Source organism: Camelus bactrianus, chromosome 30 (genome assembly GCF_048773025.1).
Source record: "Camelus bactrianus isolate YW-2024 breed Bactrian camel chromosome 30, ASM4877302v1, whole genome shotgun sequence".
In the NCBI taxonomy this organism is placed as follows: domain Eukaryota; kingdom Metazoa; phylum Chordata; class Mammalia; order Artiodactyla; family Camelidae; genus Camelus; species Camelus bactrianus.
The window spans coordinates 17,616,032-17,878,582 of NC_133568.1; the positions used below are offsets into that span (position 1 = coordinate 17,616,032).

Consider the following 262,551-nt stretch of genomic DNA (forward strand, 5'->3'; position numbering starts at 1 on the left):
GAAACAATATGTGCTCTTTGATGTGGTTCAGGAAAAAAAAAAGAGACCAAGACCACATTTTAAAATGTTTTGTAGAAGAGCATCCTAGAGCCATTCTTCAGAAGAAAGAGCTCACAGACAGAGCTGCAGCTGAGATGAGAAGTCTTTCGAGCACTTGGAGAATTTCTGACTCTGGAGGAACTCTCTCATTTAAGAAAACACAAAAGCAAATAACTGAAAATGCAGACATAATTATTCTCACTCTGAAGGGAATAACTTTCCAACCCAAGTGAATCTTTACTTTGCCAGAAGCTGAAGACAGCAAATCAAGCACTGCATTAGAAACACACTCTTCTCCTACAAAGGTGGGCGTTCCTAGGAGCCAAACCCAGATATGGTTCTGGAAGTTTCCACATTTTTATACAATTGAAGTTTCTGCTCCATAGGAGTCACGTCTTCTGCTTCCTTCTTTACTCCTCCTTTCTCGTCCTCCTCTGAGACAGACAGACAGACAGACAAACACAGACAGAGTCAGAAATAAACACAAAAACAGAGACCTGAAGATACAGAGGGAAAAAGATTTTCTTTCCATTACGACATGTTTTAAAAATAGCTCTCAGGACCTGCTGAGAGAAATGGACCATAATAAAAGAGGTCATTTTCCTGTCAAATGAGTTTTATGGTATTGCTGTATTTCTGGAAGAAATTCAAGCATCAGTCTTTGAACAGTGTATCAGTGGAGGTTTTTTGATAGAAAGCAATAGAAATTGACTCATGAACTTATAAGGCAAAACGGAGGAGGTTACTTGAATGATCCTGGGCAGCTCACAGAAATGAAAGCAGGAACCAGGGCAGATCTGGGAAGCACAGTGGCAGAGGCTCAGAAGGAGCTTCTATTGGAGATCTTGTTGGCAGATGATTCAAATCCCCAGGAAAAGGAACCTGATTGGTTTGCCTTTATCACCTGCCCACCTCCTGTGGCCAGCCACAGCCCAGTCAGTCTGATACTCGACAAGCGTGTGGGAAGTTGGGAAATATGCTAAGTGGACAGCAATAGCTGCCCCCCAAACACCCAGTAATTGACCCCCATGAATATTTGATCTGGGGTAAACAGAAATGCTACATTCAGATGGTATCACAGCTTATGACTTCGCTTTTCGTGAAACCAAGCAGAAGTCTGATTAGCATTCGGACCAGACAAAAAAGTTTTCACGTAAGTCCCTGTGAGACTGAGCGGGTATTGAACCTGTTTCAGCCTCCTGGATGCCTATCTTTTTTTTTTTTAAACTGGTCATTTAAAAAGCTGTGTGCCAATATCTGTACACCCATACTCACAGCAGCAGTATTCACAATAGCTAAAAAGCTGGATGCAACTCAAGCATCCGTGGGTGGATGAATGGATAAACACAATGTGGTATATGCATACAATGGAACAGCCTTAAAAGGGAAGGAAATTCTGACACATGCCACAACGTGGAGGAACCTTGAGGACATTATACCAGGTGAAATCAGCCTGTCACCAAAGGACAAAGATTGTACGATTCCACTTACATGAAGTACCTAAAGTAGTCAGATTCATAGAGATAGAAAGTAGAATGATGGTTGCCAGGTGCTGGGAGTGGGGGGGGAATGGGGAGTTGTAATTTAATGGGTACAGAGTTTCAGTTTGGCAAGATGAAAAGAGCTCTGCAGAGAGAAAGAGGGTGGTGATGGTTACACAATGTGAATGTACTTACCGCTACTGAGCTGTGTGTTTCCAAATGGTCAAAATAGGAAATTTTATATTATGTATAGCTTACTACAGTTGGAAGAAAGAAAAAAGCAGTATCTGAGAGTAGAGATTCCAGCAGACAAATAAGGAGGGAAAAGGGGAGGGGAAATCAAAGACTTTATTTCTAAATAGATTCCTTTTTCCATGGCTTTCTGCAGTGGGTTGGCTTGATTGGTTCCAAGTGTTGTACTTAATTGTTCTTTACAGAATAAAAAATTCCTGAGTTTGAAAGAAATTTCAAAGCCAGAAAATGACTTCTTTTTTATGTATGTGACAAGTCGAGCTGGTAATCCAAGCCCCCTGCCATTGACACAGGCTTTCTTTACGGGATTGCTCTGCAGAGCCCAGGGGAAAAAAATTAAAACTTTATGGCCAAGAGCACTAGCTCATTTCCTTTCTAAACTAACCTTGTGAAAGGCCACCCAGGCAGGCTCGAGCAGACAGAGCAAGACTTCACTGTAAACTAAAGCAATCTATTTCTAATTCCTCCATGATGAAAAAGCAAAACAACAAAAGTGCAAAACAGAAAGGAATACAATTTAAGTGCATCACAACTGCTGGTTGCCATCTTCATAATTTACAACGGTGAAGTACTGAGGTTATCAATAGCCTTTCATGTGGCTAGCTTCAAAATGTTATTTATGACCCTCTCCAGACCGTGGCTTTCGGGTTTGTTCAGTTGACCTCTCCACTTACTTGGTCCTTCTTCTGCACAGAGGCCCTCCCCCGCCTGTTCTGTAACTATCCACCTCTGTCAAGACCTTTCCTGAAAGTCTTTCTATAAAAAGCATTTTCTAGGAAGTCTCCTTGAACATCTTCAGCTCTCTTTCTCCAGTGAATGGCTATGACACAAATTACTACTTTTCTTCATGATGAAGAGAACTTTGGGCTCTAAAGGAATCATTTTCAAAAAGTTAAAAACCTGACGCCCGGACAAATATAGACTGAACACATGTCAGTTATGTATGTAACTAATGAGGGTGCCAGGCGGATGAGAGAGCTGATTTCAAAAGAGAATTCAATGCACAGAGGTCTAGGTAATCAGACGGGAAAGGTGTCCTAAAATAAGTTTCCTGAGTTACAGACAAAACTGATTAATGTCTTATAAGGCAGTAAAACTATAACCTTTGGCGTTATCTTCACTAGTCCTGGAAATCTGCGAGGTAACATATATATTCAGGGAATCTGGGCCTTAGTCATGAGTAAATAGAAGCAGAAACAGAAGTATATCTCTTAGGGGTTTAAACAAACTTTGGGTGGGCCTTGGGCTAGTCAATGCTCCCATATGAATTTTTTTTTTTAAATAGCAAAAATTTATTTTCTCACATTTCTTGGATTAGAAGTCCAATGTCAGGGATTCAGCCAGCTCAGTTATTGGCGAGGGCTCTTTTCCTGGCTAGCAGACAGTTGCCTTCTCTCTGCGTCCTCACATGATCTTTCCTTGGTGTACACTGGCAGGCCCAGGCTCACTCTGTCCACCACTCGCGCCTCCTTCCAGCATCAGACAGCACACTGCTCTTCAGATCTCCTCTTTTACCTGCGAGTCTTGGTGGTCTCCCAGGGAGGCTTGGGGCGACTGTGGCTTGCCCTGGGAACACAGACACAGGGGCAGACATTGGGGGATTGTTCAGCAAAATGAATTCTTCTTCCGGGAGGCTGACAAGGTCCTACTTGGACTCCCACCTGATTTTGAAAGGACAGGAAGTCATCCTTTTACCTTATATCAAAGTTTTTGGGTAATTTTTCTTGACTGGGTCAATCCCCCCATTTTATGAGCAAACACGAGTTTGGAGCGATTAGCTAACTTGTCCAAGATCACACAACTAGTGAGGAATCAATCAATCAATCATTAGTGAGCTGCAGCTTGACAGTAAGTCTACTTGGCCCAAACACAGCACTTCTCCAAATGCAGACTGAAGGGCCATCGGGGACGAGCCAAGCAGGCAGAGTTAGCGGAGGACACATCTCACCTGTGTGTGCACATGGGGCTCCAAGAGATACAAACGCTTGTTATGTGTCCAAAAAAAAGTCCCATGATCTATCTGGACTACCCCTGGATGCCACTTATCAGCTGGATTGTAACTTCTGGGAGAGCAGGTGTTTAGCATTCACAGATTGAGTCTGTAAGCATTTGTGGAGTTCCTTCTGTGGCAGATGGTATTTCCTAAAGACAGCCACACCTACACGTTTATCCCGTGTCACATGCTCTTTATGCAATAGGATGGACACTCCTTCCACCGAGGGGAAACAGGTTCTCAAACCCCTTGTATCTGGGTGACAGCCACCCGATCGGTGGAGCATGGCAAAGCAATGCCCTGTGGCTTCTGAGCCTAGGTAGTAGAAAGTTACAGCATCCACTTGGCTCTCTCTCTCAAAATGCTTCCCCCGTAGAACCCAATCACCATCTTTTGAGGAAGCCCAGGCTACCTGGAGACAGCACATGTGGATGTTCTGACCAACATCCCTTAGCCCCCAGCCAGCAGCCAGCAGCATGGGCGTGAACTCGCAGACACAGGAGTAAACAAGCCAAAAGATGATTTCGGCCCACAGACTTTCAAGTCTTCCGGCTGAGGCCCAGACGCTGTGGAACAGGGCGCAGTTATCCCCGCTGTGCGGAAATTCTAAATTCCTAACCCACAGAGGCCAAGAGAGACACTAAATGACTTTGGTTTTGTTTTAAGCTACTATGTTTTGGAGTCATTTCTTATACAGTCAAAAATAAGTAATGTACTATATTCTTGGCACTGTGGCATTCATAATTTCAACTGTTAAGTGGTGGCTCAAATGTAAATGTCATGTAGTTCTTCCTAACTTTGCTGAGCCACAAATTTGAACCTTGCTCACGGAGGGTGGGTGTGTGCGTGTCATGGCTGGTAAAGGAGCCTCCCAGCATCTACGTCTCTGTCAGTCTTGGTAGTCCCCACTTGTAATTAGACATGCCATCACTCGTGTAAAGAGATTAAACACTCATAGTCTTGGGGGAAAAAAAAGCCAAGTGCTCATCCTGGGAGTGAAGAGAAATTGGGGATGTTTCAGAAAGTAGTGATTCTTAGTGGAAAAAGAAAAAGGACGGGAATAACTTGGGCTAAGCTATAGAGTAAACTTCAGTAGAGGGTCTAAGTACACGTGACATGGCTTTGTCCGCCATGTTGCTAAATGGCACACCATCCAACGTGTAATTACATTTTATGGGGAAATGTTTTGCTGGAGTGGAGCATGTACATTTATGGCATTATGGAAGTCTCTGGATGTATCCTTCTAAACTCTCAACGGTTAATCATCCTTCTTTATATTTTCCAGCTCCTAGTTTAGAAGTTACCAAGCGGTGAGGTATGAGATTTCTCAAGTCCTCTGCCAAAACACCTCAGTGCAGGACAAATATAAACTAAACAGACCTCTGATTAAACCAGACATTAGCGTAGGCTGACTCAGAGCTTCCCACTTCAGGGACTCAGAAGCTGATTAAGTAGTTTTCCCAGGAATAGGCTTAATTTAGATAAAGTGTACTTTCAGGAATGTTCTTTGTTTAAGAACGTGAGCGTGCTAAATTACTACAAAAAGCTGCGTTTTAAAGATTCCTTGATTTATATGATTTTACTCCTATCAGCTGGAGGCTATATTTAAAAAGGACAGCAGCAGGGAGGGGATAGCTCAGTGGTAGAGTGCATGCTTAGCATGCATGAGGTCCTGGGTTCAATTCCCAGTACCTCCATATTTAAAAAAAAAAAAAGTTAAATAAATACATAACCAAATTACCTCCTCCTCCCCAGAAAAATAAATAATAAAAAAATTTTAAGACATGAAAAAAATGACAGCAAAAAAAACCCCAGCAGACAGCACAACATAGCCATGTTAGAGTCTTGTTTCTGCCTTTACTAGCAGAATTTCTTTGCGTGTTTCCTCATCTGTAAAATGGGGATATAATAACACTTCATACGGTTGTCCTGAGGATTAAACAGGATAATGCATGGAAAGCCCTCAGCACACTTCCCATCACACAAGGAGAAAATCAGAGCTTTTCCCATGACAGTCAGCTGTATCCTACTTGCACTTTACTCGTCTACATGTTTACAGCCTGTATCCCCGACTGGAATGAGAACTCCAGACGTGCTTGGTCACTTAGATGTTTCCAGAGCCTAAAGCAGTGGCTACCACAGAGTAGGTACTGAATTAATAAACTACCTGTTTTTGATGAACTTCTAGATCAATGTGTAAAGAAACTGTTGTTCATAATAATATCAGTAATAACAGCTGTTAAATTAATTAAACAGGGAGCCCATTAGACCAAGGTGTCCAGTGCCATAGCAGCCTGGGTAAGCAAACCAGCACCTAAGCCTGGAAGTGCCTCAAGTTTACAAAACTAGAACCGAAGGACTACCCATTACAAGCAACCAACTTGGCTTCAAGCTGCAGCCAGTCAATCATTTCCTTGCTTGGTTTCCACCTTTTCTCTATAAAGTTTCCCCGAGCTCCTGTCGGTGGGGTTCTCCCAGCCACTTCCAGTTTTGTGCTGCCCCATTCAAACAGATTTTTGCTCAAATAAACTCTTCAAAATTTTAATATGCCTCAGTTTCCCTTTCAACACGACTAAGGAACATTGACCACTTACCGACCAGATACAGAGCCAAGACTTCACACGTGTGATCTCGCTTAACTCCCGCTACAGTAGTGTGTAGATATTATTGTACCCATTTTGCACGAGAAGAAACTGAGCTTTGGAGACAGTATTTAAAAATTCTCCAAGTCACATGGCTACAAGCGTAACTAAACTCAGGCCTGATGCCAGCACCTGCTCCTTTGAAGTCATCCGATGTCGTCTTCCGATTAGAAGAAAGCTTAGAAATTGCTGCCCCAGACAGAGCAACCCCTAATCTGTGCTACTTGATGACAAAGCCCTATTCCTGGTGATGGAAGCTCCATTTGTTCTCGCTCTGACTGTATTAATCATGTTTTCATTTTCTGTATCTTATGATGTTTTGACATCTTGTGGGGGGCCTTACAGATTCAGGGAGAGACCGCCCTCCCCAGCACAAGCAAAGTCCTGAAGATAATAATGACTTACCCCAAAGAGCACCTTTCATGTGCAAACCAAACAATCTCAAGTCGATAGCCCCAGTGACCTCTTTATCTAACTCTGACACCCCAAGTCAATATTTCCTCTACCTTAAATCATCCCAGGGCCAGGTACCAAGCAACTAAAAGCCACTCCTATAGCCAAAGCCCGCTGGAATTATTCAGACTAGCTATCCCTAAGTTGTTTACTCTGCCCTGCCGTGTCTTTTCCACTAAGAACACAATCAATGGCACTGGCCTCAGCTTCCCCTTTCTTCCATCTGACCAAAATCTGGTGCTTCCCCTGTGGCCCTGTGTGGCATGCCCTCTTCTCTTGGGAAATGTCAGTAATAAAAATCTTCTTTCCATGGCATTAGCCTCTCCCTGTCATCATACAGTCACCTCCATAAATTAAAATCCTACAGGCACAAATTTTCAAACACCAGTGCCCTGACTTGATTCAGGGAGGAATTGATTGATATGGCTTCCTGTAGACCTGAATCAATGCCTTCCAAAACTTCTTTTTTTATGTGCCATAATACTCTTCTCATAGTTACATGCACAAGTTTTTCTGTTTCAGCTCACCTCAGAGCATGTGGACTCTTAAGCGAGGTATTAATATCAGTTTTTTTAATATGAAACCACGCCCATCAAAGTATCTCCTACTGTATTTCTTGGCTTAGTGAACAGATCCTGGTCGGCCAGGCATTCAGGGTACCTTGATAAGCAATCCCCACTAGAACCACATGGGGAAAGGGTGAGAATGTGCAACAAAGTGAGGCATTACAATCTTCCCCAGGCTCATTCCCCAGCCCCCTGATCCTCAGCGAGACCCCACACTCCAGCCACGCTAACCACGGTAAACCATCTTTTATCCAAGAGTCTAAATAGAAACAATAGATGTGCTCTTCGAAGTCTTTTAAAATGATCGTTGCCTTAGTCAGCCCAGGCTGCTGTAACAAATGCCATAGACCAGGAGACTTAAACAACCAACGAATACTTCTCATGGTTCCAGAGGCTAGAAGCCCAAGATCAAGGTGCCAGCAGGTTCCTGGGAAGAGCCCTCTGCCTGGCTTGCAGACAGCTGCCTTCTCGCTGTGTCCTCACCTGGCAGAGTTATCTTTCTTAAGTCTCTTCTTCTAAGGGCACTAATCCCATTCATGATGGTTCTACTCTCATGACCTAATCACCTCCCAAAGGCATCACCTCCAGATACCATCATATTGGGAGTTAGGCTTCAACATATGAATTTGAGAGGGACACAAACATCTAGTCTATAGCAACTGTCATTGAGAAAAAAGTCAAACATGACATTTTGAAGATTGGCTACCGTGTATCCATCACAAGTGTTTCTGGAATGGCAGGTCAGTGATGTCAGGACAGCTTCATCTGAGCCACAGTGACTTCCCCAGAGCCTCACTGATCAGGTGTGCAGTATGCGAGACCCCTCAGCAATTTTAGGCCCAGGCAGGCATCTAGTGTCGTAGAATGTCGACGTCATTACCCAAACATGGAGACTAAATACGTGGAGCTAAGGACCTCTGTGGGCCACCCTATCAAGAGTTGGAGCCTTGTAACTGGCTTTAGCCACTGGAATGCACTGGAAGTGATGCTGTGTGACTTCTGAGCCTGGCAGCTCCGGCTCTTGCTCTCTTAGAACCCTGAGCCCAACCTGCTGCGAAGAAGCCTGAGCTGGAAGACCACCTGGAGAGAGGGGCCCTGCCCGCCACCCCCACCCCCCCAGCCATTCCAGCTGGGTCAGTCCAGGGGCCATCTCGGACCGCCCAGCCCCTGCTGATCCAACAGCCATGGGAGGGAGCCAGGCGAAACCAGCAGAACTGCCCGGTCAATCCTCAGAATCAGATGACGTAAAAAACTAAGCCACTTAGTTTTGTTATTGTTTCACAGCAATTGATAACTGAAATAAAATGTCTCTTAAAAATTCATCCTGAAGGAGGAGGATATAGTGCAAGTAGTAAAGTGCATGCTTAGCATGCATGAGGTCCTAGGTTTAATCCCCAGTACCCCTTCTAAACATAAATAAATAAATAAACCTAACTACCTCCTCCCCCACCAAAAAAGTTAATCCTGGGGGGCAGGGTATAGCTCAGTGGTAGAGTTCATGATTAGCATGCATGAGGTCTTGGGTTCAATTCCCAGCACCTCCATCAAAAAATGAACTAACTAAATAAACATAATTACCTCCCCCTGGGTAAAAAAATATATATATATATATTAAATAAACCAAATTACCTCCCCCTCCAAAAAAAAAAAAAACTAAAAAAAAAGTCATCTTGTGTCTGACTTACCGTGGAAACTGAAGCTGAAGCCATAGAAACAGAGTAGACTGGTGGTTATGAGGGGATGGTATGAGGGCAGTACATAGGGAGATGTCAGTCAAAGGGTACAAACTTGCAATGATTAGATGGTAAGTTTGGAGGACCTAATGCACAGCATGATGACTAAAGTTAACAGTACTGTGTTGTATACTTGAAAGTTGCTCAGAGAGCAAATCTTAAATGTTCTCACCACCATTGCAGCAAGCTGTGAGGTGATGGAGGTGTTAACTAACCTTTCGTGGTAATCACTTTGCAAAATATATGTGTATCAAATCATAGTACATGTTAATTATATCCCAATAAAACATGAGGGGAAAAAAAATCATTCTGCTCTTTTTTGAGACTGTATATATAAATACACAAATTCCAAATTGGAATATATAAATTCCAAAAATACTTTTAATCTTGAACAAGGCTGAACAAGATATGGTATTTACGTAAATAACCTCCAAATGCCAGCTTCTATAACAGCATTTTTCATATGGTATTGTTACTACTTGTTTTTTCTTAAGAATTTTCTTTAATTATAGAAAATATCAAACATATACCAAGCTATAAAGAATAATATGTTGAACCCCATGTAGTCTCATCGGCTTCAACAATTATTAACTCAGAGCAACTGTGTTTTAAATATACCCTCCACCAACTTCCCCCTTCCCTCAAGATTATTTTAAAGCAAAGCCCAGATATCATATCATTTCATCTACAAATATTTGAGCACGTATCTCTTAAAGATAAGGATAATTTTTATAACCACTTTACATCTCTCTGACCCCCAGAGCTTATGAGCTTTATGAGAATCAGACTTTATCTTCTTCCTTGTTATCTTCCCAGAGTCAAGCCGGGGCTGGTTCCACAGGTGTGTGACCTGTGCAGTTCATTGCACAGGGTCTCAACACCCAGAAGGGTCCCATGCTTGGTTGAATGCTCTGCAGTCGCCATCTTGAAATTCTTAACCATTTTTAAACAAGGGTCCCTCATTTTCATCTTGCTCTGGGCCCTAAAAATTACGTAGCCCATCCTGGCTGTAGCTTAACCAAGCAGTAAACATTTGTGATGGAAGAGGGACCTAGCGTTAGGCACTGCCAGGACTGTAGCACACTCATGATTTTTACCCTAGACGGAGCCCTTCAGCATCCCCCAGCTCAGTGGATGGCACTGCTCTCCTTCTAACTTGCAAGTCTAAAACCTGGATATCATCTTCACCTCCTCCCTCTCCCTCCACCTCCCATCCTCCCACTATGCAGACTTTCACCAGATCCTCAAAAATTGGCAACTCCAGAATTTCTGTGTAGGATGGGATGGAAGGGGAAGCTAGTTTTGAGCTGTCTTTGCACGGCAAGCATTCAGGTTACTTAGGATTATATTTATTTGGGTGCCATAGAGGGAGGTGTCTTACTTTGGGGTTCCCCCAGGTGCTAGTGGTCCCTTTAAGAATATGTACTGTACTGGAAATTGACACAGCATTGTAAAGTGACTATAACTCAATACAAAATGTAATTAAAAAAAGAATATATATTGTTTGTAATGGAAAAGGCTAAAAGTAACTTAGAATTCTGTAAACATGGGGATGGCTAAATAAACCATGTTCTATTCATGCTATGCATCCTCCACTGTCTGGATAGAAAAACGCAGAAAGATGTCACTAACAGAGTTAAAATAGAAAAGCAAATTGTAGAGCACTGTGTGTAATATGGTTCCACAAGTGTGTGTGTGTGTGTGTGTGTGTACGTACTCATATGCATGCACCTGATTTGCATAGAAACTATATAAAAGGGGACCCAAGAAATGGTGGTTATCTCTGGGGAGTGGGATTAGGGTGGTGGGAAGGAGAGTTGGACCCTTCTGTAATATCTGCCCATTTTATTTTTATAATAATTTGCTTACCATTAGTGAGGTAGAAGTTTAGGCTTCCACAGAAGAGATTTTCTTCTTGAATGGAGACTATTTTTCTGTCTAGGAAAAAGGCCTGTTGTGTTTACCCCGAGGAAATGTCTTCACTTGTCAAAAACTTCCACAGGATCCAATTATGAGGCTATTATCTGTGTACCCAATAATACGGAGGAAACACCAATGTTTCAAAATCCTTTGTCTTATGAAAGGCTTCTGGGACATTCCAATATTCCATTTCCTTTCATTAAAAACAAAATTGGCAGTAAATTTTCCTAGACTTATTCACTCTCAAAATAAGCACAGCCTTTGGCTCAAGTGCTTCGTATTTAGCAGAAGTAAGAATGACACGGTGAATCTGCTTTGGGTTATGAAATATTCTAATAGATTGAATTAAGGCATTACTTTTCTGAACCCTGGTCATATTGCTAGATTCAAAACTTAAATTAGTTTGTGTTTATTGAAATTCAAAGCACCTATTACTTTCCAAAGCACATAGGACTCAGCATAGTAGAGTTGGAATTAGACCAACACAACCTGAATTAAATCAGGCACCCTCACTTAAGGGCAGTGTGACCCCTGTAAATCTGTACTTCTTTATCTGTAAAATGGGAATAGCATCTCATAGAATTTATTTTAAGGAGTAATGTATCATTTCTACATTAGGGATATACAAATCAAAACCACAGTGAGATACCCCTTCACACCCATTAGGGTAACTATTTTGGGTTTTTTTTCAGGAGGTGGTAATTAGGTTTATTTATTTATTTAATTTTAGAGGAGTTACTGGGGATTGGACCCAGGGCCTCATGCATGCTAAGCTTGCACTTTACCACTTGAGCTATACCCTCCCCTCCATTATGGTAACTATTGTAAAAACAAACAAAAAAAAGACAGAAAATAACAAGTGTTTATGAGGATGTGGAGAAAGGGAATCCTTGTTCAGTGCTGGTGGGAATATAAAAAGAAAACTGTGAGAAACAGAGTGACAAGAGTTAAACAGAAAAGTACCATATGACCCAGCAATTCCACTGCTGGGTGTATACCCAACATAATTGAAATCAGGAACTCAGTCTGATATCATATACCCACACTGACAGCAGCATCATTCACAACCACCAAAAGGTAGAAACAACACAAATGTCTATCAACAGATGAATGGATAAACAAAACGTAGTATATACCTACTTTGGAATATCACTCAGCCTTTTAAAGGAATGACATTCTGATCCCTGCTACAACATGGAGAGACCTAGAAACATTATGCTAGGTGAGATAAGCCAGACACGAAAGGACAAGCATTGTATGATTCCATTTATATAAGGTACCTCGGCGAGTTCATAGAGACAGAAAGTAGACTAGAGGTTACCAGGGGCTGGGGAGGGAACAGGGATGGGGGTTTAGGATATAATGGGTATAGAATTTTTGTTCGGGTTGATGAAAAAGTTTTGGAAATGCATATTGGCGAAGGTTGCACAACATTGTGAAGGTACTTAATGCCACTGTATTGTACACTTAAAACATGTTAATTTTATGTTACGTATATTTTTATCATAATAACTAAATTGTATCTATTTCAAGCACCTAGCATGATACCCAGTGGGCACTCAAATTCAATTTGAACCATTCATGGGGTAACAGCTTTGGCCAGGACAAAGATGTTTCCATAACAAAAGAAATGGAGGACACGGTGTGTATGGAGACCAACAGCAGGGCACTAAGGCCCTAAGGCAAAGGGCTTTTCTTTAACAATGCTGTGTTAGTTGTTCCTGGTGCACAGCACAGTGATTCAGTTATACATATATATGTACATTCTTTTTCATATTCCTTTTCATTATAGGTTATAACAAGCAGTTGCCGGTTCTGGCCACGCCCAGACACGGGCCCTGCTTTGCAAGATCGTTCTACTTTTCATACAGAGAAGTCACAAGCCGAAACTCTTGAATGAAATATCTCAACTTCTAAAACCTGATGTGTTTTCTGTATTTCTTTTTGCTTGTTTGCTGTTTTTATGAGGGGGAGGTAATTAGGTTTGTTTGTTTATTTCTCTTTGGAGGAGGTCCTGGGGATTGAACCCAGGACCTCGTGCATTAGCACGCGCTTTACCAACTTGAGCTATACCCTCCCCTATATTTTCTGTATTTCTTTTTCTTCTCTTGAAGATCTAATTGGCTTTATTTAATGACTTGTTAACCAAGTGGCACCCCATTTAATAACTAGAAGAGTGCTCCAGAAACAGTGTTTTTCTTTTTTGAAAATTTATTATTTATTTATTATTATTATTTTTTAATTGAAGTACAGTCAGTTTAGAATGTTGTGTCAATTTCTGGTGTACAGCATAATGTTTCGGTCATACATAAACATACATATATTCCTTTTCATATTCTTTTTCATCATGGGTTCCTACAAGATACTGAATATCGTTCCCTGTGCTGTATTTTCTGTATTTCTGGTGCTTTGATATGCGGGGCTTCGCTGATCCTGTAGGACTGTCCTTTCTATTTCTAGAGCTTAAGGAACACACCTGTGAGCATACTTTTCAAATGCAAACTAATCATTCCAGAGCCCCGACCCCAACTACCTCCTTCACTGGGCTCTCATGCTCTGGCTCACTAGCTATCTGCCCTAACCACCCTAGGGAAGCTACCAGATGGCCAAGGAAACTTCCTTTGCCCTCGAACCTGCTGACATTATTCAAACTAGCCAATCCTAAACCTGCTGACCCTGCCTTGCTCATTCTTTCCCACAGAAACCTCCGTAAAGTCTCCCCACAGTCCCCTGCCCCCTGTGCCTCCTGGCACATCAGTTAGGACCAGGTGATGCACATACTGAGTGGTACCTTTGGAGTTTTCAGATAGATTATTTGCATACACAGAGAATGCATATTTAGATCTGGTTGTCAATGTAATTCCTAAATGTCTGCTCAAAATAGAAGACATTTGAAGCATCTCTCTCCTGTGATATTACTGAATTTCTTGACTGATTCAATTCCATGAGTCCGTTCATTCCATATTCAGCTATATGACTCATGACACTACTAGGATCCACCCAAGGACACACTGGGTGGAACAGCCGTGTAAGGTCTTCAGCCACGCACTTTTGGAATCACATATGGTTTGGGGTGTCTTTTTACTGCCCAGCTAAGGTGGAAGTTCAGAGGAACCAACTAATGCCAGAATCAGGGAAATGGGTGTATACCTGATAATACTAGCATCATCTAACACCAGGCAGTGTGGCCAATAATAGGTGTGACACACACCCTTAACTAACGTACCTCTCAGTATCCACCCCGCCTTCTTTGCTAATGAACCAAATGATGGGGAGAGAGAGGTTGACAGAGTAGTCAGCGAATTCAGCACTTTCCCTGCTCTCTTGCCGGCATGGCTAGCCACATTAACACTGTTCAGGACAGTGCCAGGTAAGGAGAAATCTGCTGGGAGGTTTCTGGGAAAGCTTTTCCTTTTCTGATGAAAAGGGACAGAGACAGCAAATCTAAGGCTTCTCCCCTTAATGGTGATCCCGTATCTGCAGTGGCAGCTGTGATCTTCCAGTCACAAGGTGGACAGGTTTGAGGGTGAAAGCCAGTTTGCTTCTTGCCTGGGTGAGTTCCACTTGCTAGAATGAATTTGGGCTTCAGAAGAGAAACTGAACTAGAGAAATGCAGATGGGCTGGAATGACCTAACATTGTCAAAAATCCCGCTCCCATCTATTAAACCAGGAGGCCCAGTCCTAAGCTTCAGAGCCCCTCAGGTCACCTTGCCAGGGACCTGGTGATTTTGAGCCTGACCGCCCACAGAACTCTGTTGTGCAGAAGTATCTCAAACCTGATAAATTGTCCTTGTCTGAACTTTTCTGCCACTTCCAAAGGCCTGCTAAGCTCTATTTCAAGAGCTTGCAATTTAAAGTGAAGAGGTGGGGATGGATAAATTAGGAGTATGGGATTAACAGGCACATATTACCATATATAAAACACACAGACAATAAGGACCTACTGTATAGCGCAGGAAACTATATTCAATGTCTTGTAAAAACTACGGTCAATATCTTGTAAAAACTATAGTCAATATCTTGTAATAATGGCAAAGAATCAAAAAAGAATATATTATATACATGTATAACCAAATCACTTTGCTGTACACCTGAAACTAACACAATATTGTAAATCAACTATACTTCAATAAAAAAATAAATAGCTTAGAGAAGTCTAGAGGCAGCAAACACGTAGGGTTGAAAATGGAAAACATTTTCTCCAGGGTTAAGCCAAGTCCTGGGGTTAATACTTGTTAGTGGAGCCCACCTGCTATCCTTTTAAACAGATAAAAGACTTTTCAGTCTGCCACCATGAAAAACTACATCCAATCCCCCACTCCCATTCTCCCAACCCTGCTCACCCCACCCCCAAAACCCTATAATTAAAAAGGCTCTTTTCAGACTGGAACACAATTCAAGCACAATCATTAGGAAAACCCTGCCCTGTTTCTGTGGTTACTGACAAGTCCCTTTGTGTAAATCTCATTAAATCAAACCAGGGACTCCCCGGTTTTTGCCACAAATCCTAGGAAGAGGAAACTATGTTGATTTTAGAAATAATGTTGCAAATCTCAGGTGTGAGACCTCTTTGGATTGGAAAGTAATATTATTTATCTCCTTGAAACTACTAACAAATCAACCATGAAAAATTGATAATGGTTTTTGTCACCCTGCATCCCTTTTCTGTGGTGGCAGTGCTCTCTGTGTTCGCCTTTCGAGAAACAAGGCTTTCTTTGACAAGCTATCTTATTTTCATGTCTTTAAGAAGACAAATAAAATTACTGAAAAGTATTGCTTTGGAAACGATTTTCAATGCATTTTGATCCTATGCATTTTTGGTACTTAGGAGCAATTTGCTTCTCATTTGAAAAGAAGAATGTTTCTTATTCAAGTTGTAAGCAACAGTGGGTGTTCCTTATACCCCTAAAAAGCCTGAAATGTAAAATGGCTCTCATATAAAACTAAAGACGACAGACAGTGTGATCTCCCTATGACTTACAGAGTAGCAAACGATATAGAATACCCACATGTTTTACAACCTCTGGGCCTAGAAATTGTGTTACCTGCTATTATCTGTTTTTTCCCCTTTAATTATTTCTATTTCCATTCTAGCATTTCCGAAGTCCTTACCGATAAAAAACAGTCCTCTTCTCTTGTGTCTTTCTTCATCAAAGGATAGACATAGCTTAGACATTTCCCTACCATCAAATGCACAAATAGACTATCCGGGCCCCATTCTGGATACTACCCTAAACGGATTGTGATGGGACCCACCCCGTGTTCTGCTCCCTACGGACTTTACCATTTGCCTTTCTTTGCGTGAATTAAGGCTCTTCCCTCCCACTGTGCCAAGTCCTAGTGACTGGAGACAAGCTCCTTGGGCACTTGACTTAAAGGACTGACATCCACTGAATTCTCAGTCTTACAGGGATCTTCCTCATGTTCCACCTTGCTTAAATTCATGCTGATTTCTAACTCTGCCTGCTGCAATCAATAACAGATGGTCATGTTAGGAGAGACAGATAACCGTGATAAGGATAAAAGTTCAGGAGTGTAATTGTCCAGGAACATAGCTGGAATGGAGACTCTGAATGCCGCACTCAGCCCCGAGTTGCCCTCTCTCATCCCCAGGCTCCCCCTGGCACCGGCCACCCCCCAGCTGCTCCCACGGGGGTGCTAGATGTTGCCTTGTATTTCTTTTGTGCTTATTTCCTTCCCCTCTGTTGTTACAGAGCGTTGTTTCCTTGGTCTTAATCCTGCACCAGACTGAAAGGTGTTACTCTCCTGGGTGGTCCTCCAGCTCCAGCACACTGCTCTGCCCAGGATGCGCATTTATACCATGACGGGGAGCGGCTCTTATCCTTTGCTGGGCTTATCAAGGAAGTATGCCTAAGAATCTAGAGCTACTGGGACTTGGTCAGAAATACTGTACAGAAAAAGGACAACCTTCCAGTAGAATAATTTTCAGATAGAGGTAAATAAAGATAGTTTTAGATCAGAGCTGGAAATACCTTTACCTGGAATGAGAGAGTGAAGACCTAGGAAGACCTTAGGAGGCTTTAGGCGTGGAGAAAAGAGTATCAGACAAAAGGAGGAGGGAGAAGAGGGCAAAAGGGAGAGGATTACTGAGGCACACCCTCTTGTGAGATTACATAGTGATTAGCACAGCGAAATGAATATTTATGATGGCGGCACTGATTATATTATGAGGGGATCATTTGAATAATCATGAATATGTTTCCATGCATTTGGACCTAATGGGACGGCTTTCGGTCTTTAATGAGGCATTGGCGCGTGTTTGCAGAGCCCGGGAGAGGAGAGTGAGAGCAGAGAGAAGGGGATGAACGATACAGGTCACAAGGTTTCCGCACGTATTTTTCCTCACTGTACTGCTCTCTTATCCCCGCAGTCCTGTCTGTATAGATCGAGGGGGAAACGCCTAAAGTCACGCACTGTGCCTGTCCACTCATAGGCTAAAGGGGTTTGCCGTTTTTGCTAAACCTTCTCTGCGCCCGAACCGGGTAGGGGCTCTTTTATGCAGATTTTGAAACTGAGTTTTAGGATGGTTAAGTGACTTTTCCAAGGTCTCGCAGCTACAGAATGGCTGAGCCAAGGGTCTAGGAGCGTCTCCCGAGTGCCTGTGAGATGAATATACCGCCCCTTGGCCGGGTAGTGCTTAGTTATTGCTATTGTCCTGCCATAATTGCTAATTGATTGCCCCTTTCATTCGCAAAAATCTAGCAGTTGAGATGTTAAAAGGCTTGTTTTTTTCACTGGTTTGAGGAAAGCACCCATTTATTTCTTTTACCTTCAGTCCCTAGCAGAATTCCAGGTGCTCATAAATGATGGTGGTTGTTTTGAAGGAGTAGATTGCAGGAGGGTAGGAGGCAGGTAAGGGGCAGACGGATGGGTGCGTTTGTGTGTTCCTGGGCTGTTCGAAGGTCAGGGAGGAGCCAGGGCGAAGGAGGCGGGCTGCGAAAAAGTGTAGAAGGCTCCACTTCAACAAATTGCGATGGATTCGATTCTGAGGAAAGACACACACACACACACACACACACGGAATCAGTCCCGCACCAGGCAAGGACGTAGGCCAGAATGCCAACTCAGTTATGTTCTACAAAGAGAAAGAGAGCTCTCCCTGGTCCGGGCATGCCCGTGTGGGCGGTACCACCAGCCAAGGAGAGGCGAGGTGATCTTGCACCCCAGAGCTGGGCGAGCCTGGGTCCAAATCCCAGCTCTTTTCTTTTTCGATTGCCTGCAGTTTGACCTCGGGCAAGCCCTCTAGGTTGGGTTCCAGCTGGAAGATGAGCTGTGTAAGGCCAAGATGCAACAAGGAGTGTTGCAAGGCGCCTAGCACAGGCTGCAGACCCACACGTGGGAGCTATTATTAGCCTCTCCCTGCAGGCGGAAGCGGAATTGCAGGCGGAGTGCGGGCTGGGCGGGAACCAGAGCGGGGGAGGTAAGCGGGTGATTCAGTCGCCTGGTGCATCCTCTCCGCGCTGGGTTCCACCTGCCAGGAGAGGTGGCACCTCCCGCCGGGGAAGGTTCTGGGTCGGGCGCTGTCGAAGCAGGATTGTGACTTGAGTTTATTCCCCCCAGGTTCTAAACTAACCAACCCCCTCCTGTGATTGACACATTCTTTCTTTAGATATGCTAATACATTCAACTAGGTTAACGTCTAGTCTGCCCTTGGCCGACTTTGTCTCTTAAGACTTTGCCTATCCCAGGCCTTTCATGTTAGATTTTTTAAAAAAATAGTTCACCTCAAAGGAGGACTTTTAACCCTATTTTCGAGTTCTTTCAGGGGTATTCTAGTCTAGTTACCTCCCACCCGCACCAGGCCCTATTCATTCCTCCATCCTGGTATCTACTGGGACCTTAGGCAATTTTTTTCTTTTTTTTTTTTTAAACAACCTGCATCTTATTTTCCTAATCTATAAACTGGGTTGTTCCGTAAATTGTTATGAAGTCATCCTTGAAGAAGGATTGAATGAGAAAAACTTGAGTACCATAGTGCACAGTGTATGGTGGAGAGTAGACATTCAATAAATGTGTCGAATGAGTGAATGAATAAATAATTACCTTTGATTATTGGGATTCTTGCCTTGTGCAGGCACTTTGCTACTCCTTGGGGACATAATGGTGAACCAGGCATGGGGTCCTGTCCCCTTGGAGCCTCCAGTCCTTGAGGAATAGAGACAAACAAGCAACCCCAGTGCTGTGGGAAAAATGCAGCCATTGGAAATACAGGGTGTTACTGGAGCGCTTAGCGAGAGGGCCAGTGTCAGTGACGGGCTCTCCGAGGCTCCCCAGAGGAAGTGGGCACTGAGCTATGATGTGAATGATGAGTTAAAAGTTAGCCAGCCCGCGGTGGAGAACCTCAGTGATCCAGTGCAAAGACCCTCAGGGCAAAAAAGACCTTCCCACAATGTGACCCTGAGTAACTATGGACGTTTACCTTGCCCGGGGATTTGGGCCTGAGAAGAGGCAGGAGAGGTAAGCAAGGATTGGATTTTGGATGGCTGTGTAAACCACATAAGGGAGTTGAATTTTATCCTGAGCACTGTGGGTGTTTAGGAGACAGGGGTCCACAAGCTTGAGAAAATGACTCGGTGCTTTCAAGCTTGGACTCCCCTTGGAGTACGGAGTAGTGCTCAGTAGAGCATGGCGCCAGACTGCCTGGGAGTGAGTGCTGACTCCATCGTTAAAGGCTGCGTGCTTTTTGGGGGGAAGTTACCTAGCCTCATTTGTAAAATGAGATAATCCCAGGGCTCGACTCACGGGTGTGCGTGAGAATGTGGGTTAAATGAGATAGTGTGTACAGAATGCTACCTGGCAGAAAATAAGTTCTCCGTAAGTGTTGGGTATTATCTTTGCTACTACAGCTCCCCACCAGGAAGCCAGGGTCCTGCAAAGCCAGCTTTCTGAAAACCCTACCTGAGGAATGTGAGGGGAGGAGAGGGAGCTGACCCGCTGCCAGAAGATGGAAACTGCAGGAACTTGGAGCTCCTCCTCTTGTCTTAGCCATGATTCTAACAAACTTGCTTTCAATAGTTGATTAGGAAGGGGGCTGCTGGAAGTTGCAGAAGCAACTCCTGGCAGCTCAGGGAAAGTCGAAGAAGTACCAGGTGAAACATATGCAAGAACCAGAAGAACTATAGCAGACTGGGGTCATTGAGGGCAGAGGGTCAAAGTCCCGTGCACTCAAAGCACGCAAAAATCATCACTGTATTCTGATACAGTTATTGAGAGCATAAAGGTTCTGTTTGGGGCGGGGAGGGTATAGCTTAGTGGTAGAGTGCAAGGTCCTGGGTTAATTCCCCCGTACCTCCATTAAAAAAAGAAGTAAATCTAATTACCTCCTCCCTCCAAAAAAAAAAAAAGGCTCTATTGGGAATACTGCTTGCCCATGAAGGCAGGAGAACATTTTATGAACTTTAGAAATAATGTTGCATTGGACAGAACATAGCAGATTTACAAGAGACCCAATGCAAAACAGCCCAGTGCACGGTCTCTTTTTCTATAAACCTCAGCTCCAAGCTGCCTGGCCATCTAGGTCTTCCACCTGTTTTGACTTTTTTTTATGGGGTTGTTTCTTAGATGTTTGAAATTTTCTGGGCAGGTTTTCAGCAGCAATCTGTCCCAGTTAACCTCACTTTCTTCCTGGATCCCTCCACTGTATTGTTGGTATTTAGTTGTTTTCTTCAAGATATACATTGTTCACAATTACGCGCTAGGGCAAAGGCACAGCAAAGCTTGAAGGAACTAGCAAGGAAAAAAAACTCACACATGGCAACTTACTTGTACAAAGGTAGGTGTTTTCCAGTTTTTTGTTTTTTGTTTTTCTTTCCAGGTGGGTGGGATGTGGGACAGGCAGAAGAAAAAGAAAAGTTGGCTTCCTTCTGGGTGAAAAGTCTTTAAAGTTCAAACATGGCAAGAAAGTTATTTTTTGTTGCTGGATGGAAAAGGTGTGTTTTCTGAGCTTCACCCGCCTTTCTGGCTTCCTGCCGCTGGAAAAGACCCCTAAGAGGAATGCCATGGGTCACAAGAGTTACTTAGCTGAGTAAATACACATGAGAGATTGGGAGAGAATTACAAAGTCTTCTCTAAGTAACCGAGTCAAAACTAACAATACTCAGTTGTCAGAACATCCAATGAAGCTGCCCAAACTATTACCCTCGACACGTCCAAGTATTTTAAAGACGAGCTGTCGAGGACAATATCTGATGGCTGTAGTTTTGTTTTGTAGCTTATGGGAACAAGAGTGCCATGGAAGAGTAAGAGTGTGGTGAATGCAGTTGGGGAAGGAAATCCGGTGATTGTAGTTAGGGAATACTTGGCAAGACAAAAAATGGATAGGGGTTGTTTAAAAAAAGAATAAGGGTTTTGTTTTTACTGCCAAATTTATGGCTCAATTCTGATTCGTATCAGTAGGATTTGTAAGCTGTCCTTTGACTGAGGTTTGGCAGTTTGGTATGTACTGGTGGTCTTAATCCAGTATCTGGACCAGAATGCAAACGTTTTCATCTTTGGAATCCCCGTTACAATTGAAAATTTTCCAAGGAGACAGTGGAAGCCAGATTGGAATGCGGCACACATTGCCCTGTTAGCGCTGAGTCCTCAGTTGGTGCTGTACTGCTGTGTGTGTTTTCTTCTTTTATTCCTGAACCCTTGTGAGCACCTACTGTGTGCCCAGCCTGACAGGACTCCAGAACACGAGATGCTGGGGATTTAGAGCAGTGAATCCAACAGCCCACGTCTTTGCTTCATGGAATTTGCGTTCATGTGGGAGGGGGAAGGAATGAAAGATGCAATATTAATTATGGGTTCCAGATTTAGCAAATAAAAATACAAGATGCCCAGTTAAACCTGAATTTCAGATGAACATGAATAATTTTTCAGTGTAAGTAGGTTCCAAAGATGGCATGTATTTTATCTGGCAACCTTAAATATAATGCCAGGTAGTGCCGTGGGACAAATAAAGCAGAGGAAAGGGCTACCTAGAGATGGGAGGGGCAGTTTTAGTTAGTTGGTCAGGGACGCTCCCTCTGACAAGGTGACAACAGAGCAGAGACATGAATGAAGTGAGGGAGGGAGCCAGGCTGGTAAATATCTGTGGAAAGGTACCCAGGAAAGCAGGAACAGCACTGCGGAGAGGCTGAGGTCCAACTCCAGGGTCACGAATTGGGCTCTTAATGACTGAAATGAACTAACTCTGGGTCAGTCCATGGCTCTGTTAGCCACTAGCCTCATATGCTAATTCTACAGTATGCTTATTATTAAAGTAGAAAAGGACAAAGAATGGGAAGGAAGCAGGGCAGTGGGGGGAATTTTTGAGGATAGTACGAGGATGGAATTCAGCCTTAAGGCTCCACACCAAGGGGCTGGGAGAGCTCCTTTGGAACCTTATGCTACTAGAGAGAGCACTTCAGGGGTCTCTAAAGGCAGGTGAGTCTGTCAGCTGGAAGGGCTGCTTTAAATCCCATCCTGTAGGCAGAATAGTTTGATATGAGTGTGAGTACCCCTGTTATTTCTACACTTGCAGGTGCACTTCAGGACGTGTAGCATCCATTATCAGAAAGTGCCCAGGATAACAAAGAATGGTTTTCCAAGTGCTGCCTTAAGAGCCAGAGCTCTAAGGCGAAGGGAAACCTTCCGGGGCTTTGCTTTGTATTTGTTCATGGGCTTTTGCTATTTAATTCAAAGCGCTTATTCACGTCTTAGCTAGGATAGCGATAAAAAAGGAAAGTTGTTTCCTTTGTGACAAGCTTCCTAGCAGAAACAATATGAGTATTTTAACACAAAATAAATAGGTTAAGAGAAGGAAAATTGAAACACAATTCTTTTCCCAGATCCACCACCCTGCGTGTCCCTCAGATCTATTCACCTGGTCGTGCAGGGGTCCTGCGATGGTCTTGATTTTACAGATGGCAAGACATTCCCCCTCTTTTGTCGCAAGATTCTTTGGATTTGCTAAGGATAGAAGGATCAGACCTTTTGTACTGAGATTGTCCTTATTTACCCCAGTGCTTTAGTATTTAGTAGGTTCCAGAGAAGATTTTAGGATACTTCTGCACATTTTCTCTCCTCTCCCATCACCCGGCACAATCTCAGGATGGACAAGATAGGCAATGAGGTTGGAGTCAATTTAGGGAGGCCTAGAAGGGGCAAAATCAGCAAGGACCAAAACTGGCTCCTCCCCACCCCTGCCTGGACATTGAGAACCTACACTCTGCCTTAGTGCCTGTATTTGCACGACTTTGCTATTCCTTGTTGTAATTAGGATTTATTTATTCTTCCATAATTCTCCTGCCCAAGATAATGGTTTGGTTGTTTCTTAGAGGAACTTCTCCAAAGACCCATCAACTCTCGATGGAAAGGACACAATAAGTGGTGCTCTAGGATTCTTTCAGTCCCTCACCTAAGTCGTCACCCTGCTGTTTTGACCAATCCTGGACTTATACCTTCTAGCTAAGTTCTCTCATTGATAGACCCACCTTAAACCAAGCTCCCAATTCTCCATAAATTCTTTGTTTTTTTTTTTTTTTCCCCTGCCCCTGCCCCTCCTGGCTTCCCAATTCTCAATCAGTTCTGACCTTCTTGACCTTCTCTCTCTCCCTCTGAGACACTGAAACACCAGGCTTTGTTCAAGGTGGTGTTCTCTTTACTTCCTATAGTGAGGCTTAAACTCAGCTTGGTCTCGTCAGCAGGTTGTGATGACCCCATGCTGGGGGAGTCAGCTTTGGATGACTAACATGGTGTACATACATTTAATAGGATGAACTGATTGCTAAGGGCTGTCAGGTGGGAAGAAATTGGTTGAAGAGAGGTTAGTGATAAATGAAGAGGTCTCTGTAAGAGACCAGGTGAGAGAGAACTGCTTAAACCAGGGCGTCCACACAGGTGGGAACAGAGGGCAGGCACCCTGAGCAGGCTGCAGAAAGAAGGAGCAGCTCTCTCTCCTCTAGGATGTGGACGGAGGAGTACAATGTGACAGAGGGGTGGAGCGAGGAGTGTGGGGCCGTTGAGTGACAAGCCTGCAGTCAAGGATGGATGAGGAGTTGGACCTCTGGAGTCAGACGTGATTGTCAGGCATTTCTCTGATTCATTTGGCAATTTACTGTGTCCTGGAGTTAGAGGAGATACTAGGGCAAGAAACACAGATTTTGGGAATCCAGAATAAAGAGATACTTGAAGCCCTGGGAGCGAACGTGTTTCCCCAAGAAACGCAGAGCTAGAAAAGAAGAGGGTCAATGATAAAACCTTGAGGCCGTGGGTATTTAGCAGAGGAATGCAGAAAAGTCAGCTGAGAAGAAAGGCTGAGAAGGAATGGTCTTTATAGAAAGGGAAAAGTCGCCACAGAAGTTAAGGGAAAGAAGGAATTTCAGGAAGAGGCTGGTAGGAGGAGTTCCAAACAGAGTTCCCAAAGGAGGGAAAACCTTTCAGACGCTAGTTTTATTAGGGGAGGCAGCCAGAAAGGCTCTATTTTATACCCCAAGAGAAAGGGTCTTTATTCCTTTTGGCTTAATTTGTGCTTCAAGGGTAAGAGTTGGGTGGACTAGTTAGAAGGATCTAGAAAGATGGGCAGCATCTGGAGGGGCTTAGTTAATGCTCTTTTTGCAGAGCTGCTGAGAGGTGTGCGTGGTGCGCAGTGCCTAGTGCCAAGGTCGCCAAACTGGTTGTGGTTGATGCTCTGAGTTTTCCATGTACCACCATTGAGTTGATTTAACACTATGGGAGATGGACTGGGATGGACAAGATGAGAGAAAGGTCAGACAAGAGGTACTGATAGAAAGGCGGTGGGGGTGGATCCAGGAACTCTCTGGAAGTGATTCAGTTGACTCCTTTTCTGTTTGGTGAGGGGCTGAGGTGGAAACTTAAGAAGGGTGTGAAGCTGATGATTTATCTGGCGATAATTATTTATTTCCCCCAATCTGGACTGTCAGTGCACTGAAATTAAGGAATACAGGTTTTCACTCTGTCCAGCAGAAGCTGAGCTTGTCCACTCAAGGAAGGTTTTCAAATTCAGTGGCTTTTACTCTTGATGAAACACACCTATTTATTCACTTATAAATTAAATGCAGAGAGTGCTCTCCTGATATGTCATGTATATTAAAAATTATAACAAAAACAGAAGTCAAAGGAGGTTGAAAGTATGGCAGACTAAACAATGTCATTAAAATTTAATTTTATTAGCAGTATAAAGTATTTTGCTCTCATTAACATTTTTAATATTGAACATGCTTCTTTTTTGGAAATCTTTGTATAACACAAATTGTGATAAAGTGATCTGAAGATCTTCTAAATTTAGTTTATTTCTATGTTGGTTGATTTAAATGCAGTCATAGTGGGAAAAGATGCTGCACAAAATTCTGTAAAATTGGAATAATTGGATCATTTTCATCAGATACTTAATGATAATGCTCACTTCTTAAATCCCACCTAGCATCTATGCAAAAGGCTTAGTCAAAGCTTGGGTGATAAGTCGCTATATTCCAATGTCAGTCAGTTGTTCCTGCAACGTAAATTGGAAGACGTTGTATTTGCATTTTAATATTTTAAACAAATAGGTCCAAACACACCTAAACTTTTTTCTTCTTTTTCTCTCTCTCTTTTTTTTAAATTGAAGTACAGTCAGTTACAATGTATACCTAAGCTCTTCATCTGGGAGTTTTTTGTTTTTTAACAGTTTAGAAAGTTCGCTTTATGATATTTTAAGTGCACATATCTGATAGTTGTCAAAGGTAATATTCATATATAATTTTTAGCACCAAATCACAAGTGATTGCCAAACATCATTTTCGAAAATGCTCTCTCCATAGCCTGAGTTTCTTTCTAAAGGCAATCACTTTTTCATGGTTAAAATATTATCTTTAAAGGAACAGATTAAACACTTTTTGTTCTAACGAACTATCTGCCAGATAGCATGTTATAGAGAGCATTGACCAAAGAAAAAGTCAGCAGATCTGAAACTACTCTTTTTAAGAGGACAATGAGTAACTTTTCTTTAAGTTCTCTTCCCTAACATATCCAGCAAACCACAGTGTGGTGCACAGTAGTCACACCTCATCTTTCAAAGTGCAGTACTGAGTCCCTCTTGCCAGAACTGTTGCGAAGTCCTTACACCCCACCCCACTTAACAATAAAATTAACCTCATTGATGAGATCCTGCAGTGATCTCTGAACTTTCGGCTTCAGTTTCTTGGCTGCAGTAGCTTATCTGCGAATGATTCAGTGATGAATTTTGTGTGTTGGAATTTTTGTCATTTAATTGCAGAATTAAAAATTCCTGGATAGTGGCTGCTTCTTTAGTTATTACTGCTACAGTTTTTAAAAAATCATATGTTGTTTTGATTAAAGAAATCATTTATTATTGGGAATATACCTTCTCTGCTAAACTTTTTATTTAGAGTTTTACAGATATGTCATAATTGGAACAGGATTGTACGCACACCATAAGCAGGGGCATGTTAGAGATAGCTGTACTCTTTCAATAGTAAAATGGTCTTTCCACAGTGTGTAATTTATTCTAACATGTATTTGTTCAAATCTACAGCAATATTTTTTAAGCATCTTCCAAGTGTTTGCCGACGAATGTATTTTGTTTCGCAGTCCCATTTTCTGATTATTTTCATATTCTACCATTTGTTTGTTTATATTTGTCTTTTCTACCTTTCCAGAAATAACCAAGGTTTCCCCAGTGATGTGTGGCTGTGGGTCTTTTGGTGTTAAATAAATTTTTCGACAATATTGGATCTTAGAATGTGAGGAAGGAGAGGCAAGGGATGTGGACAGGCAAAGGAGCTGAATCGTGGAGAGCCGTCTCAGTCACTGAGTCTGGATCCTCCTAAGGACAACAGAGATATGGAAAGGTTTGAGTAGAGGGGTGACAAGGTGGCGTCTTTAGAAACGTTCCTAGAGTTTTCAGAGTGGAGAATGTATTGGAAGTTGGCCAGGTGGAGGCCTGAGGATCAGCTAGGGACCAGTTCCAAGTTGAGGTGATGGGCGGGGAGGTTGAGTCCAGGTAGTGGATATAGAGAGAAGGAATTGGAATCAGCAGATACGTGGGAGCTAGAACCCTCAGCACATGGTGATGAAACAGATGAGAGGAAGTAAGGGCCAAGAGATGGTGGAATCGATGGGGAAATGGATCTGGTTTGCTGGGTGTCTGGGTCTGAGTTTCTTAGAAAAAGGCTCTAGATAATCTCTGGAGATCCACTTGTGAGGGAGTGAGGAGGGCAGGATTTGGCAGAAGGAACCGACCTACAGGGCTATGGAGCATGAGGCCTAAGCTAACTTACAGGCACTCTGGGGCTGGGATGGCCCTTTAGAATTGGCCCAAATTAAGGCAAGCCTTTGTATCTTTGTTTGAGCCAGACTTTGGCTGCTCCCAGAGGAGGTGTGTAAACTTGGGTGAGACAGTTCTCAGGAGGCAGCCCAAGATGGTAGCTAAGGCAGTTTGCCAGGAGGGCCTCAGTTGTGAGAGGTAAGCCCCCAGTAGTCTCGGCAGTTAGGGGGTACAGGTGTATATCCCAAAGATGGTCCTAGACGAAGCCCTGCAGGATCCATTACAGTGGCAAAAGGTCTTATGTGTAGTTTGGGACATGCTTACCTTTAGGTACCTGTGGGTTTATCATCGATTCCTTAGTTCACAAATAACGCGCTGTTTTCACCCATGGGATGTAGAGGGCATTGTGCTCGCTGGTGCAGGTGGCGGGGGTGTTGAGGGCGGATGCAAAGATGGAGATTCAGATACACAGTGCCCAGGTAGCCTCTGAGCTGCAGGGGACCGATGAGGGCCCTTCTCGGGTGGCAGTCAGTCCCCATTTCCTATGTGTTACCTTCTCCTCCTTAAAGGATTAAGCCAATTGCCTTTCCTTTTCTCAGATACCTTTCTCTTTCTCTTCCTCTCCTCTTGGACTTAGTAGGAAACAAGCTCAAACAACAGTTCCTTTCAAAGAAGCTCAGACATGATGTAAAAGCTACAAAGAGTTAGGAAATCTTACAAAGTCCTCAGCAGGCGTCATCTTTGGCCCACGGGTCCTGAAGATGACTCTTTGCTGGTATCCTGAACCCCATACTTCTGGCTCTTCTATGATTCTCTAGAGTCCATACATCCACCCTTTCTTCGGTCCCCGTCCTTCTTTTTCCCTGGGCAAGGCCAGCTTTCCAGCATTTAAGCCTCAAGAGACAATAGGAGATAAAGATTAGTGAACAGATCCAGGGGCCAGGAATTAGAAGGTCATTCGGACATCTAGAGGCCTTTTAAATAATGCTCAACTTTGAACCGTTAAATTAATTAAATGAGAAGAGTCCAGTAGACTGAGGTGGCTCTAATGCCCTGGTAGCTTGGTAAAGAAGCCAAAATCTAAGCCCCAAAATACTTCAAGGTTATAAAATCAAAACCCGATAAGGATGACCAGTCGCAAATAGCCAAGTAGGCTTTAAGCTGTAGCCCGTCGAATGATTTCCTTGCTTTGTGACCTCACCTTCTCCGGCTCCCCTAGGTAGAGCCTCCTGCCACTTCCAGTTTGGCACTGCCCTATTGGAACAGACTTCTGCTCAAATCAACTCTTAAAAATGTTAATGTGTCTCTCAGTTTATCTTTTAACAGAACCCAGCCCCCAGCCCCTTCAGGTCACTGAGCGAAGGCGCTTGCAGGCATTTCCAAAAGGAGTTCAGGAAAGGGGAGGCGGCTTCACTACGGAAAACCTGTTTATGAGATCATTAACAAAGGATCAGGGGAATCCTCTCCTAGACCTCCCCTCAGTCAGTTTCTGGCAGGTTAATAATAATTTAAATCTGGTTGTAATTTCTTTCAAGGGTATGTTTTTGGGAAAAAAAAATTCTGATTCTATCAATGTTTTGTTAAAAATGAAAAGATGGATTTTTCTCCCCCCTTCTTTGCTGGCTACTCGGCTACAGATCTTTAAATTATAATGCTAGTGTCAAATAGTGCAATAATTCCTTTAAAAATAAGCCAACAAATTTAACATATGAAACTCTATAAACGCCTAGGCCTAGCTTAGTTTTGAGCTAAAAACTGTGTAGTTCAGGTTAGGGGGCTGTCAGCGTAAGGAGGTTCATCAGGCCTTTTGATGGGGAGATAAAAGGCTTTTCTTTTTGTTTTTCCTCTTTCCCTCAAGGAACACACCTTTTGCGTGCTCTGCCTAACAAAGACATGTCCCAATTTCATAGTGGAATTTGGAGGGAAAGTATGCGCAGACTGATGTCTATACGTGTCTGCAAAGCCAGCTTCAAACCACAAAAGGATTCCAAAAAAAAAACCCCAAACTGATTTTTTTTGCAGTATACTGATTGGAGGAAGAACTAAGACATTAAGAGTTAGCGATAAAAACAGCAACAACAAAATCCCAAAGGATTTGGAATGCCTTTAGTTTCCATTTGGCAGGAGAATAATATGACGCCTTTGTTCTGCCGTTTCTTATCTACAGCAGTCAAATAATAGTTTATTTCATTCTTTACTTCTATTGTTGCCCAAAGCAGAGTGGTGCCCAGGATAGCCTTACATATGCACAGGAATAGAATGAACCTTTGTATAGATTTTTTGGAAGAGGGGTAGTGTTATTTTTTTTTTTTAACTTACATTAAAAACTGTTTTTTCCTGCTGTGACATTCAGTGATTTCATAGAATAAAGATGGGTGCTTGGCCTCTCACTATCGGTCTACCTGGCAAAGGGATTTCTCTGAAATCCTCTTTGTAAAAATAGAACTGAGATAATTTGCAAAAAATTATTATCTTTTATTTTTGGTCGGTTATGGTTTTTTAAAAGCAGATGCAATGTTTTTTGTTACCGTTTGTGCAAAAGATGAATTGTGCTTCCAAACTAATTTCCTCTGGCCGAAGCTTGACCAAAGCACTGGGCTTTGTGAAAAGCTCAGTTCTAAAAGTACTTGACATTATGAAGCCATGTGAGGCGGTCCTACAACCGAAGGCTCTTTACGATAAGCAATCCAGACTGTAGTTTTGGTGGTACAATTCTTGAAACCACTCACTTTGTGCTTTCAACTCTTAGGAGAAGGGGATTGGGGGAGGAGCAAGAGAGTATTTTGAGTAAACAAAGATTTTAAATCTAGGAAAGCGAGGATTTACTATGGTATGGACATTATGAAATTCCAGACACTGTAACAAGGGTAGCGTATGAAGATTTCAGATAAGCAGGCCCTGGTATTCTTTCCAATGCACGTAATGTTTTTACATGCATATTAATAAAGGCCCACCTTCGGGAGAAGAAAAAAGGCCTCCTTTCAAATGAAATCTAGCCCAGGTAAAGTTGAAACTCAACCCACAGGGTACTGGCACCGTTTTCTGGCTACAAGAAGATGAATTTCAATTTCACCATCTTGTAACATTGATAAATGGGATACGGTGGCTGGCAAAAATTGCAGATTACATAGCTCTTTCTAAACCCGTATAAATATGTGTCCCAATTTACGTGCAACTCCAAAGAATTTGCTGTTTGAAATTAAAAGACCAACAACTCTTCCGTGAGACAATCATTCGACTCATTTACATGAAAAGTCTTAAATAGCAAAAATGCTACTTCCAATTTACATCATACAGTGTCCCCATAACAGAGAACAATGGCTTCCTCAATGGAAGTTAATGCAAAGGAGAGGCACACTGAGATTTCTTTTAAAATTCCCAACCAAAAAAACTTTTCAGCCCACTTTGCAAATATTAACCAATTAATTTCATTTAACATAAAACACAGAAGCGCTTCCTGTGCTGGGAGTCTTCTTGGCTACTCGAATAATACTAGTGTCTTCAGAGTCCGGTCAAACAGGAGTGAGCCTTTCTAGGTTATGGTGACGTTGTTTTCAGATCCTTCCATTTTGTCTTATTTCCAGGGTCAGCTCAATTAGCTTGATGTGGAGGTTTCTCTTGTTTTAAAAAAATCTTTCAACTCATGCACGTCTGTGAACCATATACGAACCAGGACCCAGGGCTGGCTAAATAGCATACCTGATCTGGTGGTAAATACACTGTATCTCCCTCGTGGACGTGTTAACGATTATACACCTTCGTGGTCTTTATGGGGGTTATGTATGCATGTATCTTTTTTTGTGTTTTGGAGGCTGTGAACACCTGCTGTATGTACAAAATGTGCTTGTTACATTTGTACACATCTCCTTTCTTGAATTCAAAGACCTAGCTATTACATCTTGTTTACTCAATATCATTCCCCCATTAAAAAAAAAAAAAAAAACTACATGAACTGAACTGAACATGCCATGTTTCAATCTGGCCCCAGTGGCTTTTTCTCTGAAAGCAAAACGTGTGTCTTTTACACCAGGGCTTTCTCCCCACCCCAGGGGGTGTCTTCCATTCTTTTGTGGCTCAGTTTAAGGCGAAAAGGGCTCCAAACCACTAACTACCCAGAGGAGAGCCCCTTCTTTCACCTCCAGAGAGAATTTCAGAGTTAATGCATCTGAAGATAGCGTGCTCTCTACTGACTTATTTGCCACCATTACGAGGATAACAAAACACCACCTTGGCTTCAAGATCCTGGGTAGAGGCTCACGGTCTTTTGCAACCATCTTTGGCGAGGCCTTGCTTCCTTCCACTCGAGTAAGTTGCGGCTTGGGGCCATGGAAAGGACTGGGTGAGAGCCTGAAATGTCGTTTGAAAAAGCAGCAGCCCTCCCTGCAGCCCCTCACCACCACCACCACCACCACCCCGCTCTCCGGGGCGAAGCCGCGACGCAGCGGCCCCAGATGGGCGAGACTTGGCAGGTCGGCGGGGGCTCGGCTTCCCTCCGCCAAGTCGGCACCGGCCGGGCGTCCGCGCCCGCGGGCTGCGGGGCTTCGCGCTCTCGCCTCCATTCTCCCCGATCCTCCCTTCCCCCACCGGCCGCCCCCTCCCCCTCTCCCGCGCTCCCTTTTGTTCGCTCGCCGCTCGGGCCGAGCCGCTGCCGCCGCCCGGGCCCGCACCCCCATCGTAGGCCCCGGCGTGGCGGGCCGCCGCCGCCGCCGTGCGGCCTAGAGCGCGGCGCCCGGGGAGGCGCGGGGCCCGGGCCGGGCGCACGGCGAGGCCGCGGCGGCGGCGGCGGCGCCGGCGGCGGGGCGGCCCGGGAGGAGGCGGCGGCGGCAGCGGCGGCATCGGCAGCATCGGCGGCGGCACAGGCGGCGAGGCCGCTCCGCCGCACACGCACATCCCGACCCCGGCAGCGGGAATGCAGATGACACGCCCGTAACATGGAAGCCGCCGCCGCCGCCGCCGCCGCTACGACGACAGCAGCAGCAGCTACAGCAGCAGCAGCCGCCGCCGGCGCCGCGCTGAACAAAGGTCATCCGAGCTGCGGCCCAGACGCCCGGGCTTGACCGCCGCGAAGGCCAACCCTGGGCAGGGGGTGGGTGTGCGCCCGGGGCGCGGGGGGCGGCGAGGGGGCGGCCGGGCCGAGCGAGGGGCGCAGGGCTGCGGAGGAAGGGGCACGGGCGGGCTCCGGGGAGAGGCGGGGGCGCCGGCCCCTCGTGCCGGGCCCTGTGGGTCCGGGCCAGCGCGTGAGGCTCAGGCCCCTGGGCCTGATCGCCGTGGCCTGTCCCACCCTGGCCTTGGGGACAGCTGGCCTTCGCGCCCCGCCGGCCTCCTTGGGGGGGGCCGAGGACCAGCCGGCTTGGCTAGGCCCCGCAAGTTCTGAGAGGGGGGCCACGTGAGCGGCGCGGCTCGCCTCCTTCCCCCTCCCGCGCTGGCGGTGCACAGCGGATTTTTTAAAAGGCCTCTGTGCCCCTCTGTCCCACTGGCTCTGAATCTACCCCCCACCCCCACCCCAGACATCCCTAGTTTTCTTGCCCGAGGTGAAGGGATTTGGACTGCTCCCCCCAGGTGCTTGAAAGAAGAGAAGGTTGGAGGAGGAGGAGGAGGAGACTGGGGGGGCTGCTGGTGGTGGTGACAGGGCTGGGAGAGAGAGGAGAGGGACGGGAGGAGGGGGCTGGGTGGGGTGGGGGGTGACAGGCAGAGAGGAGCCTGGTCAACAAGCCAGCACCACTCTGCTGGAAGGCCGAGGCCGGCTCCTGCCACCGACGCATCCAGTGTGAGGAGACACACATAGATTGCTTTCTTGGGGGCTCTTTGTCAGCCACCAACCCCGAGAACACACACTGACATACACGTACACAAAGATCTGAGCCAGGTTGTGGGAGGTAAGTGGGGAAAGGAAAGGAGGGGGCAGCAGTGTCTGCGGTGGGCTTTGGGGTGGAAGGGAGGGGGGATGGGCCTGAGGGGTTCTGGGGGGCTCGTGAGGTGAGCCTTTCCGAGGCTGTGTGCTTGTGTGGTGGTGGGGGCCACACAGTGACCTTCCCCTCCTCACCAAGACCTAAGAGAGAGAAGCAACCCCCAGCGAGATCCCCCCTGTGCTGATGATTTTCAGGGACTTGTTGGCAACTCAGCGAGGGTTGCCATAGCTTTTTTATGTAGGGTGACCAGAACCGGCTGAAACTGGTTTGAGGCAGATCAGCTCCTGAACACAATGCAGTCACTGAGCTCCTACAGTGGGATAGCAGCTTCCTCCCTTCATGGCAGCCAAAAGCAGAGGAGCTTGCAGGAAGGGACCATCCCAACACAGTATGTGAATGCACACTTAGACACCACACAGCACTGGTACGTGACTAATGGAGCCCTAAAAGATTCTGTGTAGAGACGATGGGAAAAAATGTGCAGGTTTGCAAGGTCTGAGATTACTTGGGCTTTTCCTGCCTTTTTCTTTTGCTTAAGGGATGGACAGGGAGCTGAGATTTATGACCCTTACTAAAGAAAAAAATGTGCCTTGCTAGGGTGGGGACACTTGGTTTCTTGCAGCCTCTCTCTCTCTTTGCGTTTTTAACAAAACAAAACCAAAATGAACTGATGGATTTGTAATGGTAGTTTGTTTGTTGCTGGAGAATGCTACTTTGCATGCTTTTTTTCTCTTGCAGGGTATGTTCTGTTTTGTGCTTTTCCTTTTAGAAGCTACTAAAGGGTGTTGGGGATACTTCTGACTATTATGAAGGCCAAAAGGTAACAATATTGTTCTGGGAAATGAGCATAAATGCATTCCAGTGATGCTGTAAGGCATACATGCTGTCTTTTTTTTCCTTGTAGGCCTGTTGACTGGGGCTGCTTTTAACCCTTTCATATTTGCAGAGCATGCAGCTGTGTGACAGTAACTGAACATTGGTCCAAAGTCTTTCCAAAAGGTCAAGGTTCACAAGGTGAGATATGATATTTTGAGCATGAATTTAAGTATTTATTTGAAGATCCATTCAGACACAGACTGACAGTGGATTGGTTACCCTGGAGATGATACTGGGTTGAGGGTGGAGAAGAAATACTCTTAATGTTATCCAAGTTTAATGGGATTAGAGTGACTTTATGGTAGTATTGCTATCAAGGCGAAATCAGAATGACTTCATTAAATCGCGTGTGGCTGGTCATTTAGAAGAGGCAGGCCTGAAAAGAAGCAAGTTTAAGAGAATAGTAGGCGGTAGGGCCTTGTGGAGAATGCACTGTTTTGCATGAGACTAAAGCAGTACACAGGTAGTAATTGCCTGATGATTACCAAAAAAAGGGAGACTTTGCCAAATCCTGGCAACCTAACCACCTTTTTGGAATTTGAGGAGTCTGGAGGTAGATTTGCCTTTTGTTCATTCATCACCTTTCTTTTACCTTGCTCTTTGTGTTAACCTGAAAGGTTTTTCACTCCAAGTCAAGTGGTGGAATGGCTTTTATTGATCTTGGGGGCTGGTGATGGTGAGTTTGCCATTGGATTATTTGTGGCATACATTTTCATGTGGAATACTTAATGCAATGCCAGGAGGAGACGGGGTAGTCTGGCTTCCTCTGTGCAAAGATGCCTGTTAACTCCAAGCTGTACAGCAGTGGATGGTGGAAAATGTCTAATGCCTTAAAAGATTACTGTTTGATTTGAGCTTGCATTTTTATGTATCCTCCAAAACCAGAGGTTTTAGAGGAGAAGAGAGAAGAAGGCAGTAATGAGTCGGAGCAAAGTGAAGAACAAAGGCGGTGAGAGCTTACAGGGGAACATGAAACATTTTGCCTTGGGGTTCCTTGTGAAAAGAACTGCAACTTCCCCAAACAGGAAGCCAGCAGCTCCAGAATCATATCCAAGATGATCTCAACAGCGGATAGAACTAGTTGTGTCTTCTGGTTTGGTTAAAGTACGTACAGTCAAGAGGAGGCCAGAGAAGACAGGATTGAAAATAAATGTCTCCCCTACTTTGAAGAGGGTATTTTGTTCCTCTTTGCATTCAGCAGAATAGTCTTTTCAGAAATGCCGAGGATCTTAGAATTGGTTGTGTGCTGGCAGTTGGTGGGCAGGATATCTGCAGTGAAGGGTGTCAAGTATGCAAGGGTTTTTATTGTTAACATTTTTTCCGTATGGTTTCAGAGCATCCAGGGTGTGATAAAACTGGCAAAAGAGAAACAACAGTGCATGGTTAGCTCAGAATACTTCGTGCAGTATTTAATAGAGATGAATGTAATCTCAGACTGATATACCAGCAAATAGCTTATGTGATGGAACAAAATTCTTTGCAAATCACTGTGCTAAAATTGGTTTTCATTTCTACAACATTTTCAACTGCCAGAGGTTCTGTGTCTGAATGTGGCAAAAATCTGCTTGCAAAGCAGATCCCAATCCATGTTGCATGATGTGCTGTTCCTGCTTTTCTGGTGCCAACTACAACTCAGATGGCTAAGATGATAAACCTTAATTAGCTTAATACAATAAGCTGTTTTATGATTTAGCCCTTCACTCCTGTCTTTAGAAAGTCACTGGTTTTTATTTAACTTTGACAGCTAACCCCTTGCAGTGACTATTTCTTAATGGTGTGTTTAAAAGCTCTTTTTGTAAGGCGTGGCATGTCCCAGAATGTTCTGGTTTACTCTCTGTGGTTTTTAGCTTTCTTCCTCCCCCTCCCCACCAGAAGGCTCCTGGAAAATAGCATTTGTTTTGTATGCAGGCCAGTCTTTCCAGCTGCAAGGAGCTGTTTCAGGTTGAAGAGCTGGTTCTCCAGGGCTGCAATCAGGAGCTCATCTGGGTTTGAGGATTGTCTCAGGTGGCGATCTCATGCTGAGGTCGAAGGATGTAGCAGGCCCAGGTCTCCTGGGAGAGGAACAGAGTTTTCTGGGCTCGGGAATGTAAGCATGGAGGAGAAGCCATAGCATTCTCTTTCCCAGAAGAGCCAGGCGGGGGCAGGGTGGCACCCACTCTTGGGGCTGGGGCCTGTGCGTCACTGTCACTTCCGCAGTCACTGTCGCCCTGCGGGCAGCCACACCTGGAGCCCGGAGTCCAGCGACTGGTTGGGATTGCCTGCGGCAGTCTCCAAGGACGACAGGCTGGCCATCCCCTCTGGAGGAGGAATGTGTGGGTTTGGCTGTGGAGGGTCCACTGGAAAAAAAGTGTCACTGGGTGGTGAGCCTTTGCTTGTTTTTATCATTTGCCTGCTTAGAATCACTTTTTCCATGTTAAAGGACGTTGGATCCAGGGTTTTTAGAACTCTCAGGCTCTTGGTTCAGGAGGACTCTCTCTCTTTTTTTTTTTTTTTTTTTTTGCTCTCTTTTCTCACAAAGAGCTTCCCCACCCCCACCCACCTTGACTCCTTTTTAAAAGAAGGTCCCGGAAGGCTGCAGCCAACATGTAAACGGAATTTTCTGATACCTTTGACTAGGATGAGTTAGAACAGGATATGTGGTCTCTCCTTCCCCTTTATTTCGTCCTTTGAAGTGTTTTCTTGGGCTTTGCTCTGGAGGTCCAGCCTGTCTCCCGTTGGTTTTGAATATCCTTTCCCATATCCTTGGTGGAACTCCATTTAGCTGTTCACAGCTGGAGCAGAGGTTGCTCTCCTGTGGAACCTCACAAAGGCTGACAGCTCAGGGGTAGCCGGAGGTATCTGGAAAAAATGTGGGGTTGCTCTCCCAGCCCATCCCCCCAACTGCCATTCCTAAACCATGCAATACAGTCACAACAAAACAGTAATAACAGCCATGGTAAACATTAAGGAAATCCACACCTTTGTGTTAATTATACAGGCATGCCTCAGAGATATTGTGGGTCGGGTTCCAGACCACCACGGTAAAGCCATTATCCCTATAAAGCCAGTCACTTGAATTTTTTGGTTTCTCAGTACCTGTAAAAGTTGTGTTTACACAACACTCTAGTCTCTGAAGTGTGCAATAGCATTCTGTGTAGAAAAACAATGTACGTATCTTTATTAAAAATACTTTATTGCTAGAAAAATGTTAACTATCACCTGACAATGCAGTTGCCACAAACCTTCAATTTGTAGAGAAACAAAATAGAAACATGGCATCTGTGAAGTGCAATAAAATAAAACACAATAAAAGGTATGCCTGTATTTGGGGGTGTGGTCTGTAACTATGTCACGGTTAAATAACTTTTTTTTTTTACTTTTAAATTTACATATGGTAAAATTTACTCTGCCGTGTGGAGTTCTGTGGGTTTCGACAAGTGTGTAGCACTGGATATGCGCCACCACTGTCGGGTGGGACTAGTCGTATGGCCTGAAAAATCTTTCCTCCTGCTGTCCCTTTGTAGTCAGACTTTTCTCTCCACTCCAACCCCCTGGTTTTGTCCCTATTTTGGGCTTTTCCAGAATGCTGTACAAATGGCTTCTTTCACTTACAAAGTGCATTTGCGAGTCATCCGTGTTGTGTGTGGCCGTACTTGTGTTTTATTGCCCAGTTGTAGACCACTGGATGGTTAGTTTCTCCAGTCTCTGGCTGAAAGGCATTGGAGTTGTTTCCAGCTTTTGGTGATTGCAAATAATTTTAGCAGCTTTATTCATATGCGAGTTTTTGTCTCAACATAAGTTTTTTTATTTCTCTGGTAGGGACTTAGGAATGGGATGGCTTGGTCATATGGTAAATAGGTAAGAATTAGAAGTTAGAATGGAAGTAAATTGAGCTGATCATAGCTCACAAAAAAGATTTAGCCTTGTCTGCTGCCGTTTAAGACTCCCCAAGTAAATTTTTTGTAGTAAACGTTATCTGAAGACACACAAGAGATGGTCATGATACTAGACCACTCACCAAGGGGATGACAGGCTTTACAACCCAGAACTAATCGGAATTAGCCAAAAGAGGAAACAAAAACCTGCAAGTGGTAAAGTATCCTTTATTTCTTACAGCATTTATGTCTAATCTCTTCAGAAGCATTTGGCAGTTGAATTTTTACATTTGTCTCCAGGTTCCACGAAACAGCACACAGTAATAGAACCAAATTTTGGAAAGTGGTACCAAAGATCTTTATTGAAATAAAGGTAAACAACTTATTAATTGTAATTTGTCTGATTTGTTGACTGTCAGAATGTTGGTGCTATTTTAATATTTGGAGTTATTGTTCAACTTTTGTCCCTTTTAAAGAAGTGAAAATACTTGAGCAGCATCAAAGCAATGAAGTAGGGAGAGTTTGGAAGCAGCTTTTTTTTTTTTTTTTTTTTTCAGATAAAATAGCATTCAGAATCAGGAAGAACAAGTAGACCAAGGTTATGGGGATGTCGAGGGAGGGAAGTGAGCCCAAGAAATGGGAATCAGTGTTGATTTAGGAATTATTTCATCCGTTTGGCAGATACTGAGTGTTTATTAAGCACTGGACTTTGTGCTGGGCACTGGGAGTACCGAGGGAAAAGAATCCAGAGAGAAAAATCTAGTGGGAAGTAGCCTACAGATGCTATGATAGGAATGTGAATGGGCCACCTAGTGCCAAGTGCGGAGGGAGGAGCCCTTGAGATGTGGCTTCTGAGCCAAACCGCGAAACTGGTAAGAATATGTAAGGCAGGCAGAGACTTGAGGGGAGAGCCTGAGAGCCCGATGGCGATGGAGATGGAGACGGAGCAGCGTGTGGAAAGGCCCTGAGAGAACTTGGTGTCGCAGATGGGGGATTAGGAGATGAAGCTACGGGGGCCGACCAGGGCCAGACTTCTGAAGGTCGTTCTGTACAGTCCATTCCAGTGTGGACTCCGGTGCAGGCAAAAAGACTTTGATGACAGGTCCCGGGGCAGCACCTGAGGACAGAACGGGAGCTATTCAGGCTGGAGACAGGAAGTCAAATGTGGCCCTGCTGCAGCAATCCAGGGGAGAAGAGGAAGGCTTGATCCCAGGTGTTGCCCTGGGGATGGAGTGGTGGGTGATGACCGCGGCAAGAGGCAGGTGTGGGTGTGGTGGTCCCTGGTTAGATACGGGACATGGTGGAGGGGGAGGAGCACAGGATGTCTCCAAGGTTGCTCTCTGAGCTTACTTGCCACTGGTTGCTTCTGTCTAGAAATTCCGAATTCAGGAGTCCTGCAGAACAGATTTGGGAGGTGGAGGTAGAGGTTTTGATACAGTTGAGTTCAAGTTTGAGTTGAGTTGCCCATGGAGGTGTCCTTTGCCTGCCATATCTGTTTGAGCTGAGGATCTAGATTGGGAGCAATTAGCATAGAACAGAGATGAAAGAAGAAAGCTGTAAAAAGGGCTGAGTTTGGGGTCCCATACAATAATGGTTTACATAGTAAACAACATTAATAAAGGGGAGTTGGGGGCTGAAGAACTTCAGATGCATGCTTCGGAGAGCTGGAGGGTGAAACGTTTCTGCAAAGGGGGAACATGACGTTGGTAGCTAACAATTGCAGACGCTGCAGTCCATTGTGGTGGCCTCTCTGTGTATGTAATACTTAAACAACTAGGTGAGACCTATGCTGTGATCCCCATGGTGCAGGTCGGGACGCTGAGGCAGAGATCCTGGCCCAGGTCGGCCAGCTCAGAACTACCAGTGGAGGCAGCATTTGAAGGCTGTTCCTCATCACGAGGCTGTTCTCCTTGGGGGTGGGTGGGGAGCACAGGGGTGGACAAGCAGGGACCAGGGAAGGTCCTTGGGGGGCAGAGCCCCGAGAGGTAAGAGTAGGGGCTGAACAGCAAAAGTATCGAAGACGCTCAGGTTGGAAGTGGTTGTTGCGGACAGTCAAGGGGAGCGTGTGTGGTGGAGACGTTTGAGAAGCAGTCAGGGGCCTCTGTAATTAGCCAGGTTTTCCCGACCTCAGTCATCCCGGAGGGAGGAGAATCTGTATCTACACCGGAGACAGCCAGTTCTAGAAATAGCACGTTGGGAAGATGTCAGCGTTTTTCCCTGGGCACTGGGGTGATATTACAAATTGGAAGGGAGAAGGAACAGAGATGTTTTTGTTTTATTTATTCTTTGAGAAGGATAAGGAAATCAAGGTAACTTGAAAGTGGTATGGAGAAAGATCTTTTGTCCTAACAAATAAATCGTTTAAAGAATTCTTTAAATCCTCTTCTCCAGACAGGAAGTTCTAAATTCTACCTCTTTTAGAACAAGAGGGGATAGCAAATTCTACTTAATCTAACTCTGGAGCCTGAAATAAGTAATTTTTAGATGAACTTGGAGTGAGTGACCTTAGCTGTCCCAAGTATTCCCTGCTAAGTATCCTCTAGTCGATGGTCACTAGGGCCCCAAAATACAGGTTTTGGGTTGTTTTCAGTCAGATACTACTACTTTATGTAATTAGAGGTTCCAAGCATCTTGAAGGATTTATAGAGACCTAAAGGTAAAGTCAAGGTGGTGTAGTTCCTGAATATTCTCTCAAGTCAGCCTTTCCACTTTTAGATACAAATTGCTGCTTTCCAAAGGCTGACTCATGGTCTAGTAATGGGTATTGATTTTGATAATTTTCTTATGTAAGGAACAAATTCTTTCTAGGTATCTGAACGGGAAGAATGTTTGAAAAACTTCCTGGTTAGGAATTTCACAGCTCTTTTTTTTTTTTTAATTGCATAGCTGGAAATACATCGAATATTTACAGTTATCACATATTTTTTTAAAGTGAGCCCAAATTGGAGGGGAGGGGTCAGCTGGTAGTTAATAGCAACATTTGGAAGCAGAACTCAGCACTCTATAAACTCCTAGTCTAAGGCTGTTTCCATCATTGCTTTCTCTCTGCCTTCCAGAATTTATCACGTGTTTTGATGGACTATAAGCTGATCATATTTATAGTCCTTTTATCATGTGAACCTGAAAACATGAGTTATTCAAATGAAGCCCTCACACAGGTATCCTTGAGAAGCTGGTCCTTAACAGTTCTGCTGTTTTAATATAGCGAGGGGCGGGGAGGTGGCTTGAGGTTTCTAGCTTGAGCATTGATTATTACGCCTACTGTTCCAGTTCAGGCTGTGTGGCGAGGCCGTGGAGACAATGAGCTGCCTTTGCCGGGCTCTTGGTGATACACACCTGTTTGCCCAGCCCTCGGTGAGGTAACCTACGTTCTGTCACTGACTAGCTGTGGGACCTTGAGCAAGTTTCTTAAATTCTAAGCCATGCTTTTCCTGCAGGTTGTTACGAAGATTAAATGCACATGAAGTGCTTAGCAGAGTGCCCGGTCCATGGTGAGCCTGCTCTAAAATCTTAGCTGTTCTGTGTTCCTGAGCCTTTCTGCTTCAGGGGAAGGCCTTAGCCCTGACATTTCTTTTTTCTGTCTTGGAGGGTGTTGTTTCTCCTGTTCTATCTTTTACCTCCTTTATCAGAAGGTTTTTTTTTGGAGGGGAGGGAGCATGAAAACATACACAGTGAGTGTCTCCTGCCTTGTCTGTAGGTTTTCAGTTATAGCTGCCCTGCATCTGGTTACAAGTGGGTGAGTGAGAGAGGGTGTAACTCAAGTGGTAGAGTGCGTGCTTAGCATGCACGAGATCCTGGTTCAATCCCCAGTACCTTCATTAATAATAATTACCTCTTCCCCCAAACCCCTCCACAAAACAAAAGTGTATGAAATGTAGGCAAGCATCCTTGTTCACCTGACTGCACTTTCATTTGTAGCTGGAAAATCGTGGACATGTTTCAAAGTTACCATCTTAAGCTTCAGCTATCTTTGCTCCCAGAAAAAATTCGGCCCAATCAGCAAGCGACTAGAGTCCAAGTTGTCTGTCTATTGGTGTCATTTATGTGGACCAGAGTTGAAAAACAAACACAACTTGATCGTGAACATGTGGCAGGTTCCCTCAAGCCTCTGTCCCGTCCCTTTCCCCTGGGCACCTTGCTGTTTGCATTCACTCGACAGTGACCAGGTGGTCATGTCTTGCACCCCGGGATTTGGAGGTGATGGAATACTGAGTGGAGGAGGGTTCCCAGGGAGCTCTGCCTGAGAACTGCCCCATCCAGTGTGGTAGCACCAGCCACATCTGGCTTGTGAGCACATGTAGTGTGGCTGGTCCCAATTGAGATGGGCCACGAGCATAAAATACATGCCAGGTTTTGAAGACTGATACAAAAAAGGATATAAAGTATCTCATTAATAGTTTTTTTTCCCCAAATAGAATTTGATTTATTGACTGATTGAGTTATAGTTCATTAATAGTTATTTATATTATATGTTGAAATGATAACTTTGGTTGAATACGACTTACTAAAACTTCACGCATTTTTTTTTCTTTTTAAAATGGGACTAGAAAATTTAAAACAAAATAACACTGTTCATTTCTTTCTATTGGACGGGCTGGTGTGGATTGTTGGGTGAACAACTAAATAAATTTAACAGTGAAACTTCTCTGGTGCCCTGCTGCGTTCCGTCCCTCTCTTGGTTGGAAAAGATAGTGTAAGAACTACGTTAAGGTCTCCTTGTTGGAGGAACTCAGACTTGTTCTTCCCCAGTTTGGGCTCCTTTTTTCTCCCAGGTATTCCTCATTCATCTTGGGATTCCAGGGTCTAGGTACCCATGCCCGGCTGGTGTCTCGCTTCAGGATGAACGTATTTACTGAAGGTTTAGTTTGTTCTAGATGCTTTACACTGACGGTCTCCTGAAAGGGAGAATTAACGTCCCGAGCGAAACTGGGAGAGGTTAAGTGCCTGACTGACCCCAGACTTGTTCCAGGGTCCGGCTGGCTCTGGCTCTTCCTTGCTTTGGCTCCCTTTCCCTCCCTGCTGCTGGTGTCCTGTTCCCCTGGCCCACAGTCCCGCACCCCTCCTGGGTGCCTTTGTTGTCCAGATAGCACTTCTCACACTTTAATTTGCATGCAGATCACCTGGGGATCTTGTTAAATGGCAGATAATGATTCAGTAGGGCTGGTGCGGGCCCACGATGGCCCATGATCTTACATTTCTAACAAGCTCGCAGGTGAGGGTGATCTGCTGGTCCGTGGACCACACCCAGGAGCATGGGGCTCCGCTGTTTCCCTTGGTTTCAGATCTCATGCCTCTGCTTCCAAAGTGACCTGCTTCTCCAAGCCTTGCCTGACCACGGGAACTCACCCTTGCTTTGCACATGATGCCAGTGAGTGCACTTGGGGTTGGCCCTGGTTCTCGGCTTTGTTTGCCCAGTCTGGCATGAACACTGATTTCTGGGTACACAGGGTCTGGCTGAACGCTTAGTTTATTCCTGTTCCCACATTCCTGCATTACTCTAGCTTTATTACCTTGCCCCTTGGCACCTGCAGTCTGATAAGACAGAAGATAATTTTAACATTGAAATGGGATACAAGAGATACACGGCAGGGGTGATGAAGACTGTCAGGCCTTAAATCAACAGGTAAGAGTCACTGCGCCATGTTTGGCTCAGGGACTTAGGATCTGAGGGGTGAGGAGTCAACGCTGTTAGGTAGCCACTCCTCCTGCCTCCATGCCTGACTCAGAATCGGGTGACTTTGTGACTTTTCCTTAAAGTGGGACCCGTCATGAGCCGTCTTACAGAGCAGTGTTGAAGAACAGCTAATCAACACCACCTGCTTGTCCAGCTCATGATAAAGGCAGCCAGCCCAGAGTCCTTGGATCCAGATGTCTTGGGCCTGGGCCAGTTGAGTTTCAGGAGGGAGTCTGGTGTATTCCGTGTTTGAACTGTAAGAGGCCACAAAACTTAAGTTGGCATGTCTGTAAATTTGGGAATGGACGTTGATTAAATCATCTGACTAAAATGGTGTCTGTTACATGAGATAGTTTGCCATTCCTATCCACAGGGAAGCCTCCATTTCACAAATCCTAGTTGAGTTTTAGATTTTCTTGGACATTTGGACGCTGAGAGTTCTATGATGTATGAATCTGGCACGTTGAATACGATTTATTACTTGTTGGCTAAATCCATCGGCTCTGTTTTGTGCAGAATCCCTGGGGTGCTGGGAGAGTCTGTCCTGGGCCTGGGAGTGTTCCTGCTGTCAGGGAAATAGGGATAGGGCTGGGCATTCAGGACACGCAGGGCCATGGGGACAGCCCTGGCGAAAAGGTTGGAACTGTGGATGTTAAACTGAGTTGGGGGTAAGTTCAGAAGGTAGTAGGGTAGAAAGTCAGAAGCCTAACCGGAGCATGCCAAGAGTCGGGGTCAAAGACGAGGTGGCTAGAAATGTCAGGAAAGCAAAGTCCAGTGAGCGGGACCTGGGAGAGCACAGTGTGAGGAACCGCTGGGCACGGGAGAGCTTAGGACCACAGCGCTCGGAAGATGCGCAGAGCTGTGTGCTTGCGGGTGAGCCCTGCCAACTGACTGTGGAGTGAGGGCGTGGACAGGTGAATGAGGACAGTATGAGATCCTGTGCTAGTGTCACCGGATGACTGAGTTGGAACCAACCGTATGGGTCCCCATTTTACAATGTGATGCTTTCTAGAGAACATCATCCTAGGAGCAAAATCCGGTGGCTGCCTGCGTTGCGACATTGACAAAACCGTTAAGTGAACGAGTAAAGGCAACAAGAAATGAGCTGCTCGTGTTTGTTAGTGAAGCTCAACAAGCTGTGGGCCAGAAGCAGGCGATGGAAGGGGCTGCTTTTTATAGAAGGAGCTCTTGCCTGTGTATGAAGGTGATGCTGTTGACCAGCTGTTGGTTTTTCCAGTTGGAATGGATTTTCCTTGGTTTGTCCCCATCCTTCATCCATCCGCCTCTTGAGTCTAGAGCGTGGAGTTGCTATAGCTTTGCCATAGTTCATTATGGTCAGAAAATGACTTCCCCATAAGTGAATTGAATTTGTATCGTTAAATTGTAACACTGTCTTCTGACACGCTCACTTGGCTTCTGAGGGTAGAGGTAGGAGGAAATACCCAAAAAAGGAAACACCGGATGGAAGTCGAGGTTCCAATAAAGGTAAATTTGGGGTGGAGTTATGAAAAGGCAGAGGGATGGAGTTTTACACAAAGGGAAAGAAGATCCAAGAAGCGAGGTGGTGGGAAAGCTTAGCACTGGCATGAGAAGAAAATGTGTGCAGAGAACATGAGCATGGTTTTCTGGCTAGGACAGATTTTGAGCCAAGAAATGATGAAAAACAGAGTTGCAAGTTAGATCACCGATAGGCGACCTGGTCACTTTGGGAAAGTGCAACAAAGGAAACTGTGTCTATTTGGAGCCATTTTTGGATTTCTGAGTAGTCAGGCCTCATAGCAACCCTGACAAGTGGGAGGCCTTAACCCATTTTATGCCTGAGGCTTTGAGGCTCCGAGAATGAACGGCCCTGCCAGGCTGAGCAGCCAGACTGCGTTGGAGTCAGCATTCACACCTGGGTCTTGTCTTCCTGACCCAAAGTCTGTACCCTTCACCATTCTTCAGTATAGTAGCCAAGGTGTATGAGCTCTTCTGAGTGTAGAAACAGAGTCTTTTCTCTAATTTCTGTTTACTCACAAATCACAAACACAGTATGTTTACTTTTCAGTGTTTCCTCCATGAATACACAGCACATGCTGCTTGTCTGAGTGAGGCGTTGGCTTGGGGCACAGGAGGCCGGACGCTGGCCAGGTGGCTGGAGTTGTTCAAGCTGAACGTCCGGGGTCTCACGGGTGCATGGATGTGTATCTGAGGCCTCTTATAGGTGGGGGGTGGCGTGTGTGTGATGTGAATGTGTGTTATGTTTGGGGCCTCTCATAGGTATACGTCATTGGGCAAAATGCGAGTCTGGTTTATCTGTCCAGCGTTAATTTGGGGAAGGATTAAACACATAGTTTAGCACTTGAGTAATGATAATGAGGCTTTGCTGGTCTTGATTTAGATGGCTCATAGATTAAAAAAAGTTATATTCATCTAGTCTCGAGCACTAGAAGACTGTTGACCTCTGCTGGAGTTTCAGAGTTAGCTTAATTTCTTTGGTTACACAGCTCTCTAATTTCAGGTCGTAGAGGATAGGAAAAATTTGTTCTGCATCTGTTGTGCTTCTTAGAAGACCTTGCTGGGCTGCGTTTCTGCAAGAGGCACTTAAGGATGCTCGTTGTTAAATCCCATGTAGTTGTTGGGAATTCTGGTGGCATCTGTGTCCGTGTCATCCCCTACTTGGGGGAATCAGAATTGTGGCTTAATTTCTTCTAGGGCTTTCTCTGTGCTAGAATCCTGTCACTGACCGTGTTTTGATGTTTTAATAACTCACATTAACATGTACTTAAATTTTCCAGGTACTGTAGACAGTACCTACCTGGATTGTTTTATTTAATCCTCACAATAACTGTGAGGTAGATCTTACTGTCTTCATTTTCTACTTGAGAAAACAGAAGCTTAAAGAAATAACTTGCTCAGAATCTTGTAGCTGTTTTTGGAGGGCTGGGGGAAGAGGTTGGTTTGTTTGTTCATTTGTTAATTTATTTTAATAGAGGTACTGGGGATTGAACCCAGGACCTCATGCATGCTCAGCCTGTGCTCTGCCACTGAGCTACACCCTCCCCCCAGAATCTTGTACTTTTAAAGAGTGAAGCCAGGACTCACTCCAATTTGTCTTACTCCGAAGCCCATGCTTGTAACCTCTACAATATACTGTGGTTTATAGGTGTCATTTCTGCAGCTGATCAGTGGGAGGCTCAAATGTCGCTGAGGTTCAAAGCCACAGCTTCTGGGTCAGCCAGTATTTCTCCTGTTGTCAAGATCCCGGAGGATTGTCTTGTTGGCTGCCCGACACTGATGTGGCTGTGGCTCCTGAGAGTAGGTAAACATCAAGAGAAACCTTGGTCCCCTGTTTTTTCTTCCTTTACCATGGAATCTGTGTGCCTGCTTGCGTGTGCATGTGCATTTAGCAACACAAATAGCCCACTGCTTAGAGAACCAGCCAGACACCGTTTTTATAGTCCTTTCTGTGGCACTAACATTAAGGCAGAGATCCTTTAGAGATACCTTCTCTCTCTCTTTTTTTTTTAATTTCCACACCCCAGCTTTTGAAGCAGCAGGTGCTGATGTATCAGCTGCAGAAACACTTCCTCAAGCCCCCCCCCGCCCGCCACCTACCCTCAGCCTCCTCTACTGGCCCAGGGCCAGCAAACTCTGACCCCGCCCCAGCCGTAAATTGTTCCTGAGGCTCCTCCGGTCCCATTTCTGGCACCTCTAACTACGGGCACCAGGACTTGAGAGGACGAGGTCTCAGAGGATGCCCTTGATCGTTTTACAAGATTTCCATCCTTTTCCAGATAAGACAACACTCTTTAGAAATACATTCTTGCTCTAACTCCATATTTGGAGATTTGTTCTCTTGTTCTTTCCTTAAGTCGTCTTGGGCTGATGCGGAGGTGCCCCTGGGGAGAAACTACCGAGAGAAACATGTTGAGAAAAAGGGGCAGAAACATCTCCCTCACACTTGACTCCAGAATGCGCTTCTGCTTCCTAGTGTCATCTCCCAAGGAGAGTAACTGAGTAAACCTTGTTTCACGTGTGTCCCAAAGGTGTGTAACCCTGAAAGCTTCCAGCATCGAATGAGCTTGGGTCGTGCTCCAGCCTGGGCATTGGATCCCCAGAATGTGTTGTACACTAGAAGTTCACAGCAGCACCTGCAAATTCAGAGAAGCCCTGAGAAAAGAAAGCTCTGTGTGTGTGTGTGTGCGCGTGCGCGTGCATGCTTGAATGTGTGTGTTTACCCCAGCATTTCCCAAATTCCTAGACTATAGAACCCTCTCCCCTTTTTGGTGGAAAATGGAGTAACAGGAGGAGCATTCCTGGGTGACCACTGTTCCAGGCTGTTGATTGTCTTTGATGAAATGAATGAAAAATGAGGGACAGCCTTGTTAGAAATACGGAGAGCTTCCTCCCCCTCCTCTTCCTCCCCTTTTAATATCACATAGCATTGGAGGAAATGCTATAATTAATTCTCTTTCTCTGTGTTTTTCTGTTTTCTGTCTACACCAAGAAGAGAACTTTAAGTGAGTTTACTTTTGAAGTCAACAGCCAGTAGGCGTGCTGTGAAGGATAACCTTGGGGGGTGCTCTCAGTCATGTTTTATAGATGAAAGTACCACATTTCACATATCCAAAAATGCCTGAAGTGAATTTGGTATCTAGCGAGACTTGTTTAACGGTTAGGCAGTGGCCTCTTTGGGATTTGAGAACCATTTCGATAACCCTGTGGGGAGCCCCAGTGTCCACACCCTTCCTCAGCTGATGGGAAAGGGGCAGGGGTGAGCTGGACAGTGACGTCACCCTCTCCCTGCTGGGAGGAGGCCCTGGTGTGGGTGCCTAAAAGGAGCGGGTTTACTGTGATCTTGGGAGATTGAGGTCTTGGTGGGAGGACAGGTGGTGATAAGGGGAGAGTCTGTGTTCACGTAGAGCAGGGTTTTTCAGGCTGAGCAGTCCTTTGTTGGGGGCTGTCCTGTGCAGTGTAGGGTGTTTAGCAACATCCCTGGCCTCTCACTACAGCCCCCTGGATGCCAGTAGCACCCCTCGCCCCTCTCCAAGTTGTACCAACCAAAAATGTCTCCGGACGTTGCTAAATTCCTGCAGTGGTGGCGGAGGAGGGGCAGAATCACCCCTGCCGAGAACCACTGACTTAAAGCCTGGCAGTGGCAGCAAGGACAGTACTTCAAAACTTGGGGAGTAAAAATTCCAGGAGAACGACCTCTGAGGGAAGCAAGTGAGCAGGTGCGGTTGAGCTGTGAAATCCCCAGACAGCACGGCGCCTTCAGCAGGTCCTCCTCCGTGTTTCTAATGCTGGAAGTCTCAAAAAATGTCTGCAGATAGTTTAAATTTAGTATTTAAAATTTAAAAAAATCACTAAAATAAATACAAAACAGCAAAAAATAGAGCCACTGGTTTCATTGGAGTATTTCAGGGACAAAGGCTTCTGTGCAGGATTTAGGATTTTTGTGCAAAAATTTGAAGGCTTTATTCAGGTGACAAAGGAAAGTTACTTTAAAGTTCTCTTTTCTGTACTCAAAATACCTATACTTTGCTTCAAGCTAGAATTGTAGAGATGTTACTAAAAAGTGTGGCATTTATAAATGGCAAAGGGATGCTCCTGAATCCTTTGTGAGTTTTTCTCTTAAACTAGGAATCTTGTTTTTAGTACTTACATGTGTATTTAAGTGATTTCATAGTTTTGAAGTACTAGAATTCACCAAACAAGCTACTGCTGCTTTTTTTTTTAAAGCGTTTTATATCCAACTAATAGTGAGGAAATTTCTTCCTTGCTTTCTCATTGTTGAAACTACTTGTATAACCCACTTCAAGCAGAGGCTGTAATGAACTTTCCTGAAGTTTATTAATGGTGACAGGTTTAGCCTAGACCCTTTCAGTATTTCTGTAAATTCACTGACGAATTAGTGAATTGCCAGCCCAGGGGTCTTTGTAGTTAAAATAACGTCGTCTGTCCAATGGGAGCTAGCGCCCTTACAAAAGTACGTTTGACAGAATTGCCAAGGTTGATGATTTTGACTATCTCTAACTTCATAGGAGATTTCAGCTTTCGCCTGCTTCCCGGTAGATACGAGATTTTGACAGTGCATCCCTGCACTTAGGTGGATGAACTTTGAAAAACATTCTGCCCTTGCCCACCATCCCCCACCCTTACTGGATATGTGTCAAAATGTACATCCTACGTCTTCCTATGAATTTTACTTTATAAATTTTACATATCTATATGTAGAGACATATAAGATGCAATATGCTTATTTAAAAAAATTTTAATGTCATTTAAATATTGTTTTATGACCTGATCATTTGTTTTTACTTCCTACTAAATGGTGTTACCTTGTTTGTTCATGTCAGTGTCCATAGTAGTTCTGCCTTTCTTTTAATGAGTACATGGTACTCCGTAAAAACTGTGTACCATAAATGATATGAATATACTTAACACTGTTGGAACTGTACACTGAAAAATGTTTAGGTTGGTAAGTTTCATGTTATGTGTACTTTACAATTAAAAAAAAAGATGTGCCGTACTGTAATCATTTCCCTGCTGGTGGACATGTCCATGTTTTCCAGTGTTTTGCTGTATTACACGTAGTTACACCAAACGTTTTTATACAGATGCCCCTCACTTTGGAAGATTTTATTTCTTTGGTTTAAAACATTGCCCCTGTGCCCTAGGATCACTGACATGTCCAGATAGAGCAACCGGGATCCTTGCCCATTTTTTTTGGGAGTAACTGAAGAAAGAGCAGGTTTTTTCTTCTGGACTTTTAAGAATTTCTTGATTGTGGGTGTGCTGTTAGAGAGAGAATCCCCACAGTGCGGAATCTTCTAAGCTGAAGGCTTTCTTTCATTGAACTCGCAGGGTGTCTGGGCAAGCCCTCGCCCTGAGCTCCTGTTTACTGTCCCACACCAGATATCTGCAGAGATGGTCAGCCCAGATAGATGCCTGCTTCCCAAAGGCACTCCTGGAGGTGAAGTGAAGGACGCCTCTCGGGAGGACACACAGCCAGATAGCCGAGCTCTGAGAGCCGTGTTGGGCTTGCCGGTCAGGTGGCTTCCTCCTCCACACAGTCGTCCAGGCAGCACTGAGCCAGCTGTTCAGTGGTTTGATATTCGGTCATCTCTGACTTCTGCCTTCACGTTTTTCTAGCAGAGTCATCATTTCGAAATGCTAACCTGAGTGCAGTCCCGCCTTTTAAATTTACATTCTGCTTTCTAAAGAAAAACGCAAGACAGGTATTTTTGGAAGCTTTGGATATTCAGTAAGTAGATGTTCCACTGTTGAAGAACCTTAGCACTCAGGGCAAGTCAGCACAATTCTGTTTTTGACTCTTGAGCAAGGCAGAGAAAACACTGGTCTTGTGGATTGACTGGAGTTGCTTAATTTGGGTACGTTTGATGCAGGTTCAGTCACAGGGTGATTGAGCCAGCACCCTGCATCTCCTGCGTTTTGCGTCGAGGAGGTGGTCTGGTGGCAGAAGAGGAACATAAACTGTCTAGTCTGTGGTGGCAGTGCGGGACCTGTCACCTCCTCCCAGAGTCTCAACAGAAATGGCAAAGCAGAACCCTGGCCTGAGCACAGGAGCCTCTGCCATGCAGGACGAGCCAGTATCGCCAGTTGTGGTGAAAGCATCTTTTTCCAACTCCTAGCCCCTCTCTGAGTGCTGGGGACCATGCTGAACCGCGGGTGAGCTGTGGTCAGTCCCACTTCCCAAGGAACTGACTGAGGGCAAACTGTGTGAAAGCTGTTAAGTCCTGGAGTCCCCCAGAGTGCTGAGGGGCAGACATCACATGCAAAGTGGTTGTCCTTTGAGCAGGGGTTTTGAAATTAGAGGAGCCTTCCACAGACCATCTTTTTGTTAGTTTCTTGTTAGTTTCATTTGTTTCAATCTTTCTGTGCTTGGCTTTCAAAAATTATTTCTTACTGCTCTTCCCTTCTAGCTGTCTTTCTGTGGATGCCCTAGACTCTGGTAAACCAGAACATTGAAAGGGCAGGACTTTATGTCTTCCATAAAGAATTTTCTGGGATTATGCTCTAAGTTATGAAAGCTCAATGTATTTCAAAGGAATTTAGTCACTTGAGTAATGAAACACAGTTCTTCAAGGAATGTTTAATTTTCTACAGGCAGACTCTGGATAAAACTCCTAGGTCTTCATTAATAGAGGAAAATGTGGAAAAGGGGGCATTTTGGAATTTGCTTGTGATTTTAGCAAAGTAGAAATGAAAATCAAATACTTAATCAGTTAACTCCATATGAAAGTAAAGAACCACTTCCAGTGTACCCTCTCATGGCTTAATATCACGTATATTCTAATTTTGTGACTGTGAAATGTTTTCATTTTGAGTTTTTTTAAAATGCTAATGTGTGTGATTCAGACTTCACCTTCTCTTTTTCTCCCATCTTCAGCATATTGTGGACTGTATTTTCTCTTTCATTGATTTGTTTTTTCTCTCTCATCCTTTTTGTTCTTCCCAAACATTTAGCTAACATGTAAGGGTTAAAAGCTCTGAGGTTAGCTAGGAAGGGTGAATCAACTCCCGGGCTCCCCATTTCCAGGGAGGTGTCACATATGAAGAAGGGTGCTTGTCAGGGACGCCTTGCATCCGTCCGGCTGTCTTGTCTTTTACTTTTTCTTTGTATTACTTTTACTCTTCACATTATGTTTTTGACTTCTTCTTTAAAATACAGTTATTGAGAAAACAACACTCACATAACTTGTACATTCTACTTAAAAGGACATTTTCCCAGTCTAGAGCAGACGCTTAAGGAATACAAACCCCTCCGTAAAATTAAGAACCCTTGTCAGTAACTTAACTATTAAAACTGAGCTGATCCAAACATTTGTTTTCCTTCCACCCAGAGAACAGTTAACTCTGCCTCAGGCTCCAGATTGTTCCCTGGTCTTTTTCACTAGAAGGGTGGTTATTACCTCTTTAACGACTCCTAATTATTTTTTTGACCTTTAACTGTACCTGGTATCTGCTTGCTAAAATCCCCATGACTCCAGATTGCCCTGTTAAAGGAATTCTTTACTCTCTCCCCTCCTCTCTTTTTTGAGAAATATAAAATGTAATGAAATGTATAATAGGAACAACGTATCATGTGCTGCCTCGTTCTCACCAGCTGCTGTTTTGACTGTGAATGTCTTGGTACCATGCTCTGTTCCACCCTCTTTTCTCCTCCTTCTCTCCTTTTTCCTGGGACCTCACCCTCCTAAGTAGGTAAATGGCTCCTTCCTTCCTTTTTAGAGGGACCTGGGACCCTTCTACTTACAAATATTTTTTAAAAACCTCCAGGTAAAACAGATTATGCTTTATAAATGGAGTTTAAAAGTTTCCTTATGTTTGGTTTTGGTCTATGTTTTGCGTATGTCATAAGACTTTTTCCTTAAAATAAGAATTTATCTATACCAGGTTTGACTAAAGGTACCTTCGAAAGTTGACTAGCTACCTCATTTTGTCTTTCTGACCACCCTTTTTTTATTATCGACCACATGTTTTTCTGTCTCATCCTGGCATGAGAGTGTATTAAGTGCCAGCCTAAACCAGTTTGCCTTCTCTCCTGAAGCTCAATGAACTCCGGATTCACACTTTCCCTTGAGTTGGGGGAAGCAGTTTATTGCCTAGATAAGATTTCCTTCAGGCTAAGATCCTTGAGGAAAGTGAAAGTAAAAGATACTGAAGTACCAGGCTTGTGGAGAAACATGGATGGATACTCGTCCACAGGCAAGCCCAGGTTACTGTGAAGTCTCTTGATGGTCTGACCATGGTAAACGTAAGGGTTATGACTTAAAAGCACAAGTAAATGGTTTTAATGTCTCTGTTTCCCTCATCTTTCCCTTGATCACTCGAGTTAAAAATACATCTTCAGAATTTTAAAGCAAATGGGTGAAACCCAGCATTCTATCTTAAAGGTTATTTTTTGAAGTGTTCTTATTTTTGCAGGAATTCTTGAAGAAAGGTTTCTCTTGCAGTTTCTTGCTTTAGCAAAATCTGTTGGAAAATCCCAAAATCTAAGTTTAAAAGGATACTGAACAAGTGTCGTGCTGAATTAACATGGACATATGTCAGTGACATGGTGGAAACGTGCACAGACATGGAAAGATGTCTGTTACATTGTTGAATTTTAAAAGCCCATTATGTTAAAATTACATACGTGTATTTATATTCGTGTTTATGTATACATTTAGAAGTCTGTATCCCAGATGTTGATACATCAGAGCTTCTCTCCAACGAGTGGGCTTCCTGGAGACCAACTTTCTGTGGCTTATACTTCTGGGTTTTGGAGTATTGGCAAAGAGCATATACTACTACTCTTATAATAAAAGTGTTTTAAAAATCCAGGAATGAAAGACAGGTATTTTGAATAAATGGCAGCCTGTTGGCTAAATAAAGCTCTTTTCAAAAATGCTACCCCGGGTCATTTAAGAGTGATTCTAATGATGCAGCAATGTTCTCGTAGAGATTGGAATCTAGAAGGTTGTGTGGGCAAGAAGGTCCCTGAGAGGAGGTAGGATGGCATTATTGCAGCAGAATCATATAGAGGGACCCGGGGTCCTGCCACCAATGGATGAAATGACGGGGTTCTTGACCTGTTGTTTCTGTAGTGGTCATGACACAGAAGGTCTTGAGGAATGCTTGTCAGCAGACTGAGAACAAGTTGTCTATCCCAGGCTATCAAAGCTGCCATTTCTAATTTGTATGCCAAAAAAAAAAAAAAAAAACCAAAACAATAATTAGAAGTTTCTAATTACTTTAGGTATCAGTGAATCTTTTGTATCGTGGAGTAAGTTAATGGTTAGCTTTTGGAAATGAGGTGATTTGGGAAGCTGTATACATTTTTGGGCCTGTTACTTAATATATTTGAACTTGAAGCTTGAAGACCTAGCTTACCTGTGAAATGGTTGGCTTTCATATTTTATTTATCTTTAAGAGGTTTGGCCTTTGCATCTCAATGTGGAAGCCAGAGAGAGCAGTGATTGCATGGGGTGGGATGGTGGCCCGTTTTGATTTAACTGGATCAGCTGGGTGGTTCCAGAATTCTGATCCTTCAGGAAGGCCCTCAGAATGTTCACCGGGTTTATTGTGGCTTTTTCATTGTCTGGTATCTACTGCCACTGGTCGTGAGTTAGACAAACCACTTCCTCTGGTTCTGGGCTCAAACCGCCTGGAGAAGGAGGAGCTGCTGTGTGGCCTGTCTGTCTTGCCGGTGACCTTGTAGTGGATCCCTGCTGTCGTCTGGCTCTTAGTCCATCGTTGGTCTTCTCATTATCAAAAGCATAAATGTGTGATTTTTCATTTTGGAAATGAAAGCATAAATGCAAAGAAGCATAAGTGTGTGATTTTCATTGTAGAAAGCCCTTCCACTGTTTAGAAAGGGTTTAAATAATAAAATAAGTGAAAGTAATATTCTTATTAATCAAATCCAGTAAACTATGGCTCTCTCTGGGTATTAATTTGCAAGACTATGACTATTGACCTCCTTACTCTTCCCGAAGGCATTAATTAATCATTTGCCTTTTCTGCAGTTTTGAGCCTCCCTTTAATCACTTTATTTTCACTAGACTTTGTTGGCAGGCACTCCTTGGCATTTTATGATCAGAATTCACATATCAGTTTTTTCTAGATGTTTTGGCAGCTTTATCTAGGTTAATATTGTGCCCTACCTGGAATATTTTAGAAGTTAACGTTATGTTAGAGTTTGGGATTGGAATCCCAGTTCCACTATTGGAATCATAAGAGATGCATTGTGGGACTTGGAGGAAAGTTAATACCCCACAGGAAAGGCCAAAAGAAACTGTGCCTGAACTTTCCCCCTCTTGTCCAACGTCCCTGTGGCACAGGGCCAATGAGCAGAGGCTCTAATTGGGCTTTTCTGAGTAAATTGTCACTAGAGTTTGACCCAGATTGGCTTGCTCCACTTGGATTGTGTAACAGGGCACGCCATCACAGCCTGCATTGGTGGCGCTCTGCAGAGGACCAGGGGTCTTCCGGATGCCCGGCCATCTCTGCTTTGTGTGCTACAAGCGAATAGACTCATTTCTTTAAGGTGGTGTTTCCCAAAAGGCATGGAGCACCTCTGAGATGTTCTTTGAGGGAAAAAGGGGTCCGCAGATCAAGTAGATTCCGTAAACGTTTCGCACTCCATCCCTGCTTTGTGATTCAAAATACACATTACTGTTATCAAAGATCTCACAAAAAGGTGAGGATAAAGGTTGGGGGAAGTTTTGTGGTAAAGAAGCCAATTTAAACTTTACCCATTAGCCCTTAGAATCTTCCTTCCCTCCTAATACCTGTAAACAGAACACCTTTTGGGAAACAGTGATGTAGAGACGGCTTGCCGTGTTGGGGCAGCTTCTCACCTGCTCACCTCTTGGGTGTACCTCTTCTCAACCCTCCAGTGACGTCATATCAGTAGCTGGAAATGTATCATGTTGGGAGTATTTAAATCACAGAAATAAAATGGTAAAAATCAGGGCCTCCCCACCCCTCAGACTGCTGGCTGTTAAAGATTATAGGCACTCTGCTGATACCAGCCTATTTGCCTAAAGATGTTGCAAAGGGAACCAGACATTAGAATATATTTCTAAAATACTCCTTTAAAAATTTTTTTGTAACTTGTCCTCCCTGTTCAATGCAGCAGGTTTTTTTTTTAATCTTTTTTTTTAAATTGTGGTGAAACATATGTAACATAATAGTTTTCATTTTAACCTTTCATAAGCATACAATTTAATGGCATTAAATATATCACCCTCAACAAAATTTTCCGTCAGTCCCAACGAAAACTCTGTGTCAATTAAACAAGTCTCCCTTGCCTTCTTCCCCCGGCCCCATGGTAACCTCTGTTCTACTTTCTGTCTGGATGGATTTGCCTATTCTGGGCACTTCATACAAGTGGGAAGTGCAGCAGTTTTTCCTGGCACGTCTCCTGTGACCCAGTGGAGCCATCCCCGGTGTCCAGGGCGGGAAGGAGGGTGGCAGCACTCACCTGGAACGTCTTCAGTCATAGGCATCTTTATAGTCCTCCCCCTCTGCAGTTTTTGGTCCTTACATATGAATCTCTTACTGTAAACCACCTCGAAATCTCCTTTAGAGGTATTGTGTAAATAAGACAACAACATGTGATGTACATAAATGTTGAAAAGACCAATAAATTGGCTGGCTTGGAGCAGGTTGGGACTAATGAGCCAGCAAGAGGTGTCTTCAGGAGGCGCTGAACAGGAAGAAGATAAGAGTCAGGTGAGGAATAGCGCGTGTGAAGATAAACAGCAGAAGAGCAAGTGAGAGACACGATCCCAGCCCTGTGTGACCCTCCAGTTTAGAACGGGCAGCCTGGTTACCTGGAGACATAAAAGGCGACACAGATGACATTCTTCAAAGGGCCATGGTTTTGTTCTGGGGTCAGATCTTAGGTTGTAAGCCTTTTTCTTTTTTCTTTCTGTTTGGCCCCCCCACCCCCACCCCACACCCCGGGCTTGAACAGAAACACAAAAAATTCTCTAGGTTGGAATTTCCGCTTTGATATCGGTCCTGGTCTAAGGGGGAATTGTTACATTCCATTATGTGTGCTCTTAGCTTTGGTAAGTTTGACAGATAAGTTTATCTGTTTCTGAATTAAACAATTTTGTAAGTAGGTAGTTTTCTGGAATATAGATAATCTAAAAGTAGTTGAGTATTGAAAGCTTTTCTTCTCTCCCCTTTGTTTCCTTCCCTTTATTTTTATTTTATATTTTTTTGGGGGGGAGGTAATTAGATTTACTTGTTTGTTTATTTTTAGAGGAGGTACTGGGGATTGAACTTGTGTATGCTAAGCATGCACTCTACCAGTTGAGCTATACCCTCCCACCTCCCTTTATTTTTAACTCTCACTAAGTAAGAGTCTTCTAAATGCATTGAGGGTAGGGGGAAGAAACTTAAAAAAGAAAAATACATTTAAAAATTCTTTCTGAATATTCATGACACTTAATTTTGCAACAAAACGACTATTTGGGGGTTTTCAGTTATAACAACATTTTTGAACAAATAATAGAATTTGTTGTATTTTACCATAAAGTTCTGAGACTACACTGAATGCAGTAACACCCTAAGGGTTACAATCCATGAGCTGTTTTCATATTGTGATGGATTGGCACTTCCCTTAGAGAAGCTTTGAGCACGTTTGATGAGTTTTTAGAGCTATGAGGCTTGACGGGCAGAGTGAGTTTTAAGTTTACGTTGAGGAAGGAGATGTGAAGTTAAGACGGTTAACGATTTTTAACAATTTAATTTTCTTGTTGAAATACTTGTACACATAGTTTAGAAAAAATGCAAACAGTATTTTCCAGTCCTCATTCCTGTAGGCAGTTAATTTCAACTCTGATCTGTTCTGTCATTAACTTTCTTATTGCTAAATAATATATACTTAGACTGCTAAATTTGGACTTCCTCATTTTAGAAATTACCCTCTGGTGATCTGTTCTCATAGAGGTTATGAGCCTGGGCTGTCTGGGAGGTCTGGGTTCTCGTCCGCCTTCTGCCCTTCACTGGCCATTTTGTCCTTAAGCAACATACTTAAACTTTCTCTGCTTAGTATATAAAACAGGAATAATACTAATAAGTAATGGCCCCCAGGCCTGCCCTTCATGTTGCAGGGCCTGGGGCAAGAGTGTGAATGGAGGCCAGATGGCTAAATATTTCAAAGGTATAATGAAATATTTAAGAGATATATTTAAATATTTAAAAGGTATATACCATATGCCTAAATATTTAAAAGGTCTAAATCAAGCTGTAGCTGTGGCCTGGCCCCTGTTCTCACCCAGGGCCTGGAGGCCTGCTCCTCCGACCTCTCCAAGACCCAAAGTCCGAAGACGGCCTCATCCTTGGACCAGCCCCGGGAGCTGAGTGACAGCAGGAGTCGGCAGGGCAGGAAGCAGGACCCCCGAGCCTACTGAGGGCTGCACGGCTCCAGCCTCCTGGGGAGCCTGGCTGTGGGTGGGTTCCCCTAACGGGATAATTGTCTTGAGCTTTTTCTGATGAAAGCTTTTCAGGCATTGTAAGCACCGCCCCAGACCTGTACCGACGTGCAGGGGCCCTGCTTCCCGGGGGCAGAGGCTGTGATCTGCGCGCACACCCCCTCCCCGGCCCCATCTTTCTCTTTCCCATAATTCCCTTTCATTTAGCCAGTTTCCAGAGTTTAAAAAAAGACAGAAGCAAAACTTCCTTATGAAACTGAAAAGAAAACAAACCAACAAACCTCCATGTTAGATAAACGGGTTGTGTAAAGCATGGGCCAGGGCAGAGGCGCCTTGTATCTAGAGGCAAAGGTGCTGAGCGCCCCATTCGCTGTTGACCGGGATTGACAAGTTAACACACAATTCTCCAGCGGTGCCTGGGGCACAGCAAGTCCTCTGCTGCTGTTTGTTGTGTTCCTTAGATTTTCTGTGTCCTGTAATTTCACCATGATGTGGACCTTTTCCTATGAGATGCTGGGCCATCAGAGGTAGACTTTTGCCAGATTTAGCAAATAAAACAAGATGCCCAGATAAACAGTGGAACATACTTCTATGCAAGATTAATCGTCATTTATCTGAAATTCAAATGTATCTGGTGGTCCTGTGAGGACCCTTTCAGTCTGAGCCTTGGCTCCTTTAGTCTTGGGAGATACATTCGTGTGTTTTTTCTTTGATGATGCCATCTCTATGTTTTCACTTTCTGAAACGCTCTTACTACTCAGATACTGGACCGACTAGACTGACTTTTATTTCATGCCTTTTTTCTCCAATTGTCCAGATCTCTTCTGGTTTTACTTTCCGGGAGATAGCCTGCTTTCCTTGACTTAATTTTTTTCACCTGCTTTATCTTTTACTTCAGTTATTAATGTTTATTCTTTATAAACATTCCTTCTTGTTCTTTGGGTGCTTCTTCATTACTTCCTGTTCTTTTTCCTCTGAGGGTATTTTTTGTCCTCGTTTTGTTCTTTTGTTTGTTTACCTTGGCCTCTTGCACGTGGGAGGCGTTCCCCAGATGTGGTGATCTTTAAGGACAGGCTGTGACAAGGTGATCGGACACTCCACCCGCACCAGCCTGTCTTCTGGGGGCTTCCCTGCGCTCAGTCATGGAGCCGGATTCTCCACTGGAGGATCCTGCAAGGCAGCACCTGGGCTCTTGCCACCGGAGCTTTTGTTTCTTAGGGTCCATTTTCCTGCCTGGGGAGTAAACTTGGCTTTTGGCCTTAGGAGTGGAGGAAAGGAAAGGCCAGATGGGGCTCCAAGTGTGGCTTCCATCCACCTGTTCCATGTTGTGGCTGCTCCCGCTGGTGCTCAGCCCTGTGTGGGGCCTGGTGTGAGTTGGGGCCCTATGAGCTGTCAGTGTGTGAATGTGGTCTGGGGTGTAGGTGGGGCCTGGGTTAGGCAGGGTCGGGTGAGGTCACAGCCAGTCCTTGGTCATGCGTGACTGGGAAGACAGAGCTTCGAAATTAAGAGAAAGGGTCATAGGACAGTCCGAGAGACATTGGGATGTTTTACTTTGAGAGTTGAAATTTTGCTGCTCTTCAAGAGGAAACTGCATTCTTTTTCCATGTGTGAGCTCCAGGTCACCCCACTGATGGCTGAGCCCTGGAGCAGGACCAGAGGCACATCTACACTAGGAAAGAGGCCAACATTCTGAGATGAAATGAGATATAATAAGGAACCAGGGCCATCGCTCTGTGAAGTAGCCAAGAACTCTCCTCTTCCTCCAATCACATTATCACCCCAAAACGACTTTACTTTCTTGTCTCAGAAACGTTTATTCACTTTTCCCTTTTTTTCCTATTTTGTTTTATTGTCTTAACAGATAGACAGAGGAAGAAAATAGCCTTTTAATGCCTATGCGTTTTGTGCTTTCCATATATATGATTTATTTTCATTTAGACGACAGTCCTATGGTATGGCTATTCTTAGTTCTCATTTTAAAGATGAGGAAATTGAGGCTCTTCCTTCAGAAAAGCCTGAGGAATGGGTTTTTCATACTTGGCTGATGGAGGGTGTGTGTGTGTGTGTGTGTGTGAGATTCTAGGTTAAGAAGGAGCATGGCCAAAGAAGGGAAGTTGTGTCCCCCCAAAATACTTGCATAACTGTAGCAGAACAGTGGTTGGGCTCTAGTTGGATGGGGTCTTTGGTGTCACGCTGAGTTAGGACTTAATTTGGAAGGTGATTGGAGGATTTTTAATAGAGGGGAGTGATAGATATGGTTAAAATGGAGCTTGAGGAAGACTAGGTGTAAGGTGAGATGGTCCAAAATGAGAGGAGAGGCAGGGGTTATAAAGAGCACGGATGTAACATAGCCAAGGAAAATGCTCAGGACTTGGTGAGAGAGAAGAATTTCCCATAAAAATTAAATGTATATATTTTGAGATGGTAAATTTTATGTGTATTTCATCACAATTTTGAAAAGATAAATGTGTACCTTACTCTGTTTTCCCATATGTGGGTCATTAATTACATTGGCTCTGTGATATGTGTAGATTTTAGTATTTGGTTGAGAAATCATATTACATGTAATTTATTTAAAGGGAAACCGTAATTCCCATTTTAGCCGTTAACTTTTGGAATGGTGAAACCCGCTTATATTGTTATTGTAGAAAAAAGGAAAGGCTGGCCTTGCTAGGAGACCCCTGAAAAATGACAAGAGGGGTTAAGGATTCCTTTCCTCCCATGTGAGCTGTACAACCGCATGGCCAGGAGGAGGTTCTTGTTTCGTAGGCTGTGGTTTTATATATTAAAATGTCAGTGATCCAGGAGTCGTGTTGCCCACCTTTGGGCAGAAAGAGAAACCAGATGAGTCATTTACTGGCTCTGGCCACAGACTGTCGCTGGCTATAGTAGTGAACGATCCTCTCCATTCATTTTGTGAGCAGAGAGCACGGAGAATACAAACTTGTAGAAATTCTGTTTCTGATGAACTTTGGTTTAAAAGTTGCTAGACTGTTTTGATTATTCAGTGGCTGACCTTGAGGCAGCTTATTGGTAAGAGGATAAAATGGAAAATTAATCTCTACATACGCAGAGTTGTTATTTAAACATTCTAGTTAGGAGTTGTTTCTTGTTTATGATGGCATTTGCCAACATCCTTTGGAAGTAAAAGCATGGAAGTATCCATCCTCTGCTCATCCCAATTCTCTTTGCATTTTAATACTCCCCCACTTTCTTAACTATTCATTATCTCTGTCTTACTCACTTTTAAAAAAAAAAAGAAAAAACCCTAAAGTCCGTGCTTTATTTAGATTTCCTCAGTTTCTACCCAGTGTCCTTTTTCTGTCCCAGGACCCCATCCAGGAGATCACATTGCGTTTAGTCATCACATCTCCTAAGCTCCTCTGGGCTGTGACAGTTTCAGACTTCCCGTCTTTTGTGACCTTGACAGTTCGGAGGAGCCCGGGTTAGGCATTTTGTAGGATGCCTCTCAGCTGGGGCTTGTCTCTGTTTTTCTCGTAGTTGGGCTGGGGTGATGTGCTTGTGGGATGACCCACGGCTCTGTCACATCCAGAGGACATCGTAGGAACCCTGTGACTTAACACTCTTGGTGCTGACCTCAGTCCCCTGGCTCGAGAGTGTTGGTGAGGCTTTTCCACACAGGAGTTAACTCTTTTCTCTCCCCTTCCCACACTGTGCTTTTTGGAGGAAAGTCATTCCAGGGTTGGGATTATTCTTACCTCCGTAAGGGTGGGGCATCTGCATAAAGTATGTGGACTTTGCCCAGGAGATTTGGCTGCTTTTCCCCACTTACTCAGTCATTTCAGTTGTTTGTATCAGTATGGACTCCTGGATGTCTGTTCTACACTCTGGGTTATAATCCGGTGCTGCCTTATTTGTCGCTCACATTGTACCGGCTTTGGCCTCTAGGGGGCTCTCTCAGCTGACCTCTGCGTCCCCCGGACATGCCCCCATCAGTGGAGTTTGTTTCCTTCTTTTTGGTTTTTTTTTGAAGCACTTCCTTAATTTCTGGTACTACAAAATGCTCCGTGCTCATTTTGTGCATTTCCTGCCCGATGCTGGGATCAGCCATTTCTCGAAGGAGTTCTGGTTCCTTTCAGCAGAGGCTGGAGTTAGAAGTCCAGATCTGGGTGCGGGCTGTCCTCACTTGCTCTTTGCCAGGTGGCTGCACCAGTGCTGGGTTCACCTTCTCCCATGATTCATTTCTTTTTCCTTTAGAATCCTTTTATAAGATTGCCCAGATTTGATTTTTACAGCTGTCAGATTTTTAGACTAGATCAGTACAGAATTACTATTCCTTAGATGGGCAATTAAACTGCTTTTATTTATTTATCTTGTGTGTTTTGAGTTTTAGGATCAACACTGCATAGGAATCTGGCTACAGATTTAGATAGAATTTGGGTCGGTAATGTTTTTGGTTTGTGATTTCTATCTTTTATTACAGTTTTTACAAGAATTTTACAGATTCATAAACCCTAGGGAGATAGTTAAAAACCTGTTAAAATTAAATTTTGAATATTTGGTTTTATCAAGGCAAAATAAGCAGATGAAATAAAATGGACTTGGGAACTAGAGGTTTGCATTTATCATTCCCAGTTTAATGTGCAGCTTAGATCATGGAGAATGCCAAGGGCAGTGGGAGACTTAAATGACGGAGATTAATTACAGTGTAGGCAACTAGAACAATATAATATTGACATCTTCAGGATGTAATTTCTTCTCTGTATTTGTTCTTAATGGAAAACCCTATCTGAGCACATGTCTTACTATTAAGCACGTGGAAACTGTAAGCTGAAAGAAATACTCTGTACTCCTTGTCTAAAACAGATGGAGATTTTCTGTTCTGTTCCCCACATCACATTAATTATTGATGGATTTCTAATTTTATTTTATTAACTAAAACTCACAATTTAGAGTTTGATAAAAAAAATTCTCGGGGCTCCTGTGGGGAAACTTATTTTTTGAGGGTCCTGAGGATTTGGAGGAGGCAGGTCTTGCCCCTGACCTTCTGTGCGTCTGCACAGGAGAGAGCGCGTCCCCTGCAGGGCGCGGAGCAGCTGCATCCTTTCTGATGTGACTGCCAAGCTTGCTGCTGCTGCTCATGGGAAGCTTTGCCCATTGGGAAGTGCCATGTCCGTTCTAGTCCTTAATTTTGCTATGGTTTGGGGGCTGCAGGGCTTAGGTGGGCTCAGGTGAGAACCGGGCCCTCTTCGTCCACCTCCCTGATCCTGACCTGCTGGGTCATTTGTGCCTCTGCTCTAATTTCGATCCCGACTGAGGCTCACAGACCTCAGCCCGTGGGTTCTGTGCTGGGCAAGGTGAGCCCCTGACCTCCGATCCCTGGTTCCTCGGCACCAGTTCCCCCGCCCGAGAGTGCACCACTGAGCTTCCTTCCTTCTCTCCTTCTCTGGCTCAGATCCAGATGCTCTGGGACCAGGAAGGTTAATGATCAGGAACTGCTCAGCCACACAGGTCTCCTGTCTGGTTGTGGGATGAAAAGAGTAAGAAAATTCCTTGGAAAGTCTCTAACCACCTGCCCTCTTTGGATGTTATGCTCCCTGTGCTTTTTGTGCCGTGTTTGATCACGACAAGGTTCCCCCGGGTATCTAGATACCAGTCCTCCCTCCCCACAGCCCTGGGGTCGGGGGCAGGCCGTTCTTCTCATTTTTAGGTGGAAAATTTTCCAGCACGAAGGAGCCAGAGAGCAAAGGGAGTGTTGGTGCTGGAAGGAAGGCGCTGGGAGGGGTGTTGTGTCTCACGCCCACTGCCTGTGTGTTGTGTAGCTGGGACGTTAAAAGCGTATTCTCTTCACCAGGGTTTGTCCACAGAAACGAATTTATTTTAGGGAGCTGTATGGATGGGTTTTGTACATTCTTGTTTATTATTAGTTAAGTGACAGGAATGTAGGTTGGTAAGTGATTTCACAGAGCGGCAGAGAGAAGTAAATAGGAAATTCATCATCTCCCTCCAGACATTCATTCATCATTCGTGAAACACATATTTCTTTTACAAATAGTAAACAAACCATATGAGGAAAATCTTAAACTTTCTCATAGTCCATAACGGAGAAATTGTATAAGAAGTCATCTTTTTGTCGCTATACGCATTAGCTAATAAATATTTGTAAAGTTGGCGGGCAGGATGTGCTTAAAGTAACTCTAATGCATAATGGCAGCAGCGAAATTGGTGCAGCTGTTTGGGAAATCATTTCAGCGTTTGTGTTCATGGGTCAGAAGAAATGACCTGTGGTTAGATCAAAATTGGGGAACTATAGCATCCCCCTTTTTGGAGATGTATAATATTTATTAGGGTGACAGAGGCTGTCCTGCTGAATGAAATCTGTTCAACGTAGAAAATCCATCACTTACTGCCTGTATTTTAGTCTTGTGTTTGTGAAAAACCTAGTAAGATCCTTCAGAACTGGTGCCTGTGCTTCCGAGCGTGTGCAGTGTTGCGTGTGAAGGGTATTTGATGTTTTCCTAGAGAAGGCGAGTGTCGTGGACAAGACAGGACTTAGAGGGAGGGACAGGGTGGGAGGGAACACCGGGGCTGTAGTGTAAGTTTGACCTACTGTGGGGAGAGTCGGGGGTGGGGGATATAAAACTGGCAATTGGAAAGGTGACTCTGAAGGTAGAGTTAGGGCTGCAGGTAGAAATGTGTGCGCCCTGCGAATGTACGTGATGGTTGTGACCATGAAGGTAGCAAAGGTAGAGGACAGTCTGGAGGGACCTGAGAGGGGAAGAGCCAGGGAGTCGGTGGGGAGGGGGCCCTGTCAGTGCTTGCAGGGTCCCTGAGAGGAAAGGACGGCTGGAAAATGAAATCCTGCTGAAAGGCCACAGCAGTGAGAAAGGACACCGGCAGTGAGGACAGGCACAAGGGAACAGAGAAAGAGGGTGGGCCAGTTTTGGAGTGCTGTCCAGCTCTGAGGCACTCGCTTATTTCAGCTTAGTAGCTGTACGCCATCAAGCGAAAACATGCATTTAAAAAAAATGTGTGTGTTAGTGTTTGTGTAGGGGGAGGTAATTAGTTTTATTTATTTATTTTTAATGAGGGTACTGGGGATTGAACCCAGGACCTCATGCATGCTGAGTATGTGCTTAACCACTGAGCTATACCCTTCCCACAACATGCATCTTCATCTGACTTTTTATTTTGGAATAATTTTAACATCTAGAAAAGTTGCAAAAATAATAACCTTTCCAGGTACCCGTTACCCAGTTTTCCCTAGCTGCCTTGCATAATTTATAACATGCTAATCAAAACGAAAAAATTATTGTTGGCAAAATGCTAACAGGATTCCAGACTTTATTCAGATTTGAGCAGTTTTTCTAGTGGAGGACAGTGTTTCTGTCTCCTTCTCTGTAGCTTTACAGTCTACAGTCAAAACTGTGTTTCTAAGGTTACGTGGGTGGCTTCCTTGCCTCCCTGTCTCCTCAGCATGGGGATACGTCATCTGCTTGTAACACAGTTAGGTTCTTGGTTACACTTGGTCTGTTATTTGGGGCCTCTCCTCACTCCTGGTTGCTTTTATTTTTTTATTTACACACAGTAAAATTCTCTGGGTTTTGACAAATGCGTAGACGTGTGTATCCACTCCCGCAGCTGTGAGACTGAACGGTTCCGTCACCCCCATACCTCCCACTGCGGCCCGGACTTGGACAGCGGTTGCAGGCGAGTGGGCAGCAGAGGGGTGGGAAGGAGCTGGAGGTAGAACATCTGCCCCAGCGATGGAGCATGTGACTGCGAGGGCAGCAAAGCAAGGGTGGGGCCACCAGGTTAAGGGTGGCGGATGTCTCTTTAGCCTGAAGGTAGAGGTAATAGGAGTGGCCGGAAACTCAGGAGCCGATGACGTGCTCACGGTGAGAACCAGCTTGGAAAGGCCAGCCGTGTTGGACAGGGCGGTATGGGCAAGATCTGAAGGCAGGCGGGCCGTGGGGAGGGGTTCCTGCCTGACCCTGTTGTCTTTGAAGCTGACTGCACAAAGAAGGCAGCGTGGAGGGATTGATGAGAAGCAGCCTCTGTCGCTGGCAGGGTGGGAGTGACTGATGAGGAGAGACGGCTGGGGAGGATGCCGGGGGATGAAGAGCAGGGATCTGCCGCAGTCTTCTCTGGAGGTGTCCTCAGCAGCTGCAGAATCTGAGTGGAAAAGGCAAGAAGCTCTTTACTGCAGAGCTTCTGTTTGACCTAAGAGTGCTTGGAGTTGGAGGGTGGTGACCTTTCTGTAGAGAGGGTGATGCGAAAAGTAGGCCAAGAATTGCCAGTCAAGCTTCTGGAAGAGGCTGAGGTTTGTAGGGACCATTTACTTCTGTTCCTTGGCTTCTCCAGAGGGGTGGATGGAGGAAGGTGGGCGGCGGGTGTGGTTGGTGTGGCCTTGAGGGAAAAATGAAGGCTAACCACAGGGAAGGGGAGTGGGTCTGGATTTATTCTTGTCTTTCCCAGGGTTGGGCTCTGTGTTTATATTTCCAGAAGCAGTTTAAACTTTCACATCAGTTATATTGCAAATCAGGAACATTCGGTATTAACTGAAGAAGAAAACACTGCCTTGGCCAGAGTATCTGTGTGTCCATCTTTGATACCATCAGGATTCAGTGAAACAAGAAGATACCTTTTCTGGATAATAGCAACTGTATCAACTGATTTCTTGTTAACTCACACAGAATTAAAACACACGTTCTGTTCTTTTCACTTTATGTATGAACTGTCTTTTTGCACATGGGGAGCTACCCTGGTGGAGGCTGTTTACTTAGAAAATGAAGTTCTTTCGGCCTCAGCAGGCGTGCTGGGGGCCCCACCAGTGCTGGAAGGTGAGCGGGGTTGGGCACTTAGTGGTCCTGTGTCACACTTCTTCCCAGGGGCTGGACAGGAGCCTTAGGCCCACGTGGTGCCCTGGCTTATCGTCCACATTCGCCAGGGCCTGACTGGTGCGAGGATGAAGATAAAGTGAACACTTGTCTTTGGCACTTTGTCACTTGCACAGGGCCTTCAAGTGGCACCTATTTCTTAAGAGTTTCCATAGCTCCATGTATTACAGCTTATTTTTCCCCTCAAAGCTATACACGGATAGCCATTCGTGTATGAATATGTTTTCAAAAAAATTGTTTTTTTGAGGCCTAAGTGTCTGCCAGTCTTGGGGCCCAGTCTCTGTCCGTTCCCTACTCTTTCCTAGAGAGAAGCGCTGAGGCAGAGATGCAGCTGATCCGTTTTTTGTTTTTTGTTTTTTGTTTTTAACTGCACAAAACTGACGTCTGTTCCTAGCTGCTTTAGGAAAAGTGGAGAAGCATGAGGCAGATTTGTGTAACTGAACCTTCTTGGTATTTGGAATGGAGTCACAGAAAATATTTTTCCCTGATAAGCAATTCAATTGAAGTGAGGTAGAAGGAAATGGTCAGTTGGGGAAAAAGAGACGTGATTTCTTTTTCTCTTTTGTGGTTGAAGCAATGAAATGACGGAGAGCTGTGAAAATGCTGGAGGGGAGGGTATAGCTTAGTGGTAGAGTGTGTACTTCGCATGCACAAGGTCCGGGGTTCAATTCCTAGTACCTCAATTAAAAAAAAAAAATCCTAAAGATGAAATGGAGGTTGGTGACGGAGGACAAGCCGATGGTGTACCCATCATAATACACGGGGACAAGCAGGGACTGGGATATAGAAGGCCAGGAGAAACCAACCCCTGCTTATGTCTTTGAAGACGTGAAACGGGCTGCTAGGTCATTTTCTATGAGGAACAAATTAAATGTGAAACATTGCATGACACAAATGTATGCTGTAAGAACATTGTATATTTGAGGGGAAGATACAGTTAGAACTGTGAGTAAGAGCCATTAATCTGTTGAATTATTTCTTTGAAAAAGGTGTCAATGGCAGGATAGGTGCTAGAAAATAGTGACAAATAGAGTCCCCCAGAGGGTAGCAGACCTTATATTATTATAGTCATTCTTTGGGAAGTTTGTATAATACTGTTGAGGTTGGCCATAGACTTTGATTTGCTTTTTCTTTAGGATTATTATGACTTAGCATTTACTGATTTTCGTTAAAGAAAATGTTAAGTTTCTCCATTTGCGTGGGGAAGCTGATGCGTTGTCACTGGTCACGTTGGCCATTGCACATTCATTTTGCAGGCGTGTCTCTGGAGATTATTTGAAGTTGGGTTCAGTGGTTATGCCCGAGACGCCTATGCCGTCATCCTCTAGTTGAGAATTGGCGAATGGCTCCAGGAAGAATAGTTTTTTTTTAATTGCAAAATATAGGAAGTACAATTAAGGGGTGAATAGGTTTTTCTTGTTTTTTTTTTTTGTTGTTGTTGTTTGACTTGATGACTTTTGCTTCCACCAGCAAAGATGAAATCACTTACTCTAATTTTAAGAGGCTTTGGTGGGAAAGGAAGTGCTTTGTCTGTGTCATAGGAGGGAATAGAGTGACCACATGACAGGCTTGAGCGCATTCAATTTCCCTTTTTGTAAACAGGCCTAGCATTTTTTCCCCAGATATTTTTAAGGTAGAAGGATTCTACGTTAAGCACAAATTCTGTTAGTGAATTATATGTTATTTATATGGGGTTTAGTTTTAAATTAAAAGACTGTTAGTGCCTTTGAAGGAAGCTGTATTTTACTGGATATAAATGAAATGGAAGTCATTGTTACAAGAACTAAAACTAATTCTGTTTGAAAGCTAAGCTACTAAGGGAAAGGGAAGCTAAAATGTGATCTTATCTTTCAAAAGAGAAGACTGAGATTTATTTTTATAATGTTCATAAGCAAAGGAATCTATTTTTAAAACAGTGGGACTTAGGCATTGGGGTGAAAAATGAAGAAAACTTTCAAACATAAACATGTCTCGTTGTACTTGATGTAACTGAGAAATGAAGCGGGAGTTAAGCATTTTTTCCCCCAAGTGGAAAATTTGCTCTTGCCTTCCAGAATGTGGGATGGGTGAGAGTAATAGAATAGTGTGATTGTGAGTACGAAAAATATTTCTTACTGTAAGCCGAAAAAGAAGTGTGAGGTTACAGAGAGCAGTGTTTATTACAGTAATTGTACAGTCCCGCGGAGGTGAGCTCACCGCCACCGTGGTCTCGGGTTCCAGACGTCGTGATGTACTCTCACCGGCCGCTGCACCCAGGCTGGGAGGTCCGTCTTGTGTCTTCACCTGACGATCAGGAGGCTTCCGGGTGAACCAGCAGAGCTGACTCATTTTTTTAAACTGCTGCTAATTCACTCTTCCCTCTCCACAGTGTCCCCTTCCTTCACCCCGGGTTCATCTTTTTCCCTAAAGAAGTACACATCTTGGGTGTTTAGAGGACTCCAGGGGCAGGTGTGGCTAGATTTCTGGAGAAAGTTGCTCCTGCATCAGGAATGTCTTCTGGACCCCTTGGGGGTTTGCAGACATGGAGGTTCCTCCCTGGGGCTTTCTAAGCCTTAGCTCTGCTTCAGTTGGGTGGTTAGGAAAAGATACGGGTGGTGTGTGGGCGACATCCTACCTCTGACCCTAGCACCCCTGTGTGAGAGCACGTGTGTGTGGATGGGTCAGGCAGGTCCCTGCTGTGGCTAAGCAGGAGGGAGATGGTGCGCATCATGTGTTAATCTTCCACGTGTTCACCTGGATACCTGCCAGCCGCACTGTGGATGTGAACTGCCAGTTGCTCACCAAGTTTTGTTTCACGTGGTGACCTTTTACCATTTCTTGTGATTGTATGTCTGGGCCTCCCACCCATCAAGTATTTGAGATTTCTCTTAAGCTCTTTTCTTTCCTGAACTGACTGCCCTCTGGGATGAGTGATGTGAAACTGGGTGACGTCTTTGCTCATTAAAATCCCAAGGAGAGGGCAAATGATACAAATCCCATGGAGCTGTAAAGAAAGGATGGAGGGACTTAGGCAGAGCCCAGCTACTGCGGGGACTTCCAGAGCCTGGGTCCCAGCTTCTGATTGGTAGTGGCATTAAACCCACCCCCACTTCAGACCCATTCGGCTCTAGTAGGGGCGGGGTGGGGGATGGTTCATGATTCTGTGTCTTGAGTTCTCTGAAAACAGTGATCTGCAAACTTGGATCAAGACGGCTGGTAAAGATAGATCACAGGCATGCTTTGCTAATGGTGGTTTTATGGTGAGTGTTCAATTTCTAAAGGCAATACGATGCTTAAAAATCAAAGTGGTGACATTTATTCCTGAGGGAGTGGACTCTTAAGTGGATGTATTGTCTGACAGATGGTTTTTTCATTGCCCACATTGTACAATTCAAGTTCATTTTAAAAAGAAAATCATAATCTCAAACATTCTCACTAGACACGACTTCTTACAGATATTTTTACGTCATTACCAGTTTAGGGGTGTTGATGCTTTGACTCCTGGCACCTGTGTCTTGTCTGTACTTTGATGTTGGGGGTACATTGTGCCCTTCTGTCCTGTCGGCACGCAAGTGCGAGAAAAGTAGCCCAGAGTGTTCTCTGCCAGCTATGCAAACCACCTAGAGACAAGTACGTGTGACTTTTAAGGCATAAGTGAACGGAGAGTGATTTATTCTTCAGCTCTTACTGAACCATAAGTGTTTATTTCATCTAGAACAGCAGTTTTTCCCAACGAAGTTCTTTTTGTCTGAATGTGTCCCAGAGTGAGTGAGAGTGAGGATGTCTTAGCGGCTGATGATGGATTTATGGTGAAGATGAGCTTTTGCGGGTGTGTTTATTGTTGCCTGAGTAGAAATTCCACTGTGGCCCTCAACACAGTTATTTTTATTAGGAATGCATGATTTTTTATAGATTGTACAAGAGAAAAAAATCATTAGATACTTTGGTAAAATATGAAAAGACAACTCAGTGATTTAAAGCAGATTTAAAGGAGGAATAATAGTAAATATTGGTAAGGAAAGCATCTAGGTACCTACAGATCGCTTACGCTGATTCTTCTGTTGACAGTTGCCCAAGATCACCTGTAACCCTCTTTTCTTCTGACATTGGCTATTGCTTGGTTCCTCTCTCTCCTCCCCCTCCTCTCCTTTCCTTTCTTTCTTTCCCTCTCCTTCTTCTCATTCTCCCCCTTCCCTTTCCTTCTTTCCTTCTCTTCCTGGCCACTGACCTCCAGTGCAGAAGGAAGGAACGGGCCCAGAAAGAGATACCCTGCCTTCCTGAGGGTCTCAGCTAGTGACGGAGCGGGCCTAAGCCTTTTCTTGTTACAAATCCCATGTTCTGGTCCCTGACCTGTGCTGTGGTAGTTGTTAGTCATTTATGGTGCTAAGGCGACTGAGATGTTCCCCATCTTCATCCAGCTGCCTGACCAGTAGATGGGAAGAGGCAGGTACACACTCACTGTAGTACATCCAGAAAATAGTAGAATCATGAGATGGAGTGCTCTAGGGGCCGAGGGAGGAGGAAGAGCTCCCCTGCAGTGGAAGATGTATCTTTTCCCCAATCACTTGTCCTCTGCAGGTGGGGTGAAGGGCCTTTTGTAAAGACCCCAAGCATTTCGTGTATGTTTACATCTTTCATCTTTAGTGACGGCTGTGACCATCCATTTTCCTAAAAGTCTCCATTCTCTTACCATCCATGGCTCTGTGGACATTCACGGAAGCATTTCTTTGTAGAATGTTGTCCACCCTGATCTAGCCCGGGTGCAAAACGGAGGGCCTTCCTCCCTGTGGGTTCTGTCATGTCTTTGGGTCCATGCTGTTACGTGCTGGGAGTAATTTCATGGAAGGGCCTTTCTCAGCTGCCACAGTCACTTGCTCAACTACGTTGGATTAAGGGTGATCAGGAAACAGCTGTGTGTTACTTTAACCAGCAAAACCACTGAACGAGGGAGGGGAAAGGAAGGGACGTGGTACTTTTCTGCCAGGAGAGTATTTTTTTTCCCTAACATAATGGAGGAAATTAGGATTAAATAAAGACTGAAGGAATCAGCTCCTTAGGGATTTTTTTTAACATTTTTTTTTATTGAGTTATAGTCATTTCAGGTGGAACTTTATTAGCAGGAAGTGGCCTGTGGGGGATTGAGATGCTCCCTTCTGTGGATGAATTGGAATCTGTAATTGGTTTTTTGATTGTTATCTGGTTCTTTTAATGTGATGTCTCAAATCTGATAGTGACTGTTTTAGTAATAATTTGGCCAGTAGAATTAAATGCCATCAAGATCAAAATATGTTTGGAAGTAGGACTTTTTGAAGATGACGGATGAATCCAGTGGTAAACGACATTTTCTAGCTGTTAAACCAGAACCTGCTCTTTGTGCCGTAATGGTTTTGATCAGCTTGTTAGAGAGGCTGCGTGCTGGTGGTGCTGCACAGCATTTTGGAGGAATTACTTCGACACTATGATTGTCACGGCTTTGTACCTATTCTCTGGATGTTTATACACTTTGGCTCAGAGTCCCGACATTATAATAAGTGCAGTTACTGACTTGCTCTTCTGTGGCAATCGTCACTGTGTTCGTGTAAAGTCCTATAGGCATGTTTATCCGAATGTTAATTGCTGATGGAGTGACTTTCTTTTCGTTTAACAGAACATCTGATCAAATTCATGACCATGGGGGATATGAAGACCCCAGACTTTGATGACCTCCTGGCAGCATTTGACATCCCAGATATGGTCGATCCCAAAGCAGCTATTGAGTCTGGACATGACGACCAGGAAAGCCACATCAAGCAGAACGCCCACGTGGACGACGACTCCCACACGCCGTCCTCCTCCGACGTCGGCGTCAGCGTTATCGTTAAGAACGTTCGGAACATCGACTCCTCCGAGGGCGCAGAGAAAGACGGCCACAATCCCACCGGCAACAGCCTGCACAATGGGTTTCTCACGGCGTCCTCTCTTGACACTTACAGCAAAGAGGGATCGAAGTCCTTGAAAGGAGATGTGCCTACCTCAGAGATGACTTTAAAGGACTCCACTTTCAGCCAGTTTAGCCCCATCTCGAGCGCTGAGGAGTTTGATGACGATGAGAAGATAGAGGTGGACGACCCCCCTGACAAGGAGGACATGCGTTCAGGTTTCAGGTCAAACGTGTTGGCGGGGTCGGTTCCGCAGCAGGACTATGATAAACTCAAGGCGCTTGGGGGAGAAGGCTTAAGCAAAACTGGAATCTCTACGTCAGGCAATCTAGATAAAAACAAAGTTGTTAAGAGAGAAACGGAAACAAATTCTATAAATCTGAGTGTTTATGAACCTTTTAAAGTCAGAAAAGTGGAGGATAAACTGAAGGAAAACTCTGAAAAGGTGCTTGAAAACAGGGTCCACGAGGGGAAGCTGAGCTCCGAGAAGAATGACACGTCCCTTGGCGGCGCGGCACCGTCGAGGACCAAGCCATCCTCCAAGCTTTCTTCCTGCATAGCTGCGATCGCAGCCCTCAGTGCTAAAAAGGCTGCTTCCGACTCCTCTAAAGAACCAGTGACCAATTCCCGGGAGTCCTCTCCGTTACCAAAAGAAGTAAACGACAGCCCTAGAGCCATTGAAAAGTCTCCCGAATCCCAGAGTCTCATCGACGGGACGAAAAAAGCATCCCTCAAGCAGCCGGACAGTCCCCGGAGCATCTCCAGTGAGAACAGTAGCAAGGGATCGCCCTCTTCTCCCGCAGGGTCGACACCAGCAATCCCCAAAGTCCGCATCAAAACCATCAAGACGTCTTCTGGGGAAATCAAGAGAACGGTGACGAGGGTGTTGCCCGAAGTCGATCTCGATGCCGGAAAAAAGCCTTCCGAGCAGACGGGGTCCATGGTGGCGTCTGTGACGTCGCTTCTGTCGTCTCCAGCCTCGGCCGCTGTCCTTTCCTCCCCCCCCAGGGCGCCTCTGCAGTCGGCGGTCGTCACCAACGCTGTTGCCCCTGCCGAGCTGACCCCCAAACAGGTCACGATCAAGCCTGTGGCGACTGCCTTCCTCCCAGTGTCCGCCGTGAAGACGGCCGGCTCTCAAGTCATTAATCTGAAGCTCGCCAACAACACGACGGTTAAAGCCACGGTCATATCTGCTGCCTCCGTTCAGAGCGCCAGCAGCGCCATCATTAAAGCCGCCAACGCCATCCAGCAGCAAACCGTCGTGGTGCCGGCCTCCAGCCTGGCCAACGCCAAACTCGTGCCAAAGACTGTGCACCTCGCCAACCTTAACCTTCTGCCTCAGGGCGCCCAGGCCACCTCCGAGCTCCGCCAAGTGCTCACCAAACCTCAGCAGCAAATAAAGCAGGCGATAATCAACGCCGCGGCCTCGCAGCCGCCCAAAAAGGTGTCGCGGGTCCAGGTGGTGTCGTCCCTGCAGAGCTCTGTGGTGGAAGCTTTCAACAAGGTGCTGAGCAGCGTCAACCCAGTCCCAGTTTACATCCCCAACCTCAGCCCTCCTGCCAACGCGGGCATCACGTTACCGACCCGCGGGTACAAGTGCTTGGAGTGCGGGGACTCCTTTGCCCTGGAAAAGAGCCTGACCCAACACTACGACAGACGCAGCGTGCGCATCGAAGTAACATGCAACCACTGTACCAAGAACCTCGTTTTTTACAACAAGTGTAGTCTCCTGTCCCATGCCCGCGGGCACAAGGAGAAGGGAGTGGTGATGCAGTGCTCCCACTTGATTCTGAAGCCGGTCCCAGCAGATCAAATGATTGTTTCTCCGTCAAGCAATACTCCTGCTTCATCTTCCGCTCTCCCGAGTTCCGTGGGAGCCGGCACGCACACTGTAACAAAAATTCAGTCTGGCATAACTGGGACAGTCATATCAGCCCCTTCGAGCACACCCATCATTCCAGCTATGCCTCTGGATGAAGACCCATCCAAGCTCTGTAGGCATAGTCTGAAATGTTTGGAGTGCAATGAAGTTTTCCAGGATGAGACGTCGCTGGCTACCCACTTCCAGCAGGCTGCAGATACGAGTGGACAAGTAGAGTATCATTTACATTTTGGTGTTTCGGTGATGAATCTCTAGACACGAGCACTCCATACGATGCCGCTGGTGTTAGGGATGGGAGCGCAGCTAAACGGGGGAAAGTGTGTGTGTCCGTATGTTGTACACAGGCACGTGAGAGAGAGAGGATTGTTTTCATAGAATAGAGCGATGTTCACTCATGAATCTTATTTTAAGAATCAGTTGTTTCGGAAATGATATTTTAGACAGAAACTGTGTACTAGCTGGGTTATGGCATCTCGGAATTAGGGTAAGTAAAGGAGTTCTTAATTGTTGCATCATTGGAATTTAAGTCATAAGTCTGAGATCTAGCAATTGATAGTATCGCCCCATTGTGTTAAGTGTTGAAGTCAGGCTTCATCACCAGTGTTCCTGAGTTATTTATTAGTGACTATTTCGGATAGAAAGAAGGTCCTATTGTTGTTTATAATTACTGTCTTTTATTCACCTAATGAGTACCCCCTTTTAAGGCATGCCTGCTTACTTAAGATGTTGGTCCAGAAATATATTTAGTAATATTCTTCCCTGCAGTGAATTTAAGCTACAAATGGAAAACCTGTCTCCATTTAAGTAGAATACCTTCGGGTTTGTTTGCAGCATTTTTTGTTTGTTTTTTTGTGGCGAAGTGTAGGTTAATATTGGTGAAATGCATTTCATAATAGGCATCAGTCAGCGATTTTATCTTTATTATTTGCTTTTCTCCGTGAGACAGCTTCTGGGCAGTAGATAAATGTGTTTTACAAGTAGATGATACCTAGCATTTGGAAGTAACCAGACATGTTGAATGAAACTAATTTGAGTTAGACGGAGCCAGTGATTTAGTGTCCCTATCAGGACCCTGTGAAATTGGAAGGGGCACTAATTTGAGCTGTTACACGCTGGCTCAGGCTTCTCTTTATGAAGACTCAGTGGTGAGCTGGTCTTTCCTTTATTTGCCTCCAGTGTCTTGTTGACGAGGAGGTTTCTGCTGGGGTTCAGTCATCTGGTACCCTCGCTGTGGTCAGTTCCCCGAGGGCCACCATCGAGTTAAGTTCTTTGTAGGATTTTGAGTTTGGGGAACAAAAGACCAACAATGCCTCAATAATTTTGCCCCCCTCTGGGCGTTCAGTTGAGTGGAAATGGAAATGATAGAGAGTTTCCAGGACATTCCTGCAGCATAGAATGTTGCACGTTTCATTCTGTCTGGCATTGAAGCACTCAGGTGGCTAAACCGGTTCAAGAAGGCAGTGACTGATGCAGCTTTTCCAGTGAGTCCCAGTGACAGGGATTGGGTTCTATCCGGGACCTCTTACCTTGTCACCATTTCATCAAAAGGGAGTCTTTCTGTCTTAAAAGGTTGCTGTGAAAAAAGGAAAGGCCACTCCTTCTGTTCTGTTTGTTCTGTTGTCCTATGTCTACGTCTGCTGGTGTTTTGTGCGGGGTGGTGGAGTGTGTCCCAGGTCCCATGTGCTCGTCAGTACTGGCATGTCGAGCGGCCTCAGAGGCATCTGTTCTCTTGGGGATCCCTTCTCTAGGCGGGAGGAGGGACATGGGCAGAAAGGTGGGAATTCTCCTTCCCTGTTTCCCCCTAGTTTTTGGTTTCTGTTGACCATCTAGGCTCATCATCCCAACTAGGTTCAAACAGCGGGGAGCGCCGTCCCTCAGTGGAGGAGATTAACCTCTCTTCTTGTGTGTCTGGTGGCTTTGCCTCGACTCTTGGTATTTCTCTGGGACAGGTGTGCAGCGCACCCGTGTCCCCGGAAACATTAAGGAATGAGTCATGGCAGAACATACATTAACTCTAGGGCCAAGTATTCACGAGGCCAGGCAGTCACCCCTTTTCAAGTTCTTCCTCCAACTCTGCCGAGCTGGGGTCCACTCAGCACCCCGAGGAGAGCCTTTATATGGAGGGCGCTCCAGCCGCCAGCCAGGTGGTGACATCAGCCTGCCCCATGCACGCTCTTCTGCCCCTCACCTACCCCCCTCTCACTGGCACCCTCCACGTTTCCGCGGTTCCCCACTTCTCAGACTCAGCCGGCGGGCCCTCCTGTGCACCCAGGGTCAGCCCGGGCTTGCCCTGTCACCCAGCCTGCGCCACCGCGTGCAGAGCGGCTGCCCACTCAGCCTGGTTACCCCGATCTCCAGCCCCAGTGCTATTCTGTCGTATGGTTGTACCACTGGGTGCTTAACCCCATTCAAACATTGAAGGCGTCTCCATTGTTCCCAGTTTGGGGCTATTATGAGTAAAGCTGCTGTAAACATTTGTCTACAGGTTTTTGTGTGAACATAAATTTTCGTTTCTCAAGGATAAATCCTTGTGTGTTGGGTTGTATGGTAGTTGTATGTTTGGGGTTGTATAGTAGTGGTTTGTTTATATTCTTAAGAAACTCTTTTTCCCAGTGGCTGTACAATTTAAAATTTCAAGAGTGATCTAGTTCCTCCACATCCTCACTAGCATTTGGTGGCATCATTTTTTATTTTAGCCATCCTGGCAGATGTGTAGTGATATCTTGTGGTTTTAATGTGTGTTTCCCCAATAGCTAATGATGCTGAACATCTTTTTATGTGTTTATTTGCCGTCTGCATATCCTTTTAGGTGACATATCTCTTCGTGCCCTTCGCTCACTTTCCAATTAGTTTTTTTGTTTGCTTGTTTTTACTATTGAGTCTTAAGAGTTCTTGATATATTTTAGATACTAGTCCTTTGTTGTGTGGTTGTAAGTCTTTTCTCCCAGTCTGTGGCTTGTCTTTTCATCTTCTTAGTAGGTCTTTGGCAGAGAAGGTTTAAATTTTGTTGAAGTTCAGTTTATCAGTTTTCTCTTATGTAGCTTGTGCTTTGGGTGCAGGTCTAAGAGCTCCTTGCTCCGGATCCTGAGCAACTCCTATGGTTTTTTTCTAAGTTTTTAGTTAAATGATTTTCATTTAAGTCTGTGATCCATTTGGGGTTAATTTTTGTATAGCATGTGAGACTTAGGTTGAGACTTTTTTCCCCCCAATGCATGTCCTTTTCCTCCAACACCGTTTGTCCGAAAGGCTGTCCTTTCTCCACTGAGTCGCCTTTGCAGTTTGTCAGATGTCAGCTGAACATATTTATGTGGGGCCATTTGGGAGACTCCAGTAGACTAATTCCTCCAATTCTACTCTTTTTTCTCAAAATTGTTTCTAGCTATTCTAGTTCTTTTGCCTTTCTGTATATATTCTAGAATAGTCAGTCTTGTGTATATCTACAAAAAAGTATTGTTGGGATTTTGATAGGAATTATGTTAAACCTACATATCAGTTTGAGAATTGTTATCTTTATTATGTTGAGTCTTTTGGTCCATGAACACAGACTGTCTCTCTGTTTATTTAGATCTTCTTTGATTTCTTTTAACATTTTGTAGTTTTTAATCATTTAAGTCCTGTACATGTTTTGTTAGCTTTCTTTTTCTTTCTCTCTCTCTCTCTCTTGCTATTGTAAATGGTATTGTATTTTTCAGTGTTCACATGTTCGTTGCTAATATATAAAAATACAATGAATTTTGTATACTTACCATGTATCCCTTGACTTTGTTAACTTTATTTATTGGATTTAGGGTATTTTAGGGGATAGATTACATTGATTTTTCAGATATTGAACCAGCCTTGCATCTCTGGAATGAATCCCACTTGATCTGGGTGAATAATTCTTTTTAAATATTGTGAATTATATTTGCTGATACTTTGTTAATATTTTGTATCTATATTCATATGGGAAGGGACTCTATAATTAGCGTTAGTTTTTCTTTAAATATTTGGTAGAATTCTCCAGTGAAACTATCTGGGCCTAGAGTTTTCTTTTGGGGGGTATGTTTTAAGCACTGCTGGGATGGTAGAGGGACTCATTACTTGGTAGGGTTGAAAGTCCCACCTCCCTGCTGGCCTTCTCTGATACCATCCAGGCAGGGGTCTGGGGACACCTTATTAACAGCCTCAAGAGCAGCAGTGTGGGACTTGCGGGGATGGGGCCACAGTGTTTCCTGTGGGGTTTGGCTGGAGGAGAGCAGTAATTGTAAGTCTTCTCTTTTGCTCGGTTACCCCTTTCCTGGTCTTTGACTAGAGGTAGCAGGCTTTTGTTGGGGGTTTTTTGGTCTCTACCCATTGGTGTTTCTGTGTTGCATTTCTTCAGCTCCAAATCTGGGGTCCGTGAGGCCAAAAGATCGGTCACTCCTCGGGTCCCCAGGTCCCTAGCCAGCCTGCCTTCTTCCTTCTGCCTGAAGAGTCTCTTTATGTTTGCTTTATATATAATGCCCAGGAGTGTTAGTTATACTTAGTGGAAGGAATAGAGAAAGATACTTCTATTTTCCTGGAAGTGAAAGTTTCATTCAGTCTGTTGACATGTAGCTGTTCTGTCTCCAAGAGAGATTCCACAGTGACCTCACGGGGCTCTGCCTGTGGCCTCCAACCTGTGATTCTCAGTCGCTTTTTGGAGTTAGGCTTCCTGGGAGGGCAGTGTTCCACTTGACTTCGGACTCCTCTCCGTCTCGGGTCTGTTCCCTGCCCAGTGCAGGCAGCCGTCTTCTTGGCCCATCTGTGACAGCTGTCGGAGCGAGCAGCTCATCTGCCTTTCCCGTGTGCTGAGCCCAGCCTCCTAAGACCTCAGCCTTCCTCTTGAGAACAACTTCTTGGTTTATTTGCTGTCACCATCTCCCTTCTCTTTTTAGCTTTCATTTTCCCCCCATTTAGATCTTGACCCCTGTGTATGGTTTGAACGGATCCTTTCTGAGTTGTTCCAAGGGGGCTTGTTTGCACCCAGCAAAGGATCTCTTTTCCTGCTGACACCAGCTGTGGCTGCCGGGCGGCAGCTCCCCTTACCTTCCGCCCTGTTCAGGGTTTTGAGACTTTGCCAGCATGGAGTGGGATCAAGTATGGTTTTGGTGGCATTTACTGACTTCTGCCTTGCCAGTTACTCCTCCTCTTATAAAGGATCTGTGGGCAGTCTATATACAGTGTAATGATTGCCTTAGAGACACAGGGCACCCCATAATTATTAATTGGCCCTGTGCTCAGCAACCCCCCCATTGCAGGTCTGCTGAGAGCATGGTGGGAATCCAGGGTTTAACTTGAGGCCCTCTTTGCCCTGCATTTCCCAAGCCTGGATCTGAGCCATGGAATTCTGTCCCACCCTGGTCCGTGGTGTGGGACAGGACCCGGCACACTCAGGCCCAGGTCATCTTACCTGCTGGCATCTGTTGACCCAGATGGCAAGCCTGCTGCTGGGGTGGGAGAGGGGGCGAGATGGAACGTCTGGGGTGGATCATTCCCATCACAGCTGCACGGAACCAAGCGGGGCAGTAAAAATGGAGCACACAGGCGTTGACTTTTAACACCAGTAAATCTGCCCCGGTTGGCAGTTTGTATTCCACCCTACCCCATTAATAATCCCCGTTTTGGGGCACATTGAGGAAAGGGGTAGATGGAGGGGCTGGAGAAGCTTGCCTCCTCTCCATGAGAGCTGTAGTTTCAGTAACTGATAATTAAATGTACTGGAATGTCATTGCTTCACCTCTAAATTCAGCCAAGGACAGACTGGAAATGCTTCCTGTAGCATCTACATCAGCCATAGAATCAGAGTGTTAGAGATCCTTCGCTCAGCCCTTCTATTTTACAGTTGAAGAAACAAATGCCCAATTAGTGGCCAACTCAGGACTCAGGGTAAGATTTCTTTATTGCTAGTTATTATTTCCAGGTTGTCATGCCGATAACCTAAGATCCAGAAGCACAGAACTGGCCGCTTGCAGAGGCCACAGGCGTCATGAGAATGGACCCTGGGGTTAAATCCAGATTAGCTTCAAGGGTGCAGTTAAAGTGACTTACCTTCGGAGGTCCTAATTTTTAGGGGTTGCTGATTCAGTTTAGTTTCAGGGACTTATGGGCATCATTAGGACAACATACCAAGTATATTAATTTATCTTGAGCAGCCTCCGCCGGGGCTCATTTTGAGACACACTCGGTTCAAGCAGCTTCTTCTGGAAACCATGGAGCTCACCTCGGCTCCCTTGCTCATACCATTATTAGCTTGGTTTTTGGTCCTGCTCTCCTAAGTGTTTAATTTTGGTCAGGCTGCTCCTATCCCAGTTTATATTTTAATGCTATCAACTCTTAATTTACCTGTCTTCTTGAGTGACTTTCGTCTGAATAGATTATATGTGTTGACCACATTGCTTTCTACAGATTTGCTCACTTAACTGTCAGCTCTTATTAGGGATTTGCAGTGTAGCCGAATGATTTGGGACAAAACCACCACAACCACCTAGCACTGAGAACAAATGGTACATACAATTATTTCTGCTGTAAATGCTTGCTTTGTGTTACTTCCATTTAAGTGAGGTCGAAATGAAATGCTTTATGTTCTTATTGTGAAGTTAGAGGAAAGGGGGAGCCAGAAAACAAACTGGTGTGCTTTATTATTATTACTGTTTTTGGTGGTTGTACTGTAGACAGATTATGAAACTGCTGTTAAATGAGGCAGAAACAATTCACTTAGCGTCTGGGCCGACTGTGAAGTTGACAGTGTTTTGACCTCTAGATCAGTGTGTTTCGTGCTGCTGCAGGCTTTTGGTCTGTCTGAAGTTTAAGCCTAAGTAGATGCTGTGTTTACTCGATTTCTGGAGCCTTCTTCGTCTTTCCCCTTGTACATTTCCCAGGCTTTTTTTCTCCCTAAAATAGGAATTGAAACATAGAATTCTTTTTTCTTTTTTTTTTTTTATTTTTTAAACTTCTTTTATTGAGTTATAGTCATTTTACAATGTTGTGTCAAATTCCAGTGTAGAGCACAATTTTTCAGTTATACATGAACATACATATATTCATTGTCACTTTTTTTTTCACTGTGAGCTACCACAAGATCTTGTATATATTTCCCTGTGCTATACAGTATAATCTTGTTTATCTAGTGTACATTTTGAAATCCCAGTCTGTCCCTTCCCACCCCCCTGCCCCCTCGGCAACCACAAGTTTGTATTCGAAACATAGAATTATTTTCCTTGTTACTTGGATAATTTCTCATGTGTACAAAGAGGATGCCAGGCTCCATCTGACGCTTCCTGGATCCCTCTTAGGGCCATGATGTGCCCGTTCCCCCTTCCTCACTGCCTGCATCGGGGGCCGTGTCAGGGCTGGGCAGAGGAGGCGGGTAGTTGTCAAGTATGAAGTGGTTACTTTTCAGCTTTATTTTCTTACAGCTTTCTTGCGTTACCTGACTATGGAAGAGTAATTATTTTTATTTTAGAAAGTAGCAGTTCTCTGAGCAAATGAGTCTGCCCTAGAGTAGAAATTAGCTGCTCATTACCTAAGCATTGAAAGCATTTTCCATTTTCAGATGACATAAGTAAAATGTCAAGACATGAAAGTACTTAAGTGCGTTTTATTATACTTCTGTTCTAAAGGCAGGTACTAGAGAGTAAGTACTCTCAACTTGTATAAAAGAGAGTCTGAGTTTTAAGATACGTTTTCATTTCTTTGATTTAAAACAAAGAAGATGAGAGTGGTGGGGATAGCTCAGTGGTGTAGAGCATATGCGTAGCATGCGTGAGGTCCTGGGTTCAATCCCCAGTATCTCCATTAAAAAAACTTACATAAAATTAATAAAGTTGGGGGGGGGGAAACAAAAAAGAAGGAAAGTCAGAATCTTTTGGACCACAAAGAAATCTTGGCTTGAGGAAGGTATAGTGCAGTGGTAGGGGTCCTGGGTTTTAGTCCCCAGCACCTCCATTAAAATAAATAAACCTAATTACCGCCCCCCCCCAACAACAAAAAGATTATATAACAACAACAAAAAAGAAATCTTGGCCTGCCCGCATGGTCAAACACCCGCCCCCCCCCAAATCCAGAGAACCGTATCCCAGAGATGCTAATGAGGTCTACTCTGTGCTGTGAAAATACGTCACCACTATCTCAGGAAGCAGAGAGAACTACGTTGTCTAAAATAGGTACAGTGAACAAAACTGGAGGGAGAACAGTTGGGTAAACTGTGGGTTTGAAACTATTGCTGTGACACAGGTGTCAAGGAGGAGACTGTCTGCGGCCCAAAGAGCACACGTGTTCTCAAGGTGGAGCAGAGTGGGAGCAGGTAAATGGAGATGTGGGAGTAAACACGAGAGTACGTGCACGAGTATCTATGCATCTATATACACGAACTAAAGATAAGAATTTATCTGATGTGATTTCCCAGTGACTGAATTCTCTCCCATCTCGGTAATTGCAAAACATGGAAGCATCTTGAATGGGGACTGCAGTCCCTCCTGGCTCCCAGTTTCTCCCTGTTCCTTTTGTATCAAGGTACCTCTGTACCTAAGGTGGGTGGGGAGCCTCAGCCAATGGGAATGGATGAGTGCAAATTCCTACGGCTTGTTCGTGGTTGGGGGTGGGGTGGGGATGAGAAGGACCACCACCCGCTCTCCAGGCTCCCGGGGAGGGGCAGCCCAGTGCAGTGTGATGGGAGCATGTCCCCTCTCTCCAGGAACCAGCATGGGGGAGGTTAGTATTGAAATGTTGGTATTCGGGTGACCTTGTTACTCTAGAATGTGTTTCAGTTTTTGCAGTCAGATTTCTATCATAACAAACACTTTAATAAAACCTCTTCTTGAATAATTTTAATACTTATTTTAGTTAATCTGCCAGTAACAAAGCCCGTTCACCCACCAACACAACCGTAACTATTGATATATTTATATGTGTATTATAAACATAAAAGCATCTAGTAGGGTAGCGTGTTTAAGTAATTCATTGTGAATTTTATATGTATTGTGACGGATATTTGTTAACGTATCTTGATGAGAGATAATGTGAAAATTCTTTTCAGCTTTTAAGGGAGCATATACTTTGTCTCCTTTTTAGATTTTCTTTTTTCTTTGTTGTTGTCTTTCCCTACGTAATGAAAGCGGTGTAGTAACCACGTTACTCTCGATAAAAGAGATGCTGTGGAGGGAGGTGGGGAGACATCCATAATCCTAACATGAGGGTCCTCGGTGGCATTCAGGTGCATTTGCTAATAGTACACCCCCCTGCCAGGCCCTATGTATTTTTGTTTGTTTATTCCTTGTAATTCCCACCCAACTCCTCCCTCAGCCCCTCTGGCACAGGTCTTGGAATTATTCTGAGCCCAGTTCAAATCCTTGTTCTTCCACCTCATAGCCGTAGGGCCTTGGCAAGTTTCTTAACTCCCTTAAACCTCATTTCTTCATCTGTAAAATGGAGATACTATTATCTACTTCATAGATTATTATGAGAATCCAATGAGATGATGTATCTAAATGTATCTATTTAAAGGACCTGGTTCACCACTTGGCTCATAGTGGAATGGGCTCAGTACATATGATATGAAAATGTTTTGATTTCAGCATAGAAAATAGTGATTTTATTCCTAAGTAAGTGCAGGATATGCTAAGATGCCTGTGGAAATTCAGACATAATTCACTGTCGGGGTTGAATGACTGTGTGGTAAAAGTGAACGGAAGACCATAGTTCAAAGAAACAGATGATTACCTGTGATGATGTAGATGTCAACAGGGTCTTCTAATTAATGCATCTGCTGATTGGTTTTCCTTGCTGTGGCTTGTTTTAACTTTTGGAATGTGTATTATTAGAAAAGGAATGCTATTTTTAAATGGTGCTTAACCTCATCAAAGCTGCCTGTAATGTTCTTATTTTGTGACTGCAATAAACATTTTATGGGATAAAATTTGTATTTAAGTCCTTTCAGGAGAGAACAAAGAAAATTTTCAAGCGAGCTTCTGATTTTTCTTAGTCTGAGGTCCTCAGAAGTTTAAAGCTTAATTTGCTTGATTCAAAAGCTGAAAGAATAAAAAGTCTTTTAAAAATGTCATGATAATTCTGTTGTCAGTATAAATGATCATTTGATCTTAGCTGGAGTCTTTATTTTGAGGCTTTCTTTAACCGACTCATGAAAATTATACATTTTAGAAGATAGTAGATACTTGTTGCATGAATGCCCGAATAGTATTCAAACACGTTTTTATTTTGTACTATGTTAGGTTTATTTTTGGAATGGAAGTAATTATGTCCTCTGTTTACATTTACTTGAAGTCTTTTGTGTTTTAAAAATATGCCATGTTTATTGCCAACATCTAAGGGGATGAAAAATAAGTAGCATGTTTCAGTTTGTTCTGGTCAGTTAATGGTGTGGAGAGCCCTTTCCGAAGAGGATTTCAGTCTCAGTTTTGTTTTATATGTGACTAGATTTTAAGCTCTGTGAAGTTTCAATTTAATGTATAAATTTATGTATCTGAACTTGAGTTTGTTGGTTTTAATCATAAATCATATAATGGTCAGTTCATCCATTAAATGACCAATTCATGTGCAAAAAAAAAAAGCAACTAATGGCTGTAGCCATTCTTCTGCATTTCTGTATTTCATGTCTCAAATGACTGAAGACAAAAGAGAAAAAGAAACTGGTTTAGCCTCTAATTAATTTTTAATATTTTGAAGACAGTGTTTTGAGTTGTGGGAACTCTGACTCCTGTCAGGATAGATGCCCATAAACGTGTAATTATACATTAAACTTGATTTAGAATACCTCTTCTTCACACTAAAAAAATATAAAAGTAACAAAATTGGAACTGTACCTAAAGCTGACATTCTCCTTACGTCGTACTTCGGGGTGAGCCTGAGTACGTAGTGCATGTTACCTGTAGTTTACAGGGTAAGGAATTTTACATTGACCATTTGACTTTTCAGTTTGCTTTTTCCTTGGGCTTAGAAGCACTTACCGTGGTATTTGACATGACCGATGTATACTTATTTTGAGGTTTAACCAAGCTTCTTTGTGCGTTAGAAAATAACTTCGTAGGACCAACCCTGTTTCCCCCTTTGGTTTGTCTAGAAGACTTGCACTGTCTGCCAGATGCTGCTTCCTAACCAGTGCAGCTACGCCTCCCACCAGAGAATCCATCAGCACAAATCTCCCTACACCTGCCCCGAGTGTGGGGCCATCTGCAGGTCGGTGCACTTCCAGACCCACGTCACCAAGAACTGTCTGCACTACACGCGGAGAGTTGGTTTTCGGTCAGTATATCGTGCGTTCACTTCCGTGTGAGTAAAGCTTGTTTGCGTAGAATTCTGGGCACAGTGTTTTGAGTGGTCCGTGCACATCCTTTTCAGGGTCATACGGTGATACCTCGATTAACAGATCCTCTGGGAACCTAGCTCGTTGGTAGTAGGGTTGATCAGTGTGGATCCTGTAATGCAGTATTGGCCCTCTGGTCCACCGCAAGTCAAGGGTAAATGGAGCCTGTTCTTCCAGGCGAGAGTGTGCATGTGGCGCGGTGTCGCCTTGACTGACTGTTGGAGCTGGTCCTTTCTGCACCCTTTCCAGCATATTTTTGCTGTGCTCTCTGCATTTTAACCCCTGCAAGAATTCCATGCATTTCTGTACCTCTGACTACTTCCTCTCCTCTAATCAAAACAGAAAGGGTGTGATGGTCCCTTACTTTTACTTTGTCATGTTGAAGCATTGGGTGTCTGACCTTTCCTGTCACTGCTCTTTGTGGAAGAGACTCCTGCCCCAGATCACCTTCCTTCGTCCTTTCTTCCCATTACCTGAGTCTCCGCTCCTCCCTCTTTGCACATGTTAACTGCGACCCCTTTCACTGTCCCCTGAGGCTCTCAGAGGTGTCTCTTACAACATCGGACAAATCTAATGTGAGTTTAGCTAGTACTGAGTGATGATGTATTTGAACTTTGTCTTCCACTTTGTGACCTTCTGAAATGCATTCCTGTGCCTTTTGCATTTTGACCCATTGAAGGTGCACCAAGGAAACATGTCATTGATACACAGTGCCTTTGTTAATAGAGGTATTACTGTATTGTGTGTCAATCTTAAACTTGAATGTCTGGTTGCCTGGTATCGTTAGTTAATGTTAGTGATTTTCTTTTTTAGTTGTAATACAGTTATGATATTTTATAAAAATGAAGTCCAGTTGGTATGATTAACAGTTTTCTTTCATTTCAGTTTAGGTTACAGCATTACCAGTTCCTTGATGTTTCTGTCCATTTTTCTAACACTAAGGCGTATGTTATATTTTTATGTCCAGACCTGTGATGCACACACATTTAATGGACTGGATTCTACCCTAGTAGAAAACCTTTGGTTTGGAAATTCAGAAACCAGAGTTTTTTGTGCCAGTTTTGCTGCTCCTCCCATGGGGCATGTGTTCTCTCTGCGGCGTGGCATCCGTCTGTGAAACCGGCCCAACGCTTGCCCCCATCTCCACGTATAATCCAGAAGTGTGCTCAGTGCTCAGGAAGAATGTTCCATATTGACGGTCCCCTTTTGAGTCCACAAAATTCATCCACAGTGATGCTCTGGTTCTTATCCCATAGTTTTGAAACTGTTATTACTGGAATCTTTGTTTTATGTAACAAGCAATTCTGCAGCATTGTACGAGTGCTATTCTTTTAACGGACGCTGAACTTTCTTCATTCAGTTGATTTGTCTGATACAATGGAAGTAAACTTTAAGTTGGAATGAATAAAGGAAGTAAGACTTCTATAATTCTAGCTACTCCTGGTATCTTTCCTAAGCTGAAACAGCTCTGCTGGCGGGCTGACAGTGACTAGCTCACTTGGAAAAGCCCATCCCTTGCTTTTCTTTTCCGTTTTCCCCTCGTTCACAGAGTTGCTTAAATTTGGCACTTTGACATTTTACTAAAATTTCTGTGTTCAGTATAGATTGTTACTTCTTGCACGCGAGAGTGATGAGAGCTGTAAAAACACCACGTTTGTATATTCTGAAGCCTAGTTTGTGTTCAGCTCTTCAGGTAATAGAGCAACGTTTTACCTAATTTTTTTTCCTGGTGTTTCAAATAATGGTCCAGTCTGATACCTGGCTGGGGTCCAGCAGCGCCTTGACCTTGTATGTGTTCCCCTCCTTTTTTGGCTTTCTAGTTTTCCCAATTTTTTGTTTTTGTTTTTAAGCCAGGAGAGCATCTCTAACACGGCCCTCATGCCGCCTTTGCCTCTCCTCGGTTCACCATGTCTTGTTCGCTCTCTCCTTGATCATGTTGCATCTCCCAAATACGGGGCAAGGGGGGGCGTCCCTGCTAGCTTCCGGTGATTTGGTCAAAGTCGAGTAATTCCCTGAAGTTTCCTGGATCTGTATCTAGAAAAGGGAATTACAGAATTGTATACAGTAAACAGTTTTTTTTTTTAATTAAAAAAAAATGAAGAGAAACTTGATTGTACCTGGAAAACAAAGGGCTTCAGCTGAATTAAATATTTATTAATAGAACTGGGTTTTTAGTAGTGTTAGGATGCTGTGTGAACCGTTCAAATTCTGCTTCTATTTGTCTGTCCTATTTACCTTCTGTTTTGGCCTCTGTTGCCCATGAACTTTTTCCTCCACTTGTAGGCAGGTATTTCACAACTTTCTCTTCAGTTCTTTCAAAATTTCCTGTTTTCTTTCCTCACATTAAGGAGGACCTTCCCTTGGCTTCCGTGGCGCTCTTTGGACCAAGCCTGAGCCACCACTCTCATCGGCTGCAGATTCTCTAACTTCCTGTTTGTTTTCTTCAGGATTGAATCTTCCTCTCACTCCAGGCGACTTCAGAGAATTAGCCTTTCCTCTGTTCTACTCTTGATGGGGAAAATATTTTGTTTATGATTCATGATTATTAACAGGTCCTTCTGTTAAAATAATAGTAACCCGTCTGTTTTTGCTTTATGTCATCTTCCTCTTTTAGAGGAATCATCAGCTTCTAGGGTTGAGAAGGACTGAAAAAATGACCTAGTCCAACTCTTCTCATTTTACAAATGAGAAACCAGCCCAGAGAAGATCATTAACCTGTCCGAGACAACCCAAGTTCAAGTTAACTCAAAATCGTTTCAGTGAGCTTGGGTGATTTTATTGCCTGAAATAATAGTTCCAGTAAATTGGACAGAGCAGCTTTCCGTATTTATTCTCCTGTTGTTTAGTGTTTTTAATGTGCATGCTGCTGAACGTTATGCCTTAAGTCATTTAAAATGCTCATTTTAAAGGCATCAACTATGATTTTTATAAAATACTGGCAAAGCTTAACATGGCACACTTTGTAGAACACACATAATTCAGAGCATGCCACTCTTTGTGACTTTGGAAGCAGCTCCCTGAATTTGGAGGGAGGTTCTAGGACAGAGGTACCTTAGGTTAACGTAGGTGTCACTGACTGCTGTCCCTGGAGGGCAGCCTGTCTGCAGTCTTCCTTCCCCAGATCGGCTCTCACATTCACGTCCAGGAACACAGTTGCCTGGTGTGTGAAAGGTCTACAGAGAGAGTTTTTAGGTGTGTACAAAGGACAGCTAGGTGATCAGATGGATGCACTATAGATGTTGCTGAGAGTCCTTGCATGAGAAGGGTGAGGTTGTGGAGAAGTGTTTCTAAGTTTTAAAGTTTGTTTCTGTAGGACTAGATTTGAGTGAGGAGTGAGCTGATCATCAGATTATTAGAAATTCAACAAGAGGTTAGCTGGAGAGGCAATTTATGTAGAGAGGTTGATTTTTTTCAGAAGTTCATAATTCATGTCATTTCTTAAAGAACAACTCTAAGTGTAACTATAATTTCCAGGAGACACACTAGGTGGTTGACGTTCTCTGTAAACCCCAGGTACGTTCACCGCCTGAGTGTGTGCAGGACGTGGGGGCCATGGCTGGGGAGCAAGTCTTTTTTTGTCCCTCTGTGCTTTCTGTTGATGGTGTGTAGGATTAGGGAGCAAGGGTTTCTTCCATTGGAAAAGCCATTTGGGTGTTGGGTTCCCCACAGCCAGGAGCCATGGGGTCTTGCTGTGCCCCCAGCCCTGACATGGCCCCACATTCCATTGGTGTCACCACGGTCTGGAGTCTGGACACCCTCCCTGTGACTTTAAAGATGCTTAAAAAATCATCCATTGGAGTTTTATTTTTCTTCTTCGTGGTCTTCCTTCTCAAATACATAAAAATAATTTGACCTGTTAGAAACAACCCACACACTTTCAAAAAGCCACAAAAAACCTAATAAAAGGGCTGCTTAAAATAACGTTCATTTTACACAGTTACGTGTGTTTAATGGTCTCGTGCTAACGACCGCGTGTGTATTTTCTGACAGATGTGTGCATTGCAACGTTGTGTACTCCGACGTGGCCGCGTTGAAGTCTCACATTCAAGGTTCTCACTGTGAAGTCTTCTACAAGTGTCCTATCTGTCCAATGGCGTTTAAGTCCGCCCCAAGTACACATTCCCACGCCTACACACAGCACCCCGGCATCAAGATCGGAGAGCCCAAGTAAGTCCTGCTGCCTTTTCACCTGGACTCCGCCACTTTATTAGTAATTCAGAGGCGGTGGTGGTTCTGCGGAATAAAATTTAAGATATGAAAATTTATGCCACTGTGCAGACTTTGATGCTATGAGAAGTAGAGCTTAGAGCTGCCTAAACCTGTCAGTACAGCCCAGGTGAAGTCTTTGTCCAAAAATATCACTTAACTATTAATGCTCTTGTCAATTTTTATTAAACAAGTGAATATTTATCAATTTTGTTCTTTTTCTTAAGATGATTTTAATAGATTCCTGGAAGACTAAAAACTTTCATCTTTGCGTTTTTCCATAGTTTCTTTCTTATAGGATACACTTTTCCCAGTAACACTTCTAAGATGAAGTCAACTTAAGACACTGGTTCCTGAATTTAACTTCCTAGCCGATATAAGTCCTTGATTAGTAAAAGTAAATTTCATTTTTGCCTTAATCTCTCTCGTAGTTTTGTCACACTTTGCCTGGTGATTTCGGGCTTAGAGTCCTTTATTATGTTTGTTTCAAGTGTAGCACTCTGTCCCGACCGAGTGTGGGTATTTGGATCTAGTGCTCTAGTTCTTCTTTCCCACCCCACCCCCCCCCCGTTCCCCTCCCTTGCCCCCCCTCCCTTGCAGTTCCTTTTCAGGCACTTCCTCCCTCCTTCGTTACCATCCATTTATCCTGCCGCGCACTCAGTCTCGCAGATGAGATCAAGTCCAACTTTAGGTTTGGCTTTCAAAGTGTCTCCCCTGCCAGCCCCACACCCCGGGGCGTCCAGCCACATGGACCGTCTCACTGCCGCCACCTGGCTGGGCCCGTGTGGACTCTGCCTTTGTCTGACTGTCCTCACTGTCTGGACTGCCTTCCCTCCTCCGCCTAACGGTTGCCCTGTCCGTTTTCTCCTGCGTTGTAACTGGGGAGTCTGCTCTGCCTTCATGTTCTGTCACTATGTCTGTGAGGTTCATGACACTTTCATTTGGGCTTTTTTTTTTTTTTTTTTAAAGCGTTAGCACCCCTTTTAATTTTTCAGTAGTTCCTATCCTGTAGGAAAGTTGGAAGAACCCCGTGGAGAATTCTTGCATCCCCTTCACCCAAATCCCCAGTTGTTGGCACTTTTGACATTTGCTTCATCCTTTTATTTTCTCTCTCTGTCTCTCTCCCTTTTTTTGTCTTGCTTTGTTTTATAGGTGACATGTTTTATTTCAAAGCGATTATATTAAAATTTTAAAAATCATTTTTCTTTGTCCTTAAAATTGAAATTTTTACCAGGATATGCTTCTCTCTCTGCTAATTTTCTTTGCTCTCTCTATCTCTCTTTCTCTCTCCTATTTAGGAATAGTGGGGCATCATGACATAAATATTTGAGTGTGTTCTGCCTCTCCTCCCAGAAAGGACACTCGTTTGTGTTACCACTGTCAAACCAGTGCTGATTACATTACCATCCACTCCATAGATCCCATTAAACTTTTTCCAGTTATTCAAACATTGTCTTTTTTTTCCTTTTTGGTACAAAATCTAGTCCAGGAGCACATTTTACATTTAATTATCCTGTCTCATCAGTGTGCTTCCATCTGGAACAGTTGCTCAGTCTTCGCCTCTCTCCTCCAGCAGAGAATCCTGGACTCATGCTGAGGGGGACCCTCCTTCCCGGTCCGCCACTACTCTCTGAGTTGGACCCAGGATACGTACCCTTGGCAGGGAGCTTCTCTAACCGCGTCAGGGACACTCGGTGCCCAGCTGTCCTCCTAGTGACATTAACCTGCACCATCTAGTCAGGTTGGTGGCTGCCAGGTTTCTGCACCGTGAAGTCACCGTTTCCCACTTGATATTTCCTAGTAGTTTGTGGAGCCAGTTCCAGCATCACCCCAACAACCTGTTCCTCAGATTCCTCAAAAAAATGCCTAAGTAAACAGATTATTTCCTGTTGTATACTTTCTGTGCTGTTTAGTAGAAGACAACAAAGTGAAACAAACGAAACTGGAAGGGAATGCGGCGTGAATGAAACAAGCTGTGCCATTTTTCATGAAATCGTTATTTCTGGAAATGTAAGACTAGAATCCTGAGAAAATTCTTCGCCCAGCCAGTAAATCTTCATTCTTTTCTTGAGGGTATTTTTTTTTTCTTATTGCTATGTGCTGATTCCAGAAAAATCAGGAAATATAAACAAGCAAAAGAGTAAAAAGAATAGGTGTATTACCATCCGGCAGAGATGATGACGGTTACATGCCCTCGGTTTCTTTTCTGTGCCCTCCTGGAAGTTGTGGTCATACCATACCACACATACTGCCTTGTGACCTGGTTTTTTAATTTGCATGACGATCATTCCATATTGTTGGTATATCCCACATCGTACTGTGTCCACATCATAATTTTTAAAAACGTGAACACTGTTGCTCTTATTTAACTACTTACTTTACTGGATGTTTGGGCTGTTTCCAGCTCTAACAGTGAGGAAATGCGTATCTTTGCCACACCCGGTCGAGTTAACGATGACACGTCTGCAGTGCAACACCTTTGGGCCGAGTGATGAAGTCCTGTAAAACTTTGTCTGATCTTAAGAAACACCTCCTTCCTCGGTCAAGGGTGCTTGTGCTCTGGGCCGGGGTGACTGCCGTGTCAAGACCTTGTGAAAACATGGGTCACTCACGCCAATTAAAGGTCTAAGTCTCACGTGGAAAAAGAGAAAAAAGTTAAATTGGTAATTTTTTGACAGAAAAATACAAAGCGAGGTCTGAAGGTTATGTGAAAAGTGCTCTCTCAAGAAGACTCCGCGAGGAAGGACAAGTGCTTTCAAGAGGAAAGGCGTTCCCTTTCTTAGCTTTGCCGTGGGAATATCAGACGAGACCTCAGCTTTTCCTCTCCCAGCTGACCGGCACCTGCAGTGTTTCTCTGCCGTTTTCCTGAGCTGCCCTGTCTGATGTTTTGTGCCTGTGCTCATGGTCCTTCAGAGGAGACACAGGTGTCTTCTAGAGCCTCCCTTAAGTACCAGGGCGACCTTACTCAGACCCGCTGAGTCTGCAGGAGGTGGAGGTTCGGAGCAGGCAGTCCAGGTCTTTTCATTCCCGCAGCCGGCGGGCGGGGGGAGGGTGCCGATGGACGGAAGGAGCTGTGTCCGGAAGGCTCAGAGCTGCTGAATCAACTTAAAGAGGCTGCTCTTTGTAACATACTAGGTTCGGATATGGTTTGCAGTGGACAGTTTTAAACCGTTTAGGGCACCATAGACACTCAAGTGTTGCAGCAACATTTGATTTGTGGATTTTCTTTTATGCTCCTTTATTTTCATGTGTAATTGCTTCCTGGCGTGGGACTTTCAGTGTTAAGAACAGGTACAGAAATGTCGACATCTTCAAGTGTGAAATTGCCGCTAACTCTGAAAGAAAACTTGAAACAAGTAACAGTGTATTTAGACATCGAGTGGGCTGACTTAGTTCATCAATCAGATCCTCTTTTTCAAGTTAGGGTCCCACCATCAAGCTGTGTTCCTTGTCTGATCTTTAAAAGTAGCTCCAAAAAAACAAGAGTACTTTCGTTCTGTGTTAAACTAACTCACAAAGGAAGACCTTGTCAAAATGTGTGTCAGCTGTAGATCTGCGAGTGATAAAATGACTTCTTAGCAAATGTGGTCCAGTGCCTCTGCACCCAAAATGTTAAGGTTGAGCTGCACTAGGGTGGTGCCAAGTTCCTTTGAAATCTGTTTTGCTCTTTTTATCCTATTTGTTTTCTTGCTATGCTTCTGCCTCCTGAGTTCTCGGATGTGAAGCAGTAGTTCCTTCGGGTTGAGAGATGAGGGCTGACTGACATTTCCCTGCACCTCTTCTGTTTTAGAATAATATATAAGTGTTCCATGTGTGACACCGTATTCACCCTGCAAACCCTGCTGTATCGCCACTTTGACCAACACATCGAAAACCAGAAGGTGTCTGTTTTCAAGTGTCCAGACTGTTCTCTTTTATATGCACAGAAGCAGCTCATGATGGACCACATCAAGGTGAGTGCACATCTCTTATGTCCTTTACCTGAATTGCAGATCCATCCATCCAGTCATAAATCAAGGCTGAGCTGCAGATTGTGAGAAAGCACGTGCGCTGTGGAGGGAAGGGATGGATGCTGGTGTTCGGTAATGAGTAATCTGCAACATGCTGTCATCATGCGCTCACTTGACTGAGCCCTGATCTGAAAGATCAATGCTAAGTAACAAATGCATGCCCTGAAGGAATAGTAAAGTTTTAGGGTTTTTTTCTGTATGTGAAAATGACTATGAAACTTACTTTTTTGAGAACTGTGTGTTACACAGAATTTAGAAATAGACAGGGACTCTGATAATGTATGTTAATTCTTACAAATATTAGTGTGCTTAGAAAAATGAAGATTTTTCCCTTGGAATTACTTAGGCAGTTTACATTATAATTGATGCCCCTGGATCTTTTAGTTTTTTTTTTTTTTTTTCCCTCTATCAAGGTTGCATGTAAAATGACAATGAAATGTCCTGGATACAGCACAGTATCTGGCACCTATTGGGTGTTCAGTTAATGAAATGAATAAATGTCCAATTTGAACCATCCACTCTCCAACCCCCCAAAGGGGAACCCAAATCTCTTTATAGCCTTTTAAGCTCTCTAAGGACAGAGCTTAGTCCTAGCCTCTTAACTGTCCATTGTGAGAGGTTAAGCAGTTTTATTCCCGTGCCATTAAAAGATAATATCCATCAGCTCTCAGAGATTAAAGTGTTGTCTTTTTAAAAAGAGAAACAACAGACCCAATATTATCATAAGCTCAATCTCTTTCTCAGTGTTTTTTTTTCCAGTATATATATGATTTCTATATAAGAAAAGGTCAGTTTAAAGAGCAAATCAGTTCTCTAAATTCTTCTGATCTCATGTTAGTCAAGTGAATGGACTATATTAATCCTTGAAATTCCCTGTGTCCAATGTGTGTGAGCTCAGGAAGCGTAACCAGCCGTCTCCTGCAAAGGACTTAGAACTTCTGCAGAGAGGCGTTTCTCTTCTCATGAGAAGCCAGGGGAAAGTAGTGAAGGTGTGGTATCACTAGGGTGAACAAAGTGCATGGGAGAAATGTTTCCTCATTCTCACTCTCAGTACAGTAAAATCTTAAGATATTTTAAAGGTTTTTACTAAAATTACAAAATTATCTTGCTAGTGACTATTCATTTAATGAACGATCAGGAAAAACTGAAAACTGCTAATAAAAACATACAGACATTGGAATTAGACGCAACTATTTTAATGTACTATAAATGGGGTGGGGGGAAGTGCAGGGGAAAGAAAAGTTGCTTCTTAAGAGGCTTTTAAGATAGTTGCTTTCTGGAACTCACCTTTGCATTTGGAAGTGGCGTCATCGGGGTTTGTGGTTAGGGTCTTCCCTGTGTTAATAGTGAATCTGGAGGAATACAAGGTTCCAAGAACTAGCGACTGAAGAGGAGTGGTAAAATCCCGTGGCCACAGGGAGGAAAGAATTGTTTTTGTTCATCCAAAACTTTGCAAGTCTACGCGGTACAAGCACAATAGGAATGCTCACTTGTGTTCTTATTTCAAGTATGTTCTATACATTTAAAAATACTATCCTGCTTTTATGTGTTGGGGATGGATCCGATAGTGTTAGAGGTAACCTGTTTTGTTTTTTTTTTTACATTTTAAGATATGTTCTAGCTTGTGAATTTATTTACATTGTCTGATGCCTGTGCTGTTCAGTTTTTTCATGAGGAAGAAATTAAGAGAAAGGAAACCGGGAACAGTGTTTCTCCACATACAGATTTATTTAGAGGTAGATTTTTATTTGCCTGATTCAATCCAATTTTTATCATTTCTTTGTTCTACAAAAATACAGATGTATTCTCTGTGTAGGACCCCTGTGCTCCATGTTGGCATCTCCATTAAAGTCAACTTTCAAGAGGGTAGGTATAGGTCAGTGGTGGAGCGCATGTTTAGCATGGATGAGGTCCTGGGTTCAATCCCCAGTACCTCTATTAAAAAAATAAATAAATAAAAATAAATAAACTTAATATCCTCCCCCCTAAAAAAAAAACAAAAAAAATTAGGGAATAAAAAGTAAACTTTCAAGTCACAAACATTCAAGTTACTGTTACAGGAGCTCAGGAAACATCAATTCAAAAGAATTGTTGTTTCTTATATTAAAAAAAGACATCCGTCCTTAATAAATGATCTTATTTTTACTTATAATGTAAAAACAACATGAGTAAATTGGACATTCTCATTTTTGCACACATTCTGTTGCCACAGCAGAATTTTTTTTACTGTTTTTCTGGAGTTTCCGTAGCATGATCAGTTACCTTAGAATACTTCAATGCTTTGCCCTCTCTTCAGCTTTGTAGTTAGTGAAAATGCCTTTGCCTGGAAACATACGAAAAGTTTATCAGAAGACTTTGGGGTTTGTTTTCTTTGGGTTTTAAATGGCTAAAAATGTAAAAACTTGGCCTTAGTTTTGAAAAAGACCATTTAAACACAGGCCTCTGCCCTGCGTGGTGGGAAAAGAAGCTGACGCAGGTGACACAGGTGATGACTGTCTAAGGAGCCTCAGGTGAAGCTGAGGCACGTTAGACAGCCATCTCGGGCCTTTTTTTACAGACAAGTTTAATGATTGTCTGGGGAGACTGTAACCTCTGCTCATGAGGAAATTACAGAAACCCCTCTTCTCCCCCTGGGGTGAGACAGTCTTGAAGAAGGTTGGCTAATTCTTGGTACTATTCAGAGAAGCGCCTGCCTTGAGAACATGTGACGGTGACTTTGCTGAAGGAGCAGTTTCTTCCCGAACACGTGGGAGGGCAGGAGCCCAGAGGTCTCTGCAGGGTGGGCTCTGTGACCTGGGAACTAGCCGTGCTAGCGCGAGGGAGGAAGCACGAGTGTGTCCTGTTGTGTCTTTCTGGAGATTCGAGAACTCGGAGCCACTGATAAGAAGCACAGGCCCTCTCCAAGGATAAATTGTACCTTGAGGCACAGACTTGCTTGCTCTCTTGTTTTGGACTCCCTGCTCCCAGAACACAAACAAAAACAGCAAAGCGGCTCGTCTGCAGGATCAGACTGCACTGGTTTTACCCAGTACAGTTTGCAAATCTGTGCGCTGACGTTGAGACCATTGAGGTTACTATGTTTATGATAATAAACAGTTTCAAAAGGCTTTTTGAGCAACTACTTTGTATAGTTCACAGGTCTGGTTGCCGTCAGTAAGAAGGGACGGATTGGGGTAGGGTGTGGGGAGATTAAAATTACCCCAAATTCCCCCAGCAAAAAACCTAAACTGTTAGAAGTGTTCCAGGAATGTGAAGGGCGCTCAAGGAAGGGAGAAGTGTTTGCTGTTAACTCGATTTCAGGTGTTGGTTAAAGTCCGCGAGCAAAGGGCCTTGAGCTCTTCCCAGTAGGTTCGCCCATTCAGACCTTTCCAGGCAGATGTGAAAATATAATTATTCTTACCCGGAAATGGTCTGTTTTCTCCTTGATATACTAAGAAATATTTCTGAATGTATAGAAAATTGTATCGAAACATCTACAGTGTGGTCAGATCGTCCCCGTGTGCACTCTTTCAGTGGTGTGACTTGTGAAAGGTATTTCTTTTCTTTTCATAACACAGTCTATGCATGGAACACTGAAAAGCATTGAAGGGCCTCCAAACTTGGGTATAAACTTGCCTTTGAGCATTAAGCCTACAACTCAAAATTCAGCAAATCAAAACAAAGAAGACGCCAGATCCGTGAATGGGAAAGAGAAATTGGAAAAGAAATCCCCGTCACCTGTGAAGAAGTCGGTGGAGCCCAAGAAAGTGGCCAGTCCTGGGTGGACGTGTTGGGAGTGTGACCGCCTGTTCACGCAGAGAGACGTCTACATTTCGCACGTGAGGAAGGAGCACGGGAAGGTAAGCGAGGCCTCCCCTGTTAGTGTTGGGAAGAGCCTCCGAGACCTGTGTGCTTGCCTAGCTCTGCCGGTGATTAGTAGGGCAGCCTCAGAAATCACTCATTCTCTGAGCCTTAGTTTCTTTATCTATAAAATGGGCTTTTCCAAGTCCTTCCGATCATGTTCTGTGAGGAACCAAGAACCATGGTAAACTAAAGTGAAAAACACTTGAATTGACCTCTTAGCTGGATGTCAAATAAAGAAAGGAGAGAAAGAAAGTGGGTGTTTTGGAAACCATTCGAACCATTAGTAACATTTGTGTGACTTTTGTGATTCTTCCCTGAGTTTGGAGTCAAAGAGGGACCTCATCCTCAAACTACCCAGGGGAAGCTCTATATAACTCAAAATCACCGAAAAACCTCTGAATGTGTTTTTTTCTTTTTAAAGTAGTAAGTATACACCTCTATCTGATAAGGATTTTTTTTTTAATGCCCACTATTAGACTTAATAAAACTGGCAGGATTACTTTTTAGTGTTATCCTGGCCATCTCACAGTTGGTTTGTTCCAGTTTGGATCCAAAGAGAGTCTGCTTTACATTTGGTTGTCATGTGACTTAAACTCCTCTTATTCTCTAGCAGCCCTCGTTTTATTTTATTTTTTAATGTGCTATTAATTTGTGGGGAAAATTGGGTTTCATGTCCTGTAGATTGTCCCCTGCATCTCTGGATTTGGGTAATTGCTTCCTTTTGACATTATTTAATTTGTTTCTCCTCATCCCATAATTCCTAGAAATTGGATTAGATTCAGGTTGAATTTTTCAGATGGGAATACGTCATAGGTGCTGTATTTTTGTTTCACATCCCAAGGTGCCTAATACCAGCTTGTCCCACTTTTAGTGACACTAAGATCAGCTGGCGGATTCAGATACATTATACTTTCAAAGGAACCATCTTACTGCTTTAATTTAAGCCAGTAAATCATATAGTTATTCTTGGAGAACGTGTAAAAAGTGCATGGGAGTTGGTTTCTAATTAGTCTAGACTAGATACTTGAAAACTTTGTTTCTATATTATTTACAAATTAATTAAAAGCACTACTTTGTAATCTCATTTATGCTGTGTATTTGAGGTACTCATGGAGCTAGCATGTTTGACCTGTCATCTGAATAGTGTAAACTTGACTTTGAGCACTGATCACAGTGCTCACAAATGGCAAAAGTTGTTTTTATTATATGTGGTCTGACTATACTTCAGTATCTCCTCATATAAAAATTAGTTGCTTATAGAATATAAATGGCTTTAGTAGCACATTGCTTATTTAATTGTCTCAACCTTAGGTTCCCCTACTGGGCCACAGCATCCTAGAATATTCACTGTAAATATTGGGTAGTTCTTAAGGGGCAGTACCTAATAAGCCTGCTGTATAAATACACGACCTGTTCTTCTCAGAGCCCGATGTGGTGAGTCTGAGAAGTTGTCTTTTCTTGGCACTCAAACTGGATTTCACAAATGTTAAAAACAAGTGTAGACCTTAATGATTATCTGGTAGTCCAGAGCTTTCATTTCTTCTACCTTTGAGATTTCTGTACCCAACTTGGAACATTTCAGTTATTTTTAAAAAAAACTATCTTCATCTTGCACATCTGACAGTCACTGGACCTAGGCTATCAGGTGCAGAGACGGCTCCAAGAAAGAGCTGCTGGTGGGATGAGGTGTAACGCGCAGACGGCCTGCCCTGGGACCGCAGAGCGGGCTGGGGGCCGGCACGGGAGCACGCGCTGCGCACAGGCCGTGGCTGACGCTGGCCGCAGCCATTCATCACGGAGGAAACGTTCGGCTTAGTGGGATTTTGGGATTAGCTTTGAAGAAGTTGCGACTCTGCCTTTTGAAATGAGGCACATCAGATTAGATTACAGTTTCAGTTCTGTTCAGTGGGGCCCCCTGAAAGGACTCAAGGGAGTTGGGGGAGGAGGAGAGAAACGTCTTTATAAGCTGTTGAAATGAAGAGTGTTGGACTTGAGTCAGAAACCAAAGCGTGAGTCCTTCCGTGCCATTCAGCCTGGACCCTCCGCTTCCAGACGTTCTTGTATCTGTTCTCGCTCTTTCCTGCTGTCCTCCTGTCCCTAGACCTTGACTCGCCTGCACCCTGCCTTTTCTCTGTCCCCCTGTCACACAGCCCAGCAAGCACCTTGCCCTCTGCACTTCTCCACTCCCTCTGCTCCTCAGCTGACTGCTCTGGGTTCCGGCTCCAGACCCAGCAGCCCCACCTCCCCGCCACCTCCTCATGGAGGCAGGTGGTCGTTTCTGTCATCACTTCTCTGACCCCCCTGCAGCCTTTCACCCGATTGGCAGTTCTTCCTAAAATCGCTTTGTATTCTAAGTATGAAACAGTATACTCTCGCCTGGGTTTTCTTGTGGTTGCCAGGACACCCATCAAGTTTCGGTCCTGGAAACATTTAGCTCTCTCCCTGGGAAGTTTCAGTCACCCTCCCAGCTCCACTTTGCATGCATATTTGTCCCGACAGCTTCCAAATCTCTGTCCACAGCTGGGGTTCCTTGCTTGTATTCCAGTCCCCAGAAGCCAGCCACTTATCAAGTGTTTCAGCTTCTTGGATAATTTACAGAAGCTTTAAGCCTGTTCAACAAGAGACCTAAATTACCCCGCCCTCAGCCTCTGCAGCCAAAAGCCCTGGGTCCAGCTTGACTTAGTGATTCCATCCTTCTGCCCAGCCCCTCTCCCTCAGGCATCCATTTAGTATCCTTTAGTTCCCCTTTTATCTTCCTTCAGGCAGTTCTTGCCTGGATTATTGCTCTCAGAGTACCCAGAGAATTTCCTTAAGTGCAGCTACGATTGTGCCACGTGCCATCTCTGCATCACCCTCAAAGTGGTCCAGTGGCTTATGCGTCTCCCCTGAGCCAGCCCTTTCTCTAGCAGCTCTCATATGGTACACTTCAGACAAACTCAGCCTCCCAAAGTGCTCATTCACCTCTGGGGCTCTTCAGGAGATGTTCCATTAGCTTGAGGGACAGCACCTAGTCAGTGTCTAACGTCACTTAGCATTTCAGGTCTCGGTGTAGACATCGCCTGCCCTGGAGAGCCTTTCCAGGTCCCCTCAGACCGAATCCTATCCTCTTCCTGCACGTTTCCATGGCAGCGTGTGCTTTCTTCATCCCAGCTCTCAGCACCGCATGAAGGCTGCCTTGCATATCTTTTATCTCTTGTTAGGCACTTTATACTTTCTTCTTCCTCTCTTCAGGTTTGAACCATAGCGTCTTTGGGGGCTTCTTTCCCTTGCTCACAGTAAGCCCACAGATATTTCTCCAATGAATGGATCAAGAGTAAGTGCTGATTTGGAAGACATCTAACCCCTCTTAGACTTAACTTCCTCTTCTTTCAGATGGGAGTAATATAAATCCACACTAAATTTCAGTGAACATATGTCTTTCTTTAAAAAAAAAAAAAGAACTAATACATACTTTGGTGTCCTGTGTTGTAAGTGCCTAGAGGGAACTGTGTGTAATTGGTTAACAGCCTCCTTTTGGGTTTCAGATGAGATGCAAACATGAAATGTGCTTATTTATACACATACAAGGGATTTGAGAATTTTATTTGGCTAAATGTCTCAGGAGAGTGTAATTTTTATACTTCCACCAGGCTAAGTTATGGGAAAGATCTGATTTTCCTGGGCTACCCAGTGGGAGATCACTGAGCATTGCAACAGCACGTAGATGTTCAGAGGCATTGAACTGTGACGGTATTCTTGGTTTCAGTGCTATAATCTTGCCTTAAAAATCAAATACATATGTGTATAGCATAATTTTGGAATAATTTAAACACATTCTACGAACCACATTACAGCATTTACTTTAGTATTATTGCTAATTGTATGATTATTATTTTGGAGGAAAGATTTTAAATTAGGAGTCAGCCCAACTGGGATAAATTAAACATTTAGGTCAAGATAATTCACTGCTGCTCCTTTTAGGTGGCCTGTCTGGCTTTCAGTAATTGTTTCTGACCTGACTTCCTCTCCTCAGTTCCCATCCTCCCCAGAAATCTTTATTGAGTAAAGAAATATTTTGCACAGAGCCCCTCAGTGCACACATCTCCCGGACCCTCCGCGGTGCAGTGTCCCTTCAGGTTTGGGTGTTGAGTACACCTGCCAGCCTGCCTCCTTAATACAGCTTATTAAAACAGCTGGAAAAATTCAAACATGACGTAGGGCTGGGCCTGAGGAGTAACTCACCACCGGCAGTCTGTTTTAATGTCAGTGTTTTTTGATATTTGGGCCTGTTTACTTTTTGAAATTATTTACAGATTTCTTACAGATCATATGATAAAACCAGTGATTATCTTTAAAAGGAACGACTAGTTTCTTTCCTCTGTTGATTTGTGGAAAGAAATAGCCTTGGAAAGATTGTACTCAGGCCTTCAGAGACTGTAATTTCATTTTTTATTCTGTAGTATTTATCCGTTTCTTTTATAAAGCAGTGATTGCAGGGGGAAAAAATCTTTTGACAGTGACCTCTTTTCTATTTAGATTGCTTTTTAATTGAAAAGGGCAAAATAATTGTATTGCAAATGGCATTGGAAGGAAAACATTCTGTGTGCGTTCCTCCCAGCGGTCCCTTCTTGAGTGCCAGATTCTTTGAGGACAGAAATGATAGAGAAGTAACCCGGAGGCGTACGTTCTAGGAACCGAGACGGCTCGGGGTAGGACAAACCCTTGTAAGTGGAAGAAAGGGAGTGAAACTGAACCAGACCCAGAAGAATGCGCAGCACAGATGTTTTTTGTATCCCGTGGTCTTTGATTCCTGAATGTCTTTGAGTTAATGAAATAGGACCGCACACAGTCCACGGCACCTGTCAGTTCTGTTTTTCTCATTGTGAAAAGTGAAGGAGAGAGAATAATGATTAATCAGGATTTACTGGGCGAGGGCCTCTGATGACGTGGATGGTGAGGTTAGAGGCCTGGGGCCAGTTTTGGTCTGTAACCCCTGGAGCCCTGGTGCATGTCACCACTGGTCAGCAGGGGGAGGTGCAGGGGCCCCAGTATGACACGTGACTGGGTAACCCCGCAATGCCCTGGCAGGCACTTCTGAGTTTAATTGCCATGATTCTGGCACCTCTTATCAGGACTTAAACGTGCCTGTGTCTCGCCCATCTTCCAGAAACAGGCCGTGCTTGCCCTCTTTCCCTTGCTTTATCCTAAATCTGTTACTCTGTGATCACTTTGTAGAACGTGTTCATATTTTTCCAGTAGATAATTGTGTATTCAGTTATTTTTTCCTGTATTCATTCACACAGTGAATACTTACTGAGTATTTTCTGTATGCGGAATGCCAGGGCCAGGGATACAGAGATGAATGATCTACACTTCTGTTTCTAAGGAGCTTACGGGAGAGGGAAATTCCTCCTGAAATAAAAATAAAAACCTTAGTTCAGGCTTTTCTTTGGAGGAAGGGGAACACCATATAAGTAGGTGTTTTATTTGTTAATTGGAAATTTTTTATCTTAATGCCATTAGTCATTAGAGAAATGCAAATTAAAACCACAGTGCAATACCACTAGCCACCCTTTATAATGGCCACAATAAAATACAATGGCAGTGGCAAAGGCTGGAGGGCCGTTGGAGTTCTTAACCATTGCTGGTGGAAAGACAGCGCACAGCCATCTGGAAAACAGTTTGACAGTTCCTTATGTAATTGACCATATGACCCAGTAATCCCATTGCTGGGTATTTACACAAGAGAAATAAGATCATATGTGCACACTAAAATCTGTCCATGAATGTTTATAGTTTAATTTATACTTCATACTTGTAATTAATAATTTCCAGAAATTGTAAATAACCCAGAAGTCCTTCAGCTGGTAAACGGATGAACAAACATGGGGGCTTCCACAGAGCGAAATACTGCTACACAGTGGGAAGGATGGGCTGTTGATGCGCTCAGTAGAGCTGCTGATGTGTGAAGCCAGGTGGGAGATGCCAGGCTCAGAAAACCACACGTATTATACTACATAGTTCCCTTTATATGACGAATGGAAAAAGCGAAACTACAGGTTGGGAAACAGATCGGCGGTTTCCAAGAGCTGGGGGTAGGAAGGAGGGGTTGACTCTGAAGGGGCACGTGGGGGACTTTGGTGGGGGCTGGAACTGTCCTATATCTTGATTATAGTGGCAGCTACTCAACTGTATCCATATTTCAAAATTCATTAAAAAGAGTGGATTTTACATTTTGTAAATTATGCATCAGCAAACCTGACTTAAAAGTTGTTTGAGGCAACAGAAAAAAACTTACATGCGCTATATTCACATAGTTCAAAAAATCCAAACAATGGGAAGGAAAAAGCCTCATTCCTACTCTTGCCACCCATAATCACTAAGTTTCTGATGTATCTTAAAGCTTCTCTATGCCAGTGTCATCCTGTACGCACATATGTTCTCATCTTTACCTCTTTCTTACACAGAACACAGCTTATTAATGTAATTTTCTGCTGGGGTTCCGTCTCCGTGTAATTTATGTTACGGTTCTTTCCATACCAGTTGCATTGAGATCTTCCATTCTTTTCTGCAGCTGCATGACAAGAATTTTGCTGTATGAGTGCTTATCATTTATTTAACCAATGCTCCAGACTTTTTCCCCACCTTTTCCCATTATATGTATAGTGCTGCAGTGAATAATAACCTCGTACATACGGTCCCTTCTGCTATGATGCTCGTGTTGAAAACACGCATTTGTTCCAGTGCAGTTGATCTATCAGGGAACAGTTGAAGCATAACGTGAATTCTGAGTTTGCTCGTGTGTGATTTCATCCCTGAGAAACAGAAAACTGTGGACTGGAGTTGTGTAGGAGTAGCCCACACTCGTGCCCACACCGCCGACCACCACCAGCGACCTCCTCTCCCCGTGTATTGTCACACGGGTCCACACCTGGGGTCACGGCTTCCTTCTGGTTTCAGAGAGCCCCCCAGCGCTCACTTCCACAAGCACACTGCAGGTCATCTTCAAGGCAAAGTGCCCTGTTTTTTTGCAGTGTTTATGTATTTCTTAACCATTGGACATGTGTAAAACCATGCTACTGCTTTTATTAAGTGAGACATTGGCAGTTTTTGAGTGTTACGCAGCTAACTTCATCTTTTGCTAGAAGTCCTGTGGTTTTTGTTGCCTGACTTTGCGTAGTTCAGTGATTTAGAACATGTGTTATATGTATGTTGCGTTACAGAAGAACTGGCTTACCAGTGAGGATTTATTTGTGGACTAGATTCCCCAGCAGAAGGGTCCAGAGTTTTAGGAGTTAAATTCTGACAGACTGCTGCTGTGATGTGCTTACATGATCTAGTTGGTTTGGTTTTCCCTTTTTCATAAAAAACGCTGTGACAGAGCCGAAGGGCGTGTGTCAGCGTGCTTTGGGAAGAATTCCGCTCCCTTTAATCTCACGTTTGTGGGTGTTTCTGGACCTGTGATGGTCGTTAAGGAGGCTGTTTACATGTTGGTGCGAGGCAGATGCCTCACGGAGGCGGGAGTCTCAGGAAGAGGTGGGGAGAAGTGGATGTGTCGGGCCAGACAGATGTGTCAGGTTGTGACTTCTTCCAAGTCACCTGAAACAGAACGAGGACTTCAGGCCAAGAGACAGGAAGGGCCTGGTTATCAGAATGGGAAATGCTGGGGGGAGGATGTAGCTCAAGTGGTAGAGTGCATGCTTAGCATGCATGAGGTCCTGGGTTCAATCCTCAGCACCTCCATTAAAAAAAATTATAAGTAGACCTAGTTACCTCCCCCTTGCAAAACAAAGCAAAACAAAAACTTAAAAAAAAAAAAAAGAATGAGAAATGTCTGATTGTGAGAGAGCCCATGGCAGTCCCAAGACACAGCCACCAAGTGCCATCTGGAAAGAATGCCTCTCAGAGGCATTTTAAATCCCAGAGCTCAGACTCTGAGCCCAAGGCTAGGGCATTCCAAGCAGAGGCATTTGGTAAGAGGAGCTAATAATAATGCTTTCTCTCCTAAAGGATATAAAGATAAAAGAGTTGAAAATTGGAGATTAGGGACAAAGTTCAGGAAGTATATGAAGTGTTTGTGTTATTTGATATTTCACTTAGAAAGTTTTACAAAAATATTCAGACCCTGCCAGCTTATTAACTGTTTCTTTAAAGAGTTCTATTTGAAAACAAAATAATTGATAATTCATCATTTCTTTTCTGATTTTAGTTAACTATAAAAAGTCCACTTAAGGCCCTGGTCCTGTCAGTATCAGTTTATGCAAACTTGAAGCCAGCAAGAAGTAAATGACTTTAAAAAGTCTTGAAAACCGAATGATGATAGACTTTTACACTTTCTTAATACTGTTTTTTTTCCCACTTTTGTTTGATTAAGAATTACTTTCTTTGTCATAAAGTAGCAGGATGAACTATTATAATATTGAAGCTACAAATCATGAAAATTAATTGGGCAAAGCACTTTTAAATAAGTTAGTATTTAAAATTTAACAAAGAAGAAAGTCATTTGTTTTGTTAGTTAACGTGAACAAGGCAGGTTCAATCTGGAGACTGGAGTTTAAACCTGTAATTTTCTTGTCACTGGTGATTTTTGAAACCCTGCCCCTTTGTTTTGGGATTGCACAGCTCTTTTCTGCTTTTTTTTTTTTTTCATGAAGATGTTAAAAGAAGAACATCTCTCACCTTGTCAGCTCTTTTTGAAAATAGTAATTATTGGTTCAGCTAAGCTGCTCTTCATTTATTTTATTATCTACTCAGGATTTCTTTATTGATATTTCTCTATTACAATTTTGATTTTATATTAATATAACTACACCATAACATGAAATAGAATATTAAAATTTTCACCGTAATAGAAAATCCAATTTGCATTTCTCAGAGGCCTGGTTGTATGCTTAGAAAGATACACTTCAGTTGTCTACCTCCTTTATGAATGTTTGCTACACTTCTTGCTTTTAGAAAGATGTCTTGTGGGGGGGATGGTATAGCTCAGTGGTGGAGTGCATGCTTAGTATGCACGAGGTCCTGGGTTCAGTCCCCAGTACTGGAAAGAAATAAAATAAACCTAATTGCCTCCTCCCCTTCCCAAAAAAAAAAAACCCAAAACATACATAGAAAAATGTCTTGTGTGTTGACCCCTCTAGGTGATCTTAGTATTGACCATCTCATATGTACACAATTCAACAGGAGTTTGATATTAGTAGATATTAAAAACCTTTATTGAAACAGTACAATGATTCGTGACCAACTGTTCTTGACTTAAAAGCTTTATTCTAAAAGAAACCTCTTATTCATTCTCTGGCTACATATACTAATCCAGGAGACTAGGGATGGTCTGTTCAATGTGATCAAAAATTTTTATGATGGAATACCTTGGGGAGAAAGGACGGGATGTCTCAGGCACTAGTTGGTTACTTGCTTTGTTCTCTGTCTCTCCTTTTTTACCCCAGAGACCATTCTTACACTCTGGGATATATGATATATATGCATATATCCCAGGGAGATGCTTAGGAAAAGAATTAAAGCAGTCGTATGACTTCCATGTTTAACTTGGAGAAGGAATTTTCTCCTTTGCCTTTGTCTGGGTTTAAGAGCTTTTCAACATCTGCCAGACTTGATTTGCTTTATTTAAAAGAGAGTATTTTCCACTCTTTTTAGAAATGAAACTTAAATGTGTAACTTTACTCTTACTAATCAAAGAACACCTACTGAAGATTTCCCTGTGTCCCACGCGCTGTGCTAGACCTTCCGCCCCTCCCCCAGCACCTTCTGAGGACAGCACTGCCGTGACCCCACCTGGCAGCTTGGGGAGTGGAGGGTTACGGAGGCTGAGGAACGTTCGCCCGTCACATGATTTGTGAGTGATGGAGACACGGTGCCAGCCCCTCTCTGGGACCTCAGAGCCAGGTTCTCAACCACCTAAATATATTTGCTTACCAACTTGGAATAAGGACATGTTTGTTAGGTGGTTATGTAAAAATAATTTTTTTTTAAATTAGCATTTCTTTATCACAGGGCTCACATTTGCTTGCTCATCTCTTCTTACTGCCAAAGACAGTACCACCGTTTCACGCAATAACTTATTCCTTCTTCATCCTTATTTTTAATGGGGGCAGAGCCAAATTTTGTTCTATTCATGAGGCCGACAGTTCTTTCTTGATTTCATTTCCTCGTGATGTGCCATTAATTCCAGACTGTAATGCAGATCATGCCCAAAGAATTTGTTTTAAAGTTAAGCCACTAATTTTACCTCAGAGAGAGATTCCACATGGGAATTCTGTTAAATTAACATAATTATGTCTTAGCCAAAGTGGGAAACTTTTCACTTCGATTTTTATGTATCTCTCGATAGCTCTCTCTTGCTCTCTCAGTGTGTTCCCCCCATACACATACACACATACACATAGACTCATACTGTATATACAACAACAGGCAACCTCTGCACAGTGATTTCAAGCTTGTGTTCTTGAGATAATCAAATGGTAGCACTTAAAACAAAAGGTCTTCTTGGAAAACTCTTTCCTTATATAAAGGATAACTAGTTATTGTAAGGAGAAGCTAAAATGTTTAAAATTAGCCAGAGATGAAATTTAAAATGGCACATTGGAAAAGGAAGCATGTTCTTTATGGATATAACAAGTTAACTAATGGCTTTATTTGGTATTTATTGAAGCATCGTGTTTTTCTAGAGTATCTGCTTTTTAAAAATAACATCTCTTATGCCTAGAAAATTTCTGTAATGTTTTCTTTTCAGATATCTGGTGTTTGTATTGAATCAAAAACATAAATGTTTATGAGAAAAAAATACAGTGCTTTACGATAAAGTGTATCCCATTGTCTAGAAATGAGCCCTCGGTGGTTAACTCCAGCCCTGCCGTCCCTTTTTTGTTACATCATTAAAAGAACCTTCCAGTTTCTGAGTTTGGTTACTTTATTGCTTGCTAAAACAATAGCCATACTTAGTCTATTACAAAAGAGTCTGTAATTTCTAGTGTTTCTGTCTTTGTTCTATTGAGTGACTTTCTTTCTCTTTTCTCCCAATGAAGCAAATGAAGAAGCACCCCTGCCGCCAGTGCGACAAGTCTTTCAGCTCATCCCACAGCCTCTGCCGCCACAACCGGATCAAGCACAAAGGCATCAGGAAAGTTTATACCTGCTCGTAAGTCGTAGTTTCTAACACGGGAAGCAGAGAGAGAGGATTAGGCCGGAACGTCTCCAGGTGTCTCCTGCTTCGCCACTAACTTCCCACTCCCCGTCCCCGGCTGCATGGCTCGTGGGTTTCCTTGCTTAACTCAGTTTTGTTTTGACAGGCCGTTCTCGCTCAGTTTGTAACACTTAAACATATTAACATAAAAAGGAGCGATTCCTTGCACGCCCTCAGTTACCTGTGTCCTCGGTTACGCGGAGGCGTGTGTCTGTGTCTGTGCGTCTGTGTCTGTGCGTCCGTGTCTGTGCGTGTGTTACTACCGAGGATTTTGGAGGAGGGGCTTGGTGCAGGTGGTGCTTGGTTGAGGGAGCTGCCAGCACTGGCAGGTGCGTTGGGCTGGCTGATGTTCTCAGGGGTTCAGAGCAGGCCCTGGTAGGGCGAGTTGTGGAGTCAGTCCTGCAGGGCACCCCTCATCAGGGCCACCTCCAGTCAGCGCACGCCACTGGGGGGAGGCCACATTCGAGGAACTGAGTGGACAGTCAGTCGTGAGCCTCTTCTTTGTATATGAAGGTCAGAAATTGTTATATTATTATTAGCGAGAAAGCTTTATCAGCCCCTCAGCCAGGACATGCCTGAAGTGAGGTGATGTAACGAGGTTACTTTAAAGCATTTCTCAGAAAAGAGGACTAAAGCACACAGAAGCCACGTAGCTGGCATGTGGCCATGCTGGAGCCGGGCTCAGGGGACCTGGAGGGGGTACCCAAGAGAAGGCATCTTGGGTAGGAAAACAGGGACCTAACTGTCCTGTGAAATTGAAGCTGGGAGTGATTTTGGTGAGATGAGAACCTTCTATAAGTAAGGCCTGTATTGTTGGGGCTGCATTGAAAGAATCAGTGGATTTAGAAGGAAGCCCTGGACTGAGAAAAAGATGGAAAGGAAGGCTGGCCTGGCCCGATCCTTCCCTCAATGGGTTAGCTCGCCTCCCGGGGAAGTCCCTGTAAGGTGGTGACGCGCCAGGATTGCCCTGCTTGTTTCATCTGTTGTTCTTTGGTGTTGGTGCCGGCTCCTGGGGCTGGTGCCCACCACTGCCCCGTAGAGGGTCTCTAACATGAAGTCTTCAGAATTTGGGACCAATCATTATAAAATTCTCAAAAGATTTTCTGAAGACAGTAAATTTGGTTCTGCAAAAGCCATGGGGTCCTTTCCATCCGCCTTCGCTGTGGTGGCATTCTTGACTTAGAGCATCCATAATCACCGTGGTCATTAACTGCTGTTACCTGTTTTTGGCCTGTTTGATTAAGAAAATGATAAATTCATATCTTCTAAAGAACTGTACTCATAATTTATGAGGGGGTGCAGTTTGTACAAACTGAAATGAAAACTTAAATATTGACCTATTTTGGATATCTATTCACAGTTTTCTACATTTTAATCTACTGATAGGACACATGCATTTGAGTGCTGTGGTTATAACCATGCATATTGCATTTGTGCTTTGCTGAGGAATTTGACAGGGTGCACACTGTCTCGTGCTAGTTATGAGAGTGGACAGGAATAGTTAACACCAGCCTGAAGGAGTCAGGCAGGGACTTTTTTCGTATTAAAGTGTCTCGTGCCGTAAATTCTGAGGGCACACTGTGAGTCACTGGAAAGAAAACTTTGGAAATTTAATACTCTCTATGTTAAAATTACAGCCATCTAGAATTACGAATTAAGTCATACTTTACCCAAACTCAGAAAATAAATACTCCATCTGAACCAAATTAGGTTGGTCCTATAAGGACACAGAAACTGATAGAAAACTTTTTACAAAAGCTGCAACAATTTTTTTCACAAATCTAGGATACTATGATGCATAGCAAAATAGCTCTTGCACTGTGGACCAATGGTAGTCATCGAGACCACCCCGAGCCCTCTGAGTGTGCTGCTGGCTGGTTTAAGGGCTCCCGGCAACGAGCGTGTTCCACAGTGTGAGTTACTTTAAAGCAAGTAGGTTATATTTCCTTACCTTTTGCTCCACAGGCACTGCCCAGACTCCAGGCGTACCTTCACGAAACGGTTGATGCTGGAGAAACACATCCAGCTCATGCACGGTATTAAGGATCCTGACTTGAAAGAAATGACAGACGCCACCAATGAGGAGGAAACGGAAATAAAAGAAGATGCCAAGGTCAAACATTGCACTTTCTCTTTACGGTGAAGTTGGGTTGTTGACTTGCTTTTTTCCATTTAAATTTTTCTATAGTTACAGTTTAAAAAATTCAGACTCTGCATAAAGCTATAAAAAATAGGGATTCTCTGTCTGCACTCATTCTGACCTTTCATCTTGCTCCAAAAAGGTAACCTTTATTAAGTTTCTTCTGTACCCTTCCAGACACTGCTTTAGTGGTCACTCTGCTTACATACAAAATTTTTCAAATTTTATGTTGACTCACTAAAGTAGTCTCTTACGCAGAGGACTCTATAAAGCCAGATTCCCTTTCATTGCCAGTATATTGGTTGTGAGAAGGACCTAATAAAAATGGATTCCATGTGGCTTCTGTTTGTAATGATGAAAGGTGAAATTAAAAAAATTCCTGCCATATTCTGTCAGTGGGTAGTGAACATGAGTCAGACAGCCGTATGTATATTAACCTGATACAAGGCCTGAGTGTGCCGAGGGCCACTTATACAGCAGTGGTTCAGGAGACACATGGGAGCCACCGCTGTCTTTGGCCCTGTGCTGTGTCTGGAATGTACCTGGCTAAAAGCCTGTGTGTGCTTTCAAGGAGTTAATCATTGAAATCAGAATACAAGTCAGACGAGTGTTTAAGTGTCGCATTAAATCGTAATCCTTTCCCTCAAGTGCTGGGGTGGAGTTAAGGAATGTGCATGCAGTATGCAGTGGCAGCTTCAGGACAAGGCCAGAAAAGACAGGACGTCCACAGAGCTGGAGGAGGGAGCGTCTTTTAGGCTTGGGTTTTTGGAGAGCTAGAAGGGAGCGGGTTTGACGTGGGTGAGTGGACAGGAAAGGGCAGTTCCCAGACCAGGTGAGGCGCAGGTGGCTTGCCATCTGAGTTGCAGGAAAAGCACAAGTCCTGACATTTTCTCCCCTGCAGGGTGATTTTCAGTCTGGCCTGTCCCTTGCCCCTCCCTGGCTTCATCTGTGTCCTCACCTGGTCACCTTGCTCCAGCCCCCCCCCCACTAGCCCCCCCTTCGTCCCCCATGCACACAGGCTGGCTCCCGGCTGGGCCCCTTTCCCCCGCGTGGCCTCAACACTGCACACTGGCTCCTCTGTTGCCGTTAGTCCGGCTCCATCGGAGCCTGCGTCCCACGAGGGCAGTCTGTCCTCCTGAGCCCGCTGGTGGAGGATGCCTGGCATCCCGCAGCCAAGTCCACCTTCGCGGAGTGGACGGAAGGAATAGGGCGACAGACCTGCCACTGTAAGAAAACCGCATCCCCAAGCTCCCAGGACGCATTTCCCCGGCATCCGCGGGGTCCGAGGGAACTGACCATTCATCACCCCCGAGAGGCAGGTTTTCAGCTCATCTGTTCCGTTCTTCTCCCAAAGGTTCCCAGCCCCAAGCGGAAGTTGGAAGAACCCGTTCTAGAGTTCAGACCTCCCAGAGGGGCCATCACCCAACCCCTGAAGAAGCTGAAGATCAACGTTTTCAAGGTTCACAAGTGCGCCGTGTGCGGCTTCACGACCGAGAACCTGCTGCAGTTCCACGAGCACATCCCGCAGCACAAGTCGGACGGCTCCTCGCACCAGTGCCGGGAGTGCGGCCTCTGCTACACGTCGCACGTCTCCCTGTCCCGGCACCTCTTCATCGTCCACAAACTCAAGGAGCCGCAGCCCGCGGCCAAGCAGAATGGGGCCGGGGAGGAGAACCAGCAGGAGAACAAGCCCGGCCCCGAGGACGAGCCGGCCGACGGCCCGGTATCGGACCGAACGTGCAAGGTGTGCGCCAAGACCTTTGAGACGGAAGCTGCCTTAAACGCGCACATGCGGACCCACGGCATGGCCTTCATCAAATCCAAAAGAGTGAGCTCCGCCGAGAAATAGCCCCGCGCCTCCGCCAGGAGAACCCCTGTCCACATTGGAAGAAAAAAGACATTTTTGTTACAAAAAGTTTGCAGTATAATAGAGTTAACAGTACGGTCTAGGCTGTTGCAATATATCCTCTCTCCACGTCCTGCACCTCGTCTGTATATCCTTGATAAGTATTAAAACAGTATTTGAGTTAAAAAGAGTTTGTATATATTTAAATGAATAACTTTTTATACTCTTTGTTAAATGTTTGTATCAGTATTTAGTGGAAAATGTTTTGAAGTGGGTTTTTTTTTTCTTTTGGTTTATTTTTGTTTTTGTTTTCTAATTTGGGTTAGGATTTTTCTTTTTTGTACTGTTCCTTTAAAACAGAGTTCTTAGTAACAGGGGCAGTTCCCGAATTCCAATAAACCATTTTGTATGTCACAGATTTGAATGGGTTAACTAATCACAGGCTACGATAATGCCTTTTTTAGTGTTTTTAATTTTTAGAATTCACTACGTAAATTGTAGGTGACTGTAGGTCTTCAAAACACTAGGGACTTTTAAGTGTCTTAGCACTCTTCCTCAACGTGCCTGCCCCGCCCGCGTGCCCCTCCGGTGGCCCGCACTCTGGCGTGTGGCGTCCTCTCCAGGCCAGGCCCAGCCGTGTTGGAAGCAGCCTTGCAGATGGCTTCGGTCCCAGTGGGGGATGAAAACTTGGGCCAGAAATCCAGTAAGGAAGGCGGATTTCCTTAATTCCATTTCAGAACAGGGAAGAAGGGTATTCTAATGGGAGAAAATTGGGGGGGGGGGCGAACAGTTTCTGGGCAGATTTGCAAGGCTGGCTTATAAAAGAGCACAAGGAGATAAAGTGACGAAAGGGCTGGACTCCTGTAAAAGTTATTACTATGTAGTTAGACCAGTAGATTTATATAGTCACGTTTTTGTCATGTAATTTATTAACTATTACAAAGACACAACTGAAAATATCAAGTATTTCTCTGGCTCTTGACAGGAAGAAAAAAAAAATCACAGTTGATTTAACCCTTTGCTGTCTAGAGAGTTGGCGTTTCCTGTTCTGGGTGCTACTGCTAAACGTTCTGGTACTGCACAACTCCAACCACCGACTTATCAATGCAGCAGCCGGCGTGTCGCAATTGGCCGTTCAATTCAGCACTGAGCCACCTGGGTTTTAGTTCAGACATTTCAATAAATATCTTTAATATCGGTAGTTCTGCTTTCTTAGTGCAGCCGAGATACTCCTCTGTCCCTTCCAAACGTTTATAGTTCTCTGGGAGTTATATTTTTTGGTTTTTTTGTTCTGTGTTTTCTTTTGCATTTTGTATCTTGTATTTATCCCTAAACATATTTTGTACTTTTTTTTTTTTTTAAGAAAAATCTTTTGTGTATATATAGATATCCTTGCATGATATACTGTAGTCAACGTTCGGTTCCTCAAAAGGTCTTGCTGCTGTCAGGTGTCATGCACTAACCACACCCATCATAACTGTATTAAACACATTTCACATGTAAATAAACGTGGGACATTTGGTCCTTGTGCTTCCGTGAGAGAGTTATTGGTGGTGGGTCTCTGGCATCTTCATGAAGTTTAAGGAGTGATTCATTGCAGGGATGGGCTATAGGATACTGCAGAATTTTCTCGGCTCAGATAAGCAACGTATTCATTCTCGTTGGCAATCAAGTATTTTGTCACTTCCTTGTTGACTCCATCAGGACATCAGCATAACCTGAGGGCGTGGTTAAGTACTTCTCAACTTGAAATTCAATCACTGTTACTTGTTATATTTACACTTGTATTGCTCTTAAGTTGTATTCATAGCACTTTTCATATGTTTCTGCATTTGAACCTTGCAATAAACCTGTGTGGTGAGGCTGCACAGGTCCTAACAGCCTAGTTTTACAGTTGAGGAAGCTGAGCTCAGATTAAGTTCTTGGCCTAAGCCCTCAGAGCTGGTAAGTGGCTTTGCGTGTTAGAACCCAGATATTCTTGCTCTAAATCGAGTGCTCGCTCTCTGTGTTTATGTACATATTGACGAATACTCATTTATTCAACAAATAAAACGTATGTGCAAAACACGATACTAGAATTCTTGTTTGTGGCACTATAGCTTTTATAAGATAACCTGGGAGTCTTTACTCATAGGGACCCAGAAATCCTTGTTAGTATGAAATGAGCATCTATTAAATGCCTAGTTGTGCATCCAAGAAAGTTTTTAAAAATGCCCAGAGGTCCAAAATGAAGAAACTGAAATTCAGAGTAGAAAAACAGGGCACAACGCTGTAGCCCCGGGAGGAAATCTGGATGGTTCAGCTGAATAGAGAGCTGGTGAACTGGAAGGTGGGTAGCGAGGAAGTTCCCCAAAACACAGTGCGGAGACAAGGAGATGAGACATATGGAAAGGTTAGAGTCCAGAAGGACAAAACAAACAGCTCTAACAAGTGTGATAGGGGTCCCTGAGAAAGAAGAGTATTGGGAAGAGCCAGTGAGGCTTAGCTATTAACAAAAAGACACAAATACTTGGGTTTAACGTGGCGAACGCTAAGCAATACCCACATTAGGACTTGTGGATTCCACCTATTTTTCGTTAGGTTGTAGATGCAGGGTGTGGGTGTCGTGGGCATTTGAGGAACAGGACACAGACCAGAGGCAGAAAGCGGGCACATTCTATGAATTCTTAGGAACCCCATTTCCTCTGTTGGTAGGGAAGGGGGCGCTGAGGCTGACAGAGTAGGCTGGGTCCAAGTTGTAAAAAGCCTTGAGTGATGACCTAAGGGGTTTGTACTCTGCTAGAGATGAGCTCCTTGGACAGGGGAGTGACAACCAGATTAACTGGTGACAGGGCTTAGGACGGACGGTGGGAGGGTGTATCAATCAGTATAAATTAGGTCATGCTATGGTTACAACCATAAACCTTTTCTAATTGAATTAAAGATCTAGAAAATTCTCTAGTGCTTTACGATTTTCAGAAGTTTCACACACATGATTTCATATAATCTCATAATGAACCCTTTTTTACCCCTCCCCTTATATTGCCCCTCCCCCCTTCCCTCTCCCCACTGGTAACCACTGGTTTGTTCCCTGTTATCTGTGGGTCTGCTTCTTTTTTGTTTTTTTCACTAGTTCGTTGTATTTTTAAGATCCCACATATAAGTGCTACCATACAGTATTTGTCTTTGACTTATTTTACTTAGTACAATGCCCTCCAAGTCCATCCATGTTGCTGCAAATGGCAAAGAACTTCATAAAGTATGACTTAAAGGAACCATCCATCTATCCCAAAGAATGGTCTGAAAATAGTGTGCCAAATGCGGGATGCTATTCATGCTGTTAAGTTACACACACTCTGCAGATCCAATGCTGTCATGATCCCAGATTGTAGCTCTTTGGCATACGTCTTCTAAATAAGGAACTAGAGTTAGTTACCTTAAAAACTTGGCTTCTGCTCATGCACAATTCTGTCTTTGCGTAAATGGATCCTTGAACCTTATTGTTTGGGTTTTTGTTTTGTGGTGATGAATCCCACATCCCTGCAGAGGTAACCATAGACCTTCGGAATATGACAGTGTGAACTTAGGTCTCTGTAAAGAGCTTCTCTTCCTGCTACTAGAAGCTTCTCGGCTAGCCGTTGTAATTCTGTAGTCACCACTAATCCCAAAACACTTACTCTGACAGCCCAGCCTCAGGCCACAGGGTTTGGGTGCAAAGCTGAATTTGAGATTTGGCTACTGTCAGTCTTCTCGATAAAAGTGCATTCTCTGTACATCTATTCCCCCCACCCCCGCCCCCAAGTGTCCCTGGGAATTTAGGTGAATATTTTGGTAAAGACTCTACATTGGGTGATAAAACTTTCATCACCTTAGCCTGTTTTTCTGGAAGTCTGCTCATTTATGTTTGCCGCCTTCATCAAAAAGGTAGATCTGAGGGAGGCCAGCATAGATCCCATATGAATTAGGATCCTAGCAGGACACAAACGGCACACCAGAGGTTTAATTTTAAGGAAATTAAGGAGGGGACTCTATACAGAGCTGTGAGCTGGACTGAAGGGTGTCAAGAGTCCCAGGGACTTAGCAAAGGTGGGGAGGTGAGTAGGGGGGGCTGGAGTCCTGGAGCAGGAGTCTCTAGATAAGAACTTGAGAGAGCCAGAGCCACGGGGAAGTAAGGAAGGTGGGAGGGAAATTATAGGGGGGCTGACTCTTCACACTCAACGATCTCCTGCCCGCATCTCCCACTGGCGGAAACCAAATACAGAAGCTAGAAAAGGAAACCCAGAGGTAGTCTGTAAGGTCAGTGTGCTGGGCACAGAGCAGGACAGAGAAGACCGCACGCGGATCTGGGATGAGGGTGGGAGACAGTATTGCGATCACAGGCACCCAGCATGCGCTTTCAGAGGCCCGTGCTCTCTACGTGTTTTGCTGTCAATGTGCATTTTATCCCCTATAAGTAAGCTGTTAGCTCAAACAGGGTACTCTGGACTTCACATGTATCTTTTCTTTCTAATTTCCTCACCAGGTTTATCCTGGAATTATACCCTTGCCCTAGTGGTTATTTTTACTTGAGGAAACAGAATAGCATTTCCCAGAAAACATTCTCTGCTCGTTTCCAAATTAAATTCATGAGGCTAGTTTTGACTTATAAAGCAACACTATTTATAATGTTTCACAGTATTTAAAGGAACTGATGATTTAATTGGCTTTGCTAATTTATTGTAAGCTGCTATCCTTGAGCTTTTCTTACAGTTGTGATTGTAAATTATACTATCATGGCAAGTCTGTTCCTAATTCTAAACACAATTCTTTGCAAGAAGATATTTTTATCTAAGGGAGCTCTGTAATTACAGTTCACTATATCACACCTCCGACTGAGTTCCAGGAAGTGTGGGTTTAGCCCAAGAGTAATTGTCTGACCTTTAGGTCAAGTCAAGTTTAATTGGATCAGTTATTTCTGGAGAATAAACATCATCTATTTTTTGAAAAAGAACAGGACAGGCATAGATCTGCTGACTGCAGAGGATGGTGCGAGGATGATTTGGGTCAAGAGAAAGCAGAGCTGCATGTGTCCAAGGGAACGACCCTGTCTTAGAAAGGGTAGAAGACACACCTCAAAGTAGTGGTAACGGATGCTTATCTTGACTTTGTCAGTTCAGCATCTGATCCCCTTCTGGGGTTGGAGATCTGCCACTGTGTGAATCTCAGAGAGATGGATCTTGCCTCCTACTGTTGAAAACAGGTCACTCTCCCTGACCCCTGGCAGCCTAACCTGACATAGGATGACCAATACTTGGCTCAAATGATGCTCCTGCTTTAACTCTCAAGTGGGTGATACAAGGAAGTAGGGACAGTTTAAATGTACTCAGGCTGGTGGCACAGTGGCAGTGGTCATGGTGATGGTGGAGGGGGCACTACGCTGTGCATGGTGTTTGTTGGTCAAGGAAAGGGAAGAATCAAGATCTGGAAGGAAAGAATGTAGACACTCCTCAGCATCTCTGCCCAGTGGGGAACCAGCCTGCCTTCCAGGAACCACTGAACCATCTTGGAACCAGGGCATGCCCACAGCATGGTGGGACATTTGAAGCTTATGTTTTTCCTTCCCTCTGAATGAGACACCATCCAAGCAATGTGACAATATCAATTATTTTAGAAGAGACTTACCAAGATAAATGGAAGTGTGTGCCTTTCAACAGCCATGAGACCCCATCACGTTACCAACCTCATCTCCTACGTCACCTTCCCACGCCCTCCTCCCTCGTCCTGATGGTGCTTTTAATACTCACATTCCCTTCACAGGACCTGACACCTGCTGTTCCCTCTGCCTGGAATGCTCTTCCCAAGGGCCTTTCCACCTCTCATTTTGGCTCCGAAGTCACCTGCTTGGAGAGATTTCCAGGTCACCTCACTCAGTGCCCAAGCCCACCAACAGCACACGCCCACTTCACCACTCTCCAGGTCTTTACCCTGCATTATTTTTCTCCCCAGCACTTATCCCTCCTGACACGTCATCCTTATTTGTTCCCTCTCTGCCACCCTCTGCATGAAACGTCCCAAGCTGTTCCACCAGCTCTGCCTGCTTTCTGATCTGCCTTCACCATTTCCTCTTATCCCAAGAGGCATTTTGCCTTTTGCAGCCTGAGTGCAGCAAACATTAGTTACAATTTCCCCAGCAGGTGGATCCTTATTCCTGTCAGCAAAGACAAATCCTTGTCTTCTCAAGTCCACTGCCAAGTGATGAGGGGTCTAACGCACCTTCCTTTTCTGTAGAGCTAGATACTCGAATAAATGAACAGCATCAGTCAGCAATTGCCGCTGCCTCGGGAAGTGATAAAGCTTCGCCTTCAGGAAAGGAAGGCATTATTTATTTTCATGTCCTCTTTTTATGCCCAGCGCCGTGCCTTGCATAAAACAGGTGCTTAAAATGTCTGCCTGAAACACCTGAGTCTCCTTGAACCTTGATGAGGCATAATTTTCTTAAGAGTTGGGACAAACATCACAAGGGTCTTAAAACGTAAGATCCTCGTTTTCCTTTTTATTCAGGTGGAGTTTTAGAATCATTTAGGTGGTTTTTATTACTAATGATTAAAGTGGGGATATGTGTTCCAGTCATTATATTTCCCCCCGTTAACAAAAGATGGCTTACTTAACACTGAATTCTAAAAGCAATTTTGTATTTTCAATGATACACAATATCAACAACTGACTTGGAAATAAATCCAGGTTTCAGAGATTTTTTTCTGTTTAATCATCCTTAAATATTCAAATTTCCTAAACCTCCAGTATTTTCAATCTTCCCCTTTCTTCACCCTTTTTTGTAATGTTGAAAGAGAGTTAAGCATGGGTGGTTCATGTGGAGTTGAGAGTGCTAATGCTAACTAATGCTGCTTTATCACTCAGGAGGGCTAACGTAATAGCGCTAGGAGACACCTGGGTGAGGGAGACTGGGTCTGTGCTTTTATAAATTTACAGACGGGGAAATTGAACCAGCTTCAACCCTGGTTTCTGGTGCCAAATTAGGTCTCTTTTTCAGTCCAAGTTAGTTGTTGCTTTGTCTATGTAGTAAGATTGGATTTTAGTTTTCATTTTTTGTGCTGAAATGTTGCTTTCTACTTCAATTTAAGAATATTTTCCCAGGTGCATAGTAACAACCAACACATTAATGGTAGAAAATAATTTTGAACGTAGACTCAGATGGTTCCAAAGTCAGAGAACTTAGAGGTCATTTTTATGAAGACTATTTGATGATGAATCTTTTTTGGGGGGGTGGTGATTAGGTTTATTCATTCATCTTTTTTTTTTAATGGAGGTACTGGGGATTGAACCCAGGACCTCATGCATGCTAGGAACACAGTCTACCACTGAGCTATGCCCTCACCCTTGAACCTCTTCTTTAATGCTCTCATCCTGTGCTCAGCCACTATTGGAACACCTCCAAGGTTGGAGATCTCTATGCTATTGGAAAGAGTTCAGTTTGTCTTTGGCTAATTTTGACTAGAAAGCTCTTTATTGTTTCAAAACTATTCCTTTGTAACTTGGATCTAATGATCTGGCTTTTTTTCAAGGAACTATTCACCTAGTAGCTCTTGGAACTACTTCAGCTTGTGTGCCTGAAGTTTTTCTTTAGATCAATAGCAATAACAAAGAATAATGACAAATCACCACAAGAGCTATTGTTTACTAAGGACCTATGCACGTTCAACACTGCAAGGCCCCCTCGCATATGTGTTATCTGGGTGTCTGGTGTATATGTTATCATCTGCCAGGTGCCTAGCAGGCATTTGGCATATAAAGATAATAGCAGCGAACGGTCTGGAGTATCTGTGGTGTCAGACCCTCTCAGAGTACTTTAAATATGTTATTTAAATCTCACAACAATTCCAAGAGGGAAAGACTACTTGTTCTCCTAATTTTCCAGATAAAGTAATTGAGGTGGTGAGACTGCCCTGGGTCACACAGGAAGTGTCAGTTTGGCTCTCAGCTATTACAGCACAAAAAAGCACAAAAAGATAAAAAGGGCACAATGCCTACCCTTACGGAGCTTCCAGGCTGTAGGAGGGAAACAGAAAGAGACATATTCAATGTGAGGAGATAAAGAGAATATAACAGGCAAGTAGGGGGCACAAAGAACAAACACCTATCCTGACCGAAGGGGAATCCCAGGAGGGCTTCCTGAAAGAGTAGGCTTAGCAGAATAAGTAGGCCGGTCATGCCCAGGAGAAGGTGGGCTGGGAGAAGGACACTGGGACAAAAGGCACAGAATGAGCAAAAGAACAGAAGGGAGAGACAGCAGAATGTGCACAAGGAAAGGTGCTCTGGTCTGAATGTTTGCGTCTCCCTAAAAATCCCTATGTTGAAATCCTAACCCCCAAAGATGACAGTAATAGTCAGTGGGGCCTTGGGGAAGTGATTAGGTCTTGAGGGTGGACTCCTCCTGAATGGGATTGGTGCCCTTATAAAAGAGGCCTACAGAGGCCCTCGCCTCTTCCATTCCCTAAGGACACAGAAGGCGCTGGCTGAGACATGGAGGAGGGCCTTCACCAGAACATGGACCGTGCGGGCACTTGGACTCCTGGGCCTCTAGAACTGTGAGCCCCAAATTTCTATTGTTAATAAGCCACCTAGTCTAGGGTATTTGGTGACTGCAGCCCCAACAGACCCAGACAAAGGGAGGCTAGAGGCCACTGTAAAGCCAGGAAGTTCAACCAAGTCACGGCCACCCACAAGTCGGGATGTTTTCCGGCAGTGTAAACAAAATCTGCATCACATTTCCAATGGAATTAGAGAGGTTATTTTTCAAGGACTTTCTGGAAAGAAAATATTTACACCATGAGAAATCCAGATCCACACATTCTATGTTGCTTTTTTTATTTAAAGTAGGTGAATGCAGTCACCATGGTCTTCTGTCAGCATCACTGGCTTCCCAGGATTTGTCCTAAGCCCCCACATGAGGATGCCTGTGATTACTTGCCCTACCACAATACCGGCTCTTTCCGTGGGGGAGTTCGTCACTCCCATGTGTGGCTTTCAAGTCCAGCAAGCATATTAACAGATGCATAAAATACCCAGATGATGACGCAGAAGCCTTTCTTTGCTTATCAGTCATCTGAACGTTCTATAGGTTGGATCACGATCATTCTCCGACAAAAACCAAATATTGCCATTTAACATCCTCGGTATATATATATATATATGTATTTAAACTCAGAGATATACGCAAGACATCTAACTGGAGAAAATCTAGCCTTCCCCGTGTTCGCTGGAAATGTTAATCTGCATAACTAAAGGAAGCCAGGTGGTCAGCGGCCCCCACATCCACAGCATGGTTTTACTCAACAATAACAAGTTGTCTACAAATCGGTTTCCATGGTTTGTTCAGCTTGGCCGCTTTGCAGGTGGCTGAGGAGACACAGCTTGTCTCTGCATGTTAAGGGGCGAGAATGTCACATTTCCCCCAACACGTTATAGACTAGTGTTTCATAAATATAAGGCTCTTTGTCTAAGAGGCGAGTTTTATCCTGACAGGTTAAGGTCCTGACCAATGATGGTCCCGACTGTACTGTTTTGTCTGCTGTCTTTTCAGTTTCAATTACCTTTTGTTTTTCCTGCAAGAAACATTTCTCTCAAGTGCATGCAGGACACTGATGAATTCCTTTCTGACCTGAATTCAGTGGAGCCCAAAGAATACGCTCTAAGAAGTAAGTAGGTTTTTCCTGGCCCTTTGGATAGGTGAACACAGGGCAGTCAGATTTGTGCTGGGAGCTCTTTAGAAAAACTCTGGAGAATTAAAAACACAGAACCAAATAGGAAAGAGAAGACAAGCCTCAACTTACAAATTGTGCCAGGAATTGAGGGAGGAGGAATTTTTGTTGCAGAAGGCGATAGAGGAGGTGGTATTAATTCCAGCCAGAAGGAATCTCATGGGACCAACTCTTAATAAGAGGAAGATGGTAAATTGTATGATGCTGTTTACTATTATTGAAATTGGTAACATTTCACTGTCACATGGGACGGCTTGGTTTATTTCCTTTTCTAGACATTTAGTCTGCCTTTGATAAAGAATTGCTTCGTTATTCAGGAAACAAGTCTTAAACTATTATTTGCCTCATAGTAAACTCTGAGGAGCATTTTGGTGAGTGCACTGGCTCAAATTGGAAGAAGTTAGTAGGCCAGGCCTCTTTGCATGTGATACGGGAGGATGTCAGGCTGCCGTAATTTATTTTTTGTTAGTTTCCCCAGTTACTTTCACAACCAAAGGGACATACACCTTCTTGCCAGAAACAGGCAGGAGATCAGATCCGTTTTCCGTGGGATAACCTCTCCAGGAGAATGATTCATTGTTGATGCTGATGTGAACCGCTCACAAGGAAAAATGTAAAAACTCATGCTTTTCAAAGCCAGGAAAACTATCACAGCAATTTGCATTTCCATTTTGAGCACATGACTAATGTATTTTGTCTTGGAAAACCCTTAGTAGCATAATCTACATTACAAAGATAAACAAAAGTTTCGATCTAACATTGGGTAATTCGAAATAGCACGCGATTTGAAGCAAGTGCCAGTCTACAGTGGATTATACGTCCCAATATTTGAACCCAATGAGTTCAATAACCACCTTCAACTCTTATTTTGGAATTGATTATGTTTTGCTGCAACACTTGGTGATATTGACAGAGAACATTCTGACAAACCCAGGCCAAATGAGCTGGCCAAGAAAATCCAGAAGGTGCGATGACTGGCTTGGACTTCTGGTGACGAGGTGGTGGTACATATTGCCATCATTAGTCACAGCCTTGTTCACGCTTTCTTTGCCTTACAAGTTACTCTAGCCACGCACCAATGATGTTCCATATGCAGGGGCCTGAAAATTGAAAATCTTGTATTTTTTTAGTTAAACAAATTTCCTAAAGTTGAATGGTCCAAGAAAGAATTGAATGATGTGTGTAAATGGGATACATGAGTGTTACTTAATTTAATGTTATTATTTGTGGTTGTTTTAGCTGATTTTCATTGTAACACTCAGAGAACACTTAACATCATTGCTTTGACATTTTGCCTGAGATTTTTGAGCGCAGAGCGGGGTTCCGATCTTTGCTCTCAGCATGGTTTCCCTGACAGTCATGTGGATGGGAAAATAATAAGAGTCAATATTTAGGGAGTACTTTTACATGGCAGGCTCTGTTCCCAGCCCTGTGCAAAAGTCATCTATTTAGTCCTAATGGTCCCCCTGTGGGGAGGGTGTTATTATCATCTCTATTTTATAAATGAGAAAACTGAACCACAGAGATGTAAAGTATCTTGCTGAAATAACTGGTGGAGATAGTATTTGAGCCCAGAACATCTGATTCCCAAGCCTGCATTTTCAATCACTGCCTAAAATAAGCCACAACCAGAGAAACAAGCCAGAAAGCTAATCAGCAGCAAAAAAAAAAAAAAAAAAAAAGGAATGAAGCGGAGATACATGTATCAGTATGGAGGGAATATGCAGAAATAACATCAAGGAAAAAAGTTGTAGAAGAATATATATAGTATCTAAAGTTTAAAAAATGTAAATTAAGGCACCATGTTGCTTTGGGAGACTTGTATGTAGTACAAATGGAAAGAAGTGCATGAGAACGGTAACCTCCAAATTCCGCTAGAGGCGGCCTTTCAGTGGGGGTGGGGAGGGTGGGGATGTAACTGAGGATCCATCAGATCTCAAATGATGGGTCTTTTATTAAGCTGGGTGATAGAAGCATAGGTGTTTCTTATTTTTTTCTTTATGTCTTTTCAGTATATTAAATGTTGCATAATAATGTCTTACGGCAACTGTCCCCAATCCAAAGCACAGGGGTGACAGTAGTAGACCTTCGGATACTGGGTGGGGTCTGAGGGATAATGTGGAGAGAGGGGTCTTGAGATTCAGGCAGACACGTTTGTTTTTGCAGAGGGGATTTGGTGTTGCTGCTGCTCTGGACTGGGAGAGAGGCTGATCTTAGAGCCTGAGACAGACAGTCCTTCTGGTGGTGGGAGGGCGGATCAAAGGGTGTGGAGTATACGGGACAGGAGGATATGGTAACACAACTCTAAAACGAAGGTCCCGTTCCTCCTTCCCAACACCCTTCTCCACTCACTCTCACCTTCACCGTCTCAAATGGAACAAAATCCATCAAACACTCTTTGTGTGCCGTAATTTTGCCACTTTCTTAGGTCACTGTATGATTTTATCCCTCTTTTTACTCCTGAAGTCCTCAGGCCAGTGTTCTGACCCCTCTGCTTCTGATTTTTTTTTTTTAATTTTATTTTTATAGTCCATAAGCCACAGAAATCTACATTCAATCTCTTACCACATATAAAAAGTTGTGGCCTAAAAGACTCTGGGATCCTCCCTCCAAATAATTTTTTTCTTCCATTTGCTTTCCCCTTGACCACTGTGGTTATTAACTGCCATCCTCCTTAAAACTCATCTGTTTCTAATTCAGGGACGGTCCTTCCTTGATGGGGATCAGTCTTCTCTCTCCTCCCCTTTCTCTACCTGATCATCTGTTTCTTACTGTTTTTCCTGCCCTTTTGTTCCATCACCTCTTTTGGTTCTCCACCCCCACATTGACTTGTTTTCCCTGCTATGTTTTTGATATTGGACTCCAATATAGGATGGTGAATTTATTCAGTGAACATGTGATCCTTATTAAATATATATGGAGATAGAGGTCTATCTATATGTCCATGTATCCTTTTCAGTCATTCTAATCTGGGGACTCTACCATATATGTTCTGGAATGATGATTTCATATCTCTTAGCTGAATATCTTATCTTGTTCCATCTTTTCTCTGGAGGAAGGGCACCTGGGAACTAAGAAGGGTTTATGCCCTTCTATGTTGGCACTTGGTATAAATGTATTTAATTTAAAGAGCAGATGACCAGAACACACAGTAGAAACACTGTTGAAAGGAGGTACTGAAGCCGTATTATGTGTCTTTGGTCCTATGGGGCACCTGATGGGTTATCTCTGCAGGTCTTTGCCGTGGCCCACTGTGCTCTCCCATTTCCACCATCCTGGGATCCCATCTCTCCATAAACTTGTCACACCTTCCCCGAGCACACAGCTGCATCTTCTCTCCAGGCCCATAACTTCCCCAACCATGCCTCACAAGCTAATGAGTAGCTTGACTTGGATTAGAATCTCGCCTTGGAGAGTGCTGCGGGTTGAATTCTGTCCTCCAAAAGGAGATGTGAAATCCTAACCCTGGGTACCAAGGATGTGACCCTACTTGGAAATAGGATCTTTAGAGATGTGATCAAATTAAGATGAGGCCATGCTGGATTAGAGAGGGTCATAATCCACTGATTGATGTCCTTATAAGGAAGTTTACACACAGACACAGAGACATCCAGGGAGAACTGCCGCATAACCACCAAGGCAGAGACTGAAGTGATGTGTCTACAAGCCAAAGAATGCCAAGGACTGCCAGCAACCATCGGAAGCTGGGACAGAGGCTGGACAGGTTCTCCCTCAGAGCCTCCAGCAGGGACCAACTCTGCTGACCCCTTGATTTCAGACACTTACTCTCCAGACTGTGGGACAACACATTTCTGTTGTTTTAAGCCACCCAGTTTGGGGAAATTTGTTAGGACAGCATGAGGAAACAAACAGAGAGAGTGAGGGTCTCTCAAAACCACCCTCTAGAATAAAAAAGCATGTGCTTTTTATCTGAGACAAAAACAAAAAGGCAAAACAAGCAGTCTCAGGTAGGTCCTGGAACTCATTTCCCTTGAGCTACACCAGGCCCACCCACGGCCATGTCATCAAGTCCAGGCAGACCCACTTGTCTCAGCAGAGGCCTTTCAGGGGGAACTTATTTAATGGAATTAAAACAGGGCTCAGCATACTGAGGTCCGGATGGTTTCACATGACGCCTGCAGTTCCCTGCACTTTATTCCTTGGGGACGGAAGGAGGGAGGCGAGGGGCAGGCCTCCGGTTCCCAAGCAGCCTGCAGGGCTTTTCATTTCCTGTTTTCTCTAATCTCCTAACATCCTTGAAATCTTCCCCAAGCAGCTACTTTTGCTATAAAACTTTCTTAACCCTTCGACTCCCTCCTGCCTGGTCCTTACATCAGGTCGCTGAGCCCACCCTGATGGCTGCGTCGCTGAGCTTCCTTCCTGATCACCGACTCCCTTTGGCTTCATCGTTTATCCCTTGGAATGATGACTTCACGTCTCCTGTCTGTGTGTCTCATCCTCTCTGCTGGAAGCCAAGGCCCATGGTTACACCCTGTTACACGGGGGCAAGCCATAGGTAGACCTCACTGGCCTGGCCAGTCACTGGCCACAGCCAAGCCTGTTCCCTGACCATCATCAGAGGAATGACCACCTGCTTGACTTGCATTCTCAAACACTGCCTCTTTTCCCATCTGGCTCTCAGTTTGGAGGGCGTTTTATTCAGGGCCATCCCCTGCACTGCTGCTGAAGATGGGACAGAAACGATGCTGAAAGCAAGAAAATCTCATTATAAAGGGTGACACAGCAACATTTCTGGGATTAACTGAATTTCTAATATCCATGTTGTGGTTGGCTGAAACATGGCTCCCCAAAGACATCTACAATTCTAGTCCCTGGGACCTGTGATTGTTAGCTTACATAGAAGCAAGAGCTGTGCAGATGTGATTAAGGTACAGAGCTTGAGATGGGGAGACTCTCCCGGCTTACCCAGATGGGCCCTGAATGCAATCACGTGAGTCCTTAGAAGAGGGAGGCAGAGCTGGAGGGAGATTTGACACATAGAGGAGGTGATGTGACCCCAGAGGCAGCGATCCGAGTGATGTGACCACAAGCCAAGGGATGCTGGCAGCCACCAGAAGCTGGAAGAGGGAAAGGACAGATTGTCCGCTAGAGCCTCCAGAAAGAGCACAGCTCTGCCAATAACCTTGATTTCAGCTCAGTGATACTGATTTTGGACTTCGGGCCTCCAAAACTGTGAGAGAGTAAGTTTCTGTGGTTTTAAGCCACCAAGATTGTGGTGATTTGTAATAGCAGTACAGGAAATAATGCACACACTATTCTTGTTCTTCAAATCGAACATTAATAGGTGGCCAGATGTAAGGGGGATGGCCAGGAAGTGTTTGCAAAGAGCCTGCTTCAGGAACTTGGATATCAAGGTGATAGCACATTCAGATCTCTTCTCAACAAGGAGATCCCAGGAGACAGGTGCTTAGCATGTTACATATGTCCACTGAAGAGCAAGGACTATTCAGTTCTAGTTTTAAAAATCTCCAGTGTAACACACCATCTTAATAAATATTTGCAGCTAATGCTGAAGATAATCATTGCTTGCAGGATTTGTTTGTGGCTTAGCATTCTAGAAGCTTCTGCTGCCTTCAGCTTTCTGATATAAGTGCATCCATGTTCTAAAATTTAAGACCATTGACCAAGGTCTCTCTTTCCTGCATTTAAACCCAGAAATGAATCAATTCTGTATTTTAATATTCACATATTGCCACCACGTGAGAAAGAAAATGTGTCTGCTAATTAGCTCGGTGGAATAGAAACAAGTTGTTTTTAATCTTTTGGAAATGGAAACTTGGAACAACTGTCATGCGATTTGAAGTGGCAGGTGGGATTAATCACTAGTTTATTCTATCCCTCCCTCCCGTGACAATCACAATGTATTTCAGTTTGGATGGAGCCCATGACCTGGTGTCCCAGGTTCTTGACAGAAACTAATTAAGGATGGGGAGGGAAAAAGACAACCTGTCCATTTGAATTCGTAACCAGAAAAGAAGCAAATGCAATTGAAAATTTGCACGGCATACAAAATAACCTCAGCTAGAAAACCCTAAATCAAATCCGTTTACAAAGCAAGATACCAATTGGAAAGAGAACTAGAATTTCATCTTCTCAAGTGAAGAGTTAGGAATCTCTCTACATGTGTCCTTCAGGGTTTCATCCAAGGGTCAGGACAGGCTCTTTTAGTTCCAGATCCTTAACACTTCAGGCTACCAGGATTGGCAAACTCAGTGATGGAGAAGGAACGTGGGAAATCATGTAGTCTATTTGTAATAAATACATCCGTTTTGTTTTTGACACAGAGAGGACCTCACAATACATTTGTGGAGCTGGATTTGGGGCATTTGAACCCCTCCCTCAAAGTTAAATTAATTCAGTAAATGTTTCTTGAGCTCCTCCTCTGAGACATCTACCGATGAAGGCACAGCCCCTCCCTCACATGGGGGTCAGGTCAACAATTACACCCCTCCAGTGCGAAACACTAAGCAAGAGTGTGGACTCCTTCCTGGGGCAGAACATCCTTCAGCCCAGACTCAAAGGATGAGTCAGCATTTGCCAGGCAGACAGGAAGGAGGCACATTCCAAGCAGAAAGACAGGTGCAGGTCTGGCGCGTTGTGTATAATGGAGTGGAGGAAAAGGGTGTGGGTGTCGGAGGATGAGACTAGGGGGGCAGGTGTGGCCAGCAAGGGGCTTTTAAACCATGTTCAGGAACCTAGAATTAACCTTAAAGATCAGAGAAGTTAAACCCGGCCGCAAATATTATCGCCTGGGAACATATGAAAAATAATGAATGCCCAAGCCCCACCCCTGACTAGCTAGGCCACCCTTTGTGAGAGTGGAGCCTGGGTGTTAGGTTTTTTTTTTTTTTTTCCTTTTTTTTTGAGGGGGGAGGTACATTTTTAAACTGTATTGTTAAACTTTTTTTGGGGGGGGTAGTAATTAGGTTTATTTATTTTTATTTATTGAAGGAGGTACCAGGAATTGACCCCAGGACATTGTGCATGCTAAGTACACACACTGCCACTGATCTACACCCTCCCCCTGGGCATCAGTATTTTTTTAAAAAATGCCCCAGGTGATTCTACTGTCTGCCCAGAGTTGGGACTCACAGCTCTAAATAAGAAGTCTGCAAAAATTTTCCTCTAAAATCCAGATGGTAAATATTTCGGTTTTGTGGGCCATACGGCCTCTGTTTGCAACTACACAACCTTGCCTGTATTAACAAAGCAGCATTAACAAAACGTAAACAAGTGAGATGGCTGTGTTCCAATAAAACTTTCCTTACAAAAACAGGCAGGGCCAGAGTTTGCCAACTCCTACTCTAGATGACGGAATGCCACTGAAGATTTTTTAACATGACGGATTTTACAATTTTGTTCATATTTTATTGTTTGTACACTATATTAAATAACATATGACTCTATTCTTATTGTAAAGGAATCGAAACAACAGAGACAAAACTCAAGTCTTTTTTGTTTGCATGTTCAATTCTCAGTCCCCTTCCTGGATGACAGCTGTTAGCAATGGGTGTGTATCCTTCTAGAACTTTCCAGAACTTTCTCCTTGCACTTTTGTGCATATATATCTACCAGAAAGATATTGTTTTGCTTTGTAAAATTGAAAAATATATTTATTGCTCTTAAGCTTTTTTCCCCTTGCATAATATAATGTGTCTTGGACCATTTCCAATAGCAGCAAATATAGATCTTTCTCATTTTAGTTGTTGCATGCGAAAGTACCATAGCTCATTCCACTTTCTCCTGTTAGAGGCTGAACTATTTGCAATTGCCAACCTTAAGCTGTTTTTGTCCCAAAAAATGGATTTTTCAATAGCTTCTGTACAATTTTTTGCCTTTACAAGCATTACCGCCACAAGCATCCTGCAAATTGTGTGCTCATATGTGTTTCCCTGGAGCAGATTCTGGGATGTTGAGTTGCTGGGTCACTGGGGACACAGTTAGGAAGAAGCCTTCAGTTAAACCACAGACATCAACTCTGACAACCTTCAGCAAAAAGGGGGAGTTTAACGTCAGCCTATGGGGCAGCTCACAGAATGGAGAGAAAGGCAAAATACCTGTTAGGCTCGGAACCGGTCACTGGACCAGCGAGGTCCAAATGGTCTCCACGGTGGTGCCTGTTCTGCAACCTCTCAGGAAACCACCTGTGGATGAATGAAGTCCAAACTTTGCTTTGGGCTTTGACTCACTCCACACTAGTCCTGGGAGATGGTTGACCTTGTGTCATGGGGAGGGGGATGGCAGAGCAAAAGCAGCCTCCAGGGACCCCATCAGCTTCAAGAATGAGAGGACAGAGCACCTTGACTTTTTGTCAAGACTACGTGCAGTTGTTGCCAAGATGGCAGAGTAGAGAGACTCACACCTTGCCCTCTCCCACAAATACACCAAGAATTACATCTACAAACCCACTGAATCGCTCAGAACACCTACTGAACTCTGGTAGAGTATCTCTCGCTTCAAAATACAAGGGGATTCTCACAAAATCCAATAAACAAGTTCATACTGTATACCACAGAGAGCTATATTCAATATGCTGTAGTAACTTATGGTGAAAAACAATATGAAAACGAATATATGTATGTTCATGTCTGACTGAAGCATTATACTGTACAACAGAAATTGACACACTGCAAACTGACTATACTTCAATTAAAAAAATATATATATACACACAAAAAAGACTATGTGCAGTTGGAAACTGGTAATTTTCCAAAAGAAAATCTAGTTGCTGTCAGGAGAGAGAGTAGGAGCCAGGAGGCTGCACTGAGAGAACTATTCCTGCATATTCTTACCAACACTCAATTGTATCATCCTTCTAAATTTGTACCAGTCAGAGGGGTAGAAAAAAGTGGTGTTTAATTGTGGTTTCCTGATAAGACTGAACAACTTTCTCATATTCATTGGTCCCTTGGATTTCCTTCTCCAAGAGTTGCTTCTTCAAATCCTTAGCAGATTTTAAATCAGTTTCTTTGACTTTTAAAAAATTACTGATTTGTAAGAGTTCTTTATATGATCTGAATATAGTTCTTTATCTGAGTTATTAATATGTCCTTTCCTTTGAGAGTTACCTTTTAACTTTGTTCACGGTGCCTTGAAAACGTCGTAAGGAGGGGAGGGATGTGCTCAGTCTTATGATACAGACCATTTAAGCTGAAATGATGATTACTGGCTACATGTGACCATGGATGCCAGCTCTAAGGTTCTGAGTGTGGTCAGAGCCACAGAGAGTCATACTTATGGGAGGGAAAAGGGTAGAGTCAGTTATGCTCATTACAGGCAATAACCTGGAACACTTAGACCCATAAGAAAGAGGCCAGTGATAACAGACACCCACTGGCTGAGCCCAAGTGGCTCAGAGCTTGCCAGAAGAGGCAAAGGTTCATGGCGAAAGTCAGGTTACCCCAGGAAGCACAGGAAGGACCGTTTGTTTGCCCAGTTATGGCCAGGAGCTTTTCAAAATAACGTATTACTGTTTTAAAAAGCACACATGTAGGCAAAATGCCGTTCCTTCAACCTGATTTCTAGATTAAATCTCAGGAACTCAATTATTAGTAAAGACAGAGACAAATACAAGAGGAGCTGCACAGTTTGCCAAACTGTATTTGGGGTTTTCTCCCCGCTCACTCTAAGGAGATCATTATCTTTAGTTATTTATAAGAAACTGTATACAAAACTGACAAACAAAAAGAGTCTTTTTGTATATTTTAGAGGGTTATGGGTTCAGATTAAAATGGGTTTGAACACACAGCTCTAATCCTTACTAGCTACTGTGGATACTCCTCTCTGATTCTTTTTTTTTGTTAGTGGAGGTACTGGGGATTGAACCCAGGACCTCCTGCACGCTAAGCATGGGCTCCACCACTGAGCTATATAGTTGTTCCAGAAAATAAAAAGTGACAAACTCACTTTATAAATTTGACTCTAACTTTCCAAAACTAGAAAAGGAAAACAAAACAGTGGCCTAAGGATTAGAGAGGAAGAAATAAGACTGTAAAACTAAAAAGAAAGTTCAGCAAATTCTCCAGATACCAGACAAATTACAAAAATCAATAGCATTTTCCCACACCAGCAACAATCAGTTGGAAAATATAATTGAAAATAAAATACTGAGGAAAAGAGTCAACTATATACTAACTTGGAAGTGTTTATGTAATCTGTTTTAAGATTATTGAGGAAAAATATAAAAGCATAAATGAGAACACAGAAGAAGATTTGAGTAAATTGCATGACATCCAATGATAGCTTGACACAAAAATGATGTCAGTTCCCACCCGTATAATCTATACATTTGAAGTAATTTTCATTAATATTCTCGTTGGATGTTTTGAGCAACTCAATAAACTTTTTCTGAAATTATCCACAATTTCTGAAAATTTTCTGAAATTTTCTGAAATTTTCTGAATATGGATTCCTGAAATTTGTGTGAAAGATTAACAGTCCACATATATTAACTACCTCAACTTTGAAAGGAAGACTGAAAGTGGAATACTCAATATACCCTAAATCTGTAATAATAAAAACCATATGGTTCTGGTATCAGAACCAGGTTTGGCTTTATAGACATGTGACCTTCGCAGTCACACAGGGCCCCACACATAAAAGGGCTCCATGCTTCCTGTAAGTGTGATTTGCTGCCACCATCTTGAAATTCTTAATGAATTTTTAAACAAAAGACCCTGCATTTTTATTCTGCATTAGCCCTGCTAATTATGTAGTCAGTCTTGATTAGGACAAAGATTGCTCAAAGACTAAAATAAAAATCGCAGGCTCGAAAGAATGGATTTCTGTCCAATGGAGGACACCATAGGTAAAGAACTGACAGATAACCGACTGAGAATAAGTATTTTCAACGGCTCAGGTAGACAAGGAACAATATATAGAATAATAAGGAGCTCTTGCAAATCAGAAAGGAAATTCTTTAAAAAATGGGCAAAGGATATAAACAAGCACTTGACAGAAGAGAAAACTTAAATGGCTTAAATATTTTAAACAACAGACATACATCACTGTTCTCCCTCAATGAAGGGAGGGGCTGTGGATGCAAAATGCAGGCTCAAGAGTGCCATCTGAATATATCTGTCTTTTTTTTCTTTTGGTCATTCAACTCTGAGAGGTTTAGAAGGTGATGCTGAATGCCCACAAATTCATTTTAAAGTGACACACGGAAGCTAACTTTGCCCACTTCTTTTGCTTTGCAATTCAGTGTATGACGCCGTCGGGAAGCTTGGGAGCAATATTCTTAGCGGAAATGTGGACAGGCTGGGATCGTACAGTGAGTGTCTTGCCACCCATGCGCCGTCGGGCCGCTTCCGAGGGCAGTATTGCAAGCTTCATGTCCTGCAGGTGAGCCTGGGCTCTGAGCACACTCTCTTGAAGGACTAGTGAACGTTGGGTTCATGATATGGAAACTGATACCACTCCACTGACTACTTATCTTAACTGAAACAACAAACTATTAAGATATTTTGGGAAAAGTTAAAACTAAATTTAAAACAGTTGGCAGAAACTTGCTTGCATGTTCTGAGTATGGGACATTATAGGAGGAGGTGTCCACAAACCAGACAGGCCTTCAAATGTTCCTCCTACCACAGTGCACAGGACAAGACCTCTGGACGACCTTCTTGGGGAATCCAAGGTCAAGACCCAGCCAGTGTTCTCGGGCATTAACTCCTGACTCACCATCAGTTCATGGAAGGGAAGTGGACTTCCCATTACCCATAATCCTTTCCCAGAAACAGAGCTCCAAGATGTGAATTCGAGGTTATCCCAGCAGGTGGGTGGGGACTTTTATAAGTGCATCGCTAAATCAATTGACTGAAGTCACAGGGCTCACTGTCTTCAAAACATGTTAATTCTTTACTGCTGGGGGAAAAAAACCCCTAGGAACAGCACAGCCTCCTATGAAATACAAAGATAGACTTTACGAATGCTGCACAACACTAAAACAAAATACATTACTGGTTGGCTAATAACAATTGTATAAAAAAAGGAATCCAAGCTCTCTGATGTTAACACTATAAAATGGTTTCAGAATGGTTAACCACCGGAGATAGGGAGATTATCAGCCAGCTCCATTTGTCACCCTGAGAATTTGACAACGATTGCTTGGGGGCTTAATCAGTATGTACAAATGTCATATCCTATTTTCAAAGCAGATTAATGGTTTTAATATCGGAGCAAAAGGTCAGACCTCCACAATCATGTAAGTTATGTGTTTAGAAGAGGCATCTCAGCAATTTTTGTTTATAATTTGATCTTTGCTTTATTGGGACTGGCATTCTAATGATTGGCTTGATTTATTAATAAAATTTTTACTTGCTACACCGCATCCTGCTACGAAGAAATGGCAGCTTGGCAAATTTGTTGAAAACTCACTGTAGGAGTGTTAACTCTTAATGACCTGTAACACAGGAGAGGGCTGCTTTGGGGCAGTCTGTCCCACAATGGTGGCTGCTTTTTAAACAGCCAGTTACATTAACCCTTGGAGCATATTTTTATTTAAATATGGATGCATCTGATGTTCTGTAAATTCACTTGAAATACTCTGTAACGGAAAAGCCATCTACAAAGAAGTCAGCAAATTTTCCTTCTTCTAGCACCATTTCCTCCCGCTTCTCCCAATCTGCTGGATTCATGGGAAGCACAGCGACAGCCTTACTTAGGACCGAACATGCATATATTCTACAGACACTAATACTAAAGGGCGTTGTGGCATTGTTTTTCCCAGGATGGCGCTGACTACAGCGTGGGCGTGTGTGTCCCTGATTCTTGTGCTGAAGAGGATGTGACTGAGATGTCTCAGCTGGGTAGGTCCAAAAGAATAGCCAGTGAAACTATTGTCTCACCATTAAGTTTGAAAAACTCCAACTCCTTAGAGCCTCTTGGCCATTCTTTCAGGATCAAACCAACCTTTCATCCTGATATATCCAACAAGCTGAGACTAATGGAGTTGGGGCAGGGGCCGTGGGAGTGGACATGGTGGAACAGGAAGGGAGTGGGTTGAAAGGAGGAAAAAGACGTTGACTAGAAGGTAGGAGCTGAATCTTTATGGAATAAAATTTGAAACTTAATCTTCCCTCACCCTCAGCTGCCTGGCTGAGCCTGAAGAAAGGCTTTGGGTGGTATCTGGTTTCCATATTGTTCGTGTTCTCTGCTGTGGTCCGTGTGTGGCCCAGATACCAAATCCAGAAGGCCCTTCTGAACTGGGACCGTGTCAAGCCAGCATGTTGTAATGGATTAGCGTTAAGAGACCAGCATTTGGCCCTGGTTGTCACCGCTCAGCTGTGTGATCCGGGGCAAATAACTTAATCTCCCCCTGCTCCAGCCTCTTCCTCTGTACAGGGAGGGGTGGACCGTGCCCTTCGGTCTGCCCCTAACTCTCTGCAGCCTTATAATCGCTTCTGACTGTAACTGCGCATAATGAAGTTTACATGGAAACTGGTTTGATTTCCTTGAACTCTTTCAAAAATTTCCAAGGAAGAGCTTTAAAGCCTAATTTTTTTTTGCTAGTGTCTTTTGTATTTATTCTAGTTATCCAAATAAGAACAAACATGACACCGTAAAATGACAACACTCTTTCCCTATGCACGAAACACTTCACTTCCAAAACCAGATGTATGAGTTTCCTCCTCACCGGATGCAGTTGTGACACTATCTGGAGATAGTGCTGACCCCACACATGAAGGGCTCAGTTCCGCAAGCCTGCCCCCCGCACATCAGATGCCAGTTGTAAGTAGTGGGTCCCGAGGTTACCTGCTACTTCTGTCCAACCTGGCTGCAAATCAGGGGTTCCCGGGAACTTTGGTTCTTGGGATCCTCTCCTCGGGCTTGATAATTTGCTGTAACGGCTCACAGAACTCAGAGAAACCCATGATATTGCTGCTTTATTATAAAGGACAAAACTCAGGAATAGCCAAATGGAAGAGACACACAGGGCAAGGTATGTGGGACGGGGCACAGGGCTTCCCTGCCCCCTCAGCGTGCACCACCCACCCAGCGCCTCGGTGTTTTCACCAGCCTGCAGCATCTCCCAACCCCTTCGTTTAGGGTGTTTATGGAGGCTCCATTTTTGTCGGGGTGATTGATTAAATCATGGGCCATTGGTGATTAGCTCAATCTCCAGGCCCTCTCTCCTCCCCAGAGGTTGAGGATGGGGCTGAAAGTTCCAACCCTTTAATCACGTGGTTGGTTCCCCTGACAACCAGCTCCCTCCTCCAGAAGTCACCTTATTAGCTTAAACTCCAGTACAGTCGAAAGGGGCTTATAATGAATTACGACAGATGCTCTTCTCACCCCCATTTCACTCAGGAAATTCCAGGGGCTTTAGGAGCTCAGTCCCAGGAACCGGGGATGAAGTCTAAATATAAATTTCTTATTATATCACAATATTATACACATTGTTAAAAGCCCTGTTTTTAAGTGTTGCTATTGCAGTTAGTTTTCAATAACCTTAAATTGTCCTCTGAATTTATGATTATCCCAGCAGCTCCTAATATATTACTTCTCTATCTTAGCCAAATATTTCATGTGCTCTTAAAAAGAAAACCAGTTGTTATGTATCAAACTTAAATTTCATTTCTTATTGGAGAAGCCATACATATCCTAGAAACAAAGGTAAATTTGCAGAGTTGTTATTAGCATTTCAAGTGAATAAATGACCAAGTGTAATGAGTTCGTGGTCATGGTGATTTAAGAGATGTATCAATTAGCCTGCTTTCTCTGGCTGACGCTAAGCTTATTCGCCAGAGCTGATATTAGAGTAAAATGGAAGGTTAGAAACTGTTCTGGATACAAAGATATTTTGATAATTCTCTTTCTTCCTGGAAAAAGGAAGGGCCCTGATTAGGGTGAGCAGAGCTGACTTGGGAGGATATATTAGTGGAATTTAGTCCTCACTGCCAAGGCGTCCCTCCGGCTTCGGCACAGAGGCAGCAGACAGAAATGGGAGCATCTGTGCCCAGGGGAAAAGGTCCCCATCTAGAAAGGATTTGTTGGCTCTTCCTTCAAGCTTTTTGATGGCGTTGCCAATATTTCCTCTACAGATGTGGGAGTAACCAGCTCAGCAGTAGCTGTTTGTACAAATTTTACTCAGCTGGAGCAGGAGGGCAGGGAGTGTACAGTAGAAGACAGTGGCTGGCAAGCCAAGAAGAAATGAGCCCAGGACAGCAGAGGGAAAAATATTCTGGGCAGGTCAGAACATACTGCTTTTAGGCAAAAAGCTGCATAGTGTGATTGTCTAGGATGTTATAAAATTTCAAGCAACAGACTTTGTGTGAGTCCTGAGAAGGAAAATGTGGAACACTAGAAAGTCTAGATAAAATTTGGCTGTGATGTTCACAAACCCAGTCATAGGCTGGTTCCCGAACAGTTCATGTCTGTGTATTTCAGCACCACTTACTGTAACATTTCCTAGGGTTCCTATAACAAAGTACCACCAACTGGGTGACTTAAGACGCCTCCTCACTCCATTGGACGGGGGTATGGATAACCTAAGCCCCGCCCCCCCCAGCCCCACTGCAATTCTGGGGCCCTAGACACTCGGAGTGTGGACTAGAGAAGGGGCAGGTTCCCTTGGCCCCACAGCATCTCATCCACGGGAAGGACACAGCCCGAGAAAGGCGCGAGCTATTTAGAGGTTTAAGAGTCACTGCCAGACTGCACAGTGGTATGGTGATGAAGCGGGGCGGAGCTGGACAGTCATGTTGTTAGTGCCCAGCCAGAACTATCTTTGGGGTTAAGGGGGCATTGTTAACCCCATGGATTGACTTCCACATCTGCTTGCTCAGCAGAGAGGGCCTGCGTCTCCTGTGTCTTTCTGGGTCAGGACGCTATTGTTTGACGCCTCAGATTCCATCCGCGGACAAACTGCTGACATGCGGAGGATTCCCCCCGGGGCAGCTGATGCGACGTCTGTTGTAACTTGCTTTAATTGGCTTTGGGGCCAGTGAGGCAGCTCCTCTATGACTTAGATGCAGAAAGACTATCATTTGAGACCTCTGGGGCACTTTTTCCAGCTGCCGTTAAGCCTGTCCTTGGGAAGGGAGGGGTCAGACCTAACAAAAAGCACTTTTGAAAACAATAGAAGGTGAAGGAAACGTAATCTGAGAGCCCAGGGATATATTGTATCATTTTATTCCTAATTCTGTTGTCTTGTGGTTTTTGTTGCATGGAGGGTCCTACATTAAAGTTAAAAAAAAAAGTTGGTTTTTTTTTCAATAGTGTAGCTAAACCACAAAGCTTTTACATCTTGCTTTTGGATTTCCCCGTGACCTCCCATGTGTGCTGTGCAGTTAAAGGTGACGAGGAAGGTTGTGGCTGCTGTGGCCTCTCAGGATGTCCACAGAAGGTCACCACAGGGAGGAGCTGGGTTTTGCTTTGCAGGTGGAGGAAGCTGATTTTCTCAGTTCATCCAGGGCCATCAGGCTGAGGGCCTGATTCACACCAGCCAGAGACTCTGGAGTGGGTCACTGTAAAAAACAGCAACAACAAAAACCAACCCAGTTGATTCTTTTAAAATTAGACTAGAACCTCCAAGGGGAACAGACATGTCGGTAGGTCAGTGCACTTCTTTTTCACTGGAGGAGTTTATTAGGGAAATTCAAATATTGCCAAGAAGTAGCCCGGGGAGCATCAATTCAGAGCAAATGGAATTGGATGAGAATTCTGCTGCCGTGTCCCCTGAGGGACCCACTGATGGAGCCCCCTCACTTTTGGCCAGGGCTGAGGACACCTGGACAATGCCTGCTCCTTATCTCCACCCTTAACAGGTGACAATGAAGACTCACAACGAATCACACATTATTCATCTTTGGACAATTCAGAAACCCTCTGGTCACAACCATGGGAACAGTGGGCGCTGGAGGTGGAAGGGATGTCCAACCCACCCTTCCTCATTACATAGAAGAGAGAATGAGACCCAGAGAAGTTAAGTGATTTGCCCAGGGTCACACAGCAAGTGGCCCAAACCCAAACCTCCAGAATGCGAGATGAGGTAGCCTGAGGGATTAAAAAGACTGCCTTCTTCAAGTTTACACAGTCCTGGGGTGACTTCTGGCCCTGCCAGTCAGCAGCAACCATAATAAAGATAGCCAGTGCTTACTGAGCCTTTACTCAATGCCAGGCATTTTTTTCCCTTTAGATGGAGGTACTGGGGATTGAACCCAAGACCTTGTACATGCTAAGCACGCCCTCGACCACTGAGCTATACCCTCCCCCACAAGGTTAGACACTTTCTAAGTACTTCAGAGTTCTTGCTACATTTAATTTTCACAGCAACCCTATGGGGTAGGTACTATTATCTCCATTTTCCCAATGGGGAAACTGAGGCACGGAGCGATTAGACAAGCTCACCCATGGTCAGATAGTAAGGCGTCCCAAACTGCAGACCCTGTTTTCTTAACCTCTGTGCTCAAGTTCCTTACTTTATCCGAGGAGGATTTTCCTTGCCCGTAAAATAAGGTAAACAATAGCTCCTTACGGGATTGCTGACTCATTAGAAATAATGACCAAGATGTGTCCGACAGCGAGTGGGCACTTAATGTAACATTTTTTGTTGTTATAACTGGTGTTGCTATTTGATCGCACCATGCTGTGTCCCCTGTCCTTTGCTGAGATTTGGAAGTCCCCTGGGCCGGCGGTTGTCAAGGCGTGCACCTGGATTAGCAGCAGGATCTCCTGGGAGTCTGTTAGAAGTGTAAATTCTCAGACCTCACCCCAGTCGGACTGGATCAGAAGCTTGCTGTGAGGGGAGGCAGGCCCTCCATGTAACTCTGAGGCATGCTAAAGTTTGAGACTACTGCCCCCTAGTCTTACTACTAATATCTTCTCAAACTATTTCTCGTGGTGACTACTTAGCTGCATCCCAGGTTGGTGTGTCTTAGCTTCAGTCTCAGCACCTTTTCCCAGCCTGTGGCCTCCATCATATTTTTCCATCTCATATTGCATTTCTCTCTCTGGTGGGGACCTGCTCACGGAAAGACTGGAGCTGGTGGTAGGACTGTCATTCCCAGGGCCGTGTGCTGGGAAAGGGCGCAGAGTCTGGGCAGACAGGATTCAGGAGACCTGTGGCCCACCTCCAGCAGGGCTAAGCCTGGTTCTGTGAGTTTCAGCATCTTTATGCTCTATTTTCCCCATCCTTAAATCGGGTGTATTAAAAGCCAGCTGCCCTTTTTAACATCAAAGCTTAATTTCGCAATAATAGACGGCAAAATGTCAAGTATTTACTGCCAAGTAAAGTGTTACTAATGCAATTTTGTTTTTTTGTCTCTTGGTAGATATTTTAAGATTCAGAAATGCTTCATTTTTGGCTCCTTCTCTCCCTCTCTTTACAATAAATTCTTCCTCCTCGTCTGTTGGGGGTGTGGCCAGATGTGCTGCTGGATTATTCCTCCTAGACACGTTTGCTGCTGTGTGTCTGTGAGTATGGGCATCTCAGGGACCTTTCTGGGATGTATATGCTGGGCTGTCTCACCAGCTTCCACTCACCAGCTACACTTAGCCATTTCATTTTCATTCATTGAATGATGTCTGGCCAGTGCTGTTTGTATGGGGGGAAATCACCATTTACCTTAAACAAGAAAATCTGCTAGTGTTCTAGAGAAAGTCTGGCTACACTCAAATGTGGTGGGTTTTCAAGATCACTGAGAAACACACCCTGTCCCCAAATATTCCTGTTCCTATCATGCGACCAGCGAAGACGGATTTCTTTTATTTGAGGCTTTGCTTCTCCCCCAAATATATCAGCAATCTTACTAAGGTGCTTGCACCGCCCCCAGCAGGAGATGCCCGTGTCTGTTCTGTCAGCCTGTCACCAGCATCCAAAGCTCCCTTTGTAAAAACTAGTGCCAATTTGACAGATAATAAATTGGTTTAATTTACATATTGAAAAATTGGTAATGAGGGTTTTTCTTTCTAAGTTTATCTGCTATTCATACCTTTCACTCCCTTTTCCATGTCTGTGTTAGTTGGGTTCTTACTGATTTTTTTTTTGGTGGGGGGAGGTAATTAGGTTTATTTATTTTAATTTTATTTATTTATTTATTTTTAATGGAAGTACTGGGGATTGAGCCCAGGATCTCATCCATGCTAAGCACACACTCTACCACTGACCTATACCCTCCCCCCCCCAGTTCTTATTGATTTTTAAAGTTCCTTCTGTCCAGGAAAGATATGAATCCTTAGTCATATGAGCTGCAAATATCTTCCTCAGTATTTTGGCTGCTTTTTGGTTGTTATGATTTTTTCTTTCACAATTGTAACGAGTTTAGTGAAATCTGCTACCCTTTGTCTTTGTAATTTCTTTCATTTTTTTCTTAGAAAGCTACTCCTTAGTTTACTGTGCAGCAATTATACCACAATAAAGGTGTTTTTTAAAAAAAGCTACTCTTAACAAGGACCTACTGTATAGCAGGGAACTATATTCAATTTCTTATAATAATATATAATGGAAAGAATCTGAAAAGAAAAATATATACATATGTGTATGTATAACTGAATCACTTTGCTGTACATCTGAAACTAACATTGTAAATCAACTACACGTCAATAAAAATTAAAGAAAAAAATAAGCTACTCCTAACTCTTAAAGCCATTAACATTTGCCTCTATTTTAATAGGGGGCTGGAGTGGTTTTATTTTTCCCTAGGATGTCTTCTCTGCATCTTACTGTGGTGCTGGTGTGAGGTCAGGCTTGGTCACACATATGTCTTGTCCCTGCAGGTTCCTCACCTTGCTGGGCCTCGCCCTTCCTCTGGCTGGAACTGTCTATGTGGCAGCCACCGGGTGGGGGTCAGACCGCAGGGCATCCCCCGTATCCGAGGCACATCCGGCCACTTATGGGAGTCTGCCTTTGAGAGAGACGGTGGGGAGTGAGCAAGAGAACAGAATCCGACGGACGGGTTGCCTGGCTCATCTCTCACCGTCAGGAACCCCGAGCAGAGGGAAAAGTAAGCATCTCTACAAACCAAAACCGCTCCTGAGCGGTGACTTAGATGACCACAGCGTCAGAAAAGAATCCCTGCGGTGCTGGACTCTAGTGGTGCCTGACAGCGTCTAAACGCCGGCTGGAGGTTGGGTCTCTGCTCCTCATAACTGAGTCTTTGTTTACCATCAGTGTGTTAAGGCGAGGTCACTGAAAATGCTGCTTTCTTTCCTGGGCACAATTATGCAGTGTGTTTTTGTGCAACTCAAAGACTAGGTCAGAACAGTGATTGGGTTTCACTCTCGTAATCCCCTAAGGGTCAATTTCATGAGCACAACGTCTATTTTCAGCGTCACAGCTACACAGATGACTCACAGAGCCTTCCTGGCATCACCGAGGTAACTGACTTCCACGTAAACTGAAGCCAGGGGAGTATGTGTGCAACACAGGGGATTAAAAGACGGCAGAGGGTACCTGAGGCAGAAATAGATAACCCCGCACAGCCTGGTGAGGCTGGGCAGTGAGAAGTCACACCGGATTGTGTTTTAGTTAAAAATCAAGAGTATTACCTTCATTTCCACCTGCTCATATGCAAGACAAAGCAAACACATGGACACATTCTGAAATAAGAATAACCTCGTCATGCAAATACTTTTAGAAGACGTGGAATAATTTTTAGCAGAGCCCCTTAAATCCACACAGTTGTCCTTCCTTTACTTCAAAGAGAGGGATAAATATAAAATCGAATTTCAATGCATGGACCAGAAGAGTATGAATCTGTGACCAAGCAGCTTCAGGGAACACAGCCAATGCAGAGGCACGGTGGTGACTTCACCAAACCCTGTTTGGATCTTCAGGCAAAAACGAAACAGCAGTAACACCAACAAGAAACCCCCACAAAGAGAAATATGGGAAAAAGCGTGTTTGTAGAGAGATGATGATGTAAGAGCTGAGAAGGCTTAGAGGTTCCAGTGCAAACTCCTTCCCAAATCAGAAGCCCTGGGAACCCATCGTGTCAGGAATGTTCATGTCAGACTTCTGCACAGCATCCATCCTGCTGCCCTATAATTTCTACTCTGGGGTGTCAGAAAATAAACCTACTTACTCTCTTGTTTCTTTATAGCCCCATCAGATACTGAGGACAGTTTTGATGGCCTCCCCCAAGTTGCAGAAACTCTCAGTTATTTCTTACGTGAGATGGTTTAAGAAGTCTCTCTGCTCCCTGGCCGCCATGTGGAAGGTTCCATGGTGGGCACGGCAGACAGGGCACATGCTTGGCTGTCCCCTGGGTTTCTAACTCTGCCCTTGGTCACGTTGTTTGACCTCTAGGAACCTGTTTCCACATGTGTAGAATGGGGACATATAATGAGATTTGTTGAAGAAATTCAATGAGATAATGTGCCCTCATCTCCTCCTAATTGCTGTGTTCTCAGTTAAACCAGGAGAGGGAGGAAAGGGCAGGGGCTTTAACTGGTCAAGACCTTTCACTGCACTGACCTTGCTGAGATCACCTGGGTTCCAGGGACCTGCCCTGTGCTCCTGTCAGATGGAGGGTGAGCCTACAGTCACCATAATTCACCACTGCTTATCACTGGGTGGCAGGCTAACTCCCAGAGCCCTACATTTTAAGGCCAGATCACAGGATTTAAAGCAGACACACCTGGCATGGTGCCAGGAATCAGTCATTAAAATGATAGATTCTTCACCCGAAGTAAGACTCTCTGATCAGGACACTAAGGTTACGTTAACTTTTTCAGCAGCTACATTTAACTGTGGTCTCAAAATGGGGGGACTCTATGTTCCATTGCTGTAGCATTAAAAAAAAATCGAATACCATCAGAGTAAAATATCACATTCCTGAATGTTTGGAAATAAAATCGAGATGGAGAAACCCCCAGGTTTAGCACTTTTTTTCTCTCCACTCTCACACTCATCAGTGAGTCAGATCAACACAAGACCACTGTGCCTTCGAGCAGTTTAGAGCCAAATTTGGATTCCTTGTTCCTTATCCTCCAAACAATCATTGCATTTGCCTAGAGTGGATTCCTGTTACATGAGCCTGTTCCTTACAATTTAGATGAGAAAAATATGAGTGAATATTTGAGGATGACTTCATGAAGTAAATAGCTATGGATTTCTGCCCTCTGGAAGTCGGGGCTCTTCCTCTGTCGTCTGTTGCTTAAAGTGGGCTCCTAGTCATAATCATTGAAAAAAATCCAGAAATTCAAAGCATGGTCACATTTATGGTTCTCAAACTTTGGCGAGCATCAGAATCACCCAGAAGGCTTGTCACAACACAGATTCCCAGGCCCTGCCCCCGAAGACTGACTCAAGAGGTCTGAGGCAAAGCCTTTCTTTCTGCATTTCTAACAAGTCCCAGGTGATGCTGAAGCTGCTGGTCCGGGGACCCCACTTTGAGAACCACTGACCACGTGCACGGTTTCATCTGATCCTCCCTGTGTTTCTGTGGCTTATGACACTTTCCAGTTACAAATGAGTGAAATGGGACTCAGAGAGGCTGTCTTCTCTACAGACCAGTTATTTGCAGACAATTTTATAGCTACTGCTGGTGAAGTTCACCCACAAGCAGAATTTAGACGGAAAATATAATAATGACAGCAAAATGTATTCAGTGCTTGCTTGCCAAGTGAGGCATCGGGCCAGATAGTTGACAAGTCTTGTTCTTGAATCCTCACAACAGCCCTGCCAAAAAGTGTGCTCAGTTTAAAAGCGAGGAAAAAGGTTCAGAGAGGTTAAGGAATTGGTGGAACTGGGCAGAACCCAAGTCCTGTGATGTTCCTTTGCGACATGTGGCTTCTCATGTAACCCAGGGAGCCAGACACGAGGTGTAGGACACTGCTGATTGTGCTGTGACAATGCCAATTCCCAGTGAGTTAAAATTCCTCTAAATGGAAGGGTGAGCTTTGTGCTGTCAGGCAGGCACATTTGAGAGTGACGCCGATGGAAAAACTCCTATTTACGGCTGGAACCTCAAAATGCTAGTTATTTACATTTTTCCATTTAAGAAGCTGATTTAGATTCTCAGAGCTTGGTTACAAGCCCAATCTCGATTTTAAGTTTCAATTCTGCAAGGACTTCCTGTGCGCACAGTGTCTGAAGCACCCAGCTACACCCAGGAAGGAAAAGGAGTCTATCGGAGCCGACTTGAGTTTTGGAGGCTCCCATTCCACAATTCCAGACACTTAATTGGCCCTCAGGGTGAAGCAAGTTAAATTTTTTTTTTAAATTAAGGGGAATAAGTTAAGGAGAAGGGATTAACCTTTCTTAAAGCAATAGGGCTTAAAAAAGAAGTAGGAGAGGCAACACTCTCATTTGTTTTTCATGATAATCCCATGTTTATAAAATCTACTTTGATTCCCATTTTGCAGATGTGGAAGCTTAGGCACAGAGAAGTTAATTCACTTTCCGGAGGTCACAGAGCTAACACACAAGAGTCAGATTCAGAGCCAGGAATGTCCAACTAACTGTAAGGCCTGCACCCTTAGCTGCTGTGCCACTGCCCTTCTGTTTTCATGCCTCTGCCTTGACAGGTAGGGATGCTGTTGGCAAGAGTTTCATTCTTGGGAGGGCACCAGGGATGCCCTTTCAAGTGAACTGCTGGCTTGATGGAGCAGGTGGTTTCTTAATGATGTCTCAGTCTCCCTTCCCCCAACCCTTTGTAAAGCAGGACTGGGGTCAGGTGTTGGCTTCCCCGAGGCCTGAGCTTGGGGAGCGTATTCTGTATGACATGGTGTGAGCATCAACCTCAGGTCAAGACTGTTCGGGAAAGTCAAGGTTCCTAGCGGAGGGAGACCATGTCTAAAGGTCCACGGATAGATCAAGAGGGGACCATGGAGAAGTGAGTTGAGCAGTCCGGGGTCACAGGGAGGGAGCATCTGGGTGACAGCCATGATCACTGGTTTGCATGTTTTGGCTCGTTTGTGGGGCAGCGCAGGGAGTGGTCTGGCTTTCAGAGTGGACAGTAACACCTTCGCTCCTGCCCAGGGTTCCTAGGAGCCATCGACTGTGCTCTGAGATGCTTTTCTTGGCAGAAGAACATGCCGGCCATCTGGACCACAAAGACGCCAGGGAGCACGTGCTCTGCCCTGAATGGCCTCCGCGTTCTGAGCCTCCTCTGGATCATTTCGGGGCACACCAGCCAGATGACCGCGTGGCTGTCTTTGGGTGAGGAAAACCAGTGAATCTTTACAAGCAGTCGAGGAAGAAAGAAGCTTTAGCTTTGTGGGGTGGGGGGTCTTGTTGGACCATAGGACAGGAGCCTGCAGCCTTCCCACGAGTGGCCATTCCTTTTGCTTTAGAGACAGAGCCATGGCCTCCCATAACTGAGTGTTCCAGGCCAATGTCCAGTGGTTCCTTCACCTCCTCTAGGATGTGAATCAGGCACCTGGTTACCCAGGGAACAGTGACAGCTGAGTATTGTATTTTCCTCATCCAAAGAGCTGGGTTCCCTCTTGCCATGATTAATGAATCCAGAAACTTTTTTTCTCTCCAGGAAAAATGGGCAGGCATAAATACATAAACACTGCGCTCTAGTATTAAATCATTGTTTTTCAACCTTCTTTCTGTTACAACACTCCTGAGGCACTCCCAACAACAGAGTGGTGCTCTCCAAGTGGGAACCAAACTCATAGTTCAGAATTGAGGGGAAGGGGCTAGCCCAGGGTCATCTGAAGAGCATCCTAGGAGACCTGAACCATGATGAACAGGCGATGCTGCTGTAGCCCCTGGGGGGCAGTGGGCCCTGTCAGGGTACAAAGGGGCTCAAAGCCCTGGTTACGATTAGCTACCTCTGTCCCCATTGATATTCCCCGTCCAAGTTCTCCTCTTGAGTGAATTACAGAGATGGGTAAAAGGTTTTGCAATACAACTGAAAGCTAAAGGTGTTCCTTTGGCTTTTTCTGAAGGGATAAATCCCACGATTCCCTCTTATTAAATAAAAATACACTGCTTTTTATATTTGTTGCAGATAACGTCCTTGAATGGAAAACCAGAGTGCTTACAAACCCACTGTACCTTTACTCGCGGAGTGGCCCGTTCTATCTCGGGGTTGACACGTTTCTCCTGATCAGGTGATGTGGTGTTTTCTCTGCTGTTGTGCTCGCGGCTGTTTTTTGGGAATGTGTGGGTGTGGGTGTGTTGCCTTTCTCACTTTAGTGAGAAAAACTGAACGGCCACATTGACTCACCTTGGCCCTTGCTTCTGTGCATCTCTGGATAGTACTGCTGTCACAGCACCTCTTTTGTATCTTCAGTTTATTAAATGTTTCAGGATGGCTCTCTAAAATGGGCCTTTTACGAAAGGTGATTTTATTTTTTGGCGGGAGAGGTAATTAGGTTTATTTATTTAATTATTTTTTTAATGGAGGTACTGGGAATTGAACCCAGGACCTCACGCATGCTAAGCATACACTCTACCACTTGAGCTATACCCTCTCCTGCAAAAGGTGATTTTATTTATCAAAATTGTTTATTTCAGTGGTTCCCAAATTCTGGCCTGTGGTCTGTTACAAATTCATGATAAAATTGCCAGTTCTCACTACAGTGAAATGTGAAAAAAAAAATAAGAAAATGGTGTGATGTTACATAAAGCAATGCTTATTTAAATTAATTACTAAGAGATATATCTTCTTAATTGTTTGATAAACATCAGGCACTGTGTTAAGTCTTTGCAGCATTACCTCATTCAGTCCTCCTAATGTTCCTATACACAAGGACAATGGTTAAAGTCCCTTTTTTTGTTGTTGTTGAGGTGAAATTCACATAACATAAAAATAACCACTTAAAGTGAACAATTCAGTGGCATCTAGCACGTTCACAATGCTGTACACCCACCACTTCTATCTAGTTCCCAAACATCTTCATCATCCCCAAAGGAAACCTCACACGCATTAAGCAGTTAATCTCCAGCCCTGCCACCTCCAATTCTTAGGCACCTGCTTTCTGTATCCGTGGGGTTACCTGTTCTAGACACTTCCTATACATGGATCACATAATAGGTAGCCTTTACGCCTGGCTTCTTTCACTGCTCATGGTGTTTTTGAGGTTCGTCTGTGTTGTAGCGCGTGCCAGTACTTCATTCCTTTTGATGGCCAAGTAGTAGTCCTTGTATGGCTAGACCACAACATCTCCATTTTAAAGATGAGGAAATGGAGATGGAGGGAGAGAGTCCTGGTGGACCCGTCATCTAAACCCAGGCAATCTGACTCCAGAGCCCATGCTGTGGCCACTGTGCTGGCCTGCCTCTGCCTCTTTTGGGTAAAGTGTCCTTTCCTTCATCGGGAGATGGTGATGGTAGATGCCAGCTGTTTTTATCCAATGCTGAGCACTCATCCATCCAACTATGCTCTATTGACCACCTATTTGCCAGATATTGTTGTAGGTCCTGAGGCTACATCAGTGGGTAAAACAGACAAGGGCTTCTCACGGTGTGTCCGTGTGTGTGTGTGTGTGTGTGTGTGTGTGTGTGTGAGCATGCACATGTAATTGGCAATAAACAAACAAGAAACAACCTGATAGTAATAAACATCAGGAAAGAAACAGAACAGGGAGTTGTAGCTGTTTTGGTCGTTGAAGCCTTGTCTGATGAGGGGCTATTTGATGTGAAACCAAATGGCAAGAAAGAGCCAGCCGTAGGAAAATCAGGACAAGAAAGTTTCGGGCAGATAAAGCAACTAATATCGAAGTCTAAGGCAAGAGAGAGTGAGCCTTGTTAAAGGAGCTGAAGGAAGGCTGATGCCTAGTGGCGGAGCAGGAGAAGGTGAAGACAGGAGAGACAGGCAGGGCTGGACCATGTAGGACCTTATAGCAACACTAAGGAGTTTGGATGTGAGCCTTGGTGAACTGGGGAGTCGGACTGTTTTGATTTGGAAAGTAATATGATCTGACATTTTAAAAACGATCTCTCTGGCTCCTGTGCTAATAATAGATCTAAGAAGGGCAGGTACAGAAGCAGGGATGTCGATCAGGTGACCTTTCCTGTATCTCAGATGAGAAATGATAAGACATGGACCACAGTGGTGATGGCTTGAATAGAGAGCCAAGGTCATGTTCAAGAGACGTCAGAGGTAGAACCGTTAGGACCTGTTAATGGATTGGATGTGACGTGTGAGAGAAAGAGAGGCATTGAAGATGATTTCTAGGTTTTGGCTTTGCTAACTGAGTAGGTGGTGATGGCATTTAGTGAGGTGGAGAAGATTGGAGAAGCAGGGTTTGGAGGGGAAAATCAAGCTTTCTCCTTTGGACAAGCTAAGATAAAGAGACCTTTTAGACATCCACAAGGAGATGTTAAGGAAGTGGCTGGCCAGGTGAGTCTGGAGCTCAGTGGAAATGATGAGGCTGGAGATAGAAATCTTGGAGTCCTTGGGATCCAGGCAGCATTTTAAAGCCACGGCGCTGAGTCAGATCACGCAGGGAAGAGCGTGGAAGGACAGATCAGGGCTGACTCCTAGGACCTCTGGTGTCCCAACCAGTAGAAGCTGGGAAGAAGGGAGGAGCCCCATGGGAGTCTGAGAAGAGTGACCCGTGAAATGCAAGGATAAGTAAGACACCCCTGGGACCAGGAAGCCAAGAGAAGAAAACAGCTCAGGAAGGAAGGGTGTGGTCAACGGGGCTGCTGCTGGGGAGCTGAATATGTAAAGAAATGACCTTTGCATTTGGCAGCCGCTGGTGACCTTGTCCAGAGCTCATCCGTGGAGGGTGGACAGGGAAGGGAGAGGATGGGAGGGGGTGGGGAGCCTGACTGGGGAGCAGAGCTAGCCGGCTAATGGGGGTCAGAGAGACATCATTAAAGAGAGGAGATACAAGAACATATCTACCTAGGATGTTGGGAATGAATGAAAAGGAGGGACAGACTGATGCGTGCTGGAGAGACTGGTGTTGACCAAACAACAGAGCAATCTTCTGATGGTGCCTCATTAAAACATTTTTTTTTACAACTCCTTGAAATTCCAAAGTGTGTGAACCACTGGGTTAGGAGAGAACTAGCTCCCAAACAGGGATGGCCAACCACATCCACTTCCTGCAACACTTACTTCCCTGATGCCCTGGTGGCTTCCTCTCTCTCTTCCTTCAGGTTTTTATCCAAATGTCACCTTCGCTGCATGCCTTCCTTGTCTTGCTTACTTATTCAGTGGAGGTCCTGGGGATGGAACCCAGGACCTCATGCATGCTAAGCACATGCTGTACCCCTGAGCTCTACAACCCCCAAGTGTCCTCTATTTAAAATGGACCCACCAGCATCTCTACTTCATGTTTCCTGATTTATTATTTTTTTCTGTATCTGTCATACTATAGTTGTCACTTTATTTATATGTTTATTGTCTGCCTTTCTCCACTGGAATATAAGGCAGGATTTTTTCCTGTTTGGGGTACTGCTGTCACTAAAGCTGGGCGTATAGGACTGCTCAAGAAGTAGTTGTTGAAATGACTTTGTAATTGCTTTATGACTGGGGCGTGGTGATGCAGAGGGTGATGCAGAGAAAGTAGGGTACAGAATGAGCTGGGACCTGTTCACTAGGGTGGCAGCTCATGCTAGGAGGTGGCCAAGGTGACAACAGAGAGTAGCCCAGATAAGCAAGGGTCAGAGTCCACTGTCTGCAGCGAACAAGGCCATGATATGGGAACCACTGGGCACCACGTCCCAAGAGGGTGTAGCTGGGTCCAACCAGGCAGTTAGAATCCAAGTTCAGGGTGGGAGGCCCTGGAGGAGGGGGAGGTCCGCCCAGGGGACAGCAGTTCAAAGACCAGAACTCTGTTCCTTGCAAAGAGACTAGTAGAACAAGGCAGAAAAGATGCCCTATGCTGGCTGGGACTGATTGGCAGAGCTCCCAGCTTGGGGAGGGAGGCTGGCAAGGACAGATCAGGATGGCTGGAACCACAGCAAATCTCAAGCTGGAGAATTGCCACGAGAAAGGAAGAATGAAGGGCACAAAAGGCCACTGGTCATCCTGGGGCCATCTGTGGAAACCAGAAACAACAGAGAAACCACTGGGTCAGCCCTGAGACATTCAAAACACAGACCAAGGCTACTGAGATTCCAGATGCCCAAGAAAACAATGAATAAGCACCCCCTTTATGATAAAGATGACGTACCTGGTACTCGGCTGGGTCTGGGGACCTGGGGAGCGCTGTGCTTTTATCAGGGTTTCTCAGAATATGGTCTCAATGCAGTGCACCAGTATTGTCTAGAAGCTTGGGAGAAATGCAGGTTCTCGGGCCCCACCCCAGACCCACTGTGTCAAACACTCTGGCTGTAACAAGCTTTCCAGGTGCTACTGCGGCCCTTTAAGGCCGGGAACCAGCATGTGAGCCCAGGTGTGAACAGCTGAGGACGGCAGAGAATAGAAGCCAGCAGATGCTGACATGGTGTGAGAGACCAAGACACATTTTCCTCTTTATTCCTACTTGCTTCTGTCCCTCATTGCCAGTCTCAGTGACTGTGTTGTTTTTCATTTCTCCCATCAATTTCCATTTTATTTCTTTAGAAAGTGCACATATTCTTTTAAGTCCAATTTTTATCTGAACAATGGAAATATTACTAAACGTGAGAGTAGTATTGCCCTTGTGCTGAGAGCTTAAAATCTTTTACCTCCTACAATTCTCACAATAAACCTATAAAGCCGGAGCCAATATCAGGCCCATTTTTACAGATGAGAAAGTTGATGTTTGGAGATGAAAAACCTTGCCCAAGTCCCCCCAGTTAGAAAAGTTAGAATCAGAACTGGAATGTAAGGTTTGTTTCATGCCAAAACCATGTCTGAAAACTGTGTCACGAATATATTTACACAGTAAGACCAGAGACCTCTGATCATCACTGGGGATGGTTTGGGAACCTGTTTCCACCTCTCAGGCTAACTCCAGACATCTCTGTTGCAGGGTTTTATTCTCTCCCAGCCTGTCTACATCCCTGGGTCTGCTTAGCCTCTTGGAACTAGTTCTCTTGCTTGGAGCCTGTTTTCCTGCGAGCCTTTCTCTTTGTCCTGTCTTTGTGAACTTCAGATGGTGCCCACACACAGAGCGAGACCCTGATTCATTCTTTCCGGAGATTAAGGGGAGGCTGGAATCAGAATTGGCTGCCCTACTTCCACAACTCAGCGCTCTCTTTTACCTGTCTCTGTAAATTCTGTTCCTATTACAATGAATCCAACGTGCTGTGTTTCAAAAGAAACTCTTGCTGGCAGGGAATAAAGACATTCTCCAACCCTCCCTCACCCCTTCCAAGTCCCGCCCAACACACGTAAGCCTTCTTTTGCAGTGGGAAATACATTTGTTCCTTAGCGAAACACCCGCAAGGGTCATTGGTATAAATGTCAAAAGGTTGGGAAACTAAAAAGGTACAGACTTCCAGTTATAAGACAAATGAGCACTAGTGCTAGAGATGTAATGTACAGCATGACACGCATAATGAACACTGCTGTACATTATACACAAACGTTGTTAAGAGAGTAAATCCTAAGTGTTCTCACCACGTGGAAAAAATTCTTTTCTATTTGTTTAATTTTGTATCTATATGAGATAATGAGTGTTCACTAAATTTATTGCGATTATCACTTCGTGAGTATGTAAATCAAATCATTATGCCGTACACCTTAAACTTATCCAGTGCTGTCAGTCAGTTATATCTCAATAAAACTGGGGTGGTGGAGGAAGGTTGGGAAACTCCCTCATAAACTTGCTGATCATCAAGTTATAACCTAAAGGCACAGCCTCATAGATGAACATTCTGGGTAATGAATGCGTCATCAGGATATGTTGTTTAAGAATTCAGAGTGGGATCTTGGGCAGCCCACTTAGTGTTTGAGTCTCAATTTCCCAGTTAAGTGGGCAGGAATGGTAATAGCTTCCTCTTCACCTAACGGGGCTGTTGATTCATCCACTTGATCATTCACTCAACATTTATTGCACAGTGGTTTGGTACAGCAGGAGAGGAAAAGCAGAACCGTTAGTGAAAGAGCTTTGAAAACGAGGTGATACGGCAGACACAGAAGGCCTTGAGGTTGCTATTTCAAAAGACCACGTGGTAGTCAATAGTGTCAATTACCAAACATTTCTGGCTCTCCTCTCTCCGGGCTCTTGGTAAGGTTCCACTTCCTGGCGCCATTGAGGCTGGATGCGCCTCGTCACTTGGTTTGACCAACAAGTGGTACTTGGTCTTGCGATTATGCCAAGAGCGTTAAACATGTCACTTCTGGGCTAGAGCATTTACTTGCTGGTTTGAGGCACCTCCAGAACTCTCTTGTCCTATGTCCTCTGCCATGGTCACTGCTGAGCTATCAGATAGTGGCTGCTCCTTCAGCCCAGCTCCCATAGCAGGGAAGATGCTGAGATCAAAGCGACTGACAGTGAGCACGTACCACGAGCAAGAAAAAACTATTATTGTTTTAGGTCTTGAAGATGTTTTGTTACTGCAGCATGACTTACTGTATCTTGATAGAGACAACCAAATTAACCAACCCATGAACTGTATCATTGATAAATCATTCCTGTGACTATTTTTCTCTTTCCCTCAGTGGCTGGTTAAGTGCAAGATCATTTTTAAAGATGTGTCAGGATTCAGACGGAGGAATAACCCCTAAAGTCATACTCAGATACTTTCTCAGCCGCCTTATGAGGTAGGTTATTTATATGCTTTCTCAGTTCATTATTGCTGTGTAATAATTTATCACTTTCTGGTCTTTAACTTTCTTTTGAACAAATTTTCGAAGAAAAATAAACAGAGAGAAATCGTTGTCTTCCTTAAAGACAGTTGGCTCTTGCCAGTTTAATGGCTTTTGCCAATGGAGGATATCAGTTTTCATGGTATTTGTCCTAATAGAATTTGAACTATATTAAACCAGCAAAAACATCCTTATTCCTCAGCTGATGGGCAGCCGATTTCAATAAACGTACAGTCAGATTCCCATGGAATCTATGTTCAACAGAATTTGTATAGCTCCTGTAAATTAATAGTAATTGGATCCTGTAAATAAGAGACTAGTGGAAATGATAAAAAATAGAATAAGATACAACCAGGAGAGGGGCTGGTTGAAGCTTGGGACAACAGTCGTTCTGCTGATAAGTAGGCAGAAAGGATGATGGTTTTTACAAATGTGTGGTTGGTTGGAGCAGAAAGAAATAAAATATTGGGACAGAATATGGAACCAGTGGGATAGCAGAGTGGCAGTGATGTAATGAGATGGAAGAAGTTTAGAAGATACAGAAACTTCAATGCATATAACCCAAACTCTCCATTTAAGTACTTTCTAAATTTTAGTGAGAGCCTGGCTCTCACTATTTAAGGTCCATGGCTCTCTTGTTACCCTGCGCTGTCACAAAATAGGAAAGAGAGTGTTGAAACATTCTTCTGGGCTCTTCAAATGGACTGGGTAAGATCTGACTCTAGTCTGCCTGGGCTTGCTTTCTGGCTCAATCCTTTATCAGCTGTGTGACCTGGAGTAAGTGTCTCAACCTTTCTGTGCTTGAGTTTTCTCATCTCAAAAATGAAGAGAAAAATGGCTCTCACTTTACTGGACCCTTGTGAGAATTGAATGATAACGTGTGCACAGAACTTAGAAAAATGTAACACGTAGTAAGCCCTCAATAAATATAAGCTATCACCATTTCTGTTGTTATTTATACCTTTTAACTTTTCCTGATAAGAGGTTAAGAATGAAGGAATAGAACTTTATTGATTTCTTTTCACTATATCCTTTGTGGTTTCTTCCAAGCTCTATTATATCTAGTCCTTGTGCTGAACGCTTGACAGAATGCTTATTCTTTCAATATATTTGGGTATGTGGCACTGGATTGAGCAGCCCATCCTGGCCCTTGGTCTCTTGGAGGAGAGGGAGTGGCATTCAGATCAAGGGTTCTTAGTGATCAATGCTAAGATGAATTATTAGGGGTTGAGGCGCGGGCTCCAACGGCATGGTGGGTTCTGCCTGGGAAACTTGCTTCAGAAGAAAACTCCTGGAGCTAGAGATTGAAGTGCAACCAGCAACCACACTTCACATTCCTTCCCTTGTAGCTCCCAGGGCGTGGCCCACCCAGCGACCTCCACCCACCCCACTGGCCCCAGTGCAGAGGCTGCATTGGGCTAGACGCTGCCTGTACCCTGCTCCCTCCTGAGAGCATCTGACCCACACTCTGGTTCAGAGGGGAGCAGGCGGCTGCCTTATTCTCCCCAGGGAGAAAGAGGTGACAGATGGTGGGATGGGAGGCCAGGGAGGTGAGAGCCAGAGGCTTGTGGGAGCAGCTGCAAAGCATCGTGGTCAGATGGCTCATCTGGCAGGACCCAGGACCCAGGCAGGGCTCTGTGGCTGTTGCCTGAGCTGATCTGAGAAGCTGCATCTTGGCACAGTTGGGCCGCTCAGTAATTTCAGCCCTGTTCCTGGGTACCCACCACTCTCCCATCTACCCCATGCTCTCGATGAAGAATGTTATCATTGTGAGGAGGATAGGAAGCCTAGTGCAGACCAGGGGTGGGGTGCTGACTGACACCTCTGCTGGGGGTTACACCTCCAGCTGTCCTGCCCTTCCCAGGCCCTGACACCGCTTCTGAGATGTTCACAGGTGCTGCTGGCCAAGTGCTCTACCCGTTGAACTACCCTGGATTTTCAAATGTGTTCTTTAAAAAAACAGGGCTCTGATCGCAGCCCACCTAGAATCCACGCCAGAATTGCGTGTGCCTCCCAGACACAACGTCACAACGTCACTTCTAAGCTCTAGACCCATGCTGTCCAACAGGCAGCCACCAGGCACCGGCAGAGCAGCGAGACGTGCTGCAAATGTGACATACGTGCACAAGGAAGAAGAATATAAAATTGCTCAATAATTTTTTAGACTGGTCACCTACTGAAATGATAACATTTTTGGATAGATTGGGCTAATTAAAATGAATTGTACCTGTGACTTTTAAAAATGTGGCTACTAGAACGAGTTAACTAGGTGGCCGATGTGGCTGGAATTACATTCTATTCAACAGCTCTGGTTAGACACCTAGTGTCTTATTCATCATCCCTGTAGCTGCTTCCAATCCTGCTTGGAAGGAGGTAGTGCATGAAAGAAGGAAGAAATAAAATGAGGAAGAGGGGAGAGGAGAAGAAGGAGAAAGGAAAGCTCTTTTCAGCTGGGGAGGCCTGGACCAGCGTCAGATCTCAGTACTACTGTATGGTTGGGCCATCTCGGGCAAGTGACTCAGTTTCATCTTTGGTGAAATCGTTACCTGGACATAGGACTAGTTCGAGGTTTAGAAAGCTCCCAGCACAGTGGCCGACATCCATGACTTGCTCAATGAATAAAAGTATTTTTGCATCAGCAGCATCTGCACCAGCAGATGGCAGGTGCTCAAGAAAAGCTTCTGGACCCACGAGTGTATGAAGGTTTGAGGTGTGGGTGGGGAGGTGGTGCCCCACCCAGTACAATCTGTTTCGGTTCCATCTTATCCCACCAAAGGGACCAGATGGAACCACCACGGAGAGTTACCCTCTCTCGCCCGCTCTTCCCTGCCAGGCTGCAGCCTCTTCACCTGTATTCGGTGTGCTTGCTGGTTGGGCTGTTCCCCCTGGTGCCCTGGGGACCTGTCTGGGAAGTGCCTAAGTTCCACCTGGAGAACTGCCGACAAGCCTGGTGGACGAATCTGCTGTTGCTAAACAACTTCCTGTCGGTCCAGAAGGCGGTGAGTTCAGGTTGTTGGCTGTGGCAGGGCGGAGGGGCGCGATCCGGTGTCTCACTCCACACGGGTTGGGGAACTTTCCAAGGGTCAGCCTGAGTCTGGTCCCATTTCTTCTGGCATATTCTCTAGAGTAATAGTGATGCTGCAGGAAGGAGGACTGAGGGCAGGCAGACCGGCCTCCGGGGATGGGGTGGGAGCTGGCACGGGAGCTGGCGCACCAGCCCCAGCAGGGGGGTTGCTGTGAAAGCAGAGGGGGCGCAGGGGGGAGGTTTGGGAGGGGCCATCCGTCTAAGTGCCTGTCCCCGCTCCCTCACGGTTCCTGTTCCCATCCACACTGCCCCAGCGAGAGGGACACTTTCTTCACCTCCATCCGGGGAGCCTATAATGGGATGGAACATGGTACCACACCCTCCCCAGAATGAATTCTATCCCGCATCAAGCCAGATGTGACAGAACATCATGTGGTTACTGGTCATGGCTTCCCCAAAGCCCTCATTTCCTCCTAATGAACTTGGAGCAAATGGAAGTAAAAGAGCTATAATTATAAACTGTGTCACTGATTTTTGCATATGGCTTGAAAGCAAAGCTGAAAAGAAAATCACTGAAGTGTGTCTGCATAACTGCTCACCAACTAGGCGGCTACCTTTTGTTCACAAGTGCGCACCAGCTTCGACGGGACGTACATCCCCACCTAACTGCCTTCAGGTGGACCCACGTCTGTGGCAGGGGCCCAGGGACGAGAGGCTGGGCTGTTTCCCCAGAGGCAGACTAGCTTGGGCCATAAGTGGGACAAGGAAAGCTGTCACTTCTGTTGGACAAGTCTGGGCACCCTGGGACTGAGGCGGTGGGAAGGGAATCCCTGCACCTTTTACCTCTGAAGCACTGGAGAGAATTGCCTGACAGTGAATGAGTTAGAAATACAGGTAACTGCCTCATTTCCCATAAGCACGGACAGCCTGGGAACCGTTGTGGCTTTGGCCAGACACTCTCATGTCAATCATGCGTGGGAACTCTGGGGTTCCCCATGAAAGCTCGTCTGCAGCCGGCCTCCACTCTGAACCAGCACATTCTCTCTACCTGGAGCTGGGGGAAGGCACGGAGAACATCACCCTAACTCCAGCCACACCGTCAGGATAACGATTCCTTACATCTGTGACACTTGATGGAATTTAGTTCCCACCACTGTTCTAGGAGATTAAAAACAAACCAACCAACAAAATACAATAGCTAAACAGGCGAGGAAAGTTGTCTGAATTTCCACTTTGTAAAATGATAATAAACCTACTCCCCAGGCTTGTTATAAGGATTAGCTGAGCTGAGGTATGTAAGTATCTACACCTCCAAATTCCTCTCTCTTCCCTTGGAAATCCCCCTGCCCTCCTGCCGGCTGAATTCTTCCTCCTGGTCCAGGAAGGTGAGTCAATGTGGGTGGAGCAGAGCTGGCAAATGAAGGAGAGAAGTAACCCCTCTCCCCTCTCTCTTGCCAGTGCAATGGCTGGACGTGGTACCTTGCCAATGACTTCCAGCTCCATCTCACCACACCGGTGATCGTCTTCATCCACAGAAAGTAAGTCTAATGGAACAAGTGTTTCTCCCCATGTGGCCTCTTTCATAAAACTCTTAGAGCGGCTCTGGTTCTGGGCAAAGCAGCTTTTACAATTTAGGCAACAAACTTCGGGAGAGTGTGGACACTGAATCCTCCACCGTTTACTTCTTCCATGTTCTCCTCCAATCCTTGTGTTGTTGCAGTTATAATCAGCGTGTCTGTCATATCCAGTCTCTGCTTTTTCCATTTAGCGGCTCTTAAAAACATTTCCGCATATGGACATGACCTGCGTACTTGTCAGTTTTAGGATTTATATACCATTTTGTATGGTTGGGCACCTAGATTGTTTCCAATTTTTCATGATTATAAATGGCACCTCAACAAATGTCTTTGAACACACTCCTTTTTCCTCTTACGCATTTATTTCCTTGGGGACCTATTTCCAAGTGGAATTACTAGTCAAATGATAGGAACAGTTTCATGGTGCTGGTTTCGCATTGGGAGATTAACTCTTCGGAAAGAGTGAAGTTATTTACATACAGCCCCAGGCAATACATCAGGGTGGCTGCCTCACATTGGATATTCATCACCTTAATTTTTGTTAGTTTGAGGAAAGCTCTAAGGCCTCAGTAACTCACAGGGAGACATGGTTTGTGGATTATCCATGCCATATTGAAAAGATTTATTCACATTCAATTTAAGAAACATTGGAAAATATTAGGAAGGAAAAAAGGGAAAAACCATCACCCTAAACCCACTTCCTCACTTAAGAGGTGAAGTCACTGTCAGTGTTTTGGTGTTTATCCTTCTGATCTTTGCTGCATGGGCTTTTAGACATGAAAGAAGATCTACAGTATTTGTGCAGCATCAGAATAGTTTTATGACATCACCATTTTCCTATATTATTTTGTAAGTAAACAGTTTTAATGTCTGTATAACATTCCATTCTGTGAATGAACCAGAGTTTATTTATACCTTCCCTACAGTTAAATACTTGGATTATTTCAAATTTTATGCTTTTATAAATAAAAGTCTTATAAACATTTTTCTGGTAACCATTTGTCTCCAACTCTGATGCTTCTAGAATGCATATCCATAAGGAGAATTACTGAGTCAAAGGGCATGAATGTCTCTTGAGCTCTTGAAATATAATGACAAGTTGTTTTCCTTAAATGCATCAATATTCGGTCCTCTGGCCATGTAATTACACCATTGCCAATATGGACTATTAATTTAAAAAATGCAAACCTTGTTAAGATCTGTAAGAAAACATTCATTTTTCACACCTAACTTGTAAGCCTTTGATTACTACAAGTGGAGCTGAATTCCAGTTGTGTGTTGATCAGCTCTGTTTCAAGATTACCTGTTAATGCCCTTTGCAAGGAGGCATTTAAATCACAGGCTGATGTTGCCCATTCCAGCCACATGCAAATACTCAAGCATCCTGAGCCAAGAAAATGCATCCTAATTTTAATGTAATCTTAAGAACTGAACGATTTTTAAAAGAGCAGATCCATCTTTTCCCCATGCATCTCTTAAGCACATGAAGCTTTCTAACTTCAAATGTAAAAGCATTTCTGACTGATCACTTAAAAAGATTATTCCATGGCTTCCAGTAGGCACTGATGCAGTGAGTCTGAGTCAGAAAATGTGGGTTCAAATCATGGCTGATAAATTGCCAGTTTGGGGACCCAGAGTAAGTTGCTGGACTCTCACCTCTGTTTATTTATGAGATGGAGATGATAACACTTCACATCAGGGTTGGGGGAAAAAGCAAGATCACACACACAGGAACTAGGACAGTGCCCGCTTGTCAGTAACATGAGACCACTGGTTAATTCAGTTACCTGTCCACTGAGATTCCATGTAATTGCCATTGTCCCCAGTCACCAACCCCAAGCAGTGACAGCCCCTTGCCCCTCCCAGTATCTGCAGGGACTGAGGGAAGGGTGGCTGGATAACCCTCTAGACCCATTCCTGGGGTGGCCCTCTCACTATCTTCTCTGCACCATCCCTGTTCCACAAAGGGTCCCCTGGTCTGTACAACCAGCCTCCTTTCTTAACTTCCTCTCTCAGCACCCTTTCTAGAAGGTCCTGGCATGGAGCAGATTTTAACAAAGGCTTCCAAGTGAAGGTTTTTTATTCTCTTTTGCTCAGTGTACCCCTTCTCACACACTCCCTGCACCCCCTTCTCAATTCCACTCCTCCGAGGCGGGTGGGGGATGTGGAGACCACGCACAGTACTGGGGAGGGTACCTATACCTGTGCGCATCCTGTGCAGGGAGGGGTGCTGCCCAAGTTCCCCCTACCCAATCTCCCGAACCAAAAGCATCCTCATCTCATGTCTTATTTTCTCAGAAGTAGGGTAGCGGGCTTGGGAGTGCCATCTCTGACAGCATAACAGAGCTGATAATAGCAAATGAGACTGACTATGGAAGTAAGATCTGATAATCACATTGCTATTTATTTTGGGAATGAAGATTGAAAAAAAAAAGCTCTGAACATCCTCTCATAGAAAGACCTATTCATACTCACATTGTCGCAAGATGAAACTGTTACCAAACGCAAGTTGTGTGCCTGACACACTATCGTTTACCAAACGATACCGAAACATCAGTTTGAAGCAGAGAAAGGTTTATTGAAGGGCTGAGCAAGGAGAATGTGTAGCTCGTGCCCCCAAAACCCCGAACTACCCAAAGGATTTCAGCTGAGTGTTTTTAAAGGCCAGCGAGGGCGGGGCATCCCAGGGTCTGTGATCAGCTGTGCACAATTCTGATTAGTTGATGGTGATCAGTCCTTAAGCATCAGAAGCTCTGGGTCGAATAGTTAATTTCTTCCATTTGGTGGTGGTTTTAAGCATCTGAACAACTCAGGAAATCTGCATGAGGTACTATTATCTGGGTGCTTCAGGGGGCAGCTACAGCAGAGGATATGGAGGAGGGTCCTGTCCCAGGAAAGCCCCATAGGGTCCTGCTCGGTTAGAACTCCCCCCTTTTCTTTGATGCTCCTCGATCTTGAGAATAGGTGTTGGACAAGAAGGGGTATCATATTTTGGACAGAGAGGTTGATCATAAACCCAGCAGAGGAACTTGGTTTCAATCTCCGATCCTGTTTCATCCCTCCCCTAAATCTTTCAGGGAATGGAGTGGTGACCACTCTGGCTACTTCCTGCTGAAATGGGGCATAGTCCCACCTCAGTGGACACAGAGTTGTAAATATTCCTGAGTTCCAAGTCCTTGTATGATTAAGATCTCATTCCCTGAGGAATTCAGGGGAATAAGCCTGAAAACCAGTCTGGACCTGGCACTTTGAGGGAGACTTGTAGTCAGAAAACCAGCTGTCTACTTTTATCTGAGTAGGTTTTAACTTTTGATGTGGTATTAACACATGCATAACAAGGGCTATTGGCTGCTACATGTCTCCTTTTTTCTGCTGACATCTGATCTAAAGCAATTTTATTGTCTAGAAATTTAATTGTTACTGATCTAAAGCAATTTTATAGTCTAAAAATTTAATAGTTACAAGAAGAGATCTTGAGGTCATAAGGTTGCAGCTGCCATCTGCCAGCAGACACTGCTCTGAGAATGGCTGGGGCTGTCCTGTGTATGACACAGCTCGAGAATTCAAGTTCTCAACAATACAGGAGAGTGTCTGAAATCATGTCCACAGTGGCCATGTAGTTGTATCTTGGATGTCTGAACCACATCTACTCCATTTTGACTTTTAAATGCACCCCTCCTTAAGGCCAAAGCAGGTGTACATGTGCATTTAGCAGCAGACTTAAAGCAAGCATTGTTACACATCATGAGTAGTTATATTCTGTGACAACTCCACTAGACAATTCTCTTTTTATCCTAATCACTGGGGGCAGTATTGATAGGGAGACAAACATTTGGTAAACAGTTCAATTAAAAAACATAGACTAGAAGCCAGTAATATTTTAGACAAAACCAAAAAACTACACATTTAAATTAGAATCCTCAACTCTTAAAAATCTTAATTTCTAGTCACAACCACAAAGTGAGCAATTATGAACTTTTTTCCATTAGCATTTTGTAGATCAGCAAGCATAAAGATGAATAATAATTTCTCAAAACATGCTTTTTATAGAAAATACCTCAGTGTGGCACCAAAAATATTTAATAATGGTCATAAACACCTTTCGTTTCTCTGTAAAGGGAAGCCAATATTCAGTAAATAATGTTTCAGTGTCTCATTTTGTTTGGGAATCACCTAGGTTTTCAATAAACTTCCATCATTTAACTTAATTTAGCACAACTTTAAAATTTTACATTACCAAATACCTGGAGAGATCATTTTTAAGTAGACATTTAAAAAACATAATTATTTCTCAAAGATTCACCCAAAAGCTCTTCTCATTTGCATTTAATTTACTCATAAGAATTTCATCATATCAAATTAATTCTTTTTCTGCAGACAAACTCTGCGCAGAAATAACAAACTTATTGGACCTAGGTTTACTGAAGGTCAATAAAAGACATGTCTATTGATTATACCAACAAGCCTATAGGCTAGCTTTAATATCAGATTTTAATTTAATATTGAATTTTTACATAAAAACAGACAGAACCAGAGATCTCAGTTTTTCTGCGTGAGTTTAAAAAAACCTTTTCTTTCCCTTGAGAGCCCAGGTAGATCATTTACATCTCAAAAGCAGGAAGAGAAGTGCAAATTCCTCCTCATTGCTTATATAAAATCCAGCTATTTTCAGGGATTTTTTTTCTCCCCAGTTCCCAAATATCCACTTTAGTTTAAAGAAATAATACTAGTAGACAATAATATATATTATTCACTCACTCTCATTCACATGCCTCTGTTTCAGCAAAACCAGGAAGAGAGAACAGCATTTGGACTCAGGTACCAAGACACTCACACACACACCTGACCAAGATAAAAGCCAAGGTAACTGCAAAAGGCCCACTTTGATATAATACAGCCATCAGGGGCCACTGTTCTCCAGATCTCAGGGAGTACTGAGGCCACACAATGTCACAATAAAAAAAATTTTCTTTTCATTTATAGGAGCATAGCTAAAGGTCTCCCAGTTTTGCAAAAATACCCCAGGGAACTGTAAGATGGAACAAAGCTCTGAACACCCCACAATAATTGTTCACGGCTAGTGTTGTCAAATATCAAGCAAATAAATGGAATGCACAAGGGTCTCTCAGGATCCCAGTTCCTTAGCCCGAGAAGGGGAGATTGCCAGCCAATGCCCTGTGAGTCCAAGAGGAGAGAACCCAGCCAAGGCCCCATCAGACGAGGCTGAATGAAAGACCAAGGCTAGAAAAGGAAAACCCAACCAGCGCTCCGCCGCCTCAAGGATGTCTCAGCCAGGCAGTGCAGGCGCTGACACACACACGTAACAGACACGGTCCCACAAACAAAAGATCAGATGAGCTGTCATCGAAAAACTCCACTTCCACTCCCAGACAGAGGCCTCCAAACAGACCGGCCCAGCTCGTGACAGAGAACACACCCAGAGTGTCTCGCGGGAGCCCAGAGCGGCTCCTTCCCAGAGGGAACGAGCCTACAAGGAGTGGGGAGAATTCCCAGCCTGCGCGAGCTGGAGCCACTCACCCCTAAGCAGACATGGACCGCAGCTCCCGAGGTTTCTGGGAAACTTCGAAACAGCCTCATCCCAGCAGGTGGCCAGGGCCTATCAGGGACAGTGCCCCCCAGTTCCCTGGAGCAAAGTGAGCTCTGGCAGCTGCTGGGACCCAGGCAAGGGGCTGCCCCCAGCCAGGGTTGACCTGCCACAGACACAAACTCCTAGGTTTTGCCAATATTATTACTGAAACTTGTGTCTGCCACACCGTGAGGCCAAACAACACTGAAACGTAAGAGTTTAGAGCAGAGAAAGTTTTATTGCCAAGCCAAGCTAGCCACGAGAACGGGTGGCTCGTGCCCCCAAACCCCTGAACTCCCTGAAGGGTTTCAGCTGAGCATTTTTAAAGGCCAGTTGAGGGAAGGGCGGCCCAGGGCCTGCGATCAGCTGTGCACAATTCTGACTGGCACCTAAGGATTGGTCTCCATCAACCAGAAGTCCGGGGGCCACATCCATCTGAAAAACTCAGGAAATCTGCATGAGGTTCTATTATCTGGGTACTTCAGGGAGGAGCTACAGCCAAGGATACAGGGGAGGGGTCTGTCCCAGGAAGACCCCGCAGGGTCCTGCTCGGTTACACAACCACTGAAAGTGGCAGGAATTGGGAATTCCTGTGATTGTCTCCGCTCACCCCATCATGGAATCAGACAAGGAAGGTCAAAAGTAGACGAAGGTTGCTTTGGATGCTGAGCAAGGCCTTCCCCACCCTCAAGCCCCTTAAAGGGGGTGGGGTGATTACTCAGGCACTCCTGCCCCTGATCCCTGCTGCTGCCAGGGGAGGGACTCCCCAGCAGGAGCTGAGACTGTGCTCTGGCCATGGGGGCCCCGCTAGGTCGAACTCACACTCCTGCAAGACAGTTGGGGGGGTGGTGGTGGGAGCTGGGCCCAGCAGAGCTGAGTCTGGCCAGTTCTCTGGGGTGGCGGCCACAGGCCTCGGCTCTGTGATGGGCTCTGGAGACGTGGCAAGTGCCTGCAGGTACAGGTGGGCAGCTGAGAGGCTCGGCCGGCCTGGCAGCCTGGGCGGAAGAGAAAAGGCAAGTCTCTACTTGCTCCCCCTGAGGGAGGGATTGGCGGCAGAATGCTCTGAGTGCTGGTCCGGGGACTTAGTGACATAAGGGCAAGAGAAATCCCGCGGGGAGTCCTGGCCAGGATGCTGGGGCTGAGAGAGTTTTCAAGGCCGCCTGAGGCTTTTTCAGACCAGAGGGGACACTCTGCTATTCCTTCCTTCTCTTGGGCTGTGGCCCCCAAACAGGCCTTTCTGAGGGACCAATACTCTTGAGAGAATGGGGGCCATGGTCAGTGCTTGAAGCTCTCGGCCTTTCTCAATCCCACTGTCCTGGGAGCCATTCCCCCAAAGAGCCAGCAAGGAAAAACCGCTAACCTGAATTTGCCAAGAAACAGCTTAGCCCCAGGCCACCTGTGCTGTGGTCAATGGTCTTGATTAGTGACTCAAGGGCTCTGGAGGACAAAGGACCAACAGGAATGAAGGCGGGACCTGTGTCTCTGTCTTCCTTTCTGCTTGTTTTGGTACCTCTGTGTATTAGTGCTCAGGCTGCCTTGACTGGGTGGCTTAAACACCAGAAATGTATTTATTCAGGGTTCTGGAAGTTAGAAGTCTAAGATCGAGGTATTGGCAGGGTTGATTTCTTCCTCTGTCCTCGGCTTGTAGACAGCCGTCTTCTCCCTGTCTTCCCTCGGTGGGTGTCTGTGTCCTTATCTCCTCTCCTGACAAGGACACTAGCCACATTGGATTAGGACCCACCCCCACGACCTCATTTCAACTTAGTTATCTCTTTAAGGACCCTGCTCCAAACCGAATCACATTCTGAGGTCCTGGGGGGTTAGGACTTGGGGGACACAATCTAGCCCATAATAGCCTATATTCGGAAGCTTTTATTAGACTCTTTGTAGCCACGGTAGCTAGTGGAGGCTTGCCCGACTCCTAAGAGGTGCCAGTTTGGGCTCCAGTCCCCCAGGGAGTTAAACAAGTATTTACTTGGGTGGATGTGGGTTTTTCTTGGATGGCCTGACTGGCTGGTTTACCACCCACCTAGGACAATGAGTTCTCAGTACCTCCCCACTCTAGACCTGTGGGAACCTACTTGAGTGTCCTTGTAACTGAGGCATCCTGGCCCCAGCGTCATCATCTTTCCTAGAGACTGTCACGGAAGGTAGATTGCAATTCCTCAGCTAAAAACAGGCACTACCCAAGCTTGTGGCCATGCTACTACGTTTAGTCTCTAAATGGAAAGAGGTATAAAAGGTAGGGCTTTTTTTTTCCTTTCAGAGACCACACTCACACAGAATGCCAGTAGTTCAAGGATGACTGAACTAGAGGGTCTGGCCAAAGGCTTGGTAAACTTACTGCATTGTTACCAACAACCCCCCTCCGGCAGACATGACTAGTCAATCACAGCACCACTGAGCCAAGCCCCTCCTCCATTCCAAGCATTAGCACTAAACTAGAATTGGCCCTCCGTGCGGAAATCATTTGCCCCTTGCATCACTGTGGTGATAAGCAGAATGGTACCTCATCCCTTCCTCATGAAGAACCATAGCGACTTCCAAAAGTGAAATAAGATTGCCAAAGGCATTCTCCGGGCCGGGTTGTGTCTGGATGGTCTGGCACCCGAGTTTGACATTTCTTCTATGTCATGGCAGACCCCCCCAATTCCGAGTGCCTTGGAATTGGTACTTGCTCTGAGCCTGTGTCCCCAGATCTCATTTTCCACCCCAGAACCTCCTGCTTACTACAGCTGGGACTCCTTCAGGAACCTTCCCAGCCGTACGCATGCAGAGTCCCAAATTGTGGAGGAATTAATTTTTGTGGGGCCTTTGACCCACGGGGGATAGAAGACAGTAGGAAAGGACTTCTCTTTTTCAACCCTCAGGACAGTTTTGAGGTGCCTTTCATAAGGCTCCACAGAACATTCTGGAAGAACCGTGATAATGCATCCTTGCATGGGCCTTCCCTACTTCCCTGTTTCACAGCCATCCCTCATTCTTACCCCCAAATGAACTTCCTGCACCCAGACATTTGTCAGACTCCGCATTCAGGTTGGGGGAGGATCCCTGGGTCCCCCTCTTACCCTGCCTCCCTCCCCTGTGCCCTACCTGTGCCTGACAGTCATCTCTCTCCTGAATCACCCACCACTTGTGTCTGTACAGTGCTTCGTGGGTGGCAAGGGACACTCCCAGGCCTGGCCTTGTTTCGAGCTGCACATTCGATTTCAGGGTGAAGAAGAGGAAATTCCAGTTGAAGGCCCCACTCAGGGCCGAGCAGCTTAATAAATGGTCAAGACTAAAGGCTGACTCAGGCAAACTGCAGCCCAGCTCTCGCCCTGCTCCAGCACGGCTGCCCCCAGTCAGCCTCTCGCAAAGGCAGGCTGGCAGGAAGCACCTCTGATTGCTAAGGATGCACGTCGTTCGGAGCCACAAGTTTTGCGGTGAAGGACGGTGAAGGGCGCTCCTATCAACGTCCTCTCTTTTTTGCAGAAGTCAACACGCCCTTGTCCTCCTTGGGGCCACGCTGTTCTTGGCATCTTTCTCCGCCGCTGCTCTGCTCACCCTGGTTTATGACCTTCCGGTGGCGGCTCCGTCGGAGGCAAGGTACCCTGGGCTCCCAGCCCGCGCTGCTCTGTCCCTCGCCTGCCCCGGGAACGGCCAGGGCCTCCCAGGCAGGGCCGCTGTTGGCACTGTGCGAATCGGCTCCTGGAAAAACCGGGTGGGAACTGTTGGGCCTGGTTGAGAACGGTTTCCAAAATTTCGAACCCTTCAACCTGCGCTGGGGTCTTCTCTGAAAGTACAGGGAACTCACCGCTGCCCATTGAAATGCTTCTCGGAGGAAAGGAGCGCCCCCACGTGGCTGTATTGTGTCGGTCCTCCGCGGCGACCTGCCGCTTGCAAGCGCTATTATGGGGAGAGGCTGAAATGTAAGGAAGGTGGGGTTACCCCTTCAAGGTCACACGCCTAGGCAGTGGCATAGGTGTGAGCTGAACCTAGGAGCTTACCCACTATGCTGTTTTGCCTCCCCAAATGATAGATACATAACATTCTTCCTTATAACCCCACTGTGTTACACAGGGAAAACTGGTGAGATTTCCCATTCATCGTCAGTGCAGCGGTCAGTGATACAAATGAAAATCGAACCCTGTCAGTCATCTGCTCAAATTAGTCTCAAAGTAGAATCCCTGTCTGACCTCATGTATCCCTCCCCTGCTTGCGGCCTCTGGCCCAGCCACACTGGCCTCCTTCCTTCCACACCCAGCACGCTCCTGCCTCAGGGCCTTTGCACTTGCTCTGCCCTCACAGGAGAATGCTTTTCCTTTAGAATCTAGATCTTGGCAGGGCTAGCTCCTTCACCTCCTACAGGTGTCTGGGCATATGTCACCTTCTTGGAGCAGCCTTCGCTGACCTCCTGGTGTAAAATAGTCCAGAACCTTGAGTGACACAAAAGTGCTCAAAGTGTATTGTGAGTGGACTACATGAATGAATGAGTGAATGAATGAATGACTACATCCTGGGTCTTTTGACGAGGGAAGCCTCATGCCCTTCTCATCATGTCATCAGCTTCTGTGGGCTTAGGAGCATAGCCAGGTGACTGAAAAGGAGGCTTACTCCTGCCTTGCCCAGCGGTTCTCAACTCTGGACACACTTGAGAGTTACCTGGGGAGAGTTTAATTCCCAGGGGTGCTTCCATCAAGCACCATTCTGGACCAGTTGAATCAGAATCTCCAGGGGTGTAGCCCACGCAACTGAATTTGTAAGAGCTTCCACAAAGAGGTCACTTCTGGGAAGCACATTTCTAGGGCTGTCCTGACATATCAGCCACCAGAAACAACTATTTGAAATGAATGCAGTGATCGTATTTCCTTGGGATCCAGGATGGAGGGGCCCAGGGGAATTTGGAATTTTAGGAAGCCCACTGCGGTCCAAGGCAGAATCTTGAGGTTGCTGTCTGGGGATCATTACCGAGGAAAAGAACACATGTGTCCCCAGTTTTCCTCTGGGTTTGCTGATTGCCCCAGTGGACATCTGAGGGATCCCCCTTTTCCACGTCCAGATCAAACGTGACCTTGTGTTTTTCAGTGAAAACGCGGCCGTGTTGTATTTCTCAGAGTACTACACCAAGCCCTACTGCCGACTCGGGCCGTTCCTCGTGGGCCTCTTTCTGAGCATTTTCATGCACCAAAACTACCAGGCAAACATCCTAAAAACCAAGGTAGATGGTTTCCCCATACCTCATTGTAAGGGCTGGGTCTGCTTGGGACTGGACTCGGAGTTGGACCACGTTTGGCCAAGCTCTTCCAAAGCCATGGGCAGGAGTCAGGCTTCCGGGTACTTTGTTGTGCTGTGGTGTGTGAGCAATGGCTCTTGGCACCAGAGGTAAGAGGAACCTTGTCTTCTTGCCAGAGCCTGACTCTCTGCTTTCTCACTGAGCTCCCCTAAGAAAGCTCCAGATCTGGAACCCAGAACTGGAGCCTTGGGACAGACTCAGAGAAATCACTGAAGCGGGAAAACGCACCCAAGGCGATTGTGACGGCAAGACCGTCTTCCGGAAGGTCATGGCTATGTGGGTTGGATTTTTAGTAGCACAAGCTCTTTGGTTTCTAGAGATCAGATTCTTGGTTAGTAGTTCAGGTTCGTGGTGCCGAGGGAGAAAATGGGTGTGAGCAGAGGGGAAAACCTAAGATGATGATGGAGCATTTGGGAAGCACTCTGAGGACCAGGTCAGGACCAGGGGGCATGCAGCTGGAACACAAGGCAAGCTGAGCTGGAGAAATGACTTAGAAGGGACGAGGAGGCCAGACTTTTAGGAGCCAGAAAATAAGGATGCAGAGTCCCCACTGGGGGAAGCTGGGGCACAGTCCAAGTGCTGGGAGTGAGAAAAGGGGGTCCTAGGCGGAAAGAGGGGCTTGTGGAGAGCCCCTGAGGAAGTACCTCTGTTCCCTGTGGCCAGAACCGAGGGCAGGAGCCACAGACTCAAGGAGGGGAGAGCTTCTCTTTAAAGACAAGATGGTAGATGATAAGGTGCTAGTTCAGTTCAGCGTTGATGTCATCATTGTGCTTTGGGAATTGGAACAGAGAAGGAAGAGAGACCCTTGGAAGATAGGTCTGGGTCTAAAAAAGTCAAGTAAGGTGATATAAGATCTAAAATCTTGAACTGAGCCCAATAGTTTAACTCACAGAGCTACTCTTTGGGCTGGAAACTTCTCTGTTCTCCTATTTCTTCCGCCATTTTATGTCCCCAGGGACAGGGGGACCCCAGGGACAGGCTGTGAGCTGGGGTCCCACACATTTATGGTGGGGGTACAACCAATCAAGGGGCCTTGCTTGGTTAGGGAACAGAATGGGAGGTCAGGAGTGGTGGGGGTGGGGTAGAGCATTGCCTTTTCTTTTTCTTTTAACTTTCATCTAAAAATTATTCACGATGCACTGCAAGTTGCAAAAACAGCACAAGAGGTCTTGTGTACCCTTGACCCATGTTTCTCCAGCAGTAACGTGTTACGTAACTACGGCACGTGATCACAACCGAGACATTGACACTGGCATAATCTGTAGACCTCAGATCTGCCAGTTTCCTGTGTACTCATTTGTGGGTGTGTAAAATGTTGTGTGATTTTATCACATGTGTAGATTTGTGTAACCACCACCATCAAAGTGCAGAACTCCTCTGCCACCACAATGATCACCCCTGTGCCACCTCTTCATGGTCACACACCCCGCTGTCCTCTACCCCACCCCAACCCCTTGTGACCACTAATCTGAACTTTCTGTCTGCCAAATTCAGGCGCTGATTGAGGCTTACAAACAGACACCTAGAGAGAGAATAACGACACACACAAGTCAGCTAGTGTGAAAGGAAGTAAATACACGATGGTCAAAACGGGCTGAGAACAGTGCCCTTCCTTCCCCCGTAGGTGCAGGCTCTGCTGGGATGGGTTTGCTGCCTGTCTACGCTGTTCCTAGTGGTAGCTCTGGCGTACGTGCTGGACGACACCTCCGTCTCCTCTCCAGTGGCCGCTGCTGGGTACCAGGCCCTCCATCGGACCCTGTGGGCGGCGGCTGTGGGATGGATCTTGCTTGCATGTCAGGAAGGCTATGGAGGTACGTGTAGCCATGCAGCACGGGGCTTGCGGGGGGACCACACTGGTCCGTTAAAGGCGACCGTGTGACAACGTAGTGTCTGCAGAGAGACTTTTATTTGCTGCTGAATGACTGCTGTTGACTCAAAAACAGCAATTTGTCCATATACTCAGGGAAAACCACCCACCTATTCTGGTTTAGATTATTAAGCTGGTTTATATACAATTGCAGGTTCTGAAAGGAAAATCTGCAGCCTCTCCAATGAAGCTAGTTTAGAAATTGGAGGAGAATAAGCAGGGTGATGTCGCGAGAAAAAAATATCACTGCTGGGCTAAGAATACTGGCCACACCCACCCTGGGCCTCGGTTTCCTCATCTGAGGGTGCAGACTGAAGAGTTGCCAAGACCCCCTTCAGCCCTTTGTTGCGTACTTTTTTTTAAAATGGAGGTACTGGGGATTGAACCTAGAACCTTGTGCATGCTAAGCATGTGCTCTACCACTGAGCTCTACCCTTCCCCACTCCCCCTTCAGCCCTTTGATAACCGGGGACACTTTCTATTGAGCACAGTTTTCAATGTCTGGGAAGTCAAGCAGAAAAAGAGCTTAATTGGAAAGAAAGGGATCTTCTCCAGATGAAAGATGTCTGTTCAAGTTACCTGACTTTTTTTTCTGCTTTCTCCTCTATTTGGCATGAGATAGGACTGGATGCTTACAGCAAATGACAGAATAAATTTCTGTTGTTTCAAGTCACCATGGAAGTCACCATGTTTGTGCAACTTGTCACAGCAGCCCTAGGAAATGAACCCAGAGCCGTATTAAATAATATAATTTCAGATGCAGATAAATATGGTAAATAAAAATAAATGAGGGATGAGGGGGTAATTGGATTAAGGGTGCATTTGCCAATGGGTGGCACAAAAGCATTGCAGGCAGAGGGCTGCTGAGGCAGAGTTCTCCAGGCTGGGAGGTGCTTAATGGGTGGGAGGAACAGCAAGACCAGTGAGGCCGGGATCAAGCAACAAGGAGGGAGAGAGACGGGAGTGAGGACAGAGGAGAAGGCGGCGGCCAGGTCACGCAGGGCCTTCATGACCATGGGGAAGAATCGGGGTTTTACTTTAAATGCCATGTGACATGATCTGATTTGTGATTTTAAAAGATTACTCTGGATGTTGCATGGAGACTTTAGGGTAGTAAGAGCAGAGAGACAATTGATCCATTGGGAAGATACAGCAGAGGTCCAGGGAGGAGGAGATGGAAGGTGTGATGCGGGTGATAGCAGAGGATTTCTTTTTTCTTTCCTTTTCTTTCCTTTTACCTTGAAACAACAGAAATTGATTCTCTTACAGTTCTGCAAGCTAGAAATCCAAAATCAAGGTGTTGTCAATGTCCATCTGGGAGCTCTGAGGGGGGATCTGCTCCTAGTTCCTCCTCATTCCTTTGTTCATCATCCCTTCAGTCTCTGCCTTCATCCTCACATGGCCTTCTCCTGTGTCTCTCCTCTGTGTCTGTGTCTCCTTTTCTGTCTGTTGCAAGGACGTTCATCTTTGGATTCAGGGCCCGCCCTAAGCCAGGAAGATATCTTGAGCTCCTTACCTTAATTATATCTGCAAAGACCCTTATTCCAAATAAGGCCACCTTCTGAGGTTCCAGGCGGACATAGCTCTTGGGAGACCACTGCTCAGTCCACTGCCGAGAGCCACGGGTCCTATTCAGAGAGGAATTTCTCATTGTATTTCATTTCAGTTTACTTAAGTTAAATAGCCACGTGTGTCTAGTAGCTAGCACATGGGGCAGTCCAGCTGTAGACGATGTACCAAGTTACAGAAGGTACACGGCCTCAGGCCCGGCGATGTTACCGGCCTTGTCCTAAGGCTCGTGTGGTGCACCTTGAACCAGAACCCAGGCAAGCGAAGGACTTCGCACCTTGTTTGATATGTGGAATGTTTTGTGATCAGTGGTTGAAGCCGCACAAAGGAAGTAAAATGACTGTAAATTCAATGTTAGCGTCTCTTATAATTTTCATATTCCTACAACGGGAAGTTGGAGTTTTTTGTCTTTGTACATCCTCTTTAAAATTACAGTGAATAAAGACCTCCTTAGAAGAAGTCCCCAGACTTAAGTGCAGAACCCAGAGGGAACAGTGATGTGCAGCGCCTTCCCAGGCCCGGGGAGGGGCTTGCGGCTCCATGAGTGGGTGCCTGTTCCCTCCAGGTCTGGTGAACCGGTTGCTTTCCTGCCGTCCCTGGACGTTCCTGGCCAGCATCAGCTACGCCTGCTACTTGGTGCACCCCATCCTCATCCTCCTCTACAATGGGCTCCAGGAGACGCTGATTCACTACACCGACACCAACATGGTGAGCCAGCCCCGGCTCTCAGCTCTGTCATAGCATCACGCTTTGCTGTCCCCTGGGACAGAGCAACCCACCGGCTTCTGTAGAAGCTGATTTTTTTGTTTGTTTGTTTTGTTAAAAGCTTATTGTTCTTTGCTTTATTGGAGGGAGAGGTTTAGCACAGGATAATATCTTTCTTTTTCCTTTATCTTTAATGTTTGGGCTGTTTGTCTTACTGATCTGTTTCATACAGCCCGGATGATACACTTTAAGACCCAAACACACTAGGCACCTGGTGGTAAGGCTGTATGCACTCCGCCCCTCTTTCTCTCCAGTTCTATCTTTTCTCTGGACACTGTGTGCTGACCTCCATCGCCGGGCTGGCCCTGACGCTCTTCATTGAGAAACCATGTCAGGAACTGAGGCGGTGCCTGCTGGGATCAGCGCCTGCAGGGCCATGAACTTCTTGCAAAACCCACAAGTGTGGATGGTGAGCAAAAGCAGGAGTGGCCTCATTTACATGATGAATGCTAGGGATCCCGAAAGGGGCATGAAACTGATTTTGTGAACGTTTAAGACATACAAGTTCTGTGTTTAATACATAAAAGTGTTGTGGGATAATCTGGTAGCACAATAATCATGCTCTAATGTACCTTTTTAACAAGAAACAAAAACCAAAAATTCCCCCAAAACTGGAGTTTTGAGGTCTCATCTTTTACGTTTTTTTCTATCTATAAATCTATATATTCTATGTATCAGTGGTCATAGGAAAGCATCAAATATGGTGAATTTAATGTACTTTGGGTCATAATGCTCACTTTTCTCAGTAAAATCACAGTATGTCATTTTTCACATCATAACTGTTTCTGTGTAGACTCGCTATCCTGGATGCTGTGACCCACTAGCGTGCACAATTCGTGGATCTGTCGCCACAGGCCTTCCACACGTTATCCGTTTTACAATATAGTCCATGATATGAGTTGGATTGTGTCCCCTGAAAAAGATATGAAGCCTAATCTCCCTTAGAAAGCGACCTGATTTGCAGGGAGGGTCTTTACAGAGACAATCAAGCTAAAAGGAGATCATGGGGGTCAGAGGGTGGATGGCCTTAATCCAATATGGCTGGTATCTGTATCAAATGGGGAAATCTGGACACAGAGAAGGACATGCACTGATGGCGACAACGTGAAGACACACAGGGAGAGTCTGGCCGCTGGCAAGCCAGGGAACGCTGAGGATTGCTGGCAAACACAGAAGCTGGAAGGGGCAAAGAAAGATTCCCCCCTAGAGGCCTCGGAGTGTACTTCCAGCCTCCAGGACAGTGCAGTGATACATTTCTGCTGTTTTAAACCAGTCAGTTTGTGGTTCTCTGTTACGGGAACCCTAGCAAATGAATACATTCCTGCAACACAACTCCTGTGTCTTCTGTCCCGACCCCCTCGGTTTCCAGCAACGAGGCCCAGAGATGCGGGGAGACTTTAAGGCCAAGTGGAGAATCTGGACGTCCAGGTTCTCAGGCTTGTCTTCCTTCCTGGGCGTGTAATTTCATGTTAACCATCCCTACTGACATATGTCTGACCTTACCTATAATAACGCTTTTTGTGTACTTAATAGTTGAAGGATTTATTAACAACCATGAGGTCACCAGGAGCTTATCGGCATGGGATGCTCCCCATCTGTGCAGGCTCTCTTTGCCTTCAAGTGAATTTGCAAGGAAGACCTCTGTGGTCGGGGGAGGGCTACAAACCCCATATCCTTTGACAGGGCAGCTGACAGCTAACCTTGTCCTTTTCCAGCCAGCCTTGGGGAGTAACATCTCCTTGAGGTCTGGTCTGGTCCGCTAGCAGAATATGACCCGAGTGAGGAGACAAGGCCCAGCCTGATGTGTTCAATCTGTAAAAAAAAACGCTCACCACTTTGGCTTTTTGGATAATTGCGAAGTTCACTGAGTTCCTCGGGAGCCCCCTGGTGGCCGATTTGAACCCTCTGGCTTAATTAGGCGATCTTGAGGGTGGGTGGCATTTACAGAAGGAACACTGCATTCCCGGTAGACCCCAGTGGGAGATGACTTGCCTGCGAACATTGCTCGGCAGTTCTGTTGCCAAGAGCTTCTAGTCATGAGGCTGGAAACCCAGGGTCCTTGGAAACAGCCTTCTGGTTATTGACATAGTCTTTGAAAGTTATTATTATTATTTTTTAAATAAGATAACAAAGCAAAACCCTCCCCACAACTGCAATTTCATGGAACAAAAAGTAGGGGCAGAGAAGTCCAGTTTTGTTCTGCCTATTATTTCAACCCCAAATTCCCTAGAAATTTAAGATTTATAGAATGTGTGGACCTTATTTGGATTCTGTAACAAACTAAAAAAATACGACGTTTATGACACAACTGGAAACTTGAGCCCTGCCAAAATATTTGATGATATTAAGGACTTACTAATTTTTTTTAATGTGATAATGTGTTTTTCAAGTCCTTATCTGTTAGATGCATACTGAAATATTTATGGAGAAAATAATATAAAATATAATATTTCTGTCACAACAATATAGGGAGGAAGTGGGATAGATGAAACTAGATTGGCCATTTAGGGATCATTTCGGAAGCTGGTGAGGCGTATATGGGACCTCATTAAACTGTTTTCTCTGTTTTTGTATATGTTTGAAGTTTGTATTAAAAACAGTGAAACAGATTTACAGAGGCAGCAGGCCTAAGGAGAGTAAGTGTCAATTTATGGGCGTTTTTTTCTAATTCCTCCTAAATCCTGAAATCTGTGTTTCATCCTCACACACCAACCTGTGGATAAAAATAGGTCCGATCAGTCTAGGATCACCCCCAATGGATCTAAAGGAACCCAGCCCTCCTTACATTCCTCCTGATTGGTTTTGGGAGAGACCAGCGATTCCTCGCTTGTCTTGTGAACACCTGGGCTCTGCTATTTCCTTTTTTTTATGAACTGGCTCTCCTCAGAGCTGCCCCATCCCTGCTCTCCTGGCCATCAGAACTGGTGGCGGGGGCCAGAGCCACCCATACCCACTCACGGCCCCACCCTCCTCTCCAAAGCATGCCGCCTCCTCCCCTGGCTTATCTGCGTGGGATGTGGGCCGGGCTGGCTTGGTGCTTGGGCCACTGTGTCCATTCAGAGCACAAATGGTCTCCACAAATGCCACTGCAGATAAATCCCCTCGCCCCCACTCATACCGTCTGTGCTTTCTCGCGCAGGCTTCGACGCAGGGCTGCTGGGTACTCATCATGTTTTCATAGAAACTGCTTTGGCAGTTTTTCCTCTTTCTAATGTAAGTCATCTCCCTTGGGTTCACTGAGTCTATGGGTGCTGGGATGGGGGGGGTGACCTGAGTGGTAACTGCTTCCTCTCTACATTTGTCCTGTTCACCGATACGTCTCTACTTCACCAGGTACACAGTAATGGAATCAACCCTGTCTCCCTTTATCCCTCCACTTCCACTCCCCAGCCTGGTAACCACAAGTTTGTTTTCTATGTCTGAGTCTGCTTCTGCTTTGTAAATAAGTACATTTGTCTCATTATTTTAGATTCCACTTTTAGGTGGTATCATATGGTATTTGTCTTTCTCTTTCTGGCTTACTTCACTTAGTATGACAATCTCCAGATCCATCTATGTTGCTGCAAAAGGCATTATTTTATTCTTTTTTATGGCTGTGTAATATTCCATTGTATAAACATACCACAACTTCTTTATCCAGTCATCTGTCAATGGACATTTAGGTTGTTTCCATTTCTTGGCTCTTGTATATAGTGCTGCTTAGCCCATTCACTTAAAAAAAATTTTTTTTAAATCAAAGTATAGTCAATTTACAATGCTGTCAGCCCATTCACTTTTAATGCTAATGGTGTTCTACAGTGTGCATGTGGGCCTTAAATGTTCATCCACTTATCAGTTGGTGAGTAGACGTTTGGTTTGTTTCGAGTGTTCATTATTGCAAGCATGGTTGTAACCAACTCCTTATACGTGTTTCCTCATGGAGATATGTTCATTTTCCAGGGTACATAGTCAGGAGCATCGTTGCAGGAGTATAAGGTGTATGTATATTCAACCTTACCTGACAATGTCACGCAGTTTCCTAAAGTGACTTTCCAAACTCACACCTCCGCTAGCAGTGGTAGGCTGCCTGCTGTATCCTGTTCTTCCATTGGCTGTTAGTCTTCTTCCTGCTGATCCTGAGATGTCCTTTCTGTATTCCAAAGTCTGATCCTTTGTCTCCTGTGTTGCAAATATCCCAGTCTGTGGCAACTTCGTATGTGGTGTGTTTCATATGCACGCTTTACATTTTAGAGTAGATGAAATTATCAGTCCTTTCCTTTTGGCTTGCACCTTTCAGATCTTATTGATGAAATCCATAGAAATATTCTTTTATGTTTTCTCCGTGGGGGAAAAAGACTCCAGTGAAAGTTCCTGATTTCATGCTGCGAGTTCTTTGAGTTGTTTGTAAGGCGGATTTGTAAGGTTAGAGCAGTTCTCTATGGGGTGGGGTGGGGGGTGGAAGTAATTTTGCCCCTCCAGGGGAGATTTGGCAATGTCTGCAGGTTTTTTTGTTGTGAGTAGAAGCCATGGATGCTGTTAAATGTCCTACAATAGCCATCTTCCAACCCCCGGTTGCAGAATTATCCAATAAAAAATGTCAGTAGCGCTCAGGTTGAGAGACCCTGAGCTAGGCAACAATGGTGAGGATTGCTGTGTTCACACAAACCAGGACTCAAACTCCTGCGTGGGGAGGACAGAGTGCTGTACCTGGGGCCGTCAGCACTTAGAAAAGTAACACTGGGTCTTTATGTGCTGAACTTGGTAAATATGCCCCAGCCAAGTGTGGCGAGTCTACAGCAGGGGACTTGACCGAATCCTCCAAACAACCAAATTTTTGCTCTAATCACAATAGGAGGGGGGCAGTGTCACCGCAGGGAGCTTTAATGAGGTTTTATTTCCATGCTAGTGAACCCTAACATGTATTATTTGTATCACGTGCTGTTTCAAAAGGCACATCATATTTTCTGGTCCCAAGAAAGTTATCACTTCATTGTTCATTTAAAAAATCATGCTCTTCATCTTGAGCTGGTGTCAGCGTGTCTGTTTCTTTCTCTGAAAAAAATGATGGAATTTGACAAGATTACTGATTCTCAGCAGGACTTCATCAAGGCCTGGGTGGGGAGCTGGTGACAGAGGGACAAGATGGGAGTGCCAGCAGCAGTGTTTGCCTGTGTGGCTGCAGAAAGCCGTACAACTGTGGGGAACAGGAGAAAGCTTTCTGCATTTTGCAATGGATTTGCAAGGCAGAGCTCCTCTTTCCTGGATGGTGCCTTCCCAGCTGGAGTCTAGGAGTTGTGTCCCCTTTAAGGATGGCCTAAATCTCAGCCCCCATCAGAGGGGAGTGGCAGGTTAACACGTGATCTCCAGCCTTCTTTCCAGCTGCCTGCCTTCTCTGTCATGATGCTGATTCCTGGGATGGCAAAGAGGAGGCTGTTAGGGCTCAACCCACTCTGTTCTTGGATGTGAATATTTCTCACTGGAACATCGAGGCTATGCTAACTTGGCATGTGGTTCTCCCGAACTGTGAGGCATCTTGCAGCTGGGGGGCTATTGCCCCTATGAAGAGATTATCCCTGGGGCCAGTTTCTAGGGAAGATGTCCTAAGACTGGACAGCTGAACTAAGAGGGCAGTATACTATAGCTGAAAGAGAGACCTCAGATAATTTCCTTTGTTCAAGGCTACATTGTCACAAAGTCTAGTGAAGGTGACAATTACCTGGGGATTTTGATGAAAATCAGGTTCCTGATTCTTACTTATTAGCAACCATAAACAGATGATTCTGATGACCATACTTTAGGAAACACTGATATTGACACGAATGGCCTGGATATCCCAAAATCTGCTCCTAGGGGCATACGATACTAAAGCAGTGCCCACACATGGAGCGGAATGTGGAAAAGGAAGCCACTAGGATCAGGAGGCTGCCACCTGCATACCAGCTCTCTTAGGGTCCTTCAGTCGGAGACCCCTGTAGCTGCACCAGGAAACAAGCTTGTTTAGCATCGCACAGCAGCACGCCTTCAGCTGGGGCCTCAGCTCCTTTGGGCTCAGCACAGATGCAACACAGAGGAGCCTCATTTTTCCTCTGCGAAGGGAAAGTTTAGTGCAGGATATCCTCCTGGTCAGCAGCGTGGTACTTAACCTTTCTTTCCCACCCTTTGGGGTTAGGTAAGTAAACTGGTTACAGTCTCAAATCTCTCCTCGAATATTAAATCTGTGCCCAGGACACATGTGCAATCTGAGCTTCGGGAATAACCCCGCAGTCCCATGGTTCCTCCATGTCAGTGACCCTCAGACTTTTGATTTCATGACCCCTTAACGCCTTCAAAATGACCCACAGAGCCTTTGCCTATTATGTGGGTTATACCTATTGACATTTACTGAATTAGAAACTAAAACCGAAAAAACATTTAAAATATTTACTTATTAATTCATTTAAATACAACAGTAAATTTATTATATGCTAACATATTTTTATGAAAAATATCTACATTTTCAAAATGAGAAATAGTAGTGAGAAGAATGCCATTGTGTTACAGTTTTGCAAATCTCTGTGATGTCCAGTTTGATAGAAGCTAATATTGGCTTCTTGTATCAGCTACTGCTTTCAGTCTGTTGCAATATCACGCATCATGTAGATTCTGGAAAACTCCAGGGTATACTTATGAGGGAATGAGAGGGTAAAAAAGGAAACAATGCCTTTGTATTGTTATGAAAATAGTTTTGACCTTGTGGATTCCCTGGAAGGCTCTCAGGGACTCTGGGTAGGGGCAGGGGGTACCAAGATCATATTCTGAGAATCACTGCTCTAAAATGCTATGCAAATTAAAGCAATAAATGACTCTAGTCATAAATATATCCTACCTAACGGAGGATCTCTGTGATAAAGCCCAACAAAATAGCTACTGAGCAGGAATTTATAATTTGTAAAAATGAAGACATGGTAAGATACATGCATGTACTCACATACATACAACATACATATGATACAACAGACGTACACATATTCATATAAACATGTTTTCTTTTTACTTTCCAAATTTCCTCTTAACTAAGTCTAGAAAAATCATTATTACCTGCCTCAATGGTTTCTCTTAACTCCTCTGCTCCTAAAACATTATGAAGCAGCAGATAAGCAACATCTATGTTGCTTTAGACCTGTGGAAGCATCTATGTCATGGCAGGTTTCCATCATCTTTCCCCCGTTGATGGGAGAAATCAATTCCTGGGCTCTGCTCCCACTTATTTGAAGAAATGCAATTGCAGAATCTAGTAGAACGCTTTCATTGCATGTGCTCAGGTGGCCACAAGAGGGCAGCACCTGAGAGACCAGTGCAGGGCCCCATGGCCATTTGAAACTCACCAGAAGCTCCCTAGGACAATTGCAGACTCGTTGAACTGTGAATTACAGGCGTCAGAATATTCATGGTTTCCTCTAAATGGCCAGCCTACTAGGGAATTTGGAATGTCGTGAGGACCAGAATAAGATTTCCACTTAATCCTTTTGGAAATACATCTATTATTTATAATCTAATGTATCTTTTATTTTCAACTGAAAACATGCCTTTTTTTGTGATTTCCACTGCCTTTTTCTGAGGCAGTTGAAGTGAAACTAATGTTTCATTCATTTTTCAATCATCAATATGAGGACTGCCTGTCAGACTCGACCTCAGAGTCCTTGGATCTTTAACACCCATGGTCTCAGACAAATGCCCGGATGCGCCGGCCTCACTTCTACCCCCACCCAATGCTGGACCTCCGTCCTTGGTGATGGAGACCACTCTGGAGGGCGCTGGTGTTCCTGGGTGAGAGGATACTGGGGGAACTGCTCAGCTCCAGCTTCACTTTGGGACCAGATGCTCAAGAGTTAGTGGCCTCTGGCATTGTCCAGCCCTCAGACTGACTTCCACAGTCCCTCTTAAAAGGCTCACTGGTGCATCTTTGGGACTTGAATGGAGTCCCGCAACACTGATGATGAAGCTGCTCTTGGAACCGCAGAGACACAAAAGTGCAGAGCATCTGGTAACACTGGCTGAGGCAGAGACCTGGGGAGATTTATATAAGCAAGTCCTTCTCTCTAGCAAGGTCCCTAGACCGGCAGCAGCAGCAGCATCAGGGAACTTGTGAGAAATGCATATCTTGGTTTCCACGCCAGACCACCTGCATCAGAAACTCTGGGGATGGAGCCCAGCAATCAGTGTCTCCACGGCCCTCTGGATAATTCTGATGCACCCTCAAGTTTGAGAACCGGCAGAGCGATATTTAAGTGGGAATGTTCGTGGCTGCAAAGCCAGATGAAGCTGGAAGTTAATTACAGAGGAAATGAGAGTGAGAACATAGAAGAAAAAAAAAAAGAAGTAAAAACAGAAAGGAGAAAAAATTTCAAGCAACCCTAGAGTTAAAAGAGCTTCCCCTCCCCCGCCTGGGTATGTGGGAAATGCTAAGTTGCACCTGCTCTAGGGTATGGTCAGCAACTGCTTATCCATCTATCTAGAGCTTTCCACCCTGCTATGTCAAATTTATTTTGACACTAAAAACAACTCTTGGGGTAGTGACCTTTTATTCAGCTAATATTCCTCCTCTCATTGCCTGCAAAAGCATACAGAGAAACTGGAGGACTGATGAAAATCTTTAAAGTCTATTAAATACCAAAGCCTTCCCAAACACCGTGTACTTTTCAGAGAGAGTTTCTTTTTATTGGGGTTTCGGATTATTGAAAGGTTATCTGTCTCCTGTTCCAAGAGGGATTAAAATAAAACAAAAGAAAGGAGAACATATTGTGATGTGTGATGTGTGATGTGTGATGTGTGCTTTCCTCCCTCAACTGGCCGTGCCTGGCTGACTGCCGCTGTGGACAGCTCGTTGGGAGATTCCAAAGTCCTTCCCGGAAAACATCAGCATGAGCCCAGGAGGCAGAAGCTGATGTAGGTGGTGGATCAGCAGTTCTTCCTGGAATGAGAAGGTTTCCCTGCGGGAAGTGATACCTTCCAAGTCTCTGCAGTGCTCACTGCCGGAGGGGCATGTGACCGCCTCGTGCCTCAGTTTCTATTTTATGGAAAGTGGTAACTTCAGGGTGTTTGCAGCTCGACAGCCACTGTGCCCCTTCTGTTCATTTCTATTCCTTCTCTCTCCTCTCTTTACTCTTCTGGCTCTGTTCTGTTTTACAGCTGTCTCTAGTCCTTGAATTTCTCTCTCTGATCCAAACATTTTGTGCTGTTTCATAATCTTAATTTTCATTTCATCCAGCGAGCCACTTCTCTGTCTTGTTTTGAGCCTCACAAAATCATTTATGCCTTGAGGTATAGCAGAATTGGAAGTTAGAAGACCTGATTTTGAATCGTTAAGCAAGCCTCCAGAGTTAGCCTCCATTTCCCCATCTGTAAAGTTTTTACCGTGTACCAGACAGGATTCTCTCATTTAATCCTCACAGCAAACCTTTGAAATAGGTACTAAACAACATTGGAAGTAGATGCTATTAATATCCCCACTTTATATTGAGGAAATTGAAGCTCAGAGGAGTTGAGTGAGTTCCCCAAGATCACGCAGCCAGTAAATGGCAGAGCAGGGATTCCAATCAGGCACCGGACCCCAGAGGCTGAGCCCTCAACATGACTTGTTACTAACTTTGCAGTTTTGTTATAAGAAGGAAATGAAACAATATCTGTAAGAACCTTTTGAAAAATATTAAATCACCATATGAAGGAGAAAAAGCATGCTATATTTTTTTTCAAGCTAGTAGGACTCCCCCAACCCCACCCTCCACTTTCCATACTGTTTCTGTTCAAATTGTCTGGTCAAATTGTTTGACCAAAGTGGTCAAATAAGAGGGAACAAAAGGAAAACAATCTTAAAAGTCTGAAGCACAAATTTAGAAACTGTAAGGTGAAGCTGAGTGCCGGCTAGTGCGGCCAGGGCAATAAAACAGGCCTGCCTTCCTCACTGCAGTCCCAGACCTCCCCCTCCCCAAACCCCAGAATAACAAGCAGAGCCTGGCTGATCTGCAGGGACTAATCGGAACCTAACCCCAGTGCTTTCTCTCAGCTAATGGAGTTTTTTTCTTCTCCTTATAATTTTCTTTCTTCTCCATCCTCATTTCTCTCTCTCCCTAAGTCCCCTGCTCCATCTCCTCACCTTTTCCCTCCTTGTGAGAGAGACTGGTATTTATCCACCAACATCCCTGTTCTCTTTTGTCCATCAGAGCAGACCCATGAGAGCAGTTACTCAGTAGTGAGGCGCATGGTTGCCCCGCTGGATGCCACTTCCGGCCTCCTTTGCTGGTACAGCCACGTGATCAAGCTCCCACCAATAGAAGGTGAGCAGAAGTGGTGTGTGCCACCACCAGGGACATATGACAGCTGTGGGCCGGCTTCCTGTGCTCTTCCCCCTTCCTGCAGCCTGGAACTCAAGACGTGGCAGAGAATCCTCCTTGACCACCCATGCGATGCCAGTGCCTAAGAGTTACGGAAGGGAGCCTTCCTGCAACCCATCTCACAAGAGTGAGAGAAACTTTGTTCTTTAAAACATTCTATTGTTGAGTCTCGTTGCCAGAGCAGGCTTTTTGGTTCTAATGAATACAGCTTTTCCCCTGGCCTTGCCCTCCTCTACCTCCCACCCCTCTGCAGGGTTCTAGAAGCAGCTTTGCTTCGTGGCAATCACAGGGTTGCGGGAGCTCTCTTTACTGAAATTAACAGAAAGGTACGAGAATGTGACTCTAATTGTCTCCATCTCAGAAGACCAATTGCAAACAGCTGTTAAAAATGAAATTTTTTTCTAATTATAAAAGAAACACTGGAACTAGTAAGTGATTATATACAGCAGGATTGCAGAATGCAAGGTTATATATGAAAATAAATCACTTTCTAGTAGAGCAGCAATGAACAAGTGGAATTTGAAATTTAAAAATATAACACCATCTACATTAGCACCCAGAAAAATGAAATACTTAGGTGTAAATCTAACAAAGTATGTACAAAACCTACACATAACTGGTGAAGGAAATCAAAGAACTAAATAAATGGAGAGAGATTCCATGTTTATATAGGGAAAGTCTCAGTATTTTAAAAATGTTAGTTTTTCCCAATTTGACCTATATATTCAGACCAATTCCATCAAAATTCCAGCAAGTTATTTTGTGAGTATCAGCAAACTGGGGAGGAAAGGGAGGAAGACTCAAAAATCTCAAAGTGACCCAGTTTTAAAACTGAAAGTAACTATATTAAGTTGCTGCAAACCAGGCAGAAGGGAGCTTTAATATAACTTTTCTAAGTTACAGGAAAATACAGTGAGACTTACACTTGCCACAGGACATTGGAGGTCACGTCTGTGTTTCTACAGATGAGAAGACTGTGGCCCAAGGAGGAAGATGGATGGTTTATGGTGACACCGCTGTGTGAGGGCAAGGCCAGGAGGAGAGCCCAGATCTCCTGAGTCTTATTCCAGGGTACCTGGCTCCACAGGGGATTGCTTCCTGTGTCTACCAAACTCTTTTAGAAAGTATTGAGCCTACCTAATGGAGCAAATGTAAGAAACCATTTCCCTAGCTTTTAAAAAAAATGGAGCATTCAGGTAAACTTGAAGTCAAATTTTACAATCTCATGATGGTCAAGTAGAATGGGACATAAATCGAAATGAGCATCTTTTGTTAATGAATGTTATCTTCCTTTCTCCCTCGTTCATTCATTCCTTCCCTCCCTCCTTCCTCTCATTCTTTCCCTCTCTCTCTCTCTCTCTTGCTCTCTCTCCCCCTCTCCCTCACCCTCTCTCCTTACTATCCCTAACACATTTCTTAGCATATGATTCCTCATGGCTGGTTGCAATAACTGTAAGGCACAGGAAGGTAATTAGAAGAATCAGCTGGATAAACAACAAGTTTTGACTGTATCGCACAGGGAACTGTGTTCAATATCTTGTAGTAACTTATAGTGAAAAAGAATATGAAAACAAATATATGCATGTTCCTATATAACTGAAACATTATGCTGTACACCAGAAATTGACACAACATTGTAAACTGACTATACTTCAAAATATATAAATATATATAAAAGAAGAATCAGCTGGGATAGAAGAGGGTGGCAGTTTGGCAAATGGCTTATTTTGACAAGAGCACTTAGGCATCAGCGTGGGAGAGAGATTGAGGAGGAGGGAGAGGCAGCCCACACTTCCACCCTTTGATGAGAACATCCTTGGATAACAGTGCAGTCCTTCTGAGACACATCCTTCCACAGATGCAGAAGACGGCAAAGGCAGAGAGCGACTCAGAATGCTGGTGTCTTGCACCATTAGCCAGATGCAGCTGACTCAGATCTGAGATGATGCGACTCATTTCTACCCAGCATGGCTCCAGTGTCCCTGCTGGGGCTGACTGGATTCCAAGTCATCCATCAGATGGCTTCCTGTTTGTGCTTTTAAGAATTTAAGAATGAGTCCTACCACTCTCCACCAAGCACGAGGAGAGCCGAGATTCCGCAGGGTTCGTGACACGGGGCTGAGGTGTTGGAAACCAACCTTACTGGATCAGAGAGAGAATGGGGTCGGGGGGCTTCTGAGGGTGGCAAGTATATCTATTCCAAATATACATCCAAGAACTGAGGAAATAACCCTAGGTGAGTCGGTACATCAACTGGTCCCCCTGTGAGTCAGACTTCAGCTAAGACTTAGTCTATCACCCGACCACCGTAAGCTCCTACTGTGACTTGTGGGCACAGTCACATTTCTGGTCTCTGGGAATTAAAATCAATCTAGAGACAGTGTAGGGTAATCCCCGAATGATCTGGGTATTTCCTTTTCCTCAGTGAGCAGTCATTCCTGTAGATAGCCACAGGCCCCACTGGGAAGTCTGGAGAAAGAGTTAAGGTGTGTGCTTCCTGACCTTGGGGAGGCTCCCTGAGGTGGGGGGGCCTGGGGCTGGGAAGGAGGGAGCTGGGGCTTATGGGAATCCCTGGGAATCCACGCCCTGGAGTGCTACTTACACTTGCTGGGAGCAGTTCTAGTTTACAGAAAAATCAAGTGGAAAGCAGTGATTTCCCATATATCCCCTTCCCTCACACAGGCACAGCCTCCCCACCACCAACATCCCCCACCGCAGGGGGACATTGGTTACAATTGATGAACCTCCGTTGACGCATCAATGTCACCCAAAGTCCCTCGTTTACATTAGGGCTCACCCTTGGTGTTGCAGGTTTGAACAAGTGTACAATGACATGTACCCACCAGTACAGCATCAGACAGTAGTTTCACTGTCCTCTGTGCCCTGCCAATCTGCCCCTCCCCACTGACCCCTGGCAACCACTGATCTTTTTACTGTGTCCATAGTTTTGCCTTTTCCAGAATGTCATATAGTGGGAACCATGGAATACGTAGTCTTTTCAAATCGGCTTATTTCACTTAGTAATACGCATTTAAGTGTCCTTCATATCTTTTCATGTCTTGATAGCTCATTTCTTTTTAGCATGGAATAATATCCCATTGTCTGGATGTACCGCAGTTTGTTTATCCATTTGCCCACTGAAGGGCATCTCGGTATCTTCCAAGTTTTAGCAATTGTGAATAAAGCTGTTATAAACATTCATGGGCAGGTTTCGTGTGGACATAAGTTTTCAACACCTTTGGGTAAATACTGAGGGGCATGATTGCTGGATCTTACAGTAAGAGTGTGTTTAGTTTTATAAGAAATTAACCAACTGTCTTCCAAAGTGGCTGTAACCAATATAGTTTTTAGTTTATGGATGAGGAAGAGGGTTCATGGAAGTTAATCAACTAGTCCAAGATTGGACAGTACATGGGGATTTCCACCCAATGTCTTTCTGCATTGCTCCTTACCCGGTGCTTAATCTAAGCAGGAGTAAGGAGGCAAAGTCCAAAGGATGTGACCTAAGGGCATTGGACTGGTAAAACCTAGGCCCCAGGTTTGTTGGTCACAGCGATGACTCTTCTCCCACAAACCTCCACTTGTAGCTTTCCTCGGTTCAACTGAGGGCAACTCTATCCTTCCGGTTTCTCAGGCTAAAAACCCTGGAGTCAGCCTTAACTTCTTTTCTTTCATAGTCTATATAACTCCTGTGGACTCTACTTTCAAAATATATCCAGCATCTGAACACATCTAAATACCTTCACTCCTACCATCTTGGTTCCAGCAGCTGTTAGTGCTAGTTTTAACAATCACTGTATTTCCTGATTGATGACAGTTTTATACATCTGATGTCTGGAAGAATTTTATGCAGCTTCTGGCTCCATACATTTCAAGCATTGTTGTTGTTTCTATTACCCAATACTTCCAAATCCAGGTGCTGTAGGACACTCTCATATCAGGCTACCACCCTGAGGGCAGCTTCCTGCTACGATGTTGGGTGAATTGGTGGAGTGGATGACAGTATTCCTAGAAGCCATTCCTACACCAGGATGGCAAGAAATGACCATGAATCATAAATATATCTACTAAACCCAAACTAAATGTATCTCCAACTCAATTTCTCCTTAGCTGGATCCTCAAAATGCTCCTTGTTCCTCCAACACGAAGGGAAGTATGAGGGAAGGGCAGTTGGAATGCAAAGAAACAGGAATTAACCAATAGCAATTCAAATATCTTCCTTTTGAAATTTTACAAAACCATACGACTATTTTTCTTCAAGGCTTTGGAAGGGGCCTTTGCAAATGAAGTGTCCCAAAGCATACATTTCACTAGCTTCCTGGTAAGTCAACTTTAAAAATATTTTAAATTGTCACCTGGGACCTTCCCCCAGAGCTTCGCTTCTCTCTTATCTGCTTTTCTTATTTCCACAGCACCACCACTCCTTAGGTATTGTATAATTTACTTATTCATTATGTCTCCTGGTGTCTTCACTGGTATTTCTTGTGTCTAGAATAGGGCCAGGCGCATAGTAGATGCTCCAGAAAGATTTGTGAATAAATGAATGAAATAAATAATGCATACATGAGTGAGTGATAATCTAGAATCGGGCCTACCATCATCCAGGATTTGGAAATTTAAAAATTTTAGTTGTATTCCACACTCTGCCACTTTACCTTGGCCATGCCATTTAACCTTTCTGGGCATCTGTTTCCTCGTGCATAAAGTTATTCATTTAATTAACAGCCGTTGCGATATAGCTACGCTCAAGAGTATATTTTTGCATCCTTTTGTTTCCTTGCTTTCAAATCCTACTACGCTGGCAGGGCGCGGAACTCGGCGTCTTGGAAAGTCCCGCCTCTTCAGGCCCTGCCCACCTGCCGAGCCCACCTTTAGGCTCCTCCCGGATTCAGCACAGCCCACCGCCCGTGTAGAAGCCCCGCCTTCCTTCGTCGCCGTCATCCAATAGCCAAGATACACGGCGAGGTGAGCGCGACGGAGCTTTAGGTGTCTTCTTGGCGCCTGACCAGAGTCTTGGGGAGCGCAGTTCTTCTTGAGGAGTCCCTTCTCCGAGTTGCCCGTGATATATGCAGGATCACCCGCTCCCCCACGTTCCCTCGAAAGGGTCCAACGAGGCTCTCGAACCCAGTCGCTCCCCTCCCTGGGAGCCCTGGGTCTTCACTGGACGAGGCTCTGGCCCCGCAGCATTCTGGGAGTGGTAGTTTTCTTTCTCCCAGTTCCTTCCAGGTACACCGGTGGCTAAGACTCGCAGGACTACGATTCCCAGACGCCCAAGCGAGTCTCCGGTCAAGTGGCCGGCAAGGCTGGTGGGCGGGGCCGGGCCAGCGCTCCGCTGCCGTCTGACACCCGGAGCCCGCGGGCCGCCTCGGCCCCCAGAGACCCCGGCATGGTGCGCGCGGGCGCCGTGGGGTCGCATCTCCCTGCGTCCGGCTTGGACATCTTTGGGGACCTGAGGAAGATGAACAAGCGCCAGGTAACGAAGGCCCGCGTTCGGGGCGCGCCCGAGGACCGGGACCGGCTGCGACAGCGGGAAGTCGGGGCTCCCCGGGTAGGGCTCTCGCAAGGAAAGCGCCCCGCGACTGGGGCTGGCAGTGACCCGAGGCTCCCGCCCTGGGCTCTCGGGGGCCCTGGGTTCAAATCCTCACAGACCCACGTGCGGGCACTTTCTTGCTCTGACTGACATGTGCGTATTTAGGGGACAGTGGCCCGGAAAGGGAAGAGAAATAGAAACCCCTGTCCTACGGATGTCTAGTGTGGTTGAGGAAGCGGGGAGAGGTGACTCTACGGCGAGTGACAGCTATCTGCGCACGTATTTCAAGGGCCACCCCGTGGAAGAGGGAACAGATTTCTCTGTGGGGCTTCTGAGGCCTGACGTCCAGAGGAAGGCTGCACGCGGATGCAAGTGGCAGAAAGGCTGGCGGGAGGGAGGAACTTCGGGACCCAGGGAACTGTCCAGCGATGCCTGCCAAAGCAGTTTCTTCCCATCCTGGGAAGTGTTTTCCCGACCAGGCGTTGGGACTAAATGAAGCTCCTTGTGCGGGAGAGCCCGCTGGTGGTGCTCTGTCGCTGTGGACTGAGTGAGTGTGCCAAGGGGCTTCCAAGAAGTCTTCCCTAACTTCTTTCTCAGATTCCGTGGTCTGGCAGCGCCTTGACTACGGGAGGCAGGCAGCCTGAGGTCTTTGGGCAGTTAGGCTTGATTTCTCACCCCTCTCTGAGAGGACCTCGGAGGAAAACTTCCTTCTTACTCTCTCCTTAGCCAACTCTTGGCCAGCATCACTGTCTTTGGGTCTTTATCTCTTCAGTATAAGGCAGGAGTGAGTAGGGCCTAGAAAGGATGCCCCCTCAGCTGGGAAAAATGTGATTCTTAAGCTTCTAGATAGAGAATTTAGGGGACCTGTACGGCACGGACATCACGATGGATACCGTGGATTCTGATGCTACTCTTGATACTAATAATAATTCGAAGAAAAAGGGAACCTTCCTACTAGGGAGATTTGGTTGTCTTTGAAAATGGTATTAATTCTCATGATTTTGACAGTATACTGTTTCATTTGTTCCATTATATTGAGCAGTGGGGTGATGCCCATGGAAGGACACAACTTATTCCTTTGGGCATGTGTGTTTCTTTTCCTTTCTTTTCTTTCCTCTCTTCCCCCACCCTCCTCTTTCTTTTTTCCAAGTACAATTTCAGACTAGTGCAGTCTTGTGGGAGAATTTGGTGGCTTGAATCTCATGAACTGGCTGTTTCTAGGAGTGCATGTCAGATGAGCTCCTGGGAGTTCCTGTGATTAAGATGAGTTGTGGCAGAGATTATCACTAGCTTGAAAAACCTAATGCCTTGAGCATTGATGCTGTTCACAGGAAAATCCCCCAGGAAGCAGAGCTTTACTTAAAAATATGGACTTAATTGGCTCGGTTTTAAAAATGTCCCTAAAATTGGTACCGATTACTGATTGTAGACTCTCAATGAAGGCCTTCTGATGAATGCATCAGTCCCCAAACCAGTTTGCCTTTTGAAAGATCACTATATTCCCAGTCTAAATTTAGGGGCCCATTAGTATCTGGTTGCATTGCCTACATTTTGCTAGTCTTCTAATTTAAATTCCGAAGCTCATTACTGCTGCTTCCTCGTACTTTTTTTTTTTTTTTAAAGCTCTGTCCTTTTGTTTGTTTCTTTTTCCCTCCAAAATAGCATTCTATGACATCTTGTCAGGCATGCATGCTCCACCAGTCTTGGAAGTGGGACCTCCCTTTTCTGCTGCCCTTGCTTACTGTTAATTAAGGAAAGAGCCACATGCAAAAACAAGGACTCTTTGTTTCTGCTGTGAGGAAGAGAGGAAGACCAACAGCTACTGGCATTTCTGCTGCTCTGTCAGCCACAATGTCTGGTCTGAAATATTTGTTTAAAAACTCTTAGACATTGGCTATTTCATCTCTGTTTGACAAAGACTGAGTGTGAGCCTGCTTCTAAACTCTGCTGGGGTGATTTAAGTGCCAAGCATACAGAGTTGGGAGGCTAAGATGAACAGCAGCAAAAGGCACCAGTGACATGTGGGGTGTGTATTTTAGATTCCAGTGAGCTTGTCATTAGTAGTTACATCAAAATTACATTTTCTAGATACCCGGATTGCAATGCTAGGCTCAGTTGATGGGTCCCTTAAAGGTGGTGTTTGAAACGGTGATCTGTGCTTTTGTGGTTAGCTTGATTGTTAGGTTTTGTGTAATTGGCCATCTCTTGAGCAAACAGATGTCTTGTTCAAAGGAAGTTTGTTTGTTTTTGTTTTTTAATGAATTTTGGTTTTAATACCCTTCAGTGAATTTTTCAAGCATACAGAATTATACTGGAAAATATATTCTTGGTCTTTATTAGATAAGTGGCAATATTTTATAATTTGCTTTTATCAGAGTGGAGCCCCATGGTTTGAAACTTTGTATAAAAATAGCAATCTCTTGAAAACTGTGTCTTGGGCTTTCCTAATCAGAGCTGTGATTCATAATGAAACAATGGTCTTTTACTAAACCCTTAAGTCAAGCGAAGCAGGTGGTGAAGTTTTTGAATGTGAACTCAGTGAGCAACTTCTGCTTTGGACTGATGTGATCTGCAAGGCTGATTTTAGGTTAGAAGCAACACTTTAACATATAATAGCCCAACACTTGAAAAATACCCGTTTAGCACCCCAGTTTCCTTTTTTGCTCTCCTGGGTATTGAATTTAGTTTCATAATTTGCTACTGACACAGTAGCCAAGGAGTTGAAAAAAGTGTATGTAATTTTAATTTTGAATTGCGTTTATTTTCCTATTTTCACTTATTGAATAAAAATATCTTAGTTATTTTAATTCACCCTTTGTCCCTACTTTTGTAACCTTCACAATTACCTCAAATTACATAATTTCACACAATAGTAATTTTAGCAAGAGACGGTTTTGAGCTTTGCTCTTCCTTTCTTATGATCATATCAGAATACGTTTTCATGTTTTGTCACACTCTTCAAAATGATTATTTTCATGGCCTCTATCTTGTCCAATTGCACTTTAAACAATCCCCCACTCCCTCCAAGATTTTGAAATTAACCTTTGCTCATCGTAGGAATTTTAAAGAATAGAGAGTAGTTTAAAGAAGACAATTCAGTTGCTCATAATTCCACCGTGCCAAGGTAGCCTCTGTTGGAGGGAGGATGTAGCTCAAGTGGTAAAGCACATGCTTAGCATGCACGAGGTCCTAGGTTCAATCCCCAGTACCTCCTCTAAAAATAAATAATAAAACCTAATTACTTCCCCTCTGCCAACACACACACACACACACACACACACACACACACACACACACACACACACAAAACCGTAAGATAAGCTCTGTTAGCATCTTCGGGGATCTCCTTGTGTTTGCTTTATAAACTGTTTACAGTTTGTGGAAATCCTACTGCAGCCTACGTTTTTCACTCAGTATGTCTTGAGTGGTCATGCCCATTAAAGTTCTTTATTCATTGTTTGAGATGATGCAGTAATTTGCCTTTATTTACTCAGCCATTTCTCTACTGTTGTTCATTTATTTCCTTTTCCCTGTTACTAGAAATAAGACTGTAGTAAATATCTTTGGGCCATAATTCCCTGTCTGCCTTTGTTTTAGACTGAATAATTCCTAGACGTAGTTATTAGTGGACCGAGAGCAACCTCTTGTTACTAATGCTTGAAACTAAATTGCTTTCAGAATGGTTATAGCAGCTTGCACCCCCACCACAACATATGCTTACCAAGCACTGAGTATGAGCATTAAATGAAAAAACAACTTTAAGTTTACTAGGCTGAAAAAGAGGGAAGGGTGGAGGCAGGATTTAGTTTGAAGATTTTATTTTATTTTAATTTTCTTTTATTGAAGTATAGTTAATTTACGGTGTTGTGTGAACACTTTATTTATTCACCATGTGTATTTCTTCTTTGGAATATTAATAGTTTTAAGCTTTTGCCTCTTTTTCTTGTTAGTGGGATTTTAGTGTTTTTCTTACTACCAGTTTGTATGTGTCCACCATGAATTTCTCACTATTTCTTTAACAAATTGAGTACTTACTTTTAGCCAGGACTTTGTTGAACATTGGGGATACAGCAGTGAATGAGGCTGAAATCATCGTTGCCTTTGTGGAATTTACAGCTTACTGTGAAAAACACATTAAGTGATTATATGCGTAATTATCAAGGTGATGGATGGTATAAAGAAATACAGGATGCAGTGAGAATATATAACAGGAGGACCTAGGCTGGTCTATAGCAGAGGTTGGCAAACTCTAGCCTACTGCCTGTTTCTATAAATAAAGTTTTATTGGAACACAGCCATGTTCTTTTTTTTTTTTTTTTTAACATATTGTCTCTAGCTGCTTTCTCACTGTAACAGTAGAACTGAGTCATTTCAGCAGAGATGATAAGGCCCCTAAATCTAAAATATTTATTACCTGGCCCATGTGCTCTTTGAAGCCCTGGCAGATCCCAGCAGCGTAGCTGGTGTGCAGTGAGCTTCTGCCGACGCTGGGGAGTAGGGGCCCATGTCAGGGCCTTAGAGATCATATTCATCCTCAGAGTGTGGGATGCAGTCAGAGGGCCTTTCTTAGGGCACAGAAGTGACCAGAGGTGCATTTGAAAATGAGCGCTGAGTGTAGCGTGGAGAACACATTGGAACAGGTGTGCCTGGACATCGGGAGGCTGGTTAGGAGGCTCTCAGGGTGTCTGACAGGCTGTGCTGGTGCCTTGGATGAGCCTTGGAGGAGAGAGGGGACTGTGTGGATGCCAGGAACGTTCAGAGGATGGAATGTATAGAATAAATGAGTAGGGGTGGTAATGCCATTTATTGAGATGGGATCATGAGCACTGAAGGCTTTGTGGGGAAGTAAGTTCAGTTTTGATCATGTTGGATTGGAGGTGCCTGTAAGGACATCCGAGTGGACGTGTCAGGGAGGCGGTTGGAAATCTCAGTATTGGGAATAGTTAGCATGATGGTCCCAACGCCAGCATTTGAAGGTCCAGTTAGAGGAGGAGGAACTGGCAGGGGGACTAAAAAGAAGGTGGTCAGAGAGTATAGTATGCCATCCTGGAAGCCAGGGGCAGAGAACGTGTAGAAGGGATTATCTGTGTTGAAAGCTGCCAAAAGCTCAGCAAGGTAAGGATGACAGTTGTCCATTGGATTTAGTGAGCATGCAACTTGAGTCTGAAGGCTGAGGAGTGACTTAGATGGTGAAGAAGGAGAGAATCCTGGGGTGGAAACTCTTGAGAAATTTGGCTGTGAAGGAGAGAGAGGGTGTAAAAGCTGCGCGGAGGATGTGAGGTGGAAGATTTCAGATGAGAGAGACTTAAGGTGATGGGAGGGAGAAGATCTGGTGCAGTGGTCCAGCCTCTCTGTGCATCAGGATCCGCTGTGAGCTGTTGAGGAAACAGGCATGCCAGCACAGCACCCCTCCCCTCCCATTGATTCCACTGGTCTTGGATAGAGACCAGGTAGACCATGTTCCAAAGGCTCCCCAGGTGATTCTAAAGGGAGGCTAAGGCTGAGAACCAATGGTAGCGAACCAGCAGCTTCAGCATCACCTGGGAACTTGTTTGAAATGCAAATTCTCAGGCCCTACGTGGGGATGCTGGTGCACATTGAAGTTTGAGAACCATTGCTATAGAGGCTGGTCTACACTCTCAGAAGTCAGAACCCTGTAAAACTACCTGCCACATCCCTACTAGGACTTCCTGAGTGCCTTCAGCCCCCATTTCTTGAGGCCTCATGCATTAAAAAAACTATTTACAGAGATATTTAAACTGTGCTTAAAATTGCATTTTAAGCTGTATTCAATCCTCAAAAAGAGTCCATCACCCTGCGTTGTCTCAGTTAAAATTATACTTGGATATTCGAGGAAAACAGTATTGTCCAGAATCACATGATCTGAGTCCTAGTTCCAGACTCACTTCAAAAGGATTTTCTGGAAAGCTGGCAGGTAGCTGGGATCTAATCTCACTTGCTCTGATATACCACTAAAACTATATGCAGTCAGGGGAGCTTAAAAAGGCATCCGTTACTCCAAGATAGGAAGCCCAGGAAAGAAAACAAGATCAAATCAAATACTAGACGCTGGCATACAGAAGAGGGGCCGCTGACATAGCCGGGCCAGCAGTGGGGACTGAGGACTAAGTCCTCACTGCGTCCCCTGAGAAAGCCTCCATGACTCAAGCATTGGCAGGACCAAATGTCTCCAGAATGGGGCTGGGGGAGGGGTGTACTTAGAGCCCTAGGCGTCCCCCCCCCAGCTCTCCTCAGAGGTCTTCCCCTCCCAGCTAGAGGTCTGGAAGTCTCTTTTCCGGAGGAGTAAACAGAAGTCCTGGGGTAGGGGCTGCTGCCAGTCCCTATGGAGGACGCCGGCACTGAACTGCGAGGGGCTGCGTGCTGCCTGGAGAGATGGCGGTGGAGGTGGGGGTCCCGCAAGGACGAGAGTCCTGCGTGTGGGTGAACACACAGGCCTGTGCGCAGGGAAGGGCCTCCTTGGACCAGAGCCGTGGGGATGGGGTAGTGTCAGTGCCAGGTGTGCTGCTAAGAGTGGGCAGTTACAGGGGAGGCAGAGGGGCTCGGGAGGTGAGGAGGTCCAGGAATTGAGACGCCAGAATGTTGGCTGGGCCATCCACGCTCTTCACATCCCAAGAGCAGCCGCAGGAGTGCTGAAGAGGAAGGCTGAGGCAGGTACCCAAGTGAGGAGCCATCCTGGAGGACAGTGAGGGAGGCGGCCCTGTGGGTCCCAGCTCAGTGGTCTCAGGTGGAGTGAAGTCAGCTTAGAACCACGTCCTTCCTTGGGTGGCCTTCCCTCTGTGTTCTTAACCAGATGTTTGTTGCTCCTCTTTTAAAACATTTATGGAAACTCTAAACATGCAGAGTGTTTAAAGTTTCTGTTCATTAAAAAATTTTTTTAATTTGTATTTTATTATTATTTTCAGTGGAGGTACTGGGGATTGAGCCCAGGACCTCATGTGTACTAAGCATGTGCTTTACCACTGAGCTACACCCTTCTGCTCTGTTACTTTTAAATTGTACTTTCAGATGCCTCATGGCTAAGTGCGGCAGGACTCTGAAGCCTCAGTTGGGGCCGTCCTGGCGTGCGTGGGGCCAGGTGGTTCTAGGTGAACCACGTGGAGTGTGCCGGGCCCCCAGGTCAGACCTGGTTCTCTACACTGGGGCGGGAAGCCTGGTGGTAACACCCTCAGGATTGAAGGTCCTGGGAGATTCCCGAGAGGTAAGGAAGGTCTTACCGAGGCTGTTGCAGAGCGGGCCCCACAGGTTGCTCTGGTTTTGTGTGTGTGTGTGTGTGTGTGTGTGTGTGTGTGTGTGTGTGTGTGTGTGTTTTCTTCTCCCTTTTTCTCTTATTGAAGGAGAGATGGTATATGGGCATTTCCATGGACAGAAGTTGAAATTCTACCTAGTTTTGTAGTTTATGCAAACTAGTTTCATGTCCTAAAATCACAGCTTTTTTTTTTTTTGCCTTTTTTTTTTTCTTTCCCAAAAACAAGCACATTTCCAGCTTAGAGTTAGTGAATATTCTGCCACTGGTTCTCACTTTCAGTTTGGCCTTTTTCATTCCAGCTCTACTACCAGGTTTTAAACTTTGCCATGATCGTGTCCTCAGCGCTCATGATCTGGAAAGGCCTGATCGTCCTCACGGGCAGCGAGAGCCCCATCGTGGTGGTGCTGAGGTAGGTCCTGCCGGCCGCCCTGCGGCTGCCGCCCTGGGGACCCAGGCGCGGTGGGGACAGCCCAGACTCTGGGTTCTCACTGGAGAGAGTTTTAGAGTTTTCTTCTATTTGGTATCTATTTTGAGAAAGTTTCGTTTTTTCTGGCTTTTGTTAAAAAATCTTACCTTTTGCAATAGATGTTTAGGCCTTTCATCATGTTGATGCCACCATGCAAGGTGACATTTTAATAATTTAGTAATAATGCATTATTTGTGTACAAATTGATTTTTTTAGGTGGATCTTTTTATTAAGTATAGTCAATTTACAGTGTTTAAATTTCTAGTTTACAGCATAGTGATTCATTTATATATATATGTATATATATATTCCTTTTCATAGTCTTTTTCATTACAGGCCATTACCAGGTATTGAATATAGTTCTCTGTGCTGTACAGTAGAACCTTGTTGTTACAAATTGATTTTTAAACATAACTAATTGAAAACTATTACTTGGTTTTCTTTGTACCAAGTAGGCAGGAAGTAGGTATCCCCAGTGCGTAGCATCGTGTCATATTTTTTCAGATTTCTTCAGCCATATTGCAGTAGATGGCTCCTCTCTTCTCGAGACTGTTACTCTTAAAAGCACAGCATCTTTATTTTAGAAAAGTTAATACTGTGGTTAACTTCATGGAGCTATGAAATCATCCAAGGGGAAAAACTTAATAATCAATGTGAAATTAAATCACATGTTTGGGAGCCATTAGGTGCTTGAAGATGCTTTGTGCAGTGTGTCTTATGGATCACCGAGTCTCACTGCAGTGGGAGTGGAGCCCTTTGGTTTTACAGGGGGAGTGGCGGCTGCAGCAGTGACGTACGTGGTGAGGGTCCCAGGTGGTCAGGGCAGGAGAACCCAGCACACAGGGTTCTTGGCTTCCAAGCCGGTGCCCTTCCCTTCCTCTCGCCCTGCTGCCACGTCATGGGGCTACAGCCAGCCACCCTTCTGTGGCTGACCAAGGGGCCCACTTCGAGAGAGACAGCATTTCCATAAAGTGGGGAGCCCGAGGCTAGCAGAGCTCACACACAGAGCTGAGGGGCCTCTCATTCACTGGGTTCACGCTGTGCTCCGAGGGTGCCCGAGGGTCTGGGAGGGTAAGTTAGGAGGGAGAAGGGGACCATGCTTATGGATTGTAGACACCTTAACCTTGCTTCACTTGTGACAGCTCCACTTTTATATATTTTATGTGGTTATACTTTACCTGGTAAGATTTCATTTGAAGGAAGTATTTTTAAGGCTTTAAAAAAAAGAAAGAAAGAAAGAAATTAAACCCCTCAACTTCAAATGGGCCCTGTCACTTAACAGCTAAGGAACCGGAGGCCCAGCGAGGCCAAGTTGCTTGCATCTCACAGTTGCTTGTGGCAGTTTTGGCAGAGCCAGACTCCATCCCAGATGTCCTGGCTCTCCTTCCGTCACATGGACGCACTCGCGTGCAGAAACTCTCGTGAAGTCGCAGTACCTGCAGTACCTGGGGGCTTGTTTTTCTTAAAGCATCCTTTATAATTCTAAAGCAATTTGGTTTGTCAGCATTAGCTGTTGACGTCACGAGGGATGTGTGACCTTGGAGAACACTGACCTTGGGGGCATCCCTGGCCTTTGAGGAAAGCAACGATGAGCTGTCATTAGTGAAACGTCTCAAAGAACTGCTTTCCTCATGGGACGTGATGATGACTCTGTCTGAGGCCAGGCTGCGGTGTGCTCTTCCTGCCTCTGAGACTTGTTCACGGAGGTTTTTAATTTTTTTAACCGCAGTCCTTGTCACAGACTGCGATGATTTTCTAGAAACTTCTCCCCATTGTGTGTCTTCAGGAATTTTGTCAGAGTGAAGATGAAGCAACAGATAAAGAAAATATCTGAAGCATTTTAGCTATTATTCTTTAAAAGAAATGAAACCCTGAAGCAATTACGTTGTATTTTCAGAAGATGATAAAATAAACTTCCGTGTTGGGCTTGAGGGGGAGACCCAGGTTTGTTTTTACTTAGATATTTTCTCTTTCTTTTCCTCTTCATCATGTATATTTCCAGCCCTCGCTACCCTTTGAAATTCAGATTTGTTTGGTTTTGAGTGCTGGACCTATTACCATTCTTAGAGTCACTGGTTTCCCCTAAAAATAAAGCTGTCAGCAGGTGCGGGGTGACAGGCTGGCCTCAGCTGCGTTTCTCTGGGCTGCTTCCCGCCTGTGCTCCAGGTTTAAGGTCAGGGGCTGGGAGGGGCGGGTGGACCAGCGTCTGGGGCGGCTCCCCTTGTGAACCCACACCTTGTCAAGCCCCCCATTTCTTCATCAGACTGGTTCTTTCTCCCCATTCCTGCCCTCGACATACTCACTCGTCGTTGGCTCCACAGCCCCTGTGTTTAGTCTGACTGACTTTCTCATGCAGTAAAACAAAGCACAGGCGGATAGAAAATGAGTTCTGTTTTGATGATTTCACCTTCCACTAGATTACACTTTACTTTGAATCCACTGAAGATTTTTGGCGTGGGTTTAGACTGGTACTCTGTGGGATTATTCACGGGCCTCACGTCAAACACAGTCGAGTTTTGTTAGAATTGGGCTTTCTGCAGAACACGGTTCAAAGGATCGCGCTGCAGGAGTCGGAAGACTTGGCCTTGACTCTTGTCCCAACCTTCAGCTTGGCTTTCGGTAGATCATCCTCCCTAAGTGTATTCATTAGTCTGTTTCTCGTTCCGTGAACAAGTATGTCCATGACCTGGGTGCTGGGGACACACCACAAAATGTGAGAACTGCCCTAGAGTATTAACCACCTTCGGAGCCTGTAGTTCTGAATGAAAGTAGTATTGGTAGATGGAGGGCTTTGAGGCTAAAAAATGGCTTTTACTCCAAAGAGTCCACATCATTCTGAGTTGTTTTTCTACCTGATGCAAACTGCAGAGGGGCCCAGTAGTGCCCTTTTCACACTTAAGTCCGAGAAGAAACGATTCCCTTTGTCCCTGACCGTTGTCCCCATGAGCGGTCAGGAGAAACCCCTGCGGCCCCTTGTATATAGCTCGTCGACCTACATGACTGTGATGAAAGCTGACCTTCTGACTGGTACGTTACATTCTTTATGAATTGACGTGTTCGCCTGGCAAACCCAGGGTACTTCTGATGTGATTTTCTGCTTCCTTCCAGTGGCAGCATGGAGCCAGCCTTTCACAGGGGCGACCTTCTGTTCCTAACAAATTTCCGGGAAGACCCGATTAGAGCTGGCGAAATCGTTGTTTTTAAAGTGGAAGGACGAGACATTCCAATAGTTCACAGAGTAATCAAAGTTCATGAAAAGTAAAGACGCTTTACTTCTCTTGGGTTTTGTTCCGTAAATTTTGGGGAGACAGTTTTAACGGTTGATTAGAAAGTGGCAGAAGCACCGAGTGTGTTCCTGTGTCTGCCGTTTATTAACTGGGTGGCTTTGCACCTGCTGCTCAGCTCAGCGTGTTCAGTGGGAACGATGCTACTTTATCCACTGCAACTCACAGGGTGATTATGAGAACAAAGTGAGCTGATGGTCACTAAAGCACTTGAAAACCCTAAACTGCTGCACAATGTAAGATGGAATGTATTCTTGTGTAATAGTAGTTATTGGAAAGAGTCTCAAAGAAAATCAAGTCTCATTGTAATTGAGGAGGACTTTGATATGAGAGTTACCTTCTGAAATGTAGAAAGCTACTGTTTCTCTGTCACTTTGGACTGACTGGCATTCTCAACAGTAAGATTAGCCCCAGAGGGATAAAAGCTCCTTTCCCCAACTCGTGCCATGATTCGGTCATTGCATATCCTGCATTAATTTTCCTCCCAAAATGGCTTTGCCTTTCCCTTAAATGCCAGTGATGACTTATTAAGACACTTCTTGGGAACCAGAAACAATTACTTCTGGCTCAAATATATTCAGTTTCCATGAGAGAATACAGTCATATGATTAGCAGAAATGTTATATTTTAAGCTACATTTACCTTTATGCAGCTTAGTGTAGCATTTTACCTGCATGAGTTATGGAATTAAAATCAGGTATGTGTATTTGTATGGAGTGTGCGTGTGTAACTATTTATACACTTCCTGTATTAGATTCTCATTCCATTCAGTGCTTCCAGGTGTTCCCCAAAGATGTTTGATTCTTAAAATAGTCACTTCACTTTACTCTAAACATTAGCGCGGCCCTGTCCTGGTTCGTGTTAACACACCAGTACTGTGCTAACGTTAGCTGGTGTCTACTTGTTAACTTACTGACGAAGAAATGTGCTCAGTCACGATGTGTCAGAACTCTCACCTGCTTTTAAAACAATTTCCAAAGATGAGAAATTGTTCAAAGCTGGGGAAATAATGATTTGCTGTAATTTGCATGGATTGTGAGAGGCAGCCCGGATTTTTGGCCTCTTGATTTCCTTCGTAACCGCAGCGGCAAATCGACTTGCTCCTTTTGGCATGATTTCTAACCTTTGTGGACTTTTAATATTTTATCAGATTATTTAGTGCATTTTTTCATTTGTCTTATTGAAAGAAGACCCTCTTTAAAGGTCTGTGATGCTATAATATGGTGCGGCTGGTGTCAAGGCGGAGCAAGCACCGGTTTAGAATGTTTAAAACGAGTCCCACCTGTCTTTTTAACACAGTGATTTTATACCGTTTGTAATTCTTGTTTGTTTGCAAACTGGATTGTACACCACCTTGCTCAGTGGTGAAGGAAGTAAGGTGTTAACACAGTCCATATTTGGTAAGGAGAAGTAAACTGAGGAGAGCTAAGAGCGCACTCATGTTTGAATTACCTCGAGCGAGGATCTGTGTAATCTGGGACCAAGTTCACGTCCAGAGTGAAGAGGATTATCAGCCGTGTTAACCGGTTGGTCTGTGAGGACTGAGAGTGGGTGGATTCAGGTGCTGGAGCAAGTCCTTGCCACCATGGTGCCCTGTGCTTTCCCATGCTTTTAGGTTGTCAGGGTTAACTTAAGTGTTTTAGAATTTAAGTCTACAAAATTGCCATTAGATTTGTGCTTTAGCTGAATGGTCATTTCCAAGCAATCCTCTTAGACCAAGAAAGATCAAGTTATCTTTGACTGGTTTCCGAAAGGGCCATATCTGACTGCAAAGTGTTGGCTACACGGATATTTTTCTAACAATGCTGTGCTGAAAATAATTTCTGAAAGGACATTGTTTTGCTTTCCAGAGATAATGGAGACATCAAATTCCTGACTAAAGGAGATAATAATGAAGTCGACGACAGGGGCTTGTACAAAGAGGGCCAAAACTGGCTCGAAAAGAAGGACGTGGTGGGAAGAGCCAGAGGGTGAGTGAGGGTCAACTTTTATGCTCCACAGAAGATGCAGAAACCAGAGAAGTACTTAGAAACAAAGAAACCAAATGTGTAAGTTAGTAGAATCATCGTTCATTACAAATGTTCTATGTCAGGAGAGTTGTGAGCAGCTCTGCTTTGGACTGTGAAGACTAAACGTAACTCAGAACATCCTAAGGGCCTAAAATCTGAAACTGAATGCAGGTATGCTGTCTGTATCATGGGTTTAATTCTATTTTTGAAATAAATCCTCACCTAGAGATTAGTTATTTATAGATTTTAAGTAACAGTTGTAGGAAATCCTCCCAGAGACTCCCCACGGTCTAACACTGTGCTGAATACCCGAGGTAGGCCTTGCACCCACACAGGTATGTGCACGCATATATAATACACACACTTTCACGAAGAAGAATTGTATTTCTTTCACCCCACAGGAGGTTGGAAATCACTTTCTCTGTTAAGTCTACATGTGTCTTTTTAAACTGCTACATGCTGTTCCTCTGAGAATCATACCTTATTTAACTAGTCTTCTTTTGGTGGACATTTGGATTATTTCCTGTTTCTTATGACTAAAAACAGTTCTGTGATAAATTTTTTTAATACCCAACTTTGTATAATTGTTCCAGTTATGAGTTCTGCTTCTGGTTGACACAGCGGAGAGTCTGTCCTCTTATTAAATACCAAAAAAGGCTATTCTTCCCCTCTCTTGGTGACCCTTTTTATGTTTAACCCTTGTTGGAAATGTCTCCTTTTATGTAAATCCCATCGGCTGCATCAGGCTGGAGAACACTGGTGACATTTTCTAAGATTCAGCTTTATTCATCAGACTGCGGGTTAAGGCCTCTTTCTTCCCCTTTCCTCCCCTGCTCAGCTTTTAACCATTTGCTCTCTATTGCATTTCCAGCAGGGAGATGAGAGACTTGGGGCTGGTCAGTCCTCTATTTTAGACACCTAGGTGATAGGCTTTGTGTAAGTGAGAGGTTGAAGCTGCTGGTGTTGAAGAACACTCGGCGGCACTCAGGGCATGTTACCTTATTTCTCATCAGTGACGTGATTGAGGCTTGGGTCACACTGATTACACGTTGACGTCAGTTTTTTCAGCACGATCCTTGGCTGGCTTGTGCTGGTTTGTTATCTCTGGGACCATAGTCGTGTTTGGGCACAAGTTACGGGATTCACATTTGCATTCAGCGCCCAACAAACTTGCCTGTTACATCTGAAAGGTACCATGGAATGAAAATCATGAGGGTCCTTCCAGCTACAAACTAATCACTCGTGTGCTTTTAAAAGCCTTCTCTAACTGCAGTTTTTATGTAAGTCATCTGAATCTTAACTTCTCTACTAAGAAAAACGGCACTGGGCTTGTGAAAGTGGTGCATTCTGTCGTACAAGGGGCTCAACTAAGTATTTTAATTCCGTTCTGGTGGCTGCAGCAAGTGAAGACACACAGTGTCTCTAGCTCGGGATTTGCCTTCTTAAAAAATTGTCCTGGCTCTTAGCACTGATGCTTTTCACTCATAAAAGCCTTTTGAGACAGGAGTGAGTATTGTCTTTATGGCTCCAATCAGTGGTGTCTCCCGAGGCGATTTTTTTTTTCCTAATGCTGATTTATAGTGTTTTCAAGTGTTGCTATCATCCTATAACAAACACTTTTTATATTTCTGGCTTTTTTCCCTGACAATTTAGGTTTTTACCATATGTTGGTATGGTCACCATAATCATGAATGACTATCCAAAATTCAAGGTAGGAATTTATGTGTACGTCTGTATTTAAAAAAAACAAACAACAGGGGCGCTTTAACATGTGCAACTGTAAAGATGCCGTCTGTTTAAAATGTTTTGCTAGTGAAGTCTTCTACAGAGTGTAGTTAACTACAATAACATAAATCATTTAAATTGTCGACACTGAAATTAATTTGAAGTAGCTACTTCCACCTTTTATGTTCATGGAGTATGTTCTAAAATGGCACCTATATATTTTTTGCTTTTTATTACAGAGATCTTTAAACATACAAAAAAAAAAAAGGAGTCCAATGAACCCAGTAATGCTTATCTCACAACTTCAACAAAATAGTATCTTTTTTAAAAAAAAAATCATTTGAAACACAATAGGAACACCTACGTAAGAATGAGTAGTACATTATCTGTGTTTGTCGGACGTTTAATATTCAGCCCATCAGTATATTTGGGGCGTTTTAACTCTCATGTGTTATTGAACAGCTCACTTGGGGAACATAGCATGGGGAAAGAGGTCATCTTTTGATTCTGTCCTCAGTCCAGTATTGACCAAACTTTATCTGAATACGTTTATAGGCCAAACTTATTTGTCAGCCTCATAGTAATCTTCCATTGTGTTTTCTTTACAGTACGCGCTTTTGGCGGTAATGGGTGCATACGTGTTACTAAAACGTGAATCCTAAAATGAAAAGCAGTTCCTGGGACCAGATGGAAACAAATTCTGTTGAAAGAGAGAAAAACTAATATATTTGAAATGTTCCACTTTCTGTATAAAAGGAAACAATGTGGAGACGTTTTTGTCTTGTTCGAATAAATGATTCATCAATAAAGACTGTTTTCTTTTGTGGACTCTGATTTGGATGCGCTCAGTCTCTCTGCCGCTCAGGGTCATCATCCTCAGCCGAGTCTGAGGGTCTGCAGCACTTCCAGAATCAGCCAGGCCGTTTCTGGGCCTGGCCTGCTAGTGGGACAGCGTGTAGTCCACGTGACATAGTTGTGACGTCTGGGTTTCCAAAATAAAATTCCAGGCATAACATAATAGCATTTCCGAGGGGAAACAAACAGGCCCTTAAAAGGAAATGATTTCTTATTTATTGAAGTGTAGTCTGATAAACTAATAAAGCCTAAAATCTTTTTAGAAAGATGTGTTCTGCTTTCTTTTTGTAGTTTGATATATCTTGAGATTGTTGGATCAATTTATTTAAAAGTGTTTGATAAGTTACAATAACAGTGCCTACTCTTTTGATAAATTGCAAAAAGCACAAATGAGTAAAAGGGTCATGTCCCTTTCCCCTCAGCCTCCCTTCACCGTTTCCCAGGGATCTCCACGATTTGGGTTTAGTTTTGTTACATTTGCACTATGCACAGTGCTGCATATAAAGTAGTCCTTCATGAAAATATTTACCAGGCCCTTATATCCCAGCCGCCGTCTCAGGTGCTGGGGCTGCTAAGCCCCAGCCTGGGTGGAGGTTACAGGGCGGTGTGATTTCAGGAGGGACAGCTGATCTGGGAAAGTGAAGGGGGTGGGGAGCGGATAGAGGGCGCTTTTCTAATGGGTCAGGGAAGACTTCTGGGGGGGTAAGACACTAAGCAGAGTTAAAAGGAATGAGAGGGAGTGAGGCACCTAAGTCTTGGGGAAGCACCACCCAGCAAGTGCAGAGGCCCCCGGGAAGGATGTTCTTCTCAGGCGCCGGTGAGGATGCAGAGCATCTGACTCCTGTAAGATGCGGGTTCTGATGCAGGAGGTCAGGGGCGGAGATGGGGTGGGAGGAGGGACCAAGATTGCACCCCTGATGCTCCCAGGGGCTGCTGATGCTACTGGGGACCGGATCACACAGGGAAGCGTCAGGGAAATAGAGAGGTGGCCAGCGGTGCTTCCAGACACACCCTTCCACTTTGCCAGAAAGTCCTCTCTTCACTGAGCAACGTGATGTTGACATCCTTCCCAGTCAGAGCTTAGTGGTCTACCTTGTTCTTTTAGGTTTGTCCAATTCTGATCTAAGAATTTAGGATCCCTACAAGTCACTTAACCACCTGGGGGCCTTGAGCATAACTTCCCTCAGCCTCAGATGGCGGGTGAGGACCACACTCACCTTCCGGCTTGTCTCGAGGAGTAAGCAGATGATTCCTTGATGCTCTTGGCTCCGTGCTGTACACAGTCTGCACTTGGTCAGCATCACCCCCGGTTACATATGTTTTCCTCTTCAGTGTAACCTGCGCCTCGTCACGCACCTGTCCAGTCCCTCGCTGACTGAGCTCTGACTTGGCGAAGATCAGCAGGAGTGAACTTGGGGGGCGGCCTGCCCTTTAATCCTTTCTTTCTGCTAAAATAGGCTATTGTAACAATAATGGGCCTCATCCTGTTGAAATCAGCAAAGTGAAAGAAAAAAGATTTACAGAATACTTTCTAAAAACATTATTCCCTTGTTCCCTTTAATAAACTCTTTTCTTAAGGAAAATAGATTTTTCTTCCCTGAACTAAAAGTGGAATTTTAAAATGTTGGGTCAATAGGTTACTATTTCATCATCTGCCTGGGGTGATATAGTTGGTTAATATAAACTTTAAAGAGCTCCTAATGTGGCTGAGCTTTTTGGCAATTCTTTGAACATGCCTGACGTTCTGAGATAAATTTGACAAAGGCACCTGAGAACCCTGACGAGGCTCAGCCAGTGCCATTTAATTGTGGCTGGTTAGAGGCTATTGGTCTTTAACAAATGGAAGTGATGGGAGTTCAGGCTGGAGCCATGTTCTTTTATCTGGGGGTCTCAGTTGCAGCCTCAGCGACTGGAACACATTAATGAGACCCAGACAAAGCCAGCACGGCAACAGGGCGGTGGATTCTTGGGTAGAATCTCTTGCTGGGAACTTTCGTACACTCCTGGGACATAGATTTCTCACCTGGCTGGGCAGCTGCTTTTCCACCTCACGACAGCCTAGAAGCCTCAAGGTGAAGCGTGTCTGGTGGATACCCACCGAGCTGGGAGAGGACCAAATGGAGGAAACAGTGAGAGGACTTCAATACGCCACCTAGTGGAAGGACTGACAGCCCCTGTCAGCTTTCAAGGACCTCCGTGTCACAGACACAGAAGTTAAGTGGTGTTTGCTATACTGTGTTTTAAGATCGATTTAAGTTTCCATCAAAAACTGGAAATTTTCTACCATGGAAGTAAACTTCAGTTTTTAAAAAAGGTTAGTGGTAGAACCTCTGATTTCCCAACCCTCAGGTCTGTCCGGCCTTTTCCCCTTTGATGATGAATGTGTCAGCCTTAGGCAGATGCTAAACACACACACCCAACCCTCAACAATCAGATTGTGGGCTCGAAACTCCTCTGCAAAAATTTTGGACCTGCCACTGTCCCCAGCAAGCAAGGCTGGGCAAATGAAGCATTGCTGCAAAGCGGAGGAAGTCTGACCGTATTAAAGAATCCAGGTAGAAGAGTCTCCACATAAGGGGAAGCATACCTGGGTGTCGCACTTTGATGGACTGCCTAGGTGACTCCTGTGGCCAGGACTGAGGACTGCTGAGAAAGATGTGCACGAATTAGTCGGGAGGAAATGTGATCGGGATGCTTGATGGCTCACATCTTCCTTCTCGTCTTCTCGAAGCCATCTGCAGATTGCATGGCAGGAAAAAGCCAGAAACATGCCACATTTCTGTGCCACCCTCCCTCCACCATCTCCCACACCAGACTGATGCTAGCATCCGGATGAATGGGCATCTGGGTTCTGCATGAGCTCCTCATCTTACCAAGTAGCCTTTGGCCCAGCACCCTGGATGGTCAGTTGAGTCTCATCCTGAAAATCCAGGTGGACATCCGTCCATCCCCACTTTTGTGGGATCAGTAGGGTCCCTCAGTTTCCAACAAGAGGCATGGAGTGGGATTGGGTGGGCTGCAGTGGAAAGAGTGGTTTAAGCACTGCCTCCACCTACTAGATACGTAGTTTGTAACTAACTCAGACTCGGTTTCCCTACCTCCAGAATTAGTGTCAAGCTGGGTGAAGGGTTGATTCGATGCTTGGTTTTAATTAAACAGGGCTTTCCCCTTGCATCCCCAAGCTCACCGGCATTTGACTACTTAGAACTTGTTGATTTTTTAAGCTCCCAAATCCTCTTGAACATTCTCCGCTATCATTTTTGGCCATGAATTCTACCTCCACTTTCTCTGACTTTTAAATCTGCTTCCCTACATGGTTGCAGACACATCCGCCACAGGGACAATTGCCCCCAGGGCCTCTGCCTTTAGCCGCACGAAGCTGCAGGAAGATGTAAGACGAGAAGCCCATTTGTCGGTGCGGGCCTGGGACGCCTCTGCCACGAGCTTTGGGTGACAAGCCTTCCTTTGTGGCGTTTTTTCTGCGCTTTTTCCATTTCGGTCTTCACCCAAACACCACACACCACTGGCCTCTTGTCAGGTGTAATTATCTCCCCACAGGAGCTTAGCTTTTGCCACACGGCAGGAATTTCTGTAAATAAATTTTATTTTTTTAGAGCAGCTTTAGGGTCACAGCAGAATTGAGTGGAAAGTACTAGCTCTTTCTCCCTGCCTCACAAATGCACAACCTCCCCAGCTATCAAAGCCCCCAGCATAGGAGTACATCGTTACAACTGGTGAACAACTGGTGAACTGGTCACATCATTATCCCCCTAAGTCCAAAGTTTACATCAGGGTTTTGTTGTTTTACATTTTATGAGTTTCGACAAATGTATAAAGACATGTATTCACCATCGTGGTCTCATACAGAATAGTTTCACTGCCCAAAAATCCTCTGTGCTCTGCCTGGTCACCCCTCCCTCCCCACAACCTCTGGCAGCAATTGATTTCTGTCCTGTCTCTGTAGTTTTGCCTTTTACAGAAAGTCGTAGAGTTAGAATCATACAATAGATAACTTTCTCAGATTGTCTTCTTTCCCTTAGTAATATGCACTTAAGGTTCCTCCACATCTTTTCATGTCATGTTAGCCCCTTTCTTTTTAGAAATAAAACATTCCACTGTGTGAATGTACCACAGTTTATTCATTCGCCTACTGAAGGACATCTTGGTTGCCTCCAAGATTTTGACAATTATGAATAAAGCTGCTATAAACATTCATGTACAGTTTTTCGTGTGCATGTAAATTTTCAGTTCATCTGGGTAAACACCAAGGAGCATGATTGCTGGATCATATGGTAAGAGAACATTTAGTTTTGTAAGAAGTTGCCAAGCTCTTATCCAAAGTAGCTGTACCATTTTGCATTCCCATGACGAGTGGATGGCAGTTCCCATTGCTCCACATCCTTGCTATCATTTTGGTGGTGTCGGTGTTGCAGATTTTGGCCATTCTAATAAATGTGTAGTGGTATCTCGCTGTTGCTTTAATTTGAATTTCCCTGATGACATATGATGTGGGATGCCTTTCATATGATTATTTGCCATTTGTATACCTTCTTTGGTGAGGTATCTGTTAAGGTTTTTGGCCTATTTTTAAATCATGTTGTTTGTTTTTTTATCATTGAATTTTAAGAGTTCTTTGTATGTTTTGGATAATAGTCCTCAATCAGATGTCTTTTGCAAATATTTTATCCCAGCCTGTGGCTCGTCTTACTTCTCCTGACATTGTCTTTCACTGAGCAGAAGTTTTGATTTTACTGAAGTCCAGCTTATCAAGGATTTCTTTCATGGATCATAATTTCGGGTGTCATATCTAAAAAGATATCACCATATCCGTGATCACAAAGATTGTTCTATTTCAGGAATTTCATGGTTTTGTATTTTATATTTAGGTGTATGATCTATTTTGAGTTAATTTTTATAAAGGGAGTAAGGTCTGTGTCTAGATTCTTTTTTGTTTTTTTGCATGCGGATGTCCAGTTGTTCCAACACCATTTGTTGTGAAAAGCCTGTCTTTGCTTCGTGTTGCCTTTACTGCTTTGTCAAAGATCAGCTGACTCTATTTATGTGGGTCTATTTCTGGGCTCTCTACTCTGTCCCAGTGATCCATTTATCTATTCTTTCATCAATACCACATGTCTTGATTATTGTAGGTTTATAGTAAGACTTAAAGTCAGGTAGTGGCAGCCTTCCAATTTTGTTCTCCTTCAGTACTGAGTTGGTTATTTTTGGTCTTTTTTGACTCTCTGTGTAAACTTTAGAATCAGTCTGTCGATATCCGTACCACAGGATTTTTACCAGGTATTCATATTTGGAAAAACATAGAACCTTCCATTGCTGTATCCCTTTGTCAGTTCATTTCTCAAACCCATCTCTGAGGAAGAATTCCTGCTTTCTTTAAAACCTCAGGTTGATTTCTTATCCACCTTTCCTGATTCACGCAGAGACAGAAACATCTGAGCTTCTTCCTCGCCTGAGAGTCACTGGGAGCTTCTTCTGTGGTTTCTCTGTTTCGCCACGACATGACTGATAGCCTCCCCAGCATCCGGTTTATTTGTTGTGGCTGGGTATCCATTCCCTCTTGGTTATCAATTTCAAGAGCTCTTGATTAGATCAGTAGATTTAAAGGCAGATAGACTGACTTCTCACTAAGGAAGAAATGGATCATAACAGAATCAGGCTGCCATTTAGAGCTTCTACCTGGCAGCACTGGAAGCAGTCGAGTGGAGCTCACTCGTGGATTAAAGACCCAAAGGGAGCCTGTGAGTCACTCTCAAATTTGACAAATTATCCTTAAGATGGGTTATTTGAATCCCCTCGAGTGCAAAGCTATGCCTCGTGGTCTCACTTCATGCATTGCACATAGGCCAGATGCCTTTTCAAGTCAACATGAGAAATAAAAATGGAAAACAGCATTAAATTGATCATTTTTCAGATTTTTAATCCTTGAACTGTTTTCTACTTACTGATTTTTATTTTTTTAAAACATTTTTTCATATTTTAATCCTTGAAATTGTTCTATTTTCTGATTTTTTAAAAAAAATTTTTCCCGTATTTTTAATCCTTGGAATGTTTTCTACTTTCTTGGTTTTTAAAGGCTCAGTGAATAAACTGCTGTGGAACATTTTAAAACCAAGCGAAGACCCATAAAGGAGCTCCCTTCCATGCATGTAGAAAGTGCTTGCTGGATACTTGCCCTCTGGCCCCCAGGCGCGAGGTAGCTGTGGTGTTAGAAGTTGTCATGAATGACCCTGGATCTTAAGAAACTAAGTGGAATATGTTGATTCCCAAGGAAAATATTCTTCTCTTTGGTTTTGAATTTTATTTTCAAAAGATCTCTTGCATCTGTCCTCACAGATGACCTCTCTGACCATAGTCTTCTTATGAGGAGGGCATCTTTAGACACTTCTAGATTTCTTTGCAGACCAAGATCCCAGAGGTGGAAAATTTAGACGAGAGGGTCTTCATGAGATCCAAAGAAGTGGCAGAATCCCTGGGGAGCTGTAGACCTGATGTTTTATATATTATGCCTTCTCACTGTCCAAATACATTTTGAGGTGGCAAACTCTTAGGTTCGGTCAGCAGAACCACCTAGGACACTTCTCAAGGTACTTGACTGGAGAATGAGCTGGGGTTCACCGCAGTGACTTCCTGTTTCTCAGAAGTGAAGAATGTTTCTGTTTCTTATTGGCGTTCAGCAGTTTGATTGTGATGCTGACATGATTTTCTTCATGTTTGTTCCAACTGGGGTTTGTCAGACTTCTTGAACTTGTGGGTTTATTGTTCTAATCAAATTTGGAGCATTTTTGGCCATTATTTTTTCAAAAAATTTTCTGTCCCCTTCTCGCTCCTCTGTTTTTGGAACTCCAGTTGCACATACGCTAAGTGACCCACAGGTCACTGATACTCTGTTCATTGCTTTCAGTCTGTTCCTTTGTGCTTCATTTTGGATAATTTATACTACTGTGTTTTCAAGATTACCAGTCTTTTCCTCTGCGGTGTGTAATTTGCTGGTAAACCCATCCAGTGAGCTTTTTACTTTAGATATTTTGCTTTTCATCTCTAGATATTCCATTGGGTCTTTTAAAAGATATGTTTTATTTCTCTCCATCATTAAGGCAACGCTTTCCTCTACCTTTTTGAACGAGGATATTCATAATAGCTCTTTTAATGTCCGTGATCTCCACTACATCTGTCATTTCTGGGTCTGTATCTACTGATTTTTCTTTTCATTATGGGTTATATTTTTTTCTGCTTTTTTCTTACCTGGGCATGTTTTTGATCGGGTGCCAGACACTGTGAGTTTTACATTGTCAGGTGCTGGATTTTGTTGTGTTTCCTTAAATCCTGGTTGTTTTTGCGGTTGTTGTTTGGTGCTCAGTTAAATTACTTAGAATCAATTGGATTCTTCGGAGACTTGACTTTAAGGTTTGTGAGGGCAATTCCAGACTAGCCTTTAGCCTCGGGCTAATTTACAAGTAAGATGATAACCCTCTGAGGAGTCTATATGATAACCCATATTTACAGAATCTTTAGGAAGGGATTGATGGAGGGAACACAGACCATTTTAACCCTGTCTGTGCTTCAGTGATTATTCAGTGACTGTTCCAGGAGGTTCTTTCCTGGGCAATCAATAGGGTTTTTCTCATGCATGTGTAGATGAGAGCTCAAAGATTCCAGGGGACCCTTCTAAGATGACCAGTCCTCTCTTTGTGCGGCTCTCTTCTCTCTACTATCTGCCCAACAAATTCTAACTACCTTGGCCTCTCTGAGCTCTGGTCTCCATCTCCCCAGCTCATCAAGATAACTGGCTCTGTTCGGGTCACCCCTCGCTGTGCAATGGCCTGGAAACAGCCTGTAGGCAATTAGCTGGCGCAACCGTGCAACTCACCTTTCCCTCCTTCCTGGGACCTCAGGCTTGCACGGCCTGTCGTGCACTGTGTGAATATCGCTCCTGTATTTTGTCCAGTTTTCTAGCGGCTTAAAATGAGAGGATAAATCTTGTCCCTGTTAACTCCATTTTGGCCAGAATTGGAAATGATTATTTTTTAAATCCTAGTTTTATTGCCACCTAACATCTTTTCACTCATTGAATTGCATATGCTGCCTTCTCTAAGTTGCAAATAACAGACACTGATTCTCATTCAAACGGAAAAGCAATTTTCTGGAAGATTGTTTAGTAGCTGATAAAATTACCATGAAAGATGGAGATCCAGGCTCAGAAAGCAGAGGAGCAAAGGGAGATTAAATTTCTAGAACCAAAAAAAAAAAAAATTTCTGGCACAGAAAAGACCTATGAGAATAGAGTCCACCACCTTGGATTGCAGGACTCGGGTGCTTTCATCACTAAACATATCCCTGGACCATGGATGCTGCCAGAGCCGTGGCATCCTCAGCATCTCTGGATGCTAGATGTGACTGAGTTGCCCACATCCTGTCTCTGCTTCTCCAGAGGCAAGAATTCCAGATGGATTACCTTCACTTGACCGAGCCTGGGTCATATGCGTGTGCCCTGCTGAAAGGGAGACTGGGAAAGTAAACGGCTCACATTTTCAGCTTCTGTAGTTGGAGGAGGGCTCTGCTTCCCCACAAGACTCACGTGGTAGAGTCACAGGAAGGCAGGAAGACATTGTTCTGATGATCTCTCTCACACACACACACACACACACACACACACACACAGCCTGTTCTAGATAATAAAGGTGCTACCAGGGCATGAGACGATACTTGTGAGCACATTTTATAAATTCAGAAGTACGTACAAAATAAGGATACTGCTTGGCTGCCCACTGTCTCTTTTTCTCTCTTTTTTTGGTGTGGGGGGGTGGCAACTAGGTTTACTTATTTATTTTTAGAGGCGGTACTGGGTATTGAACCCAGGACCTCTTGCACGCTAAGCATGCACTCTACTTGAAATATGCCCTCCCTGCTGTCCCCTGTCTCTTGACCTCTGGGCAGACTAAAGGTACCATTGGACCCGATTTCCTCAGTAGCGAGTTCCCAGCAGCCTCACTCACACTCAGGCTGGCTCTTGAGAGCTTCACTTTAAGCAGGAGGACCCTCACTAACAGGGACACAGCCAGCCCAGCGGGCACCCTTGTATTAAATCAAGATGATGGCATCTCTCTCTCCTCCCTCTGCTCAATTTAAGATTTGTTTGCTTAAAGCTCATAAATGCCATTTCTCTGAAGCTGTGCTTTCATCAACGAATGGTGATTTTCATGCCAGAGCGATTTCATTTTTACAACCATTTGCTCTTACTGCCACCGTAAATGATTGATCTCCCATATATTAGGGGGTTGCATTAGTTTGAAACAAAATTTTCCTAGGAACTCTCTGAAGGTCCTTAAAATCAGCGTCTGCAGGATGGTGGATGGTTACACTGTTCAGGGGAGACAGGTCATGGGCACGTGCGTGTGTGACATCAGAGCGCTGTTTCGTTCCTCTTATAGAAACGTGGAAATTTCTAGAGTCTGGGCTTCCAAGTTCAGCTTCTTCTTGACCCGGATCCCAAGTCTCAGATACGCTTTGTTGTTCTGGCTGCTCAGTCCCACACCATGTCCAAGGTCCCTTGCTAAGCAGCAGTGGTTCATAAGAAATCAAATAACTTCTGTCCATTTTGAACAAGTAGCCTGAGGGCCTGAAAGAGAAATATCCTCTGGCTCACACCTGCTCCTTCTCTTCTCAGAAGTTAGTGAGAGCTCCTGAAACAAGTGGTTAAGTCGTGTTGAGACAGGTGGCCTCACTTCTCCCTGATAATTAAGCCATCTGGTCACAAGGTCTCATGTCTCAACGCCCACCCCCACCACTCACCACAGAGCCCGTGGTGCTGTGCTTGATGTGGAAAAAGGTGGGGGGCTGGGGGGGCAGGGAGCCTCTCTGTGGTGTTCTGTGCTCACAGGGTGGCCATACGAGCCAGCAGTGGAGGACAGCTAGCGACCAGGGGGTGGCAGCCAGAGCCTTCAAGGGCTGTCACCCTCACTCTCCCTGCTCAGCATCTCTCCTTGTGTAACTGCTGTCCATTTATTCCCAATATTCATTTGTTCACTTGATTTTTATGTCCCCAGCACTCTGCTGGGGCTGCGGGGAAGGAGAGAAATTCAAGACAGAGTTTCCTCCTTACAGAGCTCTCCGCTGGCCTGACCCTGAGACTCTTTCCGGGTGGAGACGACCTTTTATCCAGAGTCAGCCCTAAGAAAAAGCTAAAGCAAGAACACAAAACCAAAATCAGGAAAGAACATCCTCTGGGCATCCTCTCTACTCTACTCTTCAGTCCTCTTTGGTTCTTGCAGGTTCTCTGGGGCCCCAGGTGGCCTCTCTGGGGTCTCCTGCCTTCAGGACAAAGCTCCTAAATGAATATGCAAAAAGCAGTAACAGGGGCTCATTGTCTACCTCTCAGGAGTATTTACAAGTTCAAGCCCTTACAAGCAGGATCTTACAGATGCCTTGATAGCTGAGGTAGAGAAGTCGGGGGTTTGGAGAAGTGGGAGACCCAAGTCTTTAGAACCACACTTTTGCTTTGGTTACACAGCGGGGAAGGTGTCTCATGAGCTGAGTTGACGCTGCTCCTTGCACAGTAGCGGGTGCCCACAACATCTACTTCCTACCACCCACTGGAAACAGATTTATGCAAAATGCCTGCCACCCACCCACCCCCTCATGTGTGCAGGTAAGTGGCTTTTGATGGACTAGCTGGTTTAAAATTTCGGTCTGAAATTGGTTAAATAAAAAAAATCAAAATAACAAATTTGTATCAGTCAGGCAAGTGATAGGAACTTATAAAATGAGAATCCCAGAAGGGACTCTGACAGGTAAAAGGGAGATTAGGGGTTTAAGAGGAAATATGAAAAACAAATAGTTGAAGATAAAAAAGAGAAGCGGTGTGGGAGGGGAGGGCCGCACAGCTGCTGCAACTTTTGCCGACTCTGGGCTGTGCGCCCTGGGCTGGCAGGGCTTGGGGGGAGCCACACCGGGCCCCCTGGAGGGTCATGTTGGGTTTTCCCAGAAATGCCCCTCACTTGCACCCAGGCCCTGTGACCACGGGAGATGTGCCAGTGAGACCAGAGGGAAGGGGGCAGGGCACAACCGTTAAAAGACCGATACAGCCGGTGAGGATACGGGATAAATTGATTAGAACCACCCAGGCCCAAGATGGCGGAAGATTCGCCTTCCAATGGACCTGGGGTCTCATTATGGCTCATTGTAACACATAAGCACGTTAAATGGCACACTCACGGGTGCCAGGACCGTTCCGAGGCTGACCCTTAAGGGCCAGAAAGTGGGAGGTGGCCCAATTCCTGGAAATCCCCACCCCCTTCCCCCAAATAATTAGAATAACCCTCCCACTTGTTAGCATGTGAAATTACCCAGCCCATAAAAACAAACCCCCCAGCAACCTCCAGGGCCCCTCCCTTTCTGAGAGGATCCTGTGCCCTGGGGCTACTCTCCCTTCTGAGAAGACCGCTTCTGTTACGGAACATACATCTCTCTAAATAATCTTGCTTTCTCTTTGCTATGGCTCCCTCTTAAATTCTTTCTGCGCTAGACAAGGACCTACTCTTAGGTCACAACAGGCTGTCTGCCAGCAGGACCTAACTCTCGGAGCCTCCCTCCGTCTCTCACTATTTCCAGCTTTTGCCATGTGGGGAGGTAGGGAGAGGAGGAGGAGGAGGCCAGCAGTGGGAAGAAAGCAGCTAGACTAGGCCTAAAGTTTTGCATGTCTAACTTTAGTTTCTATATTTAATTTTCTAAGTTTGCCTTAGCCTGTGGATTTCAGCCCTGACCACTCATTGGAATCTCATGGGTTCTTTGACTAATCAGGGTTTCCAGGCCCCATCCCCTACAATTTTAAAGAGAGTGCTTGCAGGTGGGACCGGATTTTTTGCAGTTTTAAAGCTGCCAGGTGATTCCAATGAGCAGCCTGGCCTTGCGGGCTTGAGAGCAACTTTCTCACCGCGCGTGGGACAAGGGTGTCCATTTAGCAGGTCAGGAATTCCTCCTGCAGAGGATGTCTCTAGGGCAAGAGGTCCTGCCCTCTCAGCTTCAGTGTGTCTAGAACCTGACCTACCCTCTTGGCCTTTCCCAGATGCCTTTCCCAGAGAGCTGCCTCCTTCACCCACCTCCTCCTTGGGGCAATCTCACCAAATCCCTCCCTGCCTAAAGCAATACAGTATCTGACAAGGGTGCTAGGGAAGGTGTGCGGGAAAGCTGGGGACTTGGGGGAGGTTGGCACTTTCTTCCCCACCTGTGTAGATGCCCCTAAGTCCGAGCTTCTCAAACCTTCACTGGGCACAGGAATCGCCTGGGGATCTTGTCAGAATACAGATTCTGATTCAGGAGGCCTGGGGTGGGGCCTGAGAGTCTGCATTTCTAACAAGCTCCACGTGGTGCTGATGCTGCCGGTTGGGGGACCCACTTGGAGTAGCAAGGCTGTAGGATGCTACCTCCCTCCGCCCCTTTCCTGGCAGTTTTGGGGGTTTATATTTGGACCAACTAGGTTAGATGTCTTCATAGTAACCTAGGGTACCAGGAATGAGGGAGCCTGAGATCCTTACTTGGGGTAGGAGGTGACTAGACTGATTTGGCTCAGACAAGGTGAGGGCTTGATGCTACACTAAGACTAGAGCCCAGGTGAGGTGTGTCCTTCTCCTGGTCAGGTAACAAAGCTGTGACCTCATTTCCGGAAAAGCTACCTTGACCTCAAAGCAACATGGAAGGATAGCCCCCCTCCTGCCCATGCCCTCTGTGACTGTCCGTTTAAGGCTGCCATCTGCGCTTACACTGACCTGATTGTACGTGAATCACCTGCTATCACCTGTCCCTCCTCCACGGGCCAGTTCCTACCCTGTTTCCTTAAGGAAAGAGAGGTCATAGGAAGCAATGGTCATAAAAGTCTGGAGCTGAGAATGAGTGCTCAATAAATACACTTGCTGGGTGAATATGGATAAAATAATATGCTCAAATATTCTGCTCAGTGTTTCCAAAGCACCAGCGTCAGGACACAGTGGTGTCATTTAAGGGGAAATATTCAGCAGGGCCCCATGCTGTAAACATCTTCGTGACAGCTACAACTTAAAGGATTTCTTTGAGCTTATTTCTTCCAAAACACTGCCTCTCTTAGCTGCTGAGCTTTCAGTCTCTTGCCGAATTCTCAGTGGTTCTTCATGCAGCCCTGTTCCCTGGCAAAGGGATTAGGCAGGACCTGGCCATCCTCAGAGGAAGGCTGAGGCTATTTGCATCTCTACCACAAGGAAATGACTACTGACAGCTCCACGTAAAGCAGAAATATTAAGAATGATGAGTGAAGTTCCTGTACCAGGAAAAAAAAATGGAACATTAATAAAAAAAGTATTAAAAAGCCAGAGCATAGCAGTAAATTGTAGATGTGAAACCATACTTAAAATCTGCATGAAAGTTGTTTGCTGTTGTCCCTTGGAATCTGCAAAACTGCGCTAGATTTCAGTTGGCTGGTTCAGAATTCTTTGACTATGATAGGTCAATATATTACACTTCTGATTTCCTCATATTATTTTCCTCCAGAAACATGGGCTCCCTCACCATTTAAAAATTCTGTGAAAAGACGGTAAGTCGCACATTTAGGAACTGATTAGGCAGCCTGTAAATGGTCCAAACATTTGAATTTTCCTGCCGCCTGCTTCTGGCTGATGTATGCAAAAGAAGAAAAATGAAGGGAGATGAAATTCAAATCAATATATTTTGTGCTTATTAAAAGTTTGATGGGAAAAATATGGGTGGCAAAGAATACTGAAGTTACTATCTGTTGCTCGCCAACCCAAGGCTTCCAGGTTCTCTATGGTGGATGCAAGCCTTTTCCTGCACCTGGAGATGGTCCTTAAGAATGGTTTCCTTCATCTTGGGACCAGAGACCACTAGATATAAAATCACACTTGAGCCTACTTCTTCCCTCACACATAATTTTTCACAGCTGCAGTGTGTGGGTGGAATTAGGGAAGTCCGGTTAACTTTTGCACAGAGGAGATGATCAGGGATCCAGGAGAGAGAGATCTGAGAAGGGCGGGTTTTGTTGGAGGGAAGGAAAGAGCTGTAACGCAGTGCTGTTTGGAGCTGCTGATACCATCTGAGCGTCTGGGGAGAGTCCACCAAAATGGGAAGAGGGTTGACTTTGGCAGCACTGACAGTTCGTGCTGTGAAGACCTTCCCCTCGTTACCAGCACCTCGGCATCTGCGGGGCTGTTGGCCATAAGTAGACAGTGCTGGTCTTGGCTACAGTTCCTGGGGAGCCACAGGGGTAAGGAGTGCTGTATGGTAGGGAAATGGAGACTGGGTCTCTGCCCAAAAGCAGAGCTAGGGTGGGGCTTCCCCCACGTGAAAAACAAAAAGCTGGAAAAAGCTACCCCAACAGCTGGCAAGGTTTCTGTCTTCTCATAGCTGCATGTCCAGGGAGGAAGGTGGGAGGACAGAGATGCATCCTTTTAAGAGGACTTCGCTAGACTGCTCCCTGATTCTGAAATATCCCCGAGGTTTTTCCAGGACCTGGTTCTGAACTGTGGGCTCTGGGGATGTGGAGGGTGGGAGCCAGGGGAGACCAGAGACAGAAACTTGCCATGAAGCAGGAGCCTAGAAAACAAACTTTGAAACTTGAACTCTCGGCAGAAAAATCAATATCAGGAAGGTCAATGTAATTAATTCATTCAATTTGAAATTAAAATCATATAACAAAATGAAAAGGATTTTAAAATGAGTTATGTTTAGGATCTTTAAAGGCCAATGAAGAAAAATCATCCACAGACATTAACAAAATATGATGAAGCAATAACCGGGCATAAATAAGTGAAGAACGGGAGTGTATGAGAAATAAGAATTAGAAATCTGAAAAAAAAGATGATTATAATCTAAAAATTCAATGAATAGGATAAATTCTAGACTAAATACAAGCAAAGAGTAAATGAAGATAATACTATATAATATACTAGGGTGAAGGCCAGAGAAACAGACTGAGAAAGACAGACCAGACAGACATGGAAGGTAGGAGAGACTCTAACATGCACCAATAAAGAGCCAAGAAAGTGTGAAAGTGTAAATTCCAGAGAAGCATTATTTGAAGACCGTACAGGTAAAAAGAAGAGTATTCCAGAATTGAATAACGCTATGAGTCCACACATTAAAGATATTCTGAGAAAAAAGAAATAAAATTCGATCCATACATAGACGTATCTTTGTGAAACTGAAGAACATTAATGATAAACAGAAAGCCTTCGGTCCTATCGCAGAGAAACAACTTATTACCTATATAGGAACGTTTAGGTCGAAAGCCCACTTCTCATCAGCAATGGTCAATGCTAGCAGCTAACGGGCAGAGTCGTCAAAGTGCTGGGAAAATACCTGTTAGCCTGGAGTTCTACTCAGCTTTATTATCATACAAGAGTGGGGACAAATGGATGTCCTTTGTAGAAATACAAAGACCAAGAGAGCTCACTACCCACCAAGCCTCTCAGAAGAGCCACTTAGCAAAAAGAATAATGAATCCAGACTGAAAAACAAATGGAATCAAGAAACAACAGCAGACACGGAAGTAAATTGGTTAATCTAATCAATTATTGGTTATAGAAGAAGAAAAACAAATAAGCAAGTTTTTGTGCATTTTATTATTTTTTTTTAAAGATGGAGTTCTGGACAATAACCACGAGAAAGAGGCTTGAGTATATTGGTTTCCTACTACCATGTCAGCGCCCCAGGAGATAGGAGTTGGCTTTGCTGTAACTCCAACCCTTAGCGCTGTGCCTGTCACAGAGGAGGTGGTCAGTGTCTGTTGAATGGATAAATGAATGAGGTGGGTAGAAGCAGAGATTTGATAGGCAAGTGTACTCCAGTTGTTGCCTTGTTCTGGAGGGCATGAGAGATACAGATAAAAATAAGGTTAGTGCTAAAAGAATAGAAATGCCATCAAAAGCATCAGGCAAAAAAGAAGAAAACAAAAAGATCATAGAAAATTGTATTAGTCCAACAGAAGGCAGAGAAGAAGAAAGAGAAGAAAAGTAAAAACTGACAGAGGAACCAGACAGTAGAAGTAAGTTCGAATGTATGAGCAGTAATCACAATAAATATAAATTGAATCAACCTACCAATTAAAGGACAGAGACCATCAAATTGGATTAAACCAAATGAACAATAGCAACAAACCAAATCCAGAAGGCTTCTAGGACAGTGAAAGGTTAAAAAGAAAAGTCTGGGAAGTGATATTCAAGGCATACATTAATTGAATGAAGCTTTTACAATGTTAATGGCAAATATAATATAATTTAATTTTTTAAATGTTACTGAAGATAAAGAAAGACATTGCATCATGCTAAAAAAATAATCACAAGATACAATAAGCATAATTTTGTATGCACCTGACATAAAACCCTGAAATATATAAACACTGAAAGAATCAGAAGTTAACTAAAGCAAGATTAACCGTGGAAGATTTTTAATACATCTGTATTTGAATGTGCCAGATCAAGTAAATAGCGATTAGATCATCTATAGGAGATTTGTTCAAAGGGATAAAAAAAATTTCATATAAGAAATACAGATATAGAGGTCTGCTTCCAGCAAACATCGATAATGCATATTCCTTAAAGAAAGCATGAAGCTTTAAGAAAAGGAGCATGTATAAGGACACAGTGTTCATACGTCTATTATTAAAAGCAATTAAATAAAAATCAATTAAAAATTTTAACATACTTGGAAACCAAAGCATGTGCTCCTAAAGAGCTCATGGGTTGAAGATAATTCATCATGTTGGAAACAGGATGATTAGAATTGGATCGCAATAACAGAACCACACATTGTGATACTTGGAGGGGAACCTATAGCTTTGCATTTGCATTAAGAAAATAAAAATGATGAAAGATACATGAATTTTTAAATTGAAGATTCTTAAAGGACGGCAGAGAAAATTCAAGAATGAAGACTATGATAAAATCAAGAGAAAAACTAATGAAATAGAAAACAAGCATTAGAGAAGCTTTTTAAAAATCTAAAGCAAATAGGACACAAATGAGGATTTGTTAAATCTGCCTAGTGTATACATGAAGTATGTATTAGATATAATATGTTATGTGAAATATAGTATATATAATATAAATATATTAAGTAATATAAACAATACAGCATTTATATTAATATAATATACAATTACAATATTTATATATAATACATATCCTGTACTTTTCTATATGATTGAAAAAGTAAATTAAAATACTGGGGATGAGAGGTCTGCAAAATGCTTTTGCCTAGATCATGATTTTGCCAAGATTAAGTATACTCTGAATTCTCAGTGGCGGAGGCTCATTTTGGCCATTGGCACTTACGTGACCTGTCTGGGCTCTTGCTTTTCTGCAAAGACATCAAAGTTGCTATTCTTGCTACAGAGAATGTGGCAGAAGAATGTCCCTAAATTGCCCCAGTGATTCTCTGGTAAGTAGAGCTAAGGGAGTTTATTTGCTAAAGCCAAATGTACACTGAAGTAGCTGTCACACCTTCTAAGGGATGCTTTTACGGGTTTTGTCTCTCTGTGTGAAAACACGTATGAGGGAATTAAAGGAACATTATACTATGGATCACAGAATTTGGAGGTGGAAAGGGGACTCCTGTTTGTCCTCTTTTCCATGGCAGGGAGGCCTTTTACAATGTCACAGAACAGGATGTTCTGTTGGAACAACACGGAAAAGGCTCAGCTCCTATTGAACAGAAGTCCCTGCGACTCTCACCCACTGCTTTTAGCTTCTAGAGCAACACATACAAAGTTTACTCACTTCCACATGACAACCCTTCAGATGTTTGAAAACAACAATCTGGTCCCTCTTGAGACTCCTCTCCTCCTGGTAACACATCCTCAATCCTTTCAGAAAGGGACTAGCAATCATACGCCAAGTGCCTTAGACACAGGGTTTGATAATCTTCGATTCCCTGTGATTACTCACATCTCAGATAGGGAAACTGAGGCTCAGGGAATTTGAGTCACTTAGGCTAAGGTTAATAAAGCAGCAGAGCGAGGCAACTTTGACTAGGCCTAAGGACTTTCTGCTTCTCCATGCTGTTTGTGAGACAGGTGGTCCTCCAGGGACCCCTCATCCCACCCTGCCTTCTCCTGCTTCCTGTGTGCTCAGACCTTGACCCTGGGATCTGCTACTGAGAACTGGACATGACATAATGACTTTGAATAGTGCTTTGTGATATTTTAGCTTATTTGATCCTCTTTCCAACCCTTTAAATATGCAAGAAAGGCCTTAGAATTCACATTCTACAGATTAGGAAACTGAGGCTCAGTGACAGAAATCAATCAAACCTTAAGTGAAAGAATTGGGATGCAAACCCAAATTCACATTCAAAAGCAGTCTTTCTCGTTGCACCAAGAGGCTGGTCCATGATGCAGAATCTCACCATCATTAAGAACTGATCCACCCTAGTTAATCTGGGCTTAAGTATCGTCATTGTTAATATACAGCCTAAAATGGCCTTGGCTCCTTTACCAGCCATATGACACTATTGCCTTATGTGGATTCTGTTAGTAAGTGCCCCCCCCCCCCAATTTCTTCTGTTTTACAAGAACTGCTGTAACATCCCAGCTTCTATTTGTGCAGTTGAGTTTACATTGTCTTTGTGAAACTCCTTTTGCCTCCATCCCAATGGACTCAACCCCAGGCCCCAGCCTGGGCCGGTATTTCAGAATATCACTCTGTAGTCCAATGTGGTAGCTACTCCTGTTAGAACCAGGAAACCCACACCCTTGACAAGCCTCTGTTTGCTCTCATGATGGGGTTGTTGATGACACTGGGGAAAGCACCCCGCTGAGATCTGAACCCGAGGGTGTGAGTTCCAAGCATAGTGTCCTGAAGAAATATGACTGCAGGGAAGGGAAATCAATGTATGTTCAGATGCCACCACTGCACCACGACTGGGAAAACCGTGGGTGTGTTGTGGGAGGAGCAGCGTGGGTACCAGCCCCCCTGGAGATACATTCTCTCTACACAGAGTGGGAAGGTGATGGGTTTGGGAGAAATGAGACACCTCCTCCTGACATAAAATCAGTTTCCTAATTTATTACAGATCATGCTCAAGGTCACGGTGAAGGTTACTCAGTGCCATTGCTTTCCCCCACCTTTGCCTCATTGGTGGGATTCAGGCTGCTCGGAAAGATCCCATCGCAGCTGCCTGCCTTTGGAGCTTGCTCTCAACTGAAGGAGACCCTCACCCCCACCCCACACACAGCTTGCTTTTCTCTAATTTCTTAGCACTTTCTCCCAAACAGATGGTGTTTATAGACAGGATATAAATGGAAGTTATTCAGCTGCAAGGCTGGTGATCCTTACCCAGAAACGGACCCTCTGAAGATGCCGGTCAGAGGAGGGTCCGCACGGATGCAGCCACAAAAAAGCTCCAAGCAGAGACTGATGGGCCCAGCCTGCGCTGTGTCCTGGGGACAGAATGACAACCGATTGTGTGTATAGCCAGTTAAATGGAATAAATCGATCTGTTTTCTGCTGGCTTTTCCCTGCTTCTCTTTGGACTTCAGGGCTGTGTGTGTGAAAGTTTTATGTTCCTGCAGCCAGCAGCAGAGATCCTCCTTTCCCTGGGCCGGTGGTCCATCACGCTGACAGGAGGTGTTTACTGAGCTCCTGCTGGGTTCCTGTGCTCTGCTTCTTACAGGTTGCTGTGGGGACCCTGGGAAAACCCTAAGTTCTATGGTTGCCAAGGAGGAGGGGCTGTCAGGGCAGCCTGCCCGCTGAGAACCGTCCTGGCAAAGGCAGAAATAAGGCAGGCGGCCATGAGGGAGTGAGGCGGGCAGTGTGATTGTGTTGGTATGTTGGGAACTACAGGAATAACAATTAAACGTGGAAACACACACACACACACACACACACACACACATTTGGCATCCAGAAAACTTGGGTGCATATGAGAGGGAGGTTCAGGTTTGAGATGAATGAGAGAGGCCTGATTTCTGGACCAGCTGCCGGAAGAGTGTGAATGGAGGGGACCAGCAGTGGGTAGGGAGTGCAGGGTGGCGTGGAGGTCCCAGGTCCTGAGAGAGATCATGGAAAAGGACCCAGTTTCCCCATAACCTCAAGACAGGGGGTTACTAGTCCAGACAGGCTTCCTAGTGGGTCAGGGGCCCATGTGTAAGAGGGTCTGGGAAAACGTGGGACTTTGAGGCAATCTCTGAACCTTAGCCAATAACAATTTTAGGGACTTCTCTGTGTCACCCTCTCCTTCCCCCCAAAAAGGTAATTTCTCTTTTGGTCAATGCCTAAAATGTCTGTAGTAGAGAAGTGCTTTTATATCACAATTTGAGGTAAGGCCTAAAATCCAGCAGGGCCCTCTGAGGGAGACGACCCCCCAGGAAGGTTCCAGGACCGGCTTTGGATTCCATGAGGCCTGGGAGTCATCCCAGCTCTGCCGCTGGCTTCTCCGGTGATGCCTCGGTCCCCAGCTAGAACATCAGCTCCCCGTGGGTAGGAATTTCATCTATTTTGTTAATGTCAGCATGGAAGTGCTTGGCACGTGATTGGCTCCCAGTAAATACTTGTCGAAGGAAGAAAGGTGCCTGGGAAGAAGGGAGGGAGGGAGGGAAGGAGAGAACTGAAATGGAATTTAGAAATATGCTGTCTCTAATTCAATCACCACCCCCACCCAAACTTTAATGTGGTCGAGAGAGGTAAGTGACCAGCCAGGGGGAACAGGTCTCTTTACTCTTCAACTAGGTTAACCACTCCCTCTTTCTTGAGTGGTGGCGATAGGGGAGGAGGGGACAGCTTTGAGAATAGCTTAAATTATACGCGGTTTCTCAACCTCAGCATTATTGACATTTGGGGCTGGACAGTCCTCTGTTGTGGGGACTGTCTTGTGCACTGTAAGGTGATTAGCTGCATTCCTGGCTTCTACCCACTCAATATCAGTAGCACTGCCCTTGGCACCCACCTCTGAGTTGTGACAACCAAAAATGTCTCTAGGCATTGCCAAATGTCCTGGGGCAGAGGGATTTGGTGGAAGGTGGCAGGTGGCAGGAACAGGGGTAGGGGTGGCAACATTGGCCAAGATCAAGAACCATTGGATTAGAAGATAATAGATCATGTAATGACTAGCTACTAATTAGGTAAGGAATAATTAAACTCCAGTGCTTAAACAGAAGTGGGGGACATTTCGGGCTTTCAGGGGGTATTCAAAGCACATCCTGTGGAGAAAACCAGAAACTTGGGATCTGGGAAGTTTCCAAACTCCGGAAGCAGAGGAATATTCATCAACATGATGACTCAGGAAATGAATATTCCCGTGGTCTGCCTGCCATTCCAGGTAAGAATTTAAGAAATTTAATAAGAAAATTGATCTGTCCGCACATGGTGGAAGAGAATCTAATGAACAACAAGCCAGGCAGATTCAAAAGCCTCAAATTATTCTCCCTAATACCGGCCCAGCCATTTTTGAACACAATTATGGACTTGAAACCCCACAGGGGAATTCAGTGGAAATCATTTAAACATTTATTTGATGTGAAATCTCTGACCCAAGCAATTCATAGATCAATTAAAGAAGTAAGGTCTGGGAGATTTGACGGTAACATAGTTTTGAGTTTTGCTGACAAATGGCCAGTACAAGTAATAATTAGTGGCATCTTAAATTAGATCTGAATGTGAATAAGAATCAAGGATCCCACAGGGCTCAGTACAGGAAACTGTATTATCCAATAGACAGTGCTTATTAACAACCTGGAGGGAAAAGTAAATTCAACCTAGATTAAATTTGCAGATAATGCAAAATGAGTGAGAAATGGCAAATGCAGAAGATAAATTAAAGTTAAGATTACCAAAGACCTGGACATTTGAGCATCTTGGTCAGAACTAAATAAGATGGAATTTAATGAGACGAGGGAAAGTATGACATGGTTAGGTTTGATTACACTTGACGGTCTGAGTAATCAGATAGCACAGACAAGGGAGAGGTCGGTATGGTGGTGGATACACTAAAGGGAAATTTGGTATTCCTCAAACACACCTTGGAAGGCGGGCTTAATAACGTAGCATATTGTGTCTTAAGGAGATTTCGCAGCAGAGGAAGTGGGAAGTGGTGGACACACAGCTGCTGCACCTGCAACCCTAGTGCAGGGGTAGAGAGTTTTGCTACAGGGAAGTGGGATTCTGGTGAAGTCGGTACCCTGGTGATGGCTACAAGGTGATTCAGTGCTTTACAAACTATCATTCTACCAGCACCACCACCGTCATCATCATCACCTACTGAGTTCCTACAGGTAGCCCAGCCTTGTTATAACAACTTTATCTGACCTAAAAACAAATCTATAATAAAGGCAGCTGAATGTTAATTTGTTACTTAAACATATAGCTGTATATTGAAGACCAGAGCATTCTTGACAAAATACACAAGAGGAAGATAAAAATCAGTGTAACCCAAAAGATTTCTTTTTCCCTGATAACATAGAATATTAAAAGCACTTACAAATGCTTCAGTGTTTTTTTTTTCCCCTTTAACCTTAAAAAAAATCCTTTCAACAACAAGATATTATTATCAACATTTTACAAATGAGAAACTGAGCCACAGACAGGTGAAATGTTTTGCCCAAAGTGAGGCAGGAAGTGGTAGAGAAGGGATGAACAGCCCACATTCCTTGGGGGAAAAAACCGAAGCAGGGGGAATCTGTGAGAAAACTTAGAAGATTCCTGGCAAATCTGAGAGAAGTGGTGAATTCTATTTGTAGGCAAATTCGGTTTGTTGGCTGACGTTGAAGAAACATGACATTTGTCTTGAATAAGTGCCCACGTCCTTTTTCGGAACCTCCCTCTGTTGGTTAGGGATTTATTTGGTTGTAAGGAAATCTTTACCAACAGTGGCTTAAACAAAGCAGGGTTTATTTGTCACGTGTAAAAAGAGACAGAGGTGGATGCTAGCAATGATTTCCCATTTCAGCAATGCCAGGGCTGACGTCTCTGTGTATTTCTTGGCCTTTCTCTCATGGTGGCAAAATGGTGCTAGAGCTGGATGCAGTGCCTGTCACCAACACAGGAAGGAGGTGGAGGGGTGGTGTCACCCGCCTCTGTCCTTTTCCTAGGAAGACAAAAGCTTCCCAGAAGCTGCCAGACTTCCTCTAAGGTCCCCTTGGCCAAAATGGGACAGATGAGCACTCCTGCCTGGCGAGAGACTGGAAAAGCAGGACGCAGGATTCTTATGACTGAGTTGAAGCAGCCATTGGGTAAGGGGCTAACTGTATCTGCGACAGCCCCTTTCTGCCTTCTCTCTTCCCTTCAACCAAGCGACCTGATTCCAGCAGTGCCTTGATCTGAGCAGCTGCCAGGTTCTGGCTGAAGTGGGAGTCAGCAGGGAGCTAAGGGGTGCCTCCTCCTATTGTTGGCTTCCAGTAGAGCATTTCCAAAGGAATCCAAATCCCAAGCCTGTAGGAACGGGTTCTGGAAAGCTCTCCCTTTGCAGGGGTCAGCATCATGGAGGAGTTTGAATGTTCACCAGGGTAAAGATCCACTGGCATTTTTGGCCAGTAAATAAAGTCAGGATTAGAGGCTTTCCAAACTTAAAGGAGTAACTTGATGCATCGTTCAAACAGGGAGAATTGGCTTTTGTATCAGGAGGGGATGCTGGGCAGCTTTTCAGAAAGTTAAACATATAATTCTGCACAACCAAGCAACTCCACTCCCTGGTATTTACTCAAGAGAAATGTTTACACATGTCTCTACACAAAGATGTGAGTGTTCACAGCACCTTTATTCATCATGGCCAAAACACAAGCAGACAAAACACAAAACAAAACAAAACAAAACAGAAACCAAAAAATTGGAAACAATTCAAGCATCCATCAGCTGGTGAAAGAGGAAACAAACTGAGAGCTAGCCACACAGTGGAGTACTGTTTATTTGTAGAAAAGAACAAACATCTGATACACGCAACGATGTGTCTGGATCTCAAAAGCATTCTGCTAAATGAAAGACACCGGTGCAAAAGATGACCTAGTGTAGACACCGTTTCTATGAAATTCTAGAAAAGACAACTTCCAGGTAATTCGTTTGAGCTGACCTGTTCCCCTCATCACTGTTGTAAGTGGGCTTCAAGAGACCCCACTCCTGGCCCATGACAGTGCTCTACCGTCAGGATCCACCGCTTTCCCCGTGTTCCCAGGGGGCGGCACTGGGAGGCTCTGTGTGTGCACTTGCCCCACCAGACACCCTTGTTTCCACGGTAATGTAATCTGTTGGTCTGAGTACCTGGGTGCCACGGTGTTAGGCGCCATCTCGAAGGAGCACAAGAGAGATAGATGTATGTTTATCCGATGAGTCAAATCGGATTAAACTAATGGAATTTCAGAGATTTTCCTGAATAATATTTTCCTTATGACTTTGCCTGGCCAGAGTTGAGAGACTATGGCCCGGAGAAGCCGGCTGGGTTGGGGGTGGGGAGATAACCACACTTCACATCTGTGCAGTGACTCTTCACATAGAGTCTCTCAGAGGATTTCACCTTCATGGTCTTTTTTAATTCTTGTCCTTACAAATGTCCCAGGGGAGAGGAAGGATGAGGAGCACAGCCTCTGGGGATAGGTCCTCAGAGGAAAGAACCAGGATTGCTCAGGCTCGGATCTGCCCCACCCTCTGTGCCATCCCTGACTCTGCCCCAGGCCTCCTGCTGCTTCTGGTGCTCAACTCTCTGAGGGGTGGGGACAACACCTGAAGTCTCCCAGCCTTCCAGGCAGGGTGGACCTGGAACAGGCAGCTGCTTGTACAGTGGTTTTCACTTCATTGGGAGGACAAGTGATATAGGCATATACCCGTGGAAGGTTCTGGAAAATAGTGCCCCTTGCTCACCAGCTCCCTTGACCGATGCTCAGCACCCGTGTCTCTCACTTTCTCAGCTTTCAAGGGGACTCAGTTGCCCTGAAGGATGTTCAGATCAGTCAGGATGAGGAGAGGAGGGGCAACCATTGCATCTGAAGAAGTGCTGACAGCACAGGGAATGTCTACTGAAGAGAGGAGTCGGGGCTGGCACGATGAGGTCTGTAAACAGGAGGGAGTGTCAGAAGGTCCAGCAGGGCTGAAGACAACCATGTGACCCACATGATGGGGGGACGCTAGAGAGACACGTAAGGAAGAGTTTCCCAGAGTCAGCGTTCTCCAAACATGAGAAGGAGGGAGTTCTCCAGCCCTGGAGATGTTCAAGGGTGAGCCAAGGAGCTCCAGGCGGGGAGGGTGTTAAGGAGGAAGAGAAGCTGGGTCAGGCCACATCCTCAACTGACAGTGCTTATCCCTGACCCAGGGGATATTTGCAGTGTCTGCAGACATTTTGTTTGTCACCCTGAGGGGTGCTACTAGCATCCGTTAGAGGCCAGAGGTGCTGCTAAATATCTTACAATGCCCAGGACAGCCCCCACAACAAAGAAATATTTGGCCCCAAATCTGAAGAATGCTGAAGTGACGAAACCCTGGCGTAGATCAACTGGAGGGCTGGAGTCTAGGGTAATCACCCTCTAATCTGTTCAGGAGCTCAAAGACTGTGCAGGGTAATCAGTGAGATGCCAGGAATAACCAAATTTCAAGGAAGATCTTGAAGAAGGATGTTTAAGTAGGCAATTTTCAGAACTATCTTTGCAGTTTCAGACATTGTGGGCTATATTTTGGGACTCTGGCCATCCCTTGCTGTAGCCAAAACTATGAGCCTGTTATTTTCCAAAAAGCAAATTTATATGTTCCCACCACTTCCACCCACTTCCACGTACAAGCTGGAAGATCGCGTGGGGTGGGGGTGGGGTGGGGAAAGCTGAAAATAAGCAAACAGAGGAGTCTTCAGTGAGGTTCCACCTAAAGATCTCTAAAAGTTATCCCCAATATCTCCTCTAAAATTATTTTTAATACACTTTCTCTGCCTTCTGGGTGATGAAATTTATCAACCCCCAGAAAAGTCCTGCAACTACAAAGAAATTCATTTTTGCCAGACTTACCACGCTCAGAGCTTGAGAATCTGGTAGATCTTAGGTCGACTGTTGACTCTGCCCGTTACCATTTGGTCACTGGGGACGTTATTTAACTCTTCTGAGCCTCAGTTTCCTCATTTATAAAATAGGACAGATAACATCTCTGTCCTAGGACAGCTGTGACGATTACACAGGCGAATGCTTACGCCTGGTGCATGCCGGATGCTAAGTGGCAGCTATTATCTGTATGGTTACCTCCTCGGGGATCCAAACAGCACTTGGCGTTGGGTTAGGCACCGAGCAAGGAAATTATGCCATCGTGACACTCACACCTAAGATAAAAATTAGCTTGCCCTAATTATAGTTCTCCATTATTATTAATTAAAATAAATAAGTAGCTACCAGTCAATAGATACATATGACCTTATTTAATCCTCCTAACACCCTAGGGAGAGAGATATTATAGACGAAGGAACTGAGATGCAGATGCTAAGTCAATGGCCTGAGGTCACATAGTAGTTCCTCAGTGGCAGAGGCAGAATTAGGACCCACATATGTTCAGGATACCAGTGCCTCCCTCTCTAACCCCTGCTGCCATTTGCCTTCAAAACCTGCTTCCTTTGCTTTGGACTGGACCTGAGAATCTTGGGGCATCTCATTGCAGTGAGACCTGCCCTCAAAACCTTCCCAGGCACCAAGGTATAAGTGACCGATGACAGCAAAAAATAGCCCCTAAACCTTGAGCAGAGACGCCCAACCTCGACTCCCCTTAGGGCAAAGACAGATGCATGAGTGATTTTCTGTATTTCAAAAAGTCATACATTTACCTCTGATGAAACTGAAAAGATAAACTAAAATGCAGTGGTTCATTGACTTAAGCTAGAATGACATCTACTCTCTGATACTGGTTACTTCAAACTGGTTAGAAATTCTGACAGTTCCTATGTCTTTGATAAGTGAAAATGGGAAAGCTAAGTAATATGGCTTATTTCACAGTAAAAAGCCTATCAAAACCTGAGCTGACTGACTATCAAGGCTACAGCTCCCAGCCTCTCCTGCAGTCACCCGTGACCAAGTGGCTGAGTTTTACCCAATAAAACAGGAGCAGAAGTGATAAGTGGTATGTCTGGGCTGGTATATTAAGTAGTATACTGGCCTTCCCATTTTCCCCAACCCGCCAGCTGCAATCTGGGCCGTGCAGGCAGGTCGGTGTACTCTAGGACGGTGCTACTTAAGTGTGGTCCATGCATCAGCGGCTCGTCCTGGAACCGTTTGTAACTCATCCACAACAAGATAAGGAGCTTATGCCAGAATGCAAAGCAACAGCATCACTAAACCCAGTGTTCAGCCGACAGAGTAAGATGTTCTCAATGAAGGAAGCAATGGATTGATGTACAGTCTGCCACAAGCTCCTTGTCTCCTTGCAGAACAGCCCTTTGAGGAGCAGTGCACTAGGGAATGGTAGGCGCACAAGATGGAATGAACATGGGTTCCTGAATATCCATGTGGAAGAGAGCCCTGGACTATATAACAAAAAAGAGGAAAAATCATGTCTTTTGAATATGTCATTGCATTGTGAGATCTCCTTTGCACAGCGGATTCGCCTTTCCCTAAGTCATCTCTACATGACAGGGCTGTGGTGAAGATTTTTAAAGCAGTATGAGAGGCTACCCAGCCAGGATCTATTGGGGCTCATTTGATACTGGCTGAATCAAACCTGCAATGGTTCCTTTCTTTCAAAGGTAACAATCCTTTGTCTTTTTTGGCTAGAAGATGGGACTTACACTGCTGTACCTGCAGAACAATGCATCCATTCACATCTCTGTGTCGCTCCTCTGTGCCCAGGACTGGGTCAGGCCCTGTGCATGCAGCCCTGACCAAGACCAGCACACTTGCTGCCCTTGTTGGGTACCAGAGCAAGTCACATGTCGAAGCCCCAGACTTGGGGCAGAAAGCCTGTGGACTGGGGTGCTCAGAGCAAGAGCTGAAGTGAATGAAGGGACTCAGGTACCTCCTGACCTGCAACAGGCACGGGAAAGAGTGCGTTGCCTGAACAGCAGAGGGGCTGCACTTTCAGTAGAACTCTTCCCACACTTTATTGTATTTACAGTCGTTTTCCCTTGGTCTCATAGTGGGGGAAAATGTCATTTAAAGATTCTAAAATAATCTTGATTAAACTAAGGGAAAAGGACATTTTTCTATAACTTAATCTGGAGACAGAAAGGCTTAATGCCCCTCCACAGGCCCAGGGTTGCAGAAGGCACTTAGACCCGAGCATTTCTTAGGTTAGTTGTTCATTCGTCAAATACTTACTGAGCATCACTGGACCCAGGCTGTCTGCTGGCGCGCAGAGGAACAAGACCAAGTCCCTGTGCTCATGCAAGCTCACGGCGGGGGGGGGGGGGGGGAGGGAGGCAGTGAGCCTACGGGTGATCAGCTGACTGTGGAATACTTGCTTTCTAATGAGCAGAGCCTAGGAACACAGGAGGATGGAGTCCAGGCCACTTACAGGCTTTTCCCCCTTAATTTTCACTTGGGTCATTCCCTCAGGATAACATTACACTATTGCTTTAGCTACTAATAGTGATCTAGAAATTAGCATTGTTTTAAACTTTCCAGCCAGACACATGCATGGGAATACTCTTCCAAACCCAAGAATCCTCAGGCATGCCATATGCCCATGTAATCATCTAAGAATGGCACAAATGCACTGAGTTACCAGATAGCCAGAGAAAAATGTCTGATTTCAACTTAATCAGTATCAACACCAGTGTTGACATGGAACACCAGCAGGAACCAGCCAGTGAGACAATTCACCAGCACCTGATGAGGAAGAGGCCTGCAGGAACACACCAACACACCCCCAGCTCTGGCAGCCGAAACGTGGGCAACAGCATCCTGCCAGCTTCTATTTCCTGTCATTGCTATGGCGCCCATCCCCTTTGTATCCAAGGCACTGAGAACCTCCCGAATCCAGCTGGTGACTCTTCTTCATGTCCAAGAACAGAAGGAGCAGGGGAAGGTTGGGCAACTCTAGAGAGGTGTGTAAATAGCAGTTTAGGGACAGTTTGAGCTTTCTGGTAGATGCAGCCTAGGGGAATCAGCATAAAAGCTTCATCTGTTGTATGGCTGCCGTATGCTTATGAAAGGAGCCAGGAGTACACAGTTAAACTACTGTTAGCTCTGTTCACGTAACACGTCCTTCCTGATCCAGCCTCCATCGCCCCCTACAAATGGGCAGGGATGCCTCCGAAAACCCAGGTGGAGTGAGGGTATCATTGGTGGTGGTGGTGAGAAGGGGGGGTCACTCTGTTGGAGGGAGGCAAAGGTCTCTAGGTTTGTGGGCTGGGACCGCGAGGAGGGAGGGGGTCCATGGTTGGAGAAAGGTCTGAGAATCAGAAGTCCCTTGCAGTCCGGGTTCCGACACCCTCCAGCAAAGCCCTGCTTAAAAGCATCCATCTTTTGTGCTCATCCCTTTCTACCCTGCCCCCCCCCCCCCGGTCCCTGGGGTCAGGCCTCGAGGTCACGGCTCCCCCTTGCAGGATCCCATGCTAGCTAACGCAGGAGGCTCTCGGGTGAGGCTGGGGAGGGAGGAGCTCACTAAATTGTGTTGGAGCGAAGGCGTCGAGGATGGGAAGAATTCATCCAATATGGGGAAGGCGGACGGGACTATAAGGAAATAGAGAGGGGACAGTGTACACTCAGCCTTTTCATCACACGGCGGGGAGATGGAAGATTTTCCTAGATTGTTATTCCAGCGCCCGGGCTCACTATAGGGAGACGTCAGAGCGCTCGGGTCCGCGGTGGGGGAGCCCCCAGCCCCCCCTCGACCCGGGCTTGCATATAAAGTCGGGGCGACCGTGGAGGCTGCAGCAGTGGCGCGGGCGGCGGCGGGGGCGGCGCTGCTCCGAGGTCCTGGTCCTCCCGTCTCTCCGCGGGGAGAGCGCACTCTCCGCGCAGCCACGCCGAGGCGCTCCGAGGGCTTCCCGCCAGAACCATGCGCGGCCGCGAGTTCCCTCTCGTCCTGCTGGCGCTGGTCGTCTGCCAGGCGCCCCGGGGGCCGGCCGCCCCGGTGTCGGCAGGCGGAGGGACCCTGCTGGCCAAGATGTACCCGCGCGGCAACCACTGGGCGGTGGGTGAGTGTCCGGCGCGCTCTAGCCCAGGCGGGAGCTGCCAGCCGCAGGGGTCCGTCTCCCCATGTCAGCGTTTCTGCGGCTCGGCGGTGGGGGCTGGGTTTGCTCGGACCTTTTCTACCCAAACACCAACCCGGTTATCCCAAAGCTCCCCCCTGCCCTTCTGCATCCTGGGAAGCCGTCGGTCCCTGGGCAGCCTCAGACTGGTCCCTCGATCCTTTCCCGCTCTCTTTCCTCTTCCCCAAGACATCTGAACCGGCGCGCAGCTCTCCAAAATCCCAACCCACACAGAGATCACCCTCCCTCCGCACCTCCCAGCACCTCATTTTGTCCGCTGAATCTCAGTCCTGCCTGGCACGGTTCTCTCTCTGAACAACTTTGGGGAGCTGGGTCCCCGAGCGCCTCTCGGAGCCCTGCTCCAACCCGGCGGCTGCGCCATTGCGCCCGGCAGAGCCACAGGTGTGGGACCTGGGGCGCGTTGCCCGCCCAGGATTTCAATCTGTTCGGCGAGCTGCGCCTGAATCTCGCTTCTATCTGAGGCTTGGCTGAACTTTCTCGGTCCATTTTTTTTGCCTTTGCAGCGATTGTCTTTTCTTGCCCTTTTGCCCAACCCTTCCTCTTTCTATCCAGCAGGCTCGGCGCTTCAGGAATCGCGCCTGGTTTCCACACTGATCCCAGATTTCTGTCCTCTTAAGTCCCTGCTTTTCTCTGCTTCTCTTGACCCCGCGACCTCGCTCTCTCCCCTAACTCCTTTCCCCTTCTCCCTGCCTACAAGTCCTGCTTTTCAGGCACCGGCTTGGAGGTTCGCTTGTCCTGGCCCCGTAACCGCAGGGACTTGTACCGGGTCGAGGGCGGCCGAGCGCGCACCCGCTGCTTCTCTGCGGCTGGGAGGCAGGTAGTGGCCCCTCAGCTTCGCGCTTATGGAGCATCACCCCGGGGCTCTTGGTCCAGCCGAGTTTAGCCTCTGGCAATCGCAAAGCGTCCGACTTCCTCAGACACCTCCCCACAAAGCCATCTACAACAATCTCAACATTTTCCGGGAAGCTGGTCGATCCCTAGAGAGATTTAAGGTGGGGTGTGTGTGTGTGTGTGTGTGTGTGTGTGTGTGTGTGTGTGTGTGTGTTTCACGATTTCCTGAGTCATCTACTTGGGAGTGGCGTAGGGTGTGTTGGAAAGATAATTGCTAATTCAACTGCCAGAGGATTCAGTTTCTCGGTGTGAAGACAAGGAAGAATTTAGGGGAGTGGTGAGGCTAAAGCTGTCACGTCCTCAGCTCCTCTGCTTTGTGTGTTTCCGGAGCTCCGGGTTGCAATAGGATTATTTTCATTATTACTGAAAGAATCATTTGCCAAGTCTTGGCAACCCTAGGGATGAAGTATTCGTCATGTCTGTGGGGGACTCGGAACACAGGAGCCTGGTATAGAGAGGAGAGGTTTCTATGGGTGAAAACCCCTGCATTTCAAGAGAAAAGGATGCTTAGAAGGTGTTAAAGAAGCCAAACTCAGAATTGATCCTTAAAAAGGGGTTCTGGGAGTTTAGATCGAGGCCATTGTCCAGTCCAGACATGAGCTAGGGGAATGAAATTTCCAGATTTCCAGCCTCTTTTTGCTCATCTGTATTTTTGTACTAAAAAGGCTTATTGTTAGGTAGCCCCTGCAGGCCAAATGCAGGACAAGAGAGTTAGCTGAGAAGCTAGAATCATGTTATTTCTAATGCCAGCCAGCCCTGACTGCTGTCTTTCCTGAGCACATCTTTCCCCAGGTGTTTAGGATGCCTGTCATTTAATCACCCTTCATGGTGGAACTTGGGCATTCCCAGACCAAAAATACACTGACCAGTGACACCCCCAAATTGTCTTATTTTCTTATCTGTTCTCAATCACACTCTTTTCCCTTTTTCTCCCTTGGCTGACTGTGCAGAGTTGATGAGGAACGAGGGAAAGAAGGAGGTGATGTAGAAAATTGCGTTTGGGTTTAAAATGACGTTGCAGTGGGGAAAAAGTTTGCTCTGGGTAGACATGCCCTTTGTTGGAATATGAGCATTCACAAGCGTGAATGACATTGTTAGATTTTATATGGAGCCTTCTGCTCTCTGAAGTAAATGCCTATCCTCCTCAGTCATGGAAGACACGCAATTTAGTTTTAATTAAAGCAAACTGGAGCTCCATATTGCCGTCCATGAAGAAGCTGTTAGCACAAATTTGCAGGTTTGTTAAGTGGATTGCTTCTTCCAGCTGAGAGAAACGTGATGTGGTCATGGAACACAGTTAGCAGACTGAAAACCAACTCTTCTCTGGCTTGATGTTCATGGAAATGTTTCGTGTGTGATGAAAATATAGGTTAACACCAATGCTGGTGACTATCACCTGTGCTCCCACGAAATGTTTCTGGTCATGGCTCTAACTCTGATGCGAAGTGTGTCGTGGAAGGTTGAGTTCTGAACACTAGTGTTCAGCTGCAGAATCGCTTTACATTAATTGAGCTGCCCCAGAAACTGTGAAAAACAGCTGAAGTATCGCTCCAGAAAAATCAGCTCTTAGAAGTACTCAACACTGTCTTAATGTATATTTTCTGAAGTTAGGTAATCTTCAAGTTTGGAGTTCAAGACAATTCTTTTATGTGTCATGCCTGCCATTTTAGTGGTATTTTTAAGTGATTCAAAGGACGAAAGCTTTTTCCTCCCTCTGGCCAAGGTTTTATTTTTTCAAGTGCCTGTCATTTGTCTATGCTGAGATCTCCATTATTATGATATGGACACATAACAAATGATGATGGGAGAAGAGGTGGAAGTGGGCCTATCATCCACGTTGCCATGGAAACCATTATTTAGTTGATGGTAACTAGCTCAGAAGTGCATTAGGACCCAGGAAATGTGTGTCTCCCTGCGATGTTATAGATGGCATACTTTTCTCAATAACCGGTCTGTGGGGCTAGAAAAGGGAGGCTAACGCCTACCCACCAAATACGCAAATACTGAAATTCAGTACAGTGTCCCCGAATTTATGTTAAATGTGGGATTTATGTTAAATCAATCACAGAATGGAGGCCCATTTTATCATTCCATTTTAGAAAAGTCCACACAGTTATTCAAGCATGACAAAAATGAAAGTCCTGTTAGGAAAACCATCTCCAGAGTCCCTCTGTTTCATTGGTGATAACGCCTTTCTCATTTCCAGCATTCTAACTATATGATAGGCAATGACGAAGGACGAGAGTGACTGAGATCATTACTGGGAGCATCAGATTGTAATCCCACTTTCCCATTATCATAATTCAATTTCCTCCATGTAAATAAAGCCAAATGATTCGCCACTTCCTGGGAAGTTGTGCAACACAGTCATTGCTATGGCTAAATGCAAGGTTATTTAGTGGAGACCTGGGCACCGGGTTGACCCAGCAGACAAGTGAGGAACCAGTCTTTCAGGATTTCACTCCTTCAGTTGGGACCACGTCCTCAATAGTCTTAAAATTGCATGAGGTGTCAGGTCGTAAGTGACTTGGCAAATGCTCACACTGCAATGTAGTAAAACCTCATTTTTAGGCTCCCCAGTACTCACAGAATTAATTTTTCTGGGTTACATAATGACATTGTGATATACGATCCCCATTCCTTTTAAAACATTTGAAAGTCTTTTGTAGACGCTATCCTGATTTCCAGGCCCCAGAATGATTTCTAACTGGCTTAGGTTCTCAGGAAGTTCAAAGACACTTCAAAGCAGTATTATACTCTAGAGTCTGGACTGTGAGCTGATTTTAATCCTAGAATCTTTACTTACATGTTTGTGATCTTTGGCAAGTCTCATTTTCATCAAATTGATCACGATGCGGATCAAATGAAATAATCTGCATCTGTAACATCCTGTTAACTGCACATTGGAGTACTCACACAAGCAATAAAGTCACGGTGGGGGCTCTCTGTTGGGGGACAGAGCTGCTAGAAGCAACTGAGGTCTGTCAAATATTATTTCCATGATGTTTGCCTTTAATGCTTCTAATGCCAGTCAACACTGGAGCCACAAAGAGCTCTTCCCTTGTGAACTTTAAATCAAAAGCACCACAGTTTTACTAATGTTAGAAATTTGAAAGTGCTGTAAAACCCAGTTACGGAGAAATGGGAAAAATCAACTAAAGAAAGTAAATTAGGCAATGTGAGTTTATTTAAACAATGGGCTGAAGTGTTAAGAACTCAGACCTTGAATTCCATGCCCCTTTCTGACCCTATGGTAATCCCCATTTGCACACATGAATTTCCATGTTTTTAGCGGTTTGGCCTCCTGCACGGCAACTTTCATTTGTTTATATGACAAGTACACATCCTTGGAGCCACTGATAGACTTCTGCTGATGATTTTATACCTTCGTGAGAAAATTCTGCATTTAGGTGACTGAAAAGTGTTGGTCAGAATTTGTTTTCAACTTGTCTTTCATTACAAACTGCATTTCCCAGGTGTCATTTCAAGGTTCAACCTCAGCTAAAATGCTAAGAAAGTTTAGTTGGAAAATTCCTTTGGTACATGGATGGGTATTACAGGTAAGAGGAAAGCAACATCTTTTTAATCACACAGAGGAAAGCATGGAGACCTGTCTTTTCAGGAGCAATTCAAAATTGACTGGGGAAGATGTCCAAACTCCATCATTCAGCTGGAAATAAAATCCAGTGCACACAGAGTTGGTGATAGAATTTCAGATATGGAAGGTTCCTTAGATGTCAGCTAGTCCAACATGTTCGTTTTATTGTTGATAAAATTGAAGACTGGGGATGCTAAGTGACTTGACAGAGGTCACCTAGCTAATTAGCAGAGGGGCTGGGACCAGACCCAGGGCTCCTGAGTTGCAGTTCTGAAGTCTGTCCACTCATTAAGCATGTTGAGCAAGGAGCAAAGTCTGTCAGTCATTTATGAACTAACTCCTGATAGTAAAATGCTATCTATCCAGCATTTAGGAGGGAGCAGCACAAACACAGTTGGTGTCCTTTTTAATTTCTTGTTCATTCATTCCCCAGGGTTACATTTGTGACCTTCTGTTTTTGTTTGTTTGTTTGTTTTTGAACCAGAGTATACGCTTCTTTTATTTCTTTATGAATGTGGCACCAAACGTTTTAATTGAAGCACAGTTGCTGTACAGTATTGTGTAAGTTACAGGAGTACAACACAGTGATTTGCAATTTTTAGTTATATTCCATTTATAGTTATTATAAATATTTGCTGTATATTGTTTCTGTTTTTGAACAGGACACTTAATGGGAAAAAAGAGCACAGGAGAGTCTCCATACGTTTATGAGGGAGGGAGCATGAAGGAACAGCTGAGGGAGTACCTTCACCGGGGAGAAGCTACAAGGAATTTGCTAACCCTCCTAGAAGCAAAGGGGACCCGAGGCTATCAGCCGTCTCAGTGGGAGCCCCTGCGCATCCGCCAGTCTACTTGGGGTTCAGAGGACAGCAGCAACTTTAAAGACGTCAGTTCAAGACTCAAAGGTATACTGAACATCCTGGGGAAGTGGGGGTTGGGCGGGTGGGGTGGGTGTGGGAGGTAATGGGGAGAGTTGGGAGCAGGGGAGGTTTGAGCAGGGAAGAAGTAGACTGTTTAGAGGCAAGCCTTCCGGAAGACACCAGTACATGCTGAGAAAATGAGCAGACAATCCCCATGCTAGCTTTTCTTTTCAGCATAATTGATTATTTTTCCTCTTAGCACATCAAACTCCAATTGAGGTGTTTTATTTTCTATTGTGCATTGATGGGATTTAAAAAAAAAGTCTGCCAGGCCCTACCAGAGTATTTGTAGAGTGAGGTTGTAGATTATTTGAGTTCATCCCTGTGGGTCCATAGATATGTTTCTTTTTGATGAACACTAGAGGAAGGGCCTATTCATGGATGCTTTTAGAAGACAGCATTTTTGCTGCCTGCATTTTATACAGAGTAGTCCTCCTTCCTATTTGTTCCAAGATTACCTTGTTCAGGCCTCAGCCTAATATTTCAAAACTTGGTGAACATATCTAAGGTCAACTGATTTGTTCTCTATGTGTTTTTATAGAGAATAAAGGAAAAGAATGATAGGAAATTGGGATTGTTTAGATGCAAAGACAGACAGGAAACAAGATAAGAGAGAGAATAAAATTTATAGGAAGAAAGCCAGGCAACTGAAAATGATGTGATTATCATTAACTTTTAAGATGTTTCCATGAAATTTATGATAAAAGGCAAAACTAATCTTTGCAATACAATTCATAATAATAATCGCTAGTTTTGGTGAGGATTTTCTATAAGCCAAGTACTGGCTGAATCAGTTTCCCTCCATTTCCTCTGGTGATGCTCACAGCGGTCCTAGGAGAGAGATTCCAGAAGGTGCTTTTAGTCTCTCCATTTTAGACGGGAGGAAACTGAGACTTTTCAAGGGAAAAGCCCATGCTGTCTGCCTCGGACAGTCTGCTGCCATGTGAGGCATCTTCTGGGAATGGTCCTCATTGATCTTAAATACGAGGATGCAGGATGCAATAGTGTGCAGGAGCAGCCTTGCTTCTCACTGTTCCTGGCAATAAATGACATTGTGTTTCACTCAGGGACCTTGGGGAGCTCGCACCGTCCCTCTTTCGTGATGGTTAACTCTGATTGATGGCTCCTGGACAGAGGCTCAGGGCTGATTTGGCCTGGCCTTGGCTGGCTTCTCCAGAGGGAGGTTTTACGTTTCCCTACTCTTCCATTTACTGTGGATTCTCCATGCTAAATGCAAACGAAATGTTCATTTGTTGCATTAAGCACCTAGAGAGAAAGTCTCTCGTAGCCTTCATTCAGGAAGAAAATCTGGATTACATCAGCCAATACAGAAATAAGAACCAGCTTTGTACAAAGCCCTGAGTGAGTGATTCTCTTGTCCACGCCTGTGTTATAGGAGTCACAGGTGTTGTGTGACCTGTGTCACAGTGGATCTGTCAGTGGATTACGGGGCTTTAAGGGCTCCAGGAATTTGTAACTGACTTCTTGGCCCCTGGTTGGCCTCGCCTCTTCTTGGTCAAGTGCTTTGCTGGACTACCTGTGGGTGATGTCCAAAGGCAGTGCCTTCTCCTTTGTCTGAAGAGTAACAGCGATCACCACCACAAAACCCTCTAGAATAACTTTACAAACGCTGAAATGGACTTACCCCCATCACTCATTCATAAAACACCCCCCCCCCCCACACACACTCTATCATGGAATTAATCTATAGTCCTTCAGTTTGAACCAAACAACACCCACTTTGAGTTGCTTTATTCCCCCAAACCTAGCTCTGTATAACTTTGGAACGTTTTGAAAAATGTAACTCCTTCCTCAAGGATCAAAATTTTTCTGCCATCTTCAGAAGGGTGTTCTGTCACCCCTGGAGGCAATTATAAAAGGTCTCCGAGTGGCACTTCTACAGGACGGGCTGAGTGTTCATTTGCAGAGAGTGACTTCAGGGGGATGTTTACCGGTATACAGTGTGAGCTGAAAAAAGTCGTCTTTTTATAATCAGGCCTTTTCTATTATATCTTTTTGTGCTTTGTTTTTCTTTTTACAAGTTTAGAAAGCCCATCCCTCTTCATTCTGCCCCAAATTGAATAATTAGCTATTGCACACTTCGGTACCATTCTTTTGGCTATATTTCCCAGCAAGATGAAAAACAAATTCAATGGTTTCATCTTTGCAGAGACCAAACCAGTTTATCACTCCTCTTTAGAAACTTCACCTCAATGAAAGTATGTTGATATGAAGATTGAAAGCATCCTGCAATTACCTTATTCACAAAGAGGAAGTAACAAGAGAATAGTTCTATTAGAAATCCTTGTATCTTTTGGTGTTAGAAAGAAGTTTAATAATTTAGCTGAGCATGACCAGAATTAGCAGCAGGGATTTTCAGAGGCTGAAGACTTTTCTTAAAATTAAAAACTACTCATATATGCTCCCCTCTCCCATTTTAGTAATAAAACATGGAGTCCTGTTGCCAAATCTCCCAGAGCCGTAGTTAGAAACTGAGCATCTTCCTATGTTTTGATGACAAAGTTATTTACTGGATTCAGAAAAGCTTCATGTAAATGTGCACTGAAGTTTGGCGACTATATCATGGCGAACAAGCTCTAGAACTTTATTAGCAATTATGGCCAATAATTTTCAAGGTTAACCTTAATCTTTTAACTATTCCCTTCCTGCAAAAAAAAAGAGTTGATGGAACGTTCCCCCTATGGTTTCTAAAACAAGAAACAGTGTTCAGGGCTTAATCCATAGTCCCGGATGTGCCTGAGGGTTGTCCTGAGTTTCAGTAAAGGTTGAAGGTGGACTCTGGGTTCCTTTTATAATTTGGACCCAGTTCATTGTTTTTTGCAGCCTAGGCTTTTTTTCTCTTTTTTGCTGGACGTGAAGAAAGGGACCTGGGAATGCACTGCAGAAGGTGTTATGGAAAGGACGTAAATGTACAACTTTGCCCTCTCTTTCTTTTCCAATTTTTTAAATCGAAGTATAGTGTACAATGTTTCAGTTTCTGGTGTACAGCATAATGTTCCAGTCATATATATATATACACACATATTTCTTTTCATATTCTTTTTCATTATAGATCATCATTCTAAGTGAAGTAAGCCAGAAAGAGAAAGAAAAATACCATATGGCCTCACTTTTAAGGGACCGTTCCCATTGTCCCATCAGATCAGCACAGAAAATAGAAAGCTTTTGTATGTGAAAAGCTCCAAGGGAAGCTCCAAATATAGGAAAAGCAACATACAATCAAGAATAACTAAAAAGCTTCTGATTCCCCGGACCGTGTCTGTGGAGCAGAGCGAGGTTGGCTCCCACCTCCAGTACAGCTCCCGCCTTCCCACACCCAAACCAGCAACCCTCCTCCAGCCTCCAGGTCCTAGGTTACACAGTTTGTCTTTTCCTTGTCACTTTATTTCCACTCTCTTGAGCCAAATTCTCAGATTCAGTATTTTGAACCAGTGCAGGGGACAACCACGCGTCCTGTCCCTCATCCTCAGCTGGCCCCTTTTTATGACCAGTGGCTCATACTGCGAGATGGATGGCAGCCTCTTTGGGCAGGCTGGTGACCCTTAATGGTGCCTCCTGGGCTCGTGGAGAAAAGCGAAGCTAATTGGCCTGTTTGGGAATGGAACCCCAGGCCCTGGCCTCATTATCACTTGGTCAGAACAACTGAGCCACAGAGCAGGCAATAACTGATCTGAGCAGCTCAGCGAGTCCTTTATTAGGAATAAGTGGCTGATCTGGACATTGGGGAACCTGAATTGCCCAAGAATCTTGGAAAGTGTAATAAGCTCTACTCCGGATGAAAAGTGTTTTCTCGTCTCAGTGGGTAAAGGGTGCTACATGGGAACGGAAGGGTTTTAAAATGATAGCTACTCATTCTTTCTTTGGTGTTAATTTGAACAGAAGCCACAACAAAAACAAACCGCAATCAATTTAGGATTGGCAGAAACCCAAATTAACTCCTCGTCCCAAGTTGCCCACACAACTACCATTTACAGTCATGTGTTTATAATGTGTAATTGTGTAATTCATAAACTAGCTTTGATTTGTGGAACGAGGCACTGCCGACAAGGCGAAGTAACAAAATTCCACATTCCCTCATAGTTCATCTACCTGGTTGCTACTTGAGTAAAAAATTCCTGGGGATAATACATTTAATTTCCAACATTGATCAAAATATACTTGTGTAGTCATATCAGGGCACAACTTAAGCTAATATAACAAAAAGACCTGAAAATACAGTGTCTCCTAAAAAGGAGGAAGTTGATCTCTCTCCCAGGGGACAGCTGCGGTTCTCAAGCATGAACATGCTCAGAGTCACCTGGAGGACTTCTGCGAGCACAGATCACTAGGTCCCATCCTCATAGTTTCCAGTTCAGTAGATCTGGGATGGACCGAGGAATCTGCCTTTCTACCAAGCTCCCAAGTGATGCTGATGGTTTGTTGGGAATGGATTTACTTTTAGTATTAGGGCTTCGGCATCACGAACTACATTTGCTTAAACTCTTTCTAATATTTTTTAAGTTGGTGGACTCTCTGCTCCAGGTTCTCAACGTGATGGAAGGAACCCCCAGCTGAACTGACAATGACGATGGCGACCTCTCTCAAAGAAGCAAAACAAAATCCTTAAGAGACTGCGTTCTATGGGCATCCATTCTCCTGGATCAGCAATGAGTTTCCTTTGTGCAAAATACTTAACTATTCTTGTATCTTTCAACTTTGACTAAAGTCATGATTTTCAAGCAGCATATCTTCTGGTTTGAACTTGTTTGCTATGAATAATTGTCCATTCAAGAGTCTTCCAATGAATGCTCTTTACGTGTAGGCTATTTGTCAGTTAGATTCTAGGCCCCAGCCTGTTCCCATTCACAATAAAAGCTTAAACACCTTGCCCAAAGGGCAGATAGTTCTCTTATTTCGATTCCAAATGAGAGGAAAGTGATTAACACTGAGATAAACTAACAGCTTGATAAAGAACCTGTATGCTCTTTGGTGAGGCAGGCTGTATTTTTAGTTCTCCCCTCTGAAAGCCACTGACTGAATCCTTGTAGGGACTTAGAGCCTTTCTAGAGGCTACTGCTAGAAACTCAGACATGAGCATTTATCATGACCATTGGATGGGCTGGGTTGAAGATAGAGGCTGGCCTTACATTCATCACTTAATAATTCCCACTTCTTCAGCCCTTATCATGACCAGGTATAACACGACCCACGTTATCAATAGTCTCCTTGTAACAGTTTTATAAGCTGAGAATGATACTTCTCACCCAAGAGCTGAGGAAACCAAGAGATAGAGAGGTCAGCGGACTTGCCCAAGGTCCCATAGTAGATGGAACTGGGATTCAAAGACCTAAAGTCACCAGATTTTCTGTAGCATCTGACAATTTTTCTATTACCATTTTTTGAGCCTCCCTCTCAGTAAATTTGATCTCAGCAAGAAGCACTGTTTCTTCAAATTTCCATCACCAGCCTGGGAGGAGAAGCCCCTGCTGCCAGATTTAGTCAGTGCTGTAGCAAGCGAGGAAGGTGAGTTCGAGAGATTCCCTTCCACTCTCGGAGAACGTGGCCTGGCGGTTCATAACACTCCCCCGTTCCATTTTTATCGTGACATTCACACATTCACAGATTTTAAAGCTTGCCATATGTTTAGATTTTCTCTATTTGGGGAAATCACATTTGAAACAGTGAAGGGAATTAACTTGCCTTTGTTTGATTAGCAAAAAAAGTCACAAAAGAGGTGATGTGTTCTAGTTTCTTTTGAAACCGCGTTGATTCACCGCGTATACAGAGCCAGACCCGGGGAAAACACGTGAGGTGTGTTTTCAGTGTCCTGCCGCCTTCCTCGTCTTGGGACCCTCCTGGGCCTCTTTCCCAAGAACTCCATCCTGAGCTGTGTCCACTAAGGCCTGCGTGCAGCTAACGCTGAAGGCGTCGTCTCCATCACAAGGGTTTGCCCCCCAGCAGGAATAGGGGTGAAAACAATCTTCCAGACCCAGGGACCATTTCCCTAGTGCTGATGTTTCAGGCCGGGAGAGGAAGGCAATGCTCCTGGAATAACCCCATCAAGACGGTCACTTGTTTGGTTGTTTCACCAGAGTAGATGTGACCCCGGGTTTTAGCTGCATTCAGTTTTTGCCTCATGCATTCTGACCAAGAGGCAAGAACTGCTCACTCCAATCCCCTGAGGCTGGCAGGCTCCTCTGTACCAAGCTCAGTTTAAGATTAGAATCGCTTTAGTTAAGAGATTTAGCTTTCCTTCCACAGAGAGCTTCCCTGAACCCTTGTTTGCAAGTGGAGTCCTGTCACATACCCGTGTGTGCCTACTGGGTCAGGGAATTTTCAGCTGCAGATAGTGGCATCCACCTTGAGTTGTTTAAGCACAAAAGGAAAACTTTATGAGAGGATAGCAGGTGGGGAAGACCAGAGAGAAACAGGCTCAAGGCTGAACTTCCATGTTCAGTGCTCAAAGCCAGGTCTCCAATAGGGTGATGAGGCGGTGGCCATGAATAAGCATCATAAATAAGTGCCTGGTTGGCACTCTCTTCCACTGCCTCTGACAGTCCCCATGCCTGCAGCATTTTGCCCCTGAAACTCTCTTCTACTGTTGGCTTACTTCGAAACCAGAGTATTGGATGCCTGTATCTGATTGGTAGAGTCTCAGTCACGTGCCTGCATCTGTGAGGGAAATGTAGTTCTTAAGATTCTACTTTGGGAACATGGGACTAAAATTGTGGGATCCTATCAAAAAGAGAAGGTATTTAAGATATGGTCAGGCATGTGTAACAGCTGTCCCCTGCCCCTTTTGCTAAAAAAAAAAAAAAAAAAAGAATTTCCTCTTTGATTTCTGCCCATTCCTATTCTAGAGAACGGTTAACATCCAGCCTGGGATTCTGGGAAAGGAAGAGCCTGGTGGCTGTGTGTGCACACAGCAAGGAAGAAAGAGTGCTTTTAAGGGGCAACAATATAGGGGAGGGTATAGCTCACTGGTAGTGTTTGTGCTTAGCATGCATGAGGACCTGAGTTCAATCCCCAGGACCTCCATTAGAAAGATAAAGAAACAAACAAACCTTATTACTTCCCCTCTAAACAAATTTAAAAATTTTTTTTGAAAAGAGGCGACAATATTTAGGAATCCATGCAGCAAAGCAGGATAATCAGGAGGAAGAATCCAAAAGGGAAGAAAACAATAACTGCTTTCAAATTTATTCTTTTAAAAGCACAGTCTTTTTCTTTTAACTGCTAATGGGATTGCTCTGCGTAATTTAGCAGTCTTTGCTTATGATCAGAGGCTCACTAAGACACTAAGCAGGCATTTCAAGCAGGGCAGTATACCGTTTCTGGCCCCACAATGACCACCTTTCCATTCTTATTGGGAATATTTGATCACCACCGAGCATGCTAACCTAGCTTGGATGTGTAGAGAGTAATCTAAGTAAAATATGACTTACATAATTCATTTCCTCAGCCGGAGGCTGCTTTAATCAGACAGTATGAGATAGCTCTTCAAGGGAAATCCACAGCAGTAAACTCTTGCCATTCCAAAGCAGAAACACTGTGGTCTTTGGATGCTCTGAAAAGGCTCCTAGCTGGACACTCCGCGGGCCTTTGTCTTCCAATAAATCACCCCCTTAATTAGACCCAAGTAAAACCCAGAGACATCTATTTCTCCCCAGTTCTCCTTCCACTCTACTTGGCCCACATACTTTATATAACGTATAACCTGACTGATGAAAGAGGAAGAGCTAACCGCAGGTGGATGGGGAGAGCCTCACCGGAGAGAACAGGAGTGTTTCTGCCCTTCTGCTCGGACACTCAGCATGCACTGCCCGGGCTTCTCCACGGCTGTGGTCCCCGTGCTGTGCCTTAGACCTCCAGAATGGACTCATCCTGCAAACTCTGTACCCTTTGACCAACTTTTCCCCATTTGCCCCGCTCCCCAGCCCCTGACAACCACCATTCTACTCTGTTTCTGTGAGTTTGACTCTTTTAGATCCTACATATTAGTGAGATCATGCAGTATTTGTCTTTCTGTGTCTGCTTAGTTCCCTTAGCATCATGGCCTCCAGGTTCATACATGTTGTCACAGATGACAGGATTTCCTTCTTTTTAAGGCTGAATAATATTCCATTGTCTCTAAATACCACGTTTTATTTATCCATTCATCCATTGACGGATATTTAAGTTGTCTCCGTAGCTTGGCTATTGTGAGTATTGCTGCAATGAACACAGGAGTGCACATACCTCTTCAAGATGCTAACTTCATTTCCTTTGGGCACCCAGAAGTGGGACTGCTGGACCGCATGGTCATTCTAACCATGGCCTTGCTTCTCTTTGCCCTGTGATCAGACTCATTAAACTAATTCATAGATGATGAGTGGATGATTCCACATGACTCTAGATGGAAAAGACACTATTTTGTAGACCTTCTGGAATGACCATTGTACCAGCTAGGATACCTTTGGCTGTTAGTAACAGAAAGCCCTCAACTCAAATTGGCATGAAAGAAGATTTATTATTTCATATACCAGAGCTCCAGAGGGAGGTGGGATTCAAGCTTGTTGAGTTCAATTTAATTCAGTGGCTCAACTATATTGTTGAGAATAAGGGTCTTTCCGTCTTCCTACTCTGCCACCAGGGTTCAGATCTGTCCTTAAGCTGACTTCTCTCATGGTCACAAGATGGCTGCTGGAGTTCCAGGTGTCACATCCTGACATGACAACATTCAAAGGAAGAAGAGAGGCTACTTCTTTTCAGGCTTCACCTTATTAATAGTGATGAGTCCTTTCCTAGAGGTCTCTAAATCCCTTGCACCTCAGTGACCAGCTGGGTCATATGCTTATCCTAATCCTACCGCTAATGAAGAGAACCAGACCACCACAATTGACCTCACTGATCAGGATTTGCCAGTGAGTCATGTGGGAAGAGGGGCAGGAACCTAAACAGAGTGGAGACTCTCTCAGTAAGGAAGGAGGGTGGAGTTGATGTGGGGTGGACTTTCAACAGCAACAAGCATGAATCTCATTTCTCGTGACCTCACATAACCCTGGTTCTATCAGGATAGCAGTTTCAAAGATTAGTCATTGCTATTAAGCGTAAACATGCTGGATTTTATTCTATTCTCAGATGCGCATGTAAAATCCTTCAGGAAGTTTTAAGACCATGAGTCCTTTAGAGCAAGTGATTGTCTGTTTTCCTTGCTCAAAGCACCTACATTGTGATTGCGTTTGACAGGCTGATTTTCCCTTTTAACTGAGCCTTTCTCGTCCTTTACACTTTTCTTTGCCTTGTAAGACAAGGGACTGTTACTCTAACAACGTAATAGCTCCTCTGGCTCTACCACTGAAATAAACAGAAATGAAAAGGAAATAGTTTCAAATTGTACTCTCCTCTGCCTGGCAGTTTCCCAAGATGCCTCAGCTAGAGATGGCCTCAAAGGACAGGCTGGGGGTTGAACTTGAATTTGAAAAAACAAAAAGCCAAAACCACCCAGATCAGATTGTAGAGCAGTTCTTTTTTTTCTACTTAACTCCTCGGGATGGAGGAAGGAAAGAAAAGTGAATAATTTAACTTAGTAGTCAGGAACTGTCAGCCTGTTGGTTGGATGTTTGCCTGGACAGTGTATTAAAAATTAATTAATCACAGACATTTAAATATCAATGGATTTCAAGTGCAAATCCAGATTACAAACTTTTGCAAAACCAGAAGATCTGCCACTGGACCTGCTTTCCTTGAAGACAGTCAGAGCCTGATGCTACCCCGTGAACAAGAGCTCATGTTTTCCACTTTGCCACAGTCCCCTCCACACCCTAGTGTAACCTCTGCGAGCTTCGTTTGTTTACATTACCTGCCTGCCCACTCTAGGCATTGAGTTTATGGTCCCAGGTTGACTGTTTTATTTGTCAGGGGTAAGGGGACTACTCTGTGCTTTGTCCAACAATATTGTTTAAATTCCTGTTCATGCCTGTGATTTTCTAGTTGCACATGCAATGTTTTAGAAGGGTGTTTAGCACATGATATTTGCTCTCCCAGCTGATTTGGAAGATTCACTCCTTCCTCAGCTGGTCACTGGGATACGGAAGGAAGGAAGCCTTGTTAAGAAGAGGCAACATTGCTCTTCACTCTGAAGTGCTACTGGTGAGCAGTTCTTAATAAGGAAACAGAGCCAGAACAGAATCTAGTGGAGAGTTCGAATCAGACGCTGTTTCTAGAGATCCACTTGCTGAAGATCTCACTGTATACTGAAACAAAAACAAACCAAAGCACTTGTCCTACATAGAAGTTGATGAGCTCCTTGGTCTGTGTTTGTGCTCTGCTTCACTTTATCCGTTTGTGAGATGACTGGAGGGACAGCTGTCATAGAACTGACCGACCAATCATTGCATAGAGGTTTTCGTGTCATAACAAAATTGTCACTGCTCCTGTGGATAATGAGGTTGAACTTGCAATGAAGACTTCAAGAGATCCCATATGATTTTGACAGGTGAAATGTTGACAGTGGAGAGTCCTGTGAAATACAAACCTCTCTGTCATATTTGGAAGACACCAGTAAATGTCCATGTCTGATCTTGACCCTGGTGGGGTGGGGGGAGGTGGCACTGGGCGTCCCTCAATCCCTCCTAACTTCCTGAGGGGCTGAGGCTTCACATTGGACTTATTCCCTCTCCTCTGCACGTTGTGGGCTGACTTTCTTCATTTGGGATGGTCCAGAAGCAAAATATGCTATCCAACCTTTAGCTGCATAAAGAAGCAATTCATTACTTTAAACGTGCAGGAAATGTGGTACCGGCGTAACCGCAAGTCAGGTGACAACAAAATTCCGACTGTGGCCCTGGTGGGTTACCAGAGTAACTTGGAGCCTGCCTTACTTCTGGCGCTGCTGGGTAAGCTTGTGGTTTCCAAAGTGTAATCAAGGAAGTCTGCGGCAGTTACATAGTTGTTGAGGGGATTTAGTTTCTCGTAGACCTTAACCAGGATCTATCTGTTGGTTTTGTAGTCCCTGCTGAACCAGAAGGCTGATACTCAAAACAAATCCTTAATTTATTGATAAACCCAAGCCTGAAATGAAAATTCCTCTGCTTGTGCCCCCTTAATGAGTCCAAAATGAACCTCATCATCCTGGATCTCCTTCTAATGGAGATGGTTTTCCTACTGTCACATTGCTTGAAAGGTCTCAGTGCGCATCCTTGTTGCCTACCAACCCCTTATCCACATATGCTGTGTGAGCTTTTCAAAGTTCAAAGCAGATCATTAAACTCTCCATGGCCTGTCTTAATTCTTAGGCAGAAGGCCAGATCTTTAAAATGACTTACTGCTCGGCCTGATCTAGCCGCTGCCTCCAGCCTTACCTCTCACCACTGTGGGCTCATTGGACTTGTTTTAGTTCTATTGATTCACCAAGCTATTTGCTACCACGGGGCCTTTGCACATTCTGTCGCCCCTTCTTCACCTTCTGATCTTGGCTTAAATATCTCTTCCTCAGAGAACCATTCTCTCTCATTACCACCCCTCCCAGATAGGTTAAACTCTGCCTTTTTTAATTGAAAATTTTGTGATGATTGTAGATTCATCCATGATTGTAAGAAATAATACAGAGAGATACTTTGTACAATTTGCCCGGTTTTTCACAAAGGTAATATTTTGCAAAATTATGGTACAATGTTACAACCAGGATTTTGTCATTGATATAATTCACTGATTTTATTCAGACTTCCCAGTCATACTTGTACCTGTGTGTGCATGTTTGTGTGTATGTGTGTGTGTGTGTGTGTGTGTGTGTGTGTGTGTGTGTGTGTTAGTTTCTATACACTTTCATCCCTGTGTAGGATCATGTTTCCACCATCACGGTCAAGACACTGAACACTCTCAGCACCACAGGACCCCTCTGTCACCCCCTACTCAGCCCTGACAACTGTGAACGTACCATGTATTTCCAAAACCCATCCTTCCAAAAAGATCATGGAACCATAAAGAATACAAATCTTTTGGAGTTAGCTTGCTTCCTTCAGCATAATTCCCCCCAAATTCATCAAATTGCTGAATCTATTAATAGTTTATTCTTTTTATTGCAGAAAAGTCTTCCATGGTGTGTATGGACCATGGCTTACTTAAACATTCCCCTGTGGAAGGATATCTGTGTGATTCCAGTCTGGGGCTATTACAAATTAAGCTGCTATGAACATGCTCAGACAGGTTTTTGTGTGAACATAAGTTTCCAAAACAGAGCCTTAAGCACCATATCCCGTTCCTCAGGCACAAGCCAGGCTGCTGGATCCCACTCCGGGCCTAATGATTTTGGGATACTTTGATCAGGCACCACCCAGCCTTAGCGCTCAATACTGCGGCCACACAAATAGATAAAGTACGTAAAACTATAGCAAGTCCCTGGTGGTACTGTCTCCATGCCTTTGTTGGTGCAGTTTCCCAGCACCAGTCTGCCCGTCTCCTCCATCACTGGGGTCACTAGATCACCTTCTTCGCCACTGGGCACTTTGTGGGGAAATACTTCCCCTTGGCTTCTGGCCTCCCCGCTGTCTTGGCCTTCCTCCCACCTGTCAGGCCTCCTTCCCTGTGTCTCCCTTACACGCTCCTCCTCCTGGCTTGTGCTGAGTCCTGGGAGCTCTCCAGGACCCCCTCTCAGGCTTTCTTCTCCTCTTTGACCCTCCTGTAGCAGTCTACTCACGCGACTTCCCACCGCGATGCTCCCCAAACTTCAGCTCAGCCCAGAATCTCGCCTCTGAACTCTCTTTTGAATGAACGAGACTATCTGATTTCCAACTATTACACAGAAAGCAATCAGCAAGTTTTCTTTAGTTCTGATCTTCTTTCCTTCTTTCTCTCTCTCATTTCTTTGTCAGTTGCATCACTTCTGTCATGTCAGGGCAGGTAATATTTCCATCCTGTTCTGTCGCTCTAAGTCCCACATTCGTTTCCCCTTAGTTGTATAGATTGCATATATTCAGGTTTGTCCACAGTTCTCTTGCTGTGGTGTTCTGTTACCTCCTGATTGGATGAAACCCATCCTCTAATATTTATCTTAAAAGAGGATCTTAAGAATGAATACTATTCCTTGAATTCTCGCTCATTCAAAAACTATTTGTTCATAGCCTCTATTCCTAGGGGAAAATCCATCGAGGCTCAAAATTTTTTCTTGAGTATCTTAACGATGTTCCATGCAGCTTCCACAACGATCTCATCTATTTGGAGCAACACTTAGAGCATTTTCTTTTTGTCGCCAAGTCATAACTATCTTCTAGTTACACTGACATTTGCATTTGAAGGTTTTGTTTATTTTGCATAAAATCTAGGAAGAGAAGTGAAGTGATGGGAAGAAGCAGCCTCACAATACTACGTTCATACAAGACGTCCAGCCTATGTGGCTCTTTTAAAGAGACGTGCCTTTGACTTTTCCTCTACCAGAGGGAGCAGATACCACTTTACCACTGAGGGAAAGCAGACCTGATCACCTCACACCAGTCAGCAGGACCGTCATTCAAAAGTCCATAAACGATAAATGCTGAAGAGGCTGTGGAGAAAAGGGAACCCTCCTACACTGCTGATGGGAATGTAGTTTGGTGCAGCCATTATGGAAAACAGTATGGAGATTCCTTAAAAAACTAAAAGTGGAGAAAAAAAGACACAAATGAACTTATTTACAAAACAGAACCAGACTCACAGACATAGAAAAACAAACCTATGGTTACCCGGGGGGAAAGGGGGCGGGAAAGGATAAACTGGGAGTTAGAGATTTGCAGATAATAACTACTATATATAAAATAAATAAACAACAAGTTTCTACTGTATAGCACAGGGAACCATATTTACTATCTTGCAGTAACCTATAATGAAAAAGAATATAAAAAGGAATATATGTGTATATATATATATATGGATGACTGAAACATGCTGTACACCAGAAATTGATGCAACATTGTAGACTGACTATACTTAAAAGTCAGACCTTGAAATTCCAAATAGATGATCTTGTTCAGTATTTCAGAACAACCACTAACAAAGATATTATGCAAATTATATACAGATTAGTAATTTCTGGTATATAAGTTAAGAACTAGCTCAAGGGCACCTGGTTTATAAAAACAGAAATAAAACCCATTCTTTTAAGTCCAAGGCAAGTTCTAGTTTACTATACCACAGCTGTCTCCCATAAGTACCCCAGAGTCAAAATGAGAGTTCCCTTACTGGGACAGTTAGCATCTGTTCTTCCAGGAAGAAAGTGAATAAATAAAGCAGTTTTTAATCTCCTTTCCCATCTCTGAGCCTTAAGTATCATCAGCATCTCAGTCATTGGAGGGTGGCCAACGCGGTCACTGAGCTTCAAAGTATCTCATCATCAGAGTTCTTACAAGCCTAAATTCTACTATTAATTCTACTATTAACTCTTTAGGTTGATCATTGCACCCCCAGAAACTGATTCTTAAAATGTAAATATTTCTAGGTGGGCGATACATTAGGATATTTAAGTCACTAATACCGTGGAGCACTCCTGTAGTATATAATGCCTAATGGTAGGACTAAACTTATCTGTTTGCTGGGATTTGAAGGACACCAGGAAGAGGATATCATGTATCAAATATTTCTACAGCACAGGCATCTAAAATTCTACCCTTGACACACTGCTTTGGGAAAGATCCCTGGAGTTCTCCTTACTTGCTGCAAATAATAAATCCTTCTTTCTCCCCCCCCCCAAAATACAATGGCATAAAATTCTACCCCTAGTATAATTTTTAATTAAGTTTAAATTAAGAATTGCCCTACTTCCATATCGATGACAGTCTTGTACTACAATCATTAAACTTGCTAAAAGACTAAAATTTAGTGATTTCAATTGCTAAAAAGAGAGGAAATTATGTAATGTGATAGAGGTGCTAAATATTGTTACAGTGGCAATCATATTACGATATATAAATGTATCAAATCAGCACCTTGTACATCTTACATTTACACAATATTTTATATTAAATATATTCAATTAAAAAAGAGAATTTCCCTACTTCAGGGCTCATTTTATTAAAAAATGCAAGGATTTCCTCATGAAAGCTGTAAGAGGTTAAAGCACTCATGCTTTGAATAAACTGATTTTAAACCAATTCTTTCCTAACCTGAATGATGGATGAGTATAAGAAACTTAGCAGCATAAGCTTTCTTGGCCATAAGCTTTAGTGGCTTTGATGATAAGAATCCTCAGGGTTGGTTGGGAGAGTATAACTCAGTGGTAGAGTGTGTGCCGAGCAAGCATAAGGTCTGGGTTCGATCCCCAGTACCTCCATCAAAAAGAAACCCCAATCACCCCCCTCCCCCAGCAAAAGAGAATATAGCATATACCAATCGAATCTCAATAAAGCTGGGAGAAAAAAAAAAGAATTATTTGAGAAAATAGAGTCCTCAGGGTTGGGTTGATCTGGCCTCGGTGGGAATCTGAGCAAAAAAGAAAGGATTTTCCATCCATGGGCAGTGTGAAGCCCATGGACTTGGGAGGACTCAAAAAGTAAGGCCGTCACTTGTCTGAGAAAAGGCCCTTCTCGCTGCTGGAGTCCTGGGAAGCTAGCGTTCCGTTAGGAAACAGCTAACGCACAATCAGCAGGTGAAGTTCTCAACGTGGCCATCAGATGGCACCCTCCGCCAAATTACTGGAGAACGTCTATTTGCCCATAAGAATGTTGCAGCCGGGAGAATTTTCAGTTCTCTGGTGTAAGCGCCTCTTTTTCAGCCCAGGAACTTAGGGCAGGGTGAGGCTGCCTTGGCTGAAGCCACATATCAAGTGGGGGGCAGAACCAGGGTTCCTGTGACTCTCTGACAAGGAGTCCAGTCATCTCTCTGTGATAGTGATCTGAAGGAGTGCCCCTCGCCCCAAATGAGACAAAACACAGAAGAGACAGAGGAGCTGCTGTTTGGATCTGAGGACAAAGTCTTGCTTGAGTAGATTTTTGGTCTAGTCCTAGATGGTCCCATTTACCGTGGGTTTGTCTGCTCTAAAAAGAGCCTGGGGGCCGGAGGGGTGGATAAATTAAGAATCTGGGATTAACAGAGATACACACATCTACCTATATACAAAACAGATAAACAACAAGGACCTACTGTATAGCACAGGGAACTATATTCAATATCTTGTAATAACCTATTATGGAAAAGACTGAAAAAAGTATATATATATAAACTGAACCACTTGGATATACACCTGAAACATTGTAAATCAACTTCAATTAAAAAAAAAAGAGCCTGGGGCCTGGCATGGGAGAGGGGACAAAAACGAGGGGGATTCAGAGATACAAGATACACTGATCCTGGGAAAGTAAGAAGACAGCAGGCAGAGAAACCAAGGAGAGGTCCCTGGAGGAGGTGAGCTTTGAACTAAGGATAGAAAGATGCAAAGAGAGGAGACAAGGTGATTAAGACAGAGGACATTCAGCGAAAGAGCAGGAGCAGGTCCACCACTGCAACAGGGCTAGCCCAACGCAAATGGCGTATAAGCCTAGCTTCCCTTGCACCTGAGGCCTCTCTCCCTTGTCATATTTGCTCCTCCCCATCCCCACAGTGCTGACCCATCACTGGCAGAAAAGGTTTGACAGCCAGGTATTGACATCCCACAGTGCATTTCAGCAAGTGTTCTCTTTCCCCAGAGAGCTGGCATTTTAGGTTGGTCTCTCCTTTTTCATAAAAGGGTGTTGTCCAACTTGAGCAATGGTATAGAGGGGGAACTGGGTGAGCAAGACACTGTCAAGGTCAGTTGCTTAGAGCAGAGGGTCTCTATTTACCCAGAAGGCCAATGGGAAAGGAAATGGGTGAGCGAGTCACGTGAGTGGAGACTTGAGACAGAAAAGGAGTTGAGATTTGAAAGGGCAGAAGTGTGTGGAGGTATTTATCACTGTGCCTAGGACAGTCAGCACTCATTGTATGTTAGCTGAATTGATATGTCCCTATTGACTTTGAAAAGGCTCACTGGTAAAGGAGCAACATGATGAACATGGGATTTGGGGAAATTATTCCAATGTGAGTACCTGAAATGGATGGAAGTAGCAAGAGCTTGGTAGGAAGACTGTTTTTTTTTTTTTTTTAAACAGCTTTACTAAGATATAATTCACATAGCACAGAATGCACCCATTTAAAGCACACCATTCAGTAGACTTTTGTATATTCAGAGATGCGTGCAACCATCCGTCACCACAGCCAACTTTAGAACATTTTTATCACCTCAAAAAGAAATCCCATTTTCTTTATCATCCCCGTGTCCCCATCCCCCTGCCCCCAACACAAAGCAAACAATCAGTTTTCTCTCTATATAGATTTCCCTATTCTGGACTTTCATATGAATTTCCATTTATATGGTATGTGGTGTGTCTGGCTTCTTTCACTTAACATATTATTTTCCAGGTGCACCCATGTTGGAGCATGTATTAGTACCCCATTCCTGTTTGTGGCTGAATAATATTCCACCACACATATATAGCATATTTTGTTTATTCATTCATCTGTTAATGGGCAGTTGAGTTGTTTCCACTTTCTAGCTATTAAAAAGGATGCTGTCATAAACATTCATATACAGGTTTCTGTGTGGATGAATGTTTTCATTTCTCTTGGCTAGAATCAATGGTTCCTATGGTAACTCTATATTCAATTGTTTGAAGAACTGCCAGGTTGTTTTCCAAAGGGGCTGCTCCATTTTACATTTCCACCAGCAGCATACGTGGGGTCTGATTTCTCCACTCTCTCACCAACAGTTCTTGCTACTGACTTTCTGATTCTAGTCATACTAATGCATGTGAAGTGGTATCTCCTGGTTTTGTTTTTCATTTCCCTGCTGATTAATTATATCAAGTATTTTTTCTCTGTTGTTCTTCTATTCTCTATTTTATTAATTTCCACTCTAATCTTTACTATTTCCTTCCTTCTGCTCACTTCAGGTTTAGTTTGATCTTCTTTTTCTAGTGTGTTAAGATGGGAAAAGGGTGATTGATTTGTGATTTTCTTTTTTAATACAGGCAGCATTTATAGCTATAAAACTCCCTCTAAGAGCTACTTTAGCTGCATTCCATAAGTTTTGGTATCTTCATCTTCATTGCCATTCATCTTAAAGTACTTTCTGTGGGGGGAGATATTTCAGGTAGAAAGAAGAGCTTGGATAAAGGCATAGAGGTAGGAAAGCTTAGGTCAAGTTTGGTGGACAGTTGAGTTTCACAAGAGCAGAGGGTGTGTGCAGAAGAGTTTGAGTGATGGAGAAGGGTTAGTTGGAGCCATATCGTATGAAGGACAAAAAAGTTTATACTGAAGAATCTCAGATAACCCGTTGCCATTTCTAGGAGTCTTGCATTATTTCACTTTCTCTCTAGATGTGGAAGGAGCGACTTTCTGAAGGTGCAGAATACAGGTGGGGGAAAGTTGAGGAGGGACAGGAATAGGGTCAATACAAACACAAAATTAGGCAAATCTGTGCAGCTCCCGCCCTGCCCTCCCAGTCTCAGAGAAGTGACTGGTGGGGGTTCGGCCACCACTGTGGTTACTTCCCAAGAGGCAGGAAACACTGGCAGTGTTTCCAAAATAGCTGCATCCTGCACCCCCACCCTCCATAGGAAGCAAAATTGTATCTTCTTGTTTCATCACTGGCTTATTTTTAAGTTTTGAAAATAATAGCATTTTGGTTGCCCACTCGTTTCTTATTGAAACTCTCTTTCTTGAACTTCCAGGTCACCATACTTTCCTAGTTTTCCTCCTGTCACTCCTCTGCCTCATCCAACACCGTCCATGAGATGCTGGCGCCTCTCAAGGCTCTGACGTAGGTCTCCTCTTCTCATTCCACACTCCCCTCTCTAGGCTATGTCATCCCTGCTCATGGCTTTGATTATCAACTGTTCGCTGGTCTCAGAGCTCAGAGAGCAGCCAGCGCCAAACCTGTACTTGGAGTTGTCTACCCACTGTCTCCCCTCCAACTCATGTGATCAAGACTGAACTCACAAGCTGCTCATTCCACCTCAAACTTGTCCTCCCTGTCACCGCATGGGTCTTTCAAGCTGTCTTCCCTCCATTACTGCCGTAGCCTTCTAACTGGTCTTCTAGAACTCTCTCTCTTACCTCCTTCCCAGCCCCTCCTATTGCAGACAGGATGATTTATGTGATATGATCGCATCATCTCCTGTAGCAGGCATTAGTTAATTTTTGACTGCCCAACAGCTGAACACACTTCTATGTTGGAAAATTCCCCTCCTTAAACAGTCTTGGTTGTATGTAGAACCTGCCTGCTAAAATTGTTTTTAGCCATGTACAGACTTCTACTTCTCTAAGTTGTGCTTTGGCCTCTGCCAGATCAGCCTTGTTCCAGAGCTTCAGACTGGCCCTGGCCCCTCCTCCTTTACACATGTGGTGCCCTCCCTCTCTTGCCTGGCTGAGCTCTGGTTTCCTTTTGGGCCTTAGATGGAGCATCACTTCTTCAGAGAAGGCTCCTGTGACTTTGCAGGTGAGGGCAGACTCTTCGTTATAAGCGCTTATAGGACACGGTGCTTTCTCTGGGACTCACAGAGCCCTCTACTAGTTACTGCTCACCCGTTACTGGCTGCTCCCACTGGGTCAGGCACTGAGTACTGGCGAGGAGGATCAAACAGCTGCTTTCACGGATCCAATAGTCTCACTGGGGGCCATGGACGTCATTATGGGATAAGGGCTGGAGTAGTCTCAAGTTGACATCAGCAAAGTGCTCTAGGCGGGGAAGGACAAGGCACTGACTGCTGGGGGAACGCAGGCCAGCTGCACAGAAGGCAGTGGTATCCGGGCCAGGTCCTGGAAGAATTTGCCAGGAGGGGGAGGGTGGGAAGTCCTTCCAGGCAGAAGGAACATTCATAAGCAAAGCTACAGAGTGAAAAAGCACACGGTGGACCAGTAAAATGCAGAGTGCTCTGACAATCCTGGAAAGATGATTCATGGTCCAAGATGGAACCTCCAGCGCCAGCATCACACCTGCCTTGTAGCCTACAGACCGCAGGAAGGAGACAAGAACAGTGTGCACTGTTGACTTTTAAGAACTGACTTCCTTAAAGTGTTTTCCCTTCCATAACATTGGTCATTATATAATCATATCTAATGGAAAGGGAGGCTGGGAGATGTCTGTGTTCTGGGCAGCTAACATTTGGAATATGTATGGCTGAGAAATAAGGTAGAAAGGAAATTGGACAATAATTTGTCTCAAGAGGACAAGAATGATGCTCATCATATCTGTTGGGTGGCTAGGAACGCAGAAGGAGGGAGGAGAGTTTTAAGGTTTTTAGGAGGCCTTAAAGAGGAATAAGTTTTGTTTTGAACAGATCTATTTTGGGGTGGCCTGTGGGACGCCAGGTGGAGAAAACCAGTAGGGATTTGTAACATGTGTACAGTTTTGTCCTTATTTCTTCTACCTTGGCCACATTCCTTGAGGGTGGAGACTCTTATTTATCCATCATTACGTGTCCACCATGCCCTACAAGCTTCCAGAATGGATAAAGGTGGCAGGAAAAATAAGAAGGTGAAAAAAACTAGTGGCTAATTTTTAAAAAGTATAAATGGGGAGACTATAGAACCCAGCCAATGTTAGCACTGGGAAGAGCTTTCTCAGACCACTTTGGACCGGAAGGTAGCCTCCTACACAGTTTATTCAGAACCTACTTACATAACGCCACACACGTACCATATACAGAGCAGAAGGACACTCCTTTTAAAATCAGATGTTACGTT

General features: G+C 44.5%; 4 protein-coding genes and 3 long non-coding RNA genes across 17 annotated transcripts; 5 read left to right on the forward strand and 2 right to left on the reverse strand.

Moving 5' to 3' along the window:
* Positions 1-25,249: 25,249 nt before the first annotated feature.
* LOC141575621 (uncharacterized) lies at positions 25,250-31,983 on the reverse strand. Its single transcript, XR_012503296.1, has 3 exons — positions 31,578-31,983; positions 27,675-28,244; positions 25,250-26,909 (listed from the first exon to the last, which is right to left on the reverse strand). It is a non-coding gene; the product is annotated as an uncharacterized LOC141575621 (long non-coding RNA).
* A 132-nt stretch (positions 31,984-32,115) lies between these two features.
* ZNF532 (zinc finger protein 532) lies at positions 32,116-115,861 on the forward strand. 8 transcript variants are annotated; one of them, XM_074355262.1, is made up of 11 exons: positions 32,116-32,436; positions 34,164-34,273; positions 38,290-38,362; positions 73,090-75,452; positions 86,317-86,498; positions 90,550-90,726; positions 94,556-94,718; positions 98,333-98,614; positions 109,640-109,752; positions 111,763-111,910; positions 113,292-115,861. In XM_074355262.1, the coding sequence occupies exons 4-11, from the start codon at positions 73,107-73,109 to the stop codon at positions 113,784-113,786; spliced, it is 3,906 nt and encodes a 1,301-aa protein (XP_074211363.1). In that variant the 5' UTR covers positions 32,116-32,436; positions 34,164-34,273; positions 38,290-38,362; positions 73,090-73,106; the 3' UTR covers positions 113,787-115,861. The 8 variants fall into 8 exon arrangements, with proteins under 8 accessions (XP_074211363.1, XP_074211364.1, XP_074211360.1 ...); XM_074355259.1 differs by lacking the exon at positions 38,290-38,362 and adding an exon at positions 33,998-34,079 and having other exon boundaries at positions 32,117-32,436; positions 34,206-34,273; XM_045521475.2 differs by lacking the exon at positions 32,116-32,436 and adding an exon at positions 33,304-34,079.
* Positions 39,233-57,113, forward strand: LOC141575623 (uncharacterized). The gene is made up of 3 exons (XR_012503298.1): positions 39,233-41,480; positions 46,809-46,964; positions 47,692-57,113. It is a non-coding gene; the product is annotated as an uncharacterized LOC141575623 (long non-coding RNA).
* LOC105073995 (O-acyltransferase like protein) lies at positions 115,427-178,764 on the forward strand (the record flags this gene model as incomplete). Its single annotated transcript, XM_074355264.1, has 16 exons — positions 115,427-115,601; positions 123,353-123,457; positions 134,745-134,884; positions 136,269-136,347; positions 141,814-141,955; positions 143,258-143,484; positions 147,465-147,644; positions 148,447-148,549; positions 154,987-155,088; positions 157,967-158,132; positions 159,617-159,696; positions 168,797-168,910; positions 170,390-170,522; positions 172,222-172,408; positions 174,599-174,741; positions 175,053-178,764. Coding segments are annotated over 16 exons (2,202 nt in total), but the record flags the coding sequence as incomplete, so codon positions are not given.
* Positions 178,765-181,230: 2,466 nt separating this feature from the next.
* On the reverse strand, positions 181,231-190,208 carry LOC141575622 (uncharacterized). Its single transcript, XR_012503297.1, has 2 exons — positions 184,910-190,208; positions 181,231-183,078 (listed from the first exon to the last, which is right to left on the reverse strand). It is a non-coding gene; the product is annotated as an uncharacterized LOC141575622 (long non-coding RNA).
* Positions 190,209-190,428: 220 nt separating this feature from the next.
* On the forward strand, positions 190,429-206,262 carry SEC11C (SEC11 homolog C, signal peptidase complex subunit). Of its 2 annotated transcripts, XM_074355265.1 has the most exons (6): positions 190,442-190,620; positions 198,244-198,353; positions 201,519-201,668; positions 203,545-203,664; positions 205,357-205,414; positions 206,037-206,262. In XM_074355265.1, exons 1-6 carry the CDS (start codon positions 190,534-190,536, stop codon positions 206,088-206,090), a joined length of 579 nt encoding a protein of 192 aa, XP_074211366.1. In that variant the 5' UTR covers positions 190,442-190,533; the 3' UTR covers positions 206,091-206,262. The 2 variants fall into 2 exon arrangements, with proteins under 2 accessions (XP_074211368.1, XP_074211366.1); XM_074355267.1 differs by lacking the exon at positions 201,519-201,668 and having other exon boundaries at positions 190,429-190,620.
* A 29,828-nt stretch (positions 206,263-236,090) lies between these two features.
* On the forward strand, positions 236,091-246,590 carry GRP (gastrin releasing peptide). 3 transcript variants are annotated; one of them, XM_074355208.1, is made up of 3 exons: positions 236,091-236,361; positions 241,588-241,830; positions 246,367-246,590. In XM_074355208.1, exons 1-3 carry the CDS (start codon positions 236,223-236,225, stop codon positions 246,423-246,425), a joined length of 441 nt encoding a protein of 146 aa, XP_074211309.1. In that variant the 5' UTR covers positions 236,091-236,222; the 3' UTR covers positions 246,426-246,590. The 3 variants fall into 3 exon arrangements, with proteins under 3 accessions (XP_074211309.1, XP_074211310.1, XP_074211311.1); XM_074355209.1 differs by having other exon boundaries at positions 246,388-246,590; XM_074355210.1 differs by having other exon boundaries at positions 241,588-241,811.
* The last annotated feature ends 15,961 nt before the right edge of the window (positions 246,591-262,551 follow it).

Bases quoted from the DNA above. Each gene is read 5' to 3' on its own strand.
- ZNF532 (XM_074355259.1), top strand. The intron at 34,274-73,089 runs GTGAGATATGAT...TTCGTTTAACAG, and splicing joins AAAAGGTCAAGGTTCACAAG to AACATCTGATCAAATTCATG. The intron at 94,719-98,332 runs GTGAGTGCACAT...TTCATAACACAG, and splicing joins TCATGATGGACCACATCAAG to TCTATGCATGGAACACTGAA.
- SEC11C (XM_074355265.1), top strand. From the start codon at position 190,534: ATGGTGCGCGCGGGCGCCGTGGGGTCGCATCTCCCTGCGTCCGGCTTG. The intron at 190,621-198,243 runs GTAACGAAGGCC...TTTTCATTCCAG, and splicing joins GGAAGATGAACAAGCGCCAG to CTCTACTACCAGGTTTTAAA. The intron at 205,415-206,036 runs GTAGGAATTTAT...TTTTCTTTACAG, and splicing joins ATGACTATCCAAAATTCAAG to TACGCGCTTTTGGCGGTAAT.
- GRP (XM_074355208.1), top strand. From the start codon at position 236,223: ATGCGCGGCCGCGAGTTCCCTCTCGTCCTGCTGGCGCTGGTCGTCTGC. The intron at 236,362-241,587 runs GTGAGTGTCCGG...GTTTTTGAACAG, and splicing joins CGGCAACCACTGGGCGGTGG to GACACTTAATGGGAAAAAAG. The intron at 241,831-246,366 runs GTATACTGAACA...ATATTTTTTAAG, and splicing joins CGTCAGTTCAAGACTCAAAG to TTGGTGGACTCTCTGCTCCA.